This window comes from Copadichromis virginalis, linkage group LG13, assembly GCF_057382275.1.
Source record: "Copadichromis virginalis isolate Kocher_CV1m ecotype Utaka linkage group LG13, C_Virginalis_male_GT1.1, whole genome shotgun sequence".
Taxonomy (NCBI): domain Eukaryota; kingdom Metazoa; phylum Chordata; class Actinopteri; order Cichliformes; family Cichlidae; genus Copadichromis; species Copadichromis virginalis.
In genome coordinates, this window is record NC_140630.1 from 150369 (window position 1) to 410449 (window position 260081).

The 260081-nt window shown below is 42.4% G+C and overlaps 4 protein-coding genes, 1 long non-coding RNA gene and 1 pseudogene across 15 annotated transcripts; 2 read left to right on the forward strand and 4 right to left on the reverse strand.

The window, feature by feature from the left end:
- Positions 1-20780: 20780 nt before the first annotated feature.
- calhm3 (calcium homeostasis modulator 3) lies at positions 20781-29635 on the reverse strand. Its single transcript, XM_085476682.1, has 4 exons — positions 29167-29635; positions 25072-25199; positions 24857-24984; positions 20781-21349 (listed from the first exon to the last, which is right to left on the reverse strand). Exons 1-4 carry the CDS (start codon positions 29451-29453, stop codon positions 20906-20908), a joined length of 987 nt encoding a protein of 328 aa, XP_085332808.1. The 5' UTR covers positions 29454-29635; the 3' UTR covers positions 20781-20905.
- A 4987-nt stretch (positions 29636-34622) lies between these two features.
- col13a1 (collagen, type XIII, alpha 1) lies at positions 34623-109178 on the reverse strand. Of its 9 annotated transcripts, none has more exons than XM_085476758.1 (35): positions 105725-109178; positions 103336-103371; positions 99854-99880; positions 92313-92363; positions 90506-90541; positions 90067-90093; positions 89876-89902; positions 87705-87731; positions 87570-87596; positions 87040-87066; positions 84160-84222; positions 83306-83398; positions 83018-83059; positions 82907-82924; positions 82582-82608; positions 82155-82190; positions 81255-81281; positions 77132-77218; positions 76846-76881; positions 76715-76768; positions 76600-76623; positions 76476-76529; positions 74868-74912; positions 74550-74684; positions 70988-71029; positions 70854-70895; positions 66287-66313; positions 66059-66145; positions 56247-56282; positions 52979-53032; positions 52837-52890; positions 52182-52217; positions 48598-48675; positions 42592-42630; positions 34623-37256 (listed from the first exon to the last, which is right to left on the reverse strand). In XM_085476758.1, exons 1-35 carry the CDS (start codon positions 105794-105796, stop codon positions 37224-37226), a joined length of 1626 nt encoding a protein of 541 aa, XP_085332884.1. In that variant the 5' UTR covers positions 105797-109178; the 3' UTR covers positions 34623-37223. The 9 variants fall into 9 exon arrangements, with proteins under 9 accessions (XP_085332884.1, XP_085332883.1, XP_085332882.1 ...); XM_085476757.1 differs by lacking the exon at positions 48598-48675 and adding an exon at positions 49764-49850 and having other exon boundaries at positions 83306-83395; positions 105725-109174; XM_085476756.1 differs by lacking the exon at positions 48598-48675 and adding an exon at positions 49764-49850 and having other exon boundaries at positions 105725-109174.
- Positions 109179-109660: 482 nt separating this feature from the next.
- LOC146694820 (collagen alpha-1(XIII) chain-like) lies at positions 109661-151066 on the reverse strand. The gene is made up of 3 exons (XM_085476766.1): positions 150381-151066; positions 140793-140862; positions 109661-110326 (listed from the first exon to the last, which is right to left on the reverse strand). Exons 1-3 carry the CDS (start codon positions 150663-150665, stop codon positions 110295-110297), a joined length of 387 nt encoding a protein of 128 aa, XP_085332892.1. The 5' UTR covers positions 150666-151066; the 3' UTR covers positions 109661-110294.
- Positions 151067-170728: 19662 nt separating this feature from the next.
- On the reverse strand, positions 170729-175199 carry LOC146694821 (uncharacterized). The gene is made up of 3 exons (XR_014923482.1): positions 175144-175199; positions 171368-171462; positions 170729-171260 (listed from the first exon to the last, which is right to left on the reverse strand). It is a non-coding gene; the product is annotated as an uncharacterized LOC146694821 (long non-coding RNA).
- A 13466-nt stretch (positions 175200-188665) lies between these two features.
- LOC146694822 (uncharacterized) lies at positions 188666-189463 on the forward strand (annotated as a pseudogene).
- A 58797-nt stretch (positions 189464-248260) lies between these two features.
- On the forward strand, positions 248261-258194 carry macroh2a2 (macroH2A.2 histone). Of its 3 annotated transcripts, none has more exons than XM_085476767.1 (9): positions 248261-248715; positions 250144-250321; positions 252906-253012; positions 255632-255829; positions 256049-256153; positions 256241-256340; positions 256422-256511; positions 256703-256877; positions 257289-258194. In XM_085476767.1, exons 2-9 carry the CDS (start codon positions 250150-250152, stop codon positions 257452-257454), a joined length of 1113 nt encoding a protein of 370 aa, XP_085332893.1. In that variant the 5' UTR covers positions 248261-248715; positions 250144-250149; the 3' UTR covers positions 257455-258194. The 3 variants fall into 3 exon arrangements, with proteins under 3 accessions (XP_085332893.1, XP_085332895.1, XP_085332894.1); XM_085476769.1 differs by lacking the exon at positions 248261-248715 and adding an exon at positions 248727-248823; XM_085476768.1 differs by lacking the exon at positions 248261-248715 and adding an exon at positions 248884-249110.
- Positions 258195-260081: the final 1887 nt, after the last annotated feature.

Consider the following 260081-nt stretch of genomic DNA (forward strand, 5'->3'; position numbering starts at 1 on the left):
TGCAACTGTAAATAAAAGCACCAAGAATGAATAAGCAACAAAAAAATTAAAGATAACCATTAAAAAACAACAAAAAAAACATTTAAAATCATTTCATAAAATACTAAAAACAATTTAAAACACAGTTTTATCTACAACATTTAGTGTGGTTAAAAAGGATTAAAAAATACGTTAAAAACAATTTTGTCATGTTTACAAATGTAAATAAAAGCACCAAAAATGAATAAGCAACAAAAAAATTAAAAAACCATTAAAAAACAACAAAAAAATTAAAAAACCATTAAAAAACAACAAAAAAACATTTAAAATCATTTCATAAAATACTAAAAACAATTTAAAACATAGTTTTATCTACAACATTTAGTGTGGTTAAAAAGGATTAAAAAATACGTTAAAAACAATTTTGTATTATTTGACTATGTACACATTTTCCATTTTCTGTGTTTTTTCATTATTATAGGCAAGGCTGCATAACTTTAAAACATCAGTTCATTGAAAACTGCATTTTTAGTTTAGTTCGTCAGAGGCTATATAAGGGGAGGAGTGCTGAACACCCTCATTCTAGCCCTGACAGCCAAAGGAGCAACATCTCCAGATTATTCACAGCAGCCACTTTTTCGTTTTGTACCGCGTGTGCCCTGGCCTGAAGAAGACCCGGTGGGGTCGAAACGTTGCCCCGGGCACACTACCATTTGGCCTATTTTGAATTTATTAAAAATTAATCAGTTTTTCTTTATTTTTATTTTTTTTAAAAAACAAACGCTTTCTTTTTTTCTCATTTTTTTTGCACTATAAATTAGATACATTATCATTCATACCTACATTCATAAATAACAAACAAACAAAATTTATTAAATTATAATACCAAAGGCTGCATCATCCACACAAAACTTTATTATTAGATAACAAAGGCTTCATCACAGACGAGACAATAATGGTCTACCTGGATGAGGACCAGGATTGGATCCCTGTACGGTACCGGGGACGGCGTCTTGTGCCTGGTGGCCGTAACAGGCAGTGGAGTAGCGGGAGGGCCCAAGGGAAGGACCGTGCACCTCCGCGTCCCTTCGGGGGCCGGAACACTTTTCCTCTCCCTAACCGGCCAGTGCCTCCCTTTGGTCCGAACCGCTACTATGGACCGCAGTCTCGGTCTTATGCAGCAGTCACACGGGGATTTGACAGGGGCTCTGCCACTAGGTTTGGGCGGTGGCAACCCAGAACAGCTGGGTATGGGAGACAGCAACCGGCTCCCCCAGCATTTGGAAAACTTGTGCGAAAGATGCACATGGTGATTAAAATGGTTCATCACCTACAAAATGTGGCCCCTAAACCAGGGAAACCCCACCCTAGCATGATCTCCCGGATGGTTGAGATTTTGGGCTCAATGATCAAGCCCGCGTCCCCTACTTCTAAGACACTTGATCTTATACAGGGGAATGCAAAGAATTGGGGCTACACGACATTGCTTTTGCTTGAGGACCACTACCTCACAAGTCTCGAGTCCCTTTTGGAAGACTTAGAGGGAGACTTGGTCCCAGATTGGAGAGATGCGTTTGAGGTGTCCAAACGGTGGGCTCGCCGCAATTTGCCCCGCGTATCCCAGGACGTTCTGGATCATGCGGAAGCCTTGATCACTGCAAGGACAAACAAGAACATTGATCAACAAACTCAACATGACAGGCAAGCTCCTACAGAGGGGTCCAATGACAGGGATCGCACAACAACACACACACGTGATGCACAGCAACAGACATCCACAACAGAAACCACAGACACTGTACGTGCGGAAGCCCAACTTCAACGCACTGTAGCACACACAGTTGCTACGATGACGGAGCAGGTTATGGTGCATGCTGCACCTGCTTCCCACCCCCCACCTCCTGTACAATCTCTTGAACAAAGACTACCACGCAGAAGGAATGCATGCGTGGTCTCACAGGACAGTGGCCTCCTCCAGATAGAGGATTTTGGACACAGCACCCCTCACCAGGTGAGACAAGGGGCCTCACCTAGCATTCATGGTAGTCCCACACTTGATGAGGAAGTAGGACAGGATGTGGGAACGAGTGAACTTTTGGTTCCACTCCCCGCATCCAGTCCCTCAATGGAGCAATCCTCACAAGCAGTATTGGACACACTGCAGGCACATGTAATGGGAGCAGTTTCCCCCAGTCAAGGGTCACCAAACCTTCAGATCTCCACCCCAAGACCGCGGATCTGCAGAGTCACCACGCACGTAAGAACAGAACGCAAAATGATTGACTGGGGCCTGAGTGTGCGAAAGAAGTGGCTGATCATGGGTGACTCCAATCTTGCCAGGTTCCCGGGATACTCTATCCCGGACCTGCAGATTGATAGTTTCCCAGGGGCCAACTTTCGTCATGCACAGGCATTGATGGCCAAATCCACAAGCCAGTTGACTGTGGAGAAATTGGTACTGGCCTTCGGCATCAACTGCAGGGGACAAAGAGCCAAGGAGACGGCAATTAAACAGATGCAGGGGGCATTCAGAGCTGCCAAAAAGTACTTCCCGTACGCAGAAATTTGGATTCCTGTAATCAACTACTCTCCGGGCCTCCCCCTGGTGGAACGGAACACTTTGCGGATGTTGAATGCCCACCTTATCAGGAACCAGCCGTTTATCCCAGCACTACAGAACTCAGCATTCCACACGGAGTCGGATTACGTGCATTGGACCAGGGGAACGGCTAGAGCAATGTTGCAGCATTGGGTCGCCTATTTAAACTTGGAAGCCCCATAAGCCTTCCAGAGGAGGGGCATAGTGGGATTAGACCCCAGTTGGTTAACAATGTGATGGTGTTAGCTAACAATTTCAACCTCACTGGCCCGCAGGCAGACCTACTGAATCGCGGGTTGACCTTCATTCCCACACTTGATCTGAATAGAAAGCAAAAGGTGCAAATCCTATTGGATATTCAAAATTATCATAGGCGGCTAAAATTGGCAGCATATTTTCAACAGGGAAGAAATCGAGACCCACCTCGATTCACACCAACATCATATTGGGTGCCGCCCTTAGACAAATTGCCCCCAGAAATTATTTTTTTGCTAAAACAAGATCTAAAACAATTCAACACACATTTCAGATCACAACAAGAAAAAACAAATTTATCACAAGCTGAACAACAAGCACTTAGGGAATTGGCAACAAATAAACATATAGTCATCAAGCCTGCAGATAAAGGCAGTGCAGTTGTCATTTTAGACAGGGAGCAGTACATATTTGAAGCAAATCGACAGTTGGAGGACCGGACATACTACAAAAGATTACAAAACCCAATTTATTTACAGACAGTCCCAAAAGTATATAAAATTGTGGAGGATTTACATAAAAACAAATTCATCAATTGGAAACAGAAACAATATTTAAAAGGGGAATTGGAACCCCGACCTAGGAGATTTTATATGCTCCCAAAGATCCACAAGAATCCAGAACAATGGACAGTTCCATTCAGAATACCTCCCGGACGACCGATCGTCTCCGATTGTGGTAGCGAAACCTATCAAACGGCAGAATACATAGATTATTTTCTGAATCCCCTTTCGGTTAAACACCCATCATACGTGAAGGATACTTACCATTTCATTGGCATGATTAAAAATTTAAAAATTCCACACAATTCATTGTTTTTCACGATCGACATAGACAGTCTTTACACTAATATAGACACAAAAGCCGGATTGACAGCAGTTAAAAACATACTTCAGAAGTATCCCCAACAAGACAGGCCGGACCGACAGTTGTTAGCCCTATTGGAAATTAATTTAACTAGGAATGACTTCGAATTTAATAACCAATTTTTTCTCCAAATCAAAGGGGTGGCAATGGGCAAAAAGTTTGCCCCCGCCTACGCCAATATCTTCATGGCGGAGTGGGAGGAAGCGGCTCTGGGGAAGTGTCCCCAAAAACCCTTCCTTTATGTTAGATATTTGGATGACATATTTGGAATCTGGACCCATTCACAGGAAGAATTTACGGAATTCATCCGGATATTAGACACTCACGATCCCTCCATTAGACTCAAACACAAATCGGACCATCATTCTATTGACTTCTTAGACACCACTGTCTACAAAGGGGAATTGTTCCAGACAGATCAAAGTTTAGACATCAAGGTCTTTTTCAAAGAAACGGACACACATTCACTACTGTTCAAGACCAGCTTCCACCCCACTCACACTTATAAGGGATTAATTAAGTCACAATTGGTTAGATTTCAACGAATCTGCACACAGGACTCTGATTTCATGGGAGCAGTCAACACACTATTCGCCGCATTAAAGAACAGAGGCTACTGCCGATCATTTCTGAGACGTTGCCTCAGAACCTTTCGGAACCGGAAACCCGCATCAGACAAGGACTTTATCCCACTCATCACGACCTTTTCTTCAGCTAGTAGATTGCTCAACAACAAATTCAAAAAGAATTTTCGAGTAATCATTGGGAGTTCGGGACTTTTGGATAACCACCAAGTTATCTCAGCATACCGCAGGAACAAGAACCTGAAGGATTATTTAGTCAGGGCAAGACTGCCACCTATTCAGCCAAAGCGGAGCACCAACATTCTATCGGATACATTAGTAAAACTGGAGTATGTACAGAACAGGATCAACAAAACTATTTACAAAATTACACAAATTTTCACACCTCAGACCAGCAATTGTGTATATATTATCTTTTGCTCACAATGTGGGAAACAATACATTGGCGAAACAAAGAACTCGATCTCCACCCGGATGACACAACACAGATACAACATTAGACACAAGAAAGAAACCCACACACTCTTGGTTAAACACTTTATTTCTCATGGTTGGCAGAGTCTGAGGGTTGCTGGAATCCAGAACAATTCAGGTTGGACAGATGGACAAAGGAAGAAACGGGAGAGAGAATGGATCCATCGGTTGAACACAAAGGAACCTTGGGGATTGAACATGAAGAACAACTGACAGCAACTATTCGGGTTGCTCGACGTTCGATCCCCAACCCCGTTTTCATTCCTAACCCTAACCCTCATTGGATTTGGACCCCAACCCGACCCCAAGCCCTGAACCTAACCATTTGGATCTTTTATTTCTAGCCCTGACCCAGTCATAAGCCCTAACCCTAACCATTTTGATCTTTTGTCTCTAACCCCAACCCGATTCACAAGCCCTAACCCTAACCATGGGGGTCTTTACTTTTCATTTCCCAACCCCCACTCACATGGGGAACCCTTATGTTTGTTGTGTTACTAACATTATTAAGACCACACGTAAAACTATTTAAAAACACGAAGGAATACACAAAAACGCATCACATATCTTTAAAAACATCAAAAATCTTGATTTCAATTTTTTCACATTAGTTAAAATTTCTTTTCCATGTTTCATACGGTTGTAAATAGTTAAAAATAATTTTTCCTGTTTGAAGCATTGTTTATCTTCAAAACATGCAAACTTCATGTCTGCAACTGTAAATAAAAGCACCAAGAATGAATAAGCAACAAAAAAATTAAAGATAACCATTAAAAAACAACAAAAAAAACATTTAAAATCATTTCATAAAATACTAAAAACAATTTAAAACACAGTTTTATCTACAACATTTAGTGTGGTTAAAAAGGATTAAAAAATACGTTAAAAACAATTTTGTCATGTTTACAAATGTAAATAAAAGCACCAAAAATGAATAAGCAACAAAAAAATTAAAAAACCATTAAAAAACAACAAAAAAATTAAAAAACCATTAAAAAACAACAAAAAAACATTTAAAATCATTTCATAAAATACTAAAAACAATTTAAAACATAGTTTTATCTACAACATTTAGTGTGGTTAAAAAGGATTAAAAAATACGTTAAAAACAATTTTGTATTATTTGACTATGTACACATTTTCCATTTTCTGTGTTTTTTCATTATTATAGGCAAGGCTGCATAACTTTAAAACATCAGTTCATTGAAAACTGCATTTTTAGTTTAGTTCGTCAGAGGCTATATAAGGGGAGGAGTGCTGAACACCCTCATTCTAGCCCTGACAGCCAAAGGAGCAACATCTCCAGATTATTCACAGCAGCCACTTTTTCGTTTTGTACCGCGTGTGCCCTGGCCTGAAGAAGACCCGGTGGGGTCGAAACGTTGCCCCGGGCACACTACCATTTGGCCTATTTTGAATTTATTAAAAATTAATCAGTTTTTCTTTATTTTTATTTTTTTTAAAAAACAAACGCTTTCTTTTTTTCTCATTTTTTTTGCACTATAAATTAGATACATTATCATTCATACCTACATTCATAAATAACAAACAAACAAAATTTATTAAATTATAATACCAAAGGCTGCATCATCCACACAAAACTTTATTATTAGATAACAAAGGCTTCATCACAGACGAGACAATAATGGTCTACCTGGATGAGGACCAGGATTGGATCCCTGTACGGTACCGGGGACGGCGTCTTGTGCCTGGTGGCCGTAACAGGCAGTGGAGTAGCGGGAGGGCCCAAGGGAAGGACCGTGCACCTCCGCGTCCCTTCGGGGGCCGGAACACTTTTCCTCTCCCTAACCGGCCAGTGCCTCCCTTTGGTCCGAACCGCTACTATGGACCGCAGTCTCGGTCTTATGCAGCAGTCACACGGGGATTTGACAGGGGCTCTGCCACTAGGTTTGGGCGGTGGCAACCCAGAACAGCTGGGTATGGGAGACAGCAACCGGCTCCCCCAGCATTTGGAAAACTTGTGCGAAAGATGCACATGGTGATTAAAATGGTTCATCACCTACAAAATGTGGCCCCTAAACCAGGGAAACCCCACCCTAGCATGATCTCCCGGATGGTTGAGATTTTGGGCTCAATGATCAAGCCCGCGTCCCCTACTTCTAAGACACTTGATCTTATACAGGGGAATGCAAAGAATTGGGGCTACACGACATTGCTTTTGCTTGAGGACCACTACCTCACAAGTCTCGAGTCCCTTTTGGAAGACTTAGAGGGAGACTTGGTCCCAGATTGGAGAGATGCGTTTGAGGTGTCCAAACGGTGGGCTCGCCGCAATTTGCCCCGCGTATCCCAGGACGTTCTGGATCATGCGGAAGCCTTGATCACTGCAAGGACAAACAAGAACATTGATCAACAAACTCAACATGACAGGCAAGCTCCTACAGAGGGGTCCAATGACAGGGATCGCACAACAACACACACACGTGATGCACAGCAACAGACATCCACAACAGAAACCACAGACACTGTACGTGCGGAAGCCCAACTTCAACGCACTGTAGCACACACAGTTGCTACGATGACGGAGCAGGTTATGGTGCATGCTGCACCTGCTTCCCACCCCCCACCTCCTGTACAATCTCTTGAACAAAGACTACCACGCAGAAGGAATGCATGCGTGGTCTCACAGGACAGTGGCCTCCTCCAGATAGAGGATTTTGGACACAGCACCCCTCACCAGGTGAGACAAGGGGCCTCACCTAGCATTCATGGTAGTCCCACACTTGATGAGGAAGTAGGACAGGATGTGGGAACGAGTGAACTTTTGGTTCCACTCCCCGCATCCAGTCCCTCAATGGAGCAATCCTCACAAGCAGTATTGGACACACTGCAGGCACATGTAATGGGAGCAGTTTCCCCCAGTCAAGGGTCACCAAACCTTCAGATCTCCACCCCAAGACCGCGGATCTGCAGAGTCACCACGCACGTAAGAACAGAACGCAAAATGATTGACTGGGGCCTGAGTGTGCGAAAGAAGTGGCTGATCATGGGTGACTCCAATCTTGCCAGGTTCCCGGGATACTCTATCCCGGACCTGCAGATTGATAGTTTCCCAGGGGCCAACTTTCGTCATGCACAGGCATTGATGGCCAAATCCACAAGCCAGTTGACTGTGGAGAAATTGGTACTGGCCTTCGGCATCAACTGCAGGGGACAAAGAGCCAAGGAGACGGCAATTAAACAGATGCAGGGGGCATTCAGAGCTGCCAAAAAGTACTTCCCGTACGCAGAAATTTGGATTCCTGTAATCAACTACTCTCCGGGCCTCCCCCTGGTGGAACGGAACACTTTGCGGATGTTGAATGCCCACCTTATCAGGAACCAGCCGTTTATCCCAGCACTACAGAACTCAGCATTCCACACGGAGTCGGATTACGTGCATTGGACCAGGGGAACGGCTAGAGCAATGTTGCAGCATTGGGTCGCCTATTTAAACTTGGAAGCCCCATAAGCCTTCCAGAGGAGGGGCATAGTGGGATTAGACCCCAGTTGGTTAACAATGTGATGGTGTTAGCTAACAATTTCAACCTCACTGGCCCGCAGGCAGACCTACTGAATCGCGGGTTGACCTTCATTCCCACACTTGATCTGAATAGAAAGCAAAAGGTGCAAATCCTATTGGATATTCAAAATTATCATAGGCGGCTAAAATTGGCAGCATATTTTCAACAGGGAAGAAATCGAGACCCACCTCGATTCACACCAACATCATATTGGGTGCCGCCCTTAGACAAATTGCCCCCAGAAATTATTTTTTTGCTAAAACAAGATCTAAAACAATTCAACACACATTTCAGATCACAACAAGAAAAAACAAATTTATCACAAGCTGAACAACAAGCACTTAGGGAATTGGCAACAAATAAACATATAGTCATCAAGCCTGCAGATAAAGGCAGTGCAGTTGTCATTTTAGACAGGGAGCAGTACATATTTGAAGCAAATCGACAGTTGGAGGACCGGACATACTACAAAAGATTACAAAACCCAATTTATTTACAGACAGTCCCAAAAGTATATAAAATTGTGGAGGATTTACATAAAAACAAATTCATCAATTGGAAACAGAAACAATATTTAAAAGGGGAATTGGAACCCCGACCTAGGAGATTTTATATGCTCCCAAAGATCCACAAGAATCCAGAACAATGGACAGTTCCATTCAGAATACCTCCCGGACGACCGATCGTCTCCGATTGTGGTAGCGAAACCTATCAAACGGCAGAATACATAGATTATTTTCTGAATCCCCTTTCGGTTAAACACCCATCATACGTGAAGGATACTTACCATTTCATTGGCATGATTAAAAATTTAAAAATTCCACACAATTCATTGTTTTTCACGATCGACATAGACAGTCTTTACACTAATATAGACACAAAAGCCGGATTGACAGCAGTTAAAAACATACTTCAGAAGTATCCCCAACAAGACAGGCCGGACCGACAGTTGTTAGCCCTATTGGAAATTAATTTAACTAGGAATGACTTCGAATTTAATAACCAATTTTTTCTCCAAATCAAAGGGGTGGCAATGGGCAAAAAGTTTGCCCCCGCCTACGCCAATATCTTCATGGCGGAGTGGGAGGAAGCGGCTCTGGGGAAGTGTCCCCAAAAACCCTTCCTTTATGTTAGATATTTGGATGACATATTTGGAATCTGGACCCATTCACAGGAAGAATTTACGGAATTCATCCGGATATTAGACACTCACGATCCCTCCATTAGACTCAAACACAAATCGGACCATCATTCTATTGACTTCTTAGACACCACTGTCTACAAAGGGGAATTGTTCCAGACAGATCAAAGTTTAGACATCAAGGTCTTTTTCAAAGAAACGGACACACATTCACTACTGTTCAAGACCAGCTTCCACCCCACTCACACTTATAAGGGATTAATTAAGTCACAATTGGTTAGATTTCAACGAATCTGCACACAGGACTCTGATTTCATGGGAGCAGTCAACACACTATTCGCCGCATTAAAGAACAGAGGCTACTGCCGATCATTTCTGAGACGTTGCCTCAGAACCTTTCGGAACCGGAAACCCGCATCAGACAAGGACTTTATCCCACTCATCACGACCTTTTCTTCAGCTAGTAGATTGCTCAACAACAAATTCAAAAAGAATTTTCGAGTAATCATTGGGAGTTCGGGACTTTTGGATAACCACCAAGTTATCTCAGCATACCGCAGGAACAAGAACCTGAAGGATTATTTAGTCAGGGCAAGACTGCCACCTATTCAGCCAAAGCGGAGCACCAACATTCTATCGGATACATTAGTAAAACTGGAGTATGTACAGAACAGGATCAACAAAACTATTTACAAAATTACACAAATTTTCACACCTCAGACCAGCAATTGTGTATATATTATCTTTTGCTCACAATGTGGGAAACAATACATTGGCGAAACAAAGAACTCGATCTCCACCCGGATGACACAACACAGATACAACATTAGACACAAGAAAGAAACCCACACACTCTTGGTTAAACACTTTATTTCTCATGGTTGGCAGAGTCTGAGGGTTGCTGGAATCCAGAACAATTCAGGTTGGACAGATGGACAAAGGAAGAAACGGGAGAGAGAATGGATCCATCGGTTGAACACAAAGGAACCTTGGGGATTGAACATGAAGAACAACTGACAGCAACTATTCGGGTTGCTCGACGTTCGATCCCCAACCCCGTTTTCATTCCTAACCCTAACCCTCATTGGATTTGGACCCCAACCCGACCCCAAGCCCTGAACCTAACCATTTGGATCTTTTATTTCTAGCCCTGACCCAGTCATAAGCCCTAACCCTAACCATTTTGATCTTTTGTCTCTAACCCCAACCCGATTCACAAGCCCTAACCCTAACCATGGGGGTCTTTACTTTTCATTTCCCAACCCCCACTCACATGGGGAACCCTTATGTTTGTTGTGTTACTAACATTATTAAGACCACACGTAAAACTATTTAAAAACACGAAGGAATACACAAAAACGCATCACATATCTTTAAAAACATCAAAAATCTTGATTTCAATTTTTTCACATTAGTTAAAATTTCTTTTCCATGTTTCATACGGTTGTAAATAGTTAAAAATAATTTTTCCTGTTTGAAGCATTGTTTATCTTCAAAACATGCAAACTTCATGTCTGCAACTGTAAATAAAAGCACCAAGAATGAATAAGCAACAAAAAAATTAAAGATAACCATTAAAAAACAACAAAAAAAACATTTAAAATCATTTCATAAAATACTAAAAACAATTTAAAACACAGTTTTATCTACAACATTTAGTGTGGTTAAAAAGGATTAAAAAATACGTTAAAAACAATTTTGTCATGTTTACAAATGTAAATAAAAGCACCAAAAATGAATAAGCAACAAAAAAATTAAAAAACCATTAAAAAACAACAAAAAAATTAAAAAACCATTAAAAAACAACAAAAAAACATTTAAAATCATTTCATAAAATACTAAAAACAATTTAAAACATAGTTTTATCTACAACATTTAGTGTGGTTAAAAAGGATTAAAAAATACGTTAAAAACAATTTTGTATTATTTGACTATGTACACATTTTCCATTTTCTGTGTTTTTTCATTATTATAGGCAAGGCTGCATAACTTTAAAACATCAGTTCATTGAAAACTGCATTTTTAGTTTAGTTCGTCAGAGGCTATATAAGGGGAGGAGTGCTGAACACCCTCATTCTAGCCCTGACAGCCAAAGGAGCAACATCTCCAGATTATTCACAGCAGCCACTTTTTCGTTTTGTACCGCGTGTGCCCTGGCCTGAAGAAGACCCGGTGGGGTCGAAACGTTGCCCCGGGCACACTACCATTTGGCCTATTTTGAATTTATTAAAAATTAATCAGTTTTTCTTTATTTTTATTTTTTTTAAAAAACAAACGCTTTCTTTTTTTCTCATTTTTTTTGCACTATAAATTAGATACATTATCATTCATACCTACATTCATAAATAACAAACAAACAAAATTTATTAAATTATAATACCAAAGGCTGCATCATCCACACAAAACTTTATTATTAGATAACAAAGGCTTCATCACAGACGAGACAATAATGGTCTACCTGGATGAGGACCAGGATTGGATCCCTGTACGGTACCGGGGACGGCGTCTTGTGCCTGGTGGCCGTAACAGGCAGTGGAGTAGCGGGAGGGCCCAAGGGAAGGACCGTGCACCTCCGCGTCCCTTCGGGGGCCGGAACACTTTTCCTCTCCCTAACCCTAACCCTAACCCTTTTATTTGGTTGAATTGTGAACTAATGAGTCAAATTTTCAAAGTCACGTATATACGTTAGACTTCCATGAGCCCAAATAGGGCCTCATTAACTCTTTGAAATGCGACTCAACAAGACAGTATGTCATTAAATGTGAACAACAATTAATGATACAACATTGACCCCTTGGAAACTTTAAAAATTAAAGCCCAGAAAGGCATTAATTAATTACTGTTATTTTATTTAGTTGATGACACACCCCAAGGCTTGATCAACCTGGGCGGGGCCTTCCTTGGAAGAGGGTGTCTAGTGATAAATGGCCGAAACACCCAATGATTCCAAGGTCCACTACTGATGATGTGTCCTTAAATATTACCTTAAAAAATTAAAATACACAATAATGTCAAATTAAGGAGACAATAAAAAGATAATACAATAAAATAAATAAAAAGAAAACGTAACAATAAATAATAACGGATTGAAAAGAACATGGATTCAGACTAAGAAAAGTATTTAAACAATAAGGTTAAGTGTGTAAATGAAGGGCATCATATACATGGGGAGTGGCCAAGAGTGCTGTCTCAGGGCCTCCTGGGGGCAAGTTGGTCACTTCTCAAGGACAGAAGGAGGAGGACTGAGACGGGGAAGGGAGATGGGGACTGAGCATGACGTGCGGTGGCCCGTGCCTTTCCAGTGGCCCTCCATCCAACCACCCAGTCGTCGGACGAAGTGGGGAGGGATCATTGCGTTTTCTTCCACAAACCCTAACCCTAACCCTAACCCCCTAACCCTAACCCCCTAACCCTAACCCTATGTGATGATATTAATACTTTAAATTTGTAGAAGCTAAAAGCGAATAATTGTGAGCTAATGAGTAAAATTTTCAAAGTCACGTACATACGTTAGATTTCCATGAGCCCAAATAGGGCCTCGTTAGCCCTTTAAAATGCGGCTCAACAAGACAGTATATCATTAAATGTGAACAACAATTAACGGTACAACAGGAATACTTGATTTTGGATGGTTTTATTGAAATGAAGATAAAACGACTAACGTTAGGATTTTACAAAATCACGGCACCTCGTTGGATTTGGACTGAACTTGACAGGGCCTAATTGGCCCCTTGGAAACTTTAAAAATTAAAGCCCAGATTGGCATTAATTAATTACTGTTATTTTATTTGGTTGAATTGTGAACTAATGAGTCAAATTTTCAAAGTCACGTATATACGTTAGACTTCCATGAGCCCAAATAGGGCCTCATTAACTCTTTGAAATGCGACTCAACAAGACAGTATGTCATTAAATGTGAACAACAATTAACGATACAACATTGACCCCTTGGAAACTTTAAAAATTAAAGCCCAGAAAGGCATTAATTAATTACTGTTATTTTATTTAGTTGATGACACACCCCAAGGCTTGATCAACCTGGGCGGGGCCTTCCTTGGAAGAGGGTGTCTAGTGATAAATGGCCGAAACACCCAATGATTCCAAGGTCCACTACTGATGATGTGTCCTTAAATATTACCTTAAAAAATTAAAATACACAATAATGTCAAATTAAGGAGACAATAAAAAGGTAATACAATAAAATAAATAAATAATAACGGATTGAAAAGAACATGGATTCAGACTAAGAAAAGTATTTAAACAATAAGGTTAAGTGTGTAAATGAAGGGCATCATATACATGGGGAGTGGCCGAAGGTGCTGTCTCAGGGCCTCCTGGGGGCAAGCTGGTCACTTCTCAAGGACAGAAGGAGGAGGACTGAGACGGGGAAGGGAAATGGGGACTGAGCATGACGTGCGGTGGCCCGTGCCTTTCCAGTGGCCCTCCATCCAACCACCCAGTCGTCGGACGAAGTGGGGAGGGATCATTGCGTTTTCTTTCACAAACCCTAACCAGCCAGTGCCTTCGGAATACAGGTCCCTCTAGAGTCCAGTGATCCTCGTCCGGACCCCCTCCAAGTACCTACTTGTGCCCTTATACGATCGGAGATTGTTCGTGAAGTGATAAGTATACTTTTTGGTTAAAATTGGAAGGCTGATCACAGTGCCAACACCGGAGATGGACATCCTTACCCAGGACTCCAACCCCTTAACCTAACCGTAGGGGACCCTAGCCAGGAAATCCAATTCTAACCCTAACCGTGGGATGTCCTGGCCAGGGATTTTAACCCTAAACCTAACCAAGGATGGACTTAATTTAGATGAATTTGTTCTATTTCATCACTCTTCTCTCCCCTCTGTCTATCCATCTCTTGGGGGCCGAGGGGAGGAATGAGTGACAGCCCGATCCGGCGGGGAGGGGACCCTGCCAGACCGGTGGACCCCTCCTGGCTCTTCCTTCTCCTCTCTCTCTCTCTCTCTCTCTCTCTCTCTCTCTCTCTCTCTCTCTCCCTCCCTCTCTCCCGCTTCCTCACCTCTCAAGAGAAGGAATAATAATAATAATAATAATAATGATATAATAGTACTAATAATACTAATATTAAATAATAGTAGATAATACTAATAGTAAATAATACTAATAGTACATAATAATACTAATAATAGTAAATAATAATAATAGTAGTGCTAATAATACTAATAGTAAATTATAATAATAATAATAATAATAATAGTACTAATAATACTAATAGTAAATAATAATAATAATAATATTAATAATGGATAATAGTAAATAATATAGAAATAAAATAGAATAATATAGGAAATAAAATAAAATAAAATACAATAAATTAATATAGGATTAAATAGGCTCTTCCTTCTCTTTTCTTTCTCTCTCTCTCTCTCTCTCTCTCTTTTTCACTCTCTCTCTTTCTCACCTCTTTTTTTAAATCAGTGGGAACAAAATGGCTGCCTGTGCTCATCAGGATCCAAAATGGTGGTCCAGCTGGACATGGACTGGTTGCCCCTGGTGACAAGAAGATGGAAGACCCAAGATGGTGGAGGAACTCATCCAGATCCAATATGGCGGTTCGTTGTAAACAAATACAGTCGCCCTTGGTTACAAAATGGTGGAGGGCTAATGCTAATGCTAAGCTAATGCTAACAATTATATGACAGTGACACATGATATAGGACAATATGTACATGTGACTAGTCAACTTTATATTGAATTTCGTTGATGCTAATATGGAAGCTAACATTACACTATGGCTAAAGCTAATGATCCAAGATGGCGATTATAAACAAAATGGTTACCGTGGAGAGAAGATGGCGGATTTCAAAATGGCAGTTCAAGGATACAAAAGTGGTTGCCCTGGATACTGACCAAGTGCATGATGGGAACCAGGAAGTCAGACCAGGCAGAGCACATGGAGCACAGGGAGCAGGTGGCAGACAGACCAGGGAGGAAACCTCATTCGAAGGACAAGGTGCAGGTATGTGAGAATACATGATTACAAATATAGGAAACGACTGAAGGAGAAGCATTTATGAGATGATATTAATACTCTAAACTTACAGAAGCTAAAAGTCAATAATTGTGAGTTAATGAGTGAAATTTTCAAAGTCACGGACATACGTTAAATTTCCATAAACCCAAATAGGGCCTCATTAGCTCTCTAAAATGCGATTGAACCTGATGATATTAGTACTTTAAACCTGCAGAAGCTAAAAGCTAATAATTGTGAGTTGAGCAGGACTTATGGATCATGCAATCAATCGGAGACCTCCGCGTCTCCGTGGCTGGGGTAGTCGCAGGCGGCCTTCGGGCACTGCCTTCGTCCCCCCAAGTGCAGACATGCAATCAATCGGAGACCTCCACGTCTCCGCGGCTGGGGCATTCGCAGGCGACCTTTGGACACTGCCTTCGTCCCCCCAAGCGCAGACCGCCCGGGGTGGCTCTTGAGTGAAATTCTCAAAGTCACGGACATACGTTAGATTGCCATGAACCCAAATAGGGCCTAATTAACTCTCTAAAAGGCGATTGAACCTGACAGGGCCCGATTGGCCTCTTGGAAACTTTAAAAATTAAAGCCCAGAAAGGCATTACTTAATTACTATTAGGAAACTTTAAAAATTAAAGCCCAGAAAGGCATTAATTAATGACTATTGTCTTATTTAATTGATGACACACTCCAAGGCGTGATCAACCTTGGCAGGGCCTTCCTTGGAGGAGGATGTCTAGTGATAATGGCCGAAACATCCAATGATTCCAGGGTCCACTACTGATGATGTGTCCTAAATATTACTTTAAAATCAAATTAATGAGACTATAAAAAGATAATACAATAAAAAGCCGTGGGGGACCTTGCCGCCTGGGACGGGAGCAGGCATGGCCAGTGCATTGGAGCCCGGCCCCCTTCGGGGACCGGACTCCCAACTTATTTCTCCCCCACCCATGTTCCCTTTCCCTAACCCTAACCTTTCCCCTTTTCCCCTAATAACCCCAATTGGCTTCATGTCCAACCCTAATATGACAGTAAATTCATTGTTGTACTGTCAAAGTATAAATATAAAATTATACACTCAAATATTAAATAAGTACTCAATAAATAAATAAATAAATTTAAATAGTGTATAATTTCAGTTCATGTTGGGTAATTCATTGTAGTATAATGTCAAGCCCTAATTTTAAAAGGATACAGGGAAACTGGAAAAACATTTAAAAAGAACGGTTTAAAACACATTACAGACCAGAGGGTATAAAAGGAGCGCAGGCAGGAGAGAGAGCTTATTCTGCTTTCGACAGCCAAACAGTGCACATCTCCAGCAGCCAGCCATTGTTTTGAGCGCTTGGATTTTTGTTGGTTTTATTTTCTTTCGTGCCTCACAGGCCTGAGGAAGACCTTTTAAGGTCGAAACGTTGCCTGAGGCACGTTTGATTTTTTTCAACCGGAAATCACGGTTTTTTGTTTTTAGGGATTTTCAAGCCCCTGTGCTCTCTTTTAGTTGTTTGCAGAATTTTTTATTTTTATTTATACTAAACAACCGAATACACGGGTTTCTTTTAAGGGATTTTTAAGCCTTCGGGCTCTCTTTTCGTTGTTTGGGACCGAATATACGGTATTTTAGTTTCAGGGATTTTTAAGCCTTTGGGCTCTCTTTTAGTTGTTTGGAACCGAATTTACGGTGTTTTATTTTAAGGGATTTTGAAGCCTTGGGCTCTCTTTTAGTTGTTTAAAAACAAGTTTGTTTTATTTCATTTATATTTAAAATAGTAAATTACAAACCACTTGTCATGGCGGACGAGTGGCAAGTAGTCCGCTACGGAAGACGACGCCAACGTCCCTTCCTTGAGAACCCAGACAGGGATCGGGGGTTCTCCCGTGGGATGGCCCGTGCACCTTCCTTCTACTCTCGTAGGAGGAATCAATTCCCCTACCCTAACCCTAATTTTTTGATCAGGGGGCATCAATGCCCACTCCAGTCGAGTGAGAGTGCACCAACAGGGGACCAGCAATTGCTGGGACCCTGTTTCCTTTTCCACACCGAAACCTAACCCCCTAACCCTATATTGGGATGACCCTCAACTCCAAACTCCACCCTCCCTCCCTCTCCCTCTCTCTCTCTCTCTCTCCCTCTCTCACTCTCTTACCCCTCGCTCTCCCTCGCTCTTTTCCCCCTCCCCCCCCCCCTCCCCCATCTGGGGCTGATCACAGTGTAAGCCTCATGTCCAGGATGCTAACATAATCCCTTTTTCAGGGCACCAAGTTGGGGACATGGTTCCTTGAGCCGGGAGCAGGAATGGCCTGTGCATTGGTGCCCGATTGCCTTCGGCAATCGAGCCCCCATCTTACCTTCTCCTAACCAGGTGGGAACCAAATTCAACTTGAAAAAAACCTAAAAAAGGAAAAAGAAAATATACTTACCTGCAGAACTCAAATTAGAATCGCTTTGGGCCAGTCTGAAGAAGGCTTACTCCAGCCGAAACGTCGCGACGGCCCACAGACTTGCATTTCACCCTAGACAAAGGCAATTTTTTGAACACCGGGGCAGGGACTCCACCTCCCGGCAAGAACCCTCGGCCCCCATTGATGGACAGTGCCCGTCAGGCCTCCGATTGCTGTTGGCCTGTTTTCACCGAACCCCTAACCCTTTTATGAGCTCAACATTTATTAGTCTTGTAAATATAATTTTGGGGGGTTAAATAAATGGAAACTATATTTTTCTAATAATTCCTGGGCTCCTCCTGTTTTTCAACTCGGTCCATGATAGACCGGTAAATTAATAATAATAATGGATTGGATTTATATAGCGCTTTTCAAGGCACCCAAAGCGCTTTATAATACCACTATTCATTCACTCTCACATTCATACACTGGTGGAGGCAGGCTACAGTTGTAGCCACAGCTGCCCTGAGGCAGACTGACAGAAGCGAGGCTGCCATATCGCGCCATCGGTCCCTCTGGCCAACACCAGTAGGCAAGTAGGGTAAAGTGTCTTGCCCAGGGACACAACGACCAGGACAGAGAGCCCAGGGATCGAACCGGCGACCTTCCGATTACAGATGCGATTCCCAACCCCCTGAGCCACGGTTGCCCCAAATTGAGAGCTTCAACCAGTAATGCCATTAATGGGAGCTTGTGCAACGTTAGTGGTAACTGCCTTTCATTTTGCAATACAAAACTCATATACATACCCATACACATTAACCCTTTAAAACCGGTCAGAGCGGGCACGCTCCGTTTTGCGCAACTACTTTTGAATCCCGGTAGCACTGGAACCACGTGAGCTAGTGCATACATTTTTTTTTGCAAATGTAACCAGAGGAGTTGTACTTACATCTTATGCCATCAGCCTGTCCTAGGTCCCGGTTTCCTTCCACGTATAGCTTTGCAAAAACTGCATAAAAAGCGCTTGCAGCAACAAAAACATAATATACCAGAAACACGCTTTGCCGATCCGATCAGCTGTTCATAGCACTTCCTACATTGGAATAGACATCAGCGCGAACTATCACATGTCCGCCATGACCTGCCCGAAACCGGAAGTGATGTCATTTTCGCGGAAATGTTGTTTTTTACCATCAGGGCCTCAAGGCCTATACTGGTCTTTTTAAAAGTTATGTTTGACTTCATGGCTTTCTGTGTCGTTTCTGGGATGCTTAGGACTCTTATTGCACTGCTGGAAATAGTTTATTTTGATGCATATGCTGCTTTTTTGCAAATTTGCAGTATAATATTTATTTAAATTTTTCCTACAGTGTATAAAAATTGGTGTATTTCAAAAATAAAACTATGAAGACACTTAAAATAAATTTCCTGTGGTGGGAAACTATTTTGTGCAACGTTTTTTGCATTTACAGTTCTGAGGGATAAGCCTCTTAAATTTCTCTAACTAGAAATATATGTTAAAAAAGCAAAAACGATTTTCAATTTTTTTGCAGTTTATTGCACTTTTTTGCAATTTATGTAATTACTATGCACTTAATGCATACATATTATTACAATTTAGGCTGTAATGGTTGTATTGATGTATAGCAACTTGAAATGCTCCCAAAAATGGCTCTACAACATGTAAAAATATAATATAAGCTCTGGCGGACTTGGTTCTATGGTAGGTCTTAAAGGGTTAAAAGAATGTATTAATGCAACTAGATGGGGAAACTTGAAAAGGAGGTCTTTTTTAGTGCTTGTTTGCTGCCAAGTGTCTATTTGCATCTTTTAATCAATCTGTGGGTGAGCTCCATGTTTCCTATGCAAAGCTTGTCAGCCAACACCCAACAAATTCAAATGACTCTTGCAACATGTTTCATATGAAGACAAACCATTTTATCACTCTTTACCAAATCAAAAACATCAAGTTATTATAACAGATTTGTCCATTTGATCCTGGACTTGACTTGGAAACAAACATTTTTGTGGTTTTGTTAGTTATTACTAACAAACACTAAATAGTCAGTGGTCAAAGGTAAAAATAATACACCACACCATAATTCTTCCACTTTGTTGACTCTTGAAAGAGACATATTTTAATTTAGCTGTTTTTAGCTTTAGTACTGAACTCCATTATAGTGGTGCATTCTTCATGTGTTCTTTCTCTTTTGCATACTGCCTGTTTTTACTCTTCCTCTGAAACAGCCATTTTATACAGGTTGGTGTGTAAATGAATCACTTGTGGGGATTGAATGGAACTGAATGCTGCTTTGTTAGCCAACATGTTAGACGAATCTTACCAAATAGTCAGTAGACCAGATAATAACAGGAAAATTAGACCAAGAACCTTGGAAACAATGTCATTGCTTATAACGAAGCTGATGGGGAAACAAACTAACTTTTGAATGCTCCCTAGTATGAACAGAATTCATATTAGACAATTTCCAGCCCTAACTATAAACTTTGCCAATATAAGTCAAGTCCCTAACTGACTAACTGCTGCTAGACCATTTCCAATGCTCAGAGTGTCATTGGTAACCTGCCAGTGAAATGACCTTCATGCAGAAACAACTCAAGAGAGCATTTACAGCTGATATAATTTAACACTATCTGCTCTTTCAGGCCTTATCCAATTCCCTCACACATGTTTACACACTTCTTTGTCATTATTTGAAACGTTTAATATGAGCATCTGTTGAAAATTGTCAAGTGTCTGATTGCCAGAACTTTAGTTGATAAGTCTCCAGGTCCTGTCACAGCATCTAGGATTAAGGTCACTGAGCAGAAGTCAGTGGATGAAATGACAAAGACAGATTCTGAAAGAAGTGGCCATCTTTTAGCAGAAGTAGTCGGTAAATCTCTGCATATATATATATATATATATATATATATATATATATATATATATACACACACACACACACACCCATCACTGACTGAAATGTCATGGTCCAGTCTTCCGGTTTTGAAACCTTTGTCAGAATCCTCTGCTGAATTGAAGATGGTGTTCGTGATGTTGCAGAAGGCTCTCAAATTAAGTGGACATGTGGACTACACATCAGAGTATAATGTCTTCCCCTCATGGTTCTCCCAGGTAACACATGGTCTGGGCCTGTATGCAATCCTAGACACATCCAGTTCAGGTTTACCGTAATACCACTTGTTTAGCAGCTGGTCCACTTGCTCCTGTTTTGTTATCCCATGAAGCTGTTCTTCTTCATCATCGCACTCCTCTCTGAATTTGCTGATGAAGACCGGGTGTGGAAGACGTAGAGAGTCCTCCCTGACGTCCTCAAAGAACTGCACCACACACTTTCGGGCGAAGTCTCGGGCATGTAGGACGCAGGTCTCGTCGAAGAGCTTCTGCTCCACGTCAAGATAGTTGCTCCAGTAGCGTGTCTGCAGGGAGGTGGCATGGTCGTCAAAACAGGGCTTGATGAGGCGTCCCAGTGCTCCCAGTACAATCAGGAACAAGAGGATGGACCAACCAATCGCCTAGACAGGATAAGAAAGCAAATCATGCAAAGCGAAGAAAACTGTCAGTAAGCAGAGCAGTGACTGTGACAAGGCCACAGAGAGCCAGTGCAGGTGCTTTAATGTTTAACCCTTTAGAGCCGGTCGGAGCGGGCACGCTCTGTTTTACGTAACTATTTTTAAATCCCGATAGCTCTGCAACCACGTAAGCTAGCGCAATAATTTTTTTTGCATATGAAACCGGAGGAGTTGTACTTACATCTAATGCCACCAGCTTGTCCTAGGTCACAGTTTCCTTCCACGTATAGCTTTGAAAAAAACTGCATAAAAAGCGCTTGCAGGAACAAAAACATAATATTCCAGAAACACGCTTTGCCGATCCGATCAGCTGTTCATAACACTTCCTACGTTGGAATAGACGTCAGCGCGAACTTTTGCATGTCCGCCATTACCTACCCGAAACTGGAAGTGACGTCATTTTCGCGGAAATGTAGTCTTTTTTACCATCAGGGCCTCAGGGCCTATACTGGTCTTTTTAAAAGTTATGTTTGACTTTATGATTTTCTGTGTCGTTTCTGGGATGCTTAGGACTCTTATTGCACTGCTGGAAATTGTTTATTTTGATGCATATGCTGCTTTTTTGCAAATTTGCAGTATAATATTTATTTAAATTTTTCCTACAGTGTATAAAAATTGGTGTATTTCAAAAATAAAACTATGAAGACACTCAAAATAAATTTCCTGTGGTAGGAAACTATTTTGTGCAACTTTTTTGTATTTACAGTTTTGAGGGATAAGCCTCTTAAATTTCTCTAACTAGAAATATATGTTAAAAAAGCAAAAACGATTTTCAATTTTTTTTGTAGTTTATTGCACTTTTTTGCAATTTATGTAATTACTATGCACTTAATGAATACATATTATTAAAATCTGGGCTATAATTGTTGTATTGATGTATAGCAACTTGAAATGCTCCCAAAAATGGCACCACACCATGTAAAAATATCACTTGGTTCTATGGTAGGTCTTAAAGGGTTCATTTAGATCACATTAGATAAAACTTTATTAATCCCTCGGTTGGGTTCCCCTAATTTGTCGCTTATTGGTTGATGAGTCTTTGCTTTGAGCAAAAATGTTGTGAACGTGTTTTTTAGTATCAAAATTCAGAGGACAAAATGTGTCTTTTAAAGACTGTTACTAAGCTATGGTTGGTAAGTCAAAGAATAAGTTTCCTGAAAGGACTGTTATTTGTTTGCACAGAATAAGCTCTGCAGCTTTTCCAGCTCTCATTCTTAATGCTGCTGTTGAAAAAGTATTAAAAACAAAGTTCTATTGTTTTCATTTGAATTTTTGAATTTTTGTTTTTCATTAATTTAGCAGATTGTTTCGGGATTGCCGGTTATTGTAGCTTTAGTTTAGTCATTCATTTCATTATAAGTGTAAGTTTTTATTATCTGTTTTTGTTGTTAGATTTAAGTTCAGAGTACCGTAATTGTCGGGCTATAAGCCGCTACTTTTTGCACCAGCTTTGAACCCTGCGGCTTTTAGTCAGGTGCGGCTTTTCTATGGATTGTCCCTGATTTTTGTGATATCGTAAGACGATTTGTTTTGTTTGTTCCGCTGTTGTACGGCACTACGTTGCCTGGCGGAAGGGCATGTGATCAGACACACAAGGGGTTCAAGAGTGGTATGTTGGTCACGTGTCCATCCGCCAGGCAACATAGTGCTGTACAAGTAGCGTGAAAAACAAACTTCAAAGTAGCGCTACGCGTTCAGCGGGAGGCGTGGATGACGAGCGGCAATAAACTTGCAAAAAGCAAGTTATGCCCAACTCCACCGGTGGAATCTGACAGCGTGGAAAAGTGTGAAAACATCCACGATCACCAACGGATTTGAAGGGCTGGACTGCTGCATGATGGAGAGGAGGACACCGCCACGGCCCTTCTGAGGGTGTTCGACTCTGACAACGAGGATTTCTTTGGTTTTGAAAGTGACAACGAAGGAAAGAAGCGGAGAGTGGATGACGAAGCCACCCTGAGCCTGTTTGTATCCGACACTGGAGAAGAGGACTTTGGTTTTAGTGCACAGGAAGAAGAAAAAGATGGTGGTGAATGACTGACTTTTCTTCTTGTTAAAGCCGTGTCACTGCACCTGAGCCTAAAAGGTAGTCTGAATCTATTTTTCTGGTGTGCTGTAGGTTATTGTTATGTACTACATTTGTTACTCGTTTATGAAGCACAGTACATGTTTCCTACTTGTAATTACCGCTACTTGTACATATACCTAAAAAGTTATGCAAATATGTACCCGTAACTTGTTTTCCAAAATATTAATAAAAGGGGTGTGTCTCCAAACAGCCATCTCTTTCCTGACAATTCCCTTTGTGCATATTCTCTTACATATGATAAGTCAAAATTGAAACACCTGCGGTTTTTGGTCAGGTGCGGCTAATGTATGCACAAAACAGGATTTTCCCCTGATTTTAGCTTGTGCGGCTAATATTCAGGTGCGCTTTGTAGTCCGGGAAATACGGTAGATATTACAAAACAAACATTAAAACTTTAGGTGCACATGGGATGTCTAAATAATGAGTTCATTGCATTCACTATGTTTTCACAAGCTTTTAACATTGTCTAAGCTATTTCCTGTCTCCCTTCTCTCACCCCAACCGGTCGCAGCAGATGGCCCTGCCCCTCCCTGAGCCTGGTTCTGCTGGAGGTTTCTTCCTGTTAAAAGGAAGTTTTTCCTTCCCACTGTCACCAAATATGACAAACTGCTCATAGGGGGTCATATGATTGTTGAGTTTTTCTCTGTATGTATTGTTGTAGGGTCTACCTTACAATATAAAGCACCTTGAGGCACCTGTAGTTGTGATTTGGCGCTGTATAAATAAATTGAATTGACAATTTCCTGTATACATTTTTGTTAACTGTTCCTGCACACCCTGACAGGTTACCGTTCCCTCACACAGCCAGCAGAATGAAATAAGCAGTCTTTCACACCTATGGCCAATTTAGAATTGCCAGTTAACTCAACAAACATGTCTTTGGTGACCCGGGAGGAACCCACACAGGTGCTCAACATAGAAGGGCTCTGGCTGAGTTATTCAGGTTCATATCTAAGCCCTTCTTGCTGTTGGGTAACACCTCACTGCTGACAGGGCTCGTGTCAGAGCTAATGTGATGTGAGTGTTGCAGATGTCTGTTATTTGTTACAGATCTAATATTCTTGCCATTGATCCAATAAATCAAGCTTTTACAGTATTTTATTGTTAAAGGCCTCCTTTTTCAGCGATAATAGACACCCTGGGTTTGTAATTTTTTGAAGTAAATAATACATTTCCTATGTAAAAAGTCGAGATTCTAATTGCTTTATTGGTTGACACTCGGTCAGATCAATCCATCTTTCTGTAAAATCCTTCACAGACTAATAGGAGGTCGGTTTTAAATAATAGCAAATGTTCATTGAAAAATAATAATTCCCGTGTGCCCCAGGGAGAAGGGACTGTTTATGTGGCTGAGAACTTACCTGTGAATGGCAGCGAACATAACGAGAAACCGCTTTACGGAAAGAACTATTCCTGAAGATAACGTCCTCCTTACAGGGTACTTTGGCCATGATCTTCAGAACATCCAGACCTGTGTTATTAGGCATACCTGTCGAAAAAAACTTTATATCATCCAAAACTGTTGTGAGACTAAAAAGATGGTATTTAACAGAAGGATAGTTTAGCATGTGTTTACCTGAGAAGAGTGCAGGGTCTACACTCACACTGAAAGCACAGATAAAGATCTTTCCATCTAGCAAAGTGACCAGGATCCACACCATTGGTGCCAGCAGGGCCCTCTGGATCATGGCTGAGAACAAGTACCTGCAAAACAAAATAGGAAAAGATGTGAACAGTGTCCATTTCTTTGGTGTGTAATACAAAAGGATCTGGATTTGGGACTTGCATCTACAAGGTCACATTAATGCTGAAATAAATAAATAATAAATTATGGAACTATGGAATAAATCCCATAGTAAAAAAAAAAGTCTAGTTGATAAACTGCTCTGCCTGCACTCTATACCTATCAAAAGAAGTAAGTAAGTAAGTAAGTAAGTAAGTAAAATTTATTTATATAGCACTTTTTTAAGACAAAACGCTGTTACAAAGTGCTTCACAAGAAAACATGTCAAACAAACAATATAGCAACATAAAGAAAGTATAAAAGCATATAAAAAAAAAAAAGCAATAGTACAATATAAATATAAAATAAAACAACATGTTACGCATTAACATTTCCCAAATGCCTGTCTAAACAGATGAGTTTTAAGCTGTTTTTTGAAAGAAGCCATCGTGTCGATGGTGCGTAGTGGGGGGGGGTAAACCATTCCACAGTATAGGAGCCAGGGTTTGAAATGCGTGATCCCCCTTTGTTTTCAGACGAGTCCGTGGGATAGATAGACGACCGCTATCAGTGGATCTAAGAGTTCGCTTTGGAGAATAGGGCTGGAGAAGCTCCGAGATATAGATGGGGGCCCCACCTTGTAGAGACATAAACGTAAAGGTGAGGATTTTGAACTTATATCTATACTCAACCGGAAGCCAATGCAGGGATTTTAGTATAGGAGTGATATGGGAAAATTTATTGCTATGGGTCAAAAGCCTTGCTGCAGCATTCTGAACCGCTTGGAGCCGATTTAGTGAGGCCTTAGATACGCAGGAAAAGAGTGCATTACAATAATCCAGCCGGGAGGAGATAAAGGCGTGGACAAGCATCTCCAGTTCGGTTGTGGAGACAATAGTCCTGAGTTTGGCAATATTTCTTAAGTGAAAAAAGCAAGAGCGGGTCACGGATTTAACATGGACATCAAAGGACAAAGATTGGTCGAAAATTATCCCAAGATTCCGGGCAGTGGCTTTTATCGACGATGAAAAAGCACCCAGATGTTGACTAATCTGTGGCTTGATATTCTCCGGGGCTAGGATTAAGCACTCGGTCTTGTCTGCGTTCAACTGCAGAAAATTGTTTGTCATCCAAAGATTGATTTCCTTAAGACAGTCCATAAGAGTGGATAGCTTGTCTAATTCCCAGGATTTAAAAGAAATGTATAGTTGGATGTCGTCCGCATATAAATGATAGGAAATATTTTTGAAACCGCTAATGATCCGGCCTAAGGGAAGAATATATAGTGAAAATAATAGGGGGCTTAGAACCGAAACCTTGTGGAACTCCACATAGAAGCTTAGCCACGTCTGATTGGAAGTTTCCCACTGAAACTAAAAGCGTCCTATCTTCCAGAAATGAGGTGAACCACTTTAGAACAGATCCTGATATCCCTACCGTGCAGTTTAAGCGATCGATTAAGATCTGATGGTCAACGGTATCAAAAGCTGAGCTAAGGTCCAGAAGAACCAGGACTGAGCAATCACCCCTGTCTGCAGCCATCAAGAGGTCATTTGTGACTTTCAGCAGAGCTGTTTCTGTAGAGTGTAATTTTCTGAAACCCGATTGAAATTTATCAAGAATGTTATGCTTCTCCAGCGCTTTCTTTACTTGTAGCCAAACAACTTTTTCTAGGATTTTTGAGATAAAAGGAAGTTTTGAAATGGGCCTGTAGCTTGACTGAAGTGTTGGATCCAGGTTAGGCTTTTTCAGCAGAGGTTGAATAACCCCCTGTTTAAAGCACCTGGGGACAGAGCCAGATAGCAATGAATGGTTTATCAGCGTGACCACAGAGGGCCCGATGGTCTCAAAAACTTTACAGAATAAACGAGTAGGTAAGACATCAGCTAAACTCGTTGAAGGATTCAATTGAGTCAGTGTTTCCAATAAATCCTCTAAAGAAACTGGGAGGAAAGATTCCATAATTATGGGGTGTGGACGATCATGGTTGGTGGGGTTTCCTGAGGGAGTTATGTTATGTCTTAGGCAACTAATCTTATCTTGGAAAAATTTTAAAAATTCACTGCAGTCCTTATCTGAAGAGACGGGTGTACATGGCGTTGGGGGGGAGACAAAGCTACTCACTGTATCAAAGACAATTTTCGGGTTTCTTTTTCCTACTGCAAGTAGTTGAGAGAAGTAGGTGGCTCTTGAATCTGACACCATGTCATTAAAGGTAGATAATAGTTCTTTTAAGTGAAGCTTGTGAACCTCGAGTTTTGTGATTTTCCACAGGCGCTCGGTTTTACGGCATATTCGCCTAAAGCTGCGGATAGCTTCTGTAAACCAGGGCGGGCGTTTGACAGTACTGCCTTTCCTGATTTTAAGAGGAGCCACTTTATCTAGAATTTTTTGACATTGTGAATTGAAGGAGGTCATCTGCTGATCTATATCGTCTGTTTCAGATAAATTGTTAACAAACAATTCCCTAAATTCTTCTACCGCTGAGTCGCTGATTAATCGTGAACGCTTCTCATAAACAGAGGGTAGAGTGTCATAAGTAGAAGAGAGATCAAATAAAAGGTATTTATGATCACTAATAAAAATGTCTCTGCAATGAACTGGGCCGATATCCAGACCCAGTGATAATATCAGGTCCAGGGTGTGGCCACCACTGTGTGTTGGCCCAGTCACATGTTGGACAAGGTTAAAAGAGTCTAAGAGAGTAAGAAAATCCGAAGCGGCGTGACATGAACTGTCGTCAACATGAAGATTGAAATCCCCCAGCAGAAGAATTTTTTCCAGCTTAATGGTGGAGGATAGAAAATCCCCAAACTCCACTAAGAAACTCCTAGCTAGTCCTGGTGGCCTATAGATTAAAATCACATAGAAGGGATGAGTCCTATTGATCTTCATCATCTGGATTTCAAAGGAGTTAAAGGAGGGGGTCTTTACCAGCCGACAAAAAAAGGAGTTTCTAGAAATAACTGCCAACCCACCACCACGTCCTGAGAGACGCGGTGTGGTTAAGCACTTACAGTCTGCTGGACACAGTTCTTTGAAATGGACAAATTCCATATTCCGCTGCCAAGTTTCAGTTAGGAACATAAAGTCCAGGTTATTCCTAATGAAAAGGTCGTTGAGAACAAATGCCTTATTTGAGATCGAGCGGCAGTTTAATAGAGCCATGTTAATCGGCGGTGCTGGAGTGTCACTGTTTACACCCTGAGGGGCTTGGTGTAGGTTCGCACTGCATACTCCTCGGGGTTTTTTACCGTTTAGTATAATCCGTGGGACAATAGGACGGTCACTCACATGGTCTGGAAAAACTGTTTTCAGACACGGCGTCCTGATGAAGCCCATGCGAGGAGACTGTGCATTAAGCTGGAGGTCCGCCTTAGCAAAAACATCCACTGTTGAGAACTCCAAGCAGGCCGTTAAATCAGCGGTACTCTTATATTTCCGTAGTCTCACTTGGATGCCCGCTCTCCTTCCTCGTCTTCTCTGACGGTGATTTGTCCGGGAACGGCGGCTCCGGTTTTTCCCTGGCCCAGGCAAGCAAGGGACGTAATGGGCAACAGCTGATCGCCCGGAAGGTGGAGAGAAGCCTCGAAAATATTTCCAGGTTTCATCCATAGATTTCATAGTTGATTTAATCCGAAGTAGAGTGTGGCGATCGTAAACATAGGTAGCTGTAATCTTATCCACAGACAGCAGCAAAATGGGTAATGCAACATAAAACAGAAGAAGAACACAGAGTCTGACAGCGGCATTGCCGATCACAGGCGCCATCTTGTCACTCACTCATTAAGCCCTCACCGTGAGGGTGATGCAGCACACTACAGATTTCACTGAGCTTAATTAGTACTAATCAGTACTTTCATTTCATTTCATTTACTGTGCAGTTACATATAATAGCAACAGCAGCCTGTCTGTGTGCTTCTGTTAGATAGCAAATTCTTGACTTACTTGACAACAGCAGGATTTTTGGATCTGTTCCCAATGGGTCTCATCCACTCGTCCATCATGACACCTGTATGCCGGTTGACAAGGATTCCCAGGAAGAACAGTATAATAGGCGGGACTATCATCACTCCCAGAGAGTAAAGTTTGTTGTACTGAGGGAGGCACGGGCAGTTAAAGTCAAAGCTGGTGTAAAGCTTGACACTAACCAGGGCGAGGATGATACAAATTCCATTGGAGATGGACTCGGAGTTGGACTGGAAGTACTGCAAGACTAACTTCAGGCGCTCCATAACTTAAATAAATTGTAGGTTTGTTCAAGGTTGATGTAAAAACAGCAATATCAGCCAACTGCTGCTTTTTAAAAAGGCTACAGGCAGGAATAGAAACTGAACACCTCAGGCAGGAATGAACTAAACCGTGCTTAGTCTGCCAGGAAACAAGAAGAAATTTCCAGTGATAATTTAAAGCCCTACAAAATATTTTATATTCTGTAAAAAACAAAACACTTAGCAGTTCACTTACCTCACAATATGTCAGTGCTTTTAAAGAAAAGGCATAAATCTATAGTTTGAGCAGTCTGAGTATTAACCACTCAAGCTTTAGTGAAGCTGTAGTGAAAGGGAGCCTGGCAGTGAACCAGGGAGAGGCTGAGACCACGTGATACTGGGTTGCCTGAGCGGGTAACAAAGCTGTGTGGACACACCCTGCTATACTCTTAAAGCAGCACTCACAATTGTCAACGGTGAACAGAGAAATAAAAGAAGCCACAGCTTCTTTTATTCCAGGTCTAAAACTGGATTTCAAAGCATGGCAGTGCACATTACATGATCCATAATATTGTGGTCTAATGTACACTGTAAAAACAGTCTGTCATTCTACAGAATTTTCCTGTTACTTTTGTAAATAGATGAAATATCGTTACAATTACAAAAGAGGCTGTAAAATTAACATGTCTAATGGAAAATAACTGTACCTGTGAATATACATGACTTTTGACCTTTTTCGGCCGTCAGCAGTTTAAATTAACAGTTGGATGTATATGTTAATAAGTATAAGAGACATGGTCCTAAATAGAACTTAAGGAATTAAAAAAAGGTGATACCTGTCCTACAGCAGTAGCTAGAATGTGGATTTGATTCCAAATGTGCTTTTATATGTTGTAATATACAAGTCAAGAAGGAGGCAAATTGTGGCTAGTTTTTTTGTTTGTTTGTTTGTATGTTTGTTTGTTTATTTATTTTTTGATTTTTCAGTATTCAAACAGGCAGCTTGAATTGTACTTGGTGGAGGAGAGGCTAAATCTGAATTAGTCAGTATAAAGCACCTTGAGGCAACTGTTGTGAATGTTGGTGCTATATAAATAAAACAGAATTGAGTTAAATCGGAAAGTTCAGAATAGCCCAAGGATGAGACAAATGTCTAAGTGGTCAGACAGACTGTAAATAGTGTTGGTGACACTGATAAATGCAGCCAGAAACTGAATTATTTTGCCTGTCAGTCTGAGGGTTGTGGAAGAATATATACATAGCTGAAATTTCCTCCAGCTTAAATAGTCAACTGGTAAGTCTGAGGATGACCAACATGTGAGTTCATCAGAATGTCTGGTTGAGAGAGAGAGAGAGAGAGAGAGAGAGAGAGAGAGAGAGAGAGAGAGAGAGAGAGAGAGAGAGAGATAGATAGATAGATAGATAGATAGATAGATAGATAGGGTGAATCAACACAGAGTGCCAGTGGTGGACCTGTCAATTCTGGTACTCTATGGCAAAGACCTGTTGGTCTCCATAGTGGTGGGCAGTGAGAATAGGGCCCACTGAAGGATGTTAGACCATTAGACCCCCTCCTTTAAGTCTGTTTCTGATTCTTTGGTCATTGTTTGGATACCAGGTTTTGTCCTTTATTGCTCCTTTTAAGACATTTGAACTCGCAAATAGGCCTAATTCCTCAAGGTGTCCCTTCACTTCTCAAGTGCTCTCACTAGCATCATCTAAATGCAGTTATTCGAGACAGCAATCCAAGCAGACTTGTGGTTCTGACAGCATCCAACATAGCATTATCATCTTCTTCGATGTTCGGTGGAATTCTGCTTGCCTCTCTGCCGGTTTTGGGGGTTATTTTTATGGCAAGCAGTTGTCTTCTAATCAGTATTTCAGTTCTGCTTACTGTCACCGCTGTACATTTCAGAAACTGGCACAGTAGTTATCGCTACCTTACCCAAAGTAAATTAACCAGCCAGGCATTCCCTCTCCATCCTCTACTCCAAGACAAGCTCATATAAGCTTTTACGAGTCGTCAAGCCATCACCACAAGTCTTAAAATCCATGCATGCGTCACTGTCAGAGCTTCAGTTCAGAGTCGAGCCAACCGGTCAATGGGTTCAACTCATTCATCTAAAAAGGTCTTTCATTGTCAGAAATTTCCTTTGATCTCTTCTCCCACCATCCCTTCCACTCTATGGATTCCTAGACCACGTTATTATGTTTGCTAGCCTGCCTATCAGTTATATTCCTTTCCTTTGGGTGGCACTGTCACTTGACATTCGCTCTCTCTGCACAAGTCTTCTATCCTGTCTTCTTTCTCTCCCCAACCGGTTGCAGCAGATGGCCCCGCCCCTCCCTGAGCCTGGTTCTGCCGGAGGTTTCTTCCTGTTAAAAGGGAGTTTTTCCTTCCCACTGTCACCAAAGTGTTGCTCATAGGGGGTCATATGATTGTTGAGTTTTCCTCTGTATGTATTATTGTAGGGTCTACCTTACAATATAAAGCACCTTGAGGCGACTGTTTGGCGCTGTCTAAATAAATTGAATTGAAAATTGAATTATTACTGCAGAGAAGTTGACTCCATACATAGACACGCATAATTCTATTTAAAGTAAAATTCTTTATTCTGAGTCAGTGACAAATTGCTTCGACGCTGAATTGAACAGTGAATCTGTGTCAATCAGTGACAACAGCTGCCATTTTTAGGATTATAAAAATGAAAAACATTCCTCTGGAAAACAAAAGCAAAATCAACATTCTCTTCTGACTCCACCCTAAATTAACAAATTGCTGTGTGTCACGGAAATTTCTACCATGACACAATTCAGGTTAGTGTCATGGTAGCACAGACACATATCTTTTAACTTTGCTGGGGAAAAATATTAAATGGACAGTACATCTAATGATCTATTACCAAAATAAGAAAAAAATAAACAGGCTAAACAGTAGCATGCAAATTCTACATTTAATGCCCACCTCCTCTCTGTCTCAAACTTTCAAATCAAAGAAATTATATATCAAGAATTATACTTTGAAGTAAAGTAAATTAACTGTTTATGCACCAATTCATTTAAAATAGCTATTAATATATATTAATTAAAATAGACAGCAAGAAAAAACCCACCGCAGAATGTGTGAGGGCTTGATGTAAAGAGCTCTGTGGGGAATTGTCATTATCAAAGAACTTTAAACTTTTAGTATGAATACCTCTACCTCAATGTCTTGGATCACCTTTGTGAAATACTTGGATTCTGTGAATTTCTCTAAGCTTCCTGGAGTTCTTGTAATGGCTTTTATATCGACTCCAGCAACCACATACAGTGGGGCAAAAAAGTATTTAGTCAGCCACCGATTGTGCAAGTTCCCGCACTTAAAATGATGACAGAGGTCAGTAATTTGCACCAGAAGTACACTTCAACTGTGAGAGACAGAATGTGAAAAAAAAATCCATGAATTCACATGGTAGGATTTGTAAAGAATTTATTCGTAAATCAGGGTGGAAAATAAGTATTTGGTCACCTCAAACAAGGAAAATCTCTGGCTCTCACAGACCTGTAACGTCTTCTGTAAGAAGCTTTTCTGTCCCCCACTCGTTACCTGTATGAATGGCACCTGTTTGAACTCATCATCTGTATAAAAGACACCTGTCCACAGCCTCAAACAGTCAGACTCCAAACTCCGCCATGGCCAAGACCAAAGAGCTTTCGAAGGACACCAGGAAAAGTATTGTAGACCTGCACCAGACTGGGAAGAGTGAATCTACAATAAGCAAGCAGCTTGGTGTGAAAAAATCAACTGTGGGAGCAATCATCAGAAAATGGAAGACATACAAGACCACTGATAATCTCCCTCGATCTGGGGCTCCACGCAAGATCTCATCCCGTGGGGTCAAAATGATCATGAGAACAGTGAGCAAAGATCCCAGAACCACACGGGGGGACCTGGTGAATGACCTGCAGAGAGCTGGGACCAAAGTAACAAAGGTCACCATCAGTAACACACTACAACGGCAGGGAATCAAATCCCGCAGTGCCAGACGTGTTCCGCTGCTGAAGCCAGTGCATGTCCAGGCCCGTCTGAAGTTTGCCAGAGAGCACATGGATGATATAGCAGAGGATTGGGAGAATGTCATGTGGTCAGATGAAACCAAAGTAGAACTTTTTGGTATAAACTCAACTCGTCGTGTTTGGAGGAAGAAGAATACTGAGTTGCATCCCAAGAACACCATACCTACTGTGAAGCATGGGGGTGGAAACATCATGCTATGGGGCTGTTTTTCTGCCAAGGGGACAGGACGACTGATCCGTGTTAAGGACAGAATGAATGGGGCCATGTATCGTGAGATTTTGAGCCAAAACCTCCTTCCATCAGTGAGAACTTTGAAGATGAAACTAGGCTGGGTCTTCCAACATGACAATGATCCAAAACACACCGCCCGGGCAACAAAGGAGTGGCTCCGTAAGAAGCATTTGAAAGTCCTGGAGTGGCCTAGCCAGTCTCCAGACCTCAACCCCATAGAAAATCTGTGGCGGGAGTTGAAAGTCCGTGTTGCTCGCCGACAGCCCCAAAACATCACTGCTCTCGAGAAGATCTGCATGAAGGAATGGGCCAAAATACCAGCTACTGTGTGTGCAAACCTGGTAAAGACCTATAGTAAACGTTTGACCTCTGTTATTGCCAACAAAGGTTATGTTACAAAGTATTGAGTTGTATTTTTGTTATTGACCAAATACTTATTTTCCACCCTGATTTACCAATAAATTCTTTACAAATCCTACCATGTGAATTCATGGATTTTTTTTTCACATTCTGTCTCTCACAGTTGAAGTGTACCTCTGGTGCAAATTACTGACCTCTGTCATCATTTTAAGTGGGGGAACTTGCACAATCGGTGGCTGACTAAATACTTTTTTGCCCCACTGTAGATGTTACATACACATGTTGCTGGGTTAGAGCTTTGCCAACAATTGCATTGTGCACTTATCATGTAAAGTACTACTTTTCAGCTTTTCTAGAAGAACTTACAGATGGTTAATCAAAACCTGTATTGTATATGTTCACATTGTTCTTATGTTGCATAAAACAAATTCCTGCAACAAGATTAGTCATTAGCCTTTTGTTGCAACAACGTATCAGTAATAAATTGGTACTTTGAATAAACCATGCAAACAAAAAATCAGATAAAGTCAAAAAACAGAAATGTAGAGGCTTAAAACAGAAAGCGCTAAATATTTTTTAGATACAAAATCTGTTACAGCACAAAAAAGGGGAAACATATTGAATGCAAGTTGAAAGAAAACATAGCTGAAAACTGTAACATAAATTAGAACAAGTACTTTTAAACAAATCATCAAACAATTATATCTTCTGCCTTATGGCTGAGAACTCAGGACACTGCAGCTTAAGTGATCAGGTTATTGAAGTGTATCATCTTAAGTAATGCACATATTGCCAAAGAGTTCCTGCTGGATACTGGATTTGATAAAGTCACAAATTACCAGAGGAAAATGTTTGTTTCCTGACTGGTTGGCAGTGGTTTCTGAAAACTGTTGTCTTACTGGGTGGAGGTACAACTTTCCTGTTTGTGTTGCCCTCTTCATAGTTTCACTACAGCTAGGAAAGTAGCTAACCAGAGCTTGTAGATAAGTCCACTGGTTTTGCAAACTAGTTGGGCATTACACATTTTCCCTAGCAACAGGTGGTTGTCGGGGGGTCAGTGACTGGTACAAAGGCCTGTATAACTGGGGCATCATGTGGATGGGGGCTGCATGTCTACAAAACCTTAATAAGTACAGCTAAGGGACAAATGTAATTAGATTTATAAGCAGATAAACCAATGATGCAACTAAACATATAAAACTGATTATATAATACACAATATACATTGCACAACCAGAAGGTTATTTGGAGATTGCAAAAATGGACTTGGTGGAGGATGCAGTTTTAGACAAAAGATCCAGATCTAATAGACAAACAGTTAAATAAATAAAACACCAATTCAAAAAAAAAAAAAATCAAATAAACAAAACAGCATATGATTAGCTAATAAACAACATTATTTGACAACCAAAGAAAACAAACACAATATTTAACCCATTTAAATGAAACAACAACATTATTTCATAGACAGCACTGTCAGAAAAGAAATAAATGTGATAGAAGTCTTTTCTTTACTAGTATTGGTTTTTTTTTTTGAAGCTGCATTACATAGAAGCATAGAGCTGCCAGCCAGGCAAAAGAAAAATAGAGCCATATCACATTATAACGTGAAAAGTTTATTGTTCTAACAATATACTTTTCACATTTGAACAACATATTATCACATTATTACAATATAAAATTTATATAGTTATCATTTTTGTTATAACGTGATAATTATGTATGTTTTAATATGTGATATTATGTTGTTCAAATGTGAGTATATACAATAAAGTTTCCATGTTATAATGTCATACAGCTCGAATTTTCTTTTGCCTGGATGGCAGCTCTACGCTTCCGTAGTGTTGACACTTATGATTTATGTTTAAAATAATATTGATTGAAGCTACGTGATTCATAATTTCGTTTTAAATTTTAATAAATATAACTATAATTTTCCAGGTGCACTTGTACCCAATGAAAAAAATCAAACATCATTCTTTTACTAATGAACTCCAAAACTGAAAAATCCCCATAAAATAAAATACGACTTTGACCCGAGTCTGTTTACATGGCAGCTGTCAGGATGACATGGAATGCTTCTGTACATCTGAACTACAATAACAGGAAGGTGAAATGCTGACAAGTCATTTTATGCTATCTCAATGTACAGTAACAAATGAGCAAAAAGATTTAAGCTGTGTTGTTTTTAGATGGAAAAAGAGTAATTACATTTCAATATAATGGGTAACAAATGTGACTTTTCTGAGCCAGAATAAGTGACGGGGCTGGACATATGGAAGATGCAAATGTTAAAATTATGTAATTTCTGGTAAACAATAGGTCAAAGTATTTTACAAATTATACATTTCTCAAGAAATCATTAGTCAAGATATGAATACCACCCTTTCAGAACTGTGATGCGTATTCACTACTTAAAAGATGTTTAATTCATGCACTCCATTTACATGCTACGTACATTTATACATTAAATTCTCATCTTGTACAATACATACATATACAGCAGTGAACATGGCGTTCATACAAAAAAGTAAAAAATATCATATATGAGAACAAACATGATGTGCGATGCTGGTATCACACATCATACATACAGCACAATCATTCAAAAATGGTCATAGCTGCAGTTAAAGGGATTTTCTTTTTAAAAAGGCAGTGTGTCAACTAGTATCAGTAAGGAATCATCAAGTGGGTCTCCCTTTGCATTTTGGTTTTTCATGGAAACACATGGCATATATCTGCTCTGTGAGCTGCTCTGAATTCTTTATCACAGTTACGGTAATGATTTCAAATCAAACACAACACATTGCAAGTGACCATGCTTTTTTTAGGTGATAAATAGATGAGTCAGTGGAACAGATCAGCAGGTAAAGTCTCGACCTCTAGCTCTCTGTGGTTGTGATAGTCGCATTGCTGTTCTGTCCAGAAACACTTCAATGACCAACTACACCATGGAGCAAATGTTCTACTATCCAGTCTTTTTGAGGTTACTGTGTTCAGCAGAGCATAGCCACCAGAGTCTCTGACACTACTAGCCCTGTGCCCAGCCTGCAGGAAAAAGTTGAAAAGCCAACTGGGTAAAAACTGCAAACACTATATCCAAAGTTTTCCTTTTGGTGGCTTGTGGGAGCTCATCTGCAGTAGTGCTACTTCTTTGCCAGTTGGAAAGGATGTTGACCCTTTAAACATGAGCACAGTTTTAATAAAAATAACAGAGCAGCAGAAATATTAACATTTCGACTGAACTTATGTACTGGACATCTCTTCCCTACTTCCTGCTGCCTAAGTTCTGATTTACTCCAGCCATAAAAGTGGCTAAATAGTCAATATATGCATATATACATTTCTCCTATAGTTTTAGTACTTACAGTATAATTTTTGTCTCATTTCCTGTAAAATATCTCAAAATTAAGCTAGATTTAGCTGCTAGATTATATTTATTTCATACTTAAGTAATTTTAAGTACTGCACAATTTCCTAAGCACTTTTCCTAAGCACTTTAATTATTTGTTTCCCATAAAAGCCTGACTTGCTCCCTACTTATTGTAGAGGTCTAACTCTATGTGTATATAAATATAATTACATTGTAATTTCAAATAAAATACACGGAAATTCCTTTTAATTACAGAGGAATCATGCTGTTAGTCGCCGGGCATATTACAGTGTTACCTAGTGTCCTGAACTTGTTTGCAAGACACTGTTGAAAACAAACATAGATTGTATTTCCTTTCTTTGTAGTTGGAACTGAAAACAGGGTTGGATCTTTGGTTTCATTCTATAATACTGGACTTACTTCTCTACGAAGGTTTGAACTTTGAGAGTGTTTAAAGAAGAGTGAAAGCGTGAAAATGTTCATTCCTGTCTGAGAAAAGTGTATAAAGTGTGTAGTGAGGGGTTTTACAGCCTTAAAACATCTATAATAATTGTAAAAAATTAAAGTTGGCTACTTCGCGGATTTCACCTATGGCGGGTTATTTTAAGAATGTAACTCCCGCGATAAACAAGGAACCACTGTATACCAAAAGATTCTGGACAATTTAATTCTCCTAACTTTGTGGGAATTGTTGGGAGATGGCTCCTTCTTGTTTCAACATGACTGCACACCAGTTTACAACGTGAGTCCTGACCTCAAGCCAATGGAACAACACTGGGATGAATTACAGCAGAGACAGTGAACTCAAATGCAAGACTGCAATGTCAGTGTCTGATCTCACACATGCACTTCTGTGTAGAATGATCACAAACTCATATAAACACACATCTTATCCTTGTGGAAAGCCTTCCCAGAAGAGTTGAAGCTGTTTAGCTGCAGAAGCTAGCAAGCATCATATTAAACCCTATGGATTAAAAATGTTGTGGCATGGGAACAACGAACTCGACCACATCTTAACACTTTTCACACACTCTTTTATTCTGGTTGCTTGTTCTCTGTACACTCGGCTGCAATTTTGCAGCTGCACGACAACAACGTCAGGACCCAGTTCTTTTGTCTTTTATGCAGAGGAGGCATGATGACCTGATTGAGCTCGAGTGTATCAGTCTCCCCCGCAGCCACACCACAAATCCCACCCGCCACAAACGGGATGTCACTCAAGGTCATATATATGTGTGTGTAGGCAGTGGAGCAAATACTTTTGGCAATTTAGTGTATATCTGCACTGAGCCCAACGTGCATTAAATATGACTCATGTCAATGCAAACACTTGATGACATAAACATTTGTAGTTCTATACAAAATATACCTTGATGCAAATACTTGTTCACAGTACTGTGTATGTAAGAGTGTAGAAAAGCTAATTTTTTGGATTGAATAATTGAATACTTTTAGAGTATACCGTTTGTTTTTTTGCTCACGCAGTTTTCCCTATTTTACTGGCAAAGGGCTACCTTTAACCTCTGTCAAACATTACAGGAAAAACAAGTGCAGCGGCTGGTTCTTTACCGTCTGTGATGATAACTATACTAATCTACATTTATAATATGTAGGACAGCATAGAATTTGAGTAAAAAATGCCACGTATTTTATTAACATACAGTTTTAAACCTCTTCAAACCTGGATTGCACTGAAGTTAATGACATAACAACAACCTCACAACATAAAACAATGCAATCCTCTAGAGCGCAGATTAAACAGGGTCTACCATTTGGATTGTGATACTCTGTAACTAATGGGTACACTTAAATTATTTTTAGTCCAAATCATTATAAATGTAAACTTAATTATGACTGTCACTGAACAAAATAAATATTTTAAATATCTGAGCACAAGTATGCATGATAAATATCAGAGCAAAAACAAGGCTAACTGGTGACTAAGTTAATTTAGGTGCAGCAAAATGACACAATGAATATTTGCTGGGAAGGATCCAACAATAATCTCTAATGGCAACCTCAAATCCAGGCAGAGCACATCACACACAAAGCTTTGTCAAAGAGCAGCATATAATGGATTCATTTCATCCGCTCACTGTTGTTAATGAGGTTAATGAGAACAGCTGTTACAAAAAGTGTTTGTGGATAATAAAAAAAAAGGATGTACATTGTCCAATAAGGTTACAGCTTTCTTCATAACAGGATGAGACTATGAGGAGATTGCAGCAGCAGCAGCCTTAAATGAGAGTGGCAATGTTTGGGGTGAATACTAGAAAAAAAACGGCACTAGGATACCGAACCCAAGGGTCATAAAACAGGAGAATTTGACAAAACTATTTAGAATGAACTAAACGTAGAGGAATAACACAAAGCAGCAACACAGAGCTGTTACTTTCCTGTTGTGCAATTGGACATTTAGTTTACAGGATCAATCTTCTTGGAATTAAAATTGTTACAAAATCTTGGTTGATGCCCTCTTTCTTGACATAAGTGTTAAAAGCACTTTGCAATACTGGATAACTTAAAAACAGTTTAACAGCACTCTACGTTTAGATCTCCTAACTGATGAACTCATCACTTTGCAAAGTTTGGTCTGGATATAATGCAATGGGCGACCTCTTCAGCTGAATAGGAACGGCTACACAGACCGGCCAAAAAACTGTGACTTAAAGGTTTATCATTCCCCACAAAACGACTGTTAAAATGACCAATTTTACAGCTTAGAGCCAGCCAGTTACAAAAACTTCAATTTACATAAATAAGGCTTATCCAAATGGTTGTTGCTGCTTTGATTTGTGTGCTGATACAGACAACTGTGGCTGATCACATCTACAGACAAATATGAAAATAAATACATAAATAAATATCACAAAGAGGTCAAATACTTTTTCATACTGTAGCAGTATGTATGCAAGAGACAGAACAGCTATTTTCTCGATTTAATAACATAATACTTTTAGAGTACACCCTTTTTTAAACTTCTAAAAATGTTAAACTTCTGATAACATGAGTCAACTTCTGCAGGTTAATTGTCCCATACACAGCTTCTCTCTCATTTAGCTCACTTCTAAACTATATGAAACTACATGTATAATATGCAGGACAGCAGAGAATTTGATTTGAAACATACAGTTAATAAAATATATGGCAGCTGCATTGCATTCTTGCTAATGATACTAAGATCCTACACAGCAAAAAACAAGTGAAGCAGCTTGTTCTAACAAACAGTATGGCTTGTTACATATTACAAGAGTTGTTGTTTCTGTTTTGGTGAGTGAAATTCTATTTTATTGATGTTCTTTACTTAGCACTAAAAGCCAGCACACTGCTGACACGAAATGCAGCTTCCCACCAAAACTTGCTAGGATTAGCTGATAATTTTACACTCCAAATACAGTATCCCCAGAGTCAAACCTCACGGGCTGACATCATGGTAGTTACACTCTCCTTTGTGTTTACTACATAATATGGAATTATATAGTAAACAAAATAGTATTAAATAAAACTTTTTTTATATTGTAGATTCTTCCTAATAGCCACGCTTTGCTTTGACTACTGCTTTGCTCACTCTTGGCGTTCTCTCCATGAGCTTCATGAGGTCGTCACCTGAAATGGTTTCCCAACAGTCTTGAAGGAGTTCCCAGAGATGCTGAGCACTAGTTGGTCCTTTTGCCTTCACTCTGCGCTCCATCTCATTCCAAACCATCTCCACTGGGTTTAGGTCAGGTGACTGTGGAGGCCAGGCCATCTGGTGCAGCACTCCATCACTGTCCTTATTGGTCAAATAGCTCTGACACAGCCTAGAGGTGTGTTTGGGGTCATTGTCCCTGTTAGAGAATACATGATGGGATGGCATGTCACTGCAGGATGCTGTGGTAGCCATGCGGGTTCATTGTGCCTGAATTTGGACTCATCAGACAAAAGCACAGATTTCCACTGGTCTAATGTCCATTCCTTGTGTTTCTTTCCCGAGCAGTAGAGGGGACTCTTGGTCTGCCTTTCCTGGGGCGGTCCTCATGTGAGCCAGTTTCGTCATAGTACTTGATGGTTTTTGTGACTGCAGAGTCTTAGCAATGTTCCGGACTGACTGACCTTCAGTTCTTAAAGTAATGATGGACTGTTGTTTCTCTTTACTTAACTGATTGGTTCTGTCAAATAGAGCTGTCAGCCATGCACCAACCTGACTTCTGCACAACACAACCGATGGTCCCAACCTCATAAGGAAGGCAAGAAATTCCACAAATGAACCCTGACAAGGCACACCTGTGAAGTGAAACCATTTTGGGTGACTACATCATGAAGTTCATTGAGCCAAGGGCCAAGGGTATGCAGGGCTTTCAGCGAGGCAAGGGGTGGGATCTAAAATATAAAACATATTTAGAGTTATTTATCATTTTTTCAGCTTGTATCTACTCACACTGTATCCCCTACAGTGTGAGTTGTGGTGGTCAGCATGCCTAGGAAAGCTGGAAGTGAATATGTGACACTGCAGTATAGTAGTTACTGGACAAACATGAGATTGATCTCTTATGTCTTCATGTTCTTCGGTTTAATATGAGCACAACAGTCTAAAATTCAAAGTGCACATTTAAAATAGCTTCCTGTCCCTGTGTGAACATATAGTAAAATTTAAACTAGTCTATATGCAGCGCTTGCTCTCATTATTATAGTTTTCAACACTTTGTCAGAGGAGAGTTCAACCAAGACTTTCCAAGGCTAAATTAGAAATGTTGCCAGCCCCACATCCCAGTGCAGCATGGTCTATCACAATAGAGCAAAACATAATGCAATAAGTTAAAGAGCATTATTCTCTTCACAAAATGCAAATTCAGTCACATTATCATTTTTCTTAGCCAATCATATAAAACAATGCATAGATATATAAAAAACATTACATACACACCGTCATATTTATTAAAATAAACAATATGTACAAAATTGCCATATATATTTATTTTTTCCATGTATAATAGAATAGTAATAGTAAAAAAAATAAATATCCTATGTACATCACACAAGCCATTCCAAAGTTATCGTCACTGCAAGGAAAAACAAAAGGCAAAATGTTAGTTGTTAGGTCACACAATGTTCCCCATGAAGTTAGCATGTCAGGCAAAAACACAATGCTGTGACAAACGTACTTTATTCCAACATCCAGGTACAGGTAAACCATCATCTCCCTGGAACATGTAGAGTAAAAAAGAGACAATATTAGAAGCAACAATGGACAGTATATTGAATCATTTTACAATTATATGAAAATAAAAACACATTTTGACCACCCAGCATTCTACAAGTGCAACTCATGCAGATTTTGTAGATTCCTTCAGGCCTGAAAACGACTCTATAATTACATCTAAATAGTTTAAACCTGAACAATAGCTATTCTGTGAAGAATTATAAATGTCAGCACTGAGTTTGTATCAATGCTAATGAAACAAATACAGCTGGAAGAGCGGAAGCAACCTGAGATATGTTGACATGGTACAAACAGTATTTATTTCTGCAGTTTTCATTGATGAAATTACATTTGTGTGTCCTTTCAGGATGAAATCTGGGACTACAGCTGTTGCAAGTTGTACAGAAAAACACTATCACCATAGCAACAACCATGCATATTATGGCATTTACAGACTTTTGCTACAATAAGCAGGTAAAGTCAACAGCTATTTCCCAATTCATAGGCCGCATCCTTCAGAGGACCTGGCCTTTGCGGTCTTCATGGGCCGAATTTGGACAGCTCTTGTCGTGTCGCTGTGACGTAATAGGCCTACAAATGCGGCCTCAGAAGGATGCGGCCTATGAATTGGGACATACCTAATATTTCACCGATTCCCAATTTTTTTTCCAAAAGTATGTGACAGATAAAACTTTGATGTCTCCTTCACAAAAAGGAAAACCAAGAATTTTAGGTGCCTCTATACTTAGAGATATATTTGCTTTAACACACGGGCTGCTGTGATTCAGACTGAGCCTTTTCAGTTGTCAGACTGTGAAAGGAATAATACAGGGTGGGCCATTTATATGGATACACCGTAATAACATGGGAATGGTTGGTGATATTAAAGTCCTGTTTGTGGCACATTAGTATATGTGAGGGGGCAAACTCCTCAAGATGGGTGGTGACCATGGTGGCCATTTAGAAGTCGGCCATCTTGGATACAACTTTTGTTTTTCCAATAGGAAGAGGGTCATGTGACACATCAAACTTATTGGTAATGTCACAATAAAAACAGTGGTGTGCTTGGTTTCAACGTAACTTTATTCTTTCATGAGTTATTTACAAGTTTCTCTTTGTTCACAGCCATTGACATGTCGAAGAGGTTAACACGTGAGGAGCGGATCGAAATTGTGTTGATATCTGGTGAACGCAGTAACGAGGTCATTGCAGCAGATTTCAATACAAGACACCCTACGGGACCACCCATCTCCCATGCTACAGCTAGCAAACTGCTTGCTAAGTTTCGTGAAACTGGTTCAGTGTTGTCAAAGTAGCTTGCAAAGAAAAGCGTCTGGACTTCTTTAAGTTGCTTGAAGACGTTTCACCTCTCATCCGAGAAGCTTCTTCAGTTCTAAGGTCAAATGGTGGAGAGTCCCAGATATAAACCTAGTGGGAGTGACCCCCTGATGATCCTCTAATCGCCTGAGCCAAGGTGTGAAATTGGGTGTGGGTCACAATCAGCCAGAGTTTCGGGTGTGTTCATTGTGAAACCTGGCCCCACCTTATCATGCGAATTCCTGAGGTCAGATGGCCCAGGATGTGAGTGGGCGTTAAGGCGTCTGGGAAGGGATCTCAAAACTGGATTATAGATGGCAGAGGATCCAGATGAAACCATGGTGTCCTTTGATGTAGTCTCTCTCTTCACTTGCATACCCACCACGGAGGCCGTGGAGACTGTCAGAAAACGACTACAAGAAGACAGCTCCTTGGAGGACAGGACCAACTTCACACCCGATCAAATCTGCACACTGTTAGACCTCTGCCACACCACTACATATTTCAAGTACAACGAAGGCTTTTACAGACAAAAACATGGCTGTGCCATGGGCTCCCCCGTGTCACCTATTGTAGCCAACCTTTACATGGAGGAAGTGGAAAGGAAGGCTCTTGGTTCTTTCAAAGGAAGAGTACCCAGCCACTGGTACAGATATGTGGACGACACCTGGGTCAAAATCAAGACACAAGAAGTGGAATCCTTCACTGCGCACATTAACGCTGTGGATAAAAATATCAAGTTCACCAGGGAAGACACAAAGGACAACTGTTTGCCTTTCCTGGACTGCGCTGTGCACATTGAAGAGAACGGCAAACTCAACATCGAAGTTTACCGGAAGCCCACACACATGGACCAGTACCTCCTTTTTGAATCCCATCACCCTCTGGAACACAAACTTGGAGTAATTAGGACCCTACACCACCGGGCAGAACATGTTCCCTCTAAGCCTGAAGGAAAAAAGAAGGAACACACACATGTAAAGGAAGCACTCAAAACGTGCGGCTATCCTAAATGGGCGTTCTCAAAGTCAGCAAAGAGGCACAGAAAAGAAGACCAGACACCAGCGAAGGAGGATAAGAAGGACAGACGCAACAACATTGTCATCCCCTATGTAGCCGGTGTATCAGAAAAAGGAGGAGAGTTTTCTCCAAGCATGACATCCCAGTGTATTTCAGACCCAGCAACACACTCAGACAGAAACTGGTTCACCCGAAAGACAAAACGCCAAAACACAAACTTAACAACGTGGTGTATGCTGTACAGTGCAGCGAGGAATGCTCAGACCTCTACATTGGAGAGACCAAACAGCCACTTCACAAGCGCATGGCACAACACAGAAGAGCCACCTCCACAGGACAAGACTCAGCAGTCCATCTGCATCTTAAGGATAAAGGACACTCTTTCGAGGATGCCAATGTTCACATTTTGGACAGAGAGGACAGATGGTTTGAAAGAGGAGTGAAAGAAGCCATCTATGTCCACTGTGAGCGACCATCTTTGAACAGAGGCGGGGGTTTACGACACCAACTCTCTGCCATCTATAATCCAGTTTTGAGATCCCTTCCCTGACGCCTTAACGCCCACTCACATCCTGGGCCATCTGAGCTCAGGAATTCGCATGATAAGGTGGGGCCAGGTTTCACAATGAACACACCCGAAACTCTGGCTGATTGGGTCCCACACCCAATTTCACACCTTGGCTCAGGCGATTAGAGGATCATCAGGGGGTCCTTTTGTCCCTCTGTGGGGGGTCACTCCCACTAGGTTTATATCTGGGACTCTCCACCATTTGACCTTAGAACTGAAGAAGCTTCTCGGATGAGAGGTGAAACGTCTTCAAGCAACTTAAAGAAGTCCAGACGCTTTTCTTTGCAAGCTACTTTGACTACGATGACCTGGATGACTGAGAACCTTCACAGACATATGGTTCAGTGTTGGATTTGCCAAAATGTGGATGCAAGAAAACTAATGAAGAAACATCAGTGGCTGTCCTAGCTTCATTCAGCAAGAGCCCACAGCGCAGCACTCTCCGCATGTCACGGGAGAGTGGCATTAGGCGAACGTCCCTTCGGCAGATATTAGCTACTCACAAATGGCACCCTTACAAACTCCAGCTGCTGCAGCATCTCAACGAGGATGACCCAGATCGGCGCACAGAATTTGCAGAATGGGCAAAACAAAAATTGGAACAGGACCCTCAGTGCACGCAGAAGATTTTGTTCAGTGATGAGGCAAACTTTTATGTGAATGGTGAAGTTAACAAACAAAACCACCACTATTGGTCTGACACTAACCCACATTGGATGGATCCCTCCAAGACTGTTGGACCAACAAAAGTGATGGTTTGGTGTGGTATATGGGGCACAACGATAGTGGGTCCATTCTTCATCAATGGAAGCCTCAAGGCCACTGGATATTTGAAATTGCTACATGATGATGTGTTTCCCTCTTTATGCACTGAAGCTGGCACGTTCCCTGAGTTTTTCCAGCAACATGGTGCACCACCACATTATGGGTGCCAGGTCCGAGCATTCCTAGATGAACAGTTTCCTGGAAAGTGGATTGGTGATTGTGGGCCAGTTAAATGGCCCCCAAGGACTCCCGATCTGACCCCCTTAGACTTTTATCTTTGGGGTCATCTGAAGGCAATTGTCTATGGTGTGAAGATACGAGATGTGCAGCACCTGAAACTACGGATACTGGATGCCTGTGCTGGCATTTCTCCTGCGGTGTTGCTATCAGTGTGTGAAGAGTGGGAGAAGAGGGTTGCATTGACAATCCAACACAATGGGCAGCACATTGAACACATTTTATAAGTGGTCAGAAACTTGTAAATAACTCATGAAAGAATAAAGTTACGTTGAAACCAAGCACACCATTGTTTTTCTTGTGACATTACCAATAAGTTTGATGTGTCACATGGCCCTCTTCCTATTGAAAAAACAAAAGTTGTATTCAAGATGGCCGACTTCTAAATGGCCACCATGGTCACCACCCATCTTGAGGAGTTTGCCCCCTCACATATACTAATGTGCCACAAACAGGACTTTAACTCATTCACTGCCAGCCATTGGCAGTGAATGAGTTAAACCCATTGACTCATTCACTGCCATTGACGGCTATAGACGTCAATGGCAGTGAATGAGTTAATATCACCAACCATTCCCATGTTATTACGGTGTATCCATATAACTGGCTCACCCTGTAGATTTTATAATAAAGTCTAAGCCTTACCTGTGGAAAGGCAATCAAGAAGACCTAATCAGTTTGCTTTACAGATTAACAGATTCATGACTACATTAAATAAACAGATTAGCAAATCTCTTTTCTTTACTCTTTTTCACCCGTCTCCCCTCATTCACATACATGGACTTCAACTTAGTACTAGAGAATTCATGTATTTTCCCTCCAGTGAATAAATCCTTCCTCTCACTGTAGATCATGTCTACAATCATCACAGTCAGAGACAGACTCCTGCCTGCTCACCTGTCAACCTTTCCATCACCACTGCAAATAACAAGCGGCTCAGAGCCCATCACTGCTGATCTCACCCCTACCTTGAACCTATCCCTTGAATACTATCCTGTATTTAATTCAATTCAGTTCTGAACCTCATCACCAGCAGTCACCCCAAGGGACTTAGGGTTGTAAGATAGAGACCCTACAATAATAGAAAACCCCAAATATCAAACAACCCCCTTTTAGAAAGAACTTGATGACAGTGGGAAGGAAAAACTCCCTTTTAACAGGAAGAAACCTTCAGTAGAACCAGGCTCAGAGAGGGGCGGCCATCTGCCGGGATCAGTTGGGGGTGACAGGAAAGAAATAAGACACGATGGGAAAGACAGCCAGAGATTAATAAGAACTAATAATTAGATGGAGAGCGGTGTGTGAGCACATAGAGAGTGAAAAAGGTGAGATAACAAGAAACACTGAAACACTCCATGCATCATGGGAAGTAGCCTAGACCCATTGCAGTGTAAGAAAGCCCTTACTATATCCTCTGTCTCCCGAATCCAATCTGGGAGCTGGTTCCACAGAAGAGGGGTCTGAAATTTGAAGGCTTTGCCTCCCATTCTACTTTTAAATATTTTAGAAAATGAAAATTAAGCCAGGATTATATTCCATCAACAAGTCTCCTGTGTAGAGGACACACTAAATCCACATGTTTGTGGATCATAAAGAATGGATGCCTTTCTGATGCAACCCTGCCCATGTATCCGGGCTTGGAAATAGCACATGGTGGCTACTGGTCCCTGTGGCTGGTTTTCACTCCCTGTGGTAGTCTATTGCCTTGTAGATAGGGAAGAATAGTGCCCCATGCAAGAAACAGTGTAAGAAACCATGACTAAAGGCATTACTATATTTGAAAATAACACTGTGAAGGTTTTAGATCCGAGGTTGGTGTATTAGTCACAATTGTACGTGATGTTATGTTTCAAAGGTTTTTAGTCGTTATAATCACTCTTGATTATGTTATGTTGTCTCACCATATTGTAGAGGAAGCAGTGAGTTGATTACAATAAATTTAAACTATCATGCAAAAGTGCATATTGTTGTTTACAGCGATGCACTGTAGGATCCATAAAGAGGAGTGTGGTTGAGGGTAGCTAAAGGCATGCTAGTAAAGGGAAAGAAAGAGCACCATACCACAGGGCAAGGGGCATCCAGCCCGTCCAGGCCTGGCAAGCCCGGTTCACCTTTTTCCCCTTTAATGCCTCGGAAACCCTGTTTGTGAAATCAGCCATTTAAAAAAAGAGTTTTGCAGCTCGTGCAGCAGAAGAGTGTTTTCCCTCCACTGCTTAATGGCAGGAAGATCTCGATGTTTCTCCACGATGTCACTGACTTCAGTTTCCTAAACATGCAGGAAACCTGAGACTGACAGGAACCGGGCTCACTGATATGGACTTGCAAGGAAATGGTTTCTCTGATTCTAATGCAGAGGTTAATGTTCTCTAACATTTCACTAAGAGTATCTGACTGGTACAAGTAGAGCAGACCATCAGCATCTTCCCCAGTCTTTGATTGCTTTGCTTGTTCAAAACAACCAGTGCACCATGGCTGGAAGAACAGAGCCAACAGTGCTGATGGACATAATGGATAAAATAACACCAGAGAGAAATCTGACAGTAGGTATGCTATTGATTTTGATTTAGTATTAGAAGCTCTTGCCTATAGCTAGTCTATGCTGAACTGTCTAACTTTCTTTACTACAAAGCTGCAGAGGTGAAGGTGCAGGAAGAAAGTTCAGCGTGGAGTGGGAATACTTTGGTGTCTCTGTGGCTGCCTGTTTCCTGTCTGTCTGGGACCTGGAAGAAAAGTTCCTCAATCATAGCTGTGATCCAGTCTCAAGCATCTTTGCTCTCATGAATGTCTTTCTTTTTCAGTAGTATTTTATAATAATGTCACACTATTAAGCATTACTAAGGTATTAGTAATGCCTAATTTATCATTTATGTAGTATTACTGCTCCTTAGTATGCCACTTGAAAGATACAGATATATTATTATGACTATGATTATGAAAATAATTATTACCAGCAGTGATAGTTGCGCATGGTGTGATAGTGTGATATTATTATAATGTCCTACACTTCCTCCTTTGGTTTTTTGAATGGATGAGGGATTTGAGGATGTATATTGATTCTAGTCGTGTTGTCAAAATAACCTACAGCTGGACCACTGGACCAAAACCACTCTGAGGTTGATTAGAAACATTAAATGAGGCAAAAGGAAGCTGTCCAACTGAAATGTCCTGAGAGTAACTTGCTGCTTCTTCCCTTTGCCTCATGGCTAAACACAGAACTACTGACATACCAATGGACAGGGGGCATCTAATCCAGGTGCTCCTTGGTCTCCCTTATCCCCTTTGGCCCCCCTGTTGCCTTTCTTGCCCCTCTCTCCCTGCAAACAGTGTATTAAAAAGAACAAATTTAATCCTCCTTACTACACCACAGTAGAAGCAAATGCTTTTGTTTGTAAGATTTCAATAGCTGTTTTTTGACATATGCAACAGATGATATGAGAAATTTTAGCGTCATTTTGATTCACTAGTTTTCTTTGTATGATTTAGCGATCTAAATTCACTAGAGAGTGGGAGGGAGTAGAAGGAAACAGGAAAAAGTAAGCCATTGCAGTTGGTGAGCAGGTTTCCTACCAGGGACAACATGCACACTACGAAACAGTGCACGTACAGCTTACACAGCTTGGCTCATTCACACAAGCACTTTTTTCTACTGAAGTGCTTTCTAGCTAACATTCACACACATTCTTACCCTCAAGGATGCATTATGCTTGGCGTTAGTGTCTTGCCCAGATGTAGATGTAGTAGATGATCTGCTCTAACTCCTGAACTACAGCCTACAGTGACATTTAAACTTGTCACAGTAACATGATGAGTCAAGAAACTGTTGGATTTTGATGCATAGTTTATTTTCTTGCATCGTGGACAATTCCTGATAAATAATTTTGTCTTTTACGGGAAAAATCGACTAAATTTACAAACTGAAGTCTACATTTAGGTGTTAAAAAGCAATCTAACACCAGGAGGGGGAAAAGTATTTGGTTAAACTTAAAACCTGCACCATTTTTAACAAACAAACCTATCACCCTGTTAGACCAAGAATAACAGATTGATGCTTTCTCAATATTAACATATATATCAAAATAAAGAACATCAATCCATTGTCTTCATTATTTAATTGCATTATATGTGCTACTTTGGCATGCAGCTATTTCAAAATGATTACGTGACTTCATCAAGTGGATTCAGTTCAGGTCAATTCAGTTTTATGTAGCTCCAATTTAAATCAAGCTGCTTCAAGGCATTTAAGGCCTTAAAAGTCTTTACTTTGATTCTAAGGTAAAGAAGGACCTTCAGGTCAATGTTTGTGTCACCTGTGTCTGCTCCTACAGGCAGGGATTAAGAGATAAGAGTTTCATGCTGTAACTTTAAGCAGAAAATGACTTTTGCTGCGGTCTTTTTTGTTTCTGTCGTCTCATCTGGATACCATTAAACCCAGTGCTTGGGCTTTTAGCAGTTTATTTCAGATGTAGTATTTTTTTAGCACCTGCAGTAAAGACACTGGTAATATTTGGTGTAAGGTTTAGACTGATCACAGTTAGATTTGTACAAGCTGTTTAAAAAACAAAGATGAACCCAGAAATGCGAAAATCTTGTTGTGCTAGCATCTAATGAGTAGACACATTTTACAGTGATGAGAGAACACTGACGAGTTACAGGTTAAAGGTTCAGGGGCTGGAGGGACTTAAAGGATGCTTGCAAGGAAGAGCAACTGTTAAGTAGGACTAGTTAAGAGGTAAGTGTAAGAGAAGGAACCCAAGACTACATTAGGATGCAGGAGGAGGAGGAACAGAAGGCCAAAATTTGTGAGAGGGAGAGAGGGCAATCCCAGCAATAAAAAGAGCTGCAGGCCACAGAGCAAGGTGAAGGGAAGGAAAAGGGGATAGGAAGACCTGCGGAAACAAAGGAAGATAGGAAAAAGTAAAAACAGCAACACAATCTCACAGCTTCAACACTTTCAACTGGATATTCACATTTAGGTGGATTGTTTGGGTTTCTGTATGTGTACACTGGAAGTGTGGCCAGTTGAACGTGCTGAAAGAGCCCACAAAGATAAAACAAAATGGAAGTGGAAATATTAATTGTCACAGGTTAATGGGAAGGAAACAGGCATTCTCTGAGGGGTGGGTATGTGACCAGCACACAATGATGTTTTAATTCATAAAACAGTTTTTTCTCTTTAGTTCCACTAAAAACAAAGGTGCTTTAGAGGATGTCACTGAGGATATTGTTAGAATAGTTTAACATTAGCACTGGAACTAAAATTGATTATGACTGTTTTAACAGTAAGCCTGACATCGAGATGCCTCCAAGTGACCATTGGGTTCAAAACAAATCCCCTGCAAACCAAACATTTTGCCTAAACTATGACTCACTGATCTTTACTTTTATGCATAATATCAAAGAGAACATTTATTTATTGAAATTCAGATATTATCTGTATATATTAGAAAGAACATTGTCAGAGTTTCTCAGAAAGAAATTTCAACAACAATTTTGTGGATGTAAATGCCAACTGTGGTAATAATATTTACCAACATAAACTACTTAATAAATGAAATTACACATGTGTGTGTGCACAGATGATCAGCCACAATCACGTTAGTTACTTTATTTTTATAATAGGCCAAACACTGCAGACAGTATGTTACCTGATTTCCCTTGAGTCCCTGTGGTCCTACTAATCCCTGTAAAAAGAAATCAGATGTCACATTGGGGACTGTGCCATATGACTGCATTTGGGGAATAAGGACACATGTTTTTATCACTGTTGTTATTTTGCCAAATACAGTACTCTCCATAAAAAAGTGATGCCACTGTGTTAATATGGAATAAACTCATTCCATACGCTTTTAATACACACAAACATTTTTCCATATCTTTACTAAACAGCTTTGAAACAGCTTTACATTTAACCAAACAGTGAGTGAAAATGAAACTGAAGCATCGTCCCACACAAAACTGAAATCCCAGTAGATGTGTTTGTGACAGCAGTGTGTAGCTGCCGCATGAGTTTGAAGCGTAACAAATGCAAACATTGGCATGAATTGTTTCTTGAACTCTTGCAGTGTCATTGATAGCAGGAACAAATGGCCTTCTTTAGGATTGTACTGTATGGATAGTACTTGATCTTATCTTTCACCAGCACAGTTCGCCTCCCTACCCTTTGATGTGTAAATCATATTGCTGTGAAGGATGCAAATGCAAATTAAAATGTTACCAATGTTAACCCCCCCCCGAACACACACTCTCACACACACGCACACACACACACACACACACACACACACACACACACAGACTTACGGGGATGCCTTGCGGCCCTGTTGGTCCTGGAATTCCAGGATCACCCTTTTCACCCTGTAGTTGTGACAGAAACCATCACCTGTACATGCCGCCTGATCTTAAACTCGATGCATCTTTTAGAATAAAAAAAAAAGTTACTCACTGTCTCTCCCTTTGGTCCTGCTGGCCCTGGCACACCTGCAGGTCCTACTAGACCCTTTAAAACATGTTAAGGAAAGTAAATAGTAGGATCTACAAACAGAATAGTCAGGATCATCAAATGCCTCAAATCAGTAAATCAACAAGCTTTCTGGTACAATGTATCTTGGAGCATTTAAACCAGTTCTTCACAAATCTGAGATAACAGAACATTTCTACAAGGTAATTTTCTGCTGGTACTTGTAGCATATACCAAGCTTGTTGAACTACTGTCCAAACTGTATTAAACGAGGGAAAATGAATAAAATGTCAAGGTTGCAGCCTTCTGTCTAAGTATGAATCAAGATTGGAGAGGAAGATCTTGCATCTTAGGCATATCCAGCATGTGCACCCCTGTCTGTAATGCAGCTGTCCACGTGTACTACATGATATTTAAACATGCAGCACAGGTATCTCTGCATGCTTATTTGCATACTTTCCAGCAATGGCAGCTTTGCAGCCTGACGTTGGTACTAGGAGGGCCAGGAAGCAGGAAACTGTTAAGGTATGATCAGAGTTGGAGTACTGACACTATAATGGCATTCTATACGAGCTGGCAAGTTGTTTTGTTGGCAATCGCTTACAAGACACTGAATAGTTTGGAATAGTTAAGACGATCTGGAAAACAACTTGCCATAACACATAAACAGCTTCAAATTCCAAGATCTCTCAGGTGCTTGTGGTGGCTGGGCCTGTATGAGATGTGGTTATATCTCATAACCGTATGGATTTATGGTTTAAATTTTCAGGTTACTGATACTTAGAAAAGTAGTTGAGGGAGTTTAATTAAAATAGGGAAAAAATAATTTAAATTTCTTCATACCTAATCAGCTTAGCAGGAGTCATTGATGAGTTTCCCTTTTTACAAGAAACAAACTGAATAACAAGTTTTTATTTCTTTTTATAATGGTAATACAGTTAAAGAGCTTACCTCCTACAGATAATTTACTTTGAAAGCAATTTGAACATCTATTGCCTAAATTAGTTTCATTTGTATGTCCATCTTTATGCACAGGCTAATTTCTTTTGTCAACTCTGGAAACTTACACAACTGCCTGTAGACAAGCCATTATTCAAATCTTTTTTTGAATTAAAAAAACCAGAGTGAAAACAGAGGTTATGAGATTTGATGGACAGTAATTGATAAGGAAATATACATATTTCTATTCTAGCTTGATTTTCTATTCTAGGAAAGCAGGCAGACATGTTGAACATAAAAACTTGCAAACTAAAAGGAAGGAAACCAGGAATCTGTAATAAGCCTGTTTTGAATTGGGTGAAGTTGGCTTAAAATTTTAAGGGTTTATTGCTGATTGTGTAAAGAATTAAAATGCAAACGAACACAAAGAATATTGATATGTTTTTGGAAAATTGTGATGAACATACTAAGATGGTGAGTCATTGTAACTAAACAGTTCTAGGTAATTTGTGTTGGTAATACTCAAAACAGATGGATGATTGTCAATGATCAGTTTTGTCATTGACAAGTAATAATCAGGTAGCAGACTTTCACCCGGGGTACCAGAAGCTCAACAGCAGACTAAGTTGTTTGGCAGAGAAGATTTGCAAGTTTTCATGGTCACAATGCACACACTCAATTCTGCTGCTGTACATGTACACCACCATTTAAGGGGAAATTTACTATCAACACAAAGTACGAAGAAAACTTTTTAGTTATAGTAACTCGCTATCTAACTATGTTGGTGGAAATAAATAATTGATCCCCTACTTTGTACATTTGTAACTTACATAGAAATGGACAGCCTCTAATTATGATGGTAGTTTCATTTTAATGGAGAGAGACCGAATATTAACCAAAAATGCAGAAGAAAACACATTACATCAAAATTATAAAATGATTTGATTTGAATTCTGACTCCAATAAATCATTCATTCTCTTTTGATCTTAACTCTTTATGTGTAGAAACCACACCTGTCCACAGAATCAACCTCTCCACCATGATGGGCAAAACCAAAGCTCTCAAAGGACGTCAGGGAAAAGACAAAAGCTGGAATTAGCTACAGTGCTAACCACCGTGCCACCGTGCTGCCCTTGGTTTGGTGCTATTTATATAGCACCAAATCACAACAACACTCGACTCAGCATGCTTAATAATGCAAGACCCTACACAGAGTCACCCCAACCATCAGATGACACCCTGTGAACAAGCATTTTGGCAACAGTGGGAAGGAAAAACTCCCTTTCAAGAGGAAGAAACCGACAACCGACTTGCTCACCTGGAAAGGGCTGGGAAACCTGTGAGAATCATGTTCTTTGATTTCTCCAGTGCTTTGAACACCACTCCTGCCCTGACCACACTCGCAGAGACTAGCTGGAGTATACAGGTGTGGACCATCATCTCACTACATGGATCCTGAACTATCTCACCAGCGTCCATCAGTACGTAGGATTTCAGACATGTGTGTCTGTACAGGCACCCCACACACCCAATACAGCACAGATGTCTCTTAAAACTCTGACTACTTCCAGCAAGAATTCTCTGATGACTGAGAGTAAAGAGAACTGATGGGGACTGTTTTGGCTGATGCAGCAAAACTGTCTATTCAACACTGGGAAAACCACCTCCAGTTTGTGCTGGAGATGGGCCTTCGCAGGCAGAAACATCTTACACCTATAGCAATGAACATCCAGGGAATTAAGATTGAGACAGTGGACTCTTATGAGTACTTGGGTGTTGACCTGACCAATAAACTGACAAAGTAGACTGTATCTGAAGACTCCAGTCTTTTGGATTGCAAGGGAACTCCCGAAGACCTTCTGTAACTCTGTGGTGGCATCTGCCATATTTTATGGTCATGTGGTCTGCAGGGAGATTAACATCCAATCACAGCACTATCTATCATTAGTCATATATATCTAGCTACATATATAGGTTTATTGTTTATTGTCTTAATAAAAGAGACTGTTCATTTATTTGTGTGAGCAAAATTAGAAATTCAGCAGGGGATCAAATAATTACTTCCCATATATCACCATATAGATAATACGTTCTCAGTGCCACTGTATCCTCCAAACCCAACTCTGTGCACTCTTGTCCTCACAGAGTTTCTTTAGAATGAAAAATATTAAGACAAGCATGGGTAGCAACAAAGCAAGCATACAGTATACAACAAGCAGGCATTAAGGACATCAAGCAGGCAATAGTTGGGAGTAGAAGGGAGGAAGAAGAGGAGAAAGAGAAAGGGATTGGAATGTGACTTGCACCACTCACCACTGCACCTGGTCTGCCGTCTAACCCATGAGCCCCCTGTATAGTGTTGTACACAGTTAGAGAGCAGAGATGATGAGGGGACGAGGTGGTAGGTAGATGGGGAGGGTAGTCAGAGTTGGATGGGGAGATGGGGGAAGGAGGCGTGAGTGAAGCAGCGACTCAAGTGACTTCAAAAACATATTCAGATGATCACAACAGATGAGCGATGAAAGTGATGAAGCGGAAGAGTGAGTGATTTGGTCATAGTGGGTGATGGCATCATGTTTTTCTTCGCAGTGATGGCTGTTCTAAATTTCACTGTGATTATATCAAAGGCATATTTTACCATTTTAAAAATAAAATTTACTTCTATACTGACATGAGCACTGGCTATAAATGAAACTTATTGAGTGTGACATAAACCATAAATTCTTTGTAAAGCCAAAGATTTACAGCAACATGGTCCATTTTAGAAAGATTATAATAAAAAATTAAATTAAATTTAATTCAATTATATTATATTCATTAAAGCTGTGATGCCACTTGGCTCAAGGCATTTACACTGCAACATAAAGACACTGCAAAGTTAGAAAGGAGAACACCCAGCCAGTGTTGAAGCAGAGCTTTACACACAGTCATAAATTGTTGTTAGATTCACACATCTCTTCTGCTTATCTGTGTGTGTGTGTGTGTGTGTCCTAATATAGAACAATTTCAACCAAAAATGTACAATCTGGATTCATCAGTCCATGAAACCTTTTACTATTGATACATACAGACTCCAGCTATTTCCTCCTGTTTAAGGATGGTTTCTTGTCAACCACCTTTCCACCAAGAACATTTTTGATGACACAATAGTAAAAAGTGGGTCAGCTGAAGGGCCTCATATATTTTTCAGGTCCTGTTTGTGAATTTTCTCCTATTTAACTCTTGGAAATCTTGGAGTCGATGTTAATCAGGATATGTACTCACCACACTTTAAACAAAAAGTGGAATAAAACATCTAGAATTATATATAGGAAAGCATATAGAGGCTACAATGAAGCATGTAAATGAATCCATAGAAATGTAGAATGAAGTACAGTATGTGGATGAGTAAATCATAGTAATGAATGATTCAACCTTTGCCCTAGTTTATCTGTGTTAAAGGTCACAGAGAAAGAGAACGCATGATGGGATTCATGTAAGAGGTAAGAGGAGAAGGAGAGAAAAAAGATTGTAACTGTCAAACACGGAACCATCATTTATAAGTGGTTTTACTGATTGTTAATTAGTTGTAAATATGTTTAAGTTAACCAGTATAATGAATCAGAAAATAGAATAACAATGATTCAGGCCTCACTGAGATGATGTTACAATGAATGTTCATGTGAAAATGTGCTAAACACAAATCTAACTGAAGTAGAAATACATAAGCTAAATGAAACAAAGTGAATTGTATTGATATGTGACTGAGTGTGTAAATGCATTTTCTATGTTAAGAATGACAGGTGAAAGATGAAAATGTAATGAAGTGGTTTGAAGTAGGTGATTCAAGATGGCGCCGAGTATGTCAGCCTTGTCGCGAGCTCCCCCAAGCAACGGCTTTTTTCTGTGTTTAATTTTACTTTTCCTTCATTTTTTCGCGAGTAGCACATGTCTCCTTGTGTACGACCGACAAACCTTACTGGACATAAAAGACTGTCTTTCTTATAACTTTCCGGAGTTCAAGTTTTGCAACACGGACGCTCCGTTTGCAGACCCCCCATCCATCTCACCTGAGACGCCTTTGTTCTCTGGCCCTGGAGGCCGCAAACGCCGACGCAGAGGGAGAAGATCTGGCGTTCTGGTTCGACTGAGAGGGCGCACTAACAGACCACCGTTACCCAGTTTATTACTGGCTAATGTGCAGTCTCTGGAGAACAAGCTGTGCGAGCTTCGGGCACGGATCTCATTCCAGCGAGAGATGCGGGACTGCTGCGTGATCTGCCTCACAGAAACCTGGCTATCGGACAAGGTACCGGACTCCGCAATACAACTACCGGGGTTCTCCGTGCATCGCGCGGACAGGTCACAGGATCTTACTGGGGAAAGCAGAGGTGGTGGTGTGTGTTTCATGATCAACAACAGCTGGTGTGATTATGCGAACGTGCACCCGGTCAAATCCTTCTGCTCACCGGACCTGGAGTACCTGATGATTAAGTGCCGGCCATTCTGGCTACCGAGGGAATTTACAGCAGTGATTATTACGGCTGTTTACATTCCCCCACAAGCCGACACTGACCGAGCACTCAGGGAACTGTACAGCGCGATAAGCAGCGAGGAAACCGCACACCCAGAGGCGGCGTTTATCACAGCCGGGGACTTTAATAAGGGAAACCTGAAGAAAGTCTCACCCAAACTCCACCAACACATCCACTTTAACACTCGTGGAGATCGGCTACTCGACCACTGCTACACCTCTTTCCGGGATGCGTACAAAGCCCTCCCCCGCGCCCCATTCGGCCAATCAGATCACCGCTCCATCCTGCTCCTGCCCGCCTACAGGCAGAAGCTGAAACAGGAAGCTCCAACCCGGAGGGCGGTGCACTGTTGGACAGACCAATCGGAGTCTGCGCTGCGGGACTGTTTTGATCACGCGGACTGGGAAATGTTTCACGTGGCTGCTAGGGACATTGATGAATACACAGACTCAGTCTGTGGATTTATCAGGAAATGCGTGGAAGATGTCGTCCCATCCAGAACAGTTAAATCCTTCCCAAATCAAAAACCCTGGATTAACGGAGATGTTCGCGCGGCACTGGCGGCACGGAACACCGCCTTTGCCTCCGCGAACACATCGGACTACAAACACGCACATTACCAACTCCGGAAGACGATCAAAGCAGCCAAACGTGAGTACAGGGACAGGGTGGAGCAACAGTTTGACAACCCTCGGAGTATGTGGCAGGGACTAAACACGATCACAGACTTTAGAGGGAAAACCAGCACACCGCAGACCACGGCCTCTCTGTGTGAGGATCTAAACGTATTCTACGCTAGATTCGACACAGCGAACACCATGAGACCGGACAGTGTGCGTACCGCGGATGACGTCAGTGCGCACACTGTGTCTGAGGAGGATGTGCGGAGGTGCTTCAGGAAGGTGAACGCACGCAAAGCTACTGGTCCGGGCGGGATTCCCGGCCGCGTCCTCAAGTCATGCGCGGCTCAGCTGGCTGGAGTGTTCACGCACATCTTCAACCTTTCCCTCTCTCTGTCTGTAGTCCCAGCCTGCTTCAAAATGGCCACCATCGTCCCTGTACCCAAATCCTCCACCATCTCCTCATTGAACGACTGGCGACCTGTAGCCCTGACCCCCATCGTAAGCAAATGCTTCGAGAAGCTGGTCAGGGACTTCATCTGCTCTGCACTACCCGACTCACTGGACCCTCTACAGTTCGCATACTGCCACAACAGGTCCACTGATGATGCCATAGCCCTGACACTACACACTGCCCTGTCACACCTGGAGAAGAGAGACACGTATGTGAGAATGCTGTTTGTAGATTACAGCTCAGCATTCAATACCATCGTTCCCTCGAAGCTGGACAGGAAACTGCAGGATCTAGGACTGAGCAGCTCCCTCTGCAGCTGGATCCTTAGCTTCCTGTCTGACAGACGCCAAGTGGTCAGACTGGGCAGCATCACCTCATCCCCCGTCACACTGAACACTGGTGCTCCACAGGGGTGTGTACTGAGCCCTCTCCTATACTCACTCTACACCTACGACTGCACAGCCACTAACAACTCCAACATCATTGTGAAGTTTGCGGACGACACTACAGTGGTGGGTCTTATCACCAACGGTGATGAGACAGCTTACAGGGAGGAGGTCAGCGCCCTGACCCACTGGTGTCAAGACAACCATCTCACCCTCAACGTCGCAAAGACAAAGGAGTTGATAGTGGACTTCCGGAGGTGCAGAGAAGTACACACCCCCATCACCATCAACGGCGCTGCTGTGGAGAGAGTGAGCAGCTTCCGGTTCCTTGGAGTACATCTGGCTGAGGATCTTACGTGGTCAGTACACACAAACAAAACAGTGAAGAAGGCGCAGCAGCGCCTCTTCTTTCTCAGGAGACTGAAAAGATTCGGCATGAGCCCCCGCATCCTCAGGACCTTCTATCACTGTGCCATTGAGAGCATCCTCACTGGATGCATCACCACCTGGTATGGCAACAGCACCGCCTACAACTGCAAAGCTCTCCAGAGAGTAGTGCGGTGCTCTGAACGGATAATTGGAGGTGAGCTTCCCTCCCTCCAAGACATCTACAGGAAGCGGTGCCTGAGGAAAGCGGGGAGGATCATCAAGGACTCCAGTCACCCCAGCCATAAACTGTTCAGACTACTTCCATCAGGAAGGAGGTTCTGCAGCATCCGGTCCCGTACCAGCAGACTGAGAGACAGCTTCTTCCACCAGGCCATCAGACTGTTGAACACTTCATAGACACCTCAGCTTCACTACTGGAACTTTAACATTATGCACTCCATACTGTACAGTAATGCCACTGTTTTGCACATGTCTCACTCTGTATATTTTATTTTATTTATTTTATATATTTTATTTATTGTTTACTCTATTTAATTTGTAAAATATGTGTACACACACACACACACACACACACACGTAGAAAATATTTAGTATACACATCCAGAAATGCATACACTATTATATATTGTACATATATTTATTCGTTTCAGATGTAGCCATTCTTGTATTTTGCTTGTTTACATTATTGTATTTTGCACAACTCTGTTGCTTGTGAAGCTCGCACACAAGAATTTCACTCACATGTGCTGTACCAATGTACCTGCACATGTGATGTGACAATAAAAGTGATTTGATTTGATTTGATTTGATTTAAAGTTGAAAGTTTAAATGTTGTAAGTCCGATAGAGAGAGCATGATAACGTGTGGGTGGACATTGGGCGATTAGACGTTAATAATGTCATTGGATGTCCCCGGGGGTGAGGTTAGATGTCACTTCAGATGTGATGTCCAGTGGGCGAATGGGGAGAAAGGGTGAGCAGTTTAAAAGTGAGGGGCGATTTGGGGTTCTTCCCTTTTGTCTTCTATGAGATGAGAAGTTCACACAGTGGAAAGCCACAGCCTGAACTGTGAACATGCAAACTGGTTTTGTACTTTTTGGCTTTTCATCTGCTCAATTTTGCTGTGATGGTTCATTCAGAAGGAGTTTGGTTCATCTTACTCCCCCTGAATCCCCAGCTGCTTTCCTGTAGGGTGATTACCATCAACTCAGAACATGGGGATAAGTGGATCTTTAGGTTGTGCTCATCCTTTCTCCAAGCTCTCCCCACCAAAGATAAGAACAAAATCAGCATTAGCTCAGACCAGGTTAATTAGATACGTATAGTTTACATATAGTTCAAGTGTTTTATGATTATTACTATTTGCCTTTGCTTTTGCTTTCTGGCAATTAAAGTCTAAATTGTGGACCTTCACTTTTTAACTCTTTGTTAGACAGTAAAGGTAAAAGTCGGAGTACTGATTTTGATCAGTGCAAATAGCTTTTACAGTTTACCCTAGCCTGTTAAAATAATCTTCCCTTGGGCCCTTTCCTCAGAAATTACAAGTGCCATGATCAACAGGGGAGCTACCGTAAACCAATGGGACTGACAGTATTTGATCTGCAAGGCTACTCAGTTTTCTTCTTATCTGGGTTAGCAGTTGACCTCTGCATACCTATTGGGTAAGACTCATAGGACCAAGAGCTGAAACAGACTTCCTGTATAGGGGTTGGGGGCCCATGCAGATCAAGAGTATAACAGAGAGCTATCAGGAAAAAAGGTTTTTCCTCTAGTTTGCGTCACCACGTAGTGACGCAGCTATCACTTTGTATTTAGTCAGGTGGATTATGTAACGCAATACCCAGAAGCAGTGCCGCTGCGCAGGCGCTGTTGCAGATCATCTCCCATGTTGGCATCCCGAAAGAGATATTGACTGACCAGGGCTCATCGTTCATGTCTCGCACCCTGAATGTCTACCACCCTCAGACTGAAGGAGTGGTGGAGCGGCTGAATAAGACTTTAAAGTCCGTGACTCGGAAGCTCATTCACGAGGATGAACATAATTGAGATCGCTGGTTAGACCCTCTGTTGTTTGCAGTGTGGGAGGTGCCCCAGGCTTCCACCAAGGGATTTTCAGGAAGCTGCAAGGGGTGCTCAACCTTATTAGAGAAAACTGGAGGAAGGTCTGAGTCCAATGAAAAATGAGATTCAGTACGTTCTGGATTTGTGAGCAAAACACACTTTTGGGAGGTTGTCATGGGAGAATTTGCGTGATGTTAACATCTGTACAACAGAGGGGCTAGAATCAGGCAATTTTAACAGGGAGATAAAGTGCTTGTATTGCTTCCCTTCTCCAGCTCAAAATTACTTGCCAAGTAGCAAGGGCCCTTGGTGGTCCCACGGCGAGTGGGGGATGTCGACTATGAAGTGATATGGTCGGACAATGGAGGGTCCATGCATATCACCTCAACCTCTTCAAAGCATGGAGAGAGACTGCAGCCGCTTCTCTGGTGAGCCTGGTGACAGAGACGAGCTGGGGCCAGAGGTACCAAATGCCACCATTCCTGCCTCCCTCCATTGTGATAACCATGTCGCACAGACCTAGAGAGCGGATGTTGGCGGATTGTTGCAGATGTGTTCTCCCCCCCACTCGGCCATATGAGTCTCATCGAGCACCATTTTCATACACAACCTGGCATGATGGCACGTTCACTGCCATACAGGCTACCTGAACATAAAAGTCAAATTGTTCAGAGGTATTTGGCTGAGATGCTGTGGATGGGAGTAACAGAAGAGTCAAACAGCGTGGTGTAGCCCTGTCGTTCTGGTCATGAAGAAGGATGGGTCTATCCCGTTCTGTGTGTGACTATTGCAAAGTGAGTGAGGTGTCACGCTTTGATGTTTACCCCATGCCCGTTTCAATGAGCTCCTGGTCTGGTTGGGCACGGCCCGCTTTTTCACAAAACTGGATTCAGCCAAGGGCTATTGGCAGATTCCCTTATCTGCAGAGTCCAAGGAAAAAACGGCCTTCTCCACTCCGCACGGTTTGTACCAGTTCGTCACCCTTCTGTTCGGTTTGTTTGGAGCCCAGGCCACCTTCCAGAGCCTCATGGACTGGGTGCTGTGGCTGCACGCTGTAATGCTGCCGCCTACTTGGATGATGTTATCATCCATAGTGACACCTAGTCGGAGCATGTGCAGCGGGTGACTGCAGTCCTGGAGTCCCTGAGGCAGGTGGGGCTCATGGCCAACCCAAAGAAGTGTGCAGTTGGACGGAGGGAGGTACAGTATCTAGGGTAGCACTTGGGGGAAGGAAGGTGTGTCCACAGATGGAAAAAAACAGCAGCAATTGCCAAGATCAAAAAGGAAGTGAGACAGTTCTTGGGGCTGACAGGGTACTACCACTGGTTCGTGCCTGGGTTTGCAGACCTGACCTTCCCCTTAATTGAGCTCACCCGAATGGGTGCTTCAGACCTGGTCCAGTGGACGGAGTCGTGGCAGGTGGAGTTTGTGCAGGTAAAAATGGCTATGTGGGGAGCAGCTGCTCACAGTCCTGACTCCCCCCCCCCCCCCCCCCCCCTTTATCCTCCAGACTGACGCCTCGATGGTCAACTCTCTTTGTTATTACGTGCTGGGGCGCTCATACACCCTCTGCTCAGACCACGCCCTGCTGCAATGGCTTCACCGCATGAAAGATGCCAACGCCCGGATCACCTGGTGGTATCTGGTTTTACAGCCCTTTAAACTTCAACTTGTCCTACTTCCTGTCTCTGGACAAGAAATTTAGCTGGTTTAATTTATCTGTTTCATATATGCTGTTGAACTGTAGGTGACCTGTGTAAAGTGACGTGTTTCTGCCTTACAGAAGAGTAGTAGTAAAAATGGGGGAGGACCCCTTATATGGAGGGTCAGTTTGTATCCTCACTACAACCCCACAATTGCCTCGTGCTGGCTGAATTCCTTCTTGCAAGAATAAAGCGCTCAAATGGAAACTGAGCAGTGTCACCTCTTTTATTTAATGCACTAAACTTCCATAACACTCCTTTTTGATTAGTACACAGAATTTATGAACATTTATGGTTTGAGTTGTTTTGGATGTGTCAATTGAATGGGTTGCTACTAAATCTGGTGGGAATTTCATGTCAATAGCACCTTTATATTCAATGCTTATTTCACGCGCTGTATTATAATGTCTCAGTTAAAGCCAAGGACCTCAGCAGGCTCCACTGAACTTCACTTAAACCAGTGTTGGTTGGTCTGACTAATACGCAGGTACATGTTTGATCCATATTTTTATCTTCTGTTTTTATTAACTGCATTTTGTCCTTGTTAAGTTAAAGCTGAAATAAAAATGTTCAGCTCTATCTGTTAAAATTCAAGCTTTAAGTAATACGCTTTTGTCTTCTACTGTTTTGTTAATATGGAAGTGCTGGACCGGGCCACACTGACTCAGTCCAGCCTCAGTTACTACACGATACTACGGAGACTCCTGGTACTGGTGCTCCTCTGAAAATGGCTTTTTCTTGTACCCACACACATATTCAAGGTGAACATACTCACAGTTGATTTAAGTAAGTATGATTAACCTATTTTAGAACTGAAAAGTCAGTTGTTAGACTCTGTTTGCTGAACCTGCTTTCTAGAATCAGACTCAAACACAGGCAACAACAACAAAAACTAACAGATCACTAACAGGAAGAGGAAAAAAGGACGATAAAGAGAAGAGAAATCTAAAATGAGACAACAGAAAACTAGCCTTAAAAATAAAACAAGAAGTAAACAGAAGATAATTAGCATCAAGACAAAAAGAGACAAGGAAAAACTAAATTAAGGCATTAAGGCAAAGACAGCAAAAATATTTAAATATAAGAAAAAACTGGTTCTAAAAATATAAAAAGTATTAAAATCATACCAGGACTTAAAGTTCAGCATTATCTCACTGTCTAAAAATAATCACTAGGATAAAAAAAGAAATAAGAGCTACAGCTTATTATTATCAGAGAAATAAAAGCAGGAATCCCAAATTCAACTTACAAAGCAAATCCTTGGGACCTTGATAGAGCCAATAATTTCACGATTAATGATAATGCAACAACATCTTGCTATCATGTGAAAAACTCAATTCCTCAATCTATAAGTGACTGAGAGCAACTGAAATGGTGTCGTCAGCCCTCTGAAGCCTTTGAACCTTTCTCTGGTGTTTTGCAACATTTTTTTAACATCTGTATTTTCTGTAACTCCTGAACCAGCAGGTAAATTGTAAGAATTTCAATGGTTCCTGAACGCAGTGACTCATTTCAGTGATATTAGGATGATTACAGTAATTCAAGGCATAGGGTCACAGCAGCCAAAAGTTGGTTGAGAGAAGAGAAAGTGAGTGTGACGACGTTTTTTTATCTAACAGTTTGAGGGTTTTCTTTTAACTGTTTTTTGTTGTTTTCTGTGTTGCTTGCAGAGATTGTCGTGGCCAACCTGGCATTACTGTAATGACTGTAATGATATCACTGAAAAAGCACAGAGTTGAAGAAACCATTGAATTTTTTTGATTATGCCAGTGGTTCAAGAGTTTTGGTAGTTTGATGTAAAAGTTTGACCTAAAACTGATGATTATTTTCATGTGAGTGCAAACCAGTGTGAAAGAATAACAACCCAAAAATTCATTTTCAGATTATCCCATTACAAATCAACTCAAACATCATTTGCATCAATTTTCAATATGAGACAGCTAAGATGTATTTTGAATGTTGGTTATTATGAACAGACAGAATGTCCAGTGAACTTACAGGAAGTCCAAGATGGCCTCTGTCTCCCTTGTCGCCTTTCTGACCCGTTGCTCCCTTTTCTCCTCGGATTCCAATTCCTGGTTCTCCCTGAGTTAAAAGGTAAGAGATACAATACAATCCTTACACTTTCCTACATAAAATCAATGATATGATATGATATTGACAACATATAACTGGAGGCAAATTTAATAACCGTAGAAAGTGGGTAATATCATAGTTTGTTCTCACCTTAGGCCCCGATGGTCCTTGTGGTCCCTAGAGGAACAAAACAGTGAAATTTATTTCAATTCACTTTTATTTATATACTGCCACTCACAACAACAGTCATACTAAAGTGCTTCATATTGAAAGGTAATGACCCTCCAATAAAACAGAGAGAACAATCAAACGACCCCAATGGCGACAGTAGGAAGGAAAAGCTCCCTTTAAACAGGAAGAAACCTCTGGCAGAACCAGGCTCAGGGAGGAGCGGCCATCTTCTGCAATCGGTTAGGGAGTGAGTGGAGGACGGCAGGATAAAAGGACGAGATAAAAGTACATGGAGGACAAGAGTCAAAGCTTTAAAATAAGTAACGATTAAATTCAGAGTTATGTATAAAGACATGGTGAGTGAAATAAAGGTGAGTGAAGAAGAAACACCAAGTGCATCATGGGAAGTCCCCAGCAGCATAGACCTATCCAGAGTTTTCAGTCACATGACTGACTCACTACCCTGGCATGCAAAATATGGTCAGAAGTGGACAGTAGGTGGTGCTGTAGGAAAAGTATTTTTCTCGCCTATATCAAGCAACTACTCGAAAAACAAACATATGAAGAGAAACAATGAATTTTAGGGACTTGTGATCCATATTTTGCTCTGGCAGCTTTATGTAAATACCTAAAATACCTAAAAGTGCCAATGTCTCTCCCAGAGCTCCAGTTCAGTGACATCTATGTGCATCTTGTAGAACAGGGGTCGGCAACCTTTCTGATGATGAGTGCCTATAAATTCCCTCAGAGGTCATTGTGCCATATGACTGCATTAGCAATGAATTTAATAACGCTCTATATGAACAGTTACTCACTATATAGATCAACTTTACAGAATTATATTTGTTCGCAGATGTTGGCAGCTATTAGCGAATAGTTATCAGCTATTTAGAAACAAAAAAAGACTTTTTATCCATAACAGCAAATGAACTGTACAACAGAAAATACAAATGCTATTTATGGTCTCCTCCCAACAATGATAAGAAAAATAAACTAAGCCAATATGGCATGTTTGTTAATACAGAGACACACATGTTAATGTGATCTCTGGTCTCCCACTCAGAGACACAGGTCTCCGAGTGTCCAGCATTCAGAGGCTACCTGAGGACTCATGTGAGAGAAAATCTGCTCACACAGACATGTAGAGCCAAATACTGTCAATAAGGCCTCTGCAATGTTCTGAAGACAGTTAAACTTGTCAGGTAGTGACGTCCAGCAGGTGAACATGCAGCTCCATGAACACGCACAGCTGTGGATTCCAGCTGCGTTCATAGTTCTGCAAACTTCTGCAAACTGACCCCACAGTGTCGAGCTTTTCAGTTCAATCAGCTGCATTTCGATGTCGCATTAACTGGCATTAAACCAGCCAGTTAATGCAAGATAAACCCAGCTGCTCTTTAAAGCTTTCTGGTTTGATCAGTATCGAGTCTTCGGATGTATCCGTGTATTTCCGTGGTGCTGATGCTGCGCTGAGCGGACAGCTGCTGAAGCATTTGAAGTGTCAGAATGTGGAAATTTAAACATCGCTTGAAAAAACTGCCAGCTAACAACGTCCCTCTCACCGGTAGTTACTTTTAGCCAGTTACAAGTTGATCTGGTAGTTGGGGTTGTTAGCTAAGATACCGACATTAAGAAGCGGCACAACTAATGTGTGTATGCGAGCTAATTTGCGATGTGCACCGCTGGCCCGGCCATTTATTTTTTAATGCACCTGCTCAGATTAGTTCACTGCGTGTCGTGCCCAAGGCTGGACTGGGACAAAAAATCTGCATTTTGACTGGAGACCGGCCCCCCAGGTCTTAAAGCCATAAAGCCTTTGAATGAAAACAGACGCTGTTGTGACAGTGATGTACAGTCTTGTTGGTATATGTATGATTTCTGTACATTTTACGTCAGATAAAAACTTTGGTTGTAAGATTCAGATAATTATTTATTAAAAGTGAGACATTTTAAATGAGAATAAGAAAGAAAAGTATTTCTTTGTGCCCCCTCTCCCTGTTAATGCCCTACCTGCCCCCCTGGCAAAACTTTGCTAGACCCGCCCCTGCACAGTTACCAGCTGTCAGCTACTTAGAAAAGGATCCTGGTGTTATTTGTCTCTCAGAAACAGTTCATAACTTCAACTCATTCATGTCACCTAAAAGGTAAACCTGTTTCTCCATCACTGTTCAGCTCTGATGATCCAGTAAGGACATCTCCTGGTTTCATCTTCATGTTTCCCTCTCACCACATATCCAAACCGACATCATGACCAGCAGCTTTACAGCTGTGGCTCCAGCAAACATCAGCTGATACTAGAAATGAATATTAAATCAATTCTAACAACAGCTGATCAAGCTTAAACGTGCTGCTGTTGTTTAGCGCGACATCGGCTGGTTTCCTGTTTCTGGCGCAAAGTGGGAGATAAACAAACAAGAGAGAAAAGCCGATCAGCTGATCATTGATCAGTTTCATGATTGAAGTAGCAACAGGAGAGGGAGGGGGAGAGAATGAGAGGAGAAGAGGCAGCTGCAGCGTAAAGATGCAGAATAACTCCAGCGTTGTGTCTTTTTCCATTCTAGCTGAAGTACAAACTGTGTTCCTTTTCAGCTCAATACGAAACGCGTAATATTTTCTCTGAATGCGGGACGATTCCGTTTTTTACAGGTCAGTTGGAAACTCTACTAACTAACCTTACAAATAAGTTCACTCTCACTAACATCATAGCACCCATCCAGCTGTATAGAAACTCCGTCATGCTAGCTAGTACGCAGTACGAGTTATTGTAACTGACGGTAAAAAGTCAGCATAACGAAAATAAACTCCACCTAAACTTGGTTTATATCTGACCCAGATAGACTGCAGGTCATAACTTCTTACCTGAAGTTCAGTTCACCTGACACTCGGACCGGCGGCCACTTCCGGTCTCTCCTCCTCCTGCCTCCCCTTTCCCTCATCCACCTGCTGGCCTCTGTGGGAGCTCCGCCATAGCCACAACCAAACAACTGAGTTATTTTTACACATCAACCAGCATCTGGCCAATCCACCACCTTTCATTGTTTATGCCGTTACAAAAAAAAGAAAAAGACATCGGCCCATAAAAACGAAAAATCACCATCGACCCACCAGGCAAATGTCTGGTATGCCCGATGGCCAGTCCAGCTATGGTCGTGCCATCAGTTAACCCTTCGCATGCCAGATGTGGCACGCGTGCCCAGGGTTGCCAACCCCTGTTGTAGAAAATCACTGACCTTACGCTGATGCCAGGATGCAACCTTTCAAACTATGGACTTCTACGTCTATTTTCAATTTGGATGGGTAAATAATATTGCTATGTGGAAGCCAGAGATGGGCAGTGTTACTGCCATGTTAAGGGATTACTTTTTTTTGGAGAAGTAATCAGTAATTAGTAACTAATTACTTTTTTCAAGTAACTTGACCAACACTGGTGGAAGCTGAAGAACAAGAAAGTGTTCATCATTAAAGCAAAGGTAAGTGTCGCATAGCTATCTTAAATAAACTACCACACCTAAATCTTATGCTTGGTTGACTTGGGCTTTCACTGTGTATGACTAGAAAGGTTCCAGTAGTACTAATTTGTCACATTAACGTCATGTCAAAACAGTAAAGTTGAAAGAGTGTTTTTCCAGCGTCAGGTTAACCATTCCTGGAGTTTAAATTAGCCACCTCTGAGAGCCTGGATTGTTGTGGAGATTAGTGCGATTTGGCCTGTAAGGCAGGTAAAGAGATGTGTCCTCACATGTTTGTGCTATACTCAACGCCCTTCTGGCAGCTGTAAATAAATGCTGATTAGTGCATCCCATAGCACAGGAACTATCTGCCGTTTTGGCCTTCAAGCCACACGTTGAACTTGATGTTTAAAGGGAGTCATGCTAATTTCACATGTAGCATCCACGTACAGCTTGTTACAAGCAGGTGTGGGGCCTGACTGACCACAGGGCAACATAAACGTAAGACCATGTACAGGGGCCCAGCTTCCTGTCCCCCCTGGTAGGACACTTAACATGTTGGTGGAATTTGGGGAGTTTAGATTTCAAACCACAGGGCACTGTTTGAGGCCCTGCAGTAATGCTCCAGTCTGTGGCTCCAACTTCGTCCCAAACTTTACACCAATCATCAATATTTAGCAGGTGGTTTTGATGGTATTGCTTGTTTATGTATTTGACCGTATTAGAAGGCTCATTAGATCATACTGAGGTTGTAGAGGAAGTTTGCTACTCAATCCCCGGCTCTTTGAGTTATCTTTCACAGTATTCTTGGGTAAAATACTGAACCCCAATTTGTCCACAGTGTATCCATGTGAATGTGCATGTAAATGCTAAATAAATGGCTTAGACATAGATAAGCACTGTGTGAATGTGTGTGTGATTGGGTGAACGAAAAACATGCTTTTAGTGCTCAAACTGGGTATAAAGACAATAAGGACAGGAGGTAAGCATCCTATTTATCATTTAAAAACATGGTTAGTGTGTCACATGAAACACCTTTACAGTTATGCATTACTTTTGTTTTTAAAGATAAGAGTTACGCGGCATATCTGACTTACTGCTGGGCCAGCTGGTCCTGGGGGTCCTGGAGGACCATAGATCTAAAGGCAGGGTATACACAGTTTTAAAAGTAGTGCTTATAAGGCACTGACAAGCAGAAAATTATAAAACTCAGTTTATAAATAATCCTTACCGATTCTAACCTTCCTCCATCTCCAGGTTCACCTTTTGGACCCTGTAACAATATGTGGGAAAGACACAGGGACAAAGGGTTCGTGATATATTTCCATATTTTACAAAACTATTACAGGACATCTGTGATTTCATACTACACTTGTGCGATTTGATACAGCACTTGGAGCACAGCATTTCACTACCTCACAGCCATCTAACCAGCCATCTCTTGCAGCTTGAGAGGCAACACTGCATAGCATCGTACACAGGAACCATTTGTTAGGGGAACATTTCAGTGTACTATAAGGTCACATAGTTATCAAATCAAATCAAATCACTTTTATTGTCACATCACATGTGCAGGCACACTGGCACAGCACATGCGAGTGAAATTCTTGTGTGCGAGCCCCACAAGCAACAGAGATGTGCAAACACAACAACACAAACGAGCAAAATACAAGAATGGCCAACCTGAAACTAATAAATATATGTACAATATATAATAGTGTATGCATTTCTGGATGTGTATACTAAATATTTTCCTACATGTGTGTGTGTGTGTGTGTGTGTGTGTGTGTGTGTGTGTATACATATTTTTACAAATTAAATAGTAAAAAAAAAAAAATAAATAAAAAAATAAAATAAAATATATAAAATATACAGAGTTGAATATGTGCAAAACAAGTGGCATTTATATACAGTGTGGAGTGCATAATGTTGAAGTTCTAGTAGTGAAGCTGAGGTGTCTATGACGTGTTCAGCAGTCTGATGGCCTGATGGAAGAAGCTGTCTCTCAGTCTGCTGGTACGGGACCGGATGCTGCAGAACCTCCTTCCTGATGGAAGCAGTCTGAACAGTTTATGGCTGGGGTGACTGGAGTCCTTGATGATCCTCCCCGCTTTCCTCAGGCAGCGCTTCCTGTAGATGTCTTGGAGGGAGGGAAGCTCACCTCCAATTATCCGTTCAGAGCACCGCACTACTCGCTGGAGAGCTTTGCAGTTGTAGGCGGTGCTGTTGCCATACCAGGTGGTGATGCATCCAGTGAGGATGCTCTCAATGGCACAGTGATAGAAGGTCCTGAGGATGCGGGGGCTCATGCCGAATCTTTTCAGTCTCCTGAGAAAGAAGAGGCGCTGCTGGGCCTTCTTCACTGTTTTGTTTGTGTGTACTGACCACGTAAGATCCTCAGCCAGATGTACACCAAGGAACCGGAAGCTGCTCACTCTCTCCACAGCAGCGCCGTTGATGGTGATGGGGGTGTGTACTTCTCTGCACCTCCGGAAGTCCACTATCAACTCCTTTGTCTTTGCGACGTTGAGGGTGAGATGGTTGTCTTGACACCAGTGGGTCAGGGCGCTGACCTCCTCCCTGTAAGCCGTCTCATCACCGTTGGTGATAAGACCCACCACTGTAGTGTCGTCCGCAAACTTCACAATGATGTTGGAGCTGTTAGTGGCTGTGCAGTCGTAGGTGTAGAGTGAGTACAGGAGAGGGCTCAGTACACACCCCTGTGGAGCACCAGTGTTCAGTGTGATGGGGGATGAGGTGATGCTGCCCAGTCTGACCACTTGGCGTCTGTCAGACAGGAAGCTAAGGATCCAGCTGCAGAGGGAGCTGCTCAGTCCTAGATCCTGCAGTTTCCTGTCCAGCTTCGAGGGAACGATGGTATTGAATGCTGAGCTGTAATCTACAAACAGCATTCTCACATACGTGTCTCTCTTCTCCAGGTGTGACAGGGCAGTGTGTAGTGTCAGGGCTATGGCATCATCAGTGGACCTGTTGTGGCAGTATGCAAACTGTAGAGGGTCCAGTGAGTCGGGTAGTGCAGAGCAGATGAAGTCCCTGACCAGCTTCTCGAAGCATTTGCTTACGATGGGGGTCAGGGCTACAGGTCGCCAGTCGTTCAATGAGGAGATGGTGGAGGATTTGGGTACAGGGACGATGGTGGCCATTTTGAAGCAGGCTGGGACTACAGACAGAGAGAGGGAAAGGTTGAAGATGTGCGTGAACACTCCAGCCAGCTGAGCCGCGCATGACTTGAGGACGCGGCCGGGAATCCCGTCCGGACCAGTAGCTTTGCGTGCGTTCACCTTCCTGAAGCACTTCCGCACATCCTCCTCAGACACAGTGTGCGCACTGACGTCATCCGCGGTGCGCACACTGTCCGGTCTCATGGTGTTCGCTGCGTCGAATCTAGCGTAGAATACGTTTAGATCCTCACACAGAGAGGCCGTGGTCTGCGGTGTGCTGGTTTTCCCTCTAAAGTCTGTGATCGTGTTTAGTCCCTGCCACATACTCCGAGGGTTGTCAAACTGTTGCTCCACCCTGTCCCTGTACTCACGTTTGGCTGCTTTGATCGTCTTCCGGAGTTGGTAATGTGCGTGTTTGTAGTCCGATGTGTTCGCGGAGGCAAAGGCGGTGTTCCGTGCCGCCAGTGCCGCGCGAACATCTCCGTTAATCCAGGGTTTTTGATTTGGGAAGGATTTAACTGTTCTGGATGGGACGACATCTTCCACGCATTTCCTGATAAATCCACAGACTGAGTCTGTGTACTCATCAATGTCTCTGGCGGCCACGTGAAACATTTCCCAGTCCGCGTGATCAAAACAGTCCCGCAGCGCAGACTCCGATTGGTCCGTCCAACAGTGCATGGGGCCTGGTGCCTACTTTGTTTTACATTTTGTATGTCTTACTGTCAGACATCTGTTGCATAACCCGAGTCTTATACAGCAAATCTCACCCAAGTAGTGAAGATCTACAAGGTTTCTAAGCATATTAAATTCATAAATATATAATGCACCTAATTACTGCTGCAACAATTCATCGGCATAATCATAATGTCATTGACTATAAAAATTTGTTGATGCACAATTTTATCATTGACAGGTCATATACTAACATCACGTAAATGTGTTTTTGTAACTGCAATAAGCTTCAGGAAGCGATGGGGGCAGTATCGCCTCTATCGTCTGCCAAGACTTCACTCAATACTAACAAAGAAGAACATGTTGTGAATGCAAACATGAGGATGGAAGAAAAGGGAAACTGAGATTTTAAAATACGCAACAGCATTTCACAGAAAACTGCACAGAAGTGCATTCGGGGTGGGCGAGGTTGAGATGGTTTGCTAAAGGTGGGCTGATCAATCCAAATATTTGTTCTGATATCAGATTGATTCTAACACTATAGGATAGAGACATTATTTCTATCCTCCAAGTTCAGTAAATAGTTTTTAACAAATAAATATTTTTTGAAAGATCTACTTCAAACATGCACAAATATTAAAAATATGTCCCAGCATTGACAGATTCCAAACAATCTGTATTTTTCCCCCAATAAATTTGTTAGAAGAAATTTTAAAATAAGATGTCCTGATCCACCAAATATAGCAAATGCATCAGTTAATTTCTTGCACAGAACTCCAACTTACAGTCTTTGACACTCTCGGGGTCTCTTCCAAGTCTTTAATTAGATAAGAGTGTAGCGAGAAAGACCAAGATGTACCCTCTGGATGACAACGATGTGGAACAGTGATAATGTGGAACTTCAAAGACAGTTGTGTGGTTAACGTAGTCACTTACAGGTGATCCAGATGGACCCATGTCACCCTTGGTGCCTTTGGGTCCTGGAAAGCCCATGACACCTCCCTCTCCTCTGGGACCTTCAGGACCTGCCGGGCCCAGGAGACCAGGTTCTCCAGGCTTCCCTCGAGGTCCCTGAAAATAGAGGATCATAAGTTGCTCCACTTTATTAAATGTAAACAACAGAAATCTGCATGAATTAAATGTGTGTTATATCAAATCAGTGATGGTTAAGTGTAATTATCACCCACACTCTTGGATTTTAGGAACCTCATAAAATCAGACCTGAGTAATAACATGGAGACAACATAATATTACCTTCTCTCCATCCAGTCCTGGTGGACCTGGTAGACCAACTTCACCCTAAGGACAAACCAAGGTCGCATTACCAACTAGGCAAACCAGACAATTGTCTTCGTTTACAATAACTGCACATCCACACCAATGTCATTATGACTGAAAGAGAAACCTCTTTTAACACAGCCTGTTTGTTTGTTTTAATGCAGACTCTTGCAGCTCTATCTGCAAATCAACATTTTTAAGCAATACCAGACTAGACATTCATGCTATTATGTAAAATGTCGCATTGGGTTGGCTGCAGGTAGAGCAGGTCATCTTCTGATTGGAAGTTTGGTGGTTCATTTCCAGTCTGCATGTCAAATATCCTTGGGCAGGATACTAACCTCAACTGGAGTATGAATGTGTGCGAATGTTAGCAGTTATGTAGAAACAGAATAGGAAAAAACTGCTTGTATGAGTGGGTGAATGAGGCATTGTCAGTGCTCAGGTAGAATAGGGAAGGGCTATATAAGAAGGAGTCCATTTACATGTCACATGTCCTAATAACAATAGTCTAATCTGGAGGAGATGAAGGCATGAACAAACATCTCCAATTCACCTCTAGAGACAAAAGTCCTGAGTTTAGTGATATTTCTTATGTGAAGAAAGAAACAACGGCTTGCAGACTTGATTTTGGCATCAAAAGTCAAAGATGAACCCAAGTGTCCGAGCAGCAGCTTTTACAGTGGATGAGAAAGACACCAAACGTTGTCTGATTTGGGCCTTAATGCTCTGTTGTCTGTATTAAGCTGCAGAAAATTGTTTGCCATCCAGCCATTAATTGTGTTAAGATGGTCCAATTTATCCAATTCTTGGAAAAATGTTAAAAAGTTGTTACAATCCTTATCTGAAAAGACTGGAGACAAACAATGCTATTCTGTGTATCAAAGAAAACCTTAGGATCTCTTTTTCCTACTCTCACATTTTTTATCATTTAATTTTTTATTAAAAGGAATTTTTTCCTTTTAATAACCCTTATGTGCCTCAAGTTTTCTGGCTTTCCACAGCTGCTCAGCTCTACAGCAACGTCACCTAAAACTGCGGATAGATTCAGTGATCCGAGGAGGAGATTTGAGAGATGCCACTTTGGCCGGTACAATCTGAAATGAAGGAAGCTGCACCCAGTTTTATACCATCAGTCTCAGCCAGATTATTAGCAAACAATTCTACAGATTCTTCCACCACAGAGTCAGTAATAAGTTGTGAGTGCTATGCATGAACAGAGGGCAGAGTGTCAAGGCTAGAAGATAGATCAAATAAAAGACATTTATGGTCACTAATAAAAATGTCTTGCAACATTCTCACACAGTAACACAATAATGTAGCACATTAATAAATTGTCATTGCCAATGTCAAATTTACTACACAAGATTTTTAGTTATCCACCTGATGGACAAGCAGAGAAAAATAATTTATCACCAAACCCCAGCCTGTGTAGACCACAGAACAAAAAACTGAAACCATAGGGGAGTGTAAAATATGCACATTACCATATATTCATTGTGAATGATGACAAAAGTATGCATGTTTAGTTATACTGCGTGCAAGCATCATCTGGCATTGTGTTATTCTAAAATACTCTCCTACCTTGGCTCCAGGGATTCCAGGTGTCCCTGGAGGTCCAGGTAATCCAGGAGGGCCCTATAAGGATGAGAGATTCAGTCATGAGATATGTTTGCATTTTGTGCAATACAATCTAGAAAATACTCACCATCAGGGGGATGTTGCGGATATCCTGTGAAGAAATATTAAATGTTACTAATGCTTTATTTAATGTGTTACTTTCTTTGTAGATGAGAAAGTGAAACTCATATGAAGCGACATACATTTTCATACTGGATTTCAGCCCTTCCTGGCTCCCCAGTCGGGCCTGGCAGACCCTAGAAGGTGCAGATGTGCCATTTGTCAACTCAGTGGACACATGTTAATAAAAACTTTTATTTCATCCAGAACTTACCCTTGGGCCAGCTGGGCCTTGAATACCTGCTTCCCCCTATTAGTTGATGTAAGACATAAGACTTTGGTTAGGCATAAATATGCTATAGGATTCATATTTTTCTGAATAAAGGCCCTTTCAAAATTTATTTCTAGTGCTCTTATCCTCCTTTTTCTCCCTGGGATCCTTTGTCACCCTATAATAAAAATATTCTAATATTATGCAGTAACTTCACAGAGTTAGAGTTACTTAAGCATTTTTTAAGTAATAATTGCATTGCTGTTTCATGGCATTGTATTTCACTCACTCTGGGTCCTCTTAGTCCCGGCAGTCCTGGTGAACCAGGCTCTCCTTTAATTCCCGGGGCTCCAGTGTTCAGCTCTCCTTTCTCTCCCTGTCATACATATAGAAAAGGTCTTAACCAATGGCATACACTGTTATCTCCAATTTTATCTCCATGAAAATCAAGAATAATCAGTCCTCTGAAGAATACTGTCAGCAGTTCCAGAGCAAATAAATACATAGTAAGCTGGTAAGTGGCCCTGGGGGCGATCATGGCTCAAGAGTTGGGAGTTCACCTTGTAATCGGAAGGTTGCCGGTTCGAGCCCCGGCTTGGACAGTCTCGGTTCGTTGTGTCCTTGGGCAAGACACTTCACCCGTTGCCTACTGGTGGTGGTCAGAGAGCCCGGTGGCGCCAGTGTCCGGCAGCCTCGCCTCTGTCAGTGCGCCCCAGGGTGGCTGTGGCTACAATGTAGCTTGCCATCACCAGTGTGTGAATGTGTGTGTGAATGGGTGGATGACTGGATATGTAAAGCGCTTTGGGGTCCTTAGGGACTAGTAAAGCGCTATATAAATACAGGCCATTTACCATTGTTGTCTAACCGTTCTGTCCGTGGCTTCTAACAGTTAAACATTTACTGTTTCATGAATTGAACAAATAGTGGCAATATGAAGGTTGATAGAAATGATTGGTAGAATTAGCCAGTTTCATGAAAACAATCATTAAGACTACACATTCTGTCAAAGAGGGAGCAAAATCCAGCAGCATGGAAAGACAGCCATCTTGGAACGGATATATTCACTGACACACTGAAATGGGTGAGTTACTAACAAGCTATGATGACAGAAAGATGACAAAACCACCATAAATAAACAAAACCACTATGAACCACAAAGAGTGAAAAAAACAATAGTGGCCGCCTCGTGGTAGATTCTAGGTGATGTTCAGAAAAGGTGTCACAGGGATTCAAACTCATCTGAGAGTTTTAGTGGATGCACCTACAGTTTGAATGTAAAAATCGTACGCTGCCTAGTTCTCGAGTTATCATGTTAACAAAACTTTCAGAAAGTGTCTGTGAGTGTTCATCACGACATATCCTTGGTAATGAGGATGAGACATGACAAGGGTGCACCCCAGGGGCCAGAAGGAGGTAGAGAAAGACGTAGGAGACCTGGGCCATCTACAGCTCCCCAAAGTACTCAAGACCCAAGGCCACATATCTATAAGAACTGTTTGCACCCCAGAAGAAGAATGAAGGCTCCCAACTGAGCCCTCACAGCCAAAAGACACGAGCCCCAGAGAATCAGAGGCAAGGGGCAGCCCAACCTGCCGGAGGCTGACCATGTCAGCGTGACCCGAGATTGGCCAAAGTGCCCAAGAACCCCCTCCCCTCCCCATGACAAAGAGGCCCAAGTCACCTTGGACCACAACCCCCAAGGAAGCAGGCTGGTAACCACGGTCAGCTTTTTAACCAGCAGGGTCGGCCTGATGAAAATTGATGAAAATGTAAAAAAAACATGAAAATGTAGATAAGGTTGATCAGCTCCACAACTCTGAGTGGGGCTGGTAAGTGAAGTGAAGGGGGTTCAGATGTGGTCTGACCAGAGGATGGAACTGATCGAGGTTGTCTTCCAAGGTCTTAGTTAGGTGCAAAGAAGCATCGTTTTCCAGCCACAATCACATATCACCCAGTTGAATCAGCCTTTACATTATAAACCGTAAATTGTTTACTGTTGCTAATCATGATCGCTGCCCCTCTTGATCTTGAGTCAAAGTTGGACTGAAACACTTCAGCTGTGCAGATATGAGTCTTCTGCAGAAAATGCAATGCCTGTGTTTAGCTGTTTTAAAGATCTAATAACTTTTTAAAATTTCATTGACTAATTGCTGCTGTAATGGAGGTTGTGCTCTCCGAGTGCTTCTTGTTCTTACAGTGATATGACATGGACCTTCAGCACCTCCAGACTGGTCAAAAAAGCCCAGCAAAGATCGCTCTGCCTGAGAAGGTACAATGAGCAGAGTTCCTCTAGAAATGGCTGCTGGACTTTTACAGGACAACCTGGGATGTGGTGGTTCAAAACACAAGAGTTCACTTGAGATGATCCCAAAGTGTCCCATTAGTAAACTCAAAGGTTTGTCCAATGTTCACAAAGTTTGCATTTTAACACTTCTTTTTACTGTGACCTACAGTGTGTGTAGATATATGTGCACTGACAAAGTTTCCATTACAAAAACAAATTACACATACGGATACCTTTAAGACCTATCGGCAACTCTTACACTGAAGAGACCGTAATCAGCCAGTGATGACACTGCAGTATTGCTTTCATTGTGTTTGTGTTGCAGCCCAGTGTCCTGACAGTCAAGAAGCACAAGGAGATACACCTACTGCTAGAGTTTCCATAACCGCTTACAAATTCCATGTGTGCACCAACGAGTGACAGTATCTGCTTCAACACCTATTCAATGTGTCACAGAGACACAGAAACAAGAAAAACGCCACTGAAAAGTTTCATCTGAAAGATATTCTAACAGCATATGTGCATCTCCAAAAGTTGATTCTGTTCATCTGGACTTAGCGTTTTGTGGGAGAAACGTTTTGTCATCATCCAGGTGACTTCTTCAGTCTCAGCTGACTGCAGGTTTCCCCCAATCTTATAAACAGGACATGAAAGTATATGTGCAGTCACCATGTCACACTGAATACCTCGTATTCTAGCAACTTTTAAATGTCTTTTCAATTAGATTTGCACAGTTTACTTTACTATTGTTCTAGCCACCTCTAGTCCGTTTCTATCCTTTGCAAGTCCTTCCTGCTGCGAATCATGAGCAGATGAACCGTCAACAATGTGTAAAGTTCAACTAAGCAACTAAAATGTCTTCATAAAGTCAGACATTGGATTGGATAACAGAATGACTTGTGTGAAATAATGTCTATCTCCCTCCTGCTTATTCTTATCTTATTCTTCATCATTTCCTCCGGCTATTTAATTGTTTCTCCTCATTTGCAGTGAAGGAAATGTGGGCACACACTTCTCCTGGTCATGAAATCCAGTATCTTACTGCTATTGTATTTAAAATATGGGAGCAGAACAGACAATTTTAATAAGAGCTGCTTTCAGAAACACCACCTATGTTAGTATTTTGCAACAATGACTGATGGAGGTGTTGGATGTGTCTGTTCCCTGTGTGTCATTAGACCTGAGCTTCCTGCTGGGAGTTTCAGGAGTTTTCTCTGAGATTATAGGACCAATTTCCCCTAAGTTCATAGATTATTCTTCCTTGTGCAACTATTTCTGGGCACTGAAGGTTCAGCCTGTGAAATCACTTTCTCTTTATTAAAGAGTAAAAGCCTTCACAGATTGCTGCTCCCTGTGGATACAAAATGCTATACAAGTTTAACCTTCCTCCTGCCACCATCTGTCTGAGGCCCCTAATGGAGAAAACATACCCTGCCATCCTAATGTGGCCAGTACAGAGATGTACTGTGAGCCCAGGTCTGCTGGGACTGCTGCAGTGCTGACAGAGGAAGCAGAGTCCACCATGTAGAAAAACAAGACAATAAATGTCTTCATATTTAATTATTCTGTGGTAAAGCCTCTAAGACATGACAAGCATCTAAGACATAAGTGCATCCAGGTAAGTTCCAGTTTCCTGTGTTCAGAGACAGACAGCAGAAGGATTTGAAGCCTGTTTCTACTGATTCATACATTTAAAGCATGTTCCTATCACCCAGACTCCAGCAGTGACATCTGCCATCTTGGCATGAATAAATAATCCTTAAAATGCCACACACACAAGCTCCCTGCTTGGCTTTTATTTTTCATTCTCTCGCCTCTCTCTGGGAACGCCCTCACTCTTTCACCTCCCCACACAGTGCATGGAAACATTAGCTCAAGCAAGCAGACAGTCCACTTCATCCAAGGGGAAACAGACCACAGGGAGACGGGGAGCTGACAGAAGTAGAGCTACAGCCTCCTCTTGTTAGCTGCTTAAACTATGGAACTGAATTAAATCCTCTTGTGGAATTAAGGCCAGAAACTATGAAGAGAAGTCTGTGTCGGGCTCTTCAGCTTTGAACTCAGCTTTACTTTACTAAAGTGAGTAGTTCAGAAAAAACAAAAGGTGCCTTATTTTACTTCCTCTTACCTTATTTCCTTGGTCTCCCCCAACTCCCTGTGAAGCAGATAACAATGCTGTAAATTTAACAATAATTATACTCTCCACTAGATGGCGCACACGATATTTTGTAGTCCTTTCAGTGAGTAATGTTTCATGTCAGTGAGCTGATGGGCTCATGGCAGAAAACAGATAAGATGGAACATTTACAATAATCTGCACAGAAGGAGAGCAGCAGCTTATTTTCACAAGTGCCAACATTTGAGCTCTTGGGCAAAATCACATCTTATAGATTTATACTGTGAATTCGTTGCTATAACTGTTCATATCCAGATGGCAGAGACATTAAAATCTACAACTGTTTATTCGATTATACAGTTTGGACAAAGACACAAACTAATAATAATATTGTCTTTGTTGTTTTTTGTATGTCCTGTCCACATTAGAGCAATCAGAATCATTGTGTGAAGGACAAGGACAGTCTGAAGGATTTATTTTCCCATGTAAACCAGTACAGCTTTACTGGTCCACTTGATTGACATATTTTATTGGACCTTTATTATTATTATTATTTATTTTTTTCATTTTGAGTTATTACACTGAGAACGGACAGGACCGGAGGACAGGAAAGAGAAAGAAAGAGAAAATGGGAAGAGAGTTAACAGAAGGAAAGAGAGAGAGAAAAGACTAGCAAGGAAAAACACAGCATCCGCAACCGTAAATAATAAACAGTATAAATAAATAAATAGTAATATTGTCACCAGTGATAGGGTTTAAAGGCACTTGTCATCAGGAGATTAGATCTCTTGGAGCAAGCTACTGTATCCTGCAAACTGTCCTCAAACCTTAGAGGATGATCTTAAAAGCTTAGAGTGTGTTGGAGAGTTTCTCCTGATGCTTTGGGTCAAACATAAAGCAGAAGGTAAATACCTTTGGGCCTGCTGGGCCAACATCACCTCGATCCCCCTGTGGAGACAAACAGACACACATACAAACACCAAAATAATAACACTAATAAACACTGAAAGCACAGTAACAGCCAACAGATGATCAAAGTGGTGTCTCGAAACCTATTAAAACTGAGCCCTATTTCTTTATTTCCCTTTTAAAGTAAAAATATAAGAGTTCATTATGAACATAAAAATAAATAAAATACTAAAATAAAAATAAATAAAATACTACTTCCTTAATCTTTCTGCTTTGATCGTACGCAGGTATTCAAAGCTACATGATACATACGTCCATCATTAGTAAATAAGTGGTCATTTCTTTCCGTTCATAAGGAAAAATGTGTCTACTGGAATATAGCATAGTTGAAATAATACTTTTTAAATGTAAAACACAGAAGGGAGCTCACCTTTTGTCCTGGCACACCTGGCTCACCCTGAAGACATAAAACAATAAGTGTATATGTATAAAGCATCTATACATTCAGCTTTGATTTACCGCAGTAAGCATTTCACATCTCTGCGTCACATCTGAGCTCACAGTTCACATTCCTGCTTTCAAACAATCCATAACAATTAATGCATCACGTGGAGCGTTTGCATCAGGCACACTGAAAACTTTCTGACTTGGTGTCATGTGGCCTGTTTGACTCCTACAACTCTAAATTCATCACGGCGGGCTACAGTGATGCTGTTTTTATTTTGCACTTTGTATTAGAAAGAATGTTTTTTCACCTTTAGTCCAGGCAAGAGCTGCATAAAGAAGGAAGAAGAACGTTAATGTTGCATGAATTAATAATGTGAAGGCTCTAGAAAAACATGACGAGTCACAACACTAATGCTTACCCTTGGGTCTTTTCCAGGTTTGCCTGGCTCTCCAGGTTTACCCTGTGTGACATAAAACTTTGTTTTACAAAGACTATACGAGCCATGTCATAATCTTGTGAACAATGACATTATGCCCCTCCCTCTAGTGAGAGCATAACAGTAAATACATTCATATAAAGTGAACCTTTATACTAGTGAGTCTCTTAAATCTTGTCTGAGATGGAAAAGTCTGTTAAATTTAAATTTGACACCATGGTGCGTGACACCAGAGGATATATAAAGAGGTAAACTCAGATTAAGACTCACCGGTGGGCCATTGGCCCCATCCGATCCCGGTGTTCCCGGTGGACCGGGTGGCCCCGGAGGTCCTGCAGGCCCCTGTATTCCAGGCTCGCCCTGCTAAGAGAGTTTGAGTTAAAACCTGTCATTCTACAGTGAGCCACACCAGCCATGTCCAAACAACCTCACACTACACTGCAATCAATTCAATAAAGGGTGGGGAGCAAGTGCTGTGGTGTTGGAGAGAGCAAGGTAAGCTAAGGAACAGGGCGAGCAGTTATTATGCTGGAGAACAATGACTTTTTTCAATTAATACCCAGTTTCTACATGCTTGACCTGTGACCCTCAGCTGACAGGATATGCAAGCATATGGTCAATAGATGCTCCAAAAGTGACCAAAGAGTCATTTAGCAATAACACAATCACAGAGGTTTCATTTTCTGGACTGCTGTCCACAGTTACCAGTGTGGATCAAGAAGACAGTGAATAGAAAGAGTGCCTTTCTTATTCAATGATGTGAATGCCCTCCCTGTCAATGAGGTCAAAAAACCCCAAGTATCCAAAAGCTCTGAAAACCAATCACATGATTGAGGCTGGTGTAAAATATGAAAACCTTCAAGAACACCATTTTACTTGTGACTCTAGAGACCATCATACAGAGACATTTAATTAACCATCATCTTATCTTAATTCAATGCTACACAAGCTATACAACACAATTTTTGTACCATTGTTGTCCAGCTTTATGCACACCTTCATATATATACATATATATACACATATACATATATACACACACACACACACACACATGGCAGCAGAGAGAAGCTGTGGGAAGGAAGAGAAGTTGGATGGCAAGCAGGGGACATACACAATTGTACCTTGAGGCGTTTTAATATTAGAGGGCTTATTGAGGGCATGTTGCGCACGGTGATGGGCAACATCTGCTGGGGGGGAAGTCACAAAGCACAGGTGGCCAGCGATGCAAAAAGGTCACAGGGCAAAGGTCACCAGGAGGCCAAAGAAAGGAAACAGCGTAGAAGAGGAGAAAGACGGATAGAGGGGGAGGGATGTAGAGGGAAAAAGAAATGAGGGTGAAAGGAAATGGGAAGTCAAATTAGAAAAAAGGAAATAAGGCTGAAGAAAGGAAATCTAAAAAAGAGGCCCCAGTAAAGCAAACTATAGGCCTGAAGCTGCAAAGGGGATGGTCCATGCACTGATATGCTCTAAATTATATGCTGAATTTTGTTTTGCTTCTTAGATGCCAGCAGAGAGCCTTTCTGTTTGCTGTGCAGGATTTGTTGTGAATCAGCATCCCCATTAACTGTTACTCAGGCCCGTAGATTGCAGTGGAGCAGAGGAAGGAGCCTGTCTTGCCACAAAGAGAGTACAGCAGTAGAGTTACAGTACATATTCAGACTTACTGTGGCCAACTGTCCAACACAGGGCTGTACAATACGTCGCTTCTGTTGAGATGACCAGTGCGATCAGATAAAAGGTCAGTACAAGTAAACCTGTGATGAGAGCTTTGTTTTCCCAAGTGCATGAAACGTGCCTACTTTTTACAAAGCGTACATATTTCCACAAACTTTATGATGCCACTAAAAACGAAAGCACCTTTATCAATAAAGTAAACCCAAAATAATTCCTGGCCAGTCTTCTCTGTCTTAACACGTATCCAATGTTACATTTGATTGACTTCAGTTAGACGATGCCTGTTTTGCTATGTAACCAATCACGCTCTTTATTCAGAAGATCACTTAGAAGTTCTATGGAAATACATACAGCAGATTATAAGCAAAGGTGAGGGAAGAGTAAAAGTAGGCAAGTCTGCTGCTTTGTCTCCAACCATTACAGTGATCCACCACAACTGAGAACAGCTTTAGATGGATATAAGTCACCTGCTGCTAATATTAAGAATGAATCAGATAAAAATGGTCTTTCCTGTGGGGAATATTTGTCTTTATGTTGAGATGCATAAAAATGAAAAAGTATCAGAAATGCAAAACTAAAGGACAAACAATGAACATGCTGACAAGTGGAAATTTAAGGCTCCTTAAAGGATTTTTGATATCTTACGTTGACAAAATAAAACTTGACTGAATGTGTGACTGTGGCTTGTAGCAAAGAGTACTTGGAGTTTTTAAAAAAAGCATCAAGTAAATACTCAGTAAAGGTTTTGTGTCACCAAAAAGGAAATGCATTAAGCTGATCCTGATTAATGAATCTTTATTCTTTTCTCTGGGTGGAAAGCAGAAGGTTGACGAGTGCCTTTGTTCGTGGGCACTGGCTCTCTTTGTGGCATGACCTCGCAGCACCCAGTGAGGGTTATCAAACAGGGTGTTCAGAGACACCCACAAACCTTCAACAGAGTATGACTTGATCGTAATGCAGCCAGGGTTTTCAGAGGAAGATCCTGCACAAAGAGGCCCTACACACCATGGAAATTGTCATTTTAGGCAACAAACCATTTCATTATCAAATCAAACAGAAAGTTACATACAGAACTGAGGTCAACATTCGCCCAGCTTACATAATCGAATCTTTAGTATCAGAAGAGCTGAGATGCATTTTCTCTAAACACTGGGTCTCTGTGGCTTTTAAACACCAAAACACGCTGCACCAAAAACTGGTCCACCCCAAGGATCGGGTCCCCCGACACAAACAGAGTAACATAGTGTACGCTGTTAAGTGCAGGAGGATTGCCAGGATTTATACATCGGAGAAACCAAACAACCTCTGGCTACAACACAGAAGAGCCACCTCGTCAGGCCAGGACTCTGCAGTCTATTTACACCTACAGGCCAGTGGACACTCTTTCAATGATGAGCATGTTCACATCCTGGACAGGGAGGAACGCTGGTTTGAGGGCAGAGTCAAGGAGGCCATTTACATGAAAAGGGAAAGACCATCTCTGAGGTTACATCTGTCATCATCTTACAAAGCTGTGATTTCAGCCATTTCCAAACTCTGAATGGTAGTTGTTTAATAAACAACTAGAACCAGATAATTATCAGAGAAAATCCACTTGCATCAGTCCCTTCATCCAACTTCAAATTACTCAAATGCCCAAGGCCCTTTGAGGTGATGGTAGTGGTGGATGTTGATTATGAGGTTGTGCAAATTGACAAAGGCAGAGCAATGCAGATTTACCACCTCAACCTGACCCTCCTAAAAGCATAGAGGTAGGCGGAGCTTGACTCTCTGCTGAGCTAGGTGAATAACTGAAAAGGCAGTGGCGTATTAGAGCCATCTTCACCTGTAAATATTGGAAACGAAGTATTTGACAAGACATTGTTGCCTGTCTATTATTACTAAGACTAAATTAACATCTGAACTCCACAAACAGCAATTCCCTAAGACTGCGGCCTGGACTGTGTTTATACCATAGGAATGCCCCTCCAGACTGCTGCAGGGGTTTCTTAAAAACTTAAAGACTAGCTAAAAATAGGCTAATTTATCAGACAAATCTCCATTACATAGCAGACTCTTTTTCCTGGCAATCATACACATCTGTCTGTATAGCATGCTGCTGGTAGGGACCCTGTTTTCCCTCAGCTACCTGAACTGCAGAGACAGAGGGCCAAAGAACTGCAGTTCCACATGTGCTACCTATCATTCATCTATTTTTGTCATCGTTAACGACTCTATTAGTTAATCTTAAAAAAAGAACATAATAATAACACACTCAATATGTTAAACTTTGACTTCTTCTGAAAGAGAACCAGCAAAGAATTAGTTTAGTAGTAATGTTTCCTTACCCGATGTGTGTAATCGCCACAGATACCCTTGAATAAACGAAAAAAGTTGAATTAGAAAGAGATCGTTAGAGTATCAGAAAACTGATCTGAATGGCATAAAGAGCCATAACCCTAACCCTAGCCCTTTCACACGGTGAGTGTAGTTTAGTCTATGGAAACTGTGTTGAGTTCTGTAGCTCAAGAAGAGTTTTCCCAAATGTGATAGCATACACCTTGATGGTGTCATAATGTTGCCCTCTGAGGCTGACACACTGCTTACATTACTGCTACCACACACTGTAGAGATATGCTAGTTAAAGCTGATAAGCTCTGTGCTATCTTGCCCTGATTCTAAAAAACAACATGATGGAAGCCATAAGCAGACATTTACTCTTTCAAATGTGGACTCCAGAAATCAGTGGCCCGTCTTTTATATACAATCTATGCTTCTGATGCTTTAATTAAATGGTGTGAGTACTTCTTTCATCAAATAAAGGGTAGTACACTCACCAGCCATAATAAAAGAAAAACATGAAAAATAAAAATCTCACCTTCTCCCCTTTAGGTCCAGGTTCCCCCTGGACAGCAAAAGAACACAAGTAAAGAAAAGAGGAGTTGGTTACAAAGGTAGCAAAGAGCTGAGCAGTGCGTAATCAGAGGACTGACATCAGGTCTCAGATACTTACTGGGTGTCCTTTAGGACCACGCTGTCCCTGAAAGACACCAGGAAAACACTTTGTCTTAAATATGACCTAGGCATTGATTAGCTGCTGCAAGGTGTGAAAGACTTAACATGAGTGAAAATCATTTTCTCAGAATAATCAATCAAACTGAAAAATGGACTGTTCTAACTTCTTGTTAGGAATGAACCCACTCAGGTTAACTTCCCACTAAGGCCTGGATGTGACCTGCACAAGTAGCTGTCAGATCTCAGCAACTGGTTTATTAAAGAACTCAGGAAGAGGGGCACAAATCCATCCATCCAGTCTATCCCAACTTTATATTCACTGTGTTTTTAATTTGTTAAAGAACGACTTTGTTGCACAGGGCTGCTCCACTTGCCCTGTGGGGGGTCTCTGTCTTTTAAACTTGGGTTCTCTACCAGAGACTTAGGATCTTGAGGGTCCTGGGCAGTATCTTTGGTGTTCCTAGGACTAGGTTCCTGCGACTGCCATTCCTGGGATCTGCTTTAGCCACTCTTCTATTTTTGCCATCACTGCCCTGAGTGCTCTGATTACCACAGGGACCACTCCACATCTTTTCTCTCAGCTCTTGGTATTTTTTAATCTTCACATCTTCCTTCTTCCCGATGTCGCTATCACTTGGTATAGCTACATCTAACGCTACAGCTGTCTTCCTCTGCTTGAACTTGGCCTGTCTGTATCTGAAAGTCCCACTGGATCTTAGCTGGGTCATTTTCAACCATCCTAAAGGCCATATCCCACTGGATAATTGGATACGACCGTGGGACTTCCAGGCCATAATCATCACAGATCTCCCTGTGTACTACGACAGCCACTTGCTCATGGCACGTATAACCTGCCAGCTAGCATCTTGCACTATTCTGCTGTGTGCTGGAATATCTCAGGGAACAGTCTGTGCAGCCTGAACCTGGTAGACCCCAGCCTCTATCAATCTTGTGCTTAAAGCTTGTTCCTGTGCTGCCATGATTAGTGTTTCTGTGCTGTTTTTCAGTCCAACTTTGTCCAGCCATACAAAGTGGGAAGAATGTTGTTTCCCCTAACATTCCCAGATAGTTTCACAATTGTCTATGAAACCTACATTGTTTTTAAGGAGAAAACTGGCTGCTCCTGTCTGCATGCCAAATATCCTCGGCCAAGACACTAACCCCAATTTGCTCTCTGATGTTGTTTATCTTATCTATTTTAATTCTGTTTTATTTGATTATATTATCCCTCTGTTCAGCACTTTGGCCCACACTTGATGTCTTTTAAATGTGCTATCTAAATAAAGCTGACTTGACTTGATGCAACAATCAGAGAGTGTGTGAATGACAGATTGAAAACACTTACATTTAAAAATTATAGAAAAATGTGCTTGTGTAAATGGGTGAATGAGGCAGGTTGTGTAAAGAACTTCAAGTGCTCAGATATAGTAGAAAAGCGTCATACAAAAATCAGGCCATTTGCATTACACCCCCCCCCCCCCCCCCCCCCCCCCCCCCGTCCAATTGGGGGAGGGAAACAAAGAAAACTACAGAGTTTGACATTTTTTGCAAAGTTACACACCAGTTCATTATTAACCTTAAAACCTTTGACTGACATAACCCTGTGTCATATTTCTAAAAACAGAATTGCTAGTAGCCAGAGTTTTCCCTTGGCAGGTTGGTGATGGACTTTTGTTCCGGATACGGTTCCTGTTCCTACCCAACTGCTCGGGACGATCGGCTGGGAGAGAGCTAACGATGGCTAAAGGACAGCACAGAGGACGACAGCACAAGAACAGATCCTAAACACCAGATCCGTAGAGGCAAGAGTCTACTACAGCTGACAGGCCCAGGGTTGCAGACCTTGTTGCAGGATAGTTGTAGGATGGGACTGCATATGGACTTCCAGTCCCTAAGCCCCAGTGGGAGACACCACCAAAGGTGGTTAAGAACAACAGGGCGTCGAGTTCCACACAGTCAAGCCAACATATAGTGGAGGTTGACAAGGAGCAGAAGAATGCAGGGACAGATGTGTCTGTCCCAGCAGACAGCAACAAGCAATAAGAAGCACGGGAAATAGAGAAGTACCAGGTAGTTACGGGACAAGATTTTGTTTTTGTTCTGTTTGTGTACTTTTCATGTTATATTATAACGAGTGCTTGATTGGCACTATTTATGTTTATGACTTACCATGTCTCCCTTTGGTCCACTCTGTCCCTTTGTGGAGGCAAAACAATTAAATCAATCCAAACATATAACATCACTAAACTAAAAAATAATAATAAAGATGATGATGGCTGGTAGAATTTTTATTAATGACCAGTGAAGGAACTAAATTATTCAGTTCTTCCAGTTTGCAAAAGGAACTTAATGGTACTCACAGGCTTGCCATCTAACCCAATTGGACCCTGGGAGAGGAGAGGAGAAGACAGTACAACATTTAGATTGTGTTATAGTCCCTGACTCACAAAGATGCAATTTCTAACTTTTAGGAAATACACTGGCAATTAAATAAAGACTGTGTATCTTGCTCAGACATACAGATGGCAGTGCTGGTGGTAGTAGAAGGAAGGTGCTGTTACCAGTATGCTACTAGTTAAAACAGTTATTGGTCTGTGTTTACTGTGCTGAGCAGCACTCACAAAGTGGCAATCTAATCATGAGAAGATGGTAATATTTTGGTTTGATGTTCCATTTTATCTAAAGGAGTGCAGAAAATGTTTTTACATATTTTATATGAGTAAAATCGTCAATCACCAGCTAATTCATGAAGTATTATAGCCTAAAAACAACCCTGGCAAACAGGTGGTTATAGCTTACTGGAAATCCTGGAAATCCTCTTGTACCAGGTTGTCCCTAAAGAGATGAAAAAAAGAGAAAACCATGAGTGTTTAACATGCATCTGACAGTCTGACATAAAGCCTGGAAAAGTGTAGTTGAGAGTAGAACGGTTCCGCTATTTTTACGTATTTTGTAAATGGTGAATACACTGTGTGCGATTTCCTTCTGTGTACACGAGGAAATCAGATACTGAAAAATGTTCTGTCTCGCCTCAGGCCAGCAATGACTGTGAAGCTTCAAAATGTACCACATATTCATCCAACCCAGTGACATGACAAAATGACAGGACAGACGAGCTCTACAGAGGGTTGTGCGGTCAGCTGAGCGCACCATCCGCTCCGAGCTCCCTGACCTGCACTCAATCTACAGCAGGCGGTGCTGGACCAAGGCCAGGAAGATCGTGAAGGACCTCAGCCATCCCAACAACAGACTGTTCTCTCTGTTGAGGTCAGGAAAGCGAGTCCGCTCCCTGAAGACCAACACAGAGAGACTGAGGAGGAGCTTCTTCCCGCAGGCGATACGGTCTCTCAATCACACCACCACACAGTACTGACCCACACATATGGTTCTTACACACACACTGGACTTTCTGGACTTTGGTTTTGCACAACACTGGTCACTATATTCTTCATTTCCGGTTAATACTTGTACAGCTGCTGTTATTGTGTATATATTTATTTATATTTAGATTTCTTCATACATTCTTATATAGTTCTATATTGTGTATTGTGTATTTTGTTGTACAGTTATTTTATTTTCAACTTTAATTTATATATTTATCTTTATCTTATTCTTCCCAGTTAAATTTACCCTTCATTCTAATTTGTGTTGTACAGTTATTTCATTTTTAACCTTAATTTATATTTTATTCCTTCCTAGTTAAATTTACCCTTTTTAATTTTTCATATTTATTTCCTTTCTTATTCATAGCCTTTTCCTTTTTTGTTTTCTTTAGGTCATGAGCAGTTGTCCAAGCATTTCACTACATATCGTACTGTGTATGACTGTGTACGTGACAAATAAAATTTGAATTTGATTTGAATTTGAAAATGCTAAAGATGCTGAAGCATTTGTTTTGCCTCGGGTTGCATAACCTCCTGTTTTCCTCAGCGCTCTGTTTTTTGTTCACAACTGTAATGTGTTTGCGACTGACTCTTCTTGGATTCTCCTGTGCAGAGTCTCTTCTGCAGCCTGTTATTTATTAGAAATGCCTATTACAATACAGGAAAAGTGGGCATACAAAAGGATAGACTATAATAATGAACACTAAGAAAAACAGATGCTTAGGCTGGCTAGTTGCCCTCCTGTAAACTATAAACGGGGAGAAACATTCAACTCGTGTTGTCACCTGAGAATTTTGGTCAAAACAAGAGAAACCAGTATGACTGGATAACTAGCCGTGAGCCCAGCTGGACAAGGATGGAGTGTCCAGCTTTGTTCCCTGATAAAATAACGATGACTAGTGATCCAGTCTAACTTAACTTCCAATGCAATCGTTTACACATGCACTCTGCAATTATATAACAATATTCTGTCATGGAGCAGTGACTCAGTCTTGAATAAAGACAATTTGGCCGAGCCAACATAAATCCGTGCTCAGTACTCCACAAACCTGAAAAGTAAGGAGTTGTCTAATTTAATTAATAGAGCTGAAAAGTCTGTTGGTGTCCACAAAACTGATGTGATGAGTTCTACAACAGTGGTAGCTAATAAAGACATTTGCTGCATAGACAAGCAGACGTGATTAAAGGTAAAAGGGTTCGTAGTTCTAGGGAGAGACACTTACAGGAGGTCCTCTTGGTCCAATGATAGACAGGCCAGGCTCACCTGGTGCTCCCTATGAACAGACAGAAAGACAGGAAAAGGGATTCCTTCCTCTAGCACTCACATCTATAAATATTATCAGAGGGATTCAACAAAAAGGTAAATGGCTACAGCAATTCATCACATACAATGTTTAAATGTTTAAAGAAATGTAAAGCTGATGTGACACCAATGTCTGGTTACTTGGGGTTTAAATTCTAAGCTGGTTTAAATTTGGTGATAGTGGGTAAACACCAGTGGCTACTGAACTAACTCCTGATCCTTGTTTAACCTCCTAAGACCCGAACTCTTCCACGGCATGCATTTTTAATTTCTCTTTGATATTTGGGCTGATTGGGACCTGATGAATGTAAAAACAAAGAATTAGCAGATTTATTTTTTTTACCTAATTTTTGTTTCTAACAAAAATGAGAGCCACATATGAGGATTTTCATTTTAAATTTCGATAGAACAGTAGCAGTATAATGTCCTTGTAAGTGGATATCAGGCCCTTGCAGAGCAAAATTGAGTATTTTGGTCTAAATAACCCAAAATGTGATGTCCACATATGTGGACGCCAGGTCCTAGGAGGTTAAGGGTTCTATAAATGATTAGACTTAATGGAAGAATGTTATTAAAATGTGCAGTAATGCATGAAGCGCAACCTCTTGTTTCTTCATATTTTGCTAGGAAAATGGGAGATACTTGCAATTACGTATTGAACTACTGTCTCTTGGACAACCTTCTTCCTTCTAATTTCTTTGAATAGCATTCAGGAATAGTTCTCCACACATTGCTTAACTCTGGTTCTGGTTCATTTGCTGCTTTTTGTTCCGTTCTCTGTCACTCTGCCACTGATCATGTTCCATTGTATTTTTTTCTATTTAGAAAAGCATTTGCAGTGTGGGATTACTGTCACTGTCATGGTCCTGGGTCTTTGATCCAGTGTTTTTATTCTGCACTCTTTATTTGCTCCTTTGGTTTTAAGAAATGTTTACATTCATGTGTGAGTGAAGCGCTGCTGAGGATCTCCTTAATCCCACTAGCCCGTCTTCCATGGAGGACGGAGAGTCTGGGGACGACAGGGACAACTCGTCTATCTCCGAGGGTTAGGTCACTGCGGTAAACAAAGAACGAGACTGCAGACACAAGCGGTGGAAATGCGCTTCCTACGAAGGGTGGCTGGCCTCTCCCTTAGAGATGGGGCAAGGAGATTGGCCATCTAGGAGGGGTTCTGAGTAGTTGGAAGCTAAACACAGAGCACCTGTATAAAAAAGCCCAAAGCCGACTGTACTTCCTCAGGAGGCTGAGGTCTTTTAACATCTGCAGGAAGCTCCTGAGGATGTTTTACCAGTCAGTGGTTGCTGGAGTACTTTTCTATGCTGTGGTGTGCTGGGGGAGCAGCACAGCAAAGAGGGACTCATCCAGGCTGGAGAAACTGATCAGGAAGGCTAGCTCTGTGGTCGGCATGAAGCTGGACACTCTGGTGACAGTGGCAGAGAAAAGGACATTAAAGAAACTGCTGGACATTATGAACAATGCTGGGCATCCTCTGCACACGGCCATAAACAATCAGAAGAGTCTGTTCAGTGACAGGTTGCTTCTCCCCAAGACAAGAACTAACAGACTTAAAAACTCCTTTGTCCCACACGCCATCAGACTGTTTAACTCCTCTCTGGAGGGGAGAGGGAGGGGAGACAGGAGGACAAAGGAGGGGGGAACAACTAAGCTGTAGTGCCTCTTCACCTCACTGTACAATACCTTGTGCAATACTTTTTGTAAATAGTCAACAGTGCAATAGACTCAATACTTGAAATGTGCAATTCACTTGTATTTTTATTTTTTATTCCTATTTATTCTATTTATCCCCTTTGTATATTTTATTTATATTTGTCTCTGTATTTATATGTGTGTGTGTGTGTGTGTGTGTGTGTGTGTGTGTGTGTGTGTGTGTGTGTATATATATATAACAATTCTGTAACTGTAACTTCGGTCGTTGCTGTGCTTTTTTGGAAGTCGAATTTCCCAGAGGAACCCACCCGAGGGATTAATAAAGTTCTATCCTATCCTATCCTATCCTATCCTAAAGCTGTGATTTTGAGATTAATTCTGTCTGCTGAGTCCTGCATCTGGGTTCACTCTCTATTTGCCACAAAACTGTTCAATGACATGGGACATATAAATATAAAATGGTTGCCAATCGTACGCATTCCCGATGGTTAAATCAAAAACTGATTGAACTTTTTTGTGTTGAATAATTATATCAATATAATGCCCACTGATATCAGTTATATCAATGGGCAGCACGATGGCACGGTGGGAAGCACTGTTGCCTCACAGCAAGAAGGTCCTGAGTTCAATTCCACCATCAGGCCGGGGTCTTTCTGTGTGGAGTTTGCATGTTCTCCCCGTGTTTGCATGGGTTCTCCCCGGGTACTCCGGCTTCCCCCCATAGTCCAGAGACATGCATGTGTTTTACAGATAGCTCTAGATAATTACTGTTGTAGCTCAACTTTTTAACATATTAGAAAACACTTTACATCCTGCGGCGGTCTATCCTTCAAGCGTAGTGTCTTGGCTGTTCCTAGGAGTGCGCTCTTCTAGACAGAGAACTTGGATGTTGCTCCCGGGATCTGCTGGAGCCACTCGCCTACCTTGGGATTCACTGCGCCGAGCGCTGCGATTACCACTTGGACCACCGTTACCTTCACCCTCCACACCTTCTCCAGCTCTTCTCTGAGCCCTTGGTATTTCTCCAGCTTCTCGTGTTCATTCTTCTTGATTTTGCTGTCACTCGGAACTGCTACATCGATCACTATCACATACGTCTTCCTCCGTCTACCACCACTATGTCCAGTTGGTTAGCCATCACCATTTTGTCCGTCTGTATCTGGAAATCCCACAGAATCTTAACTCAGTTGTTCGCCACCTTCCTTGGGGGCGTCTCCCATTTTGACCTCAGGACTTCCAGGCCACACTCGGCACAGATGTTCCTGTACACTATGCCGGCCACTTGGTTATGGCGTTCCATGTATGCCCTGCCTGCTAGCATCTTACACCCTGCTGTTATGTGCTGGATTGTCTCAGGAGCATCTTTACACAGCCTGCACCTGGGGTCCTGCCTGGTGTGATAGACCCCAGCCTCTATGGATCTTGTGCTCAGAGCTTGTTCCTGTGCTGCCATGATTAGTGCTTCCGTGCTGTCTTTCAATCCAGCCACTGGTAGGATTTCTGGATGTCAGCCACCTCCTCTATCTGCCGGTGGTACATACCATGCAGGGGCCTGTCCTTCCATGGCAGAGAGGCGCCTCCTCTTCCTCGGGTTTGTGCTGCCTGAGGTATTCACTGAGCACGCAGTTAGCCGGGGCAGTCTTCCTGATATACTCATGGATGTTTGTTGTCTCATCCTGGACAGTGGCTCTGACGCTCACTAGGCCCCGGCCTCCTTCCTTTCACTTAGCGTACAGCCTCAGGGTGCTGGATTTTGGGTGAAACTCTCTACGTATGGTCAGGAGGAGATAGAAGAATCAAGACGAGGGTCTTGATGTCAGTGGCTTCTATCTCCTCCTTTAGCCAGCTTATTGTCCCAGCAGGGTACCTGATCACGGGCAGGGCGTAGGTGTTGATAGCCCGGATCTTGTTCTTACCATTCAGCTGACTCCTCAGGACTTGCCTCTGCAGGTACTTGGTGGTTACAGCTTTTCTAGTGACCTCTTCATGGTTGCCATTTGCCTGTGTCATTCCCAGGTAGTTGTAGCTGTCCTCTATGTCTGCAGTATTGCCTTCTGGTAGTGCAATCCCCTTCCCTCTTTTCGTTACCATCTGTCTACACTTCTCCAGTCCGAACGACATTCCGATGTCGCTGCTGTACATCCTGGTGGTGTGGATCAGTGAATCGATGTCTTGTTCACTCTTGGCAAACAGCTTAATGTATGACAACTGCTCCATTCCATAGTTGGTATCCGTAGCCAGTCTTATCAATGATCTCACCAAAGGGGTCCATGTCTATGCAGAACAGCAGTGGAGACAGAGCATCTCCTTGGTAGATCCCTCAATTGATGTTTACTTGTGGTGTTGGCCTCTAGTTAGGACTGGGCAACATATTGAGTTTTTAAATACATCGATATATTTTTATACGAGATATGAGATGTGACAATATCGTTTATATCGATATAGTCTATGTTACGTTATAATGCCTCTCTTTCGTCCACTTTTGTCTCTACGCAACGTTACTCTGCCTCGCCTCTCTCCTTCACTGAACACAACTTCCCCTCGCCCATCGCTTCACCTGCAGGCAACGACAAGATGGACACGCCAACTATCAAAGAGGAGCTGGTCGGTAAAAACTAAACATTTGGACATTGCTATTTTAGTGCTGGTAGCAGTGATCTCGTTAAAATGATGTTAACGCCATAACTGCATTAACACGGCAAATCTCCGTTAACGAGTTACCGCGGATCACCCCGTGCGTGGGGCTGGACGGCGTCAACGGGTTAACGAGCTAACTGGGCTAACATGTTGACGCCATCTAAAATCCTTTCATTGTCTCAAAACTCGACGGTGCACCTTATGTATGAATTCTGGTTGTGCTTACTGACCGCGAACCGATTTTCTGTGGTACACGGCGCTCAGCAATCTGTCAAAAAATGTTTTTGGACGACTTTGCTAAGCTACAAAGCCGCACCGCTTGATGGATTGTTGGAGCATTACGGCTACCGTAGTCAGGAGCCTCGCGGAGTGATACGCATGGGCTTCAATGTAATATTACCGTATTGTGTGCGTAAGGACCACATATGGCACTTATTAAGAGACATGGTTACAAAGAGGATTTCAAACTCAGTCACACAGTAGAACTTGGGAACAGAGCAGCTGCAAATCTGTCTTTGTTATTATGCTCAGTGTCTTTTTAGTTTACATCTTGACTGCACAATTGTGAGCAGTTTGTTATGCACAAAAACAACATTGTTTTATTTTATTTATGGAGCATTATTATTTAATAAAAAATGATAATTTATTTCCGAGTAATTCTTTTTATTTACATCTACGCTGTACGTTAATAAAAGTGCCTGTGTGAGATCTGGGACACAGCTTTGACTAAAAACTCTCTTTTTGTTCTTACTTTATGGTTTTAAAAAATATTGAGATATATATCGTATATCACCATCCAGCTAAGGAATATCGAGATATGAATTTTGGGCCAGCCCTACCTCTAGTGTTGTTCACCGAATCCCCATTGCATTACTGATGAAGGCTCTTATTGTCCTGTGGATCTTGTGCAGTTCATAGGCAGGTTATTGGTCGGGAGTTGGATGGAACTGGTCCCTTCTGCGTGTCTCTCATAAACTAGCAGCTGGTTCATTTGTGCTCCCAGTGGCTCATGGAGTACCGTCAGCTTCTTCAGCCAGTAGTCATGAATCATGTCAGGGTCTAATGCTGTCCAACTTTTCATACCCTTTCTTGGATGTCTGCCACTGTGCTCCCTACTGGACTATTCAGGGAGTTTACTGTGGTCTCTTAGATTCACTAGCCACTGTGGATTGTCGTTATAGATTGGGTCCTTCTCCCATATGCTCTTCCAGTATTGCTCCGTCTCCAGCCTTGGTGGTGCTGTTCTCATATTGTTCCCTGCCACTGAGAGTACACCTTAGATTGTTCTGTGGAGTCGACCTGGTTTCTCCCCCTGCCTTCTAGCTCTCTAGTGTACCTCTTCAAGTGGCTGGACAAGGCTGTGAGTCTTTCCTTGGCAGTTTCCAAGGACTCTGTACTTCTTAGGTACCTTTTCTTTATTACACCTTTCTGTAGCTTCAAAAGTTTGCTAACTTCTCTCCATGCTACCTTGATCTTGGCCTCTAGTCTCCTTCTCCATGGAGGAAACAGCTCCATGTGGCTTTTCATCTTGTAACCAAGCATCTTACAGACCACTGCTACCGTGGTGTTGATTAGCTGATTGGATGGTCGCAGTTGGTATCGTCCTTAGTGCTGTGTTTACATCTTCTAGTAAATCTTCAGAGGGTACTTCACGTTTTACCAGAAGGTAAAAGTAATGATTGAAAAAGAGGGTTCGTTTAATTTGAGGTTGTTGTCTGTTGCTTCCTTGGTGTGCTCCCGCTTTGGTAAGTCAGAGAATTTCATTTGTACAGATGAGAAGTCACAGGTTAGGGTTTGAATTTCAACCAAAACCAGGACCCACTCGGAGAAAACAAAACCAATTGTTGTTCACAAGCAGACACATAGAATATGGATCTTATTTCATCCTAAATAAACTTTTTTTTAATCCCACAAAGATCACTTTCCATCAGCTGTGGCTTTAAGAGATTACATGCAGTAATGTCTGCATGTATAATTTTGGTATTCCTTCATTCTGTTTGTCCTGACAGCTACGGGAAGAGACGAAACACAGATCATTACCTACTGAAGCATATTCTCAGCCTACAAAGATAAATATTTTGCACTGTGATCCATAAAGTAGCCACATTGTCTGCTCCTCCGCACTTTATGGATCCTGATGATCAGGTTACAATTTTTGTAAGGCAATCCAAGGCTAAAATTATATTTTAATGACTGACTATTTAAAAAATGTATTGGCTAACAACCACATTTGACTCTCTGGTATGTGTTGTTGCTTTTCCCCTTTGTTACACATTTCAGCCAAGAATTCAGAGTGATGAGAACAAATCTGTATTTGTATATGCATCTGACAGATTGGAAGATTTTGCTTGTTGACACTCTCCCTCTTTAGAGACTGTGTGTTTAATGTGTGTTTAACCCTACAGACTTATAGCAGTTGGAATAATGGTCACCAGTCTGGCATTTGTTCTTCTCTTCTCCAATATAATATAAATAACATAATAATAGAAATATTTTGGGTAATAACTATTAAATCTTCTACTTCTGCTGAGTGAACAGCATTTTAAATAAATTGTGTAGTGTCCATCATAGTACAGAATACAGCATTCAGGAGCAGAGAACAAACTCAGACTGCTGCATTGACCCTCGTGGACACGGATCACCTGTTCTACCAAGTGAGCTAATTTAGCACCCTAGAATTTTGTCATGTACTCTGCCGTTGCCTGTGTAAAGGTCTCCCCAGTTGGGGGACAGACTTAGGAGTCTTAAATTAGACTTTTCAGATGCCTGCGTAACAAATTGTTACTTTGGTGTTTCAGAGTGTAAAGACTTCAGGTGACCTAACTGGGGTGGGAAACCATTTACAGACCCACATGCTGTTGAAAAATAGAGATCCAAATCCCATCCCTGTTCATACAATGAAGTGCACAGTTATGCACCTCTAACCACTACTTCCACCACCCATTGAGTCACACCTTAGCCAAGTCTATTTATATTTCACTGCAATCGGGCCGTGTTAATCACAGATGAGCAAAGTCAAAGAAGTCAAAAGTAAAAATAGAATTTCAGGATTAAGCTCCAACATTTAGTTAAAGTTTAATCAAGTTATTTTTTTAACTGTGCTAAATAACTACATTTGTATATGGACCATCTAATGGCATGTGTTCCTAAACTTACCTTCTCCCCTGCGTGTCCTTTTAAGCCCTGGGATCAGACACAGCAGACACAGTCACATGCAAGTAGGTGTGTAGAGGGGGGAGAGACACAAGAAGGGAGAGAGAGAGCGAGAGAGAGAGAGAGGGAGAGGAACCAGTGTTAGATACATGGAGAGGGCTCGGGACATGCAGCATCTTTAGGACTAGTGACGGAGGTGGTGATGGTGAAAGAGCTAAAGGGAACTACTGTATATGTAAATCAAATGGAGGAAGGTGATATATATGGCTTTCCTGAGAACAGGAAGGGTAATTAACACTGCCCCAAAATCACTGTCTGCCCTCTTCCACCCCTGGAAGCCATCGCCAGCTCCTCTCTCAGGAAAACAGGAGCATCATAGGTGAGCACTACACCGCGCCCACCACCTGTTTGACCCGCTGCCCTCGGGTTTGTGAGTTTGGAGGTCCCACACCTCCAAACTCACAAACAGGCCTTTCTCTTATTTCTGCATGAATTTGTCTTGTTTTGCATTTATCCCCATTGACTGTATATATTACTCCTGTTTGCTAATTATTCCAACTGTTTATATCAACTATTTATATCTTATTCTGGCACAGTTGGTATGAAGCACCCACAATAATTTCATTGTTCATGTACTACGACAATAACGGGCTGTTGTATTTTGTGTGTGTGTGTGTGTGTGTATACACTTAGTTTTTTCCATTTTGTATTGTTTTCCAGGGTGAAGTGATTGCACAGCTTGCATTCAAAGTAATGTAATACATTCCATCACTGTCTGCTTTCCCTGTCAAATCTACAAATAAACAATCTCAGACAGCGCTGTCATAAAACTCCTGTCAATTAATATGTGCATCCATCCTTTACATTACTGCCTTGAGGCTGCTGTTGGCTACTATCATGTAGTATTTCTGCTAAATCATATCATTTCTGCTACATTATAGTATTGCTGCTACTATGCTACTTTTCTACTAAGTTATACTATTATATTATTGTGTATTAAGTTATAATTTGCACTGAAAGCTTATTTCATCTCATAGCAAAGTGTAGTTGTCTCTGTCGCTGATGGTTTGTCCATCTCCCGTTAACAGCGACTGGAGCTGGGCAAGCTGAGAGACCAGCAGTTGGTTTCTGGTGGTTTGCAAATGTGGATAAACCTCTGGCCTTTAATGGTGACATGAGGGGAGAACACAGTGGTCTGCTTTCACTGTTCTGACATCAGTTAGTAGCCAGGAGTCGTATGGAAACACAGCTAGCATTAGGAAGCAAACCAGCTTCGGTGATTTAGCTTTGTAACCGATGAGTGTCCTCTTGTTAATTACCTTGGCCAACATGTGTGATAAAGAGAGGATGGAGCGTGAAAAAGTTATTTAACTCCTTTATTATATAAGCAAGTAAACTTTTGACCATGATGGAGAGGGGACAGCAACTCTGACCATTCTAATAAAAGTCTAATAACTTATGCAAGTTGAGCAGGTGCAGGGTCAGATTAGCATCTATGAGAATGAATGAATGTGATGGGCTTAACCAGCTGTTTGCCAACACGCCACTTTCACTTTTTTACTCATATTTTAATCCCCCTGTTAACTCTGTCACACACTATTCAACCATTTTAATTCAGCTGATTGATTTATCTTACTTTTAATTGACTTTTTGAAAAATCAGGATGCAGACCTGTGTTTCTGATCTTACGAACAACTTTTCATAGATATGTGGTCGTCACAGAACACCCACCACACCATTTATAGAATATGATGGTGACCATTAAACAGAATGAGTTCAACCTTAAATATATGCTGTAAAGTGAATCCAGCTAACAATGATGGGAAACAGTTTTCTGCATAATAATTATTTTTACTTTTGATATTTTCTGCACAGTTTTCCAATAATGCGGTGCAAGAACACAGGGCTGTTGGAAAGCTATCACGCAAGCAATCTAAGCAGAAGGGGTTACATGCAGAGGATATGGGACCTATGTACCTAGTGTTATGGAAAACTTGGGTCCACTTGCTACGTTTGCAAAACCGTCTATCAGGAGCCTTGGTGTTAGTATTGACTCAGCTCTGACTTTGGATGCCCATGTAAAATCTCTGGTTCGCTCCTGTTTTTCTCACTTGAGAAACATTGCTAAGCTGAGTCCCATTGTATCGCGCTCCGAATTAGAAATTGTCATTCATGCATTTGTTTCATCTCGTCTGGACTATTGTAATTCTTTGTTTACTTGTTTATGTAAAGCCTCTTTGGAGCGTCTGCAAGTTGTTCAGAATGCTGCTGCAAAGCTTCTGACCAAGTCCTCCAAGTTTTCCCATGTCACACCCCTGCTGATTCAGCTGCACTGGCTCCCAGTTAAATTCAGAATCCAGTTTAAGGTTTTGACCTTGACTTTCAGGGCTCTGCATGGACAAGCACCAACATATATAAGTGAACTTTTACATCCATACATTCCCAGCAGGTCCCTGAGGTCATGTGACCAGGGCTTGCTTGCTGTCCAGCACACGTGGCTGAAAACAAAAGGCGACAAAGCTTTTGTAACTGTGGCCCCCAGATTGTGGAACTCTCTCCCTTTGAGCCTGAGATGTGTGGACTCAGTGGTCGCTTTTAAAAAACAGCTAAAAACTCATCTTTTTAAACTTGCTTTTGGTTGATTTTTATTTTTAGGTTTTAGCTTCTGTGAAGCACTTTGTGATTTTTATCTTGAAAGGTGCTATATAAATAAAGTTTTACTTTACTATGGAATTCTCCACACCCAACGTCTCGACTAATGGCAAAACTAGTTTCTCAGTGTTCCAACATCTGGAAGAAACAACTGCTATCACAACTTGAAATTGATGAGGTAAAACAGCAACAGGGAGGCAGAACCTGAGGTCAGGGGGAGATATCATCATCCCCACACTCTAAGATTGGGTACCAAACTCAGTGCGAATGCATGAGCAGCTAATCTGAGAGATGGGATCATGGCTGAGCTTGAAACCTGGACCTTCCATGGTTGATTACCAAGACTACATGAAGTCCCCTCTGAACGTTTCCTCAAAGATGTGAATGCAGCATTACGGAAAATCCCTCCTTCGACTATTATGGTAACCAAACAGCTAATCAACACCACGACAGCAGTGATGACTGAGATGCTTAGCTATAAGACAAACAGCCGCAAGGAGCCGTACCCTCCATGGAGAAGGAGACTAGAGGCCAAGCTCAAGGCAGCACGGAGTTAAGTTAGTGTGTTTTCATTACGCTATCAGTACTCCTATTTAGACAAAGGATTTTAATGTTTCTTCCACCCTGGGTGGCTTGTAATTCAAAATGCTAGCAAAGGAACTTCAAGAAAACTTTGTTATCACAGTACTGATCATTTACTTCCGTATTAATGCATACTGTTCAAAATAACTGTAATCTAATCCTGTAACATTAATCCTTTTGCATTTGTGTTGTAAGAGCTTTTGAATGTAACTATCACTAGTGCTGGTGATGCATGAACCCAATTCACTCACCATTCTCCCAGGAATTCCCATACTTCCTTTGCCACCCTAATGTCCAATGCAAATTAAGAAGGAACAGGAGTCAATCAGATGTTCTATAGGGATACCATGGCATTCAGACTTATCGTCTCTGCAACTCTCTCATTTGCAAGGAACTATGCTAATCTCATTTTTTCACTGATGCGTTATAGAAACAACGGTTGGTTCATGTTAGTGAGACGAATGTTAGCACATTTATATCCTAATGGAAGCCAAAACTAGAAAAGAGAATAACAAATTTAAAAGAGCTTAAATGCTTTGTTCTGACATCAGTTAGTAGCCAGGAGTCGTATGGAAACACAGCTAGCATTACTGCTACAAAAGCTTTTAAAGTTTTTAATGTCATGGTATTCCTTTAAGGAAGATGATCATTTTTGTTATTCAGAATAACCAATTCAACATGCCATGCCCAAATTATGGGAGCAGAAAGAAGATCACTGTGAAAAACAATCACATAATTATCAAATAATCATGCCTCATTCAACACTGCAAAGTTCAAGATGAAAGATGATGGAAGAAAGTTGCAGTAATTTCTTATGTCATTAGAAGAAAGTTATTAGTAGCCCTGTTACTTTGTTACACTTTTCCATCTTATATCTCCAGACAGTGTTACGGTAAGGGCAGCGGGTTGAAAACCACCTGAGATAGGAAGTCATGATTGGGTGATTAGCCAGGTTTTAGCTTCAGATCAGGGCTTTGATTCCTAAATCTATTTTTACATGTGTATAGTATAAAGTCTGATTGTTCCAAGATGATAGTTGTGTGAATGGGTGAATGCACAAGTTGTGTAAAGCGCTTTGAGTGCTCAGAAGAGTGGAAAAGCGCTATATAAGAACCAGTCCATTTACCATTTACCATAGTGTAGTTTATATTTACTAAATGTTCATCCAATGACATAAAGACACACTGTTGCCTTTTGCAGTCTAACCTAGGTGTTTGGGGTTTTTTAATTTACCAAACTTTAACAAAAAAAAAAAAATGTTTCTCTGACTTAGTTGTGAGCTGACAGCATGATTCTGCAACTATTCAATGCAATAATGCTTGTTAATAATTCCTGTTCAAGGTCCCGATTTAAACCAGGGCTTTGGGGAGAATCTGGCACCGCCAAAACTGCATTTAGTTTAATCTGGACCTGGAGTCTTTAAAGTGCCCAACATGATTATTTGCTGGAACCACAGAGTACAACATTCATTATAGTAAAGTGAGGTGAATTGGGTGTTTGGTAAAATCTCATCCAATTCTTATTCTTAATTTTTATTCTTATCTTATTCTTATTTTTATTTTCATGTCTATTTAAGTGTAATTTATGACAGTATGTTTGCACTGAAGCACCGCAGCACTTTCCTAATGTTGTAAACCTGCTCAACATTTGGCAATAAAACCCTTTCGCCGATCGTGGCTCAAGAGTTGGGAGTTCGCCTTGTAATCGGAAGGTTGTCGGTTCGAGCCCCGGCTCGGACAGTCTCGGTCGTTGTGTCCTTGGGCAAGACACTTCACCCGTTGCCTACTGGTGGTGGTCAGAGGGCGCCAGTGTCCGGCAGCCTCGCCTCTGTCAGTGCGTCCCAGGGTGGCTGTGGCTACAATGTAGCTTGCCATCACCAGTGTGTGAATGGGTGGATGACTGGATATGTAAAGCGCTTTGGGGTCCTTAGGGACTAGTAAAGCGCTATATAAATACAGGCCATTTACCATTTCTGATTCTGAATTCATTTTTTGCAAAGAGGGAAATGTGATTGCTGCAACGGTCATGTACACCCTGTTTCTGCCTTTCCTAGTCAGCTACATACACACTCACACTTGCATATATACTAACAGAAAACACATGCTTGCATGTACATACTTCCATATGTGTATGACACATTAAAAGTAAGCTTTGCGCTGGAGAATGGACGTTTTAATCAAAAAGACCAAGAGCTGGACAGGTGCGCAATCACAGCACACAGTGTTACAAATGGATACTGTTAGGGTGTGTGTGCTATTCAACTGCTGTACTGACATCTCTGAAACTTTTCATCATATAAGTGATAAAAACTGCAAAGTTCACTGCAATAGTACATCTATACTGGTGTATTTGTATTCCAGGTTCTGTAAGGATGTGCACAAGTTGGTAGTCTAACCTTTTCAAATCCTGATTTCTGGGAAACAGTCCTTTAAAGACTATTTAAAGACTATTAAGATAACGGTGTGTTATTATCTTGATTTTCATTAAAGTTTCATTAAACTGTGACAAAATCAACAAGCAACAACAAGTAGTAATTTGCACATTTCATTCTGAACTAGCAGCTGAGATGTTAATACTCCACCACTCGCACATCAATACTATGCATGAGGACACACAAAGAGACAGGTTAAAACAAGTTACCGGAAAGCCTGCTCGTCCAGGAGGACCCTGAAAAAAGCACGAGACAAAATTAGTATGACAAGAAGAGTACATTTTACAGACAAAATTAACATAATGAAAGACACCTGCACTTAATCAGGCCAGAATAAAATCAGTAGTAATGACTGGAGGGGCTGTTTACTACCTTACGGCAAGGGAATCGTTTATTTTGGCCTGTTCACTGACAGCACAAAGTATCCTGCTGATGCACTAACATCACAACATTCAATGAATTAAAAAAAAAAGTTTAACTGTTTGAACATAAGTTTTAATGTAAAACAACAGTTTTCACCACATAGCCTCATGCAAGGGTTGTTTTTGGAAGAACTTGTAGTTTCCATGCTTCTGCAAAACAAAGCCCTCTGAGATCTCCTTAACTGCCCTTGCTCATCTTGTTATTCAGCTAATCCAAGCTACAATGGAGGTTTCCAGCATAGTGACTTCCATTATAAACAAATCACAAGGAACTAGAATACAATGGCTTTTATTTATGGGCTGGGACTAAGAACAAGAGGGAGCAAATTTTTAAAAAGTCAAGTGTGTTTTGCTTTCACAAAGGGAACGGAACTCAAATCAAGGCTTTTGAACTCCAATAAAGAAAGAATACAAAACAAATTAGCTGGAAGTCAAAAGTGGAACATTTTTTCTGTGTGACAAACAAGAGGACAGGAGACGCTGTTCCCCTAACATTAGTAACTCTGGATGGAAGAACACTTGTTGGATTTGATAATTGATTTGAAAGACCAGTTTGCATTAGGAATTTTAATTGGCTTAAATATTGAGAGCAAAAAGTATCATCTATCATCAGCTATCGCCGGTTTGATCCCCAGCTCTGTCTGTCTTGGTTGTTGTGTCCTTGGGCAAGACACTTCACCTGCCGCCTACTGGTGTTGGCCAGAGGGGCCGATGGTGCGATATGGCAGCCTCGCCTCTGTCAGTCTGCCCCAGGGCAGCTGTGGCTACACCTGTAGCTGCCTCCACCAGCAAAGATTTGGATCTTTGCTTTCATCCTATAATACTGGACTTTTCTACAAAGGTTTCAACTTTTAGAGTGTTTAAACAAGAGATAAAAGTGTGAAAATGTTTTTGCCTGTAGTGAGGGGTTTTACAGCCTTAAAACATCTATAATAATTGTAAAAAATAAAGTTGGCTACTTCGCAGATTTCCCCTGTCACGGGTTATTTTTAGAACGTAACTCCCACAATAAATGAGGGAACACTGTATACCACTACAAGTCTCTCCTGGGTTCCTTAAATATTGGGGCATGAAACATGCTTTTTCTTAAAAAGCCATTAGTCCCATTAGGGCCTTCAGAGTATTATTATCCAACCACTGTGAGTTTAGAGAGTGTCATTAAAAGTGCTATAAAACACAATTAATGTGGAAAAACACCATTAAAGAGTCAGAACCAAAACAATCTGTAGCTAGTCCAAAATCAACAGGGTTGAACAGAACAATACTAATCATGAAATGACCAAACTGAAATGATACAATACTAAAGTCCTTTCATTTTTCTTATGAGGAAGCTGATACAGATATTGTCGAGAGTGTATGAGGATTGGTTGGTTAAGGATGTCTGTGAAGGTTCTCAGTCATCCAGGTCATAGTGATCTAAGGAACTTGGAAAGAAAGCAACTGGACTTCTTTAAGTTTCTTGAAGACATTTCAACTCTTATCCGAGAAGCTTCTTCAGTTCTAAAACCAAATGATGGTCAGCCCCAGATTATTAGCCTTAGTGGGAGTTGGCCCTAATCAGGGTTGTTGACCCACTATTGATCATGTGCTTTATCACATGAGCCAAGATGTGAAAAGGGTGTGGAGTATTATTAGCAGAGGTTTCAGGTGAAACCATTGTGAGACCTTGCCTCACCCTATCATTTGAATTTTTGAGATCAGCAGACACAAGATCTGAGTGGACGCTAAGGCATCTGCGAAAGGATCTAAAAATTAGATTATAGATGGCAGGCGGCTGGTGTCGTAAGCCCCGCCCTCTGTTCAAAGATGATCGTTCACAGTGGACATAGATGACTTCTTTCACTCCTCTTTCAAACCATCTGTCTTCTCTGTCCAAATTGTGAACACTGGCATTTTCAAAGAGTGACCTTTGTCCTTTAGATGCAGATGGACTGCTGAGTCTTGTGACTGTGTGGTTTTTCAAATGTAGAGGTCTGAGCCCTCGTCGCTGCATTGCATGCTGTAGCGTTGTCATGTTGATAAAACCAGTCGTTACCACACAGATGAGGGCCCTCAGTCATGAGTGATGCTCTTTGCAACATCTGGACATAGCCAGCAGCTACTTGATGCCCCTGCACCTCCTGAAGCTCTATTGCTCAACTGAAGGAAATTATGGCATCCCCTCCACTGTGGAGCATAGAGAACATCTCAGATGGGATCTGCTTGTCATGCCAGTAACGTTGGAAGCCATCAGAACCATCAAGGTTACATTTGTTCTCATTAGACAATAAAACTTTCTTCTACCTTTCAATGTCCCATGTTTGGTGCTCTCTTACAAAGTCCAAATGGTGAGTTCTGCAGCGTTCAAGGAGACGAGGCCTTTGAAGACGTTTTTTGTTTTTGAGGCCCTTCAAGTCTCAGATGCCATCTGATAGTTATGGGCCGCAGTTGGCACCAGAAACGCCCTTAATTTGGGTTGAGGATTGTCCAGTGTCTTGACGGAGAGCCAGTTGGATCCTCGGCTCTGTGCTGGTGAGATTTTTTTGGGTCTTCCTCTTGACTTTTTTGTTCCATAACCCTCAGGATCATTTAAGAAATTCCAAATGACTGTCTTACTTCCCATCTCAGCAGCGATGGTGCGCTGAGAGAGACCCTGCTTTTGCAGTTCAACAACCCGACATTCAAAAAGGGAACATTTGTTTGCCATCAGAACGTCATGATAGTGTGACTACCTGACAGAAAATGACAACAAATCCACATTCTTGCACAGATTTGGCCTTTTAAAGCATGTGGTCCTAAACTTTTGATCTGCTGTAAAACAGCCTGTTTCACTCCCATTTCTTCTTGTTGCATGTTGAAGTTCTACTTGGAACCTTGTTAAGATCCAAACATTAAAAATATGAATCATTTTTCAACTGATCTTGAACTTTTGACCAGGACTGTATTAACAATTGAATCCATTGGCAACAACTCAAGGTTCAGTATCTTGCACATGAATGCTTGCAGACGGGAGCAGCCAACCTTCCTATTAGTATGTTTTGATGCATGCTCAATCATCCAGGTAAGGAAATCCCAATAACAGTGATTCTGTTCATCTGGACGTAGCATTTTGTCACCCATCTAAGTGACTTCTGCAGGTTGCCAACCTTATAAACAGGACATTTGCATAAGGACTGAAACCAGCCCACTAATTGAACAATGGGCTGTGAGGTCAGTTCCTTGATCATTAATATTCAAATTGCCATGACCACTGATCAATGGTCATGAGTACCATTGACAGAGAGTTGGGCAATGGCTGCAATCACAGCATTGTAAGATGGTGACAGATGGACCCTTAGGCCCCTCCTCCATTTAGAGATTGTCTTTCCCTTTTCACGTAAACGGCCTCCTTGACTCCAAACCAGCGTTCCTCCCTGTCCAGGATGTTACATCCTCATCATTGAAAGAGTGTCCACTGGCCTGTAGGTGTAAATAGACTGCAGAGTCCTGACGAGGTAGCTCTTCTGTGTTCACCGATCAATAATCAGCGGTGTTAATGCCTTACAATTAAGCCATTAACTCCAATATTCCTCTGGTTCTCACTCTTCATCCCAAAATCTAACTACTCTCTGTTGAAGTGTCTAAAGTCAGTGATCCTGCACATCATGCCCACGTCCCAGTCTACACCCCCCCCCCCCCCCCCCACCTTTTCATTGTTACTCTTGTGTTTACAATAAAACTCATGAAATCGATTACTGTCTTCTGTTTGGTGTCTCACCGTTTGACACTAAACTAACCTCATGTGCAGTTTATGCTTCAGTTCTCTGCAGTGAAAGCTACTGAATGTATGAACAGTGGGGGAAAGTAACATCAACAGAAGTAGCTGAAGATGTTGCTAAAGCTGGAAGCAGTAATTATTACATCCATCCATCTTATCTGCTTATCCGGTTCAAAGTCATGTTGGTACTGGAACCTATGCCGGTGGCTAATTGTGTTATACATTTCCTTTGTTGTGGTTTTGCAATATTTCAGTCTTCTTTCCTTGTTTGGAGTCATGTTTTTCATGACTTTGTAAAGCTCTAATTTCTCTGTGGGTGCTAAAATACTTCTTTATCTAAAACATACGAGTTTTCCTTTTAATCAAAGTTTCAGTTTCAACTATTTGCCTGCATTCAGCTTTTCCTGCACAGACCTGCCAAGGGCCACAGGTCTAAGCTCCTTTATCATCAGTACTGTTAAAGTATGTGGACAGGCAGAAGTTACACAATGAAACTACAGATTACCACCGTATCCAGTCAAGCTTTACTGTCAGCAGATGTGTTCCAGGGGATTGTCCGTTTCATCTACTTGTCACCAAAATGTAAAAATAATCACTTTGAGTCACTTCATCATGTGGAGGTCACACAGCATCTGGTGTACTTACTGGAGGTCCTGCAAGACAGAGGGAGAAAGAGAGAGTGCTAAGTTTTTATGCAACCATGACAAAGATTCCAGTTAACCCAACAATGGTGTGCAACCAAAATACGTTTCTTAGAGTTGAGTATGAGCAGTGGAGCAACAATGCATTTTTCATGGAAGACTCAAGGTAACTCGAGTAAAAATATCTTTCTGCAGTGGATTCACACTTCAGTGTTAAATCTGTGCCATAATCCTCAGCATGCATACAAGATGTGACTAAATGTCACTGTTCACACGCTAAGGTATACATGGTGACAATGGCATTAGCTCCTTGTGTAGGCTACATCACAGGCTCTACGTAGTTCACCACAACAGTAGGAACCAGGCTTTTAGTTACACTTTTTATTGTCTGGCATGTTTCTGACATAAAATGAAACAAATGCTTGTTAAAAACTCCAAAATAATGTAACTGATTTTTCTATGAGGTAATCAAACATAACTTCTTGTCACTTTTCAACACCACAAGACGCCAATTATTGAGTTGTTTTCTGTCTAGTTACAGCAGTGGCACATGAACACTTTAATCTGTACACAAGTAACCAGATTAACAAGAAATCAAATGCTTCATGTAAACATTCAGAAGATTTTGGTCCGATCACACGTCACCGTTTTCTTCTAAACAAAGCGGATGAGTTATACCAATCGGTAATCAATAGATAAATAAAAAAATCTTTTGGCAATGCAAATAAGATTGATTGGTCAAAAATAGCATTTCTTTAGGGTCTCTAACCCTGTTTACGGAAACCTAGTGCATGTAATATAAAATACTCAAACATCAAGTGAATTTCTCATTGTCCACACATGGTAAAATTATTACGAAAATTCAACCCTTTCAGATTGTGCCAAGTTAATAAACTCGCATCACAGCCTGTCAGCTTTCAAACAGCCATAAAACAGGCCTTTCACAAAAACCGAATTATGTAGAAAGAGCCTGGGATCATTCAACAGAAAGTTACGACCAAAACCAGACACGGGTCACTGAAGACGTCGTCATGAGAGCCACAGCAAGATGAGGAAAACTCTCTGTGAAATGCAAATCCTCACTATTATTCAATCGATGTGCTCCTCAGACTACTCCATCCATACTTGGGTGCCTGCTGTCAGTGAAATTCAAATCCATACGAATTAAATACAATGGAAACAGACAGTTTAGGGTCTAAAATATACTGTTTATGTTGAGGAAATGATGACATTAAGTCACACCAGTTTACAGTTTGAAGCTCGCATAAGAAGATGTTGTTTAAAAGGTTCCCCACTATTTTCTGTTACCATTGTGTCAACACAGCATGCAGACTGGTAGCCACCCCAAAGCTAAGGCGTTACAGCAATTTAAAAAGTCTTACTCTACCCTTCGCATGGCATCACAGTACACCACTCTCATTTTACACTGAATGTTTGGTCCACACAGGCAGCTTTATATTCTCACAGCTTTCACAAAGTCCTGTGTGTGTGTCTTCATCTAATTACAGGGACTACGTCAGAAAAATAATTGCATCTTTTCAGGGATGCAGAACAGACAGTGACAGCTCACTAAAATCACAGCAAACACCGTCAGCAGGTCTACATTTAAAACTAAACATTGTACTAAATAGTGAATAACGTAAATGCTTTATGACTTTCTCCTATTACAGGGGTCTGACAGAATAAATGTTGCTAATTTGTTATTTGCTAAGTGAATAACGTATTTTAAGAGACATAATTTTACATTTTTTTAAAAATTAGAGATATTTCATAAATCAACATCACATCATGTAATGTTGATTTATGAAATTTCATAACTTGAATTCCTACGATTTGATAAGATGATATTTGATTAATATTTTCTTTAGTTTTAAGTTAACTTCAGTTAAAACTGCATCATTTAGGGCCACAAAGAGCCAACTGTTGCATACTGTAAACACCCAGACCCTTTAAATTTAGAGGATTTTCTATTATGATATGAGATCTGGGTAATAAAGTCAAATTACGGCTGCTCCAGTCATTCCTACGATTGTGTTCCACATTTTTAAGGTTACCCTTTACCTCCCTCTCTCTATTTAAGGGTGTGGAAAGCAAACACGAAGGCAAGATTCTTGTTGCATTCTGGCCTGCCATCACATCCTGTTGGCTGGACCCACTCACCCAGGGGACATAGTGTAGAGCACCTTGATCCAAAGGCACTTTGAAAGGCCTGGGGAAGTGGGCTCAAATATAGCACATGAAGTGGCGCCCGTCAAACGAGCTCTGGGCACAACATGAAACAAAGTTTACAGTCATAAACAAACACACACACACACACAAAAAGTGGAATTTATTTGACTGCATTGATATCATATTCCAAGCCTTGTCCTCTGCTGGGTTTAATCCCAACTATTGCTAACACCTGTTGTTTATGCTTATGTAAAAGCAGTGGCGGTTAGCTATGGTCAGAAATAACGATCTAATATTGCCCACCAGCGTTCAGATTCACAGGTGTTTCCCTTTCCCTTGTCTTATTAGACTCAGTCATTTACTGAAAAGGAAGTCTTTCAAGTTCTTAAAGTAACTACGCAAAAATACTGAGACTTGCTGCTATAATAAGATTTAAAACCATTACAAATATTGCCCCGTGCGCCCTGGTGTTTAGTTTGAGAAAATGTGCATAATTCAACACTTTACCTTAATAAAATCCCTTTATTCTCAGTTTATTGTTGTTTGATAACAAGTAATATGATGACTCTCTGTCCCAGAATATTGACCCAAGAATAGCCTGTGCAGTTTCAGTTGTCTAAATATCCAGATCCAAAAACCCACGTCCACTCCTGATATACCCTGTAGATCCACTGTTTTTCCCGTCAAACCACACAGTAGCAGCCATTTTTTGTTGGGCACTTCCTTTGCTCTTTCCCACCATCTGGTTGCCTTTATTTTCACCAGCTTCACTGGTCGGTAACCTGGTGTGTCATGCACTCGTTGCTATAACAAGATTTAAAACCATTACAAACTGGGGTCCTAATGAACTGTACTGTTGGAGATGTTGGTCTATGTTACTAAATCCCACTGACATCAAAGGTGAAACAAAGTGAAAAGCCTGTTTGTGTAATCACCCTCACAGCCAACCAATGATCACTCAACTACACATTTACAGATCTTTACATTTCTGCTTTGTTAATTCACTTTCATGCTTAAAGGATTTTCTGCAGCAGTTGTCTAAACAGTGAACGTCTGTCAGCCTAACTCAGTAAAACGACTCCATTTCTTTTGCACCTTTTTCTGAAATCCCTACAGCCCATACACCCCTGAACATTTGAATCAAATCACAGCTACACTTCCCTCAAAGTGTTTATTATGTGAGGGATATGTCCTACAATAATACATAGAAATCAACAAACCTATGACCTGCTTTGGTGAAAATGACAAGAAAAAAAATCTAGAAAATATGATAAAGACGCAGAGCAAATGTTACTGTGTAACTAGTCTGTAAGGAAAACATTAAAACAGAAGTAACCATCAGATTGTATTATGTGAAGCAAATGACACCCTCGCTTTTAACAGGACGAGACTCAACCTGGTATTTAATCCAGGAATTTACAGGCTCAGTGCAGCAGTGAGTCAAAGCAACAGACACTCTACAGACATTATTAAACAACAGTGTTTACGTCACCCCACTCTCAGGGATTACACCTTCTTTCACCAGCACACCACTCACATTCTCGCTTGGACTAAACTTGTAGTTAGTTCAGCCATCGTGCACCAGTGTCTATCTCTGTGAGTCCCATCAGAGATTTAATACCTCTTTACTTAAAATCAAGAACTCTGTTAACTGGGGATTGTATTTAGAAAACAATGACCTGCCAGTAATATCTCCAAGTGTTCTTTGGGAAGGTGGAAAGGTAGTGTCGTGGGACAAAACAATATCTCACTGTTCTCATAAGAAAAATGAAGCAAAAATTAGAATTAGAAAAAAAAATTGAATCTGCCTGGCCTTCCTCACCACACAAACATATAATTAGCATCCCGAGAAACTAAAACTAGAGTTAAATGACATAATTCAGGAGAAAAAACACTTTCTAGTTCAAAAGACTCAAACGTCTCTAAATTATCATGGAAAAATAAACCATCACCATTAGGTGTAAAAACTCCACGAAAGTCAAAACACGGAGGTCTAGAACATTTTTACTACTATTTCTCTTCTTATAGATGTTTCAGATTGGATCTAATCAAGTTTGCTCGACAGCCCATGGCCGGACCTAGAATAAGCTTTCTGTGATAAAGTAAAAATCTCTAATCTGCCTGTCATAATCCCAAGTATTAATGATCATAACTGCTTTAAAGCCTTAATATAAACACCTCTCTGACAGGCTGGTGGGAATTTCTTCCACCAGAAAATCTTCCCTGATTCACTGTAAACTTAGAGCCATTTGGACAATCCAGATATGTGCCAGAGAAAGAAAAAGCAAAAATGGTACGAAAAAAGAATAAAAATGTTATTCAAGATGGAAACTTGATTTCATTTCAGTAGGTTTCTTAAACACAAACAAATGAAATACATAATTCAGGAGAGATTTAATCTCAGCCAACTTTTTAAAATGTCAGTGCCCCCAACTCATCATTCAATCTCCCTCCCAACCACAGAGTGGGAGCAAGATCTTTTCATCGATCCAGATTTAAACTTCTGGACACAAATAAGTTTTTGTGTAGACAGGTTTGACACAATACTCTGACCATTATTCTGCTGCTACATCTGCTGGACACGAGAAGTTTAAAAAGACAAAACCAAACTGACAAGGCTCACAATGAACTGTTATTGACTCGTTTATGTGAACAAATATGTACAAAAGAACTTCCACACACAGTGAAAGACAGAAAGATGTAAGAGATTTTACCCAAAACGTCCAAGGAAAATGGATTTTTCTCAGCACCTTTGGCCAGGAAGCACCCAACTCCCACAGTGTAACCCAAGAGGGCCTCATTTGCTATAAAATAACCTTCAGGAGTCCACAGCCCTGCGTCATGAAAACCAATGTGTTATACAGCTTGCACTTCCTTTGTACAATGTTACCAACCAAAGGATGTGGTACAGAGGAAAATGGAAAGTCAAGCAAAGACAGATGTTTGGATACGGAGAAATAGGGACGTAATTCTTCCACTTTCATGTTTTCGTATCATTAAGGTGGATTCAAATCTATCCTGTGTGGATTGGAGCCGTTCCCCAAAGCGATGGGGTGAAGAGGCATGGAGTCACTGCAAAGTAAAGCAGAAATATGTAAACAGACTTAGTTAACAAGTGTCTTTCTTAATGCTTGAATACACTCTGTAATAACAGGATGAGCACATGGCAGGTGTTATATAAGCAGACACCAGAGGATCGGGATTAGTCGTCTCTAATGCGCTGAAGACATTCTGGAATTTCCTGAGTTGTGCCGTGGTGTTAACTCGCAGGTGAACGTAAACAGTGGCCAAAAACACGGCAAACTCTCTCCACAGATAATAGGGATGGACGTTAATCAGTTTAAACTGGCAATGCTCAGAAACAGTCTGTTTATTTAGTGATAGCAATGACGATGAAAGCGACATCCTCAAAACTGGAGCAGTGGACTACGTAAAAAGGGCAGGGGTGTGTGTTCGTGGTTACGCCCAGCAGGTGTGCGGGCGCCAGTATAACGCAGCTCCCTCAAGCAGGAACTTTGGTTTCATTTAAATTTTCAACGGGAGGAAGTGCAGCCAGGTCGGCCATCATTTCTACAGTCATTGGTTTCACCACAGTTTGGTCATGTGACCGACTCTCTAGCCTGGCGGGCAAAACATTACTCCATCGTGACGACCAATAGCAGACAGATCAAAAGTTTTTTTTTCTCACCTGTCTCAGTCCAAGACTACTGTGTCATCTATGATGAGAGCATATCCAAAGATATGAACTTACACATTTGGGGGTCTTGTGATCCACATCTGACCTGTAAGGCAGGGTTAGGAGGTGTGTTCACACGTTGGTGACATAATCTACGCCATTCTAGCATCTCTGATAGCACAGCAACCATATGTCGATTCGGCTACGTTAAACTGTAAGACGCTCAAAGGATGGCTGGAGGGCAAAGGAACAAAGGACTGGTGGGCGTGTCCCAGTAGCTCTGATGTCACAGCTGCATGTTGTGTGAAAGCCAGGTTACCATGAAAATTAGAGCACAGCACTCTCTTATTTCCCGCTGGGCTGTAATCCTGGCTCTTAGTTCATCCTGAGACTGTACCAGCAAGAGGCTGGATGGCAGTGGTCGGCTAGCATGAGACAGCCCTCTCTTACCTCCCGGTGCTCACTCCTATATATTTTTAATAGTTTCAGTCTATGAGCGTCATCTTGATAGAAATCAAAATTACACATTAAACAACATTTTTTAACTCAATAACCTCAAAAAAGTCTTACTGTAGCTGTGAAATGTTCTGAATAAGAGATAAGAGATAATAAATTGGAATTTTACGTAAGTCACTTATCATCAGTCAATAATGTTGGAGTCACGTAACACTAACAGGAAAAGCGAGCAGGTATAATGTATAATGGACACATATTTAGACTAACAATGAGTGACTCAGTGAGAATCATTAGCTAACATTAACATTACAGTAAGGTTCAGAAGTAAGAAAATTCATTTTTATTGCACCTTTAAAGCTACAGATCACAAAGTGCTCCACATCATATGAAAACAATGAAAAGTAAATAAGCAATACAATACAAGCTAATACTACTCAAATGCCAGTTTAAAAAGTGTCTTCAGCTGCTCTTTGAAACAGTCCACTAAGCTCACAGACTGAAGACTGGAAAGCAGAGATGTCCAAACAGCGGGGACGCCAAAATAAAGGCTCAGCCTCCTTTAGTTTTTAGTGTAGCTTTGGGGATGGACAACAAGATCAAAACACCGAAGAGTCTGACTGGAAAACTCTGCTAACACAGAACAACCAAAAACGCTGGCTCCATCTGCTCATATCTGTCTTTATATCTTTCAGTGCTGTGGCACATATCACAGCCTGAGGACCAACGTGTCTGGAACCTCAGTCTCCCATGCAATATAAGACATTGTTGTGCCAAGTTTAACAATGATGTGGTGTGAGGATTTAAAGGAGCAATTCATTTTTAAATTGAGTTACCAGGCAGGAAAAATGGTAGCTGACAGACTGCACTATTCAAGCTATTAAAACAGAAGCTTAGGCAGAAAGATAGAGACAGAGACAGGGAGGGAGAGAGTGCAGAAAAACCCTAACAACGGTTTTACCATATGTGGGATGTTGGTTTTTCTCCAGCCTGACACTCTGCACTGCTCTGAACGTGAAAACTGAAAAACAATCTTTGCCTGTGAGATTCTGCCTCCAGTCAGTCAGATTCAAACTAAACCAAACTGTGCAACAGAAAGAACATATAAGAGAGTTTCACTGCAAACTCCACATACTGGAACAGATCATTCTACATGGTGTCATGAAAAGGGAATGGATAATAATTAAACTGGAGTCCATACGATGAGGAGAAAACGCCCCCCTGGCACAACTCTGTGCACTTTATAAATACACTGAACAAAAATATAAATGCAGCACTTTGGTTTTTGCTCCCATTTTCCATGAGCTGAACTTAAAGATCTGAAACATTTTCTACAAACACAAAGGAGCCATGACTGTCAAATATAGTTCAAAAATCTGTCTAAATCTGTGTTATCTGTCGTTCGCCGAGATCATCCATCCCACCTCACAGGTGTGGCATGTCAAGGTGCTGATTGGACAGCATGAATATTGCACAGGTGTGCCTGAAACTGCCCACAATAAAAGCCCACTCTGAAATATGCAGTATGATCACAAAGCACAATGCTACAGATGTCGCAAAACCAGTCAGTATCTGGTGTGGCCACCATTTGGCTCACACAGTGCAACACATCCAATGAAGATGTGTTGCCTGTGTGAGGCAAATGGTGTGCATTGGGCATAGAGTTGATCAGGTTGTTGATTGTTGGTCCACTCCTCTTCAATACTTGTGCAAAGTTGCTGAATATTGGCAGGAACTGGAACACGCTGTCGTATACGCCGAGCCGAGCGTCCCAAACATGTCTGGTGAGTATGCTGGCCATGCAAGAACTGGGATGTTTTCTACTTCCAAGGAATTGTGTACAGATCCTTGCAATATGGGGTCATGCATTATCATGCTGTAACATGAGCTTATGGTCATGGATAAATGACAAAGGAGTTGATAGTGGACTTCCGGAGGTGCAGAGAAGTACACACCCCCATCACCATCAACGGCGCTGCTGTGGAGAGAGTGAGCAGCTTCCGGTTCCTTGGTGTACATCTGGCTGAGGATCTTACGTGGTCAGTACACACAAACAAAACAGTGAAGAAGGCGCAGCAGCGCCTCTTCTTTCTCAGGAGACTGAAAAGATTCGGCATGAGCCCCCGCATCCTCAGGACCTTCTATCACTGTGCCATTGAGAGCATCCTCACTGGATGCATCACCACCTGGTATGGCAACAGCACCGCCTACAACTGCAAAGCTCTCCAGCGAGTAGTGCGGTGCTCTGAACGGATAATTGGAGGTGAGCTTCCCTCCCTCCAAGACATCTACAGGAAGCGCTGCCTGAGGAAAGCGGGGAGGATCATCAAGGACTCCAGTCACCCCAGCCATAAACTGTTCAGACTACTTCCATCAGGAAGGAGGTTCTGCAGCATCCGGTCCCGTACCAGCAGACTGAGAGACAGCTTCTTCCATCAGGCCATCAGACTGCTGAACACGTCATAGACACCTCAGCTTCACTACTGGAACTTCAACATTATGCACTCCATACTGTATATAAATGCCACTTGTTTTGCACATATTCAACTCTGTATATTTTATATATTTTATTATTATTATTATTTTTTTTTTTTTTTTTACTATTTAATTTGTAAAAATGTGTATACACACACACACACACACACACACACACACACACACACACGTAGGAAAATATTTAGTATACACATCCAGAAATGCATACACTATTATATATTGTACATATATTTATTAGTTTCAGGTTGGCCATTCTTGTATTTTGCTCGTTTGTGTTGTTGTGTTTGCACATCTCTGTTGCTTGTGGGGCTCGCACACAAGAATTTCACTCGCATGTGCTGTGCCAGTGTGCCTGCACATGTGATGTGACAATAAAAGTGATTTGATTTGATTTGATTTGAAATGATAACCCCACCGCCACCATGGGCCACTCAATCCACAATGCTGACATCAGCAAACTGCTCATCCACACAACGCCACAAGCTGTCTGCCATCTGCCCTGCACAGTAAAAACATCTGTCAACAGAACACCTCTCCAACGTGGCAAACGCCATCAAATGAGAGCATTCGCTCACTCAACGTGGTTAAAGTGACAAACTGCAGTCAGGTCCAGACCCCGATGAGGACCACGAGCATGCAGATGAGCTTCCCTGAGACGGTTTCTGACAGTTTTTGCAGAAATTCTTTGGTTATGCAAACCGATTGTTGTTGCAGCTCAAGGTTCAAGGTTCAAGGTTCTTTATTTGAACCTTGAGCTGCAACAACAATCGGTTTGCTGTCTGGGTGGCTGGTCTCCACCTGGTCGACCATCCTGGAGGTGAACATGCTGGATGTGGAGGTCCTGAACTGGTGTGGTTACATGTGGTCTGCGATTGTGAGTCCGATTGATGTACTGCCAAATTCTCTGAAACACCTTTGAAGATGGCTTATGGCAGAGAAATGAACGTTCATTTCACAGGCAACAGTTCTGGTTGACATTCGTGCAGTCAGCATGCCAATGGCACGCTCCCTCAAAAGCTGCGACATCTGTAGCATTGTGCTGTGTGATCAAACTGCATATTTCAGAGTGGGCTTTTATTGTGGGCAGTCTCAGGCACACCTGTGCGATATTCATGCTGTCCAATCAGCACACCTGTGAGGTGGGATGGATGATCTCGGCGAACGAGAAGTTCTCACTAACACAGATTTAGACAGATTTGTGAACAATATTTGACAGTCATGGCTTCTTTGTGTTTGTAGAAAATGTTTCAGATCTTTAAGTTCAGCTCATGGAAAATGGGAGCAAAAACAAAAGTGTTGCATTTATATTTTTGTTCAGTGTAGTTTGGCTACCTCTGCCCTCCCACGTCGTCGTGTTTCAGTGAGATCAAAGCAAAGGTTGCATTTCATCTTCTGTAGATACACAAGAAAACCTTTTCTTAAAACATCAAACTTCTTAAAAAAAGAAAAGAAAAACAAAGTGGGGGCCACTGTAAACCTGGACTCCTGTCAGGTTTCAGAAGGGTTGCAATCTTGCGTAGGGCTTGGAAATCAAAATGATATAACACTAATGCTACAAGAAAAACAAGAGCCTGGTTATTGGGCTTATTTTATTAGATAACTGTAGCGGGTGTGGTTTGTGGCTCCGCGGCATGGGGGAGGTGGTGTCTGGCTTCAGGGGCAGCGCTCGGGGAGGCAAGCCGGCACAGCTGGTAATAATTGTTTAATCTTGCCTTCCTGATTTAGTAGCACGCTGGGACCTCGAGAGGACAAAGGATGTGCAGAGTGGCAGTGTGCAGAGTAACGAGCACTGTAAATAAAAAGAATTCACAACTGTGTGTGTGCTGTTGTGCGTGTGGTGGTAACTGATAGGTGTTACAGTGGTGCCCAGCTGCCCACAACAACATGTCTGACCTACAACAACGGTGGCTTTGACAGTAAACAGAAACTTTATTAAACTGTAGAAAGAGTAGCTGAGAGCCGGTCTGTGGCTCCACTGCAGAGGAGGTTGGTGCAGTGAGTTCAGAGGGCAGTGCCAGGGAGGCTGCCAGGACAGCTGGGGCTGATTGGCTAATCGAGCTCTTCCTATATTTTGGGAGTTCACTGGTACTGGAGGAGAGAGTTGTGCTGGGAGCAAGACAGCTGAAAACTGCACCAGTAGTCTGATCAAGTGAGCACTATAAATAAAACGGCACCAACGCTGCAACATTGTGTACACGTCGGGTCCTTTAGTCACACAGTCCAGTGTAACAGTGCAATTTAGCATTTCTGTGTTTGCTGTAATCAAACCCTAACAGCAGGAAAACGTGTTCTGATTCGTCAGTTAGCTTTTTTTGTTATTTGAATTATTTCATATCCATCAACTAAGCCAGAGTCCCCAGAAAGAACCCACCCAAACATGGACGAACATGCAAACTCCACACAGGGAGGCCCCAAAAAGATGGTGGAGTCGAGCACCTTCATGCTGTGAGTGCTAACCACTGTGCTGCCTGAAACGATGGCATAAATACTGAATAATAATGATGATGTTACATCCTCTGAACTCACATGCACATGTAAAATACCGGGCACAAACAGTTAAACTGATGTTCGCCTGAAAATTCAGTTGAATTCAGTTTATATAGTGCCAAATCACAACAATGGCCATCTCAGGGCCGTGCACACTGTAAGGTGGAGACCCTGTAACAGAGAAAACCCCGAATTTATTATGTAAAAACTATAAATACAGCAATCTGTTTCCAATCTTCCACCTAACTACTGTATCTAATGTGGCTTAAGAACTAATTCAACATTCAATAAATATCTATGTATTACTTTGTGCAGTTTTCCACAGCAGGAACAGCTAACATATCAAACATGATGGAGATATTTCATCACCATCTTGTTACCCAAAGCTTGTCTGCAAGTCTGGAATGATAATAATAAAAAAAAAATCAGGCTCTTATTGAAAGGCTTAGAATCTGCCCATTTCCTAATTTTAACTAGAAAAACACTCAAGAACACTTTACAATAACAAAAGCACAGTATGGATGAAATACCAGTTGAACCCATCACAGAATTAAAAGACAATACATCATAAATTTAAAATCAAAAGAATAGGCAAGCTTAAAAAGATGTATGTTAAAGACAGGGATCAATGCTGAGAGATCCAACGACGAGGGGCCACTCGGCTGAACTTGCTAAAGTTCACATAGTATAATAAAGGTAACAGAGGAGGAGGGTCTCGGAGTACAGGAAGGAGAGGTGTATGTGAGAAGATCAGTGATTTGGAGGTGTGAGATTATAGACAGATGTGAAAGTAAGAGGCTGAATAAGCAAAGCTGTTAGAGGACAGGAATAATACGTTCTGTGGAAAGGTTCTGGTAATCACATGAGGGGCTGCATTTTGGACCAGTCTTTGGAGACATTCATGTGGTAGGACAGAGGGGATAGAATTACAATAATCAATGCGAGATGTAACCAGAGCATGTTCAAGAACACTGTAAGCTGTGAAGGGTGCAGCCGACTAATATCACGTAGATGGAAATGTGCAGACTGAGTCATATTATTGATACATCATCTCTTAGCTGGGTGGAAGGACAGATTTGAGAACTGGGAATGCAGAGTGAGAATTGATCCCATTTATCCAGAACAGTTTGGGTTCCTATCAGAAGAACCTCTGTTTAACTTGAGAAAATTAGCAGACAACCACAATTTAGTCTCACGTAAGCAGTCGGAGACAAAAGAAGGTGGAAAGGTCAGGTTAGGCAGAGTGGCATGAGAATGAAAATGAATGCCAGAGTTCCCAAAATGTGACCGAAAGGTGAAAGATAAATAAATCCAAGGGAGCCGTCAGGAACACCACTGAGAACTGGACCAACTGTGATCTGAAGTTATTTAACTTTACTGACTGATTACGATCTGAGATCATATGTTGGCTTCCTGTTGAATCCAGAAGCAAAATCCTTCCTCCTTTGTATTATCAGGCTTCATCTTATCTTACAGACCAGATAGCCCGACTCCAACAGAGCACGCTCAGAATGCTGGCTTACTTTGAGTTTTCAGGCCCCTCTTCTGTGGGACCAGCTCCCAGCTTGGATTCAGGAGGCAGAAACTATCTATTAGGATTCAAGCTTTCCTTTTTAATAAAGCATATAGTTAGGGCTGGATCAGGTGACCCTGAATCCTGCCTCAGGTCTGCTGCAGTAGGTGTAGGCTGCTGGGGGACTCTGCTGGCTGACTGTTTCTTCTTCTGTTAGCCCCTTTCAGTCACATTGTGTTTGATTAATGTCTGGCTCTCTTCCACACCATGTCTTCTGTTTCGTCTCCCTCCCCTCACTGAGCCTGGTTTTAGTTTTATTCCTGTTAAAATGACGTTTTTTCTTCCCACTGTCCAAAGTACTTGCTGATAGAAGGTCGTCTGATTCTTGGTCTCTATTATTGTGGGGTCGTGACCTATACCAGTATTCAGCGACTTGAGGTGACTGGTGTTGGGTTTCAGTGGTACAAAAATAACACTTAAGTGAAATTAACTGAATTAAATAATGTGACGTGCCAATGATACCAATGATACGGTGAGAGACTGTCAGAGGTGTAGCACAGCTATGGTTAACAGCCCACAGTGTGATGTTGACTAGAGCTGTCTCACTCCTGCCAAGTGTTCAAATAGATGACTCGAAGTAAGGTGAGAATAGAGCTGCACAGCAGCAGCTTTTCTAGACTGGGATGGTAAATTAGCATTTGGACTATAATTATTTAGACTGAAAGGGTTTCCGTCAAGTTTGTTAAGAGGTGGAATTATCACAGCTGTTTTAAGAGGTAGAGGAAAAAAGCCGGAGATTAGGGAAGAGTGAATAATGTCAGTTATCAAGAGAGCGAGGATAAATAGGATTTAGCCAACCTAGTGGGAAATGGGTCAAGGTGGCACGTAGATGGCTTATATTTCTTAATAAACCCAAATATTTCCTCAACCGTCAGACATATGAGATTAGAAAGGAAGGAAGAGGGGATCATACTGTGTAATTATGTGTGGAATTACCTGGCGGAGCCAGCTGCTGATGGATATGACTAATTTTAGGGTTGAAAAAGGCCAAATAATAATATTACACTAATAATAATAATAATAATGGATTGCATATATAAAGCACTTTTCGAGACCCTCAAAGCGCTTTACAATTCCACTATTCATTCACTCTCACATTCACACACTGGTGGAGGCAGCTACAGGTGTAGCCACAGCTGCCCTGGGGCAGACTGACAGAGGCGAGGCTGCCATATCGCACCATCGGCCCCTCTGGCCATCACCAGTAGGCGGTAGGTGAAGTGTCTTGCCCAAGGACACAATGACCGAGACTGTCCGAGCTGGGGCTCGAACCGGCAACCTTCCAATTACAAGACGAACTGCCAACTCTTGAGCCACGATCGCCCTACTCGGTACAATAAAACATGTACATCTTAGAACTATGGAAAAATACCAGGAGGTAACAGTTCAATATTCTTCATGTAGCGCCAACTAAGAACAACAGTCCTCCCAAAGGAACTTTATATTGTAAAGACCCTACAACAGAGAAAAACCTCAACAATCAAACGACCCACTATGGCCGAGCACTTTGCAACAGCGGTAAAGGAAAGTTACAGTAGGCAGAAATCTTCGTTCAGGCAGGGGCAGCTTTAAGTTTGTGACTTTGAGTCCTGTGTTTGGGTCTAAGCCCTGCCTGCTACACAGCTCACCATGGCATGAAGTCTGATTTTATTCCTTTATTAGCCACTTCAATAAAGTCTTATAGGAGGAAGCTGACCCAGATGATTTAGCTCCCATATAAAAACCTCTCATCATTCAATGTCATTCAAATGAACAAATACAAAACCCTCCCAAAAGAGGGAGAGATGCTCATAACAATAACAATAAAATTAGACAAAAATAGATGTAATACAAAGCATTCACTGTCATATCAGTTCAGCAATGACAGAGGAACACAAAATTATTCTTTTATGGTAACTGCAGTAGATGCCGAGTGTGTGCTGAACTCTGCAAGAGTTCATGTTTCCCTGTTGCCTCCTATGAAATGCGTTCCAAGGCTTTTCTGGTAGAATAATCAACTTTTGCAGCTTTTCCTAGAGCTTGCTTTAGTACTTAGTGATCAGAAAAACAGGAAGCTCGATGGATGAACTGGTGCATGGAGGACCACACCAGAGGTGGCTTTTCTGAAGTCTTGAAAGATAGATTGACATGAATATTTGCTTTGTAAAGACTTGGCTGAACTTTGTTTCCAGTCATATTTTGAACATGTTAAATCTGTGCCAGTACCACAGTGTTACACAACAATGCAACATGAGCACGTCAATAGAGCCTCATTCAGTTCACAAAAAACGCTTCAGTCTCCCCTCATTCCAGCGCTCCGACCTGCAGTAGTCAGCTTCAGGGCTGAGTCTCTGGAAAAGCCATAGAAATCCTGCCACATTCTTCAACTCACAGCAGAGACCTGACATGTTAACGTCTTTACAAGACAACAAGAAGCAAAGAAGTAGCTTATATGTGGGAATGCGCCACATTTTTGCAATACTGAGAGAAATCTTAGGCAGTCTGGATCCATGTTCATGTTCAAATAACAAAGATTCCTTTCAAGGAAGAAAACGAGTTTGTTTTTATAGACTGGATAAAATCTGTTTTACAGTTCATTAAGAAACAGAAGTTAGCTTTATAGCACACTACCCTCTGTTTTTACAGGTATCACAAACTGGCAGAATATGAGCTGCAAGAAGGGTATTTCAAATGCTGAAACAAGATTTACCAATATAACAGGGGACATGGACAGTTAGTCTATTTCATTATGTTTAAAATGCTTCTTACAGGTTTCTCTGTCTGAATTAAATAACTTTAATTCCAAGCTGATCAATGACAAGTAAAGCTGTGATGGTCATGGCCTCAAAGGATTCATATTGCTGCTGTTGAAGTGCTGGTATGAGTTTAACAGGAAGCTGCAAATCTGTCAAATTTACTCTGTGTCTCTTCTCCATGGAGTCATTTAAATCTAACAACAGGTTTAATTCGTTACAAACCAATATAATTTTAAATATAAGGGTTTTAACAGTGCTGTCATCTAACAGGCATACTTTAACAGGTTGTGAGTCTGTAGTTTTATCTTTGATATCCAATGTTCAGAACAACAGGACAACAGTAAGTGACGGCACCCTCAGCATTCTGGGAACACAATTGAGAGTTCTCTATCATATTGAGACTCCGTTACTCCATATTGACGGGGTACGACCCCCCCCCCCTTGGTTGTGGCGTGTGGATACTTCTCTAAGACACTCTGGCTAGCACGGCGACGCCCACAGCTTGCGTATAAAACAGCTGCGCCGATGTGAAAAAGGTGATCGTTTGATCTCCACTAGTGTATGTGCGTGTACCTATGTGTGGTACTGTGTGAGGGTGTGTGTGGAAGTTGTGTTTGCCTGTGGGAGCATGTCTCAGTAGCTGAATGCTGCCTATCCCCTAACCACTCAAAACAAAATGCCAAACACAAAAATCTCAGCTGCTGTGGCTCCCGCTGCTGGCGCCGGCTCTCTTGCACACCCGGGCACTGAGCTGGTTGACTTTGAGGTGCAGTAGCAGGGACTTTCATTGGGACCCATCTCTGCTGAATATGGCATCATCCCCCAACCATGGCTGGCTCTAGAGTGGACCAACTTTAGAGCTGGCTCCTGCACAGGGTCCTTATCATGGATAGAGGTGACCATAGCTGGTTCTGGATGAGTGTTGCTTAAGAGTCCAAGCCAGGAAAAAATGGTTTTGTCCAGATTGCACAAGGCCTCGGCAGCCAGGGAGTCTAGCAGAAGTTAATTCTCTTGGATCTGGTAGAAATGTGACCTGGGCTATTTTCTGGTCTGTGTTTACTGGCCACTAGCAGTCAAAGGTCGATTCCAGCAGCAGAAGACCCCAAAAAGGATATCAAATGTTGTCAAAACAAAAGCAAAGCCAGTAGGCACCAAACAAACAGCATCAAGCAAACAGTGTGGTGATGTCGAGTTGTTTATAACATATTCACCAATTCAGTTACTTGGGACGATAATTACTAAATGCCTATAGAAATACATGTTTGTCTCATTATTAATATCATTTCACATTATTTCTAGTAAAATAATACAGCACTTAATATAAATGCATCATTTATGTGATTTTCTATCTGAACAAACAGTTTGTAGTAAACTTTGCTCGGTTGAGATCTACAAGTTGCGTGTGTGTAATAAACTGCGTAACAGATTATTGTAATTATTAAACCCAATTACCAGTTACTAGTATAAGATGTTTCACATAATGTTACATATAAACAATTAATAACAGTACTGAATATTTGTATTAGAACAGGGTTTGACTGTATTATTAGGTATTGAAACAGTTTTTACATCTGCAAATATAAATGAAATCTCATCTAAAAGCTTCAAAACTGCATCATAAAAGGGGAAAATGTCTCTATTTTTATGAGCTGTTGGAATTCTGTTATTTCTTTTTACTTTTCGGTACCCTGCACGCTTATTGTTTTAACTGATTTTTAAACAATGCTGTCAGTCACATGTGGCTTGATGCAACAGCCTGCATGCACATAATTACACCTGTAGGCTGCTGGACGTGCATGGACAATTATTCTGTTATCAGACTGACAAATACAACTGTTCCTCTAATTGTGTCTTAAACCTTCCTCCAACATCCCCAAAGACTCTCAGAGGATTATATTCAAATCAAATCAAATCAAATCACTTTTTATTGTCACATCACATGTGCAGGCACACTGGCACAGCACATGCGAGTGAAATTCTTGTGTGCGAGCCCCACAAGCAACAGAGATGTGCAAACACAACAACACAAACGAGCAAAATACAAGAATGGCCAACCTGAAACTAATAAATATATGTACAATATATAATAGTGTATGCATTTCTGGATGTGTATACTAAATATTTTCCTACGTGTGTGTGTGTGTGTGTGTGTGTGTGTGTGTGTGTGTGTGTGTGTGTGTGTGTATGTGTGTGTGTGTGTGTATACACATTTTTACAAATTAAATAGTAAAAAAATAAAATAAAATAATAATAATAATAATAATAATAATAAAATATATAAAATATACAGAGTTGAATATGTGCAAAACAAGTGGCATTTATATACAGTATGGAGTGCATAATGTTGAAGTTCTAGTAGTGAAGCTGAGGTGTCTATGACGTGTTCAGCAGTCTGATGGCCTGATGGAAAAAGCTGTCTCTCAGTCTGCTGATACGGGACCGGATGCTGCAGAACCTCCTTCCTGATGGAAGCAGTCTGAACAGTTTATGGCTGGGGTGACTGGAGTCCTTGATGATCCTCCCCGCTTTCCTCAGGCAGCGCTTCCTGTAGATGTCTTGGAGGGAGGGAAGCTCACCTCCAATTATCCGTTCAGAGCACCGCACTACTCGCTGGAGAGCTTTGCAGTTGTAGGCGGTGCTGTTGCCATACCAGGTGGTGATGCATCCAGTGAGGATGCTCTCAATGGCACAGTGATAGAAGGTCCTGAGGATGCGGGGGCTCATGCCAAATCTTTTCAGTCTCCTGAGAAAGAAGAGGCGCTGCTGCGCCTTCTTCACTGTTTTGTTTGTGTGTACTGACCACGTAAGATCCTCAGCCAGATGTACTCCAAGGAACCGGAAGCTGCTCACTCTCTCCACAGCAGCGCCGTTGATGGTGATGGGGGTGTGTACTTCTCTGCACCTCCGGAAGTCCACTATCAACTCCTTTGTCTTTGCGACGTTGAGGGTGAGATGGTTGTCTTGACACCAGTGGGTCAGGGCGCTGACCTCCTCCCTGTAAGCCGTCTCATCACCGTTGGTGATAAGACCCACCACTGTAGTGTCGTCCGCAAACTTCACAATGATGTTGGAGCTGTTAGTGGCTGTGCAGTCGTAGGTGTAGAGTGAGTACAGGAGAGGGCTCAGTACACACCCCTGTGGAGCACCAGTGTTCAGTGTGATGGGGGATGAGGTGATGCTGCCCAGTCTGACCACCTGGCGTCTGTCAGACAGGAAGCTAAGGATCCAGCTGCAGAACTTCTGGTTCAGTCGTTATGCTGAACCAGAAGTCAACTTGGCTCACACACACACACACACACACACACACACACACACACACACACACACACACACACACACCTCATGCTTTCAAGCTAAATCCTGACATTGCCATGACTCTTAGCAATAAGCTATTGCAGTTTTAGCTTCTCTTTGTCCTCCTGCAGCCAGTTAAAAGGGGAAAAACGCTAATTCTCAACTCCATCCCTAAAAGTGCTTTGGAAATGTGATGGCAGAAAGCCTGCATCTGTTATTATAAGAGCATACTCCCTGTGGGTTTGCTGAATCACTCTGATACCCACAGGATGTCTGGACTAAAGCTACAGGGGCCTCACAGCCTGTATTAAACCAAATGGGAGCACGTGTGTTTGTGTCATAGCTTACTGTCTTGATAACTTACAGTATGTAAATGCTGGCTTTGTGTTTCCTGTAAATAGCCACTAAACAAACATATCTTGATCACTAGCATGATTTTGCAGAGCTGATGGGGCGGTTTGATGATAAAGAAGTCGGTGTTGGTCACTGCACAGTCTGAGGTTTCATCTGTTTTTACCAAGGAAACAGCCCACGACCCCTCAGCGTCTCACCACAAACATCTGGAAAAATGCTTATTTAATTAGTAATAATGATCATTTAATGTTTATTGACTGGGCTTACTAAAAAAAATGGAATACATGTTATTTTATATTATGATATGAAACAGCTGATTAGGCCTTATGTTGTGATAATGAGTATCTGCTTAAAAATATCCATTAGCTTTGAGACAATCAGGTGTCTTTAGCAGCTGTGAACATCAGTGTAGAATCACAAACCTATGACAAATATATGTATAGAACTATTACATTTAACTAAAATAAGTACAATTATATATTTGCTTATTTAAACAGTATGCATTTTTTAATTTTAAGACAAACTATGAAAAATCAATTAGAGCCTTCAAGTCCTGGGGTGTTTTCACATCTGCTGTATTTAGTCCATTTATACTGAACCCTGCTTTGTTTTCCCATTTGGTGCAGTTTGTTTGTGCAGGTGTGAACACAGTAATCACAATCAGACCGTTTGGAGGAGGTGGTTCCAAAACTTCATTTATGGTGTACGTTACAAACGTCCCACAGCTATGTATGCTTTGTATTCTCAATGCGGGAAGGCATTATAGAGGTCTGCACAGGATAGCAAGTAGCTGTGAAATGAATCATCTGTGTTATCCAGTAGTCCAAAACCCATCGCCTTCATCCTGAGTTTAGACACAACTGAACCCACTGAACATTCTCAAGTGTTTTATATGATGCATTTGGTTCACTTGGATTTTTCTCTGTGTGAAAATGAACCAAATCGTGGGAAAAGCTACAAGTTTACTCATCAACCAGACTAAACAAAGTATAGGTGTGAAAACACCGTGGGCTACTGAAACATGTAGAAATAAGTCAAAATATGTCAAAACTGAAGCTTGAACATTCTGGGTGGAAAATGTGTATAACAAGATTTAGAGGCTTATATATCTTGGTCCCAGATACCGAGTGTATATTCACAGGTGCTTTAGGGTCCATGCCTCGGCCAATGATGGCATGGTAACGTTGTAGCATAAATGGCATTTTCGGAAATGTTTTCCAAAAGATTTCCTCAACAATTCAAATGAAACAGATCACAATGCAGAGAGTTTCTCAGACTGGATGTGAAAGTCCTGCTCACCAAGTACAGGATGACGTAAAACATTAATGATCTACTGTTAATACTTAATATTTACTGCTGCAAAAGAGCTTGTCATATTCACACAGGGAATATTTAACACTATCAAAAACCTAAAATGTGTGAACATGAATTAACTGTAAAGCTGTGAATTTCTAAGGTTGCAAACAGCCAGCAGAAACAGATCTAATGGGATAATGTGAATGAGCATGCTGGCTAAACACCAGATCAACCTACAATAACGTTAGTACTCAAATCTGTGGCCGGCAAGCTGGTTTGATTTTAGAACCATCTGGAAAACACCTTTGCAGTCCATGGGAATAACATGTGACTCTGAAAATTAGGCGGAACTGCTTGTGTATTTGGCGGTCTTTATTCAGCACAAACATACTTCAGTGTTCTGGACTGAAGTACTTGAAACATTGTCTGGACCAAGTTGGCAGCCTGGTAGTCAGGTTATAAACAAATCTCCAAGTTAGTAAAACTGATTGTCCAAAGTGTTGGTGGAAAATATCCATCACGGTTTTCAGGTGCACTTCCTGTTTCATATCTTTTCTGCTGTGGACAGATTTTAGGTGCCATCCCAGCGGCTTTAATTTCTTTCTCTGAAACCAGCTGAGAGTTTCCTTGGCTGTGTTTGGCATCATTGTCTTGGTGAAACTTCGTTTCATCTTTATCATCCTGGTAGATGGCAGCAGATCTGTCCTTTTTAAATTCACCCTTCCTTTAAATATTTAATTCATTTCAGTTTTGGTGATACAGCGCCAAATCACAACAAGAGTGACCTCAAGGCAATATATGAAGCGTCCCAGTGCTGTACGCTAAAACCAGACTCACACCATTATGTTCCCAACGCCTGCCTGAGGCAACTGAAAACAGCATGTGATGAGGAATAGAAAACGTAATAATCACGGATACCGCTGACAGACAGAGGAAGTAGCTGACATCAAGAAATCCTACAAATACAAAAACAAAACTAAAACTGAACATGAAATAAGAAAACCTTACACTTAAATTTACATTGTAGTCTATAAGCCAATTTATTGTTAGTCTTCAAATGTTCCATTTTCTGGAAGGCACCATGAAGAAAACATATAAAAAAACAACTACATTGAATTGAACTGGATCCAGTAACCATGACAATGGCAGACAAAGGATCGGACAGCACCAGTAATTCACAGCTACTGGCTAAAGAAGCTAACTGCACTCCATGAGCAAGTGGCAGCACAAACCAGCTGCTAATGGACAAGATGCACCGGGAAATGCCAACTGAAGGCCAGACTGTCCTGGTCCCAGCATAAGGGCCGGTCCGATCCAACTACCGGCTAATAGCCAACGTAGAAGCTCCAATCAGGCATCTAATGTGAACAGGCACATGATTCAATACATGAGCACAAGTTACCTCCAAGTGCGGGATTTACCAAGGAGATGCTCTGTCCCCACTGCTGTTCTGCACATGCCAGAGAAGCCTGAGCCAGACCGACAATGGTTACCAACTACAGAATGGCACAATAGTTAACCACCTCCCTAAATGCATTACATCAAGCAGTATGTCAGGAGTGAATGAGACATCGACTCACTGGTCCATACCACCAGGATCTACAGCAATGACAGAATGTCACTTGTAGTCAACACCTACGACCTTCTGGCCATCAGATCCAGTGCTGAGATAATAAGATGGCGAAAGGAGAAGATAAAAGCCACTGACATCAAGAAAAGGAAGGTCCTTACCACGTATGGAGAGTTTCACCCCAAATCCAGCACCCTGAGACTGCACGCTAAGTGAAAGATCCATGAGTACGTTAGGAAGTACTGATCATGTGACAGTAACATCAGGAAGAAGCATGAGAAATACCAAGTGCTGAGAGCTGGAGAACACACAGTGGGCATGTGCAAAGCAAGGGTCTAGCTGTTATTGACAGTTGTCTCCAAAACTGTAACATGTATCAGGTGATCAGCCGTGGACATTAACTGTTTATATGGCAAAAACTTCTTTTTTATCAAACATTATTGCGAATAACAGCCATAATCCTCGAGTCCTGTTTAAAATCTTTAATTCAGTGGCTAATCCCTGTTCGGATGTTTCAATGGGTGCCTCCCCGGCCCTCTGCGAAAAATTTCTAAATTATTTTATAGATAAAATCTCATTGTTAAGGGCCACACATTCTTTGGTAGTAAATCAAGCCCCAGCTTCTGAATGTTCAACGGTTTTCCAACAGTTCGAACCTGTGTCATTTTTGACTTTAAAGGAAATAATTAATAATCTGAGAAGCTCAAATTCTTTGCACGACATTATTCCCTCTCGTATCATTAAGGATGCATTGAATACAATCGGGTCTTGTATTTTATTTCTAATGAACTTCTCACTGTCATCTGGCTATGTTCCGACTGTCTTTAAACATGCAGTCGTGCAACCTGTTATCAAGAAAAGTACCCTTGATCGTAACATTCTAGCTAGTTACAGGCAGATTTCTAAACTTCCTTTTATGTCAAAACTCTTAGAGAAAATAGTGCTTCGGCAACTACAGACCTATTTAGAGAGAAACGGTATAAGTGATAAATTTCAGTCTGGATTTAGACCGCGTCACAGCACCGAAACTGCCCTACTAAGAGTCTTTAATGACCTTCTCTTAATTGCTGACTCTGGGCGCTCTGCGGTCTTAGTACTATTGGATTTGACCTCAGCCTTTGATACGGTTGATCATGATATCCTTTTGGCAAGATTGGAACATGTAGTAGGCCTCAAAGGAAATGTTTTATCTTGGTTTAAATCATATTTTTCTGAGAGGTCGTTCTCCGTCACGATGGGAAAATATTCCTCTTCTTCTGCCCGTTTCCGCTGTGGTGTGCCCCAGGGCTCGGTACTGGGTCCTGTGTTGTTTTCTCTGTATATGTTGCCCTTGAGCTCCATTTTTGAAAAACACAATGTCTCTTTTCACTGTTACGCTGATGATATTCAAATCTACCTTCACCTGACTGGGGATGCTTTATCCTCACCACATCCTCTGTTTGACTGTCTGAGTGATGTCAAGGACTGGTTATCACGTAACTTTCTTACTTTAAATGGAAAGAAGACAGAAATTATTGTTTTTGACCGAAATATGCCTCTGGGACAATTGACTGGCACATTTGGGCCTGTTGCTAACTACCTTACTGATACTGCCAGGAATCTTGGAGTTTTCATGGATAGTTCCTTCAAACTTGACAAACAGGTCTCTACTGTGGTAAAAACTAGCTTTCATCAACTACGCCTAATCTCTAAGGCTAAACCCTACATACCACACAAAGATATGGAGAAACTCATTCATGCTTTCATTACGTCAAGACTGGACTATTGTAACTTACTCTACAATCTTCTCTTCTGCAGCGTCTGCAGCTGGTCCAGAATGCCGCAGCACGTCTCTTGACCGGCACTAGAAAGTTTGACTCTATCACTCCTGTTCTGAAAAATTTACACTGGCTTCCTATCAAATATCGAATTGATTTTAATATTCTATTGTTTACTTATAAAATTTTAAACAATATGGCACCTGACTACTTAGCTGATCTCCTCTGTCTGTACAGCCCTCAGAGAGCACTAAGATCATCGGGCCAACTGCTCTTGGTGCAACCTAGGTCTCGGCTGAAGACCAGAGGAGGCCGTGCCTTTGCCGTTGCTGCACCCAGGCTATGGAATACTCTCCCTCTTCATATTCGCGCGTCAGATTCCATTCAGTCTTTTAAATCATGTTTAAAAACGTATTTGTTTGATCTGGCATTTAAGGCGAATTAGGGTAATTTACATCTGGCTCTGTATTTAGATTATGTAATTATCTTATATTTTATATATTTGTAATTTATATTTTATTGTGATTTTATTTGTACTGCGATTTTACTGGAAAGCACTTTCGTGTACTTCGGTCTTAAAAATGTGCTATATAAATAAATTTTGATTGATTGATTGATTGATATATAACCAGGAAGGGAAACAATTAAGGTGTCCATCGTAGGCAGACCTTCATTCAGAAGACGAGAGTTTACAGTTTGTGACACGCCAAATATTCCAAAGCCTTGTGTTATAGTTTCCGTGTAATAAATATACATTTTAGTATCCCTTCATGGTTTTTCTTACTTTGCCGTCATGTGTAAGGGGTGCTTGTTTTTTTAATGTAGTCATCTGTTGATTTTTGTTTTTTGTCTCTCTTGAAAACGAGATTTTCATCTCCACGAGCTTGTTTAAATAAAGGAGTTAATGATAATAATAATAATAATAATAATAATACTAATAATAATAATAATAGTGATCGTGATCGTCTTTGGGGTACACTGCTATCGTCACTTTTGTGTCAGCTTGTCTAACTGATGCCAAAGTTCATTCAGTTCTTGATTAACTTTTTACCCAATTGGCTGTTCTTGCTGAAAACCTTGTGTAACATATACAAAGTGTATTATTTGTCCTGAAACATAACAATGACTTGATTTCATTCACAAATATAGAAACACAAGCAGTCATCAAGTTGTGTTTATGTGATAATGATGTAAACTTCCTCTGATCGTTGCTAAACAGACCTTTACAAGCTTATTTCAAGCGGCACAATGTATATTTACTTTGCCTGTAGCTCAATATCATTACATAACAATGTAGCATATTTTCCTGAAAGAACAACAAATAAAAGAAGCAAGGTGTAATGACTCGGTGGTCCCTGCTTTTTGGACTTTTGAACTCTATTCAGTTTGTTCAGTTGAACGACTGTTGAATTTGAATTACTTTGTCAGGCATAACATTATGACCACCTACTACCAGAACAGCTGTACAGTCCTGTAAGGTGCAAGGTGGGGCCTCAGTGGATCAGGCTTGTGTCTCACACATCCTACTGATGCTCAATGTGATCGAGATCTGGAAAGTTTCAAGGGCAACACCTCAAACTCATCGCTGTGCTTGTCGAAACAATCCTTGGCCAGTTTTGCTTTGTGGTGGAGCACATTATCAACGGCCATCAGGTAAAACCATTGTTATTCAAGGGTGTACATGGTCTGCAACAAATATCAGGTAGATGATACGTATCAAACTAACATCAATAGTAATGGCAGGACCCAAGGGTTCCCAGCAGAACGTAGCCCAAAACATCACATTGCCTCGGTCCCACTGTGCATCCTTTTGCACTTTTGACTCAAAGCACTTTCCTCATTCACCCATTCATCACAATCTGGCCTTTCAAACTCACTCAGATCCTTAGGCCTGCCCATTTCTCTGCTTCTCTATTATATTACCTTCAACAGGTGCCACAATGAAGAGTTAATGAGTGTTATTATTTCACCTGTAAGTGATCACAATGTTCCCAAAAGTCAGGAGAAAGCTTTATGTTCAGAATAAAAGCCTTTTATTAATAATTAAAAGTTGCCAATACTACTAATAAGGACAACAAAAATCCCCAATCAACTTTTACATAAATAAATGATAATATAATATACACTTGAGGAAAAACACTAATGGATAAATAATAAGTTCCTAATCCCACAGATGAACTCCAACTAAACTGTTCTGGACTGCAGCGAGCCACAGCACTGGGACACCAGCTCTGGACCAGCTTCAGTTTCTGGTTGGTGCTCTGACTGTCTCACAGTTTCAAAATAAGAAAGAAGGGACTGTTCTACGACTGTTCTAACAGCTCTCAATCACACAGACATCCATACAGCTATTACATGTATGTATGCCTAAAGGTTTTCTAAGTCCCACAACCTCACACGCCGATGGAACAGTGGGGGTAACTTAGGTTTCACCATCTCGCCCAACGATACTCTGGTATCTGGACAGAAGACTAAGGAATCAACCTTCCGCTTAGTAAACAACCCGCTCTACCACCTGAGCCACAGCTCTCCCAGGTATGATCTATGTATAGGAAACACTAAATTTACTGCAAAACTAATTACAGAGTACAACAAAAAAGACAGAATCCAACACTTGTGACATGCCAATGCTTTATCATTATCGCGTTGGATTCTGTAACTTCTACTCTTCATTGTCTAAAAGGAGCCTCTCAAGGAGGCGGCACGTATCGTATATAGTTTTATTTATCAAGCAACTCAGACTGCCGATCACACTAATGATGCAGAAGTCTCAAAAACGGACAAAAGCGCAGGTATCAAATATGACACATTAGGTGTTAAAGACAGAAAAATGAACCTGAAATAGAAAGATAAGTGAGGATAGTCTGTTTGTGGGCTTGTCATTATCTAAACTGTGCTCTGACACGCTGATGAGGTCATTATTTGTCTCAGCTGTAAACAGTACGGTAAACAGAATTCCTTCCCCGTTTTGTTGTTTTTATCCTTGATCGTTATTAATAGACACTCTGATGTTCAAATATGCAAATTTTCCTTGATCATTTTCCCCTGGAGAGTAAACCAGACTCTCACTGAACATTCAGACTCTGGATAAAAGGCTTATTTAGCCATTAGCAATGTGTCTGACGATATCTGCTGGCCTTCATTGGCTCCTTGTGAAATGCAGAATCTAATTTTAAGTCCTTCTTTTCACATATGAGGTCTTGAATAATCATGCCTAGCTATCCTAAACACCTTTATAGTGCACCCCAATGAAGCACTTTGCTCTCAGTCTGCTGGCTTACTTCTGACCCACCCTTGGTTATGTTAAAATCAGCTTGTTTTGCTGAGGCCTTCCCATGATGGAGTAATTCTCCTCTCACCGCTCTTCACTCACCATGTGTTTGGTTTCTGTAGGTATTACATACATTTCAGTAACTGTGTTTAATACTTCTCCTGTGCGTCATATTTCATTATTACACATCACCTAATTTATGGACATCTATGGTTTAATGTTTTGCATGTGTGGACTGGATGGGTTGTTACCAACACCTGATGAGAACTTCAGGTTAACTTTAGAAATATATTTACGTGTGCAATACTAATTTTAAACACTGTACTCGGATTATCATTATCATCATATTTATTTATAAGGCACTTATACATAAGTTAACTTATACATAAGATATAAATAAAAGCCAAATTAAAGAAAAAAGTAAAATAATTAATTAGTTCTTTTTCTTGTAATTAAATTACTTATTAACTAAGTCTCACTGAGGCCAAAAGCCAAAGAATAAAAATGTGTTTCAAGACATGTTTTAAAAGTGGACAGTGAAGGGGCCTCTCTAACATGCAAGGGCGAGTTATTCCATTATTTAGGAGCCACGATAGAAAAGGCCCGCCCCCTCTGAACTTCCTCCTGGATCTTCGTACTTCCAGGAGCATGACGAAGAGATGTAGGGATGAGGAAGCTCAGATAGGTACGGTGGGGCAAGATTGTGAAAGTGTTTAAGAACAATCATAAGATTTTTAAAATGAACTCTAAAAGACACAGGCAGCCAGTGAGGCCAGCACAGGTTGTATGCTCTCTTTTACAGGTTCCTGTTTGCAGTCGTGCAGCTGCAGACGTGAGAGCAACTGACTGAGCCCCACATAAAGTGAGTTACAGTCGTCCAGACAAGAAGAAATAAAAGCATGGATCACTGTTTCAAAGTGCTGCCTCAAAAGAAAAGATTTCACTGCTGACAGTCAGCTTAAATGATAAAAACTGGACTTCACTGCTGCTCTAATTTGGCTGTCCAATTTAAAATCACCGTTTAAAATAAACTTCCAGGAGTCCCAAGGTTCTGCAGAGGAGGACTCAGAGGGACCACTGGGTCCAAACACCAGCACCTCTGTTGGCTTTGAGCTTTTTAAATGTTAATGAAAATAAAACCAAGCTTTAATGTCATCTAGACATGTCAAGAGAGGTTTTATGGAGATCCATCCTAAATACATTTGGCAGCCATCAGTGTAACAATGAAAAGAGATCTAATGCCATCTAAGGATGGAACCCAGAGGCAATACATGCAGTAAAAAGAGCAGTGGGCCTAAAATTGAGCCCTTTGGGATTAAAGAATATGTTTTTGTTTGTTTTCATCTAGGTCTCCGAGTTCTGCCTCTCAGTTGGCCCTGAAAATAATCAAATCATGGCAGCCATTTGGATGTAGTGGATATGTGGTTGGTGCTGAGTGGCAGGCACCAGGTGGACACTGGGGGGGGGGGGCTTTGTAGAGCAAGGCAATTCAGCACAAGGCAATTCAGCACAAGGCAATTCAAGGTGCTTTGCATGATTAAAATAAAACACATAAAATGGACATAAATCACTTTAAAAGGTAAAAATACAAGAAAAACATTTAGAAGAAAGCATTTACGATAAAACAATAATCAAGACAATAACTTATATGAAAAATCAAAAACAAACAGGTAGAGAGCCATAATAGGATCAGTTACTCATAAGCAAGTCTAAATAAGTAGGTTTTAATTTTAGACTTAAAAGAGTTCAGTGTCTCTGCAGCTTTGCATTCTCCTGATAGTGCGTTCCAGATGTGAGGAGCATAGAAACTAAAAGCTGCTTCTCCATGTTTAGTTCTGGTTCTGGGGACGGTCAGTAAACGAGAGCTGGAGGGGCTAACTGATCTGGATGGTTTGTACCATGACAGCAGATCTCTAATGTACTCTGGTGCTAACCCATTCAAGGATTTATACACTAATAAAAGCACTTTAAAGTCTATTCTCTGAGCTACAGGGAGCCAGTGTAATGACTTTAGAACTGGAGTTATGTGCTCTATTTTCTTGGTTCTAGTGAGAACACGAGCACCAGCGTGCTGGATCAGCTGATATATTCACATATATATGTGAATATATCACAAAATCCATGCAGCAAAATAGACAGGGTGACTTCCAGCGAGCTGGTGGCAGCTATACATGGATTCAAAGCTCACTAACTATAGTTTAGTCCATATGTTTTTGTAGTGATGCTTCTCCAGACCACCACACTGGACTTTAAGTCAAACAATCAAGATGTGTTTAGCTTTCCTTCAAGGGATTGAACAATACTAATGCAAGAACTGTAAGGAAAGTGCAGCCATTTTTACAGATAATCGTGCTAAAAACCCACATGATTAAACAAAGATGCTGGAATAAATGCATAAATGGGGCAATTTCAGAATAACCTGAACCTGAAGGTGCTTTTTTTCTAAACACTTTTCTGCCACAGTTGTGGCTGAATTAGTCGGTTTTCCTGATAAACAGTCACAGCAGCTGGTGTGTCTGCTCTGACTAACAAATAAACTGACAACATGAAGGCTCTCAGAACCAGAATGACACCCTGTCCAACTTATAACTAGACTGTTTCAGGTATGGGATTTTTACCACAACCATTTCCATGTGAAAGTGCTTCAATGATGCCACATAGGTTTGCATGATGTAACATAGAAAGTTCCTGGCTGCCCGCTGAGCTCCAAATACACTTCACCGTTCACCTTCAACCCTGTTTTTAGATGCTTTAGGCTGAAGAACACAAGACCAAAGTTCCAGATGGACAACAAGTTGTACCACAGTAAAACACACCAGACCTTACTGTTTACTCAAAACAAGGCAATAGTTCAGATCCACACTCTCAGGAAATAAAGTAGCTAATGTACTTTCAGGCAAGATAATCACTCTCTAAAGTACTACCCTTGTACCCTCGACAGTGGGCAGTTATTTAAGCCTTTGTACAAATAACTTATAGAGCTATACTAGTAATTTAAGGTGATGCTTGCAGGTGCCCTTCGATACACTGGTGACCTGTCCAGGTTGTATCCCAGCTGGGAAACTCTGCAGCTCCTCGTTTTACTTACAGCTAGTTATCAGCATTACGTCCATGAAGCTGAATAACAAAAGCTTCTCTTAATAACTAATGAAAGCACATGTTATAGCGTCATATTCTGGATGTCCACTGTCAACGCAGAATAAAAGTATCAATAACAGCAATATCAAAACAACAACTATGAAGCTACAGTAAGCTGCAGTTTCTTATGTTGAATAACGGTGACAAATGAAATCAAGTCCATCAGAAAGTAAGCAACCGGTGGATAAGTGAATAACTGAGGAACGTACCTGGGGGACACAGGCAGCTGTGGGAAACTTCTCTCACATCCCGCGTCTTTGGTAGTCGCGCTGCAAGCTTCTGTGTGAGACAAAGAACAGAGGAATGTTAAACTGAAGGTTACTGTTGTTCACTCAACTGAACATCTCACTGAAACTACTGCAGTTCTCAGTGACAGCCATTCTTATGAAGTCTGAAGATGAGATAAAAAAAGCCTCTACAAAAACAAAAGTCATCAGCTGTCTACAACAACTTGAGGGTGGGGGGAGCTATTGACTGCCCCACAGACCACCACCTTATGCTATAGCGAAGATCTAAACATAAGTCGACCTATTGTTAGCAGGATTAACTCAGCCACCTGCAACATTTCCAAGCACATCACCAACATCCTAAATCCCCTCATGGAGAGCACACCCCATCACATCAAACACTCGACTGACGCTCTGCAAACTTGAGCTGAATCCAGATGGTGTCCTTCCATAGTGATGTGGTCTCATCACTTATATACCTGAAGCAGTGGAGACCATCAGATAACTGACAGTTCCCTAGAAAACAGACCCAGCTGTACCCCCAGTCAGATTTGTTACAGCACTGCCTCACCACCACACTTTTGTAACCCATTGTAGCCAACTTTTACATGGAGGAAGTGGAAAGTGACACCCTTGGCTCCTTCAAGCAGACAGCACCTAACCACTGGGAAAGATGTTCTGTTTTCAAAAATAAAAACCCAATAAGTAAAATCCTTCACTGCTCCCATCAACTCTTGACATATAAAGTTCACCAGGGAAGACACAAAGATGTACAGTTTGTGTGCACTGAGGACGACTGAAGTTTACCAGAAGCCCACACACACAGAACACTACCTAATATTTGAGTCCCACCACCCTGTGGAACACAAACTTGGGGTAATCAGGACCCTGCAACGTCAGGCAGAAAACATTTCTGCTAAACCATACGGAAAAGAAAAGACAAACATGTAAAGACAACTCGTAAAACTCACAACTTCAACAAATCAGCAAAGATGCACAGGGAAGAAAGTCAGACAACATGTTCCTTATGTAGCAGGTTTATCAGGAGACATCCCAGTGCACCCAGCTACACCCTCAGACAAAATCCCAGACACAATCTGAAGCACCCTGCAAGTGTACCTAAGAAAGTGGCGCAGTGTGCTTTTACATTACTGTGGTGTCATTCCACAGAGCATACAGTTCTACCATGCTTGATCCTTAAAAGCATCCATGCTCTACTTGAATTCACAACCTTACCTGGAATATTTTAGGAACTGTCCAAAATTTTTAAAATCTGAATAGAAGCATTCATCGCACAAAAGAGCCGCTCGAACAGCATCTCTACGACAAACGGTGTGAGACTAGTTAGTAAGTTAAAATTAAAAATCGTACAGGAAATAGTTTAGCAGTATATTTTCCAAGCTCCTTAGCAGTGACAACCGACAAGTTGTGTGGCATTTCCCCGTCACTCTACAACAGACATAACGAAGGTTAACCAGCTGGTTAGCTGCACAGAGATAACCCCAAGTCATTAAAATTTAGCAACCAAGCAAACAGCTCCAAGAACGTCTGTCAAAACTGACTCAAGCCAGATTCAGCTGAGCTACGAGAACATGGAGTAGCTGCAGCAGTCGCAAAGCAGGCGCTGGTGTGCGCGATGGCTTCTTTGTGCATGCGTGTGCTGAGCTTGACTTCATGCCATAGACTGTCCTTACGAGGGAAGAATTATAAGAAACTTTGATCAGAGGCTTGATCACTTGATTATGACGACATGATGCATAAAAGAGAAATGTCATTATTCCCCCGTATTTCAAGGTCACTGTACCAGCTAACAGAAGGCGAGAGGCACCCTGGAAGGTGGCCAGTCTCACACTGACAGACAGACACTGGCACATTCATACCTACGGACAATTTAGAGTCACCAGCTAACCTAACCCCGGTAACTACATGACCGGCTAGCAACAGTGCCAATCACCACACCCACATTAAATCCAATTAAACCTAAATGGTTTATGAAAAGATGACAGAGGGGGAAACATCATATTTACAGCTCGATATTCACAGAACAGAGATGAAGCGCATTTATAGAACAGGTACGTTGTGGTCACAGTATTTCAGCATCTAGCTAACACTATAGGAACGAGTGAGGATAAAGAGCTTAATGCTTTTAAAGTGGCAAGTTTCTAACAACTTAACAAACATTGTGCAGTTTGTCACACAATATGCGCACCAATTTAAAGACAGCAGTTGTGTTTCCCAGGAAGTCAAAAGACTTTGACATAACGTCGCTTCAGAGATGAAGCAAAATGTAAGAAAGACAGGACCAGAAAGAAGAAGGTAGGAGTGGTAATGTCCTTATTTAGTTTTTTAAACAGACACAGTGTACATTATATACAATTTTGGGGTTATTGTTGTGAAACATCTTGCAAGCTGAGATATACTAACTTCATCTTATTGAAAGGTTGCATGAAAATACCAGGTGCACAGTTAATAGTGGTCCTTTGAGTTTACATGAATGCATTATGCTGAACTGTTGCAGAACAGCTGTGGTGTTCTTATCAAGTGCACCAGACGTTCATCTGAATTTAAGCTAATCGTGCTGAGTGGATTCACCCACTCGGTTTGGAAATTCACCACAATAGCTCCCGATAGCTCAGCTCAGTTCAACATCTGCTCACAAGAGACTTTGTGTGAGTTATTTCAAAGAATCTGTAGGGTCATTCATCTCAAATCATCAAATTTCAGAACATTTTTCTGATCAACTACCTCTGATTTCTCTGAAAAATGTAACAATGCAGCATTTTCATACATAAGAGACTTTATTTGAAGCATTTCTTCCACTGGTCATCACCAAACCTCACCAAAGTCAGCTGTGGCAACTCCAGCTTTAGGGTTGGGATAAGTTAAGGATAGGGGGTTGGCTCTGACTATCAATCACGCCGTGTGGACACAGCAACCGGCTTTGCATGAATACTGACGTGACATGAGCTACTGGTCCCTTTTTCATGTCATGTCTTGCTCGTTTTGCTATCGTGTGTACAAAAAGAATTCACATCAATAGGTAGGTAGGTAGCATCACAAAACCTTTATCATAAAAATGAAAGTTTTGTGACTGTTGTGAAAATCAGACTTTATTGAATAGCTTTGATTTTTTTAAATGCTTATATCATTTGACACTGAACAAAATACACAACCATCCGAGTACATTCTCGACATCACAGCTTTGGGTCTCGCTGGTGTTGGTTACTGGCAGACGAATGCCAGGAAGGCATTTAGATGCCTGCAACAGGTGTTGAAGGGGATGTTATGAAGATACTGTGATTCTGACCACTGCTTCAGTAGTGCCTGTTAGTTTGGTGTCCACTTTAGTTATCGTGTAAACGGGCAAATGTGTCACATGAGCATAACTAAGGTTGTTATATAAGGGTGAAAACTTTCAGCGTGCTGAAGTTCAAAACTGCTTATAACGACTCCTCATTGTTAGACGGAGCCTGAGTCCAATTTACGGCAGTTTCACTGTTCAATGATCTAATAAGTGCTTTGTTTCAAACTTTAAGAAGCATAATGGCTGGAGAGCAGCCCAATGTCAGTAAACTGCGTCCTGCAGGCATTCTGTGAGTGCTTTATTCCTTAAGTAGAGGGTTACATGTGAAACTGAGAGATCACACTGCCATGAAATAACCAAACTTTAGCGCTCATGTCCTTCAAAACTATCATGTGGAAGCAATTGTAGGACTGCACTCAAAATTCTCTTAGCCCACTTCATATTATTCATGAATCCTTTCAGGAATTTATTCGGTTGATATTGGCAGACCCCACTCACAACTGGAGAAATCTTTAGCGGCTTTAAGGGAGCCAGGCAGCCTGCAACAATACTTAAAGACACAGCTTCTAGGCTACATAATGGGAATAATAGAGAGTGAAGAATCAGTTCGTCTGCAGCAATCAGCTCTGCCCATGTCAAAGGTCACAGAAACAGGAGTCTGTCAGACGCACTGCCTTTAAAATTCCTGACATTAATATTCTCCTACACTCGAATGCATCTCCATTCATCCTAACACGTATCTGCACAGTCTGCTTTTGTAGTCTTGCCTCTGCACACTACCAACAATCGCAGTGAGAGTGAAGTGCACGCTCTCAACTTTAATTCAACTAGTTTAACAAAACTGTTGCATTTAGAGTTTAGTAATTACAGCCAGAATGTTCTCATTTCCTTTGCAGGCTTTTAACCCCTGCAGGACTTAACACGAAGCTTATTTTGACTCTGCCAGGGTATCTTTGGAGCGGCCTTTCACTCCAACAACAGGAGGTGGTGCTGCTCTACTCACTGCCACAGCTGTGTTTCTGACATCGTCTATAGTTTTAGGATTACTCAATAATAATAATAATAATAATAATAATAATAATAATGATGTATACTTTATTGATCCCCGTGGGGAAATTCCTCTCACTCAGTGAAGCAGTGGGCAGCCATTGGGCGCCCGGGGAGCGGTGTGTAGGGACGGTACCTTGCTCAGGGGTACCTCAGGGTAGCTATTCAGGGAAATCGAACCCCCGACCTTCCGATCATGGGGCCACCACTCATTATAGCATTATTGCTACTGCTTAATAATAATACTGCGTATTATATCACTTTTGTGATTCATTTTAATACTCTGGTTCAAAGGTTTTGTGCTGTGAAAGCGACAGTCTAACAGATATATGTTGCTCAAATATGTGTCCAACCCTGATTTTAACACATGTACAGGACTCATTGACGGACTGTTATGAAAACAATCATTTTCTTTGTCATAAACTAAACTTTATGACAAAGTTCAAATGAGGGATTTTTGCTTGTCTCGTTTCAAAGCTTGTTGCTCAGCTGCAGCGTTTCATTTGCACTGAAACTGTCAGCCAACGGTGTTTACATGGGCACATAAACATATTAATAGCGACGGTTGTCAAAAATAATGATTAGTACTAAAAAATATTAATACATTTTGTATGAATGATTTTGTATGAATATTGTGCTGAATGATGGAGTATAAGATAGACTTGAGATAGACTGGCCGACCTACACATTAACCCCACAGCGGTCGTTTGGCCGTGGACATCCATCACAGATGCATTTATGAAAGTCTGCATCTACTGAGTCAGCAGAGGGTAGGCAGAATTTATGTACACTCAACAAAAATATAAACGCAACACCTTTGTTACTGCTCCCATTCCCCATGGGATGGACGTAGAGACCTAAAATTCATTCCAGATACACAATATAACCATCCCTCCCAAACAGTGGTCACAAATCAGTCCAAATGTGTGGTAGTGGGCACATCTGCTATATTGAGATAATCCATCCCACCTCACAGGTGTGCCACATCAGGATGCTGATCTGACATCATGAGTAGTGCACAGGTGTACCTCAGACTGCCCACAACAAAAGGCCACCCTGGAATGTGCAGTTTTGTCTCACAGCAAAATGCCACAGATGCCACAAGCAATGAGGGAGCGTGCAATTGGCATGCTGACAGCAGGAATGTCAACCAGATCTGTCGCCCGTGCATTGAATGTTCATTCCTCAACCATAAGCCGTCTCCACAGGCGTTTCAGAGAATATGGCAGCACATCCAACCGGCCTCACAACCGCAGACCTCGTGTAACCACACCAGCCCAGGACCTCCACATCCAGCAGGTTCACCTCCAAGATCGTCTGAGACCAGCCACCCAGACAGCTGCTGGAACAATTGGTTTGCACAACCAAACAATTTCTGCACAAACTGTCAGAAACCGTCTCAGGGACGCTCAACTGCATGCCCGTTGTCCTCATCGGGGTCTTGACCTGACTCCAGCTCGTCGCCGTAACAGACTTGTGTGGGCAAATGCTCACATTCGATGGCGTCTGGCACGTTGGAGAGGTGTGCGCTTCACGGATGAATCATGGTTCACATTGTTCAGGGCAGATGGCAGCTGAGAATGTCCCAGTTATTGCATGGCCAGCATACTCACCGGACATGTCACCCATTGAGCATGTTCGGGATGTGCTTGACCGGCGTATACGACAGCGTGTACCAGTTCCCACGAATACCCAACAACCTCGCACAGCCATTGAAGTGGAGTGGACCAACGTTCCACAGGCCACAATTGACAATCTGATAGACTCCATGCGACGATGTGTTGCACTGCATGAGGCAAATGGTGGTCACACCAGATACTGACCGGTTCTGGGTCCCCAGACCCCCAATAGTGCAAAAAACTGCACATTCCAGGGTGGCCTTTTGTTGTGGGCAGTCTGAGGTACACCTGTGCACTACTCATGATGTCAGATCAGCATCCTGATGTGGCACACCTGTGAGGTGGGATGGATTATCTCAATATAGCAGATGTGCCCACTACCACACATTTGGACTGATTTGTGACCACTGTTTGGGAGGGATGGTTATATTGTGTATCTGGAATGAATTTTAGGTCTCTACGTCCATCCCATGGGGAATGGGAGCAGTAACAAAGGTGTTGCGTTTATATTTTTGTTGAGTGTATTAGGCACCTCATTACTCTGCAACTCTCTGAGGTGTGCCACTCTGTGATTCCTAAACGCTTCCATTTTGTGATGATACCTCTTATCTTTGTTTGTGGGAGAGCAGACTGATTTACGGCATCATATTACAGGACTGACCCATTCTTCCAGATGTTTGTAAAGGTACACTGGATGGCTGGGGGCTTCGTTTTATGCACTTCTGACAAAGGAAGTAAAAGCACCTGATTTCAAAGATCAATAGGTGCGGTGCAAACTTCTGTCATCTTGACTGGTAGATTATATAAACTGTAGGAGCTCTGCAGTTTTAAAACTAAAAGGTGGAGAGTAGCAGGCATAGTGTTTGGGAGCAACAACATAGTGCATCCTGTACAGTGCAGCTGGGAGTGCTCGCACCAAACAGCCACTCTATAAATGCATGGCACAACACACAAGAGTATATTTGCACCTAAAGGTTAAAGGTTACTCTTTGGAAGATGCCACATTTTTTGTTGCTTCTCCCCAAGACAAGAACTAACAGACTTAAAAACTCCTTTGTCCCACACGCCATCAAACTGTTTAACTCCTCTCTGGAGGGGAGAGGGAGGGGAAACAGGAGGACAAAGGAGGGGGGAACAACTAAGCTGTAGTGCCTCTTCACCTCACTGTACAATACCTTTTGTGCAATACTTTTGTAAATAGTCAACAGTGCAATAGACCTCAATACTCGAAATGTGCAATTCATTCACTTGTATTTTTATTTTTTATTCCTATTTATTCTATTTATCCCCTTCGTATATTTTATTTATATTGTCTCTGTATTTATATATGTGTGTGTGTGTGTGTGTGTGTGTGTGTGTGTGTGTGTGTGTGTGTGTGTGTGTGTGTGTGTGTGTATATATATATATATATATAATATTCTGTAACTCTGAAACTTCTGTCGGTGCTGTGCTTTTTGGAAATCGAATTTCCCAGAGGAACCCACCCGAGGGATTAATAAAGTTCTATCTAATCTAATCTAATTTTGGTTTGGAAGAGGAGTAAAAGAGGCCGTCTCTGTAAACAGGCCGGTTCGGGTTTTACACTCAAAGAGCTTTTTACAATTCCTACAAGCACTTCTGTCTACATCAGTCCTCTCTGTCTGACATTCACACATTCATACTCTTATGGACGCATCTCATGAGCAACATGGGCTTCGCGTCTTGCCCAAGGATACATGGCGGCTGGAGCAGCCAAACCGCGAACCTTCTGATTAGTACTTGACCTGTTCTGCCTCCTGAGCTCGACGTATTCAGTAGCGAGGACATTTTATGACTGGACCTGTTGCAAGGTAACATCCAATCACAGTAGCACGCTGGGATTCTTCGAGTCTGTACGCTGACAAGCCTGATTTTACACATCTGTGGCCAGGAGACTGATCGGAACACCTGAATTCAATTATTTAGATGGGCGAGTAAATAATTATGGCAATATAGAGTATTGCAATAGTATATGTAGTGTTAACGTCAAGGTAAAAAGATGCAACTTCCTCCCCAGGACTGCAAACAAACTATACCTGGAACATTATGCAGTAAACTAGTTGATTGTGCTGCACTCCAGATTTTACTGGAATAACAATAAGGACTCCTGGCCATATTTTCCACGACAGAGGAAATCGGTCATCACTGAAGGAAACAGGGTGGCTGATTCTGGACAGCGCTGGGAGAAAATCCCACAGATTTCTCTGCCATCCTCTTTCTGTATAGAAAGGCACATCTGTGCTCATGTCCCATTAATAATGACAGTTTATACTCACAGTGCTAAACAAAGAGACAAGCTACATCACCCTGGGCCTGTCTGGAAACAGATCCTCCCCACTGGGCCCCCCTGGAGGCACAGGCACTGAAACTGGACCTTTGAATGGCCCCAACTGGCCGTAAAACTTCACTTTGTCTTTTTATTATTGTTTGTTTTGTTTTCACTCATATGTTAGTAGGCCCTACACCTCAAACTGTCACTGCAAAGAAATAAACTACTTTTAGATTTATACCATTTAATAACGTTATCATTTGCTCAGAGGAAATAAACGTTTGCATTTATACAAAGTTTCTATCAAAGTAGCCATAAACCCAAGTAAAATCACTGGCTTTCTATGTCATTTTGTAATCCCAAGATTTCTTTTCAAAAGTACCGTGGCTCCAGAATTTGACACCCTCCCTGGGCTATATTTGGACTAAGACTGACATCCATCTTTAGCAAGAAAAGCACACAGCCTAAATTCCAGCTATTGTTGTGCTAACTGATGACCATCACTGACAGACATGATTAATATAAAATACTGTCTGAGTAGCTGGTGGTCTACGGGACACTTGTACATGTAGTCTGCCTCCTTTGACTGAGGTATAAGGGTTTAGGTGAGTGACTGACTTCAGGTCTGAGACTGCAAGCAAGCTCTGCACTAACCACCACGTGCTCATTTTTCCTCCTGTTAAATGCATTATGCTGGCCCTAGTGAAAGGGGTCGAGGAGTGAGTGTGTGTATGTGTGTGTGTGTGTGTGTGTGTGTGTGTGTGGGGGGGGGGGGGGTTAAAAGCCGGGCTACAGCAAACAGAGGAAGGGAAAGTCGGCTCCCTGTGGATCTTTAAACACCGTGCAGGCTGTTAGGTGCTTGTTGGTGTAGCTGTGATCAATTGGAGGGCAGCGCTGAGGGCAACTTTAGAAGCAACAGATGTGAACAGCCACCGAGAGCCCTTCACACTGTTATCTCAGAGAAGATAAACGCATGTAACACCTGTGCAACTTCTTAATGTTGTACTTTGGAGATGCCACAGTGCTTTGTTTAAGAGCAAGGGAGCATCTCTTTGAATAAGAGCGCTGGAAATACATATATCTATACTTAAATGAGAGATTCACTGATGCTTTATCATGACAGTCTCTACTATTACCTCTGTGATCTCTGCATCCAGAAAACACCAATACACTTATATCACCAGCTGTAGAGAGAATCGTCTAAAATTATTTTCCAAAAGAAATTAATTGTGTGTGGTGGGGGGCAGCGCAAAAACATTTCTGTTTATCATTAAAAAAAAAAAAATCTTTTCATCATTTTAAGCGACTCTTACTTCTTCCAGGATCTGGTCGAGACGACCCAGGATGACGGGCTCCACCTGTTCCACGGACAGCATCCACGCAGAAAGCCGCTGCTGTTCCAGACTTACTATCCTGGACTGCAGCTCCGACGTCCGCACAAACACTACGATCCAAACTCCAACAGACAGCACGGACACCGCGATGCAAAACGTCACGCAAGACAAATCTCTCCACAGCGGCTGCTTCAAGCCAACGCGCCTCTTTTCACCTGGTTTACCAGCGACTCCCCACTTCTTTTCCTGTTCCATTTCAGACATGTGAGTGTGGCTCTGTGCACCCAACAATCCCCAAGCTCATCAGGTGTACAGTTGCGCAGAAAGAATCCTGGCGATCTGTAACTTTGCAGGAGGCTGTTTATACTGAGTAAACTCTGCCGTTCTTTACCAATCTGGCTGCACTCATATGAGTAATTACATAAACCTTCAAAACCGAAACATTCCGTGTCCGAGTCTTCCGCTGTCTTACTCCTTTGTGTTCGGCTCCGTTTGTCCCATTCGCTACTTCAGAGCGATCCCACTATGTGCTACAGGACAGTCCCTGTAAACCGAACCAGTCTCCCGCTCCTCTGTACAACTCTGGAAGTCGCCGGCTCTTTGCTCACACTGCATGCTCCTCCTCTGAGAGGTTTTAGGTTAAATGGCGGGGCGGGATTCGCCAGTGTTGCTACCCCCTTTGATCCGTGTACTTGGACAGGGGTATTTTTAGGTGCGCAAAGCCAGGACGCAAAGTCACACAGCGGGTATACTGAGTGCCCGCTGACTGCTGCTCAAAACAACGTACCACAATGATCTGGTTTAGAGGATCTGCTAGCTTCTGTGAACTTGTTCTGTGCAGATTCAAGTTCGCCACGCCAGGATAGATTATATAGCAACACGCTAGAGTAGTTTGGAGTGATTTACAGTTCACAATAAGCTCCATGGTGCCCGCTCAGTCGCCTGTGAACTATGAGAAAAACAGAAACTCTGTTTTAAACCTGTGGTTCTCAAACTGTTTTCTGACACAGTCCACATAAGAGTAGTTCAAGCTGCACAACCCACAACTTTAAATAACAACAGAATCCAAGTTTACACCAAACATGAGCCAGGACAATATCATCTATGAACTTTTATTTCTTTCTTTTCCCTCAAAGAGCAACATCATTTCTGTTTGGGGTTTTTTTAAGTGGAGAGTTTCTGCTTTAATTCAAGAGGTTAAACAAACCATTAAGCCTTTAGGAGTAACCACCATTTTTATAGAAAGTCCACAATTTTCAGAGGCTCAACAGTAATTGGACAATTGACTGACAAGCAGTGCCATGTGGGAACTCTCCCCTCAGTGTTTCGTGATAAATGACACAGACTTGGGGAGAAAAAGGTGTTTGTGCTAGAATAATAAAAGGTCCAAAGAGTAAAGGAGGCCATCATTAGGTTATACTGTTTCTCTTTATATCCATATTCAAAGGCATTGTCTGTTCCAGTATCTGTGTTTTGTCTTGTTTCACTTTATGTTGAGTTATGTGAATTTCTCAGTGTTAAGCAATTATTCTAGATAGTGATGATTTGTTGGTTTTCACATGTGTTTAGTGTTTGGGCCTTCTTGGTTTTACTTATTGTGGTTCTGCTTTTTGGGCGGACCAAAATGCAGAGATGGAACATGAACTCAAACAGCTTTATTGCTGAAAGCTACAAACTGAAAGTACTGGCCAATAAACCCCTGGTGTGGAAACTAAGCCACAGAACATGAAGCACACAGCACAGGGGGAAACATGGCAGGAAGACTGATGACGTGACAACAGAGACAAACTGAAGACTTAAATACACGGGATAACGAGAGGATGGGCAGCAGGTGGAAACACCAGGAACAAATCTGACTAATGGGATAGAAGCAAAACTGAATGTCACACATGAGACGAGGTAGCTTCAAAATAAAGCAGGAAGTGACACACACTGTGAGACCCAGGCAAAGACACACACAAGAGAAGGACACAGAGAACAAAGAGACAAGGGGAAACTAAAACACAGAATAAACCCAAGAATGAAAAACGAAGCTTAAACATAAACCATAATACAAAATGACACCAAATACAAGAAACCATGACATTGACTGTATTCTATCCCTTGTTTAAGTTATCGTGGTTCCTCTGTGTTTCCCGTGGTTTGTCAGGTTGTCATCTTTGATTCCACATTTAGTTACTTTCTACTGTATTCTATTAGTCATTTGTCTCGTGGGAGCTGTGTTTACTTTTGCTTCCTTTGTCCTGTTTCCACCACAAGTTTCAGTTGTGTTCCCACCTGTTTCTATTCCCATGTTATCTCATGAACCTCTAGTTTTTTGGTCCACTTCTGGGTCTTGAGTTCTGCATTTGGGTCTGAAACCTGCTTGTAACACAGAGCTACATGATGACCATCATCATCAGACATCAGCCTGCTGGAGCAGTTTCTGCACTGTGAGAATGTGAGACTCCAAAAGACTCTTTCTGACATGTGCCCAGAGAATCCCAGACTATTGGAGGTGCTGCACACATGGCTAAGGGACCTAGTCATTGTCACCATCCGTCCTCTCACGGCTTCTGTCCTGAACTCCACACCTCTGCAGTCTGCAGGCTTTCTGCTGCAGGTTTCTTCCTGTTAAAAGGGAGTTTTTCCTTCCCATTGTCACCAAAGTGCTTGCTTGTTGGGGTCATATGTTGTTTTTTTTCCTCTGTATGTATTATTGTAGGGTCTACCTTACAGTACAAAGCACTTTGAGGCGACTGTTGTTGTGATTTGACGCTGTATAAATAAAATTGAATTGAAATTTCATAATTCTCACTCTTTCTGCCCGACTACTCCTCATCAGCCAGCTCCTTGCTGCTCCACCTCAGACTCACCTGTCTCCCTGCTAGCCAGTGTTTAACTGTCCTACTCATGAAGGTGGAATATCCAACACAAAAGAAGCAGCACCAGCCAGAGCTTCCATCCCTGCCTCCACCTAAGCTGGTTTCCACATTCGTGTTTGTCGGGTCTCTATGACATCCTCCTCAGTGAGTAAGACGGAATTTGCTTTTCTCCCCAACTTGCTTGTTCAAACACTAATCCTTGTGTTTTTCAGCATATGAAATGTGAAACAGAGTTTTTTGGTTACCAGCTTGTAAAGTTAGAGACTGAGTTTTTTGTTGCTTCTTTAATACAACCTGAACTTTTTCTACGTGTACTTCATATTGAAACTGCTCATTGTGTGCTTCATTCTGAACCTGCTGGCCAAATACCTGACCTAGCAACTCTGAAAAGCTAAACACAAGTACTTGCCTTCTTGCTAGTCTGTACTTTATAAGTTTACACGGGACTCTGAAATTCCCGAGAACGCAGCGCGATCATTCTACATTCAAGCGTACTCGATGACATCACAAACTTAATCTCTCCTATTAAAAATAGCATATATGTATGGACAGCTCACGCTGCTTATTGAATAAAAAGCAAACAGGTCTGATGTTAAAACGCTTTTATTTTTATGTCAGTAGATATTAATAAATTAAAATAGATGTCTGCTCGGGTTTGGAGAGAACAGAGCAAATATCTAAAATATCATTTTATCATTTTTGGAGCAGCCTTCAGGATCTCCACGCATCAACATGCAGTTTCTGCTCCCGGAGAAAATGTTTCCTGCTGAGTTTAAATATTCCCAACATTAAAATTAATTCATTTATACTGACAGCTCTGCAAGTAAGGCTTTAAAATTAAATAGAATGATCAAGTTGTGAAGCTAAAGTTTAATCTCAGCCAAACCGATTTGCTCAGAAACAAATAAAACAAACACCAAACCAAAGATCTGAAACCATGCCGGGAGTTTGCTGTTCTCTTTTTTTTTTGTGTGTCCCATTTGGATCTTCAGCCATCAGAATTGTTGTCTTAAGGCCAAGAAAGATGCCAAGCGGATTTATTTTACCAAGTGGATCATCATGGCCTTGCCATATTGGTCCATTTGATTGACCTTTATTATAATTATGAATTTATTTTATTTTCAGTTGCTACAAACGGGACAGACATGACTGGGGGATAGGACAGGGAGAAAGAATGAAAGAAAGAGAGGGAGAGAAAGAAAACCAAAGGGGAGAAGAGACGGTGAGAAGGGGGGGAAGAAAGAAAAAAAAAAAAGCACCTGGGTCACCTGTATGGAGAAAAAAAACAGAAGAGAAAGCAAACAGCAAAGAGCAACATAATAAAAAAAACGGCACCATCACAATAAACTAGCTAGCAGTAGATATCAGTAGATACTAAATAATAAACGATATTGTGCAGCACGCAAGATAGACAGCGCACAATGTGCTTTGAGGCAGCAGCCAAGAAAGGTGTAGTCCACGTCTGTGAATACCCGTGTGTACACCTGTGTGCATACCTGTGTGGATCAGCATGCTTGCATTCCAAAGGTTTCTCCATGTAACGATCTGCTAGGGAGTGTGGGGAGCCACAGCCCTGTCCTCTATGGTATCAAGCAGGTATGGAGGAGATCAAAACTCCAGACATCCAGAGGTCCCCAGAACACAAGAGACCAAGGAAGACCAACAGAGGGGCAGCCGCGCCACTGTCCCAGTAAGAGCTGAGGAGAGTCCCAGATGAGGGCTCACTCAGCAGCCGCGGAGCAGAAGCCAGGGGGGGTTGCAGTGACGCGCCCGTGAGCTCCGCCGGCAGCCAGCTGTGCCTGAGTGACCGAGCCCCAGGCCGAGAGGCCGGGGGCACCCCACCTCCAAAGGGGCCCGAGCAAGCACCAGGCTCCAGGCCCCGATAAGCGGCCGCCAAGGAGTGAGCCGGTGTGTACCCGGACGCCCACCCCCAGACACAAAGAACCACCAACGCACCGACACCTGAGGGAGTCCGCCACTGGCAGGGGAAGTGGTGGTGGGTGGAGATAGGCCTCCAAACCTTGGAGGGCCTGAGGTGTCCCCAGAGAGGTGGCGTCTGATACCCAACCTGACATATAGACACAGACATACAGGCACACACAGACACAAACATCCATTCCCACCCTCATGCTCTCATATGCACTTACTCCACACTCAACCAACGTGGAGACAGACATAAAGAGACGCTGTACACACGATCACACTCCCCAAGCGTACTCTACAAACCGGGTCTAGGTACCCTTGCCCCTGGAGGGGGGAACTGCACCCAGACCCAGGTGGTGTTACCCTTTTCCCTGCGGTGAGGGGAGGCAGACCGCCCCGACTCCGCAGCAGCAGGGAGGCCCCACACTCCAGACCGCAGTCGGACGGCCCACTCCTCCTCCTAGCCCCCCCGCTCCAGCAGGCCGCAGAGAACGGGGGTGAGAGAAGACTCCAAACCTCCCTCCACCCGCTCATTGTAGTGTTGATGCATGTGTGTTCTAAGGTGCATTTAAAACCCAGGGAGGGCATGGAGCTACCTGCCAGAGAGCAGCAGGTAAGCGCATGGTCCCTCCTGCTAGCCCTCAATGTCTATGTGTATTCAAAATTGAGAGGTGGGCAACGACGCCAGGGGTGGGGTGTACACCCTGATGGTACTTTGGACTCCGTGTATCGTGCCCACCCCCAAGACCCTATATGTATGTGTAATGAGAGTGTGAGTAATGTGAATGTCTAAGTTGTGGGATAAAATTGAGGCAGAGGCAGCCAGAAGGGGACAGAGGGGGGGGTAGCCTCCTCTGCACCCTGGTGACATACCCCTACTCCAAGGCCCTGCATGTGTGGGTGGTTGTGGTGGAGCGGGAAGAGGGAGGCAGCTGGAGATGGGGAGGGAAGGAGTTCGCTGTTCTCACCGGCTGCAGTGAGCCTCGAGCTCCCGGCTAGCTGTCAAACTGGTGGGTAACAGACATCTCCAAAAACGTCGGAGCTCTTTTGCAAATATGTGATGTCTTGATAAATCAAGCAGAAATTTGAATTTTACACAGCTACATTCTCGCCTGAACATATTTTAAAAGAAAAAGTAATATTTCAAACTTTTTAGTCACTCTTGTCTGCCAACTGCTGCATTTGAGTTCTGGATGAAATGCATTCTGGGATATTTGGCTCCATGTAAGTCACCGTGTAAGTGCACCATGAACACAATTCTGAGCGTAGTTAAGTTGATGCGTACTTTGAATGGGAACAGTACTTTGTCTATAAATGATGATGTATCACAAGTCCACTATAGTGCAGGTACACACGAGTACACACGAGTACACACGAGTACACACGAGTATGCATATTGAGAAATGGCCCCAGTTTTTAAAGACTGTTGCCCCGCTCGAGCCTACCTCAAAGGTTGTTCCTCTGCTTGTAGTTTCTTCCACTCTGAATGAAAAAGGACTGTTGGCAAAGCAGTTTACATGTTTCATAGATGCTAATCTGAAAGTGCTCGGTGAGCCTGCACCTAGTAAAGTAAAAACGTAACATTTATTTATAGTACTGTTAAAGTCAGGAATCTATTACAAAGTTCTTTACAGGGAATGTAAAAATACACGTGGCGACCTGGTCAGCCTGTTTATTAGACAGGACATGTCAGAACTGCCTTCTCCTCTCCATCATTATCAGAGCTTTCCTTGATAAAAAGTAAGTTATTAACAACATTTTCACACTCTTCTCTACATCACACTTCTCCCATCGGTTTGCCATGAAAGGCTGCAATGCACGTGGGCAAACCACCAGAAAAAATGCTGCTCAGCTTTGTCCGTCTAATTCAGTCACTGTTAGCAGGAAACAGAAATACTCACACAGTGGAGACAGCTACCAGTCATGTAAAGGATGTATGCACATATTAATTGACAGACGAGGAGCTTTATGACAGCGCTGTGTGGGATAAAAGGAGAGCGACTGCTTTCTTTGGTATGTTCCATTTTTAGATTTGGTAAAGGGAATGAGCAACTAGCCAAAGATGCAAACCACTAACCTTTGATTAGATGACCTGCTCTACCTCCTGAGCTACAGCCAAAATGCAAAGCAAGCACTGGTGCCGAGGAAAGCTAGGACCCACTCAGTCCCTGCACACATACTTTCATTATGGCAAAACCATTTTAGTCAGTTGAAAATTCATTAAACTATAATAAAGTGAAAGCTATGGCTCTTCTAAACACAGTGGTATTTGTTCCTCCATGCAAGTTTAAGAGACACTCAACATTTTGACCTGCCAGCATCTTTGAAATGGTGAGAACAACAACCCAAACTGTTCATCATCAAAGTGTCTAAAACAAGATTTCTGCCTTTCAAAAGACTTTTTCAAACATAGCAAACAAAGAACTTTGTTCAGCCTCCTTCCCCTTGAAGTTAAAAGATTATATTTTATTATAATGTCTGTATACAATTAGCAGCACTTAATTAAAATAATGAAATCATTCTGACACCTCTGAATAACAATTTGGCTTCAGTTTTAAAGTTTAGTAGTCTGTCTCAGCTACCGTCTGCAGTAGTGAAAAAAGTTGGTGAAGGCTGTGTTAGCTCATGAACTGTTGGGTGCCACTGAGTGATAACTGTCGTCATGTCAGTACTATGGCTTTCACATTTCATGCAGGGTGAAAAGGTGGAGTTTTTATTAGATGAAAGAAATATTTTTTTAATTAAAGCACTAAAATAAAAGCAGTCTGTTGATCCTTTGAAGGCTTGCAAATAGTACAGCAAGTTTTTAATGCACCAGTAAATTCATTGCAATAAGTTCACTTTTAAGTCAAATTGTTTTTGAAATGCTTTAAATGTTTATGTAAGGTTTCACAAAAGAGACAAAAACAACAACAAAAAAACTGTTAACCTTTGTGCATAATGGAAATGCAAGAACCTGTGAACAACTGATTAAAGACAAAGCAATTTTGCTTCATTGTTGTTTGCTTCAGATAGCCACTATGGCAGCAGCGGCAGAGGAAAATGGAAATATTACTGCAAAGCAGCAGAACAGCTGAACGGCTTCTGCAAGCTCAGAGAAAAGGTCACATAACAGACCCCGATTCTACCAGCTGGGACCTATAGGAAGAAGCTGAGAAGCTCGGTTATTTAACCAAGACTGACAACTACTGGGTTAAATACCAATACACTGAGCGAGAGGTCTGGCCTGGTGCATGGTCTAAACCTGAACGGTATATAGGACATGGTTTGTGAGGGGGGATTGTACCAAACCACCTGCGTTATTGGGCTGTCAAGAGGACACTGTAAAGATATGCAAGGTTGGATTGATCATTGCCTGTCGCATTATGAGAATGAGTATATTAAAAGTTTGGAGAAACATGGCTAAGACACATACCAACAGGGGTTGATAACAGCGGCTGTGTGCAGGCAGGAATAGGACCCAAAAGCAGACTCCTAAAAACAGGACGTAAACCCAAAAGTCAGCTTTATTTGCCGAATGGTGATACAAAAAAAGATAAACTACAAATACGAAGAGGCACACAGGGAAACACAGGGAGAGACACAGCTATGAGGGAGATCTAAATACACAGAGGGATAACAAGCAAGTGACAACACACGAGGAACACAGCTGACACGAATAACCAGAATGAGACAGGGAAACACGGGACCTTCACAATAAAACAGGAAACACGAGTGGAGGACCAGGCAGACGAGAGGGAGCGAGGGACACGAGGGAGAGAGCAGACATGGCAAACTAGGGAAACAAGGAGGAGAAACCAGGCACGAGGACTCGCACAACTATATAAACACAGACAAACAGAGGGCAAAGGCACAAGGGGAAATCTAATAAACAACAGTGAACAGAAAAACCCAGGTATCATGGAATAAACACAATGGCGCTAAAACATAAACAATAACACCAAAATACAAAAAACACAAGAGAACTCAAAACTCTGGGTCAAAAGGACCCTGGACCATGACACCAAGATGATCATAGATATTAACATTTCTGTCCCACCTCTGGCCTTATTTACTGATGAATGCTGGCTTTATTATTCTGACTGCATTTGTTTGAGCAGAAGCCAAAGAAGGAACCAAAGCTATCACTGCCAAGCTGCCAAAGCACTTGAATTCTCTCACGTAAAGTGAGTAGTCTGGCTTTTTCATTGCTGCACTGACAGCTGGACTTTCAGATTTATACCACAGTAAGTGGTCTGTTTGCATTGTTCCCAGTCTGCAAACCTTTGCAAACTGGGACCTACCACCAAACACGTGTGGAATCTTATACCATCATTGGCTGATGGTTATGTGATTGTCTGACAGAACATATTAACCAGCATGTGTCAAGTATTTGCAATACCCAAATGGACAGCAACAACCTCCACCCGCCTGGTTAATGGATGCTTCATTGCCTTCACACTAAAAGGGCCAAGTTTGAGATCTCGAACCAAAGCATCACCACTAAGCAGGAGGAGATTCAGGCCCCTGGGTGATCTGCATGTGCTATGATGTTGCAGGTGAGATGGAGGAACTACAATCCCAAGGGCCACTGCTCCCAAATCATACTGCGTTGAAATCAGTGACACCTGCCAGCAGGTATCCTGATAATAATGAATTACAGTCGTCCAGCCTGGAAGTAATAAATGCATGAACTAGTTTTTCAGCGTCACTCTGAGACAGGATATTTCTAACTTTAGAGATGTTGCACAAATGGAAGAAAGCAGTCTTACATATCGTTAGCTTCATAGCATAAGTGCCTAAGTCATTGACTTAGTCAAATGACTTAGGCAATTATGCTATGAAGCTAACGATATGTGTTTAATATGTGCATTGAAGGACATGTCCTGGCTTCATGGATAGAGATGGGTGTCATCTGCATAGCAGTGAAAATGTATGAATGTCTTCTAATGATGCTGCCTAAGGGAAGCATGTATAATGTAAACAGCATCGGTCCTAGCACTGAACCCTGAGCAATGATAACCTCTGTGTAAGACTCCCCATTAATGGGACAAATGAGAGTTTTGTTTTTTTGCACAACACTGGTCACTATATTCTTCATTTCCGGTTAATACTTGTACAGCTGCTGTTATTGTGTATATATTTATTTATATTTCTTCATACATTCTTATATAGTTCTATATTGTGTATTTTGTTGTACAGTTATTTTATTTTCAACTTTAATTTATATATTTTATCTTATTCCTTCCCAGTTAAATTTACCCTTCATTCTAATTTGTGTTGTACAGTTATTTCATTTTTAACCATAATTTATATTTTATTCCTTCTTAGTTAAATTTACCCTTTTTAATTTTTCATATTTATTTCCTATCTTATTCATAGCCTTTTCCTTTTTTGTTCTCTTTAGGTCACGAGCAGTTGTCCAAGCATTTCACTACATATCGTACTGTGTATGACTGTGTACGTGACAAATAAAATTTGAATTTGAATTTGAATTTATTAGATATGATTCAGATATTAATGGTCAACATGATCAAACACTGTACTGAGAACAAGCACATCCACTGTCTATCAGAAGCCATAAGAAGATCGTCTGTGATCTCCACTTGTGCAGTTTCTGTGCTGTGATGAAACATCAAATAAACCATTGCTCTCCACAGGATCAGTGAGCTGTTTAAAAACAACTCTTTCAAGAATTTTAACCTATAATTAGCTAAGACAGCTGGGTCAGCTGATGGCTTTAATCCCTGCCCAGTTTAAAGGCCTGTGGTACAAAGTGCAGTAACTGGGATAGATTGATCATATTTAAAACTGCAGCACTTCTTTGAGGAGTCTTATAGGAACGTGGTCTAATAGACATGTTGATGGTCTGGAGGAAGTATCTCAGTCACAGAGAAAGAGTCCAAATAATTATGAATAATATTGAATATTTTTTTCTCTAATGATTAAAATGTTATTTAAATGTAAGACGTCCTTACTGGTTAAGGGATGCTCTGACTCAGCCTGGCTGCAGTCCTTAGAAGAAACCTGAAGTTGTTCCTGTTTTCTTCAGTTACTGATGAAGAGGAAGATGTTCCAGCTTTACAACGTTTTTTTGTTTCCAGGCTAAATTAGTGAGATGCCATTTCCTGTCCAGCTTACAGGTTATCTGCTTTAAATAGTGCATTCGAGACCAGAGAGTCAAGTCCAGCCTGCCACACATCAAACCTTGACACAGTGTGATTTCTTTGAGAGAGACAGAGACAGTAACTCTGAGTCAGGTGAACAATAAATAACAACAATAAAACTGGACAAGCCAAAGAGTCAGGCTTTCAAATTAGTAAAAACTCTGTGATTGATTAATAAGCTGAAATTGAAGAGTGCTGCTCCTCCTCCGAGAGATTTGCTTCAGTGATTCTGAGTTAGTATAACAACATATTCATCCTGCTGTAGCCCAGTGTCTGTGAGACTTAGTACATCTATATGTTGATCCACCACTAAATGGTTTACTGACAGGGAATTAGAAGAGGGAAGCCTAATGTTTCATCATCCACAATTAACAGTTGTACGCTTTTCTGCATTCTGGATATGATAATGTTCTTTCTTTGTGATTTGCTTGCTTAATTGCATTTTTAAAAGCAGATGTGTGGTGTTCTTTATGATCCCACACTGGCCTTATTAACTAGTTTTTCAGCGTCACTCTGAGACAGGATATTTCTAATTTTAGAGATGTTGTACAAATGGAAGAAAGTAGTCCAACATATTTATTTAATATGTGCATTGAAGGACATGTCCTGGTCAAAAATGACATCTTCACTGTGGTTGAAAAGAACTCCTTGTTGCAAGAACACAAAAAATGTAAATGCAGTTTTCACAAGAGTGTTAGATATGTGATGATTAACAGGCAAACTTTAAATTTGTTTGTTGGAACAACAAGCTAAAGACCAGAAAACACAGGAAATATCATCCTCACTTTCCCTCATAATCCTGTCTAAAGTAGGCTTTAGATTTTAGGTGTTTTTAAGGCACTGATGACCTTTTTGTTGGGTGCCTCAGTGGACTGTGACTGTACATTCAGCACTGATCCCTTTCATGTGCCCTCTCTGTCTCCCCTGTGAGTCCCTTGTACTAAGGTTTGCTTCCAGCTGCAGCTTGTTCTGCTCTGCAGTCTCATTGAGCTTGTTAGGACCTCTTGGTCTTCACATGGCTGCTGCAAGTAGTGACTGGACTACAAATGCTACTGTTGCGAGACACTGTTCTCCAGACCTAGAAATGATTGTAGTTAAATACAGACCAAAATAAACTTACGGCAGTCTCAAGGCAGTCCTCACATAACTCAAAGTCTGCAGAATAAATCTACAAAAACAAAATTAAAAGGCACAATTGCCACCGCTATTAATCTGCCTTTGTTTGTTTGTAACCCAGGTATCAAGTTTAATTGAGGTTTCTCACCTAAAGTTATGTTTGTATTAGAGATGGCACGATACCACTTTTTTATGTCCGATACCGATTCCGATATCATAAATTTGGATATCTGCCGATACCGATATGAATCCGATATAGTGTTTTTAATCAACAAAACTGTTTTTTTTAAATATCTTGCTGCATTTTGTATAAGTTCATACTCAAGTTTAAAACAACAACTACACTAAAGCTATTCTGTTATACCTGTATGCAAAAAAAAATATTTCAGCAATACTGATCAATCTAATAAACTTCAACCTACACCATCCTCCCTATTCTGGTATTTTAAAGAGTACTTAGCGTAAATATTAAGCAACCTAACTAATAGGGTTCCAACTCCCAGCAACAACAAAAATAAATAAATAAAAAATGGGGAACCACCCCTCACGCTCCACCTCATGATGCTTAATCGACGTAATCAACCTTAATTTGATGCAGTGTGAAAAAAAATGCACAGAAATCAATTATTTTTCAAGAAATATTAAATAGATTCAACATCTTTCTTCAACAAAATTGCAGACTGCACAGATGGTACCTTCCCAAAGGAAAAAGTACTATAGCTTACTAGGGTATATATATTAGACTTAATAGTTACTATATACAGTAATTGACTTCTATTCATTTTACATCAAATTAAAACTTTGGGTGTCAGATAATTATTTATTAAAAGCTCGACATTTTAAATGAGAATAAGAAAGAAAAGTATGTCTTTGTGCCCCCTTTCCCTGTTAATGCCCTATCGGCACCCCTGGCTAAACTTTGCTAGATCCGCCCCTGCACAGTTACCAGCCGTCAGCTACGAAGAAAAAGATCCTGGAGTAGAAAGTAATATTAAATAAATTCTAACAACAGCTGATCAAGCTTAAACGTGCTGCTGTTGTTCAGCCACTGGTTTCCTCTTTCTGGTGCAAAGTGGGCCAAAAGCAAACTAGAGACACGGACTCGCGACAGAAAAGCCGATCAGCTGATCATTAAGCAGTTTCATGATTGAAGTAGCAGCAAGAAGAGGCAGTCGTTTGTTAAGCTTAACGCAGGAATGCTTTACAAACATTCAGAGATGGACTTACACACTTGCTTTACTTCTCTCGGGATAACTTTGTCGGAGATGAAATGCCGGGTTGCTAGCGAAGCTCCAAATGCTATCCAGACCACCGTCAGGTCCCGCATGCCACAGCCGCTCTATCACGTGATGCATACTGCTCCGACGTGCTAACGTTCTGAGGCGAGTTACGGCGTGTTGCAAGTTTGTGAGGTGCTTTCGTGATATTTAATGGATTGGATTACATTTTTTATTTTTCTCCGATATCCGATCCAGTAATTTAGGTCAGTATGGGACCGATACCGATACGTAATATCGGATCGGTCCATCTCTAGTTTGTATTACTTGAGAACTGTCCACCACATCAAGGTTTCCCAACCACTGCGTGCCGTGAGAAATGATCAGGTGTGCCGTGGAAGATCATCTGGTTCCACCAGACTGGTAAGTAATTGGTGTGAATAACAGGCAGAACAATGACATTCTCTTCCACTAGAGGACAGGACAACTACCTGTTCTAATTAAATGGGTTGCCAACTGCCAGTAAAACAGAAGAAGAAATGACATAATCGTCATGCTGTGAGACGATGCAGCGCGTAAAAGCAATAGATAAATATTTGAAAAGCAGTCAGTGTGACCTGGTCCTGGAGAAAACTCCGACCCAGGTGAAGGCCCTATAGGGTATGCTATAGCATGAGAAGAAAGCAACAAAACTATACTGGGGACAAACCGAGCTAAGTCTGCTCAGGGAAAATGATCAATATGCTGTTTGTGACATTGTTGTTTCTAATGTGAAATATGTGCCATGGCTCCAAAAGGCTGGGAAACAGTGATATATATGTTATTAATGTCTGTTCCCAGACAGCCTGGCAGTGCTTCGTGGCTGCTGTCCTTCTGATTGCCCTGTAAAGGTTTGTGGTCTGCTGTATTGTACTTTCTGCTGTTTGCTATTACATGTTAGTAAAGTGTCCGTGCCCTTGATTGCTTCTTTAACAGCTGATTTGTACAACAAACTCCATGAACTTGGCTTAGCCTTTTAAGGGATGACTTAGCAAACATGTGGCCGTCTCACTAAGTGTTACCACATGCATAGCAAGCGAAGTGCTTATTATGCTTTTGATGTCTTCTGCCTCCCAGTACAACCCCTCCACCCTCTTCTTCATCCCACTCTGTGTAATCTTATGAGATCAGAAGCTGGTTGGGATAATAATGTGTAAGTGATGACAAATTAGAACCAGCTAGCTTGAGGTTTTGCTGTTAAAGGAACATGTTGAGCAAAGACCTTTTTAATGAAAAGAGGAAAAACAAGATCATGCAGACAGAAGGAGAGGCATATGGACACTCCAGAGAGAAGCTAAAACTGTGTGTGTGATTCATCTGCTGTAAAAGCGTGCCATTGAAATGAACAGTGTATTTGTTAGCAACATGTTAACAACTTACTGCTCACTTCCTCATCAGAATTTTTCACAGTTGGTCCACGGCTCTTCATGTTACTGCATGTTGTCCTTTGTCAGTCACTATGAAGGCAAAAACAATGTGTGTGTAGAGATGACATGTGGATGCTGTTTCTCAGTCAGTTATTTGATAAATTGATTTTCAGACTTCCATTAATCTAAACATAACTCCAGATGAGCGGCAAAAAGTTTTAATTTGCAGCATATATAATGACGGTGCTTGCAGGAGTGCCACAGCCCATCCTTTTATAAATAGGAAAGAAAATCAGTATTTCAAAAAGCTGGCACAGGACCCAGGATATGTGTCCGACCCTTCAGTGAATCCATTTACTGTTCATGCAAGCTAGAAATGATAGGGTGGCTGTCAAGAAGGTATGCTCAAGAAAAAGCAGAGCCAAAGAAGTGGACCAAAAACTCAGCTGCAACAGATTCATGGGGAAAGCATATTCCTAAAATATCTGCACTGTAGAAGGAACAAAGTCAGCCAAAATCAAAAGAAGACTGGATGTTGTAGTGTCCTTTAAGACTTTTAGAGACCTGCCTACAGAAATTAGAAGAAAGCTTCCCTGAGACACTTCCCACTTTCCTAAAAGTGGGAAGTTTATAGTAACAAAGTATGAATAAATGAGCGGTGGCTCAAGACGTTTGTACGGTAGTGTATATCCAGCATATGTTTGTTTTGGTGGACACAGAACATGTGATTACAGATGGGAATGAGCTCTGTAGGTAGGTTAATAAGAAGGCATGGGCAGACCATCCTGCCTGTAACACATTTTTGTACAAATCAGATAAACAGAACACATATTCAGTGTTTGGGGACTAGTAGCTGATGATGTTTACGAGCCTTAATCTACCCTAGATTTCTGAGACAAATGCACAAAGAAAACTAGAGTGAAAACAGCCCCACCCATCTATCGTTTGCCATTATCATTAATGAGAAGTTATTGCACATGGTATTTCTGGAAGGATGAATAAACCACAGTTTCATGGTTTCACTGACCAAATCACTATGAGTGAGCCCATTTGACTGAGATCTATTTTGAGACACATCATGGAAATTGCTGCTGGAATCGGGTCCTACTCATTAAGTTTGCAAACACTTTTTTCAGTCTTGACCACGGGGTACTGGCTGCAGCACCAGTGGTTGGGGTTTGGCCCGCTCTGAACCAGCTAAAATGATTCAGTTCCAACCACACGTGAACTACATAACTAACCTTCCAAATGACACTTTGAGAAGTAATCTTGGTCTATAAAATATGTAAGCCTAGTTATATTGTTAAGGGACTATGAAGAAGGTATAGGGGAGTTTTTTTTTTTTTACATGAGAGTCAAAAAGGTTGTGAGCTTTTTTTAAAATCAGCCGAGTAGAGAGAATTTGACTCAACAGGTCAGACCATAGTTTGACCATTAAAACTTTTAATTTCCTTTAATTTTCCTTTTTTAAGAAAAACCTAAACAAAATTAAAATGTTGCCTGGTTGTATTTGTTTTACCGTTATGAATTAGCAGTTCTAAAAACAAAAAAGGAAAATGTATACAAACTGTTTTTATCATTACGTCTACACTGTTAATGAGGTCTGACACTGGTGACCAAGAGAAACTGTTACACAAAGTTAAAGTAGCGAAGTTAAGTCCCGCCCATTCACATGAAAGCAGTGGTCTTGGCAGGATGTGGTCTTCACATGTCAGTTGAGTCTTCTTCCTCAGAAACATGATCCCCGAGTGCAGCTACTCAACAGGAAGAGTTCAGCAAAGGTCTTTAAATAAATACCTGTGAAATGCACCTGCCTGTAACTCACTTAGATTCAGGACACTTAATTTGGCTCTCAATGCTGTATTGTATTTTCTATTTAATTAACTGAATTAAAACCCTTGCTATAACAACATATTAACATAGTGTAATCTTCAAATGCATTATCCACATCACTCTCTGCTGAATTTCCCACTAATCAAAGTCAAACAGTATTTACCCATTCTGCTTTGAGTGATTCTCTATCTTAAATCGCATCTTAAAACTCACTTTTTTTTACTTTGGGTTTTAATTCGAGTTCAGTATGAGTACCATCAGGCCTGTTTTATATTTTTAAATTGTTAATACATTATCTTCTCATTTATCTATATTTGTTTCTATATTGTTTTCTCTTGTTTTTAACCAATTGTGAAGTATGGAAGAAATATAGTGTCATCAGAATTCAAGTATTTTTAGACATTGAATTTATGACACTGAATTTTTATCCTCCAAATTTCCCTGCAAAAATATTCACCTGCAAAAATTCACCTGCAAAAATTCACCTGCAAAAAATTCACCTGCAAAAATTCACCTGCAAAAAATTCACCTGCAAAAAATTCACCTGCAAAAATTCACCTGCAAAAAATTCACCTGCAAAAATTCACCTGCAAAAATTCAACTGCAAAAGTGATGAACTTTAATGACCCAAGCCAGAGCAATCAGCACCAGATCGAGTCGAGTGGCTCTCAGCCAATTAAATTACGCTGTTTGATCACATGACACCGTTAGCCAGCAGTGTGTCTCCTAAAAGAGAGCTGTTTAAAGGTGAGTGATTAAGTTTTTCTCCTAAATAGAGATCATTACAGAACGCCTAGTCCTACTTAAAATCCCATTTATTATTTTTTTTTTTTATCATCTACTCGAACTAAGGAAAACGTTTGACTAACTCAAAGACAATTTCCACGCCTCCCCTGCCTTACTGCAGAGGCAGTTTTGAATTTAGGAGCGCCAAGATGGCAGCGGCAAACCCTGGCGGCTCTCCGGTGAGTATATATATTTTTTTATCTTCAAGTTTGTCTTTTGAAACCTTAATTTTATTTAAATCCGTTGCTCACGTATAAAGTACACAGACGGGGTCTTTGCTCAACTCGTCTGAGGCGTGTCTCACTAAGCGCTACATGCTAGCATCCTGCTAACCGAGCTACCCTTTACATGCTGTGCTTTAGAAAATGGGATACTCGTTAAAAAAAATACTCCGCAGATATTGATAGATAGACGAACACTGCAAATATAATGTTGGAAACGAGAACGGCCTTTGGTGAAGGGGTAAAATACACCATGAATAGAGCCATAGAGTGAATGGCTGCCATGGTTGCAGAACAGCCTGATTTAATGACAAGAATGGGGAAGAGTGAGGTGAAGTGAACCACAGCCACAAAACACGGTCAGACAAGGCGGCAAAAGGGCAGTGATCTGTCCGTCAGTATGAAGTTGGTGTGTGCTTTGGTGAACAAAAACTCCAGACTGGTAGCAGGAAGATGGGAGACTCGTGTTTCACTGGAATAGTGGTGAATTAAAACATCCTTTGTTGGGGACATTTCGGTGTAAATGCATCCATACAGGCAAGACAGAGGCAGACTAGACAGTGAAGAAAACAAGGCAAACATTAGAAATATAAAAACGGAAATATAGGATGAGTCGGGGATGAGTTCCTGCCCCAAGTGGAGGAGTTCAAGTATCTCGGGGTCTTGTTCGCGAGTGATGGGAGAAGGGAGCCGGAGATCGACAGACGGATTGGGGCTGCAGCTGCAGTAATGCGGACGCTGCACCGGTCCGTCGTGGTGAAGAGGGAGCTGAGTGTAAAAGCGGAGCTCTCAATTTACCGGTCGATCTACGTCCCTACCCTCACCTATGGCAACGAGCTGTGGGTAGTGACTGAAAGAATGAGATCGCGGATACAAGCGGCAGAAATGAGCTTCCTCCGAAGGGTGGCTGGCCTGTCCCTTAGAGATAGGGTGAGAAGGTCGGCCATCCGGGAGGGGCTCAGAGTAGAGCAGCTGCTGCTCCACATCGAAAGGAGCCAGCTGAGGTGGTTCGGGCATCTGACAAGGATGCCCCCTGGGCGCCTCCTGGGTGAGGTGTTCCAGGCATGTCCCACCAGGAGGAGGCCCCGGGGCAGACCCAGGACACGCTGGAGAGATTATATCTCTCGGCTGGCCTGGGAACGCCTTGGTATTCCCCCGGAAAAGCTGGAGGAGGTGGCTGGGGAGAGGGAGGTCTGGGCCTCTTTGCTTAGGCTGCTGCCCCCGCGACCCGGCCTCGGATAAAGCGGATGAAGATGGATGGATGGAAATATAGGATTAATATAACATACAATTAGGGAAAATGTAAGGAACACAATGTAAATGATATTGTAAAGTCATTAAAACAGCATACTCTGATTAAAAGAAACGCATAATTGGGTAGGATAATAACAATAATAATAATAACAATAATAATAATTAAAAAAAACTAAAAAAAAAACATGTACAAGATGGGTATGTATACTTGTAGCCTGAATTTAACAACTATAAAGTTGTAGCATGTCAGTACCTTACCCCATCCATTATATCCACACTTTCAGAAAAGGATATGGTCAATATCTTTACAAATACTATCTAAACTTAAACGGGATATTCCCTCTGCTTCTTCTGCTTCTCGTATACACCCTCAGGGTTTGTGATCAGCCAGCGGCTGATATGATCATTAATCCTGTAAAATAATATTCTTTCGGTTTATGAATCTGTTTGCATGGATTTCTTAATCCGTTTCCACTGTTAGCAGAAGTTGTGCATGCAGTTTTGGTGTGCTGCTCTCCAAGACTACAAGCTGCGTTAAAGTTGGAAGTAACTGGCCGATGTTCCACTGTTGAAGATCAGCTGTGCCCATTTGTTGCACATTGTGGGTATGGAGAAGTTGAGGCTCTTGCAGGCTACCCACAATTTCCCCAAACTGAGCGATTATACATCTTGCTTCCATATTTGTATCTTGTGTCACTAAAAATGCATTTTATTTTAATTTTATACATTGATTAATGACCTGCAGAATCTCCTTATCATATTAAGTGATTCATAATTGTCACTTTATGCTTTCTCCATCTTGAAAGTGATTACATCCTTTAGGTTCATTTTCTGCAGGCAGGTTTCTGACAGAACAGGCAGATTTACACAATAACATGCAGCGTTCTATAGATGGACACATAAAGAAATGAAAAATTACATGTATGTGCTAACTTTCTAAACACTGTTACATTAATGATTAAGTAGATAAAACATTTATGTCAGCCTTGGCTCATAGTTCATTTAAAGACAAGAACTTTGTGTGTGTGTTTCAGGTACTGCACTCTCAAAGACTGAATGAACCAGCATTGCAGCCATGGGTCATTGTGAGCATCACAGGGAAGGTTGAAGCCGCCCACTCCAGCTGTAAGGCCGGAGTCATGGAGACCTGCACCCACGTCACTGCTCTTCTGTTTAATGTAGAAGCAACAGTGTTGATCTGTGGCACAAGGACTGTTACAGGTGAACCTGCATACTGGGTTTTGCTGGGTAATGTGACCAAGATACAGTCAGAGGTTGGCCATAAGATAGACTTCTCCTCTTCAGCTGCCCAAAAAAGGCTCTTGATCAAAACATAAACAGACCATCTGTAGTGACAGGTAAAAGGAGCCGTCCTCAAAAAAGAAATCCCACCTGCTACTGTGGAGGAGTTGTCACTGCTATAATGCCATCATGTTTTATCTAGGGGTCTAGATTTATGCCTATAGTGCACTGCCATGTAAATAATTTGCATTTACTGAATGAGTATCACTGTTCAAAAATTGAATAAAGAAACAAACTAATTTTTGCCTTCTTTTTTTTTTTTATTAAAACCACTTTATAGAACATCACATCAGTTACAATGTAGAATCCATGTCACTGGAGAATTTTGATTCAATAAACAGTAAAAAGGTGAGCTGTGAAGACCAAGGACAAGTGCAGTTCACAGGTTTTCTATCCAAGGAATCCCAGAAGATTGCATGGTGTCATTGCCCAGCAGTTGTTCGCAGGACATATGGACTCAACCTCAACAATCCCTCACACTGAGCAGCATGAAGTGACAGTGCAGAGGAAAAACTCCCCTTTAACAAGAAGAAACCTCCAGCAGAACCCGGTTCAGTACCAGCAGCCATCTGGGTTTGGAGGAGAGAGACAGACACAGAACTACCAAAAGTATATTTTTTTATGTGATTGACTGTTGTTGTAATTCAAGCCCTGAGTGTAGAGCAGGTAAGATATAAAGTTGCATCCTAAATTCCATGCTCATGCAGAGTGTTTAGTTTATGACTTTTTCACCTGGTCATTGAACAGATGGTCTTTTAGGGTTGACCAAGCTGGTACCTTGACTCTGTTCTCTGCAAGATGTTGCAAAAACAAAATCATATGGAGACAATATTGGACACAAAATATATAACAATTTAGTTAAATGTAGCATTAACTCATAAGTCTTGCTAAAGTAAACCTTGTATTCTGATTCATCACAGCAGCAGTTCAGTTGGATGATGTCAGCAACTGCAGCAAGTGTCTTGCTGACTGAATAATTTCATCTTGCATAATCTGAAACAAACACATAAAGACAGAAACAATTTATAAATTAACGTTCGATAAAATCTAAGAATTAATCATTTATTAGATACCAATATGAATATGTCTACCATAAAACTTGTGTGGAGCGAAGTTACATTCAATCAAGATGGTCTGGCATGCTACAACTTTATAGTATTCTGGCTACAAGTATACATACCCTCAGCCTGGGCGTCTATTGTCTCATGTAGTCTGGAAGACGAGTGGATGGTGGGGTGGGTGCAGTTTTCTCTGTGGTGGGGTTGGGTGGACTGTCCCGGGCTCTGTGGGGCCGGGGGGCGCTGCTGCGCTGGGCCCCGGTCTGGATGGGCCTGGGCCCCCTTTCCCTGGCGGGTCGCGGAGTGTGGGAGTGCCTACTGGGGTCAGCGGGGGAGCTGGCCCCAGGGAGGGGTCACCTGCCCCTCCCTTCCTTCCCTCCCCATCTCCAGCTGCCTCCCTCCTCCTGCTCCACCACAACCACCCACACATGCAGGGCCTTGGAGTAGGGGTATGTCACCAGGATGCAGAGGAGGCTACCCCCCCCCCCCCCCTCTGTCCCCTTCTGGCTGCCTCTGCCTCAATTTTATCCCACAACTTAGACATTCACATTACTCACACCCTCATTACACATACATATAGGATCTTGGGGGTGGGCACAATCACGGAGTCCAAAGTACCATCAGGGTGTACGCCTCACCCCTGGCGTCGTTGCCCACCTCTCAATTTTAAATACATGTAGACATTGAGGGCTAGCAGGAGGGACTATGCGCTTACCTGCTGCTCTCTGGCAGGTAGCTCCATGCCCTCCTGGGTTTTAATTGCACCTTAGAACACACATGCATCAACACTACAATGAGCGGGTGGAGGGAGGCTTGGAGTCTTCTCTCACCCCCATTCTCTGCGGCCTACTGGAGCGGGGGGGCTAGGAGGAGGAGTGGGCCGTCCGACTGCGGTCTGGGGCCTCCCTGCTGCTGCGGAGTCGGGGCGGTCTGCCTCTCCCCACCGCAGGGAAAAGGGTAACACCACCTGGGTCTGGGTGCAGTTCCCCCCTCCAGGGGCAAGGGTACCTAGACCCGGTTAGTAGAGTACGCTTGGGGAGTGTGATCGTCTCTTTATGTCTGTCTCCACGTCGGTTGAGTGTGAAGTACATATGAGAGCATGAGGGTGGGAATGGATGTTTGTGTCTGTGTGTGCCTGTATGTCTGTGTCTATATGTCAGGTTGGGTATCAGACGCCACCTCTCTGGGGACATCTCGGGCCCTCCAAGGTTTGGAGGCCTATCTCCACCCACCACCACTTCCCCTGCCAGTGGCGGACTCCCTCAGGTATCGGTGCGTTGGTGGTTCTTTGTATCTGGGGGTGGGCGTCCGGGTACACACCGGCTCACTCCTTGGCGGCCGCTTATCGGGGCCTGGAGCCTGGGGCTCGCTCGGGCCACTTTGGAGGTGGGGTGCCCCCGGCCTCTGGGCCTGGGGCTCGGTCACTCAGGCACAGCTGGCTGCCGGCGGAGCTCACGGGCGCGTCACTGCAACTCCCCCTGGCTTCTGCTCCGCGGCTGCTGAATGAGCTCTCATCTGGGACTCTCCTTAGCTCTTACTGGGACAGTGGCGCGGCTGCCCCTCTGTGGGTCTTCCTTGGTCTCTTGTGTTCTGGGGGCCTCTGGATGTCTGGAGTTTTGATCTCCTCCATACCTGCTTGATACCATAGAGGACAGGGCTGTGGCTCCCCACACTCTCTAGCAGATCATTACATGGAGAAACCTTTGGAATGCAAGCATGCTGATCCACACAGGTATGCACACAGGTGTACACACGGGTATTCACAGATGCGGACTACAGCTTTCTTGGCTGCTGCCTCAAAGCACACTGTGCGCTGTCTATCTTGCGTGCTGCACAATATCGTTTACTATTTAGTAACTATTGATATCTATGACTAGCTAGTTTATTGTGATGGTGCTTTTTTATTTTATTATTATGTTGCTCTTTGTTGTTTGCTGTCTCCCCTGTTTTTTTTGTTTTTCTTTCTCTCCATACAGGTGACCCAGGAGTTTTTTTTTTTTTTGTTTGTTTTTTTTTCTCTCTTCCCCCCCTTCTCACCGTCTATTCTCCCCTTTGGTTTTCTTTCTTCCTCTCCCCCTCTTTCTTTCATTCTTTCCCCCTGTCCTATTAAAAAAAAAAAAAAAAAAAAAAAAAAATACAAGTATACATACCCATCTTGTACATGTTTTTTAACATTATTATTGTTATTATCCTACCCAATTATGCGTTTCTTTTAATCAGAGTATGCCGTTTTAATGACTTTACAATATCATTTACATTGTGTTCCTTACATTTTCCCTAATTGTATGTTATATTAATCCTATATTTCCATCCATCCATCTTCATCCGCTTTATCCGAGGCCGGGTCGCGGGGGCAGCAGCCTAAGCAAAGAGGCCCAGACCTCCCTCTCCCCAGCCACCTCCTCCAGCTTATCCGGGGGAATACCAAGGCGTTCCCAGGCCAGCCGAGAGATATAATCTCTCCAGCGTGTCCTGGGTCTGCCCCGGGGCCTCCTCCCGGTGGGACATGCCTGGAACACCTCACCCAGGAGGCGCCCAGGGGGCATCCTTGTCAGATGCCCGAACCACCTCAGCTGGCTCCTTTCGATGTGGAGCAGCAGCTGCTCTACTCTGAGCCCCTCCCGGATGGCCGAACTTCTCACCCTATCTCTAAGGGAGAGGCCAGCCACCCTTCAGAGGAAGCTCATTTCCGCCGCTTGTATCCGCGATCTCGTTCTTTCGGTCACTACCCACAGCTCGTGGCCATAGGTGAGGGTAGGGACGTAGATCGACCGGTAAATTGAGAGCTCCGCTTTTACACTCAGCTCCCTCTTCACCACGACGGACCGGTGCAGCGTCCGCATTACTGCAGCTGCAGCCCCAATCCGTCTGTCGATCTCCGGCTCCCTTCTCCCATCACTCGCGAACAAGACCCCGAGATACTTGAACTCCTCCACTTGGGGCAGGAACTCATCCCCGACTCATCCTATATTTCCGTTTTTATATTTCTAATGTTTGCCTTGTTTTCTTCACTGTCTAGTCTGCCTCTGTCTTGCCTGTATGGATGCATTTACACCGAAATGTCCCCAACAAAGGATGTTTTAATTCACCACTATTCCAGTGAAACACGAGTCTCCCATCTTCCTGCTACCAGTCTGGAGTTTTTGTTCACCAAAGCACACACCAACTTCATACTGACGGACAGATCACTGCCCTTTTGCCGCCTTGTCTGACCGTGTTTTGTGGCTGTGGTTCACTTCACCTCACTCTTCCCCATTCTTGTCATTAAATCAGGCTGTTCTGCAACCATGGCAGCCATTCACTCTATGGCTCTATTCATGGTGTATTTTACCCCTTCACCAAAGGCCGTTCTCGTTTCCAACATTATATTTGCAGTGTTCGTCTATCTATCAATATCTGCGGAGTATTTTTTTTAACGAGTATCCCATTTTCTAAAGCACAGCATGTAAAGGGTAGCTCGGTTAGCAGGATGCTAGCATGTAGCGCTTAGTGAGACACGCCTCAGACGAGTTGAGCAAAGACCCCGTCTGTGTACTTTATACGTGAGCAACGGATTTAAATAAAATTAAGGTTTCAAAAGACAAACTTGAAGATAAAAAAATATATATACACTCACCGGAGAGCCGCCAGGGTTTGCCGCTGCCATCTTGCTGCTCCTAAATTCGAAACTGCCTCTGCAGTCAGGCAGGGGAGGCGTGGAAATTGTCTTTGAGTTAGTCAAACGTTTTCCTTAGTTCGAGTAGATGATAAAAAAAAAAAAATAATAAATGGGATTTTAAGTAGGACTAGGCGTTCTGTAATGATCTCTATTTAGGAGAAAAACTTAATCACTCACCTTTAAACAGCTCTCTTTTAGGAGACACACTGCTGGCTAACGGTGTCATGTGATCAAACAGCGTAATTTAATTGGCTGAGAGCCACTCGACTCGATCTGGTGCTGATTGCTCTGGCTTGGGTCATTAAAGTTCATCACTTTTGCAGGTGAATTTTTGCAGGTGAATATTTTTGCAGGGAAATTTGGAGGATAAAAATTCAGTGTCATAAATTCAATGTCTAAAAATACTTGAATTCTGATGATACTATATTTCTTCCATAGTGAAGCACTTTGATCAACTCTGCTGTTTTTAAATGTGCTATACAAATACATTTTGAATTGAATTGAATTAGCTTAGCTCCTAGTCGAGTCACTGATCAATACATCATTATTTGCCTGTCTGAGTGGTGTCAAAAAAATGATGCGGGCTTTATAGATCATCGGGAAACTTTGTGCGGACAACCTTGATCTTATTAGGAGAGATTGCATCCCACTTTGGATGGAGCAGCTCTCATTTCTAGAAATCTGTCTAAATTTATTACATGTCACTATTTGCGGTTCAGTCATTACTGATTTGGAAAAAAACAAACAAAAAAAAAAAAAACACAACTGCAGGTTCTGAGGATTATTTGAACATGAAAGCATACTGTGTTGTAGCCTCACAAAGACGACATGAAAACTGCTTTTGTTTATCTGAAGAACAAAATAAAATTACTTTGAGTGGTCTTTAAAGGTATTCTTAGTGTGTTCTAGGAGCTTCAATTCCAGTAAAAGAAACATCATCACCAGATTAATACACACACATCTGAGTGTCACAGCTTGTGCTTCATTTAGTCTCTCCCCCAGCAGAGACTTTGTACTGCACTTTAAAACATGATGTTCCAGCTGACAGAAGGGAATGTGGGGTTTAAGAATAAAGATTATACTTAAAACAGAATTAAAACATATTTGTCTACATACAAATTTGATATAAGGTCAGCAAATACAGGTTATCTATCCTGTTTTTAGGATCTTATTTTAATGCTTACAGAACAAAAATAGTTTTTTTTATAATTAATTATTATTAATTATAAGTAATTTCCTACCTGTTGATCTAATCTGAAACCTAACCTGCTGTAGAGCAGTGTGGTCTGCAGCATAAATTACCATAGTGATTGTAAGAAGTGGACCTCCTCCTTGGTATAGAAAACCTAGTGGGAGTTACCTGGATAAGACAAAATCATGCTTTTATAGTACAGGCCTCTAACAACATCTCCAACATGAACTTTCCTCCACTCCTGAACAAAACCCCAAACTGAGACATTTTTAATTGATTATTATGATTGATTGTGATTATGATTGATGATTTTACTATGATATTTTTTTAATCGACACAAAAAACAAAAAAAACAAAAAAAAAAAAAACCCACATTGTCCTGCTGCATACCACATAGCAAAATTGGTATGGCCCAGATCTGGCCCACACAGGGTGCTTACACATGGCCCACATACCGCAAAGAATGACGGCGCTTTGGCGGCCCAGATCTGGTTTGCCAGAGGTGGCCCACACATGGGCCAGCACAAGGCCAGTCACACTGGTGGTCCTGCGCTGGCCCATGTGTGGGCCGCAGATAAGTGATGAAACACCTGAACCCTCAAAACCTACAGTGAGTGTATTTGATAACTCTTGGGAGCATTTTGCTGCTATGGGGTATCAATGTAAGACTTCTGAGGAGTTTTTTTTTTTTGCATTACATCTTTAAGTAGGAGTAACTTTGTGAGTCCTCTGGCAAATTTAGTGTTCTCATGTCAGCTTAGAGGGAATGTCCCTTGAGGCATCCTGGGAATGTTAGTGCAGCCGAACACTTGAGATGATGCTAGAGAGTGTTAAAAGAAGCGGGACAGCCTAACCCTGCAACACTGTCTGCCCTACCAGCTGCTGGAGGCTAGGAGAGCAAATGCCTGACTGGGGGATATAAATGAAACCAAGTGAAATACCTAATCTCTTTGGACTCACTGAATATGCTACTCAGTAGTCCAGCAGAAACAGCAGATACTTGAAACTGTTATCTTTTCTGCTATCCCTCCCTGTAATGTGAACACTGGCTATGTTAGAAGACATGTAACTTGTTCCCCTTTGTATTTAAACTGCCCTTCACTAAGACTCTCTACTCTAGAAACCACATATTTAGTTATTTTGAAATTCATACAGAAAATACCTGACTAACACAGGTGAGTTTGAGATGAGACAAACATGAATGAAATTTAAAGAGGCTTAAAAACCTAACTAGTTCAAATGCAAAGTTAAAGTAACTAATTTCAACTATTTCCCCCCTCATTTTCTCAAATGTAAAACCTCGCTGGATAATGTAGGCTTACTTTGCAACTTCAAAAATTGACTATTGATTAAACTTGGAGGCTTGGCGTCAAACACAGGGGCTGGACAGGGTATTTATAGATGTTTGGCTGGAGCGTTTTACAAAGAGACGTTTGGTTGGAAGTTATTTGCAGCAGAGTTCCTGAAATTTCTGGTTTGGATACCCCTGCAGGAGGCGATGATTTATTGAGAGACAGTCAAGTCTAATAGCATTCACACTAAACTTAACCCATACAATTATAGGTTTGATAGGTTGTTAATATTTACAGAGAGTACAAAACTTATATAAAAGCCTCAGCTTTTCTATCCCCCAACTACTGTTCATCAGTCTGCTGAGATGTTTGTAATAGCGATTATTAATCTTACAGCGCAAAGATTAATATGTGTGACCTCATAGTTGTTAGTTCACAAACTTAAGTATATTAAAATATGAAAGTAAACTTGCAGAACAGTATGTTAAATGCTATATAAGTAATTTTACTATAAGTATATATGGCTGATATAAACTTGCATGAATGCAAGAATCAGGGTCAAGGGGCATAAACTAAAAAGTGGCTTTATTAACCGAAACTGAGTACAAAAAAAAAAAAAAAACCCAACAAGGCAACTAAAATGCATCTTCCAGGAAACGTACAGTGAGGAGAGACATAAGCATGAGGGAGGATACACCAAAGGGCAAGTGAGGACTGAGACGATATATACACAAGAGGGAAGAGGCAACAGGTGGGAGGACAGCTGAAACTAATCACATAATTAGAGAGGGGAAGTAGAACTGAATACAAAGCACACGAGGCAAAATGTCCCTAAAATAAAACAGGAAATGACTAACAGATAGGCAAAACAAAGAGACACCTAAGAACCAAACTCAGAAGCATTATGAAATAATATACTTGAAGATAAAACAGCCCCACCCCTGGAGTGCAAATGGTGGCGACGAAGACCCTCAGTTGGCTTGGATGGAGGCCATCAGCATCGACAGAGAACTTCTCAGGGTCGGTGATAAAAGTAGCTCTCTAAAGGCCAGGTGAGTCTGTGATTTTCGTGATTTGGCAAGTGGCCTTTGGTTGCAAAGGTGACCCTCTGAAGGCAAGCCCAAAGGCTTGCATTGATGAAGGAGAAGAAGCCACTCATTGTGTGGCTGGAAAGGACTCCAGGAGGGGCGAAGAAAGAGCCCATCAGGGAATCTGGCAGGGGGCCGGTGGCACAAGAGGAGACACCGCCCATCAGACTGAACGGGACACTGGCAACAAGGCAGGGAAAACAACCAGCAGATCTCAGAGTAACAAGATAGAGTCTTGGTGATGGTTTGACAGAGGGGCTAGTAGCTTGTCTGGTCCCGTTGCCTTTCTGTTCTTCATCTTCTACCTTCCACACTTCCATGGTCGTGATCATGGGTACTGGGCCGGGGATGGGCTTTGGATTGGCGGGTGTGGGAATTCCTGATTGGAAATGCCAGCAAAATATTTGGACCAACGTTTCAGGAGGGCTGTCAGGTCACTGAGGACCTGGCTGTCTGCTCCCTAACTTGCATAACGTGGCCAATGTCTTGCGTGGATCAGTTGCATGCTTTGGACAGGCGATAAACCATGTTGACCCCTTCTGGCATGTCCAGCTGATCATACACATTCCAGTAATGCCGGTTCTTCGCATCAGCCCTCTTTGCTGCTCTCCAATCAGGTCAGCTTTTAGCATTGATTAGGGCTATTGCCCTGTTGTAAAAGCTGTCCTTGAGTCGGTTTGTCCCGGACCTCAGCAGCCTGAATCTCCTGCCAGATGGCAGCAGCTTAAACACCTGGTGTCCTGGGTGTGTACAGTCCAGTAAGATGCTGCGTGCCCTTTTGAGACAGCGAGTGCTGTACAGATCAGTTAGGGAGGGAAGAGGATGTCCAATGATTTCTTTAGGCCATATTAATGAAACTTCTGAATTGCCTTTTTGTATGCCATGGTGCAGCTGGAGAACCAGACAGATACAGTATGTCAGCACACTTTCAATGGAGCAACGGTAGAAGATGATCAGCAGCTACTCTTCCCTACTGGTGGTGGTCAGAGGGCCCGGTGGCGCCAGTGTCCGGCAGCCTCGCCTCTGTCAGTGTGCCCCAGGGTGGCTGTGGCTACAATGTAGCTGCCATCACCAGTGTGTGAATGTGTGTGTGAATTGGTGGATGACTGGATGTGTAAAGCGCTTTGGGGTCCTTAGGGACTAGTAAAGCGCTATATAAATACAGGCCATTTACTCTCCACCACCAGAATCTTTGGTTCCTTCAGTGCTGGCTGGGGCCAGGTTTTCAGAGATCCATTAACAAATACTTGTTACCTGACAGCAGAATAGAAAAAAGACACCATTCTCATCAGTCATAGTGAGATTTGTAAGAGAAATGATGGACAAAATGATGAAAATGAGTAGTTCTTTACACTACAGCCATCTTACAACGTCATCTACTGCTGTTGGCAGAGCACGGAGAGAAGCTGACCTTGCCCAAGTATCCTTTGCCAAGCAGGATGAAAACATCCTGAAGCAACAAGGCGATCAGTTTAAAAAGACAGCAGATCTGGATACGGAGCTACACATACTCAAATCACAGAAAGCAGCAGAAGCAGCTCCAGCCACAATAGCTGAGGCTCAAGCTTGTAATGACTCAAGTTTTTCCTGTGTCAGGCAGTGTTGGTCAAGTTACTTGAAAAAACTAATTAGTAACCATTTACTGAATACTTCTTCAAAAAGGTAATTCCATTATTTTACTGATTACTTATTTTAAAAAGTAAGTAGCTCATCCATCATATAAAATTGAATCAAATGAAAAAGTCTTTTTAAAACTTGTTTTATTCGGTTTAATCTTTTAACTTTATGCACATTGCATCAAGAAAAAAAAAAAAAAATTCAACAGTCTTTGATTTGCAGAAATTTGTTTAACATTTAAACCTATTTTTTTGCATATTCCAGCATATAAAATCAAATAATTTTTGTGTTTGCACTCACTCTTTCAAATAGATGCAAGTAAAACACAACAGAAATAAATAAAATCAAAGACTCAGTGGCACTGAGTCCTGTTATTCATAAATCTATTGTCACCTGTTTAGCAGGAGTGGGGCGGGTGGAGGTTTGCCCACAGCAGTCATGTCAGTGGATCCGGGGGTTTCTCTGTGAATTTCACGTTCAGATGTTTGGGGGGGGGGGGGGTTCTTCCCATACGGCAGACGCTAATGTTTTTGTCACTTTTTACCAGTGTTGGGTAAGTTACTTTTAAAAAGTAATTAATTACTAATTACTTAACTCAATATTGTATTTAAAATACTTATCTAATTACTGTGTCTGAAAAGTAACTTAATTACTCAAGTAATTTAACTAAATACTTTTTAAAATCCCTATAAACCTTGAGTGGACAAACAATAGAAATTAAACTCTTTAAATAATAAATACATTTTTTAAAAGCCGGAGACTCTACAGTATGCAGCTGTAGCATCTCTTCCACAATGTAGCCTGCAATCATTTTTTAAGCTCACCTTCAGACGCTTTCTGTGCTGCTGAAGTAAAATCAGGTTTTGGAGGAGTTGCCGCGCTGTTATCCATGGATGATAAGATAAGATAACCTTTATTAGTCCCACACGTGGGAAATGAACAAGGATCGCTCAGAAGTGTTCGTCTATGCTCTCGTGTCAGGCGCTTCAGTAGATTACTCCTGCTATTAACAGCAGCCGATAGTTTTTTCTCCCCAGCACCTAGCTTACATATTACTGTAATGTTCGTGTCTGCTTGTTTCAGAAAAGTGAAGAGACGGGAATATTTCCATTTCATAAAACAGCCACTCGCTTCAGCCGAGTCCGACGACTGTGCAGCAAACTGGCACGAAAGACGCGCAGCTGCACTACAGCGATGTTAAAGCGGCAGAGTTTACTTCTACCTTTAGAAGATAAATTATTGAAATTAAATAATGATATTCAGCGAGTTTAATTTTACAATGTAACGCAAGTACATTGTAAGTAACTGTAATTAAAATACCTAAATGAACAGTAATCAGTTACTCTACTTTTTCAGTGGAAAAGTTATTTAATTACAGTAATGCGTTACTTAGTAACGTGTTACACCCAACACTGCTTTTTACAGAATCAAACTTGAAGTAAAGTGAGTGCTTCCACCCTCTAAGCGTTGCATGGTCATACTCTCTCCCGCACTCCATATTATCCATTATTGATCTGCACACGTCTGTTACGACAAACGTCGCATGTGCTTATGTCATTGTCACTCATGAGACACTCTCACAGACAAAATCTCAGTTTAGGAATGCAGTAAGGCAGTGTGCTTACGGGAAAGTAACATCTAATTACTTTTTTGCAATAGTAATTCCTTACATTACTCGTTACTCCAAAAAAGATTACTCGTTACTCCAAAAAATTAATCGCATTACTTGTAACACATTACTGCTGATCTCTGGTCATAGGCAGCAACACCGTCAGCCCTAAAATGGAGAGATCAGTAAAATGGAGATATCATTTCTTGAATCTGTTAAAAGGACAGAGATTTTAAGTGTTGAAGGAGCTGGCCCAAACAGCCCCACAAACAAGAACAAAGTGGACCCAGTTAAACTGTATATAGGAGTGGAATCATTACTTCTTCAAATGAGATCTAATTTGGGACCTTGAGACAGAATACTTCAGCTTCTTTGTTGTAAATAAGTCTTTGACCAAGGGAAGCATTTTTTCTGAAGTTAACAGTTTGTTTGACCCCTTAGGTTTTATGATGCCAGTCACAGTGGGAAGAAACTGTCTACTGAACAGTATGACTGGGGCAAACTAATACCATCATTGAGACACGAACACTGGAAACTCTGGAGAAACTGGAGAATACTTAGAAAAGCTCCTGATTCCAAAACCATATGCTCCGGTTTCTTTGTCTACACAGGCACACCACAGAGAGTTATGAGTTTTTTTCAAATGCATCAATCATAGGCCGTGCTGCTGTTTGAACACTGCAACAGGAGAGAGCCATGTGGGATTAGTTACGGCAAAGACAAAAGTTTCTTCACACCCATCTCATACTCTGCCCTGCCTTCATCTTTGTGTAGGGGTCTTGGCAACTGAGATAGCAGACTTGATGAAATGGATATTGACATTCATTCTGTGGTGTACCATAAAGACATAAAATAGTACTGGGTTACAAATACAATACGTCATGGAGGCATGTGCCTTGATATAAACTGAATGTGTCAAACAGGATAACATATTTGAGAAAGTCTTCTCAACCAGACATTAGCAATGAAGAAAAACCAGTAGACCATGGAACTTGAACCAGCAACTGCTGCAACTCTCTAAAGCACCAAGTGGTTTACTGGACCATCATTTTTATCCAAATGTCAGACTGCACTGACTGCCATGTCTGCTCTCAGACTGATGTCTGCTGGTACATCATGATATGGATCCAGAGGTTCTTCCTGAAGCAACAACCTTTAGCACAATTGTTATAGAGTTCAGAGATTGTATAGGTTTTCCACTTGGAGATCTTTTAGTCATACAGTCTCCACAAATATCAGGAAGGCAAGAAGTGTTGCAAAAACACATGGTGGCAACACAGTAAATGAACATGCACAGACAGTAAAACTAATCATTAAAACTACACAAGATACAAAGGAGTTTTAGTAGCTTGCCAAGGTAGATCAAATTCCAAAACACTTTGTAAGTTGACATGCCTCATAAGGAGATTGTTTGAACAACTCCGGGGTGACAAATGAGTTTAGAGCAGGGGTCGGCAACCTTTCTGATGATGTGTGCCATCTAAAATTTCTAAAAGTCAATGTGCAATATGACTGCATTAGCAATAAATCTAATAACGCTCTATATGAACAGTTACTCACTATATAGAACAACTTTACAGAATTATATTTGTTCGCAGATGTTGACAGCTATCAGCAAATAGTTATCAGCTATTTAGAAACAAAAAAAGACTTTTTATCCATAACAGCAAATGAACTGTACAACAGAAAATACAAATGCTATTTATGGTCTCCTCCCAACAATGATAAGAAAAATAAACTGGGCCAACATGGCATGTTTGTTAATACAGAGACACACATGTTAATGTGATCTCTGGTCTCCCACTCAGAGACACAGGTCTCCGAGTGTCCAGCATTCAGAGGCTACCTGAGGACTCATGTGAGAGAAAATCTGCTCACACAGATATTAGAGCCAAACACTGTCAATAAGGCCTCTGCAATGTTCTGAAGACAGTTAAACGTGTCAGGTAGTGACGTCCAGCAGGTGAACATGCAGCTCCATGAACACGCACAGCTGTGGATTCCAGCTGTGTTTGTAGTTCTGCAAACTTTGACCCCACAGTGTCTGGGTTCCGGGGTCTGTTCATTCATGTTCAGTATATTTTTCACTTGTTCTCACTTCCTGTTTTTCCTGCGTCAGCTCATCTCATGGGTCGTTAGCCAGATTATGTTCAGCTGCGTACTCACCGGTCTCGCATTATCATCCTCAGTCTGTGTATTTAAGTCTTCCGTTTCTGTCACGGCTGGGAAGGCGAGCCGTGTGGTGTGGAGGAAGGAGGACCGAAGATGCAAGCAGTGGATGAAAATGCTAGTGAAGTTTATTTACAAGGTGTAGTGGCAAACAAGCAGTGGGGCATGACAAATAACTGAAGACACCTAAACTGGGAGAACTAAAATAACAGACCTGGGAGCATACGACAAAGGGATGAGCGGCAGACGAAGAGCAGGACACCGAAGAACACAGTGTAACGCAGACAAACCGGCAACAGGCAGGAGAACACACAGGGCTTAAATACACACACCGGTAATCAGGGGATGAGAGACAGGAGGGCAACACAGCTGGGAGAAATCAGAGCTGACGGGACAGGGGAAACGTAAAGTGAACACACTCACATCAGACAGAGACCTTCACAATAAAACAGGAAACTCACAGACACAGAACCAGACAAGACACAGAACTAAACAGACAGATTCACAAGCAGACAGTGTGAGACAGACGGAGGGAACACAGAGAAGTGGGAGCAGGCAGGCAAAGAACAGAAATCTAACAAATGGAAAATCACAATAGAATACATACTCGGAATGAACAAAAGCATAAGGAAACACAAAACACTGAGTCGGCAGGCTCAGGACCATGACAGTTTCCACTCGTTCACTGTCGTGTCATTGATGTTATGTTGTCGTTCCCGCCTGTGTTCAGTTCAGCCAGCCATTCAGTCTTTCAGTCAGTCAATCCTTTTGTTCCTGCTCTGTCTATCCATTCGTTCCAATAAATCATCATCACCCTGCACCGTGAGTCCTGCGTTTGGGTAATCTCTTCCTCACCTCCACACAACCCCTGACAGAATGACACGACCCGTGCCGCGAAGACACGCATACGACCCAGCGGACTCTGACCTTTTTGAGCGGCAGGAGGCAGCGCTCTCCCTATGGGCGGAGAAGCTCCGGTGGAAAGAGTAGCTCTTCTCAGAGAGGGAGCACATTTTTGAGGGGTCTCGTCTGGCTCTGGGTGGGCCTCAGAGATGTTGTGGTCCTCCACCTGCTGCCTCACCTGCTTCGGAGCATTCGCCGCGGAGAGTGGGCGTCACTGGCCAAGCTTCGGCCGCTCGCCCTCCAGCCAGCCGCTTCACTCACCAGCCTCCCGACTTCGCCCTGGCACAGCGGCTCTGCCTCCCACCTCAGCTCAACGGAGGCTCCCGCGCTCAGCGGCTCAGCTGTTTCCACGACGACGAAGTAAGGCTTGCGCCACCGTCGCTCTTCCTGCTTGGAGCAGCAGCATCCGATGGTGAGCGAAACTGACTTTTTTCTTTCTCCACACTGCAAGTCAGAGACTGTTCACCATTCTCCTAAACCAAAGACTGTTTACTGTGATTATATTCTAGACTACCCTAGTAATACTCACCATCCTGCCTCCGAAGAGACTGTTCCACCATCACAGGCCACTGCTAAAGACACTATCACCGCTAAACCTGATAATTTCTCCCATTCACTCATTATTTCCTCACCCATTACTCAGCCATTTCCTGCTAGCAGGGCGGCTCAGATTCGGCCTTCCCCTTCACCTGTTTCACCTTCTCAGGTGAAGGCAGCTAAGGCTCAGCCTGTCCCTGTAGCACCCCCTCCCGTGCCAGCTCCCAGGACGAGGGCAGCTGTGACCCAGTCTACCCCCACACCTGTTCCTGTTCCTCGGGTGGGGCTGACTGGTGTCCAGCCACCTCCCGTGCCTGTCACAGCACCCAGGGTGGGGGCAACCAGAATCCAACCCGACCCCCCTAGACGCTCAGCTGAGGTTCTCCAACCATTGTCCTCATGCTCTGGAGGCTCGGAAGAGCTAGCCTGTTCACCTGTCAGTCTACCACCTTATCCACCTCTTGATCTAGCTTTCCACGGCCTAGCATTATCTCTGGTTAGGCTAGTCAACCTATTTCCAGCTCAAGCACCAGGTTTGCTAGCAAAGGCTGCCACTTTGTCTCCTTCACTAACCCAGTCCTCTGCTCAGCCATTAGCCTCCCCAGTCCAGTCAGTCCAGTCGCCTGTTCTCCAGCTTCAAGCCCAACAATCATGTTTTACAGTCCGGTGGTCTCAGCCTCAGATACTCAACTAATCAAAGTGATGTCATGACAAAAATGAATGAACAAAAATGCTTCATTTCTGTCAAACAAAGCTGTATGAAACGTTCCTCGTCGTTAGTATCATGGTTGCTGGGCAACCTGAGCAGTGCAACAAAGGCCAGACCGTCCCATTTCACAAGCCTCTCACTTCCACACTTCTCGTACTTCGCGAACTGCGCATACTCTGAAGCGTGCGGTCGCTGGATTGGGACAAAACCACAGACATACTCACTTGCCTATACATACAAGCATGGTGAACACAGCAGCACAGCGCAGCAAACATACATTATATATTATATGAGTCCGTAACTGCTCATGGACCTTGGGTCGCCCAGACCCAGGTCCCTGGCAGCTGTTGTATGTTTTTTCAATGTAATACAGGTCAAAGATAGTTTAACAAAGTGCTGTTTTCAGTTTGATTTTAATTTAACATACCATCCCAACTTTTTCTGATGTGGGGTTGTACAAGTTGCTGGAAACAAAAGGACTTCATTAAGTCTTCTAAAACATTATTTTTTATATGTCTGTATATTTATTGGTGACTTTGTAAATGAAATCATTTTTGTGTTGGATCACTCATAGTTCCCCAGTCATCCAGTGTAAAGACTGCTTAAGAGGTCAAGTACAAATAAAGTGGAAATCGCAGAGGTCACCAACGTAGAAGTTTATCTTTAAATAGAAGGTGCAGCAGGATATCCCCATTATGAACACAAGCACTGAGGAAATCCACAGTTTGTGCATTGTTTTTGTAACACCAAGGATTTTATGGTCTGTCAGTGCGTCACATTCAATTCTTCATGCATTCTTTTCTTGTGCCAAGTTATCTTCTGATACATTTATGATAAATATATGGCATTTTGTGACTTAGAAAGGCGGGAGCCGCACTTCTGCTTCAGGACAATAGGATTATTATTTTAAATGCTTGGGTAATGGAGTCGATGGTAGGTGTTGGTTTCCTCTTAGGCTGCATCCCATCTCTGCTAGTGCTGGTTCATATCTGTGCAATAAGTGGAATTACAGTACCATTCTATTTATTTATGTACTTTGATTCTAACTGTAAAATCTAATTAGTTCACAGAACTCAAAAAAACTATGCAAACTCGTTGCCTCAAAAAAAATATTTTTAGTAAAGTTTAATTAAGATGACTAAGTTAAGGCAACTTATTCACTTTGAGTACAGAGTAAAAACCTATTTAGTTTCCAGAACTAAAAAAAAACTATGCAAACTCGTTGCCTAAAAAAAAGTAAAGTAAAAAAGTAAAGTAAAGCTTACTTGCAGTTTTTCTCAAATGCTAAAACACAAAAGCCAATACTCTAAACCAAATGACCAGTTGTCTAAACACATTTACTAAATCTAGCCATCATTTACCAATATCATAAACACATGTCACATGAAGACACAGTTCACAGAAAACAATCCTCCGTTGTCATAAATCTAAACACATCTTTCCTTGCTAAAACAGAAGTTGCAAAAGAACTCTGCTCATATTCTCAAATGAAAGCTCATGTGATGCAACATGCTTCTTCTTCTTCTTCTTCTTTGTGTTTAACGGCGGTTGGCAACCACCGTTAAACACAAAGAGCATTACCGCCTCCTACTGTTCCGGAGTATGGGTCAGACAGTGAGGATGCAACATGCTTGCCACAGTCAGCACAATTTGAACACAATGAACACACCTGGTGTCATTCATTACACACAACGACTCAAAATTGAAGACACCTGTTGCTAATGCTGTGACCACATGTATAAAAGCAAGTTCAGAGTGCACAGTATGCTGAAGATGCCTGAACACAATGGATGAAGGCAGAGTCAGGGGAAGAGGAATTCGATGCAGAGGAGGGAGAAGAGCTGGCCCTGGAAGAAGAGGAGCAGGCCAACGAGGAAGAGGAGTTCAAATGAGAGGAGGAAGAGGAGCAGGCCAACGAGGAAGAGGAGTTCAAATGAGAGGAGGAAGAGGAGAAGGCCAACGAGGAAGAGGAGGAGGCCAACATGGGAGAGGAGGAGGTCCAGGAGGGAGAGCAAGACAACCTCGCACCATCATTACGGACGAGATGCAAGCAACAGTCATTGACAGTGTCATCGTCCATAGCATGATAAAGGCTGAAGCAGGACTAAGAGTCCGTCCAAACCTGAGTAGGTTCACCACTGCCACCATTATCAGGGCATTCAGACAACACAACAGGTACTCGATTGCTTTCTTTGTCACAATACAGTTTTACAAACCTGTGAAAGTAGTCTATTGGTTTCACATCAGTTGTGACTGTATTGTAACACATGTCAATTGACAACACATGTTTCTTTCTTTAGAGTTGAAAGAATGACACATAGAGGTGGGAGGGTTGCCATATTTAAAGAAACCCTCATTGTGGATATGGCTCGTGGGAACAACCTCATCAGACTCCGGGAGATCAGAGACAAAGTCATTGCCGATAATGTCAACTTTGAGAGCATTGTTGATGTCAGCTTGGCCACAATAGACCGAGTTCTCCGGCGCCAAAAGACGCGGATGAAACAGGTCTATAGGGTTCCCTTTGAGCGCAACTCTGCGCGACACAAAGACCTACGTTACGAGTATGTGCAAGTATACATGTTCACAGTACAGTTAGTGGACATACTGTGTTTCTCAGTGGCCTACATTACTTCTGGACAATCCTGTGCTACCTGATTGACTGTTGTTCTGAACACCTGTGCACTTTCACATTTTCACAGAGGATATTACAGTTGGACGCGATGGCCAGACCTCATGAGTACCTCTTCCTGGATGAGGCTGGCTTCAACCTGCAGAAACGAAGGCAAAGAGGCCATAACGTCATTGGCCAAAGAGCCATCACTGAGGTCCCTGGCCAACGGGGGGGGGGGGGGGGGGGGTAATATTACCCTTTGTGCGGGCATGGGTTCGGAGGGGCTTGTCCACCGGCATGCTGTCCTTGGGTCTTACAACACCCAACGTCTCCTCACCTTCCTAGAGGAGCTAAAAGACATCCTCCTGGACCGCCAACAACACCATCCTGGGCCCGCACATCACATTTATGTGATCATTTAGGACAATTTCTCCTTTTTGAGCAGTTTTCCACTTTTCATCTTCCTGATTTATCCGATATTTCCGAGTTCATATGTAAATCAAAGCCTGCCACATGTCATCTTCACCCCATGCCCACGGGGCTTGTGATATCCTGCCTCTCTTCTTTACTCCCACTCATCTGTGCTATCATTCACTCTTCTCTCACCACCGGTATCATTCCCTCCTTATTGAAAACTGCTCTAGTCACTCCTATATGGAAAAACCTTCTTTAGATCCTAACAACTTTAACAACCTCTGTCTGATTTCCAATCTACCCTTCATTTCTTAGATACTCGAAAAAGTGGTTGCAGCTCAACCTCATTTACACCTGGTTAATAATAATATTTACGAGAGATTTCAATCTGGTTTTCGCTCATGTCACAGTACCGAAACTGCTCTACTTAAAGTCACTAACGATCTTCTAATCGGAGCTGACTCTGGTCTTCTCACCATTCTCGTCCTTTTAGATCTGAGCTCAGCCTTCGACACCATCTCTCACTCTGTACTTCTAAGCAGACTTTCCTCTCTCGGCGTCTCTGACACACCCCTCGCCTGGTTTCAATCATATCTCCCCGACCGTTCCCAGTTTATTCAACTAAGATCATTCCGCTCTCGTCTATTCCCCGTCAACTCTGGTGTACCCCAAGGCTCAGTTTTAGGCCCTCTCCTCTTCATAATATACATCCTCCCTCTAGGTACCATTTTCTGCAAATGTGATCTTCACTTTCACTGTTTTGCTGATGACACCCAGTTACATCTCTCTTGCAGACCTGATTCCTCCCACCTTCCTCCCTTACAGAATGTCTATCTGAATTAAAATCTTGGTTTACCTCTAATTTTCTAAAGCTCAATGAGGATAAAACTGAGATCAGAACTCTGCTGCCCACACTATCACCAGAACCCCTCCTACCAGCTGCTCTGCTCCCAGGCTGTGGAGCTCTCTGCCCCCAGAAATAAGAAACATTGGTTCTCTCCCCCAGTTTAAATCCCAACTCAGAACTCATCTGTTCAAATCTGCATATTCACTGTGAATCCACTGTTTGTTAATTTTATCTTGTGCTTTTGTTTTATTGTTCTTATTCTGCCATTGTTTTACTAAGTGTTTTATCCTATTGGAGTGTCCTTGGGTGACTTGAAAGGTGCTCATAAATAAAATTTATTATTATTATTATTTTATTTTTTTATTTTTTGCATTTAAAATTTTTAAATGGCAGCACATAATAACACTTGTAGTCCTCAGGGGTCAAAAATGTCCTCACTTCATTTGAGTGTTTTTTTTTTAAAGTATAAAGAGCAGGTCATCTGCTAATTGGATGGTTGTTGGTTCAGTCTCTGTGTGCTCTAGTCTGGAGTTCTTACCAAGGTGTCCTTGGGCAAGTTACTGAACCCCAACTTGGTCTCTGATGCATCCATTGGCATGTGAACGTTAAAAAGTGTAATACAAGCAGAATACACTGTGTGTAATGCTTTCAGTAGAAAAGCAACTGAAGGGACCTGGCATATGTGCTTGGACCGTGGTAGATTGTCTTTCTCTGTGATGCCCGAGAGAGTCAGGCATCGTCTGTCACTGGGAAGGATAGAGGACCAGATCAATGTTTCCTCACATTACTGCAAATATTCCTCTGTCTCAGCTGATTCCTCTTTCCTGCTTGATTCTTTGTCTTCATCATTGAAATAGAAGATGTGCAGTCCTCTGACACATCTGCTATTTCAGTTTCACATTCTGAAAATTCAAGAAACTTCAAGAAGCCTAGTCACTTTCTTTCCAAGCTCCTCAGACTACCATGTCCTGGATGTCTGAGAACCTACTTGAACATAGTTCAGATTCTTCATCACTTTCCTTCACTTCATTGCCTTCTTCCACTTCTGCAGGTGGGTGATGTGCTTTTTCAGAGAAAGAGTAGCATGTGATCTCAATATTTGCAATATTTTCTTTCTCTTCTAACCCTGAATCTGTCAAGGTCTGCGGAGGGCAAACTGTGTGTGGGAGTGTGAGGATCCAGGTGCAGACACAGACGAGGGGACAGTATTGAACTTGAAAGTCTGCCATTTGGGCTGATTAATGTGGAAAACAACAGAAAGCACCGAGGCAAGACAAAACTAGAAGCTGAACTGGGAAAACTGAGAACTGACACTTAACTCAGACAGCAGGGAAGGCTAAGACAAGGTGACAATGATGCATATGACTTAGACAACTATGAAAAGGACTCTGTGCTGGAACAAGAAAGAACTATGAAACATATACACGTAAGCAACATGAAAATGACCATCACAGAGTCCTGAAACCTGACATAACATGGGGGAAGTTAAACAGTCGACGCAACGCCGAACAAAGGAAGACTGAGGACTTAAATACACACATGAGGTGATATGGGCAAGTGGAGACACATGAGGACACAGCTGACTAGAATGAAACATAATAACAACACGGGAGAGTAACACTAACTACAATGATCAAAGAACGCCATACTCTTTCAAAATAAAACAGGAAACACAGAGACATAGACATGACACGAACCTGACAACAAGAGCCACACAGACATGAAACATGACAGGTAGATGAACGGACCAGGGAGAGATGACAAAAGGGACTGTTACGACTGTTGTCATAATTATAATATGTAAATTTGAGTGTGCAGGTGCTCCTGCATGATTGGTGCATCCAGGGTGGATGGATCGTACCGATTGGCTAACGACCGGGAGGCAGCGCATAAGAAGACACCGCCAGCCGGCAGACCGTGTGTTTCACTATGTTGGTTTAGGAGCATGTAAGGGTGGACCGCCTTTTTGTTTGATTAGTTTTCTCCTGTTTTTGTTAGGCAGGGAGGAAAGTAATTGTCGTTTGGTTTAGTTCTTTGGACTAGGTAAGTTGTATTTACTCCTCAGATAGACTACTTTTGGTTTGTTGTTTTGGCCTTGGGTTCACCCTGAAGTTATAATTTGCTCCCTTCCTTTGTTTAAATTCACTCATTGTAAATAAATCACTGTCACAAAGTATTCATTGTGTGACGTGCTGCTTGGGGTTGGACGGGGATGCATCACCCTTTATGTTGTGGTCTGGCCATGCCTAGACGGGCCATAACAGGGACTAAGAAACAAAGGACTAAACTAAACTGCTGATCGTTGATACTTCTTCCTCATTATACTAGAGGACAATATATGCATTGTTCTGCTGGTCATTCCTTTGCACAGCATGGTAAAAAAAAGTATGCTCACAAGCCTCCAATGCAATGGAGGCTTGCTTGACCCCACACATCGGTAGTGATGGGAATAACAGCGTTACAAGTAACGGCATTACTAACAGTGTTACTTTTTTCATTAACGAGTAATCTAATTACTATTAGATTACTAATTACTATTTCTATTGTTACAACGCTGTTACCGTTACTAACAAGAACATGCGGTGCGGTCGCGTTAATATTTTTCAACAAACAGACGGTTGAAGCTGTCTTCAGCTTTCTGCATCTTATATCAGTTGCATGGAAGTAGCTGTAGGTAATCTGGGCGCTACAGCTTTAAGCAGCTGCACGCTCCCGCGGGCGGCAATCACTTTCTGCCCGACGATCACTTTTTGGCACAACACCTGTAGCTAGGGGGGCAAAACAATTGCATGAGTGCTGCTGTTTGACTGAGGAAGAATAAAGTAGTCGTGGTAAGCCGATCACATGGCCACTTCAAGATGACAAAGCAACAAGGTGATACCCATATGGAAAAGATATAAAAAATATATAAAACTTATAAAGTTTGTGTCTGTCTCGTGTGAAACTTGTATGACAAGCATAAAGAGTGAAAACAGATATTGTAACTTGTATGTTTTGGAAACTTCCTAAAATAATATATGAAAATGGCCACTTTCATGAGTAAATCATAGAAGCCTTATTTGATTCATTATATGAAGTAGGCCACATCTGATGCAAGTCTTTTATAAGTTTTTTTCTATTTCTTTTCCATATACGTATATACCAGTTTTTAAATTGTGTTGATAGGCCACGTAAAACCAGAGTCATGATAAACAATATACGCAGCGTTTTTTCCTCAATAGTTTCGTCACGTTGACTGTCTAAGAACTGTGCTAGCAAGCACTCTCTGCTTATGACCAAAAAATAATTAAAAAAAACAAAAACTGCCCTTTTGTGTTGGTGGAAAAATGCACCATATCGACCAATCAAAAATGATATGGCAACATGACATTTGGTTGTTTAGGAAGAGGGAGAAGTTTTAGGAATGACGGCGAGAGAGAGAGAGGAAGAAGAAAAACAGAAAAAGAGAGAGGGCGGGTTTTGAAATGTGAGAGATTTGTGACATTTAACATGTTTGGAGTGTGTAATTAATGTGTTGTCTTGTGTAGTTAGTGTGTTGTGTTGTGGATAGTTTTGTGTTGTGTGTCAGAACAATGAGGCGACTGCTGTCTCCAGGTAGAAACAGGAGTGATACACCTGCTGCTGTCAGACCTGCAGGTATCAGGCTATGATGTGCTCCTTTATAGTGGACAGAAATATTTGGAGTGGCACAAATAATTTGTGTGGAATCGTATTAAATGCAGAACAGCTGATGGTTATAAATGGTTGATGGTTGTAAATAGTTTGAAATGGTTATAAAAAAAAAGGGGGGGGGGGGTAAAAGGTAAATGGCTGCAAATAACTTTGTTGTTGTTATTTGCTTGTTTGTTGTTGCATATGATTTTCAAATTGCCAATTTATATTTTCATTTAAAGTTATGAAATATGATTCATTAAACATGTTTGTGGTTCTTACAGTAAAAATTAGGGGTGCAACGATACACAAAATTCACGGTTCGGTTCGGTTCGATACTTTGGTGTCACGGTTCGATATTTTTTCGATACAAAAAAATGTTCATGCATTTTTAATTTGTCATTTATTAAAATTATAAATATATATTTTAACTCAAAAGTACAGTTTTTAAATTTAACCCTAACCCTTGTGCGTGTTTTTTATTTTGACAGTGAATGTGCACCTGCGGACCACTTATGTGCAGCCCTGGTTATTTAGCTCGTCATATTGCAGCCACAGAAATTCTTTTGTCCATGAAACCATAAAGCTGCACTTTCTTTTTGCCTTATAGTCTGATTTGTCATAACTTCTCCGTTTTGTGGTAAGCTTTTCTTTGGCTGTCACTTCTTCACCCTGACCTGTCTTATTTGGCTCAGCAGAACTGAAATGCTTTTACACATGCACTCACATAAGCTCAGCGATTCTCTGCGCGATCAACCTCTCACATGTTTAAGCTTGCTGCGGGAGATTTCACTTGTCATGTTTGCATAGTAAGCTAACGATTAATAAGACGATGTCAGAGGAATTGGTGCACAAATTATCATCACTCACAGATCAGTGCTGTCGCTCTCTATACACAGTTCGCACGATTGCAAAGTGAAAGCAAAAAAACAAGCGCAAATTCAAACGCGATTTCAATATGTCACATATTGACAGTGGCTCACCGATGCCAATGACATAATTACCCAGCTACATTTCTGAAAGAATGCAAAAGCATTGACATATATTTTTCCTTCCTACAATAGCCCGACGGGCAGGGCAGAGATAGATTTTGGTAGCCCGACTGAAAAAATCGCTACCTCCGGGACGTCGGGCTAGCGATATTGCAAGCCCTGTATCTGATTGAGGAATCACTCATCTTTGGAAAAGAGAGTTTATTACAGAGAAATGTCTCTTTCCAAAATAAAAGCTATACTATCCGCTTCTTCTGGGCTATATTCTCAGCAGCATAAGGAGAATCATGTGCTAACAGCTGTCTAAATGACTCGGCTAAAGTTAGTAGCATGCTTGCTTTTTTTTGTCTGCTTCCACTTGTCTTTGCACTAGGATGATGTCGGCGTAAATGTGCAGTCATATTCGTTGTGTTCCCACTAGTGCTTTCAGGTTAATCTCGTTGAAATGACCTTAACGCCACAACACGGCAAATCTCCGTTAACGAGCTACCGCCGATCGCTCCGTGCATGGGGCTAGACGGCCAACACGTTAACGAGCTAACTGCGCTAACACACTAGTTCACACCAATGTAATTGAGCATTGCATGGCACATTCAACATACTGTTTTACTTTAGTGCATGACTCGCTTACCTTCAGGGTCATACGTCACATGAAAACCAAAATAATTCCAAACGCCAGATCTGAATGAGGTTCAATTTGCCTGTTGCAAGGAGAGCTTAACTTCTGTCTCGCTAGCTTGCCCTGCGCTCTTCCTTCTGACTATGCTGTCTGTGTTGAGCGCTCAGTGGATCTGCGCTCGACAGTGCAGCCTAGGCGGAGTAGTCGAACGCAGATTCACTGAGCGCTCAACACAGACAGCATCGTCAGAAGGAAAGTTGATAAAATAAATTACAAATGTTGTATTGTTCGATACATATGCGTACTGAACCGAAAGCACTGTATCGAACGGTTCAATATCGATACGAATATCGTTGCACCCCTAGTAAAAATATAACTTTTTCTACTCGGATTTTATGTTTTTTGTCTGATTTTAGATCAATTGTGTTAATACAGTTTGTCAAAATGAAAACACAACTGTAGATTCAGACACGTGAGGTTGTGCTGAAAACAATGATACCGAACAAGGCAAAGTAAACGTTTTTTAAAGGTGTAATGTAGAGGGAAAATCAAAAGTAGTTAAAAATGGCCAATTGTACCGTGGACCCCAGAGGGTTCAACTTTTTTAAGTAAATAGTTTCTTTTCAAGTAATTAATTACTTTTAGAATCTTGTAACTCAGTTACTAACTCTGTTACTTTTTTGAAGAAGTAACTAGTAACTATAATTAATTACTTTTTTAAAGTAACTTACCCAACACTGCACATCAGTGATCCAAGATCAAAGATGTTTGAAAGCAGTATGGTGTTAAAATATGACCCTTTGCAACACTTTATACTTTGTTGTACGAGGACAACGGGTGTTATAAAATCCAATAAATAATAAATCAAATTATTTAAAACTTATTCCAATCATGCATAGCATAGTACTGAATAGCTTCTGTTATTTTCAGACCATTTGATGAATAAAAAAACAGCAAAAGCAAAAGCTTTCTTTAGAGGACAAAAATGTCACAAGGACAAGACACATCTTTTTAGTGACCTAAGCCGAAAGAGCCGGTTCTCTAAAAAGGGTCGGAATTCCCATCACTACTTGCTTGATGTCTCCAGCTTTAGACAGTAGTTCTCACAGAAAAATCGGCAGTGTTGGCATGTATGTACAGTACTCCCTTAGGAATGCAACTTCTACAGAACTCAACCTGTAAGATACAACAAGAAAACATTAAATATTAAGAGTCTGCTCATGTTTTCAACAGTCCATTAAGGAAAATTCACAAATTTGAAAACATAGTGGTAGGTGTCCAATTTTACTCACATTTTCACCTTGAACTCCTCACAAATGCCCCTGATGGCATCTCCCCCCTTCTGATCAATGATGTGTATTATCCTTTTAATAGCAAGGTAGGTTGTATTTCACCGTGTTGCACTGGGACGGATGATCTGTAGCTCACACTTGTCCTCTACCACTTCATTTGCCAAATGAGACCGGCCAGTTTTGTTCCAAATGGCCTGGCATTTTGCAAAGGTTGCACGAGAGAGCCTTTTGTACGTGTCATTCATGCTCTCTGCTAGGACAGCATCGGTTGTTGCCACAAGGTTTAACGAGTGACATGCACATTGCTAATGAGGCGAGAGTTGATATTCCAAACCAGAGTCTTCATCAAGGATCGCACTTGCCTCATGGTAGTCAATATGGTCAGTCAGGTCAAGAGTATCTGGGTCTGCTTCATCTTCATCTTCGTCTGCATCATTTTGTGCTCCAAACATGTGGAAGGCCTTGACAAAGTTGGATCCACTATCAGTTGTGGTTCTTACAACTTTGCCTCTAACCTTGTACTGGCAATGGATATCATCAAGAGCACCAGCAAGCATGTCAAATGTGTGAGACCCTCTAAATCTCTTTTGCATGCTAGTCCTGCAGATCTTCTTTCCAGGGACTCTTCCTCTATCCAATGGCATGTGACCCCAAGGTAACTTTTCTGATTAGCTGACCAACAATCAGTAGTGGTAGCAACAAGGGTTAGGGGCAAAGACTGTCAATAAGGCCTCTGCAATGTTCTGAAGACAGTTAAACTTGTCAGGTAGTGACGTCCAGCAGGTGAACATGCAGCTCCATGAACAGCTGTGGATTCCAGCTGCTTCAATGTTATATGTATGATTTGTATACATTTTACGTCAGATAAAAACTTTGGTTGTAAGCTTCAGATAATTATTTATTAAAAGCGAGAATAAGAAAGTATTTCTTTGTGCCCCCCTCTCCCTGTTAATGCCCTACCTGCCCCCTGGCAAAACTTTGCTAGACCCGCCCCTGCACAGTTACCAGCTGTCAGCTACTTAGAAAAGGATCCTGGTGTTATTTGTCTCTCAGAAACAGTTCATAACTTCAACTCATCCATGTCACCTAAAAGGTAAACCTGTTTCTCCATCACCTGTTCAGCTCTGATGGTTCAGTAAGGACATCTCCTGGTTTCATCTTCATGTTTCCCTCTCACCACATATCCAAACCGACATCATGACCAGCAGCTTTACAGCTGTGGCTCCAGCAAACATCAGCTGATACTAGAAATTAATATTAAATACATTCTAACAACAGCTGATCAAGCTTAAACGTGCTGCTGTTGTTTAGCGCGACATTCGCTGGTTTCCTCTTTCTGGCACAAAGTGGGCGATAAACAAACAAGAGAGCCGATCAGCTGATCACTGATCAGTTTCATGATTGAAGTAGCAACAGGAGAGAGAGAGGAGAGAATGAGAGAAGAAGAAACAGCTGACAGCGTAACGACAGAATAACGCCAGCGTTGTGTCTTTTTCCATTCTAGCTGAAGTACAAATTGTTCCTTCTCAGCTCAACACGAAACGCGTAATATTTTCTCTGAATACGAGACGATTCCGTGTTTTTATGGGACGATTGGCAACTCTACTAACTAACCTTATGAATAAAATAAAGTTATCAGTAACATCATAGCATCCACCCAGCTGTATAGAAACTCTGTCATGCTAGCTAGCACGCAGTACGATTTATTATAACTGACTGTAAAAAGTCAGCACAGCAAAAATAAACTCCACCTAAACTTGGTTTATATCTGACCCAGATAGACTGCAGGTCATAACTTCTTACCGGCAGCCGCCTCGGGTCTCTCCTCCTCCTGCCTCCCCCTTTCTCTCATCCACCTGCTGGTGGACAAACTGAGTTATTTTTACACACCGACCAGCGTCTGGCCAATCCACCACCTTTCATTGTTTATACTGTTACAAAGAAAAGAAAAGTCACCGGTCCATCGAGCAAATACCCGGTATGCCCGGTGACCAGTCCAGCTATGGTCGTGCCATCAGTTAACCCTTCGCGTGCCAACTGTGGCCTAGGGTTGCCGACCCCTGATCTAAACATATTAACTCATTTTTATCAGTATCAGCCTAAAATTTTTATTATCAGTCAGGTCCTAAAAATACTAAGAGAGCAAAATCTATTTATTTACCAAACCTAAATTTAGAAAAGGGATCACATACACAAAAATGCTGCCCATAGAGGTAGCAAATAAAAACAATTTAAAAAATCTGATTAAGAAAAATATTGATTAAAATCCATGTCACTATGAAAGACCTATATCAGGCCAATGATACTGATCAACTGATCCATCAGTGGGGCTCTGCTACATGTCAACTGAGAGCTGGAAGATTAATTTGAGATGCAGCTCAGCACTGTGTGCCAGTTTTTTTAATATAGGCCTGTGAGTTTTAAATGACTAAAGATTTAATTTATTGTAATGACGGTGGTTGTCCAAATAATAAGCTAAAACATGCCTACGGATTGTAGCTCAATTATCCACGCATGCAGGCACGTTAGCTAGCTCCATCTTGTTTTCATATCAGGCTAACCAATGGCTGTGACAATATCTTAGCCAAGCTAATAACCTTAACACACATGAAAAATAAGAAAGCAATATCGTGCGTGTATAGTTGTAAAAGCTCTTACCTCAATGTGTTTTTTTAGATTAGACGCTGAATTCTCGTAAGCTGATATCACTGTAGAGGTCAAAGTTTGCACTGCATCTGGACGCTGTCTCCTTTTCTTCCTCTGTACATGAAAAATTCCTCCAGGTACGGCCACAGCATTCGTCCTCTGTCTTTTCTACATCATTTTCACAGTTGACAGTGTTGTCTTCTGTCTCCATGTTGGCTTCTTTGTCTCCAAATCTTCATAAATTAGTTTATACTCCACCATGTAGCACCTCTAGACACCTGTTCCTGCTGCTGCAGCGGAGTTTATTCTTTGCTTACATCTTTAGTTGGCACGGTTGCGATTGCACGGCCTTATTGGCTGCAAAGATGCAGATGAAAGGTTTGAATGTTAATTCAAATTGTGGGCGTACTCGGTAGTGACTTTTGATTTTATAAGTAGCGAAGTAGATTACATGGTGTAAGTTGTACTCAAGCATGAGTAAAATTACACACTTCAAAAATAAAAGTACAAAACTACTTAATTACAGTAACGAGAGTATTTGTAATTTGTTACTTCCACCCCTGCATTTTGCAACATATTTGCTTTCATAAATATAGTATATGCTGTGAAGTGATGGATTGCCATGACTTATACACCGTGGAAAACAAATAACCTCTAGCTAAATGGATGGTAAAACACAGAAGAGCTAACTTCATCAGGCCAACTCTGCAGTCTGTTTATATCTGCTGCTCAGTGGTCACTCTTCAGTAACGAATCATGGGCGGGGACGAACACTGGTTCGAGTGGAGGAGAAGGGGGCCTAAAGGTAAAACTTTCACCATCTTGCAATGTTGTGATTGCAGCCATTCACCAACTCTCTTTGAATGCTACACGGGCCACTGATTAAAATGTTTGCAGTTTGCACGTTAATGATCATGAAACTGACCTCACAATGGTGCCAGTTTCGGTCATTTTCCAGATTTAATGTTTATAAGGTTGAGGAAACGTCCAGTCAGCTGAGACTGAATGAGTGACAAAAAGTATCAATCAACTATTGATACAGAGTGGTAAAGCTTGTCTGATTTCCCCACAATATTTCACAGTGGAACTTTTAGCATGGACAGTCAGACACAGGACTGAAGGAGCTCCAAAAACAAAGAAAGGAGCCTTTACTTGCCAGGAAATCAGATAATTATTCTTTGGAGAACCCCCACCCATTCTATTCTAGCAAATTAGCCTGCTTCCTGGCTCCTTCATATACAATAGTGGTTTAATGAGCAGCTCTATCAGTCTATCCGTCAGTTTGTGAGACCATAAGGGCCCTGTTCATAGTTTCATCATCTGGCAGTTATCACAGAAAAAGCTAAAGACCAAATGCTCAAAGTCCTCTGGTGCTGCTGCTATTGTGGTGTGTGTGTGTGTGTGTGTGTGTGTGTGTGTGTGTGTGTCTGGCCTCCCATACAACATGTGGAGGCTAAGGAACCTGTATTTAAAGGGGTCAGAGAGGCTTGTACCCTCAAGGGTTTAAAATACGGCCCATCAGAGGAAGAAAAACTTTGAAGGGAAAGTAAACAGGCTTCATTCATCAAATCTCTCTTTGACCTCTTCTGAGGGCACAACAAAGAAAGCAGACTGTCTTCAGTGGCTTTGTGCATGCATAATAGGTGCAATATGAATGAAGACACAACAAAGAGTGTTTGAAGTATTTGGCAGTCCATTAACATGTGGCATAAATGAGGACTGAGCCATTAGGAACAGGAAAGATTCTTAAAGCGAAGCAAACAAGGCACAAGTAGCTCGATGCCTCACTGATAAGCTTTGCTACTAAACACAGGGGGTTGGACTTTTTACTAAGGGGTTAAGAATTCTGGCGTGATCATGGAATATAAGTTTATAATATAAATTTAGATCAGTGCTGTTAATGTTCACTTACATTCAATTTTCTAAATTAACCTCACCCCACTAACTGCATGTCTTTGGACTGTGGAAGGAAGCCGGAGTACCCGGAGTGAATCCATGCAGACAGGATGAGAACTTCCCATAGAAAGGTCCCAGATGGTGGCGTTGAGCCAAGCAAGACACAGGGTAAATGTTTCAGAATCTTTATTTAGCTTGAGCAGGGGCAGATTAATAAAGGTAGCTCACTCGGGGGGGAGGGAAAAGGGAGTTCACTACAGAGAAGAAAGAAGAGTTAGATCTGGGTCCAGGCACGACAGTGAACATGGTCAGAGTGAGATGGATACTTGAGAAATACACACAAAGAAACTTCCAGAGGGTAGACGTTGGAATCCAGGTGAATATTGGCACTTAGTGATCTGGGTTGTTTGGGAATGAGAACTTGTTTATCTTGGCAGTATGAACCGAAGAAAATCTTTAGTCAGCAGGAGGCGCACTGGAAACAAAGGAAAAGAGCAGGAATACACAGATGCCCAGAGACAACAGATCTGTTACCACTCATGAGAGGCAGGCTGTCTTGCTGAGACTGGAAGCTTTGGCTCAGCCTTTTATACTGACCCTGATGAAGGAGATAAAGTGTGTCTGACTGAAGAGCAAGAAACCCCAAAGCTCCACCAACATGGAAGCGAGAGCCTGCAGGAAAAACAATCTGGAGCAGAGAGAAACTAAACTAACCTGCACACCTATGAGCCAGAACTGCTGTGAGGCAGCAGTGCAAACTACCACTTCACACATAATAGTTTTCACAATATGAGAGGTAAATCTACTTCTTTTTTTTGACAGTGAAAATGTTAAAAACATTAAAAATAATATAATAAATGATAAAAGTAAAAAGAAGTGTTGTTCAGCAGCTTTGTTCTATCTTCACAGCAATCCACTTTGGGAACCATGGTTCTAACATAAAATAGTAAACAGAACAAAATAGCACAAATGTGCTGAATAACAAATAAGAAAGCCTGGAAGAGATAACCGTCTAATGGATTCTAATGAATGAATTTTACAGGCAAGGAGTCAGATTAAATCAGATATCTGGAGGAAGCACAAAAGGGACCCATGCCCATTTAACCTTCCATCAAGGAACTTGATAAGATTCCCAGCTGCAGCATAAGTGATCGTTTTCCTCTCATTCCCTTTCTCCCACTACTGATCATTTCCCCTGATTCCCCAGCTTGCAAAGTCCATCAGGACCTGAGCGTCGGGAGCACAGTCACAAACACACCACAGCCCCTGAAAAACAATCCACCTGAACAAAGAAGAAGCAGTTTAATAGTTTGATGCTTATCCCACGACTGCACCTCCACCCACCCATCCAACACTATTGTAAAATTTGCAGGCGACACAACTCTGATCAGGCTCAACACTGGGGGGAGATGAGTCTGCACACAGAGACGAAGTGGAAAATCTGTCATGGTGCATCCGAAACAATCTGGTCCTCAACACCACAAAAATCAAAGAAACAACTTCAGAAGGAACAAATCTGACCCTCAGCCCATGCACATTAATGGGGACTGTGTGGAGAGGGTCTCTGACTATAAGCTCCCGGCCTGGGTGGTGACCTGTCCTGGAAAACAAACACTAAAGCTATGATCAAGAAGGCACAGCAGTGACTCCACTTCCTAAGGGTTCTGAAGAACAACACCTTAGCCAATGAGCTGCTAGTGTCCTTCTACAGGTGCTCCATTGAAAGTACACTGACATACTGCATCCCAGTGTGGTTTGCCAGCACTACTGCTCAGGAGAGAGCATCAATCCAGAGGGTCATCAACACAACACAGAGGATCATTTGCTGTGGTTTTCTCTCCCTTGAGGTGCTGTCCAGGCCCCACTGCCACAGCAAAGCCTGCAGCATCCTGAAGCACGCATCCCACCACCTGTTCCAGCTATCACCCTAAGGAAGGCGCTACAGGACAATCAAGGCCAAAACAAAGAGACTGAGAAACAGCACATACGCCTGGGCTGTTGCATTAGTAAATACACTCGGGGGATAAATCACTGCGAAAACACAACCTTCAACTGTGCAATATTCTAACAACATCACTGTGCAGCGGCTGTATTCTCACTTGTTTGTATTCTCACTTGTTCATTCTTATGTACAGTCTTGTATATACTATATTTATTTATTTATCCTTTTCTTTAATTTATTGTACATTCGTTGTACACATGCTGAACAGGTTCGTATACAGCTTTCATTGTTCGAAAAGCTCGATTCTGATTCTGACTTGCATCTTTGGTACAGGAATGATGCTTTCCACAGCACTGGGGCCCTCTGCAGGCTCATCATGAAGAGTTTATGGAAGATTGCACAGAGCTGGGGGCGCAGGCTTTGAGGACACAGAGACTCACCCCGTCTGGTCCTGCAAACTTGCCTGAGTGGAGTGTTTTCATTTGTCTCTGAACTTGGTGATGAGGGAAAATGATAGATGGGCGAGGGGCGTTAGGACTGTCACGGGAGGCTATGGTGCTGTGTGTACAAACAGGGATAGAAAGCGTCATGTCTGTGGGTTGCAGGCTGACTACAGCTAAGTCAGTAGGGGATGAGCAATAATTGCAGTTTTGAATCTGTTGCAGAACCAATTCAGCTCACTGGCTCTTTCCTCATCACCCTCGTCTCCTCTGCTGTTGGATGGCCTGAATCCAGTCATGGTCTTCATGCCACTCGAGACCACTCTCATGCTCCAGCTTCCTCCTATTATTGTTAAGATGGCGCCTGTGTGTTTGGCATGCCGTCAACCGCTCCTTTTTAGTTGTTTGATTTTATTGTTTTTAGCTAATGTTGTGCAACATGTCAGTTCAACACTGTCGTATGATCGCCAGACTTTATTGGAAATCGGCTTATCCACCAAAGTTTCAGTTTGGTTTGGTAAAGATAGCCAGGGTTTTCTGCCTCCCTACCTGGAAGCAGTACCATTGCGCTGGCATCCCCTACCACTGCCACCAGATATGTGGAAGCGACGCAGGAGACGGGGTACCCGTGGAGGTCGCCTCGTTAAGCTGAGAATCAGGATTTCTTACCTTCCTCACGATCTACGCTCCGTTCGTCAATCTTTTCCACGACTCTTGGTACCATCGCGTGCACTGGATCCTGTGGATTCCTGGTTGGTCCCCGTTGTCGGCTCTATCGGGAGCAGCCCTGTTAAATCATTCCCTCTTCGGCATCTGAACTTTCTGAACTGCTGCCCGCCAGCTGTGCTTATGTTAGCGCTCCGAGAGCTTCTGGTCGTGGCGGGGGGTTAGCTGTTGTTTTTAAAGCACACTTTGAGTTTAAGCAACTATCCTCATGGACACGCCACACCAGCTTTGAACTTTGCCTGTGTGAACTGGGCCACTCGCCTTCATTGCTGTGTGCAATAGTTTATCGGCCTCCTAAATATAACAAGGAGTTTTTATCTGAGTTTTCGGAGTTTCTCGCTGACTGTGCATCCCGGTTTGACCAGGTCCTGCTGCTTGGTGATTTTCGTCTGTTGCCCATGAAGCCCCTGGCTAAGGAATTCATGGACCTGGTGAACTCTTTTAATCTCGTTCAATCTGTTAAAGGTGCCACTCAAGAACCTGGTCACACATTGGATTTGGTGTTATCATATCGGTTATCTGTCTGTAACTTACATGTGGAGGATGCTGTTGTCATGGTCCTGGGTCGAGCGACCCAGTGTTTGCGTTTATGTATCTTTTGTATTTATTTGTACCTTAGCTTAGTGCACCTAGTTAATTTCTAGATTACTGTGTAGTCCTGTTTCTTAGTTATGTCATCTCCCCTGTACTGTTTCCCTGGTTCATGTGTCATGTCTGTGTGGTTATGTTTGGTTCCTTGTCTAGTCTGTCATGCGTGTTAGGCCTGTTAAGTTGTGTTGTCGTGTCTAAGTCTGCATGTTTCCTGTTTTATTTTGAAAAGGGTCTTGTGTTCTGTGTTCATGTGGTTAGTTTTACTCTTGCCTTTGCATCATTATGTTTATCCTAGTCAGCTGTTTCCTCATGTGTCTCCACTTCCCCTGATCACCTCACGTGTGTATTTAAGTCCTCTGTTTTCTGAATGTCATTGTCGGGTCGTATGTTATCCCCACCATAGTCATAGTCATAGAACTTCGTAGTATTTGTTTCTTAGTGTTTTTTTAGTTTGCTTAGGGTTCCTTGTTTAACCCCTGCAATCATCCAAACAGAACACTATCTAAATTAGATGAATCAATATCCCTTCCTATTGCAAAGTGGGAAGCAGATTTATCAGTCAGCTTAGACCAAAACTTCTGGTCTCAGATTTGCTTAAAAACCTTTAAATTAATTAAAAATCCCAGTCTGCAATTAATACAATACAAAATACTACATAGAGTGCACTATACAGGTCATCGGATGTTCAAGATGGGCTTTACATCTTCCAACAACTGCTCACACTGTCAAGGCAATACACCAGACAATTACATCCACGCTCTTTGGTTCTGTCCACCAGTGCAAAAGTTTTGGTGCGAGATATGTGAAGACTTATCGAAGTGTCTGAAATGTAACATTCCAACTTCCCCTTAGTGTGTTTACTGGGCAGCTTAGATAATGTCACTTCAGAAAAGAATATCGCCCATATGATTTTCACTGCCCTATGCATAGCCAAGAAAACAGTCCTCATGAACTGGAAAAATAAAAATAATCTTAATTCTAACCAATATAGAAATTATCTATTAGATTACATTAGTCTTGATACAGCCTCGGCCACCACATCAGATCAATTGCTCTGGGCTCCTTTTATCAGCTCCATCACCTAGTGGGGGTGGGGGGGTCATAGTTTGGTCCCGCCTTCACTGTTGTGATTGGTGTGGGGGTAGGGACAGGCTTAGGGCGTCGGGGGGTTCCCCGGAGGCATCTTCCTTGGGGGGCTCAACCCGGGGTAGCGGTCATGTCCGGTTGGGGGCTCTGTTGGCTCTCAGGTGACTGTTTCCTCGCGGCTGCGTGCAGCGGGGCTAGGGGAGGGTCTGTGCTGACAGACGTGGGTTACTGACCTGGTAGCCTGGCTGGCCCTGGGTGGGTCCGGGATGGGCGTGAGGTTCTGGGGGCGCTCCGTCTCTGGGCTGGGGCCCGGGCCGGGCCTCGGGGGCTTGGATCCTGGTTGGTGTGTTGCCGGGGTTGTGGGCGGGTGGGTGCATGGGGGCCCGGCCCTGGAGCGGGGTGCCGCCGGTGCGTCGAACCACCTGGGGGGCTCTTCAACTGGTGGGGGAGATTGTCACATCTTGCAGGAGCTTTCCTCTCTTCAGGAACTCTCTCTGCAGGAGGGGGAGATACAGGAGAGGTGGAGGAAGATCTCAGCCTGGGCGTTTACTGTCTTATGTAGTCTGGAAGATGAGTGGATGGTGGGGTGGGTGCAGTTTTCTCTGTGGTGGGGTTGGGTGGACTGTCCCAGGCTCTGTGGGGCCGGGAGGTGCTGCTGCACTGGGCCCCGGTCTGGATGGGCCTGGGCCCCCTTTCCCTGGCGGGTCGCGGAGTGTGGGAGTGCCTACTGGGGTCAGCAGGGGAGCTGGCCCCAGGGAGGGGTTACCTGCCCCTCCCTTCCTTCCCTCCCCATCTCCAGCTGCCTCCCTCTTCCCGCTCCACCACAACCACCCACACATGCAGGGCCTTGGAGTAGGGGTATGTCACCAGGGTGCAGAGGAGGCTACCCCCCCCCCCCCCCTCTGTCCCCTTCTGGCTGCCTCTGCCTCAATTTTATCCCACAACTTAGACATTCACATTATTCACACTCTCATTACACATACATATAGGATCTTGGGGGTGGGCACAATCACGGAGTCCAAAGTACCATCAGGGTGTACGCCTCACCCCTGGCGTCGTTGCCCACCTCTCAATTTTAAATACACGTAGACATTGAGGGCTATCAGGAGGGACTATGCGCTTACCTGCTGCTCCTTGGCAGGTAGCTCCATGCCCTCCTGGGTTTTAATTGCACCTTAGAACACACATGCATCAACACTACAATGAGCGGGTGGAGGGAGGTTTGGAGTCTTCTCCCACCCCCATTCTCTGCGGCCTGCTGGAGCGGGGGGGCTAGGTGGAGTTGGCCGTCCGACTGCGGTCTGGAGTGTGGGGCCTCCCTGCTGCTACGGAGTCGGGGTGGTCTGCCTCTCCCCACCGCAGGGAAAAGGGTAACACCACCTGGGTCTGGGTGCAGTTCCCCCCTCCAGGAGCAAGGGTACCTAGACCCGGTTTGTAGAGTACGCTTGGGGAGTGTGATCGTGTGTACAGCGTCTCTTTATGTCTGTCTCCACGTTGGTTGAGTGTGGAGTGAGTGCATATGAGAGCATGAGGGGGGGAATGGATGTTTGTGTCTGTGTGTGCCTGTATGTCTGTGTCTATATGTCAGGTTGGGTATCAGACGCCACCTCTCTGGGGACATCTCAGGCCCTCCAAGGTTTGGAGGCCTATCTCCACCTACCACCACTTCCCTGCCGGTGGCAGACGCCCTCAGGTGTCGGTGCGTTGGTGGTTCTTTGTGTCTGGGGGTGGGCGTCCAGGTACACACCGGCTCACTCCTTGGCGGCCGCTTGTCGGGGCCTGGAGCCTGGGGCTTGCTCGGGCCCCTTCGGGGGTGGGGTGCCCCCGGCCTCTCGGCCTGGGGCTCGGTCACTCAGGCACAGCTGGCGGCCGGCGGAGCTCACGGGCGCGTCACTGCAACTCCCCCTGGCTTCTGCTCCGCGGCTGCTGAGTGAACCCTCATCTGGGACTCTCCTCAGCTCTTACTGGGACAGTGGCGCGGCTGCCCCTCTGTTGGTCTTCCATGGTTTCTTGTGTTCTGGGGGCCTCTGGATGTCTGGAGTTTTGATCTCCTCCATACCTGCTTCACACCCTGGAGGACGGGGCTGTGGCCCCCCCCACACTCCCTAGCAGATCGTTACATGGAGAAACCTTTGGAATACAAGCGCGCTGATCCACACAGGTATGCACACGGGTGTTCACTGCTCGTAGACCCAAATTACACCTTTCTTGGCTGCTACTTCGAAGCACATCTGTCCTGCGTGCTGCACAACAACATTGAATATTTAGTATTTACTGCTGTTTACACTTAGCTAGATTAATGCGATGGTGTTGTGTTTAGTATGTTGCTTTGTTTTTTGTTTTTTTTGTCTTTTTTTTGCTTGTTTTCTATTCTTCTCTCAACAGGTGATCCAGGAGATTTTTATTTTTTTTCTCCCCCCCTTTCTCACTGTCCCTCTCCCCTTCTGTTTTTCCTTTCCTTCCTCTTTCTTTCTCCCTTTCCTATCTCTCACTCATGTCTGTCCCGTCTGTAACATCTGAAAATAAAATATAATAAATAATAAAAACAAAGATCGACCAAATGGACCAATACGGCAATGCCACGATGATCCATTTGGCAAAGTAAATCCATTGGGTATCCTTGTTGGTCTTCAGACAACAATTCTGATGGCTAAAGAACCAAATGGGACAGGCGAAAAAAAAAAAATCATCCAAATAAAGGATCGCTTTCTGTTTAAACCTGCAACACCTTGTCCACATCTGCTTTTGGGTCCTGTTTCAAAAAACACACCGGCGCACCCCGCCGTGACAGAACGACCCGACCATTATGGACCCAGCGGTTGTTTGTGAGGACTTTTGGGAGTTCAGCACTCAGGTGACCATTCTCCGCGGACAGTGGATTGGCTACTCCGTATGCGGGCAGGAGAGGGAGAAGGAGGCAGTTAGAGTCAAAACTGTGAACAGGTATCACTGCCGCTGCCTTGCGAGCCCGAGACGGTTCGAGTCGGTTCGCTGAGACTCGTCACAGCGTCACCACCTCTCAGCTCATCAGTTTCCACACCCTCGTCACAGTCTAGCCACACTCTTGCCACGGTCCAACGCGAGGAAGCGCTGGACGCCATAGATTTGGACCACGACGAGCGTCAGACAATACTCAGCGCTCTATTGGAGGAGGAGCTCTGGTGGAAGCCATGGCTCATTCCGGAGCACGAGCACTCTTTCCGGGGAACTCGACTGGCTTTCGGGGGTCCCCAGAGCTGCCAGGGACTTCCACCCATCCCTCCGCCGTCTTCCACTGTCAAGAGAAAGCGGCGTGTGCGCCACCGACGCTCCGCACTACAAACGGAGGTGAGTGACTCTGTTTTTGCCCCCACGTCTCCGCTAAGGAAGATTCTGAGATTAAGACTGTGTTGCCGGTTGAGGGGCCCGGCTGTAAACTAATGAGCCATGCCAAGCCAAGCTCTGAGACTGAAATTGCTGCTGCCACAGTGTTTGGGGTTCAAGTGACTGCAAGTGAGGCTGCTAGCAGATACTCAGATACTGCTGAGGATTTTTCAACACTATTTGAACAACTTGTGTCCAGTCCCTCTGAGTCGTCCTCCGTACATGGATTACTCTCTCATCTGGACTCTGTTTGTAAATCTGCCCTTGATGTTGTTGCACCTCTAAGACTCAGGCAGTGTAAACCCAAGGCCAGCCCTTGGCTAACCGATTTTACTCGAGCCATTAGAAGAGAATGTAGGAGATGTGAAAGGTGATGGAAAAAGGACAGACTGTACGTCTCTCTGGAAGCTCTTAAGACGAGCTGGAAAGCTTATCAGAGGGCAGTAAAGACTGCCAAAAACTCCTATTTTTCACAACTTATTGCTGTTAATTCACATAACCCTCGTGTTCTGTATAATACCATTAATTCTGTACTGAATGCAGAGGATCGTGTTCTTTTGCAGTCTTCTGAGGTTATGTGTAATAGGTTTCTTAATTTCTTTGTGGATAAGGTTGCCAGCCTGAGACCCTCCACTTTATCTTCTGTTGGCCCGGCTGTGCATGTTCCCTGTTTAAATTTGCTTATTGCTTTCCAACCAATTGTTCTACCTGAACTCGAGAAGCTTGTGTTAACTGCTAACCCATGTGGTTCTCCGAATGATGTCGTTCCACCCCGTTTTCTGAAAGAGGTGTTTCTTACTGTTGGACCACATATTTTAAACATAATCAATACCAGCCTCTTGTCAGGTCAAGTACCAAGCGAGTTTAAGCATGCAGTTATTCATCCTTACTTAGGAAGCCAGGCTCAGATATTTCAGTAATGTCAAATTGTAGACCCATCTCTAAACGTCCTTTTCTGAGTAAGACCTTGGAAAAGGTTGTTCACACTCAGCTGATGGATTATCTAAACAACTCTCAAATGTTTGAAGTTTTTCAGTCTGGCTTTAGGCCGTTTCATAGCACAGAGACAGCTCTCATAAAGGTTATGAACAATATTCTGGTAGCGACGGACTGTGGTAAACACGTAGTGCTTATACTACTAGATATGACTGCTGCATTTGACACAGTGGATCACGACCTGCTGATCTCAAGTCAAGTCAAGTATTTATTTATTGTCATTGTCAAAGAACAATGAAATTGCGTTTGGGGCTTCCATACAACCCGTAAAAAAAAAAAAAAATACCCCTTAAAACCCAAGTGTAAATATTTAACCCAGTGTGACTTCAGTGCAATGAGACAATCCTTAGCAACAACATGAGAACAAGACAGGTAATGTTCATAGGACATTCAGACAAAGACCTGAGAAACATGACAAAATGCAACAATGCAACCCGTTCAATATTATTGTACTGTGAGATATGATGGTTGTCTATTTAAGAAAGGGGGGGGGGGGGGGAAGAGAGAATAAAGATATGATGCACCAATGCAAACCAGTTCAGTGCTATTAAGAAGTTGGATATGGTTATTGTCCGTGAGAGGGGGGCAGAGAGGGGAGGGGGGCAGAGAGTTCAGGAGCCTCACAGCCTGTGGATACAGGCTGTTGGCCAGTCTGGATGTTCTGGCCTGTATAGACCTGTACCTTCTCCCTGAGGGCAGCAGGTGGAAAAGGTGGCGCGCAGGGTGATGTTGGTCCCGCAGGATACTGTGCACCCTCCTCAGACAGCGAGTGGGGAAGATATTACTGATCTCTGGCAGACTTGTTCCAATAATTCTGCCAGCTTCTTTCACCACCCGCTGGAGTGCTTGCTGGTCGGCCTTGGTGCAGCTGGGGAACCACACTAGAAATCCATACGTCAGAACGCTGCTGATGGCACAGTTGTAGAAGTTCAACATCAGAGATCTGGGAATGTGTGCGCTCCGCAGTCTCCTCAGGTAGTAGAGGCGCTGTTGGGCCTTCCGTACAACTGAGGTGATATGGTTGCCCCAGGACAGGTCCTCGGTCACAGTTACCCCCAAGAATTTAAAACTGCTCACCCTCTCCACCGCCTCACTGCCAATGAAGAGAGGCAGATGGTTGTTATGACCCTTCCTCCGGAAATCTACAATGATCTCCTTGGTCTTTTTGGTGTTTAAGACCAAGTTATTGTCGTGGCACCATGACTCTAGTTGTTGCACCTCTGTCCTGTAGTTTGTCTCATCGTTGTTGGATATAAGTCCGAGCACTATGGTGTCATCGGCAAACTTAACAATGAGATTGGACGCGCAGGAGGAAATACAGTCATGGGTGAAGAGAGTGTATAGCAGAGGGCTCAGGACACACCCCTGAGGGGCACCGGTGTTGACCACAAGGGTGGAAGAGGTGTTCTTACCCACTCTGACACTCTGTCTGCGGTTAGTGAGGAAGTCCACAATCCAGTTGCACAGAGAGGAGTTGAGTCCCAGTTGGTGGAGTTTGGGACGGAGTTTATATGGCCGGATGGTATTAAAAGCCGAGCTGTAGTCTACAAAGAGGAGCCGTGCATAGGTGTTCCTGTGTTCCAAGTGCTTCAGTAATGTGTGCAGCACTATGGCGATCGCATCCTCAGTTGACCGGTTCTCCCTGTATGCATACTGGTGCGGGTCCAGAGATGGTGGAAAAGCAGCTCTGATGTGTTTAATGACCAGTCTCTCCAGGCATTGTAATCTCTCGATTACAGCTTTGTGTGGGCATTTCTGGCTTGGCACTCCTGTGGATAAAATCATATCTGTCAAACAGGAGCTTCTGTGTTAAGTTGGGTTCGTCATCGTCCTCTGTGGCCCCTCTGCCATGGGGTGTACCACAGGGATCTATTCTTGGGCCATTACTGTTTTCATCTCCTGCCACTGGGTGCGATCTTTCGTAAACACAAAGTCTCATTTCATCTATATGCTGATGATTGCCAGCTTTATTTTCCTTTCAGTTATTCTGATAGCTCCCCACTTAGACTCCTGCTTGATTGCCTCAGTGATGTTAAGTCATGGATGGCTCTAAACTTTTTAAATTTTAACGAACGTAAAACGGAAGTAATTCTGTTTGGCCCGAATCGTTCCTCTGACATCCCTGATGTTGACCTTGCTGCTCTGACCCTTCACCTGAAGAGCTCGATTACCAATCTTGGGTTAAAAATCGACTCTGCACTTACCTTTGATGGCCACGTGAATGCGGTGGTGAAATCATCATTCTATCAACTCAGGCATCTGTCGAAGGTCAAACCTTTTCTTTCAAGGCGTGACTTGGAGACTGTTATCCACGCTTTTATAACCTCACACTTGGATTATTGCGACTCCCTTTTAATAGGGGTTGGACCGGGCACTCTGACACGCCTGCAACTAGTACAGAATGCTGCGGCACGGTTTTTATCTGGTAAAAGGAAATTTGAGCACATTACTCCGGTTCTGGCCTCCCTGCACTGGCAGTTCTTTTATTGGTTTTTAAATCTTTAAATGGTCTGGCACTTGCGTATCTGTCTGATTTGCTGAAGCCCTATGTCCCCAAATCACAGTTGAAACTGAGAGGAGACCGAGCATTCTCTATTGTGGCTCCTAAGCTTTGGAATAATCTCCCTCTTCACATTAGGCGATCGACATCAGTGATGGTTTTTAAATCCAGATTGAAAACGCATTTTTATTCACTGGCTTTTGATTCAGTGGTTGACTGACTTGTATTTTATTGTTTTCGCTAGTTTATTATTTTATCGTATTTATTATTCTTGTGGTATCTATTATGTTTCTGTTGTTCAGCACTTTGGTCAGCCTTGTGTGTTTTTAAAGTGCTATATAAATAAACGATGATGATGATGATGATGATATCATTGTCCTTATTCTCTCTGTCTGTTCCCCACCAAAATCCTGTTCTGATCTCTATTGCCCGCTCTGACGGCCCTATTTTTGGCCGTGAGGAAGGCAGTCAGGTGCTGAATCTGTAAGCAGTCTAATGAATAATGTCACATGAAGCTGTGGGGGTTAGCACAGGGAGGAATATAGACAGCCACCAAGATCATGTGCCTAAATTCCCTGGGCAAATAATATGGCCTGAGTCAAACAGCATACAGTTCAATGTCCAGGCAACAAATGTGCTCTTTGATTAGGATATGAGCAGGGTTACACCGCGGGATGTTAACAAGAGCAGCAAGCCCCCCTCCTCTCTGCTTACCTCTCGCAGAGTTGTTCCTATTGGCCCGAAAAGTGGACCCTTGTAATCAGGAATATTCTGGTGGACCCATGATTCAGTGAAGCATATGAGGCTACACTCCCAAAACTTCTGCTCACTCTGGGCTAACGCTGTTAGCTTATCCATCTTATTTGCTAGTGACCCATTATAACTGTCGAGTTGCAATTTTAAAGCCTGCATGATGAACTTTATCCAGCCAATTACTTGTTCATCAATCAATCCAATTAAAATCAAAGCATTGAAATAGCTCTGGAAAAGAGCAGAGCTGTTGAACAGTTACAGAAACAGCAAGACACAGCGCGCGCGCACACACACACACACACAAATACTGCTGAGTGCATTTCTGAATCATTTTTTATGGGTGAGTCTTCAACTCCTCCTTCCATTATGTATGTATCAATTTACATATTCAACACTTGCTTTGCTGAACTTTCTGGGCATTTGTCCCAGAACTTATCATGCATCATTTTTATGGCTCATTTTGACAGGCTGAGGTCAGTTCATAAGCTCATAAGGTTTAGAATAATATATATAGAATATATATATATATATGGGGTGCAACGATACACAAAATTCACGGTTCGGTTCGATACTTTGGTGTCACGGTTCGATATTTTTTCGATACAAAAAAAATGTTCATGCATTTTTAATTTGTCATTTATTAAAATTATAAATATATATTTTAACTCAAAAGTACAGTTTTTAAATTTAACCCTAACCCTTGTGCGTGTTTTTTATTTTGACAGCGAATGCGCACCTGCGGACCACTTATGTGCAGCCCTGGTTATTTAGCTCGTCATATTGCAGCCACAGAAATTCTTTTGTCCATGAAACCATAAAGCTGCACTTTCTTTTTGCCTTATAGTCTGATTTGTCATAACTTCTCCGTTTTGTGGTAAGCTTTTCTTTGGCTGTCACTTCTTCACCCTGACCTGTCTTATTTGGCTCAGCAGAACTAAAATATAAATCCTGCTGCTTTTACACATGCACTCACATAAGCTCAGCGATTCTCTGCGCGATCAACCTCTCACATGTTTAAGCTTGCTGCAGGAGATTTCACTTGTCATGTTTGCATAGTAAGCTAACGATTAATAAGACAATGTCAGAGGAATTGGTGCACAAATTATCATCACTCACAGATCAGTGCTGTCGCTCTCTATACACAGTTCGCGCGATTGCAAAGTGAAAGCAAAAAAACAAGCGCAAATTCAAACGCGATTTCAATATGTCACATATTGACAGTGGCTCACCGATGCCAATGACATAATTACCCAGCTACATTTCTGAAAGAATGCAAAAGCATTGACATATATTTTTCCTACAATAGCCCGACGGGCAGGGAAGAGATAGATTTTGGTAGCCCGACTGAAAAAAATCGCTAGCCCCGGGACGTCGGGCTAGCGATATTGCAAGCCCTGTATCTGATTGAGGAATCACTCATCTTTGGAAAAGAGAGTTTATTACGGAGAAATGGCTCTTTCCAAAATAAAAGCTATACTATACGCTTCTTCTGGGCTATATTCTCAGCAGCATATTAAGCATATTGTCACGATCCTGGGTCGTATGACCCAGTGTTTTGAGTTTTAGTTCATTTTGATGTTTATAGTATGTTTAAGCTCATTAGGTCTCCTATGTTCATTTGTTTATTAGTTCCCCCTCGTGTTTCCAACCCATGTTAAGTCTCCCCTGCTCTTCATGTGTTTCATGTCTGTGTCTTACGTTGTCAAGTTCTGGTTGTCATGTCTGCGTCTCATTATGTTTCCTATTTTATTTTGAAGAGATCTTGTGTTTTTATATTATGGTTTATGTTTTGAGTCCTTTGTTGTACTGTTTCTTGTTTCCCTAGGTCTGTTATGGTTATCATGGCTTTGTCATATGGCTTCCCTGTGTTCCATGTTATGTCCACTGTGACGTTTTTGTACCATGTTTCAGGTTCCTATGTTCTGTCTCCCCAGTTGCTGTTAAGTTTGCATGTTTAGAATTCAGTCAGTGTGTTTCCTGTTTTACTTTGGAGGTCCGTGTCTCATGTGAGTGTTTCTAGTTTTGCTTCCCTTGTCTCGTCCAGCCTGATTACTCCAGCTGTGCTCTCCTTCTGTGTCTCATTCCCTCGTTATCCCTCTGTGTATTTAAGCCCTGTGTTTCTCTTTGTCAGTGTCGTAGTCTCCCTCATGCTGTGTGTGATTCTCCCCGTGTCTCCTGGTATACTTTATGATTAGCTTACCCAGTTTAGTTTTGTATTGCCTGCGTTCTATTTTTCCAGCAATTAAAGCTGTGCTTTTGAGTTCAAGTTCTGTCCCCGTGAGTTTGCGTTTGGGTCCTCTCCTGCCTGCCACACAGCCGAAACATGACACATATCAGGTCCCCATAAGGAGAATCGTGTGCTAACGGCTGTCTAAATGACTCGGGTAAAGTTTGTAGAATGCCTGCTTGTTGTTTTTGTCTGCTTACTTGTCTTTGCACTAGGATGATGTCAGAGTAAATGTGCAGTCATATTCGTTGTGTTCCCACTAGTGCTGTCAGCGTTAATCTGAAATAACGTTAACGCCACAACACGGCAAATCTCCGTTAACGAGTTACCGCGGATCACCCCGTGCGTGGGGCTGGACGGCGTCAACACGTTAACGAGCTAACTGCGCTAACACACTAGTTCCCACCCATGTAATTGAGCATTGCATGGCACATCCAACATACTGTTTTACTTTAGTCCATGACGCGCTTACCTTCAGGGTCATACGTCACATGAAGACCAAAATAGTTCCAAACACCAGATCTGAATGAGGGTGGGGGAGGTTCAATTTGCCATGTTGCAAGGAGAGCTTAACTTCTGTCTCGCTAGCTTGCCCTGCGCTCTTCCTTCTGACGATGCTGTCTGTGTTGAGCGCTCAGTGGATCTGCGCTCGACAGTGCAGCTTAGGCGGAGTAGTCGAACGCAGATCCACTGAGCGCTCAACACAGACAGCATCGTCAGAAGGAAAGTTGATGGTTCAATATCGATACGAGTATCGTTGCACCCCATATATATATATATATATATATATATATATATATATATATGCACACACGCACACATACACACACGCACACACGCACACATACACACACACACACACGCACACACACACGCACACATATACACACACACGCACGCACACACACCGAGACTGTCCTGGTCGTTGTGTCCTTGGGCAAGACACTTCACCTACCGCCTACTGGTGTTGACCAGAGGGGCCGATGGCGCGATATGGCAGCCTCGCCTCTGTCAGTCTGCCCCAGGGCAGCTGTGGCTACAACTGTAGCTGCCTCCACCAGTGTGTGAATGTGAGAGTGACTGAATAGTGGAATTGTAAAGCGCTTTGCGGGCCCCGAAAAGCGCTACATAAAATGCAATCCATTATTATTATTATTACATGTATCATAAAAAATCCCCAACATAATAGACGGAGACACGGCTTATGCCTCCTACTCTCTTAAAGCCCTTGCTGTCTCCCTCCGCCCCCCACCTCTACATTCACTGTGTCCTTTCCTCCAGATTTCAGCTGGTATGTCTGTGGGTGAGCCGGAATCAGGCCGTTCAACTGATCCATGGAGTAAACAAACCATGCGGTGTGTAGCTGCTGCACTACGATCCCATGCCTCAATGAAAGCAATGAGTCCATGGTGACGAGGATAACAAAAACACTCTCAAACCACATGTTTGACAGAAAAATATTTAAAACAAACTAAATCTCTGCAATAACAAGTAAAAGACTAAACAAAAAGGAAGAAACAGTTTAAAGTATGGAGAAAAAACAGGAGCAACCGGAACAGGCTGCATGATGGTTCACACTGTGTTAAATTAAATATGTTATTCTATTATTTGACATTTTTTAAATGTTAAAATTCCTCAGTCACATCTCTGTGGTTGTCTTGAGTCTGGGTATCTCTCTTTGTTTTTGTTTAGTTCCTGTTTTTGGTGTGCGCCGTGCTCCGTTTTACTTCCTCTGTTTCATTAGTCTGATTTGCTTCACCCATGTTCTTTGGTACATCTGTCCAGATTTCCTTACAGCTGTCAGTCCTGTGTGTTGGGTATTTCCAGTGTAGGTTTCCTAGTTAGTAATTCCAAGTATCTGCTGCTCCAGTCTGCATGCCTAATATCCTTGGGCAAGATACTAACTCCAAATTGCTCTCAGGTACATTCATGAAAGTGCGTGTGTTAAATAGAAAGAAAAAGTGATTGGTTGTGAATGGCGGAATGAGGCAAGTTGCAAGTTGCTTTGAGCGCTCAGAGTAGAAAAGTGCTATGAAAGAACCAGTTCATTTACCATCAACTCTGGTTCTGTGTGGAACAGTTTGGGTCCCTCACACAGAGCATCATGACTCTGGTGTTTGTTTGAGCAACACTGCAGTTGCAAAATTCCAGAGCAGAGCAAAGCGCCTGCTCAGCATTAGCTGCTAATACAGTAGTATGGCAGATGTACCATACAGTAAGCATGTAAGGCTGCTATTTCACACTAATTAAAGCTTCCCAACACAGAAATTGTTAAATCATTCACAACTGTTGTAATCTGATTGGTGTCTTATTTTACATAATGGAAGACATCTAGCAAAGACTGCAGACACTGACAGAACAGGAGTGACAAGTGTGTCAGGAGCAGTAAGAGTGGTGTTTGGCTACACCAGGTGATTACAACACAGGGGGCGGAGACTGAATTAAGTCAGGCACAGCTGTTGCTTTTTATAGGCACAGACATGTACCCCCTTTGATGCCACCTCATGCATATTAACACCTCATGCTGTTATTTCCTGAGAAGCTTGTAAACCACTACTCATCAAAAGTTTATATTTGGCAAATGCTTCTTTGTGAAAGCAGCCGTGCGTGTGCTGACGTATGATTGTCATCCACTTGCTGTCTCAGCCATCCAGCTCATTCATGCTGATTATCCTGTGCACAAAAACACTGCACCTTTTCAGGAATTTCACCTATTTTGGCATCTGAGTGTAAACATTTGGTTTTCAGTTACTTCTGTCTGCATTTTTGAAGATGTTGGTCTGTATGTGCACATTTCTGCTTTGGATTTTTGTTTTTTGTCCTTCTCACATTTTTAAACTCTGTGTTGCTTGTTTTAAATTTTTTTAATCATCTTTCTTTAATCCTCATTCCAAAACATTGATTGAGTTTACATTTTTAGGACTATTCTAGAAATTTCTCAACATGCTTCCCAAAAAATCTGTCTTACACAGCTATGATTCACTAAGCAGACTTCCAGTCTCTAATACCTGCTGTACAGTCTATATTTTCCTGGTATTGTTTTAAATCCAATACATTAGATATGGGCTTCAAAGACATACCCACTGAAGAGTCTGGCATGGCGACAGATCCTTTGAAATTCAACACTGTTATGTTATGTTGTTAGAGCAACCGTTCGTCAGGCTGACCACACTTATAAACAAGCACCCCTGAATAGGAGAACGCTTCTGATGAGGAACAGCGTTCTCCCTCATTCAGTGTGCACTGAAATAACAAATGCACTGATCAGACATGTCCAGGAAGTGTGTTATAGCTGCTGACTAATTTTGTAGCCACCTGCTGCAGTATAAATAAATGGTCTGGTACTTATCTAGCACCGTCCTAATCAGCTGAGCACTCAAGTGTTCATTCTTAACCCTGCCACTTCACACTCAAAATAAAAACTGCCCATCTGTGAGCGACAGTGTGGGCAAGCTTTCATATTTCATACCATCAGGGAATAATCTTCACAACTTCATAAATTCAGTCAGTTGGGGAGTTCGTTTAGCTCACAGCCACACGTCGTGTGTCCAGAAAGCAACGGCCTGAGTCTGACCCATGACCTTTTGCTACGTGTTTCCCCCCGCTCTCTCCTCACTTTCCTGGCTCCTTGGGCTAAGATGGCCATCAGCTCCCTCCCCAGGCCTGGCTCCAAGGGGGAACCCCAGTAACCCTGTCCCTCGCTTTTTCCTCTCTCACGGACTCATTCGCTCTCTTCCTACTGGTCAGTCTGCATCAGTTCCATAGTCACAAGCTCTGGGTCATGACCGAAAGAATCAGATTATGAATATCAGAGACAGAAATTTGCTTTTTCTGAGGGGTAGCTGCCCTGTGCCTTAGAGATATTAGAAATATGGCGAGGATTTCAACCATCCTAGAGTGGTGCAGAGTAAAGCTGCTACTACTCCACATCAAAAGGAGCCAGTTGAGGTGGTTTGGGCATTTGGCCCTCTGGGTGAGATGTTTCAGGCATGTCCTGTCTGAAGGAGGCCCCAGGGCAGACCAAGGACATGCTGGAGAGATTACATCTCTCAGCTGGCCTGGGAATACCTCAGTGTTCCCCCATATAAGCAGGAAGAGGTGGCAGGGGAGAGAGAGGTCATTCCTTAGAGTGCTGCCCTGGCAATCACCAAAATTTGACCAATATAAGGTTAGAATTATGTCTTTGGTTACATTCAAGCAAATGAAAAGCTTGTAACAGAAAAACTGTAAGGCCAAAACAAATGTAAAATGAGTTGACATCCCTGGGTTAGACTATTCTGTTTATTTCTATATTTGAACCTATTCTGGCTTCAAATATAGTCCGTCATCAAATTATGCTTGCAAGTTGAAACATTATGCTTGTGCTGAATTTGAATTTATTTGACCTACTGGTTTTTCTGGTGCTGACTAGCAAAAGTAAAACATCCGATCATGTAGTCCTCTGGATGTGTACATCCTTACTGCAGGTCTTTCCATCCAACTCTTTTGCTAGTTTATGTCCACTGTGTCTTGGTAAAGTGGGGAAGACAAAGTCTTGAAAACCAGATTTACTAACAAATACATTGTGAGTTTTGGTCTTTATTGAAATTGGCAGAAAAATCAACAACAATGTTACAATTATCACTTTATCAAAGTCTGAGACCTACTTTATAAATCTCAGACAATACTTTAGAAATGTCACACATCATGATGGTACAAACATCACTGCATTCATCTTTCCACTAAAACATATGAAATCATACAGTGAAAGCAACCAACAATTAGAAAATGACAAAAATCTGAGAAAAAAGAACAGGTGAGCAGTGTTTAATTGTATTTCCATTTGCTTGTTTCCGTTATACAGATAAATGCCATGCACAGCAGCAGCTTCATTAGGTAACACAGGGTAAGTGGTTTTATAGCCTGCTTTGTTCTTCACTGCTGCCAGAGACATGGAGCTCTGGCTACTCTACAGACATCTGTCGGTGTATGAGTCTCATTGTACACTGCTGTACAGTGTAGTGAGGAATGCTTAGACGTCTACATTGGAGAGACCAAATAGCCTCTTCATGGCTTAACAGAAAAGAGTCACCTCAAATAAATGTGTGTATATATATATATATATATATATATATATATATATATATATATAAAATATATTTTAGGGGTGCAACAATACTCGTATCGATATTGAACCGTTCGATACAGTGCTTTCGGTTCGGTACGCATATGTATCGAACAATACAAAATTTTAAATTTATTTTATCAACTGTCCTTCTGACGATGCGCTCAACAGTGCAGCCTAGGCGGAGTAGTCGAATGCAGATTCACTGAGCGCTCAACACAGACAGCATCGTCAGAAGGAAGAGCGCAGGGCAAGCTAGCGAGACAGAAGTTAAGCTCTCCTTGCAACATGGCAAATTGAACCTCCCCCACCCTCATTCAGATCTGGCGTTTGGAACTATTTTGGTTTTCATGTGACGTATGACCCTGAAGGTAAGCGCGTCATGGACTAAAGTAAAACAGTATGTTGGATGTGCCATGCAATGCTCAATTACATGGGTGGGAACTAGTGTGTTAGCGCAGTTAGCTCGTTAACGTGTTGGCCGTCTAGCCCCACGCACGGGGCGATCGGCGGTAGCTCGTTAACGGAGATTTGCCGTGTTGTGGCGTTAACGTCATTTCAACGAGATTTACGCTGACAGCACTAGTGAGAACACAACGAATATGACTGCACATTTACTCCGACATCATCCTAGTGCAAAGACAAGTGGAAGCAGACAAAAACAACAAGCACCATGCTACAAACTTTACCCGAGTCGTTTAGACAGCTGTTGGCACATGATTCTCCTTATGGGGACCTGATATGTTTAATATGCTGCTGATAATATAGCCCAGAAGAAGCGTATAGTAGAGCTTTTATTTTGGAAAGAGACATTTCTCTGTAATAAACTCTCTTTTCCAAAGATGAATGATTTCTCCATCAGATAGATTTTATTTTTTTTATTATTTTGTTGTTTCAGCCACATTAAATTTAAAAACTGTACTTTTGAGTTAAAATATATATTTATAATTTTAATAAATGACAAATTAAAAAGGCATGAACATTTTGTTTTGTATCGAAAAAATATCGAACCTGACACCAAAGTATCGAACCGTGAATTTTGTGTATCGTTGCACCCCATATATACACACCCAGCACGCCCCTGCGGGCGGTTTATCCTTCAAGCTCGGGTCCTCTACCAGAGGCCTGGGAGCTTGAGGGTCCTGCGCAGTATCTTAGCTGTTCCCAGGACTGCGCTCTTCTGGACAGAGATTTCCGATGTTGTTCCCGGGATCTGCTGGAGCCACTCGCCTAGCTTGGGAGTCACCGCACCTAGTGCTCCGATTACCACGGGGACCACCGTTACCTTCACCCTCCACATCCTCTCGAGCTCTTCTCTGAGCCCTTGGTATTTCTCCAGCTTCTCGTGTTCCTTCTTCCTGATATTGCTGTCATTCGGAACCGCTACATCGATCACTACGGCCGCCTTCTTCTGTTTGTCTACCACCACTATGTCCGGTTGGTTAGCCACCACCATTTTGTCCGTCTGTATCTGGAAGTCCCACAGGATCTTAGCTCGGTCATTCTCCACCACCCTTGGGGGCATCTCCCATTTTGACCTCGGGACTTCCAGGTTGTACTCAGCACAGATGTTCCTGTACACTATGCCGGCCACTTGGTTATGGCGTTCCATGTATGCCTTGCCTGCTAGCATCTTGCACCCTGCTGTTATGTGCTGGATTGTCTCTGGGGCATCTTTACACAGCCTGCACCTGGGGTCTTGCCTGGTGTGATAGACCCCAGCCTCTATGGATCTTGTGCTCAGAGCTTGTTCTTGTGCTGCCATGATTAGTGCCTCTGTGCTGTCTTTCAGTCCAGCTTTGTCCAGCCACTGGTAGGATTTCTGGATATCAGCCACCTCCTCTATCTGCCGGTGGTACATACCGTGCAGGGGCCTGTCCTTCCATGATGGTTCCTCGTCTCCCTCCTCTTTCTTGGGTTTCTGCTGCCTGAGGTATTCACTGAGCACTCGGTCAGTTGGGGCCATCTTCCCAATGTATTCTTGGATGTTCCTTGTCTCATCCTGGACTGTGGTGCTGACACTCACCAGTCCCCGGCCCCCTTCCTTCCGCTTAGCGTACAGCCTCAGGGTGCTGGACTTGGGGTGAAACCCTCCATGCATGGTAAGGAGCTTTCTTGTCTTTATGTCAGTGGCTTCTATCTCCTCCTTTGGCCAGCCTATTACCCCAGCAGGGTACCTGATCACGGGCAGGGCATACGTGTTGATGGCCCGGATCTTGTTCTTACCATTCAGCTGACTCCTCAGGACTTGCCTGACCCTCTGCAGGTACTTGGTGGTTGCAGCCTTTCTAGCGGCCTCTTCATGGTTCCCATTCGCCTGCGGGATCCCCAAGTACTTGTAACTGTCCTCTATGTCTGCAATGTTGCCTTCTGGTAGTTCAATCCCCTCAGTTCTGACTACCTTCCCTCTCTTTGTTACCATCCGACTACACTTCTCCAGTCCGAACAACATTCCAATGTCATTGCTGTATAGCCTGGTAGTGTGGATCAGTGAATCGATGTCTCGTTCACTCTTGGCATACAGTTTGATGTCATCCATGTACAGGAGGTGGCTGACAACTGCTCCGTTCCGTAGTCGGTATCCGTAGCCAGTCTTGTTAATGATCTCACTGAGGGGGTTCAGGCCTATGCAGAACAGCAGTGGGGACAGAGCATCTCCTTGGTAGATCCCGCACTTGATGGCGACTTGTGCTATGGGCTTGGAGTTGGCCTCTAGTGTTGTACGCCACATCCCCATTGAGTTCCTGATGAAAGCTCTTAGGGTCCCATTGATCTTGTACAATTCTAGGCATTCCAGTATCCAGCTGTGGGGCATTGAGTCATAGGCCTTCTTGTAATCAATCCAGGCAGTGCACAGGTTGGTCAGTCTGGTCTTGCAGTCTCGGCTGACTGTTCTGTCTACCAGTAGCTGGTGTTTTGCGCCTCTGGTATTCTTGCCAATTCCTTTCTGTGTCCCACTCATGTATTGACCCATGTGCCTGTTCATCTTAGCCGATATGATGCCTGACAGGAGCTTCCATGTAGTACTGAGGCAGGTTATTGGTCAGTAGTTGGATGGGACCAGTCCCTTCTTGGGGTCCTTGGGGATCAGGACCGTTCGACCTTCGGTTAGCCATTCCGGGTGTCTCTCGTTAACTAGCAGCTGGTTCATTTGTGCTGCCAGACGCTCGTGGAGTGCAGTCAGCTTCTTCAGCCAGTAGGTGTGAACCATGTCGGGCCCTGGTGCTGTCCAACTCTTCATACTGGAGACCCTTTCTTGGATATCTGCCACTGTGATGGTTACTGGACCCTGTTCAGGGAGGTCGCTATGGTCTGCCCTCAGATCCACTAGCCACTGAGCATTGCCATTATGGGTTGCGTCCTTCTCCCATATGCTCTTCCAGTATTGCTCCGTCTCCAGCCTTGGTGGTGCTGTTCTCTTATTGTTCCCTTGCCACTGAGAGTACACCTTTGCTGGTTCTGGAGAACAGCTGGTTTATTCTCCTGCCTTCTATCTCTCTGGTGTACCTCCTCAAGCGGCTGGCCAAGGCTGTGAGTCTTTGCTTGGCAGTTTCCAAGGCCTCAGGTATGGACAGTTTGCTGTATTTCTTATGCACCTTCTTTGCCGCACCTTTCTGCAACTCCGTTAGTTGGCTAACCTCCCTCCGTGCTACTTTGATCTTGCCCTCTAGCCTCCTTCTCCATGGAGGGTACTGCCCCTTGTGGCTGTTCAACTTGTAGCCAAGCATCTCACTGATCACTGCTGCCATATTGTACATCAGCTTGTTAGTGTCGGTAATCGTGGTTGTAGGTATCGTCCGTAGTGCTGCATTAACATCATCTAGCAGACCTTCTGAGGGTACTTCACGTAATCTCGGTAACCGGCTACGGGGGATCCAGGTTTCAAGCTTGGCCATGATCCTGTTTTTAGGTCAGTTCCTCTCGCACTTCTCCTATCGCACTTGGGGCTTTGTACCCAATCTCGGGTAGGGGTGACGATATCTCCCCCCTGACCTGGTCCCTTGTGTGTGTGTGTGTGTGTGTGTGTGTGTGTGTGTGTGTGTGTGCGTGCGTGCGTGCGTGTGTGTGTGTATATATATATATATATATATAACAAAAAAAAACACCCAGCACGCCCCTGCGGGCGGTTTATCCTTCAAGCTCGGGTCCTCTACCAGAGGCCTGGGAGCTTGAGGGTCCTGTGCAGTATCTTAGCTGTTCCCAGGACTGCGCTCTTCTGGACAGAGATCTCCGATGTTTTTCCCGGGATCTGCTGGAGCCACTCGCCTAGCTTGGGAGTCACCGCACCTAGTGCTCCGATTACCACGGGGACCACCGTTACCTTCACCCTCCACATCCTCTCGAGCTCTTCTCTGAGCCCTTGGTATTTTTGCCGTCATTGTGGATGTTGGGTATCGAAGAATCCATAGGTCCCTCATCCTATTCATGTAGCCCCTTCCGCCGGGGTTACTTGCGTAGTAGCATTCCAACAACGCCCTGTTTTCGTCCCTTGCCCACCGATGCCTTCTTGTTCCAGTAGCCCACTTTTCGTCAGGGTGCCCTGGTTCCTCAACACCTGACGCGGACCTTGTTGATCCGGGCGACGTCCGAGCCGGCATGCCTTCATATTTATCTGTCTCGCTCATGTCTGCGGTAGGCTTGCTTAGCATAGGGGGTCTAGCCTTAGGACCCTTACTGGATACAGACGCCCCAGGCAGGAATCGAACTTGCGATCCTCTGTTCCAAAGGCGTGTAGTTTAACCACTACGCTATCCAGGTGCATGCATGCATGCATATATATATATATATATATATATATATATATGCATGCATATATATATATATATGCATGCATATATATATATATATGCATGCATATATATATATATGCATGCATATATATATATATGCATGCATATATATATATATGCATGCATATATATATATATATATATATATATATATATATATATATATATATATATATATATATATATATATATATATATATATATATGCACCTTCTTTGTCGCACCTTTCAAAGAAGGTCCATACCTGAGGCCTTGGAAACTGCCAAGCAAAGACTCACAGCCTTGGCCAGCCGCTTGAGGAGGTACACGAGAGAGATAGAAGGCAGGAGAATAAACCAGCTGTTCTCCACAGAACCAGCAAAGGTGTACTCTCAGTGGCAAGGGATCAATAATAAGAGGACAGCACCACCAAGGCTGGCGACGGAGCAATACTGGAAGAGCATATGGGAGAAGGACGCAACCCATAACGGCAATGCTCAGTGGCTAGTGGATCTGAGGGCAGACCACAGCGACCTCCCTGAACAGGGTCCAGTAACCATCACAGTGGCAGATATCCAAGAAAGAGTCTCCAGTATGAAGAATAATAAATAATAAATAATAAATAATAATAATAAATAAATAATAAATAAATAAAAGAATCTCCAGTATGCCCCACATTCCAGAGCCCAACCCCTCCTCCTGGCCCCCCCGCCCCATCAGGCCACAGAGAACAGGGGTGAAGACTCCAAACCTCCCTCCTCCGCCCGCTCATATGTAGTGTTGATGCATGTGTGTTCTAAGGTGCATTTAAAACCCAGGAGGGCATGGAGCTACCTGCCAGAGAGCAGCAGGTAAGCGCATGGTCCCTCCTGCTAGCCCTCAATGTCTACGTGTATTTAAAATTAAGAGGTGGGCAACGACGCCAGGGGTGAGGTGTACACCCTGATGGTCTTTTGGAGTCCGTGTAGCGTGCCCACCCCCAAGATCCTATATGTATGTGTTACGAGAGTGTGAGTAATGTGAATGTCTAAGTTGTGGGATAAAATTGCGGCACAGGCAGCCAGAAGGGGACAGAAGGGAAGATGCCTCCCCTGCACCCTGGTGACACACCTTAACCCCAAGGCCCGGCATTTGTGGGTGATTGTGGTGGAGCGGGAAGAGGGAGGCAGCTGGAGATGAAACCCACCAGGGTTTCATACTCTGAAACCCACCAGGGCAAGGGGGCCCAGGCCCATCCGGTCCGGGGCCCATTTCAGCAGCGCCGCCCGGCCCCACAGAGCCCGGGACAGCCCACCAGACCCCTCCACAGAGAAAACTGCACCTGAACTGTCATCCACTCATCTCCCAGACTACACAAGACAATAGACACCCAGGCTGAGATCGTCCTCCACCTCTCCTGTATCTCCCCCACCTGCAGAGTGAGTTCCTGGAGAGAGGAGACCTGCAAGATGTAACAGCCTCCCCCACCAGTTGAAGAGCCCCTCAGGTGGCTCAATGCACTGGTGGCATCCCGCGCCAGGGCTGAACCCCCATACACCCACCCGCCCACAACCCCAGCGACACACCAACCAGGACCCAAGCCCCCAAGGCCCAGCCAGGGCTCCAGCCCGGAGACTAAGCACCCCCAGAACCCCACGACCCATCCAGGGGCAGCCAGGCTACCAGGTCAGTAACCCATGTCAGTCAGCACAGACCCTCCCCTAGCCCCGCTGCACGCAGCCACGAGGAGACCATCACCTAAGACCCAACAGAGCCCTTAATAGGCCATGACCGCTACCCCGGGTTGAGACTGTTGTGGAGGTTTTCCATTAAATAAAGCCTGCAGACTAGCAGTGAGCGGTAGTTATCATTCTTTAATCAAAACACAAAGAACAGAAAACAAAGCTTGGTGGAGAGCCTGCATGTCCGCGGGACAGACGGTCAGCAGAGTAAGATAGAGTCTCACCGAACCTAACACCTTCTCCAGGAACAAAAGGCAGTACACAGCTGTTTCACACTTTAAGGTTCACACTCCCTTGCTGCCTCCCAGAGTCCTCAAAGAGACAAAAGATTCTTCCTGTGGAGTTGTCTGCTTCCCCCAACTTCCTTACCAGACCCCCACCATTTGTCTAACTGTATGAGTGTGGGACATGTTAAAATCCAGTGGCACCAAGGCATTATACAATAAAATTGTCATGAATCGCTGTGCGGCAGGCAGGAGTTGGACCCAAAATGCAGGCACTCAGGCACGAGGTTTAAACACAAAGAACTCAGCTTTATTCGCTGGCAGGAGAAAGTCATACAAAGCAAACTAAACTGGAACTCACAAACTAAACCCACAGAGAGACACAGGGAGATTCACACAGCATGAGGGACAACGCGACACTGACTCAGAGAAACACAGGGTTTAAATTAGAGATGGCACGATACCACTTTTTTATGTCCGATACCGATACCGATATCATAAATTTGGATATCTGCCGATACCGATATGAATCCGATATAGTGTTTTTTAATCAACAAAACTGTTTTTTAAAATATCTTGCTGCATTTTGCAAGTCTGCAAGTTCATACTCAAGTTTAAAACAACAACTACACTAAAGCTATTCTGTTATACCTGTATACAAAAAAAATATTTCATAGTTCAGCAATACTGATCAATCTAATAAACTTAGACCTACACCATCCTCCCTATTCTGGTATTTTAAAGAGTACTTAGCGTAAATATTAAGCAACCTAACTAATAGGGTTCCAACTCCCAGCAACAACAAACATAAATAAATAAAAAATAAGGAACCACCCCTCACGCTCCACCTCATGATGCTTAATCGACGTAATCAACCTTAATTTGATGCAGTGTGAAAAAAAATGCACAGAAATCAATTATTTTTCAAGAAATATTAAATAGATTCAACATCTTTCTTCAACAAAATTGCAGACTGCACAGATGGTACCTTCCCAAAGTAAAAAGTACTATAGCTTACTAGGGTATATATTAGACTTAATAGTCACTATATACAGTAATTGACTTCTATTCATTTTACATCAAATTAAAACTTTGGGTGTCAGATAATTATTTATTAAAAGCTCGACATTTTAAATGAGAATAAGAAAGAAAAGTATGTCTTTGTGCCCCCTTTTCCCTGTTCATGCCCTGTCGGCCCCCCTGGCTAAACTTTGGTAGATCCGCCCCTGCACAGTTACCAGCGTCAGCTATGTAGAAAAAGATCCTGGAGTAGAAAGTAATATTAAATAAATTCTAACAACAGCTTATCAAGCTTAAACGTTCTGCTGTTGTTCAGCCGCTGGTTTCCTCTTTCTGGTGCAAAGTGGGCCAAAAACAAACAAGAGAGACGGACTCGCGACAGAAAAGCCGATCAGCTGATCATTTAAGCAGTTTCACGATTGAAGTAGCAGCCGGAGAGCGAGAGGCAGTCGCTTGTTAAGCTTAACGCAGGAATGCTTTACAAACATTCAGAGATGGACTTACACACTTGCTTTACTTCTCTCGGGGATAACTTTGTCGGAGATGAAATGCCAGGTTGCTAGCGAAGCTCCAAATGCTATCCAGACCACCGACAGGTCCGGCATGCCACAGCTGCTCTATCACGTGATGCATACTGCTCCGACATGCTAACGTTCTGAGGTGAGTTACTGCGTGTTGCAAGTTTGTGAGGTGCTTTCGTGATATTTAATGGATCGGATTACATTTTTTATTTTTCTCCGATATCCGATCCAGTAATTTAGGTCAGTATCGGACCGATACCGATACGTAATATCGGATCGGTCCATCTCTAGTTTAAATACACTGGGGAGTAACGAGGGGAATGAGACACAGAAGGAGGGCACAGCTGGGAGAAATCAGGACTGACGAGACAAGCAAAGCGGGATGCATTCACATAAGACACGGACCTTCAAAGTAAAACAGGAAGGATCACACAGAGACGCGAACTTGACACAGTGGAGACAGCAACTAAGAAACACAGAGACATAAACCATAAGGCAGAGGACTCTAAGAACCGAGAGACACAGAGGGGAACTCAAACATGCAGACACAGACTTACACAGAACAGAGGGGACACAGAGAAACATGAAGGGCAAGGGATCGAAACTAGAAACCATCGAATAACTCACACAAGTACAATAATACAAACATCACAAAGAACTAAAAACGCTGGGTCAGGAGACCCAGGACCGTGACAAAAATAATGTGATTAATACATAAATAAAAGAAATTCCTATACAAGCCCTCCAAGGAAGATGCTCCTGGGGAACCACCCGATGCCCCAAGCCTGTCCCTACCCCCACACCAATCACAACAACGAAGGCGGGACCAAACTATGACCCCCCCACCCCCACTAGGTGATGGAGCTGATCAAAGGAGCCCAGAGCAACTGATCTGATGTGGTGGCAGAGGCTGTATCAAGACTAATGTAATCTAATAGATAATTTCTATATTGGTTAGAATTAAGATTATTTTTATTTTTCCAGTTCATGAGGACTGTTTTCTTGGCTATGCATAGGGCAGTGAAAACCATATGGGCTATATCTTATCTGTAGTGACATTATCTAAGCTGCCCAACAAACACACTAAGGGGGAAGTTGGAATGTTACATTCAGACACTTCGATAAGTCTTCACATATCTCGCGCCAAAACTTCTGAACTGGTGGACAGAACCAAAGAGCATGGATATAATTGTCCGGTGAATTGGTTTGGCAGTGTGAGCAGTTGTTGGTAGACGTAAAGCCCATCTTGAACATCCGATGACCTGTATAGTGCACTCTATGTAATATTTTGTATTGAATTAATTGAAGACTGGGATTTCTAATTAGATGAAAGGTTTTTAAGCAAGTCTGAGACCAGAAGTTTAGGTCTAAGTTAACTGATAAATCCGCTTCCCATTTTGCAATAGGAAGTGATATTGATTCATCTGTTTTAGAAAGCATTCTGTATATTTTGGAAAGTAATTTGGGGGTTTTAAGAGTAAGAAATTGAACCACACTTGGTGGTGTTTGTAGTTCAACTTGACCCGGTTTAAATTTCTTTTTTACTATGGATTTAATTTGTTGATATTCTAAAAAAGAGACATATTAAAAAGATGTTTAAATGCCATCAGCCCGCCTTCCTCTTTGGGTTTTATATAGTATAATAATATAATTAAAAAAACAACAACTTAGAATTAAATATAGATTTGAAGAGAAAATTTTTTTTCACAATTTTGTAAATAATTCTGTCATGTTTCGACTTCAAAGTGCTCATTTACACTGAGCACACTATAGCAACATCCTGCTTCACTTTGTCAGGCATTCTGCCCTCATTACTTTTATGTGTCATTTGACAACATTACATTTTGAATAGATCCTGTTTGCAGTGTTGCTTATCCAAAATACATAGCTATAAAAAATTTTGATGTGATTTTACTCACTTTTTCATAACCTGGATTACTTTGTAGTATCATGTGTATTGCTTTAATGGGTGGTGATGTGTGCACACTGCCTTTCACAGTAACAGGAAATAGTGGCGTATGCAGTGTCTTGCCAAGTTTAAATGCCAGTGCTAAAAATATCCAGCTGGAATGCAGAACGTAGTAGCAGGGACAGGTTGATGGCTCAGCCTTTGTCACCACATTCAGGACCTATTTTAATAGAAGAAGACTGTCAGACTGAAACCTGAAGCTGACTCCTTGGTTCAGCTGTGCTTTTATCTTCTAGTCTGTTTAGGAAGAAACTTCAGGGGATGCTTGCAGAGGTTCCAAGAGCAGATGAAAGAGTGATTTGGGGGCCACTATTCCTGGGGTCCTTAGGGAGGGTGTTCTGAACCTTTTTTTGTTGTTGTTGTTGTTCTTACTAGACATCGCTGCTTAGCTATCTAGTGGCTATAAATATTTCACATAAGTATTCATCCCTGGCCTGCCCGGAAGATCCGCCTGTTCTGCCCACATACCTCTGAGGTAGCTCCTGTGACTGAAGTGTAACTCCTAATAAGAACCACGGCATTAGTCATCTCATTTGTCATGTGTCATCTCATTTCTTTAAAAATTTGGACATTCTGATATTTATTTAAAGTACTGAAAATACATAGCACTTAGCCAAGCCAGCTCACTCTCTGTGCAGTATTAACTTTTAAGAGAATAGTTCTGTATTTTGTATATATTTATCTTGTTTTCATTTTTCTTTTTAAACATACTTTAAGTAGAAGTGCAGTAAAAGTCAGAAAAGGCTAACATAACAGAAGTTTACTTGCACAAACATTATAGAGGAGCAGGTAATGGATATCCATCCATCCATCAATTTTCTTCCACTTATCCGGGGCCATGTCATGGGGGCAGCAGCCTAATCTGGGGACGCAGATCCACCAGTAAATCCAGAGCTTCGCTTTTATGCTCAGCTCTCTGTTCAACATGCCAGACCAGTACAGCATCCACTTCACTGCAGCCAATAAACCAACCGTCTATCAATCTCCTGCTCCCCTTACCCCTCAGTCATCAACAAGACCCTCAGATTTGTCCCTGACCTGGAGTGGGCCGCTTCACACTCGGGTTCGAACTGCTTGCACTGCAGACAATGAACAGAATAAGGTATGAAGGGCAGTCCGGGTGGAGTCAAACCCCTCCACCACAGTAAGGCGGGGATTCCCAGAGGTATTATTTGTAATTAACTTGACATTGATAACTTTACTTTGGTCCTGTGCTGTGTATCTTAAAGTGCTATATAAATAAAGTTGGGTTGGATTGGAACTTGATATGGCAATATATTTGTAACTACCTAGAGAGCTTATTCCTTTTCTCTTGACAATACTTTCTGTAAACACATAATCCATTTTGGGGTCAGCTGGAAAGAAACGCAGATGTAAAATGTACAAGTAAGACCAGAGGTTAAATGTGCCATGACATTTGGCTGCAAGCTATACTGTGATATTTTGAATCCTCATATACATGTATCATTTCCTAAACATTGGCAATACAAACAAAGGCAGTAAGAAATATAGTTTTAAAAGCTCTTGCTCCTCTCCGGCCCGCCCGCTACTGAAATAGGGAAGGCATGATTAGAAGATGCTCCCCAGCTGTGAAGCTCTGCCTTCCCTACCACCACGCCCTGAACCCACAGCTCCAGTCCTCCTCTGCAGCCAGGCCACCAACTTCACCCCACCACAGTGTTGTAAGGATCACGTTTAAGGATCATAGTTTTTAAGTTAAGGCTTTTTTATTTATTCATTTGTTTTTGTTTTACCAATAAATCATTAAGCTGACCTTTAAGACACTGCATTGATAACATGACTACTACATCCATTTGTCTGTAATTAGGAGGGTGGGGTTAATACTTTATGCAATTTTTCTTTGTGTGTGTGTGTGTGTGTGTGTGTGTGTGTGTGTGTGTGTGTGTGTGTGTGTGTGTGTGTGTACACACCCTTGGCCCAGAGCTTGTCCTTGGGTGGCCACTGGCAGGGTTGCATCTGTTTCTCTGGGGCAGTTAACCTTGCTGTGGGCACTCAGTCTGGGGTGTCCCTCTTAGGCATCCAGTGTCATCAAAATGTTTGACCTCGGGTGTTCAGCACTCCTGTGGGACTGCAGGACAGGCCAGATCTGCTGAACCTTTCTCTAGCTGCTTCTTGCTTCACGGAGGAGGGGTTTCTGCCACTTCTCACCTTCATTATCGAGTGTGTTTCATGACAAACTTAGATACACAGACACTCATAAACGCACAAGCGCACACACCAGCAAGACTTGCTTTTTTTGAGTGTGTTTTATTACAGATGCAGTAATTGGAGACCCAGGGTCTTTCTCAATATACATACTTGTGTGTTCTTGTGGCCTCGTGTCAAAGCGGTCACAGCCCAAGTAAGTCAAATATCTGCTTCATTCATCAAGAAATTTCAACAGTTTACCATTACTGTTGGTCCTAAAATCTCCCTGAAAAGCCTTCAGTTAATCCGAAATGCTGCAGGAAGAGTCCTGACAGTGTTTTTACCGCCTCCTCTCAACCACTAAACACAACCCAACATTACATTGTGCTGCAATAGGTGTACGCTGCTGGGGGATTCCCATGATGCTCTGTGTGTTTCTTCTTCACTCACTATGTGTTAATAGACCTCTCTGCACTGAATCATACTTGTTATTAATCTCTGGCTCTCTACCAGTCCTACCAGTGGCTGGGCAAAGCTGGACTGAAAGGCAGCACAGAGGCACTAATCATAAAGCTGCCCCTGAGACAATCCAGCACATAACAGCAGGGCGCAAGATGCTAGCAGGCAGGGCGTACATGGAACGCCATAACCAAGTGGTCGGCATAGTGTACAGGAACATCTGTTTTTGTCATATTTTAACGCATGATCATATTTCATTGCAACATGTTTTCATATCATTTTTAACACTGATTTATTTTAATTGCTTTTCTTTTTGTTGTCTGTTTGGAGCATAACATGCAATGTTCATAATACATGATTAATTAAAGAAGAATGTGATTAATGGTTTCAAACTGCTTTGTTTAAAGTTTTTTGACATTAAATGGTTCTCGAATTTAACTTGATATCTGAGTGCTTTTTAGTTTTAGACTAGTCAGTCTTATTGGCAGGAACATCCCTACTGTATGCATAACAGATAACATAGAACCAATTTTAATTTTTTGTTACTAGTAGCCAAAATTCTAATTTCTCTAGGTGATTCTATAAAAATGCCACATATAATACAGTTTACTGTATACAGTTTAGCTCTATCTGTCCATTCAACTGTTCGCCAAGGTTTCATCAGGAAAAGGTTTTGTGGAGTGATGAATCTAAAAATAATTAAAGAAAACCAGAAACTAACTAAATTAAAGAATATTAATAATCAAAAAACACAAACATCGCAACAACAAACGCATGTGTACAAACACATTTAAAACCAATAAATGTGCTGGAAATTATATTTCTGCACAGCTAATTGCAACAGTAGAACATTTAGAATAAAGTCTCATTACTGGCTTTTATAGACAAAAATTTGTTTTCCTTTCTTTATTGTATATTGTGGGGTTTTTTTAGTTTACAAAGCCTGTTTGGTGCTGCTGACCAGTAAAAACACAACAGCACAAATAGACTAGTGATTAGTGCAAGGCATCTGAGAATTACATCTTCAGTAAAGGCCTGGTGTCCAATTCAAAGCTGGATGCATCATCTATTCTTTTGCACATAGTGTAGTTCCTTCAATCCTTGTTCCATAAAAGTGAGGCCGAACAGTGTGAACAGACCTATGAGCTATAAAGCTGGCTGACAATGAACCTGGTAAAAAGCACATTGAGAAAGGCGCTCTGTACAGCTGGGAACAGTTCTTCACATTAATAAAGAGTTCTTTGTGGTGTTTTTCACTGAAATACATTCATAGGTTTCTTGTGACTGAATTCTGCCGCATCACAGTTTAGTGACACTGAAGGCTCCTTCTAGTCATTTATATCATCTACACATGTTACTGATGATGCTTTATGTACAAAAGCAACGCAAAATAAGGTTTGACCATTACCCAAGGTGAGTCATGAGAAAAATGCACCAAACAGTCAGATAGCTTTTCCAGCTGCCTGTTAAGAGTGCCACCTGAGCATGGTTTGGAAAATGACTTTTCCGGGAGCTCCTGGGCTGGGAAACAGCTCTGAGTCCGCCTAACATGTTGCTGCCAACGGGGCTGTCACACAGACCTGGGTTAGCACATGGTGGATTATTAAATGGGCTCCATCTGACTTTAATTATGGTGAGCTTCTCAAAACCACAGGATGTTAGGAAGACCAAACACACAGTGAATTGGCTTCAGGAACTGTAAACGCATTTTAATATGAGCAAATACATGAAGTCACGTAACGGGAAAAGAGAAGAACAAATTGACTCATCACTTTTTACTGAATACCTCAGTAAAAGGATGGATTTACATCAATAAATCATTAGCACACTAATTTGCAAACATTAGCAGACAGCTGCAGTGAATGGTTATTTCCACATCAGGGGAGCAGGAGTGGCTTGCCTCTGCATTTGTTTACCCAGCTATCAAAATAGTGGAGTTTCCAGATGACTCGGCTCATTCGAACAATATGAAGACTTAAAGGGAAAAAGCAAGTGATTATAGATGGATTTTTAAATGGTGTTTTGAAAAATGAGAAACTATGGTTGAAAGACTGTAGACAGATTCATTTTACCTAAGACAGCACCTTTTCTGCTTTTCTGTGTTAAAACTGATGCATCCTGTGAGGAATCCCAAAAGTCTGTCTAGTTGATGCAAAACATAACTTAATGTGTCATGGCCCTAACAGTGCCCTGCAGTGCTTTGGTCACACGATTAGATTATGTTACTATTACTTAAAGGTCTAAAGAAAAGGGAGACTTATGTGTTTATTTTGGAGTCTGTTCATAAACTGTTACACTGTTCACAAAAACACATTTGCAGGAGGATAGTGGGCTTCAATTCAAACTAATGGAAAAATCCATTACGTCTGAGCCATATCCAACTGGAAAAGCTTTTGATTTTTAGGAGTAGATATCTTCCAAAATATAGTGTTGCAATGTGGCGTGTGCATCAGACCTACACTACCTCTAACATCAGTGAATGTTTACTTCTAAATGAAATGCATTTCCTTCTGTAAATTAATGCATCAAATATGAACAGTGTCACAGTTCATTAATGCTATCTGTAGTATGGATGCACTGAAGACAGCTGGATACACCAATCCAAGATGGAGTTACAACTCACGTAAATAAAAATTGATTCCCTGGACCATGAAGAAAAAAACAGCTTCCTAGCTTTCCGGTTTGCTTCACTGCTGAGAGTTATTCCCAGGGATTCGAGTGGGATTTGCCAGATGGTGGAACCATATGATTCGGTGCAGTGGTGCAGAAAAGAATTACTCATCAACCTTAGTCACAAAAGTTGATTTTTCCTTATGTACAGGCTGTGATCAGCTGACCTGTGCTGCTATGATCCTGACTGATGTGATGATACATAAATCAGGAGATGTTTTATGACCTATGATGCAGAACTATTGTTGCTGAAGATCAGCATACATTCATTCATCATTCATTCCACAGAATATAATAACAATATAATAAAACAGCAAGTATAAGAAAATAGCAAATATAAAAGTGTAAATACACATAAATTCGCTTCGCTGGTGACACATTGGGGATTTATTTAAATCTGAAGGCACACTGAACCAGCATGGCCCCCACAGCATCCTGCAGCGTCAGCATCTTTTATTTTTCGACAGGACAATGACCCCAAACACACCTCCAGCCTGTGTAAGGGCTATTTGACCAAGAAGGAGAGTGACGAGCTGTGTCCCAAAACCTAGGCCGCATCCTTCGAAAGACCCGGCACATGTAGACCGCGAAGGCCAGGTCCTTCGAAGACCGAGAGGCTATGAAATGTGACGGTTGAGCCTTTAGTTTTGCGTCGCCAGCTGTCTCGGTGGAGTTTAATAAACTCAGCCGTCTGTTCCTTGCTATCTAAAATATGACAGGACACTGGTGTAAACTCTCGACCGTCTCACAGTTCCGTTTAATCAGTTTTCTGTTTGACGTTTAAACTATAACTGTCAGCTGTACGATTATGGGATTGATTTGATCCCCCGGCGCTCAGTATAACTGGAGTATTGCACTAAGCCTGGTAGTATCTGCGAACCGATGGCGTTGTAAAGTGTTGTCAGCTCTATCTAGTGATTAACTGTTCGTGTGAGGCTAGGAAAAGGGATGGAGGAGATTCACGAGCATGAGGAGACACTTGGAGGAGGAACGGATACTCACTACCACGCACAGTGTGAGCACGGGAAGGATGACACGACTAACCACTGTTTGCACATTGAACTATTGCCAACCTTTGTTTTCACTGTAAATAAACACACTGCTATCTCCAACTGTGATAATAACTTTAATCTGAGCCAAACCGATTTACTCAGGAACAAATAAAACACTGAAAACAGCCAAATAATAACATTTTAAGTTCTCTGAGTGACTTATATATGTTTATCCTGAGTAGCCAAAGACCGTGGGGGGTTTGAAAATGATGTGCCGGGAGTGTGCTGTTCTCACCGGCTCTAGTGAGGCTGCACAGCGCTAAAGCGTTAACGAGCTAACCGCGCTAATGTGTTGATGCCGTGCAGCCCTATGCACAGGCGAGCGGCGCAAACTCGCTAACAGAGATTTGCGGCATTAATGCGGTTATGGCGTTAACGTCATTTTAACGAGATTAAAGCTGACAGCACAAGTAATAAGAGTAATATTAAAACCTAAGTAGCTGCCACCATTGTTTGAAACTGGAATTGGCTGGTCCGCGCTATGAATTCTGCGATATGATGGGCCACGAAGGACACACCCGACCCATTCTTCAAATCTGGGGAAAAGGAGGATGCGTTTGTCAACCGCATTTGGAGGAGTCTACGAATTTGGACAGCCTTCGTTGCGTCGCTGTGACATAGTCGGTCTACAAATATGGCCTCAAATACTTCTTTTAACACACCAATGAGTTAAACTGCAGGAATGTCTTAAAGACATTAAGACCTGGATGGCCGCTAACTTTCTGCTTCTTACTTCAGATCAAACTGAGGTTATTGTACTCGGCCCTGAAAATCTTAGAAATATGGTATCTAAGCAGATTCTTACTCTGGATAATAATAATAATGGATTGCATTTTTATAGCGCTTTTCGAGACCCTCAAAGCGCTTTACATTTCCACTATTCATTCACTCTCGCATTCACACACACACAGTTGTAGCCACAGCTGCCCTGGGGCAGACTGACAGAAGCGAGGCTGCCATATCGCGCCATCGGCCCCTCTGACCATCACCAGTAGGTGAAGTGTCTTGCCCAAGGACACAACGACCGAGACTGTCCAAGCCGGGGCCTTCTGGTTACAAGACGAACTGCCAACTCTTTGAGCCACGATCGCCCCAATGGATGGGGCCATTACCTTGGCCTCCAGTAACGCTGTGAGGAACCTTGGAGTCATTTTTGACCAGGACATGTCCTTCAACGCACATATTAAACAAATATGTAAGACTGCTTTCTTCCATTTGTGCAACATCTCTAAAGTTAGAAATATCCTGTCTCAGAGTGACGCTGAAAAACTAGTTCATGCATTTATCTTCATCTTATCTTAATGACCTTGTAGTACCATATCACCTCATTATTGCACTTCGCTCTCACACTGCAGGCCTACTTGTGGAATTGAATTGAATTACAGCCGCCTCTCTTCTGCTAATGAGGCCTATGACTGTAGTGTTAACAGCAAATTTAATGATGGTGTTAGAGGGGCAGGGGTAGGAGAGGGCTCAGCACAGCCTGTGTACCAGCTCAAAGTTGGATACAAATTCAGTTCAAGGATTTGTTTCTACTGATCATCACGTGTACAATCACTGACACATGTTACACACATGTAATCCATCAGCACGTTCTGCTTAGTTACAGCAGAAAATGATTGTGGGTGCAGAACTAGATGAAGCACTTCATTGTATTTATACTGTTTAAATAAATAGTTATTCTACTGTTACTCAAACTCAAAATAAAATATTAGAATAATATCAAGTTGCAAATGACCATTTTTAAATAAAGTGTAAGAAAAAGATTTTTAAAACAATGTTATATTTTTCATATTAAATTATATTATGTAAAAAACACAAACTGTAATGACTAAAATAAAAGCAGTTTGCACTTAAAATGTCCTGCTTACAGTTTTGCAGACAGCACTTACTGTGCTGGTCTATTGTGCAGCAGTACAGCGAGTACTACTTACTGCTGATGCTACATTCAAACATTAGTATGTTAGCAGGTTTCCATGGCAATGCTGAGGTGTAACATTCATATAAAAATGTAAATATGCAATAGCTGGCTGTCAAAAACAGATGAGTCTTTAATAATGTTAGCACTTGTGCTGAACTTACCTGGAGTTCAGTCGCTGTCAGTCTTATCTCTTCTCATTACTGTTGAAACAAACAATGGCACCAAGGAGGGACGGGACAAAAAGTCGTAACACACTTTCAAGGACACGGCGGACTTTGGAAAGGAAAGACTTCATTAATAATGGGTAATCGTAGCATTTGTAAATCAGGGTCTGGCTGCAGTACTTATCTCTAAAACTGTTAAGACCTAGGAGGACACAAATACTCCAAGATAAATATTCCAGCAGAAGGAAAAGCCAGCAGTGACAATAGTTGAACCCCAGAGCTGAAAGTGAAACAAATTAGCTTGAGCCACAGCAGGAAATAACAAGTATGAGGATGTCATACATCAACACTGCCCATTAGAATCTGAGCTAAGAAGTCTTTGTTGTCCTCCAATCACAATACCTCATAGTATTGTGGTACTATGAGGTATCACGTGAGACCTGACATGCTTACTCTCACAGGTCACACAGCAAAATACAAAGGGATTAAAATAAACAGCGACCCCTAAATCTGTCACGATATTTGTCTATAAAGAGTCAGGGGAGGAAAGGCTGGGTTTCCCTCTTATGTGTAGGTGATGAGATAGTCAAGGGAAAAGGACAGTAGGAAGTCCCACCCGGCCAGCAAATAGGGTCATTTTCCCAGGGTGAGATAAACAAGGGTCAGCATGAAATGTAAAGGAATCACGCAAGAACAGCAATAAATGCAATCCTGGTGCCTAAATGACAGCAGGCTCGGTGACTCCCTCAGTGCTTTCACGGATGGCACCTCCTTTACTGACTGATAGGACTGCTGCTGTTGTTGTCCTACTGCAGATGCCCTCATTCAAGAACAAATAAACGACAAATTGACTTACAAAACACAAAAACACAAAGACAACCCAGTTTTACAGTCAACAAGATATGATCCTAAAAAGATCTTTAAAAGAAAGATTGTTTGATAACCAGTTTAGACCTGGCCTTCAGTCTTTGCCCTGCAAACAGCCACCGTCTGCCTGCCTCTCCTCCCTAACTGTCTGTGCATGCGTGTGTGTGTGTGTGTGTGTGTGTGTGTGTGTGTGTGTGTGTGTGTTGGTTTTGGTGCACTAACACGACGCCACTGAAATCCCTGCCTTCTGGTCTCTCCACACCTGTTAGGGATCACACCCTTGCCACTGACGACCTTGTTGTAGCTGCTTCTTAAGGACCTGGCTGAGTGTTATAGTGCTGCAAGTGGTCCACGCCACAAGTCGCGTACTGCCACGTTAAAACAACAAGCCACCCCTGCCAAGTTCATCCCTATGTTTCAATCTTGTAAACAAAGTTTGTGTGATGGCTCTTTGCCATTGTCAGTGTTTTTCTCTTGTGTGCAAAAAGCTGCTGTTTCTGAAGTGAAACATTCAGATTAGAAATGTTTTGGATTCTGTGAGGAACCTGAAAGGAGACTGGGAGCGTCACTGCTGTTGTTTATTTGGATATTGTTGTTGAAAATTCCCTGTAAATAAAGGAAGTCTGAAATTGAGTCCTGATTACATGGTAAAAAAAAAAAAGAACTGATTACATTTTGAATTAGATGGCAGCAAAAAAGCTGCTTATATATTTCTGAACTCAAGAACAAATTGCTGTAGTTTTGTGAGCGCAGAGAAAATAAAGAGACCATGCAGAAAATGGCTAATTTAACTGAAAGTCATGAAACGGAGAGTTGATCTAAAATAAAGTTTACCAAAAGCAAACAAACCAAACACACTTCAAAAGAAAGGGAAATATGACGGTCAAGTGCTGATGTGTACGTTTCCTACAGGACCCTCCTCACTCTTCACAGACATTTAGGAGCAAACAGGTCGAGTTCGAGAGGATCGCTAAAAAAATGCTGCCCCCATGTCAGATTGAATGGCTGGTAGTCAACATAGCTGAGACACGGCCAACTGCAACCAAATGATGGTGACACATTACAAAAAGGCTGAGAGAATGCTGATCTGACATGTAAGGAGACAAACTGCTTTCACTCCAGGATCAGGTTCTAACTCAGGGCTACTTTTAGATTTCACTGCTCAAGCACCGCTTGCCTGCTTTATGCCTGCTCATGCTTCACAGAGTGTTTCTGTGTCACACCTTACTGGTCCCAATATAGAGGACCAGTACAGTGATCACAATGAATCAGTAATGAATGTGCAATAAAATATGCCTTAGTAAATTCATATATGAATCTTCTATTTCTTTAGACATTACTAAAGTAATTTATTCTTTGATTAGTTTAAAATAAAATTGCTAATTATACATATTTCAAAACGAATTATTAATCCAATACTAAATAATTTAAATTGAAAATGGATTCCTCAATAAAAACTTCATTTCAGAAACATTTTGAATTACAAATTACAAAACAAATCTTCAAAACCTTTTTAAAAAAAATAAAGTTTCAAAAGCAGAAATAAATAAATGGACTCAAAGACGTCTATCTGATATTTTAAATGTTAATTGCACGTTGTCCCTGTGTTTATGTTCTCTCCGGGTACTCTAGCTTCCTCCCGCAGACCACAGACATGCAGTTACTGGGGTTAACTGGTGATTCTAAACAGCCATAGGTGTGAGTGTGAATGGTATGGAGTGAATGGTGAATGGCCCTGTAATAAACTACTGACTGGACAGGGTACACCCTGGACACGGTAAGGGTCTTATTGCAGTGCAATTTTTTAAATTTAATATGCTCTATGTTAAGGGAGAAATCAAGATATTGTTAAATGTGTAATTTGTGGGAATCTTGGAAATGTATTGTAGAGTAACTTCCAATAAACCAAGTTCATAGAGGGAGTCTATGGCTGACGCGCGTTCCTGGGTTTCCAAAAGAAATGCCTCCAGTTTAATTTTGACTTGAGGATTATTTATTTATTACAAATTCCTTCCAAAATAAGCATTAAAGTTCCAAAAATAAGACATTTAACCAGTACCCCGTGTGCACACGCTCAGAAACCGTGAGACTCCTGAGCGTCCATGCTCCTGCTCGTTCCCTCACACAGGCTTTCATGCTGCTATTGCACTTACATACTTAAAGTGATAGCACCTCTTTTAGACTCTAATCCCACACAGTCACATAACCTTACATAAACATAAATGTTCAAATGTATTAATCCTGGAAAGATCAACTACGTAACAAATCTATGGATTATAAAACAAACATGAACTTAATCGCAAATTAAAATCTAAAGCAGACGTCTGGCGCCTATGTGTATGTTTAGGGAAGCTTCGTCTTGCCTTCAAATGTTTGTTGAGATGTCTCTACTTTTATAATATATTTCTTCTTTTAATAGTAGATGTATGTTTTTATCACACAGAACACAGACATGGAGGCTAAAAGCATGATGAAGGAAATATTTATGGGGCAGAGGAGATACGCAGCGAGAATATGCCCGACTGGAGTCTTCATTCAAGCTGTGGTGGTCCTCACTGGTTTGGCCAGCACTGTACGGGCATGGGGTTTGCCACAGCGCTGTTGGAAGTTTAGCAGACGATATTTGGGAATCTTCATTGACACAAATTGTCATCCAAGGCTTGCCTCTCTAAAGCAAGTTTTTAGGGTGAGTTGAACAAGACTAACAGGAGGCAGTTCCCCTTAATGTCAGCTTTAAGATAAAAACAGAAGTAACTTATTTTGCTTGGAATTTTAAAATGTGTTTAGTCTTTTACAAAGTGTTGTGCAAAAGACAGATAGTGGAGGAAAAGAGCTGAGTAAACAAGAAACAGTGCATCATGGGAAGCCACACAGGCTAGTTTAAAATTATGTTTTTATGTCCTCCTTATAAGGATAAGGATTTATGGAGATATGTGTACACATGAAAAGTTAAGTGTTACTGTATTTACAGGGGCCGTGATGTGGGTTAACACTAAAGTAATGCAAAGAGCATTTAATGAATAATTTAATCTCTACAGGGACACTATCTCTACTTTCAAGATTAGGCTTCAAACTTTCCTTTTTGCTAAAGCATATAGTTAGGGCTGGACCAGGTGACCCTGAATCCTCCCTTAGTTATGCTGCAATAGACGTAGGCTGCCGGGGATTCCCATGATGCACTGGGTGTTTCTTCTTCACTCATCTTTTTCACTCACTGTGACTTTATACACCAACACCAACTGGTTGCAGCAGATGGCCCCGCCCATCCCTGAGCCTGGTTCTGCCGGAGGTTTCTTCCTGTTAAAAGGGAGTTTTTCCTTCCCACTGTCGCCAAAGTGCTGCTCATAGGGGGTCATATCTATTATTGTACGATCTACTGTGCAATATAAAGCACCTTGAGGCGACTGTTGTTGTGGTTTGGTGCTATACAAATAAAAAAATTAAAAATTAAAAATTAAATTGAATTGAAATCGAATTGATCTAGAATGTTGTGATGCTGTTCTCTGTTTTGTAGCTCATTGTCAGTAGTGTCAGTAGTGTTTCTACTGTTTAACTTGGTCTTATTTACAGAGGTCACCAAACAACTCTGTGTACATGCATTCATTTTACATCAATCTAGGAGCAACTGGAGAGTGGTGCTGAAGATACCAGCTTTACAATATTGGCCACCAGGCAGGCAGAGAAGTGTGGGCTTACATGGACTGGGCAAATGACCCTCACTATGCAGTCATGAATACCTGGCTTCCAATTGCCCAGTCTTCACTCCAGAGATGTGGGCCAGCTCATGCAGTTCAGACACCGGCAGGTCAACATTTGGTTGATGAGATATAACAGTAACAATGTTTCCCAAAAACAAAAGAGGGAGAAGCAAAGCCTGGGGATGCTTAAGTAGCCTTTTCTTCAAAACCCAGGATTTTACATCTGCCCCTGTCTGCCCACCAGACCCACACCCTTCATGTCACTAGTGGCTAAATCACTGGGTGCTGTGACAGTCATTGTGGTTCATTTATTTGTGTACTGTGTAATAACAACAGATACGTTGGTTTTATGCTACTTCTACTACTAGCAGGAGTTAAAGGGGGATTTTATAGGTGGAGAACCCTAAGACTGGCTGCAAAGGGAAAAGCATCGCTTAGAAATAAAACTAAATGAGCTCCAGTTGATTCTGGGTACATGCTGTGATGAGCTAACTTGTACTTCTACTTTGCGATTCATTGATTCTTTGTGGTTTTGCAAGATACAATTAGCATAGAGCAGAGCTGAGATGAGCTCATTGGAACAGCTCTTCCAGTGACAGTTCCAGTTACTCATGTGGCCCTTTGGGAAGATGAATTTCCCACCTTTGCCTTTCATGTTTATTAAGCATCCCACTTTCACTCACACTCTGATGGATGCATCAGGGCAATTTCAATGCCAGCATATGGCCCAGGGGTACCTTAATACAACCCACTGACCTAGCTGTACACCTTAAGCCACAGCTGGAAGGTGCACAGCTGGAAGGTGCACAGCTGTGGGCGCTTACTTTGGGCAAAAAACAAAAACACTTGACTAAAGAATTTGTCTACATAAGCGAAGTCATCTAAAGAGGGTTTTGTAAAAATAACACTATACTGCTAGCCTTTCAACACAAATTGTTTTGAGACAGCAGTGAGTCCATAACCGAAGATGAAGGGCAGAGCTTTAAGCAGTCTTCTCTCTACGTTGTTGAACCATTTCATAAATGACACTATTGCAGCACGCCCAACTTTATCCATTTTGAAGACAGGAAGCTTGTCATGAGACAATATTAAATCACTGTTTTCTGCAATCCTCATCATCTGTAACCTGGTGAACCCAGAGAAACGTTTGTTGTCTGAGTCATTAGAGATCCTGCACTGACCCCTGGTGGTAGAAGTCAAATAGAGTTTCAGCAACAGCCTATTGTGACAGAAACAATCTTACGCTGTTCTCGGGACCCTGTAAGCTAAAATTACTGTTCCTAGCTTGTCCTTTGTCCTTTCAGGAAGCAATGTCTCACAATCTCACTAACATTTTGAATCAACTTTATTTTTAAAAATCACTGATGTGCAGAGGGGGTTTGTTAAGCCACTTACCTATTGTTCAAGCATAAACGTTCACTTAACTGCAGGGATGAGCCACTGTTGTGTCTACATAAACAGTTTAGTAAAGAGCCAATCTTAAATTGTTACTAGCCTGTCGTAAACCCACGTAATCTGTTCCCAGTTTTTTGTCTATGAAAAACCTGAAGTATGTTGGAATCGTGTACAATGTGACATTAAAAACTGAGCAAAGTGGACGAAGATGTGGCAGACCTGAAAAACTATCTACAGCAGTCCAGCGGTGATTTCCTCCAGAAACAGTAAAACACTGAAACATGGACTGGGAGTGATATAAAGCTTTACGCTCAGCACTCACTTTTACAGTCCACATTCATAGATGTGCTTTTTTCCTATGCATAAGGATTTTTATGTGTTATTCACAAATATCCTAAAACTCACCAACTCAGACTTCAGTATCTTCCCCAAGGGCATTTCAACAAGCAGACCTCATGAGCTACAGACCCAACTACAGACCTTCCACCTGGCAGATGATCCACTCTATACTGTGGGTTGGGTGGACAGGTTTGGGTTTTGGGGCGGAGCTGTGGGAAGTCTCCCACATGTTCATACCTGCAGCACATTGCCATCACCTGAACTGCGTATTTAAGGACCAGCTGTGGCACTGCTTCTAAGACTTATCATCCCATCCCCATCGGTAGTAAATGAAACTGTTTCCAGTGTGCACTTTGCTTATGTTGGATCCGGCTATTCTCTTGCATTTGTCTCCCAGTCACCTGTCTGGATAACTCAAGTGTCTCACAGCTACATCTCGCCTGGAGCACAATGCTGCCGGTTTGTCCAAGCCCGGAGTCCGCTGTGGACCTGGCCACTCTCCACCGTTTTGATGTACATCACTCCCAAAAGCCACCTACTGGTTCCCCTCACAGCTATCCTGTCTACTAAGCCAAGTAAGAATACTTCCATTATCTCCAAAGTCTTTGCTCATTTCCTCCCTACCAGTCACTGCTTATACTTCTCTGATGTCATCTTAAGAACACAGCAGTGGAAAAATACTCTTAATGAAGGGATTAAGTAAAAACAACACACACACACAAAGACAGATGACCCTGTGGGTGGTCTATCCTTCAAGCTCCTCTACCAGAGGCCTGGGAGCTTGAGGGTCCTGTGCAGTATCTTAGCTGTTCCCAGGACTGCGCTCTTCTGGACAGAGCTCTCCGATGTTGTTTCTGGGATCTGCTGGAGCCACTCGCCTAGCTTGGGAGTCACTGCACAGAGTGCTTCGATTACCACTGGGACCAGTTACCTTCACCCTCCACATTTTCTCGAGCTCGAGGTAATTCTCCACCACCCTTGGGGGCGTCTCCCAGTTTGACCTCAGGACTTCCAGGTTATACTCGGCACAGATGTTCCTGTACACTATGCCGGCCACTTGGTTATGGCGTTCCATGTATGCCTTGCCTGCTAGCATCTTACACCCTGCTGTTATGTGCTGGATTGTCTCTGGGGCATCTTTACACAGCCTGCACCTGGGGTCTTACCTGGTGTGATAGACCCCAGCCTCTATGGATCTTGTGCTCTGAGCTTGCTCCTGTGCTGCCATATATATATGGCAGCATATATGGGGTTTCCATGGTGATACTGAATACCAGTCCCACCTCAAAACCTCCACCACTCCTCCCAGGGATCTGAGGAGATGAAGCAGGGAGAAACAAGCTAGTTGGGTCTTCCTGGTAAATGCTCTGCAGTTGGTGGCTGCACTAGAGGGGAGCAGAGGAGGCTCCTTCTCAGGGACAGAACAGGCCACTCAGCCATTTGGTCCTCTGACAATGCAACTGTCACCTCATTGCTCATCCATAATCATTTTGAGGATATCTCTGAAAGTGGATGCAAAGGTTTTATGGATTGATGTATCCAAATTTGAAATTTATGGTTATATGTGTATGTATGTATGGAGCACATCAGGACAGAGGTACAAGCTATCTATCTGTAAAACACACTGGAGGCTCTGTTGTGGTGGGATCATCCTTATTCCCATCCCATTGAACATGATCACCGTAAAAATAAAAATAAATCAACTGAAATGTAAAAAAATAAACTGTGCAAACAACCACAGTAATGTGAAACAATGTGACAGAGAGAGGGAGACAGTTTTTCTGAACCCAATTCAGGTTTAACGTACACGAAAAACAGCTATTTCCAATCATGCGAGGGAAGGGGGGAGTTGCAGGATGTGCCACTAACACAGTGATTAGCACAACAGAGAAGCTCACATCCTAAGATGTAATGTTTGTGAAATTCAACACTGTGTAGTGATGTTAGGAAGAATCAAGGGCAAACACGTTATAACAGATGCAGATCTTCAGTAGGTGGATGTAGCTGTGCCTGCATCTATTGGCTCTGGTCAATTAAAGATTTTCTACTCTCCCAGAGTACTCAAAGCACTGTATACAACATTCACCCAATCACACCCATTCTCACTGACTCTAAACTGATTTCTAACGACATTCACACACCGGAGAGCAACTTGGAGTTAGTATCTTGGCCAGGGATACTTGGCATGCAGACTGGAGGAGCCAGGGATCAAACCACCAACCTTCCAATCAGTAGGTGACCTGCTCTACCTCCTGAGCTACAGCTAAATGATCTGACTGTTGTGATGTCTCTAGGATTATCAGCCCGAGTCTCACACCCCCAGTCTGGATGCTTAAGGACAGATGTCCACTTCCTGTTTCATTCCACTTTGGACTCTATTCACAGCCTTCACTCTTTAGCTAACAAACGCCAGGGATATGCAGTGAAATACACTCACAGGCCTATTGTGGTGCCGTTTTAGGCTGTAAGCTATTTATTTGGGCTAATGTGGATTTTACCAGCAGTTACTTTGCCGTAGGATTGTGTTGCGTTGATCTCCGTTAGAGCTGTCGGGGGCGTTTTTGCAGGATTTTCCCTCCGCTGAATTTTTCCCCTTTGCAGCATCAGTAGCACAGAGCCAGCCTCCGACCAACTACGCTGTTCCTGCTTGCAGTGTGGGATTTTTTTCCTGAGGTCTGGAACCAGGATTATTAGGCACAAGGACGGCAAAACACAACGGCCCGTCTGTTGCTGCACAGGAGCGTCACGAGTTCGCGCAGATTCACGTTAGAAAAACAGGTAGAAACTTGGGCTTTATTTGATGTTTCGAAGCGCAGCGCATATCCGGATCGACGGGGACGCGTTACTTTCCGTGTGTTGGAGCCTCCGTGGAAAACGAAGGGGCGGGTGGGTCTGCTGTGGAGAAAAGGCTCGTTCAGGTTCATGTCTGTGTGGTACGGTAACGGATGTGCGCGGAGCCGTTAAACGTTGAAGCTGCTACATGGTGCCGACCCGACCTAGCTAACGTCCGCTCGTAGCTTCGTGTCCACGCTGACTTCGTGTCCGTGAAGGAATAAAAACACTTCTCAGTGGGAGCGAAGCCGGCTCCGACACTTTCCGTGAGCCAGCCGTCAAAGCGAGGCTTTTGTGGCGACGCCGTAAAGGTGTCGCTCGCCTGGCTCCGACCTAGCTCGGTACAGTAACGTTAGCTTACATGCTGAGGTCGCGTTCCCCTTTTCTCCGTTTACACTACACGCACGTACACTATCCACACTATTAACACTAGCGACGTGATGCTGTTTGTACATACGTGGGGACGATGTGCGTGAACTCCAGCGGCGCGGATGCAGGCCGCAGCATATCAATAACCTTTCCGAATAGCGCGGCGTGGAAAACAAACACCGTGCCCTTCATTATGACACCACGCACACACACAGCCACACGTGTAAAAGAATGTGCAATGAAAGCACACGCAGCTAGTGTGTTCACGCCGGGACTGCGTCTCCCACCAGCACCTGGCTGACGTCAGAAACCATGTTCTCACCTGAGCGTCACGTATGTGGGGACAGCTGTGAACACATGATGCTTGAAAAGCTGTCAAATAATAACTCGCTGTTTCTGATTGAATTTGTTTAATATACATTAATGTACAGTTTCCATTGAACTCTGTATTTAATTCAATTAGTTTTATTTGTACAGCATCAAATCACTGCAACAGGCGCCTCAAGGTGCTTTGTGTAAGGGCGACCCTACAATCATATGACCCCCTATGAGCAAGCAGTTTGGCGACAGTGGGAAGGAAAAACTCCCTTTTAACAGGAAGAAACCTCCGGCAGAACCAGGCTCAGGGAGGGGCGGGGCCATCTGCCTATACACGGGTGGAGTTTTCATGTTCTCTCTGTTCCCCTGTGTTTCTGCTGGGCCTCCAGCTTTCTCCCCAAAGTCATGCTAATTAATTTGTGATTCTAAATTGGCAGTGGCTGTGAGCTCCATATAAAACAGTGCATTCATTTACAGTTAAAACATGTCATCAGGATGATGGGAAAGGGGTTATTTACATGCCACTGCATTGATCTGGTTTCACTGCGGCTGAGTGTTGTGGAAATTGTGAGGACACACGTATTTATTTAGTACAGTTTAGAGGAACAGAGCATCCTGCTAACGAGAGTTTCATTAATGTTAGCATGTGTTTGTGTCAGTCACTGGCTGTTGTCGCACTGTGTCCAGACAAACATGTCAGCCAGAGGAGGAAAGAAGAAGGCCACCAAGCTGTCCCGTTCAGCCAGGGCAGGTGTCATCTTCCCAGTGGGGCGCATGATGCGGTATCTGCGCATTGGCACGCACAAATATCGCATTGGCATGGGGGCTCCGGTGTACATGGCAGCTGTAATTGAGTACCTGGCAGGTAAGTTTGATACATGAGAGCATGTGAGTGTGTTCAGTGTGCTGTGGCATATCTAAGGGACATAATTCAAAGTTGAATTTCTGCAACACTCAAAGCTCAGAGTACTTTGATAATCCTTTATGTGGGTATATATATATATATATATGTGATTGACATTTAACCTGTGAAACTTTGTCACATACAGAGGCAGACTGACTCCAAAGAGCAGCTCACAGTTCTGATACATTTCTGACTCAACATTAATGAACGTACTGTTAACTAAAGCTAAACCTTTTTAACCTCACTGGGTCTGGATGAGGTCAAAGACAGTCCTTCTGTGACCTGTAAACAACTAATGTAATTATGCATCTTTACAGCCTGTTCAGTCGTTTGTTGCCCGTCTCAGCTTCTTCGAAACATGCTGCTAGCTTTAAATGTGCCACGTTTGTTGGATGAAATCCCGGAGGAGGCCTGGGATGAAACTTTGTCAGATCAAATGTGTGACGCTACCTGCTGTGGTGACTCACTGCTGAATACGGGAGTAGCCTGTGAAACGAGCAGCGAGCAGACTTGTGCACAAGTTTGGAAGGAGCCATACACAGAGCCTCACGGAGCCATTTCTAAACACCTGCAGACTCCAAGATAAGCAGTTCAGACAGTTATTCTGATGTGTAACCACTTTGCCAGGGTAACTGTCGCTCTCAGATGAGAGTAACTAGGTTAGGGTGTTCGGGAACAACCCAGGAAACATCAAGCCTGCCATGACCAGGAGCCACGTGCCTCCTGAAAAACGTTTTGCCTCAGTGAGAGAGGCCATCCTGCAGGAGTCGAGGCTTTGCAAACCTAAGAACACCAAAGGTCAAGCATGGTGGTGGCATCATGCTCTGGGGCTGTTTGGCTGTCAGTGGTACAGGCACAAAATGGATAGCATAGTAAAGACGGAGAGGGACATCCATATTCTTCAACTTCTCCTCGAATCACAGCTCGATGGCTGAAACATGGACATAATAGTTTCAACACAGCAGGGATCCCAAACATAGGAGCAGGAATGGATAAAGCAAGCTAACAGTAAGCTCCAGGGTTGGGCTGATGAGGTCCAGCCTGCTAATGGACATATATCTAAACATCAGTGGGTGTGTAACTATAATAATATTACATTTTATTACAGCAACAGTAAAAACAGCAAAATAAAATGTAAACATAAGGTAACTCTAGATTATATCTCAACATCAGCAAAACTAGAGGGATGATAGTGGACTACCGGAAACGACCAGTCAGGGAACACCAGCCCATCCACATCAACGGTGTCAAGGTCGAAAGGGTCAGCAGCTTCAAGTTCCTTGGAGTCAACATCACCGAGGACTTCTCCTGGACCCTTCACACAGACACTGTTATCAGGAAAGCTCGCCGGCGGCTTTACTTCCTGAGGAGGCTGAGGAAGTTTGGCATGAACGCCAACATCACCTCAAATTTCTACAGGTGTGCAGTCGAGCGCTTGCTGACGAGCTGCATCACAGTTTGGTACGGAAGCTGCTCTGCCAGCAGCCGTAAATCACTACAGAGGGTGAAGGCAGCAGAGCACATCACTGGCACGAGGCTTCCTGCCATTCAGGACATTTATCTCCAGCCTCCGTAAAGCGCACAGCATCATCAAGGACCACAGCCACCCAGCACATCAGCTGTTCTCCTTGTTACCATCTGGCAGACGTTACAGGAGTCTGTCTGCTCGGACTACAAGACTTAAAAACAGTTTTTACCACCAACCATACGACACCTCAACCACAACACTTAAACACACACACAGTCCACAGGACGCGCTCAGAAGCTACCTGCAGCTTCACAAGTACTCTGCTTAATCTGCACTGGTCACTCCACTTTATTGTCATTGATATTTATATTTAAAAGTGCAATACTGTAAATTTCTGCTGCTCATTCCTGTGCAATATCCCATCTGCCCCCCGTCATATTTCTCTTCAAGATTTTCTTATTCAATCACTAGTGTACATATATTTATATTTATAGATACATATATATTTAGTCATCTTTTCTCTTTTACCATGTCTCTCTAATATTTTTCTCTATACTGTTTTTCTATTTATTTTTTTATTATATTTCTTCTACTGTACTATGCTGCTGAGTGACTGCTGCTCGTCAAACACATTTCATTGCAATGTTGACGCTGTGCTAACTTGCATATGACAAATAAAACTGAAAACTGAAACTATATATGTATATGTATGTATGTATGTGTGTATATGTATGTGTGTATATATATATATATATATATATATATATATATATATATATATAACCTCCAGTAAACTGGAGGTTATTGTCATGAAGAATATATAGTTTATAAAGTGTTATAGATCCACAAATGCTGCTGACAGCTCATTTGACCTGTTATTGGCTATGAATATGCTGTTTTTAGCATATAGGAACAAAATGAAGGAGTTTAATCAGTCAGTGTTAGACACAGACTCACTGCTGCAGCCGTGTAGTTTCACACCAGTACAATCTGTTACATGCTGAGTGAAGGAAAATGCAGTAAACATGTTTAAATGCTGCCTAATGAGTGTGCACCATGTGTTTCCTCTCTTGTAAGCTGAGATTTTGGAGTTGGCAGGAAACGCAGCACGGGACAACAAGAAAGGCCGAATAACTCCGAGGCATATCAAGCTGGCTGTGGCCAATGACGAGGAGCTGAACCAGGTAACACAGTGCTCTATACGTGACACATACGTTACACATACGTGACACATACGTGTATGCTAACACATCAAACTGGCCAGCGTGTTTTACACCTTTCGCCAAAGTTTATTGAAGGTTTGACCTTAAAGGTTGTTTAAACATTGATGCATGTTTTCAGGACTGCTCATAAGAAGACAAACAAGGAGAAGCGTAAATACTTGCTGATGTAACCAACCCCTGGTTGGTTGAGTTGCACGTAAATGTTTAAAACAAATGTTAATATTAGAAAAAGATGACCCGTCTAAGTACAAACTTCAGTTTGTAATGATGAGCTATCCACACCCAGCTGGCCTGTGTGGAAAAAGTCACCTTAACATTTGAACTGGTTTTTCCACCTTTGGCCACAGCAGCTGAGGTCGTTCAGCCCCACTGGACGGTTCAGAGTATGAAGCCTGTTGACGGTCGTGCCTCAGTCTGGTTTCAGTCTGGCCTTTCACATCATTTCGTTTGTTGTCTTTGTAGAGGTTTACTTGCTGCTGCGCATGCTTGAACTTCAGGCCATAAACTTACGGCGACCGTGAAATGGGACGGTCAGGTTTGCGTCAGCGCTGTCTCGGTGGAGTTTAATAAACTCGGCCGTCTGCTCCTTGCTGTCTGAAATGTAACAGGACACTGCTGTAAATTCTCGACCGTCTCACACGTCTGTTTAATCAGTTTTTGTTTGTTTTTTTGTCTCACCTGTTGGTTCTTTTGCCATCAGAATTATTGACTAAAGGCCAAGAAAGATGCCTGACGGATTTACTTTACCAATCATTTTTCTGTTTGACGTTTAGCTGTGTGAAAACCCCAGAGGAACCCACCCGATGGATTAATGAAGTTTTATTTAATATAATCTAATGACTTTAATCTCAGCCAAACCGATTTACTCACGAACAAATCAAACACTGAAAAAAGCCAAACAATAACATTTTTTAGTTATCCGAGTCACGTATATCATGTTTAACCTGAGTAGCGAAAGAGCGCGGTGGGTCTGAAAACGATGAAGCGGGAGTCCGCTGCTCTCGCCGGCTCAGTGACCATTGAACCCGCCGGCTCGCTATCGAGCTGGTGGGTAACAGACGTCTCCGAAAACGTCGGAGCACTTTTGCAAATATGCGATGTCTTGATAAACAGCAGATATTTGAAGTTTACTCAGCTACATTCTCGCCTGAAAATATCTTAAAGGTTTATTTTGTGACCCAGAAAGATTAATAAGAGTAATATTAAAACTTAGGTAGTGGCCGCCATTGTTGAAAACTGGAATTGGCTAGGCCGCGCTATGAATTCTGGGATAGGTTGGGCCACGAAGGACACACCCGACCCATCCTTCAAACCTGGGGAAATGGAGGACGCATTTGTCTATGAATTGGGACAGTCGCTGTGACGTAATCAGTCTACAAATGCGGCCTCAGGAGGAAGCAGCCGACGTTTTGGGACACAGCTCATGTTTCACTGTTGCTATGATGTATCTGAGTTCAGATATTGCAGGACTCCAGTTCATTTTCCACATAGCTGGTAGGTTTGGATTGCTATGTTAACATTAAAATTAGTTTGATGATCAGAAACGTTGAAGTGTGACGTAAATGCTAAAGAATAAGAAATGGGTAAGGAGCCAAATAAATGAGCCATTCAGAGCTTTGACCAGCTGGTTCGTCACCTGTCTCTCAGGTGCCGTCTCTCAGCACACCGGTCGTGGGATCTCGGGGTTTTTCGTGTGTCTGTGTGGATTTTTCTCTGTCTGCTGTAGTAGTTGGACAGAAAACACGCTGCATGAAGGTTACGGCTTGATTTGGACGTCGGTGAGTGAAATCATCATTTGTCCCCGGCAGCCCGACCAATCGCAGCTCCCACAGACTACAGTGAATCTAATTATTCTGAATAAGATGTGAAATAAGCATCAGCCGCTCTCAGTCTGGAGCTGCACAACATCCTCCTTCACAGGCTGAGGATGATGCTGCTAAATTGTGTCCTGAATGTTATGTAGCTATTTGCCACCAGATGGCGCTGCAGTTGTTGATCCAGGCCAACCTTTTAGTTGTTAGTTTGAATGTGGCTTCCTTCAAAAGGCGGCCGACCTCGTTGGAGAGGGGCTCCTGCTCCTCAGCAGAGGGGGTCACAGCCTGGGCGAGGTGTTCGGGCCACGCTGCCCCAGGGCTGACCTGGGACACGGGGAGATTACAGCATCGGCCTGGAAAGCCTCCGGCTGCTCAGACCGAGCGTGCACAATGCTCCACACTGACTTATATGAGCTTCTCATATTTTACTAACAAGTGAACATCTTTTTATATCTTATTTGACATCAGTTCTTCTTCTCAGCTGTCTGTTTGGAGGGTAATGTTCATGATAATTGCATTTAAATGATGATGATGAACCTTTTTGTCACCATGGGCACACGCATATTAAAAAAACCTCTATATACATGAATCTGTCTCACAGTGCAGCCGTCACTACAGTGTGGTAAACAGCATTCACCTGTCGGCTGTGGAGCGATTTTTGTATCATCCTCAAACAAAGACGGAGGTCACCACATGGTCACGTGTGTGCACAGACAACGTTTCTTCACAGACATGAGTTCATTTATCAAAATGCTTCTTCCATCAGCTTCTGCGAGGAGTGACCATATCAAACGGAGGGGTTCTACCTCGTATCCACCCAGAGCTGCTCTCCAAGAAGAGGGGAGGCCGAGTGAAAGTGGACAGCCAGGCGTCTGTCACGGACAAGCAGGAGGAACGCTTGAAGAGCAAGAAGCCCACCAAAACCTTCAAAAAGGTTAAAGGCAAACGAGGGCGCAAGCCAAAGGTCAGTGTGCCCAGCAAAGCCATCTGTGATGATGGCGACGAGTCTCTAACCCTTCTTCTGTTAACAGCCGTGTGTTCTGTACATTTGTGTTTGATTTGTTCAATCAGAGAAGAGACAAACCAGAGCTGGTTTAATGCACTCGAGAAAGAACCAGAGTCATTATCATTTGGTAACTTAAATGCTGATTGAAGTGAACGTTTTTCTCTCCATCTGGCAAAGAGCACAGACAATGACAAAGAGGCTGTATCAAACTCCACAGTGGAAGACGGTCCCGGTGATGGATTCACCATCCTGTCAGCAAAGAGTCTCTTTCTCGGACAGAAAGTAAGCCGCGTTAAAAGCCCAGCTGAAAGTCACCGCGTTGTGTTACTGCTCAAAGCTGTTTGTCACTCTGTCTTTGTGAATCCACAGCTTTCATTAACAGAAAGTGAAATGAGTAAAATTGGAACAATCAAGGTGGAGGGAATAATTAACCCAACCAATGCAGAGCTGGACCTCAAAGATGGAGTGGGTAAGCAGCACCGGTTCATGTAACGTGTCTGGTTTCTTTCATGCGTCCTCATGCTGAGCGGCTGCTGTGCTGGTCTTCCAGGCAACGCCCTGGAAAAAGCTGGAGGTCGAGAGTTCCTGGAAGGAGTTAAGGAGCTGAGGAAAGCACAAGGGCCTTTGGAGGTAGCATCAGGTACGCAGCTGCGTCGTCACAGCCACTGAATCACATCCATGTCCACAGTAGGATGTAGCTGATGAGACAGCGTGATACATGCAAATCCGGGCCTAGTAAATAGAGTGCACAGAGATCAGCTGTTAGACTGGGCGCAGACACGTTTTTGTCTGAGGCGACGGTGGTCACCCTAACATGCTTTCATCCTGCAGTGGCAGTGAGCCAGGCCAGTGGCATGGCAGCCCGCTTCATCATCCACTGTAACATCCCACAGTGGGGCTCAGAGAAGTGTGAGGACCAGCTCGAGAAGACTGTGAAGAACTGCCTCTCAGCAGCAGAGGAGAAGAAGCTCAAGTCTGTGGCTTTCCCCTCGCTGCCTGCTGGACGGTGAGCTCCATCACACACAGTGTGTCGCCTCATAGACGCGTCTCTTTGGTCCCCGACCGCGACGCCTTTTGTGCGTTAGACATGAGTGTAAATGAGCATGTAGCTGTCGACCTCGCCGTGACCGTTACAGTAAGATTGAGTGCAGATCTGCTGATCTCAGCTTGTATTCTGTGTGTATAAATGGGAGGACACACTCACCCAGGGCCTCAGCTAACAGTGTGGATCTGCACCTGGTCCAGTGTACGTCCAGCTCCACTGATCTGTGTAGCAAAGTGACCGTCAGCCTGCAGACCGAACACGTTTGCAGACAGATTTTTAGCCGTAGCTCTGCCATTTGTTCAGCTACTCTTCATCACAAACAGCTTTGTCGTTTGTCTTCCTCAGTCTCATTTGTCCAACCGTTTCCCACAGGAACGGATTCCCAAAGCAAACAGCCGCTCAGCTCATCCTCAAGGCCATCTCCAACCACTTTGTGTCCTGCACCAGCTCCTCTCTGAAAAACATTTACTTTGTGCTGTTTGACAGCGAGAGCATCGGAATATACCTTCAGGAAATGGCCAAGCTGGAGGCCAAATGAAGATTGCCGGTTTGTGCGTGTGTGTGTGCGTGTGTTTGGGGGCTATTTTTTAACTGTTGTTTGTCACTGTTGGTATAGGTAGGTGGTCCCACAGTAGGGTTTTCCATGTGGAATGTGTTAAAGAAGAAATCTATCTGTGTGTGGAGTGCTGTTCACATTTCTGTTCCACTGTTCCTTCAAAGATCGTATTCTTTCTAGAGTAGATAATTTAAGTGGGTAGAGTTTGCTCTCTTGGCTCCTCATTTCACTGTTTTTATATCCATGTACAAATGTAACAGTTCTTTCGCAGCATCGGTATTTTCTGATATATTTAGTTTACTAATTCAAACCTGTGGTTGGCATTCTGCTATGAAATAAAACCGTTTTACACCAGAGGTCTGCTCAGTGTCAGCACCTCTTCTTACCATCTCCTCTCCTTTTTCACAATATTGTTTTAAAGTAGAACAAAGCACAGCTGGAGGCACGGTACACCCTGTGTATATAAGAGGCTTTTTTGGATTTTAGAAATGCCATTTGATAGAAAACTTCATCTGTGATTCTACCGAAATTCTGTTTCTAACTGATCTGGGTTGCTTTGGCTTCATTCTTGAATGACCTTTAAATTTTGTTACTAGTGCACACTGCAAAGACTCTGTGTTTGTTACAGTTACAACAAATATTGGTTGTATATGTCTTTGTCTCTGTAGTATTTTTTTCCTCAGTTGAACAGTTTGACTCAAAAATAAATTAGCATCATTTCATTTTGTTGTGCAGAGTAGTCCATCCAACTGTCAAACCTGCTGTGGTCACAGGTGTAACCACCAGTACGAATACTGGAAAATGTACAGGGCTCAGCGCAAATGACAACTGTGAGAAGCTGCTAAGATGAAACATGTTGTGGTGCCACAGCGATCGATCAGGGATGAAGATAAAAGGGACAAAAAAGTTATTTTGCACATACATATACGTATATACACACTAGGGCTGCCACGATTGGTCGACTAATCACGATTACGTCGACTATCAAAATCATCGACGACTGATTTAATAGTCGATGCGTCGTTTGAAGCTTTGTAAGATCCTGAAAGACGCAGGAATGAGTAGTAGGATTTAAGAGTGTAATAACGGACTGAAACAGAAGATGGGAGCACTGCATGTACAAGGATGCCAGCTGCCGTTAAACCCCGAAGAAGAAGAAGAAGCTATGTCAGGGGCTGTGTCCCAATTCAGGGTCTGCACGCTTCTTCTTTTTTTTAATTTTTTTTTATCACATTTTAGACATACAGTCAAGTAAAACAGGGATCACATAAAAGGTGACATTGTGGTAGTACAATGAAGAACAGAAAGAGTGACAAGGACAGTGAGACAAAAGTGAGTACAAAAAATAAAATAAATTAAGGGGAACATAAATAAACAAAAGTTTGCAAGAGCCAAAATCAAGTTAGCAGTTTCAATCGGTTACAGATGTTAACAGTCTTGAGAGCCTTAGTGTTTTTTGATGAGGAGATTGTCCTTATATATTGTGCAAGTTCCATTTTTAATACAAGAAGTTCAGGCTTTCTGCCGAGGACTTTCCTTTTGTGTATATGAAATTTTGCCAAAAATAAAACCAAATTTATAAAGAAGAAAGCATCATTGTCCTTGTCTTTAAAATAATAATAGCCAAAGATAACATCCTTATAGTATAGTTGAAGATTAGGGAGAACAAAGTCAGTAATAAACTTGTGGAAATCCTTCCAGAATTTACACGTAAATTTACATGACCAAAGCAGATGAGAAACTGTTTCAGGTTGCTCTTGACAGAAGGTACACACTTTACATTTATTGAGGGTCTGCACGCTTGAAGTACGCATTTTAAGTGCGGTTACGTCACCGCCACGCGACGACGGCTGTCCCAATTCGAAGTGTACTCCAAATGCGCCGTTGATTTCCCCAAATATCAAGCGTGGTCCGGTGCACGCTTCGTGGTCCCATAGATCCCATAATTCATAGCGCGGCGGTGGGTGTGGATAATTTTGATGCAAATTACGGCAGAAGGGAGCGGCCGAAGAGTGAACTGTCAAAAGTACTGAATATGACGTCACTTATTTATGTGCGAATGTTTAATAATTACAGTCAGTCATATATCCACAAACACAACAAGCTGAAAGTCAGTGATTTTATAGATAGATCTATAGATATAGATCATAATCTGACAATACTATAATATTGGCCATATTATATTTACATTACCACAGTGAGATGACTTTAGTCTCATGAACAACATTAACTAATTGTTATTTACTAACTAATCTTAAATGACTGTTCAGCACAGAAATGAAGCCCAACAATCATGTTTTACAGTCCTGTGGTCTCAGCCTCAGATACTCAACTAATCAAAGTGATGTCATGACAAAAATGAATGAACAAAAATGCTTCATTTCTGTCAAACAAAGCTGTATGTAACGTGTATCGCGGTTAGTATCATGGTTGCTAGGCAACCTGAACAGCGCGACGAAGCGTATACTGTCCCATTTCACAAGCCTCTCACTTCCGCACTTCTCGTACTTCGCGAACTAACCCTAACCCTACGCACCGTACGTAGTACGCGTAGTGCGTGTCACTACCCGATCCGTACCGGAAACCCGATCGGTACCCCGCATGCGCGA

Coding starts and splice junctions, on each gene's coding strand:
- calhm3 (XM_085476682.1), bottom strand. CDS start 29,453: ATGGAGCGCCTGAAGTTAGTCTTGCAGTACTTCCAGTCCAACTCCGAG. Junction 24,985..25,071: donor AGACCCTGCACTCTTCTCAG/GTAAACACATGC, acceptor TTTTTTCGACAG/GTATGCCTAATAACACAGGT. Junction 21,350..24,856: donor ATGTTCGCTGCCATTCACAG/GTAAGTTCTCAG, acceptor TATCCTGTCTAG/GCGATTGGTTGGTCCATCCT.
- col13a1 (XM_085476756.1), bottom strand. CDS start 105,796: ATGTACTCTTCTTGTCATACTAATTTTGTCTCGTGCTTTTTTCAGGGT. Junction 83,399..84,159: donor TAATATTAAAACGCCTCAAG/GTACAATTGTGT, acceptor AAACTCTCTTAG/CAGGGCGAGCCTGGAATACA. Junction 81,282..82,154: donor TTGGCCCAGCAGGCCCAAAG/GTATTTACCTTC, acceptor TCTGCTTCACAG/GGAGTTGGGGGAGACCAAGG.
- LOC146694820 (XM_085476766.1), bottom strand. CDS start 150,665: ATGTCTGAAATGGAACAGGAAAAGAAGTGGGGAGTCGCTGGTAAACCA. Junction 140,863..150,380: donor TCGACCAGATCCTGGAAGAA/GTAAGAGTCGCT, acceptor TGTCTCACACAG/AAGCTTGCAGCGCGACTACC. Junction 110,327..140,792: donor CAGCTGCCTGTGTCCCCCAG/GTACGTTCCTCA, acceptor TCTGTCTTGCAG/GACCTCCAGTAAGTACACCA.
- macroh2a2 (XM_085476767.1), top strand. CDS start 250,150: ATGTCAGCCAGAGGAGGAAAGAAGAAGGCCACCAAGCTGTCCCGTTCA. Junction 256,154..256,240: donor GTCTCTTTCTCGGACAGAAA/GTAAGCCGCGTT, acceptor GTGAATCCACAG/CTTTCATTAACAGAAAGTGA. Junction 256,341..256,421: donor GGACCTCAAAGATGGAGTGG/GTAAGCAGCACC, acceptor CTGGTCTTCCAG/GCAACGCCCTGGAAAAAGCT.